At 41.2% G+C, this 288,358-nt stretch overlaps 1 protein-coding gene across 1 annotated transcript; it reads left to right on the top strand.

Annotated features, from left to right (window-relative positions):
• Nucleotides 1-47,445: 47,445 nt before the first annotated feature.
• Nucleotides 47,446-288,070, top strand: Pappa2 (pappalysin 2). The gene is made up of 22 exons (XM_026388519.2): nucleotides 47,446-48,355; nucleotides 72,744-73,815; nucleotides 129,396-129,541; nucleotides 147,175-147,468; nucleotides 149,356-149,548; nucleotides 152,752-152,873; nucleotides 155,915-156,404; nucleotides 159,414-159,542; nucleotides 164,753-164,844; nucleotides 169,100-169,293; nucleotides 171,229-171,375; nucleotides 191,939-192,074; nucleotides 192,277-192,490; nucleotides 211,730-211,901; nucleotides 215,232-215,409; nucleotides 216,416-216,629; nucleotides 239,381-239,549; nucleotides 240,912-241,047; nucleotides 242,688-242,797; nucleotides 250,755-250,826; nucleotides 285,715-285,813; nucleotides 287,996-288,070. The coding sequence occupies exons 1-22, from the start codon at nucleotides 47,446-47,448 to the stop codon at nucleotides 288,068-288,070; spliced, it is 5,364 nt and encodes a 1,787-aa protein (XP_026244304.2).
• Nucleotides 288,071-288,358: the final 288 nt, after the last annotated feature.

The raw sequence follows: 288,358 nt of genomic DNA, 5'->3' as shown, positions 1-288,358 counted from the left end.
AATCTTCATCTTGTTGGATTAGGCCCCAACTTCCTTAACAAGACTCCTGTAGTGCAAGAAATAAAATCAAGAATCAACAAATGGGATGGATTCAAACTTAAAACCTTCTTCTCAGCAAAAGAAACAATCAGTGAGGTGAATAGAGAGTCTACAGAATGGGAACAAAATTTTACCACATGTACATCAGATAGAGCACTAATTTCAAGGATATAGAAAGGACCCAAAACCTTTACACCAAAAAAACCCCAAATAACCCAATCAGTAAATGGGCCAAGGAAATGAACAGATACTTCTCAGATGATGATATACAATCAATCAACAAATATATGAAAAAAATGTTCAACATCTCTAGCAATTAGAGAAATGCAAATCAAAACTACTCTAAGATTTCATCTCACTCCAGTCAGAATGGTAACTATTAAGAATACAAACAACAATAAGTGTTGGTGGGGATGTGGGGGGAAAAGCACACCTTGCTCATCAGACTGTAAATTGGTGCAACCATCTGGAAAGCCATATGGAGATTCCTTAGAAAACTTGGAATGAAACTCCCATTTGACCCAGCTATCCCACTCCTTGGTTTATACCCAAAGAACTTAAAAACAGTATACTATGGCAATGCAGCCACATCAGTGTTTATAGCAGCACAATTCACCATAGCTAAATTATGGAACCAACCTAGATACCCTTCAATGGATGAATGGATAAAGAAATTAAGGAACTGTGCTATATATACACAATGGAATATTTCTCAGCATTAAAAGAGAATAAAATCGTGGCATTTGCAGGTAAATGGATGGAGTTGGAGAATATCATGGTAAGTGAAATAAGCCAACCCCCTCAAACCAAACACTGAATATTTTCTCTGATTTGTGGATGCTGATCCATAATGGGGTTGTAGGAGCATGGGAAGAATGGAGGAACTTCAGTTAGGGCAAAGGAGAGGGAGGGGGAGGAAGGAGGCATGGGGGTAGGAAAGATGGTGCAATGAGATGGACATCATTACCCTAAGTACATGTATAAAGACACGAATGGTGTGACTTTATTTTGTGAATCACCAGAGACATGAAAAAATGTGCTCTATATGTGTAATATGAATTGAAATGCATTCTGCTGTCATATATAACAAATTAGAATAAATAAGTACATTAAAAAAGAAAAGGTGCTGTTGAAAATGAAAATTCAAGCTATAGGTTAGGAGGGAATACTTGCAATATTTATGTCAGAAAACGACTTTTACCTGGAATATATAAAGGACTCTTATAAGAATAAAAATGATCCATTAAAACATAGCAAATATTTTATACCACTTCATAAAAGAGGACATTTAAGTAGCTAATATCATTGTCATGTTAATTAATATCATTTCTCATCAGGAAAAGCAATTAAAACTATAATGGCATTCCACTACAACTCTATCAGGGCTTAAAAAAAAAAAGACCACATCACGTGTTGGCAAGAAGAACATGGAGCTTCTGAAACTATCATACATTGCCGGTGCGAATGTATAATTATGGAACCAACATGGAAAACATTTTGGCAATTTATTGTAAAATGATATACACTTATATGACTCAGTAATCTTAGTTCAAGAGAAATGAAAACAAAGATGTGTAGACGATAGTTCATATAACAGTCCCAAACTCATATTCACCCAAATATCCATCCATCAGGTGGTAAATTTTGATATGCCAGGGGCGGAAAACCTCTCATCAATAAAAAGAAGGGAACTACTTCCAATACATGCAGCAACATGGGGTAAATCTCAAAAGCAGTATCCCAGATCAGGAAAGAGTGCACACTCCAGCACTCCATTTACAAGAAGTTCAAGAACAGGTAACACTAATATATAACAACAGAAAGTGGATCATTGGCTTTCTGGAACAAGAAGTGAGGGAATTGACTGCAAATGAGCATAAGGGAGGCAAAATATTCACAATATTTGGCAGACTTTCCTTTTAGCTGCAGTAAAATAGGGAGAATTTAAATATGGACCACCTGGGATTATCTGAGATAGTGCCCATAAAACACAGAGTGTTGTATTTGGTTCTTGACAAGTCTTCAATAACTCTCAGTCAACAGCATCATTATTGTCATTGGGGGAGAGGGACTTATGAGTATTTGTAGAGCAGGACCCAAAGAAAGGAGCCATTATTTCTGATCAGGGTGGAAAGGATAACATCCCAGAAGAAGGGACAGTTGAACTGGCCTGAGGGATGAGGGGGAGTTTGATGGCCGGAAACTGTAAAAGAGCATTTGCCGCTGTCTGGCTGGGCACAATTCAGGAGTCACTTGTCAAAAGAAACTAACTTTATTTTTATAACTACAAACGCCAAGCAAAACAGCTCCAAAGGAAAAAACCCTCAGAGCCCAACTGCCACCACCGGCTTCCACAAGCCTCTCTCCCACACAAACCTCCCCACCTCCCACAATCCTCCTGCTCTTGAGGCCGATTGGCTGGGTGGCATGGGCGGAGCCAAAGAAGTCCCCCAATGAGCAGTTCCATAGTCTGAAGGGCAGGGAAACAGCCCAATGAACATCACTGCAGAGGAGCCAATCAGCTAGATGTTGCTGGGGCCGCTGTGAGCCAATCATCAGCCTGCAGCTGGAAGTTTGCTGGGCCCCTTTGGCTGTGGCTCTCAACAGGCATTCTCATTGGGTAGGTCAGCCTAAAGTCCTTACATGATCTCATCCAGGAGGACTGTGATCATCTGGATGTTTTGAAAACAAAGAGCCCCTAGCTCACAATGGTCGTGACCACAGTGAAAGGACAATTAAGCCGCAGCCTGTCCATGGACTTCCTGCTAAACCTAAATGGATGCTCAGACCAGTGACTCATCAACAGGACAAACTACATGTACCTTTTGCATAAATCCGGTGCTTTTGATTTATTTTTATCTTGCTTCTGTAACCCCTCTTTGTTCCATGATTAATACCCAGTGCACTGGGCAAGACAGGCTTAGAGATGTAATAAAATCCATTTTGGCTTTTTCACTTATGCATTTTTGTGGCCAAGAAAGTGAGTTTGTTATCTCCCCATCTGCTTTTCTTTCTTCTGGAAAAATGTTCTTCATACAACATGGAATAACTGTCACTTCTGCACTTTGGTCCACCGTGGACATATGAGTAGAATTGATATTGACGGAGCCTTGCACTAGGCACTTGAAGGCTTGCTCTCATTCAGTCCTTACAATGGTCCCCTGATGGAAATATAGTTATCCCATTTTATGGATAAGACTCCGAGTGTTGACAGAACCAGGCCAAAGTTAGCTAGCCTAAATGGGAGGTGTTGCTCTTGGTTACTTTCACTTTCACTAGCAACATGTCTCAAGATACCCATGATTGGGAAGAGCAACTTGTGGGGAAGGCAAATCTCCAAAGACATTTCTGCCTCTGTTCAACCTAGATTTCCCTCAAGTACTGGTTCATGGCTATGTTTATCACAAATATTGCCATGATTTCTATTTCTATCACTTTAAGTTAAATAGATCTCAAATCTCTCCTTTATGACAGGCTTTCACATATCTGAGGAAACTTTAATTGTGAATGTCCTCATAGCTTTCCTCTGTCCCCCTTCTCCTTTACTGTTTGCTATTAAGGCAAAACAATTTCCATTATGAGACAAGGAAAACTAAGAGACTGCTATGGTTTAAGTGCTGTGTCCCTCCAAAATTCATATTGAAATCTAAGCCCCAGTGCAATAATAGTAAGAGTTGGGGCCTTTAGGTGTTGGTTAGGTCATGAGGGCTCCACTCTCATGAATGGAATTATGCTTTTATGATTGGAGGAAGCAAATTTGGCTCATCCATTTGAGGACACAGTGTATATCCCTCATGGGGGAACACAGCAATAAGGCACCATCTTGAAAGCAGATAGCTGCCCTCACCAGATGCTGAATCCATCCATACCTTGATCTTGAAATTCCCAGCCTGTAGAATGGTAGGAAATAAATTTATCCCATTTATTAATTTTCCAGTATGCAGTATTTTTTTTACAGCAAGAAGAACAGGTAAGATAAAGGCTGCACCCACTCATCTCACTATCCCTAGCAATCTGATTGGCTTTCAAAGGCTCTAGGTGTGTGAGTCATTCATTTGTATGAGTGGCTATGTGAATGGTTTATCCACTTTCAACTTTATTTCATTCTTTATTAAAAAAATGTATTACCTGCTTTCTCAAGTTCCTTTTCTGTGATTTCTGGAACAATCAAAACTTGTGAAAACTCTTAAAGATTAGTAAATTTCAGTGTGAGAAACTTAACCCACACTCTGTGTTCAATTTCCATTCTTACCAAATTCTCATATTTATGAAGCCTCTACCTCAACTTCCTTCATAAGCCAGGAAAAGATTTCCATTAGTTAAAGTGCCCTTTTCTTCATATAAAAGTCAGTGCCATGATGGCGGTCCCCTTTTCTTCCCCCTCCTGCCTGGCTTTGCCTGATGGTGGCATTAATTGGTCCACAATCAATCTGCTAAAAGACAGCAAATCGGGAATGGCAGGTGGAAGGAGGAAAACATGAATATTAATTAGCTAAGATTCCAAACTGAAGCCTTTTAATTATATTAAAATGCATGGGCCTGCAGGCAGTAAGCTAGTTCCTGCTATAAATCTGTCGACAGGCCATTACCTCAGCAACATCAATGCGTTTTAATGAATGAATATATACATTTCAAGTGGGGAGAGGAAAATACTTTTGTGTTAATAAATATTAAAAAGAAAACTATTGATGTGAGGAGATACCCATGACAGCCCTTCTCAGGTTGAAGGTGTTTAGGAAAGGCTGCACCCGATCATCCCGACTGTGAAAGGAAAGCCTGTGCTGATATAAGGACCGATTCAATTGTGAACAAATGACTGAGCCAGGGCAGCCAGGGACTCTGCAGCTCTGGGACTGGTATGTACAGGACTTCAGGAAGCTGCACTGACTTTTCAGGTCACTTCAGATCCACTCACAACAGGAAACACGGAAGTCAGGTGCCTTTCTTTGGTACTTGTTAACATGAAGAAAACATTTAAAGGTTGAAAGGTGACTGGCCACCATAACGGAAGGAGCCATAAACTGAGGAGAGCTTAGAATTCCAAGGCAATAAAGATCTGGAATTTAAGAAAGCAAACCTCGGCAGGTCTAGAGTCACCTTGAAAAGATCCATGGAAAAGGATGTCAGGAAGGGGACAGAGAAGGAAAGCAGCTCACGGGTTACTAGGCTCCAGGGCAAAGCAGAACTGTTTGCAGAGTTCAACCCCTCTTATTTTAGAGAACTGAAAACTGAGTCCCAGCAGGAAGGTTTGGCAGTGAAATCCTGTTTTACTCCTTACTTACCTACCTGCTCACCTATTTACCTATTCATGTACCACTTCTTTCTCTAAAGTATTTGAGGCCTTCCACAGACCTCCTGACTCCTAATCTGAAGGATTTTCCAAGACTTCTTTCTGCATTTTTAACTTTACATAAAAATGCATTTGAGGAGATTAGGAGTACCACATCCTGTGCACACCTCTCAGGATCAGGAGAGTCACATAGTGGGGGCTAAACAGTTCAACCCAAATGCAGGGAATTGGTAAGGGCGACACAGATCCATCAGAGTGTCAACAGCAAAACTTTGCTACTTTTGTAGGGTTGCCTTTGATTATGGAAAGCTTGGAAGGCAAAAAGAACCTTTCTGGGAGACATCTGACTAGGCTCAAGCCTTGAAGTTTGATGTTGGTAATTTCGACAAGAAGATAAACTAATACCTTTAAATGTGGTAGAATAATTCTATATATTTGAAATCCCTCCAGGGTCCTTATGATTTTGAAAAGCTTCATGTGGGTTTTTGAAGGGTAAACTCAGAAACCATCTACAAATGGATACATTCCTGTTCATGAACCTACCCACATGTGGAAGTGTGCATCTAAGGGTTGGTGGGGAGAAGGCACAAGGTGGTTCCATCATCCAGTGAGACTGCATTCTCAGAATACAAACACCTGCCTTTGGCTCAGGAGGAATTCGGTAGAGCATGTGATGACTTAGAAAAGGATACTTCCCTCTGGAAAAGCCATGCAAGGGGTACCTCAAAAAAAAGAGTAATAAAATACTACTGCTAGATTATAGTGATACAGATGTTCACACACATTATTCTACAGAGCAGAGACCAGGCGGGCTTAGAATAACTTTGAGATGCACTTAACTTAGCATCATCACTGTGAGGCATATTAGTATAACTTATTTGGTAACATAAAGAAGATGAAAGAAGATGCTAAAACAGCAGCAGTATGTTAAATATCCTTTCAGTTGAATTCAATGTGGTCTTAACTTTCCATGTGCCAGATGTGGGTTTAGAATCTAAGACAATCCTACCCTTTTTCAGCCTTCTCCTCTTGGGAGACACATGCTCAGGCAAATTCAGCAAAATGGGGTAAGTGCAGTAGTGGGGATGTGCACAGGAAACAACTGAGCACAGAAGACCAGCACCTGGCCTCACCTATGGAGTCATGGGAGGCTCCTGGAGAAGATAAGAGTCTGAGCATGAATTGGACAGGTAAAGAGACAGTGAAGAGGAGAAGGAAGGAGGCGGGGTGGGTGGGGAGTACGTGACCTTCAGACCTAACAGCAATAGCAAAAGTACACAGCATGAAATGCTCTGCTTTTCCTGATATATACCATTTTTCTCCTTAGAGGAAAACTTATTTTGCTTTCTTGCCTCAAGATAAAGGTCCAGGGTTATCTGAATTAGAAATTTGTTTCTCCATGAGATGATTATAGGAAAAAAAACCAATAAAACAAAACATTTAGCAATCTATCATTCACTGTCTTGAATTGCTTCTATTTTCCTACCTAAGTGTTTGGAAGATTTGGCAGCTGATAATCTCCAGGAAGTGGAAACAACACAAATGCCCATCACCTGTCTGGATAATGAATTGCCATTAATCAATATAAGCCAAGGTATGGTGATTTATTACAAACTACCCACACTTGCTGATTCTATCTTTTCCTTTTTAATATTCATAACCAGATAGCAAAGCTGACAGTTGATAGTTGGCTGGAACTAACAATAGGAAGTAACTCTTTCTTTCTTTCTTCCTTGGCTCTTCTTGTCTGTCCTTCTATAAGGTAAGGAAGGAAAAACTTGGCTGGGACACTGTATCTTATCTCTGCTCAACTTGTTTAATCAGTGACTGTCCTTGGGCAAAGTCCTAGCAATTGGCCAAGTTCAGATTTTGACTGACAGGAGAGGAGACAAGAAGAAAGCCATCCCTCTGCAGTTTTAGTGGCCTTTTGGCTCACTCTAGATATCTCACATCCCTCTTCTTCCCCACTCCACTCTGCCTCCTCTGTCCTGCACCCTGCAGGCTTCTTGCTAGTCTTGGATATATACAAGGCTGGTCAGAGTCTGTACAGTGTTAAGGATTTGTTTTGGAAGGTGGGAAAATTTCATTTTTGGGGATCTCAAAACTACCTGAAAACTCTAAAGCCACCCCCATTCAGCTGAGTTTGAAATTTTGACTCACTGGAAGTCTTTCTAGAGTTTTCTGAGTTCAGACAGTTCAGCTCCACTTTCAGAGAGTAGAATAGTTAAGCTGAGGGTAGATTTGGGGAACTTTCAGGGGTTTATGGCTATCCTGGACACTTTGACGATCTTGTCACCTCTGTGCTAGTATTGTATGAGGAGCAGAGATATTTTAGAGTGAGCCCCTTATCAAAGATGGCATATGCATATCTTTCTGATTGATGTTGAATTCATGTGTTTTTTTTTTTTTTTCGTAAGCCAGTGAAATTAAAGCTACAAAAATACAGACCCTGTGATAAATGCGCTGGTTGCAGAGGAAAGGTGGCTGACTGAGAAGCAAGGGAATCTGGGCAGGAGACTGCTTGGCAGGGGATGATTGACTAGGTGGATGGTCCTGTGACCAGATTCTCTTCAGGTGGTTAGGGAGACAATGGAAACAGACCAAGTAGTTCTTACAAGACTCTCCCTCTGCAAAAGCTAGCATCAGAGAGATGCTCTGGGATTTGATGTAAGAAAGCACAGCACTGGAGTAAGTGTGTGTGTGAGTGTGTGTGTGTGTGTGTGTGTGAGAGAGAGAGAGAGAGAGAGAGAGTCGGGGGGAGGGAGGGAGAGAGGGAGAGAAGGGTGGTGGTGTGGTGAATTCAAGATGACCACAACTTAACTTCTCTTCTCTTCTCCTTCTTTCCTCTCCACTCTTCTCTTCTCCTCTCTTTTCTTCCCTTCCTTTATTGCCATTCTTCCCATCAGAAAGTGGAGTTTGTTTTCCCTCCTTTGGCATGTCACCCTGGAATGTGGCAGAGATCATGCTGTGTGCCTCTTGAGGCCAGGTCTCTTCTTCTTTCACCTTTCTGGGAATGCTCCTTCAGGGACTCAGTCACCACACTGTGAGGAAGCCTGGGAAGCCACGTGATAAGATCTACTAGAGGAAAACCAAAGCCCCAGCTGGGAACTCTGATGGAGCTCACACCAGCCCCCAGCACTAATGCCAGCTACTGTTAATGAGGCCGGGCTTGATCTTCCAGTCACTCTAGTGCCTCACCTGATAGCAAATGCAGGAGGAGAAATGCTTGGTCAACCCTTAGGATCATGAGAAGTAAGTCATTGTTTTAAACCCCTGAGTTTTGTGGTGGTTTGTTATTCAGTATTAGATAACCAAAATGTTTGGAGTCCCACACTTTGGAAGGAATAATTTAACTGGAGTGCAACTTTGGTCAGGAGTAGGGGCGGCTGCCAGTGGAAGCTTCACCTGTGGTAAGAGGTGGTTCAGTTGACAGTGGGGTGACCACTTTGAGAGGTCAAATGGGGAAGGGAAAAAAGTGATGACCACCAAGTCTTCATTCTATATGTGGGGAATGTCCCTGAGAAACTTCAGGGGGAATTTGCACAGACTTTGATGTCAGTGAAGGTGAGATCTTGAGATTCCACATTAATGAGTAGACATCAACTAGGGAACCCTAACCTATGCAGGTTTGTTGGGTCTTCTCCTTAAGATGTAACTCAGATTGGTTCAAACCTCCAATTCCACATTCTGTGAAAGACTCTCAAAGATCACTGTGAATTTCTAGGAGAATTAGTTTCTCCTCATTAGTCCTAGATCCAAACCCTTGCTTCATCTTTTAATGGATGGTCTTACCCTCTCTTTTATTTGGTTTCTGTTTTATATAATATCAACCTAGACACAGCCTGAAATATTCCTTTAATTTCCACAGTTTCTACTCATAAAAGCAATTTTTGTGATTAGCAGATTTTAATAAAGAATTCTGGAGTGTAAGAAGAGAATTTGCTATTGTAGAAACATGACCTTCTAACTGAACCTGAGACCATACTCATTCTCAAAACGTCTTTGGTTGCCCTGCCACTGAAGAATGTCCAAGCAATAACTGTTCAACTACTTACTGAACAACTATGCCATGGTTTCTCTCTTAGTAGCAAATAAACAAATAGAATTTCCTTTCCTGCTCTCCTGTTTATTAGTGTCAATGTCTCTTCTCCATCTTGAGCAGCTCATTGAGATATTCACTCAGCAAAAACAGTTCTCCCCATAGCAATTTTGCTGCTGGCAGTTATAGTAATAATACAGCAGTCTTCCACTGTCTACTGAACTCAGATTACTATGGTTCCTGCAAAGGTGCCTCCTGTGGCTCCCTCTTCCTCTCTCTGCTTTTCTGAATATTGAGTAGAGGAAAACCAAACAATAAGCCTAGGTCTGTGACTTATCTCTGCATCTGTCCCTTTTTCCTTCTAGAGGGTGAGACAGTGCCCCACCCGGTGCCTCTTGGGATGCTGCTTTCTCTCCAACCCTTCTATCTTGCCTAGGTGCAGAGGGAAGAGTTTTTGTAACTCCCAACACAGGGCCTCTTCCACTCACACCAGACTCCTCTCCTAGATCTGGGGACAGTCAAGATGGGACATCCATGAGGACATAGGCAAAGCATTGGAGTGGGTGGATAGCAACTTCTCAGCATGACATGAAGTGCCCCAATGGATTCATTGAGTCAAATCCATTAGGCAAAGCTTCCCCCATTCACGGAGCACACATGACTCATTCTTCCTATGCACAAGCCTAGTGTGCCTGCTTCTCTATGGCTAGGGTGGGCTGAATGTCTCCTGGCTTTCTAGAACACCTTATCCAAACCGCATAGACTGGTTTTGATCTAATGAGGCCGTGGCCTTTTTTTTTTTTTTTTTTTTTTGTGAAGTCTAAACACATCTGAGGAATGACTGCTACTGTCTTGGATAATGACTGTGCTTCCCACTTCCCCCACCTCTCTGCTTTCTCTTCTGAATGCCAAGGAAGTCTGTTTTCTAGTCTGAACAGGACTACTCTCTTAGTTGGGGGCTAGATTTCCCTTAATTATTCTCATGGATCACAATGAAAAAGGGCCCACCCTGGAACCAGGGATGACCAGCTATCTCTCGTCCCAAAGGTGAGAAGGTGACAAACTCCAGCCTGTCTCCACAGCAGAAGCCTGATTCCCTTGGGTTCATCATGATTTGTCTTCCTTCGAAAGCTCTGACACTTGGGAAGCTTCTGACAAAAACCATTCATGTTTGGAGCTCATATTTCCATTTGCTAAGGGATAGGCCAGAGGTGGTGAGTGGTCTGTTTCACTTAGAAATTAATTCACCCACTGTTTGTATTGGTTCTTTTTAGTTATATATGACAGTATAATATATTTTGATGTAATTATACAATCATGGAATATATCTTATTCCAATTAGGACCCAATTCTTGTGGATGTACATGATGGTGGGATTCACTATGGTATATTCATATATACAACATAGGAAAATTATGTCAGATTCATTCTACTGTCTTTCCTTTTCCTCCCTCCCTCCTTTCCCTTCATTCCCCTTTGTCTAATCTACTGAATTTCTATTCTTTCCTTCCCCATCTTATTGTGAGTTAGCTTCCATATATCATCGACCTTTGGCTTTTGAGGACTTATTTCACTTATCATGGTAATCTTCAGATCCACCCATTTACTGGCAAATGTCATACCAACAGATAAATGGATAAAGAAAATGTGGTATATATACACAATGGAGTATTACTCTACCACTTTGAAATGTTTTTTGGCCTAATTGTTGTAGAAACCTAAGAAAGTCCTGTATGAATAAGACATATAATCTCTTGTTGAAAGAGCTTACAATTCAGTAGGAGAAATACAATAATTGAAACTCACAGGTAACCGGGCTGATGCTCTGATGGATAGAGAAAGCTAACTGAATAAGTGTCACAAGGGCTATTTATGGCATCATTTGTGGAATTATGTTCCCCCTTTTGTACACCAGCAAGTGGTTCCTCTCTCCCCTTCAAATTCCATGAAGTCATGACCTGCAATCCCTTTCATACAATTGCATGGCATCCTCTCAGGTGATGTTTTAGGCCCTTTAATACATCCAAAGCTCCCACCAGTTTCTACTTGCTTTCTGTCCTTTACTCTCTGTTTTCTTATGCATGGCCATTCCCTTTCAGAATTCCCATGCTGTTTTTAGCCTTACCTTTGAACATCCAGCATGTAGTGCTTTTCATATATTTCTTTCTAGCACTGGTGTTTGCACACAATTTATTAGCCATTATGGCTCAAAACTGTTGTCTATGAACATAAAACAAATGGCAAACAGAAAGAGGATTTGGTGATGCAACTACTTCTCTTGGAATGCACTCAGCTCAAGGTAGCATGGCAGCCCGTCTCTATCAGGGAACATTTATGATATGGTATGTTAACTCTTAAGTAGCCCAGAGTGCTAGAGCCAGGCTGCTATGCCAGTAGCCATGGGCTGACACTCAGGCCATGAGAAAAAGAGCTATGTGGCTAGCAAATTTTAGTAGATTTTTTCCTTGAAAGTATTTCAAAGAAAACAAGCTTAAATAAGTCAACACTACAAAGGAGGTTTTGCCTATATCACATCACAACTACCTTGGAAGGAGCTGGTTTATGGAGGGTTGTATGCATCCTATGTAGGCAGTCTTATCAGGAGAAAAACTTCTACTGAATGAAGGCACTGAAGTTTCTGGATGATTTAAAATAAATACTGTGGTCTTTCTCCAATAATACATTTAGTTATGCCCAATCTCTTTCTTGAATGGACATAGGTAACCATTTATTTTTGAATCCTGAGTGATGTGGGTTACTAGTATTCATGTTTTCAGAGGTAGCTCCATGCTCAGGAGGTTATAAAGCCTGCCCAGTGACTTGGAGCAGGAGAGAGAACTAGAGGCCATGTTTGTCTCACTTTTTGCTGCTTCCTCTCCTTGGTGACTACTGGGAGGGCTTAAAAAGTCTCTGAGGGTACATTCCTCACAATAACCATGCAGAGAAAACAGTCTCTGGAGTCCTCCCTCTTGCAGGTGGAGTGTTCCAAGAGTGTATAATATCCAGGAGATGGCTGCTATTTAAATTCTGGGGCTATTGTCCACTCTGGCAATGACTTGTATGGGTTCACTAAACCCCATCACTGTATCCTCATGGACACACAGCTACATTGCATTGTCCACCATCCCTTGCAGTTAGATGTGACCATGCAACTAGTTCTGGCCAAGGGGGCATGAGTAAAATCAATTCTCCTGCTTCCATGTTCTACTTCCAAGCCTAATGATTGAGCTTCAGTTTAATCCTTTGGGCTCTTTCTCTTTTCCCATCTGAGGCTGAATGTAGCAAATTTAAGAGTCCTCCAAGATAAAAGAACAACATGGAAGGAGAACTACCTTGGAAGGAGCTGGTTTCTGGAGGGTTGTATGCATCCTCAGTAGGCAGTCTTATCAGGAGAAAAACTTCTACTGAATGAAGGCACTGAAGTTTCTGGGTGATTTAATACAACAGTGGTTCTCCCCTGGGTACTAAAGCTGACTCTGTACCTGCAATGCCCACTTGTAATTTGAGAGCCCCATAGCAATGAGAAAAGGGAAGAGGTCTTTCAAAGAAGCTACTGGAGTGTGATGTGATATAGGCAAAACCTCAGGGCTTGGAGTTGGAAGAAATGGGTTCGTTCTTACTCTCTGATCTGTGTGACCTATACTAATCACTTATCCTGCCAGACATTCTTCCCCTGTGAAATGGGAATAACATGTGATAACATATGTAAAAGAATCTGGCAATAAAACTTTGAATCTAAAGACTCTTCAGAAATGCAGTTAGAGTTTAGCAGAGATTTCTGCTTGTATCAAAGGATGTATCAAAGAGGAACAGTTTGTTGCTTCAAATAGCAAGTCCAGAAAGCCAAAGGATGCTACCAGGGCTTACTGAGCCCTGAACTGAGTTGAGTGGCAGGCTCAACAGACAGTGCTTTACATGCATTATCACATTCAATACTGTGACAACTCTGTGAGGTATGTACTATTATCCCCTGTTTGGAGATGTAGAAATTGAGGCTCACCTAAATAAGGTTTGCAACTGGGTAAATTTTTTTTACAACCAATCTTCCTTCCTTCTTTCCTCCCTTCCTTCCTTCCTTCCTTCCTTCCTTCCTTCCTTCCTTCCTTCCTTCCTTCCTTCCTTCCTATCTTTCTTTCTACAGGATAATGATAGAATGTCAGTCCAATATGTCTTCTCTGCTGCATGCTGAGCACTTAGCACAGAGCTGGCACAGAGTAGATGCTCCATGTGTATTTGTTTGGCTGAATAATGGATTAATCTCTCAGAGGAGTAAAAGGGTAATTTGACCTTTGCTTTTTGCCCCCATACCTTCTTCCTCTCACCTACAGGTAGAATGGCCACATTTGTATGTTTAGATTTCTGAACTCCCTTAACCTTGGAATTGTTTTATGATTTTTTGTTTTAAAACAAAAAAGGAAGTTGCCAGACATTTAGAACAAACTCCTACACAAGCTGACATTTTGATTTAGGGGTAGAAGAGGATTTGAGAGATAGATGAGCATTAATAGCAAGTCTCTTGCAGGCTGACAATTCCTTCTAGCTCTTTCTAGCTCTCCGGCAGAGCTCCTGTTGGGGGAAGATCTCTGGTGGGGTGGATGTAATGTCACTGATTTGAACATTGAGTGTAGGCAAAGTGTTGGCTTCTCTGGTTTGCCTTGGACTTTTCTCCCTTTAAAACCCTGTCCCAGGCTGGGGATGTGGCTCAGTGATAGAGTGCTTGCTTAGCATGCACAAATTTCTGGGTTCAATCCCCAGGACCAAAAAGCAAACAAAAGAAACTAACCAAACAAACAAACAAAAATTGAATCCAAAGTTTCACATCCTGAAACCCCTTTATCCTGAATAAAGCTAGATAGTTGGTCATTCTCTTCATATATGACTATCCATAGTTAAAGATAGTTATGCCAGGCTTGGCATGGAGAAAATGGAGCCTTCAACATTCAAATGGACCAGCAGGGCTCAGGCATCAAAGATCAGGTTGCACAAAATGAACTGAAGAACAGAGTCTCTTCCCATACTCTCTGGACTGCACAAATCTCCTGAGATTCTTGAACTTTTCCCATGGCGGACAACTGAATCCCTAACCTTCTCCCACCCCTAAACGTGACAGAGAATACATTTCTTACTTTCAAGTGAAGAGTCAGAGTTAATCAGATTTAGAAAAAGAAGAGAATGTAACATTTCTTATACCTAAGGAGGTGAGCAAATTCCTATCCGCTCCAAAAGACTTGCCCAGGGGCTCACATCTGAATCATGGTAGAATAGAACAGGGCTGTCTGGCCTGAATGTTTTTTTTTTTCTTTCTCTTTCAAAAGGGAAAAGGCACCCTAAATAGAAAGGAAAATATTTCAATCATTCAAGTGGACTGTTGGACATAACTACTTTTTCTTTGCTTTATCTGTTGATTAGATTGACCCAGTACCAGTTTCCCTTGCCTCGGGTCTAAATTTCTCAGTCTGACATTCAAGACCCTTCTGGTCTTAGCTCTCACCTTAGAGCCCACAATGTTTTCCATGCAGCCTGTGCTTTAGCGAAGCAGGGATGTGTCCCATGCGTCCACCCCTATGCATCTGCCTGTGCTGTGCCTTCCCCCTGGAATGCCCTCTCCCCTAGCCTGGCTTATCAAAGTGCTTTCATCCTTCCAACCCTCACAAAACCTTCCTGGATGCTTTCCTCTTCTGATCTTCTGAAGTTCAATATTTTCTGCATTCAGTTTTCCCCACAATAACTCAATTAAATGTGCTAGATTCCAGGTTCCTTGTGAGCAGAAAACAGGCCATTCACTTTATTTTATAATCTTCAAGATAACCTAGCATAGCAATGTGCACATAGTAGGCACTCTGTACATATTTATTGAAATGCAGTGGAGATAATTAAGTGGGGTGGAGGCAGGGGAAGAAGTTTTTAGTTTTTCTTTAGAGTGTGACTTGTAATTGGGATAAAAGCTGATTTGTTGGAGTGCATTTGAGGAAAATCAGGTGGGGAAAAAATCAAGGATAGAAAGAGATGTAACATCACAGACCACAGCCCACTTCATTCTGAATGTCCCTGAAAATCTCAGCAGGAGCCAGAGGCTGATCTCTGACGTGCAGCCAAGTGTCAGAACACACCTCCCTGTGGTTTGAAAGCCCACTTGGAGGCATTCTGTTGTTCCAGCCTGTCATTAAAGGGATGGAAACAGACAATCTGAGAATGCTCTGGATCAGATCTCTTGGCTGCTGAAATCGCCCAGGTCCACACTTCGGGGTGCTGGGGATGTCAGTTACATAAAGTTGCATGGCATTTTCTTCCATCCTGGGATGAGAGCAGGAGAGTAGCTATTACTCCAGAGAGCGGCTGTGTGAGCAAGTGGTCAGCAACAGGCCTGCTGTGCCTCCCCACCACACACATCCTTCCAGAGGTGTCCTGATGTGATTGTGTGGCCAGCTTTATTTTCAATGCTGTGGATGGTTTGCCAGCGTGGTGAGCCTTCACCAGAATTTAAAAAAAAAAAAATCCCTTTAGGATGTCCACTTGCCTTTTTTATGGGCATGTTTGTATCCACGATGCTACTTACCTTCTCTTGAGGCCAAGGTTTTCTTTTTCTTTCTTTTTCGCCCCCTCCTGATTTTTACCATCTGTGCCATACTTCTTTAGAGTGCTTCTTCTCTAATCCCTTCTTTGATGCCAGCAGAAGTAAAACCAATGGGCTGGAGAAGTTCCAAAGCTTGATGCACTGGGACTGACTAAAAACCTCAACAGCATTACTTCACACACATTCTGGAAACTTCTCTTTTTAATTTCTTCTGCAAGTGGGCATAGGATATGGGCCACAAAGGAAGATAAGTCTCTCAGTTCAGCCCTTCTTGGAGGCTGGTGGGCTGTCTGCTTTTAGAACACAGATCAGGAAACCCAGTGATTTGGGATGGCCAGGACTGCAAATCCTGATTTCAAGTAAGAAAAGGAAAACTTTACTCTTTCCTCAAGCCCTAAACTCTGTCTTAAGTTGTAAGCTGTGAAATCTGTAAAGCTTCAGACCCATCTTTATTTTAAGAAAACCATGAGAACCCATAATAATATCCTCAACAGAAGAAGGCCTGTGAGAGCAGAGCAACAGCCACAGCAACTGGAAGAAAGTTAATTAAAGAAGAAAGAAGAAAGAAGGACTACAGAATGTGTCCTCTCAGTCTCCAGAGATCCTGGCTTACTTGACTTATGTAGGAAAAAGGCATCAGATAAAAATTAGGTGGAGGCTGGAGTGGCTCAGTGTTAGTGTGCTTAGCATGCACATAGGCCCAGGATTTGGTCCCCAGCACCCCCTCCACCACAATGTAGAGTGTGCCTTGAGAAGACCTTTCAGTGTTGTTCATTTTAAAGTCTTGTCAAGTTGGCAATAAAGCAATCCATCTTCCATAAATTAATAAAAATACATTCATCTCTTTTTAAAAAAAAAACCTGTTGAAGATTCTCCTTTTCTTCTTAAATTATGTGGTTGAAGGAAGCTGAGACTAAGAAACAGAGACTTCCAGCAAATAGCTTTGTGGTCTTGGAAAAGTCATTTAAAGTCTCCGGATCTTCATTTCTTTATTTGAACGAGTTAAAAAAAAATTGCATGATTCTAAACTGGAGACATGAATTTCAAGGGGTTCTCTCAGAGATTGGAGTTGAAATGGTATAGGAAGCAGAGTAAGAACTGGAACCCCAATTTTTTTAGGGCTAAGGAAGTTTGTACATTTTTTTTCTTTTTTTTTTCTTCCCCTGTTCATACAATTTTTTACTCTTGCTTCCAACTGAGAGAATCAATTCTATGACCACATGAAAATCTCATTAGGCCCAATATCTTAGGCCACTTTGGTGGTTCATAAAAGACAACCCAAGTTTTAGTTCCATCTACATGAGGCCTCCAGGCCAAACTGGAACTGAATGTTCTAATTTGTATTGAATTATTTGCCAAGCAAATATAGAGCTCTTTTGATGTAAACAGGAGTATTCACACCAACATGGTTTTTAGCAGCAGGCAAGCAAGTCAGTTCCAACTTGGATTCTGCCTACTTCCAGTAGCTCTGCATTAATATTGATGTAAGTTAGTCCAGCAGGCTCCTGTGGGATGTTTAGGGTTCACCATCATTGGTTTTCAGTGTATTGTATCAAAGGCTAAGGCTGCCAGACACATGATGTCCTGAGCAAGGAAGGGATCTGAGAGGAGCCTCCCATCTGGGCACTAGGATGTTTAGAATGTCATGTGCATGGTGTGAAGATGGCTGCAATCCTAGAATTACCATGAGAGTCAAGCAATACTAATTGAAAATCCATCCTAGGTGCTGGGGATAAAGCCCTAATGATATTTCCTGAAGTGGTATTTACCCATTTCAAGTTATCCCACACAGTCTAGATTTTCAATTAATTTTGTCAAGCAAATTGGCCACTGTTCTACCTTTATAAAGGACAGTGACGAGCATGTGTGGACACTCCTTATGGGGATGTGCTGTGGTTGCTGATTAATAATCAACTCACATTTCACCTTTGATTACAGGGTCTAAATGTTAGCATTTCTCTTTATGCTCATCTCCAGGATTTTCTTTCCCACTGAAGTGTGAATAGTACATAGATCAATTTTTTTAAAGATGCTGATATAATAAATATTCTTTAGTACTTGCTGGAGTTCATACTGAGCACGAGCCGCCCTGGCAAGTTTGGGCACTGAATGATGTTTGATGCTAATGGTGGCACATCTGTATCTTGGGAACTGGGCTCCCTAGAGACTGCCTATGTAAGGGCTGTCTGGAGCTCAAGAACTGGCCCTGATGTTTTGGCAACAGCACTAAAGAAAAGCTGTCTCTCATTCAGAGGTTTTTCAGTCCATAAACCAGCAGCAATTTGGTTATGGAAGACCCCGGCAGAAACAACAAGAGAAAATTGAAAACACATAAGCACATTTGCTGGGTTTAATAGCCCTGCTCCCTCTCTCTACCTCCGGTACCTTAGGCATAAATTGCTGACCTCTATTTAATTTTCTGAACTGCAAGAATTATGGGCTCAAAGTTCAGTGAATTGGAAGAGGTAAGCTTTTATGCCTCTGAGCCAGCTTCCCCATAAGCATTAAGTCTACAAATAAAAGCAACATTTCTATTTATACTTCCTGGGGTTTGTGTATTAGGGAAGCCAAGCACGTCCCTGCAGCTCTGCGAAGGTGACTGCGTGGTCAAATCTGTGTCCAGGTAATGTGATGGAGCCTTCCAATCTGGGCCAGAGGAAACAACCAAAGCAGATGGACAAGAGATATTAAAAATACCACACGCAATTTCATTTGGAAAAGGGCACCTGCTCAAACAGTGTTTGTTTGACTCTCCTGCTGGCCACTGGTAATGAATGTGTGCTAGGGAAAATCTTACGTGTGAGCCCTTCCTGGGTCCTCACCTCTTATCAGGGCAGGATCCTGAAAGGCAGCTTCCTGTACCCACATGGCTTGGGATAATGTAGCATCCCCTTCTCGCTTCAGACACAGGAGTGGCATAATGCTGGCCACCACCAGGCATGCAAGATACTCACATATCCACATGGTGTCTTCTTTGTGGCCCTGCCTGACTGCTCCATGCTCCCTAGATCTATCTGCACTTCTGTCTCTGCCTCCATCTCTGGTGTTCAGCATCAACATAATCATGGGGCACCCTGACTGAAGCAGCAGCTTCTCTGCTCACTCCTGCACCCTCTACACGGAGGAATTTACATAAACTGGTTCATGGCGGTGGTATAGGTTGCTCTGGAGGATCCTCACAGAGGTCACTTCCTCACCGCCGCCTCCTCAGGTGCTTGTCTTTCCTGGGCTCTTGCTTTCCCTATTCCTGTCAAAGCTTTGCTTTTCTACTCGCCTTCTACTACACCTGTCTTACAAACAGCTTCTTAACACAGGGCATAGGTGAAGTGACATCAGGTGCCCCTCTCCAGGGGTGAGTTTTGTCTGCTGCCAGGGGCTTTCTGGAAATAACACTTCAGTCCAAATGTCTGAGTCAAATGGTGAGGATTTTAGTTCCCTTGGCAGACTGCTAAGGGAGTTATTTGGGGGTAGGCAGTGATTGTGCTTGAAATATTCCCTGTGACTCTGTGCAGAGAATCTGCCTTGGCAAAGGACTAGGTCACAGCCACCATCACTGAAAGCCATTTCCCGATGGCTGAGCCCAGGGTGCAGGTCTGCTTCAAGGCCCTGGGCTGCTGAGGAGACACAGAGTGTTGATTTGTTGCTCAATCATGATGTTATTATAATCATTTTTATTTGAGCAATCAGCCAAAAGAGTGAGGACATTTTTCACCCTCTCCTTTCTGCTTCTGTAGCCAAGCTTATATTTTTGTACATGTTTGCCACTTAAATTTTCTTCTAAGGGTAGCATTTGGCTACCACAGCACTTCTCAAACTTGAATGTGCCTATCACTGCAGATCTTGTTAAAATTCAGATTCTGATTTGGTGAAAATCTCAGAGAAGGCAATTCTAGAAGGCTCCCAGGGGCTGATGGTCTCTGGACCACACTTTTGACACTTTGAGCAGAAAGGGTCTAGGCTGTGCTGTCCAGCACAAGGACACACTAGCTGCATGTGACTGTTCAGCTCTTGAAATGCAGCTCATCACAGCAGAGACTTGCTATAAGTGTAAAATATACACCAGAATGTAGACTTAGTACATAGAAGAGGATGTAAAATGTTTCCTATTAATTGTTTAATATATTGATTCATGTTTTGAAAGTATGATATTTATATATATATGATTTTATAAAATTTTAATAATGTATTTTATTACATTACAACATTACATATTATTAAGATTTATTTCATTTTTTAACTTTCATTAAACATGGCTACTATATATAGGGCTTGTATTACATTTCTATTGGATAGCTTTGATCTAGAGAATTGTGCCAATAGAAGTGATAGAGAGGAGAGGAGTCACCTCTGCCAGGATCATCCTGAAGTCTGGTGCTTTCTTCCATTCCTACCCTGTTGTTCCAGGTTTTGGTTTCTGTTGGCTCCCTGCCTATTTCCCTTAGCTTCTAATGTTATATTCTAGGCTGATCACTGACTTCTGCGTGTTTTCTGGGTTAGCCTACTCACTCGCTTCTGATCTAGTCCTTCCAATCTCCACCATTCATAGCTTCTTCTGAGAAGCTTCTTCTCATCTAGATGGTGACCCAAATATTCCCAGATTGTAAGAACCCACCCTGGCTGCTTAGAACAGGAAAAGAACATCAGGTTAGTCCAGGTTGCCATTAGATAAGAAAAAGAAAAAAATAACGAACACGCGTGAAGACATTTGATGACTTAAACAGAACGGGTTTGCAGTTACAAGGGAACAGTTGTACTTAGGCTTGTCAACTTCAGGAAAGCCCATTTCAACATGAGCTGTGGCTTACCGGAATCTGAGCGTATGAGAGGTGTGTGTCTGAGAAAAACAACCCATGTATAACAATTTATTTCTGGGACTAGCATGAGCTCCCAGAGTCAGAGCTTCTTTCTCATGTGGAACCATTCCAAACTGGTAAACTGCAATCCCCGCAATTTTGTTGCAAGTGAGTCAACAACAAACACATGTATATATGACTCTATGGGGTAGGATTTGGAAAGAAGAACCATGAGAAGAGGGAGGTGTAGCAAATAGTTGGAATGGAAATGATTTGCTCTGGGAATCCTGCTCAAATTATAGTTAAATCCCTTGCAAACTAACTGTCTTATTTAATTGGGTGCAAGAAGATCCCAATCCTCTTTATCATGTCCCTCATGCTTCAGTTTCCAGTGAGAATCAGAGAATCAGAGGGAGACTATAGAAGGTTGCGATGAAAACTGTGGGAAAAAAGTGCAGAGAAAGAAGTAAAAATGAAGTAAAGAATAAAATATGAGAAAAGGTGTCCATAAATGAAAGGACCACAGCCTCTTGTTTCCTCCCACACTGCTGACTGGAGGGTAGATGCTGTGATAGCTCTAGCTCAAGCAGCCCCATTGCACCATGAGGCAAAAGTGTGTGCTGAAGTTGTGCAGCAACAGGAGTGAGGGAGACCAGATTCCCAGTGACTGGGAATCTCACACCTACCCTGTTTTGCTGACCTCTAGATTTCGTTTTTGTAAGAGGTAAACTCAACATTTTCCATCTGGCTTTACCTACCATTCTTCTGAGTTTGCTTTTCCTCACAGTTAAACTAGTTCTCTCATAACAGAGACACAACAGACAAGCAACTTGGGGAAAGGAGCCCAGTGTCCTAAAGGCAGCACCTACCACCATTACAAGATTGGGATGGGACAGACCCAGGTCTTAATCCCAACTGTGGCATTTACTGTAGTCTTGGGAAAGTTTCTATTCCTTCTAGGGACCTCAGTTTGCTCATACATACACTGGGGATCTAACTAGTTTATGCTCTTGAATTTTTGTGGGGCATAAAGACAATACTGCATAGTGCATCTGTGCTTGGCATAGTGCCCTGAACAGAGCAGATGTGCCCGTTCAACGTCTATGGTTTGGATACAGGTATCCCCCAAAGCTCCCGTGCTAATGCAGGACTGTTTAGAGGTGAAACGGTTGAACTGTGAGAACTGTAACCTAATCAGTCCCTCCTAGTTTGACTAGACTGGGTGGTAAATATAGGCAGGTGGGGTGTGGCTGGAGGAGGTGGGTCAGTGAGGGTGTGTTCCTCCTTGTGACCCCTTGCTCAGCTTCCTGGAGGCCCTGAGGTGAGTAGCTATCATCTGCTGTATGTACCCATCTGCCATGATGTTCTGCCTCACCTTGGGCCCAGACCAATGGACTTGCCAAACCATGGACTAAACCTCTGGAACTGTGAGCCCAAAATAAACTGTCCCTCCTCTAAGTTGTTCCTGTTGAGTATTTTGGTCACAGCAACACAAAGCTGACTAACACACTAGGGAAGGCAGGAAGCCCTGAGGACACACTCCATCTTGTGCCTTTGATTTGATGGTCTCCTGAGGCACACTTTCTTAGGACCTCATACTGGAAAGTCCCTGTGAGAACACATAAGGCGAGAATCTGAGTTGATAGGAGAAAGGTTCTTCACTAATTAAACTAATTAACAACTCATCATAACAGCCTGTGAGGTTGCACTGTCATGGGCATCTCTCCTCACGAGAGAAATTACAGCATCATTAGCAACGGCCTGTCAGGAAAGCAGGCAGAAAGCTTGGAAGCTGCAGCCACCTGCTCATTCTGTCTCCTGCTTTTCTTTCTTTCTTTCTTTTATTTTTTCCCCTTTCTTCAGGAAAAAATAACAGGTTGTGAGAAAGATGTTTTCTCTTTGACAGCTCAAGGCCTCAGGGAGTCTTTTTCTGTTCCTCTTAAAAGTAATGATTATAATAATGAGGACAATAGCAACATCAGTAATAATAGCAAACTCAGTTATCCATGCTGCAATGCTACTCAGCAGTCACATAACAGAAACCTCAGTGGCACACAGCAACATAGTTATTTAGCTCAAAAGTTTGTAAGTTAGTGGACTTGACTGGGTTCATCTCAGCTGGACCAGTTCATGTTTCTGAGGCCAGATGTAGGTTAGCTGACTGGATCTGCTGATCTGGGTTGGATTGCTTCCCTGTGTGGTTGGCTGATCCAGAATGGCCTCAACCATGGCGACTGGGATTATGATCCTCTCTTCTGTGTTAGCCTGGGCTTGCTCTCATGGCCAGACACAGCAGCAGGAGAACGGATGCCCAACCCTGTATGGAGTCTGCTTTGGCATTGTACTAAGCTCTGTTCATATATCATCTCGTCTAATCTTCCCAGAACTCTGTGAGAGAGGTATAATTACCATCCTGATTTTGTGGATGAGGACTGAGGCTTTTCAAGGGCATACATTAAGTGTTTGATAGAGTAGGCATGGAACCCAGTTATCTTACACCAAAGCACAGGCATTTAGGCTGTGTGACAGATTGCCTGCACTCAGCAGCATTGAGGTAAGGCGAATGTTTTCCTAAAGGATTTGTTTCCTAGAGATCTTTCTTGGTAGATCTTCTGGAGCTGGTTGATAATGGGGACAGGCATGTTGTAGGAATGATCCTGTACTCTAATGGCTCCTTTGCTCTGAGTACACTTGGTACAGACTTGATTCTGTTCCCCATTGTTGACTCAGCAGGTGCCCACTGGCTGCTCCTCTCATTCCACTCACCTCCCAGGAAGCAGACAAGTGAAGGGCCCCAAGGGTTGTCCTCTCTGCCATACTATCTTGCACCTCTTATCAACCACTTTGTAATGGTTCCCTTGGGACCTAGTGATACTCATGCTATTTCATCTGCCATCTATTTTAAGTGGGTCAGCTGAATACAAAAGGTGTTCAATCAGTTCCACATTGACTTATTTAAAAATTCCCTCACTCTACCTGGTACTTCAGATATTGGTGTTCTAACCTGGAGCACATCTTGTACCTTGTGTATGCACCAAGTTCTGTGTTCTTACATTTATGTTCCATCTCTGTTCGGTGCTTAAGTAGAAAGGAGTGAAGAGAAAGGAGTGAAGGTGTTCTGCTGAAAAGAGAAAGGAGTGAAGGTGACTATTTTAGGTGCGGGAGGTATGATGTGCACTTGCGTATGCATGTATGTGTGTTCTTTTCCTGACAACAATGAATCCATGAATAAAATTAATTTGGGAAGGATTTAAGTGCAGCATGTCCTGAAGCATAGAAGAAGCAATCCTTCAATTTTGCAGCAACAGCCCTTCCTGAGATGCCTTACTCAGGGTTCTCCCCGGCTCTATCTACCAGCCCTCATCTGAGAACCAGGCCTGTGCAAACAGGCCTAGAAGAAGAATCTTCCATTGTTAGTACAGGGATCTGTGGGGCCCTAGACCTGCTGCATGGACCCATGTGACCTGGGCCTTCCTGCCTTCTAGTCCCTTGGCTACTTGGACCTCTGTGATTCTTTCAGCTCCACCCACTCCTGCATGATCTAACCTCAGGTTTCATGGGCTCCTTCTTCCCATTTGAGTTCCAAGTCCTGACTATTTAGGAAGGCCTGCTGCCTGCCTGCCTTCCTCCCTCCTATTCTTCTTTCTTTTCTTTCTTCCCCTGCCTCCCCCTCCCCACTTCTTTCAGGACCCTGAAGCTCTGAGGAAGACACAGCCCAATTCTATTCATCATCTCAACACGGTGGGAGGCTCGGAGTATTGCAGATCTCCTCTGGCTCTCCTCTGCCCCTCATCTGGACATCGCTGGACACACAGATTCTCACCCTCCTATTCTCTAGTTCTGCTTACACTTCAGATGGCAGGGTTGCCTCTTCCAAGTGTCCCTTTGTGGTTTGCCATTCATTCCTGGAGCAGGAAGGGGCATGGGAGCCCTTCCAATTGTTCAGAGTGAGCCTTCCTCATTGTAATCCTCATGACAACCTGTGAGGTCAATGCTCTTTTCTCCATTTTATACCCTGGAAATCAAGACCCAGAGGGGAGAAGGCATTTATCCAAGGTCACATTGATGGTAATGACAACACCAGGCTCCAGAACCACATCTTAATCCCTCCAAGGCCTGGCCTTGGTCTACTATGCTCTAACAAACACAGGAGCCTTCCTGAAGCCAAACTGGGTCATGTTCCTCTGAACAAGCTCCCATGATTGCTTTTAGAGTTGGGGGCCGGGAGACAAAACTCACAGCCTATCTTCACTCCCTTTTGGGTCACTGTGCTCTTCTTGAGTATCTTCCCTTCACCCGTGGTGGCCCAAATTTCCTCTGCAGAATTCAGATCCAGGCAATCCCTCTCTAAAGTCCCTTTACCTCACCACTAGCCAGCATTTCACAAATCCAAGCCACCTATAAACCCTGCTGCCAACTCTTCATTCACAGATCTTTGAAAGGCAGACTCATAAAAGAGGCCAGCTGAGATTCTGGTTCTAAAAAGTCTTACAGTCTGTTTTTGCTTGGCCTCACAGGTTTAAAAAGTTTTGGTTAATATTATGGCTGTTGACATAACCTTTACGGATTATCCCTCAGATTCTTGAGGAGACTTCAGTCGCCCCTGAGCCCTTTCCTTTCACCTACATACTAATGTCTTGGCTGGTCCTAAAGCTCACCCTGTGATGGATGAAACTGGGATTCAAGCTAAATAGGTGCTAGGGAAAGGCCTTCATTCTCTTCTGGATAAGTTCCTCACTTTCAGTTCAAATGCCAGGGTGCTGGTTCTACTAAGCAGACAAGAACCACTTGGGCAGCAGAGCTCAGAGAACTCAAGCTGCCTAGGTTCCTCATGTATCCACCAAGGTTGGTGTGGGGTATACAGCATGAGCTGGGAAAGAATGAACTATATGGGTTCTGGCAGTAAGGAGGTTTCCAAGGGCAAATTGAAGGCATGTGGAGTTAAACACAAGCTCAGGTCATGCCCCTGACCAGCACGAGCCTCAACACCATCCCCAGAAGAGCAGATCTTCAGACATGGCCTCCATTTCTGTTAAGTTCTATGAACATTGACTGTAGCTTCCATTTGTTGTCCAGGTTCTATATGAGGCCCCGGGGATATGCAGCTCAATAAGAAAAGATCTGTGAACTTAAACAGCTCATAGTCTAGGTGGAGAGAAGACCTCCCAGGAAAAGAGGTGCTCTAAAGCTCCCACTGAATGCAATGTGGATTTTTCCCAAGGAGCTGTGGCACGGAGAAGAAACTCATGCTTTTGGAAGCAAATGCTGCTGCCCTAAGACAGCACTCCTTCCCCTGGGCAGCAGGACTCATCTCCCGCTCTTTATTCTGTGAGACTCCACTTTTCCTTGTTAAGACACTGATGCTGGGCAGGGAAGTTACAGAACTCCTTGGCTGAGGCCACACTTCCCTCTAGCTGTGGTCTCCGCTGAACCTGATTCTGGAAGGAGAAATGAGGAACAGATTAACCTTTGGCTATTTAAATAGCATTTTTCTCTTTCCTTGTCTCTTGGACAGCCATGATATGTACTGCAACCTCTGTATGCCCCTTCTGATCTCAGATTGCTGGGAAGGGCTGTATGCTCTCCGCCAGGAAGATGAGGAAAGGGAAGGGCCATTTGCCTCCTTCAAACAGTTTCTTCTCTCCAGTCATCCAACTGTCTCATGTTTCCATAACTGGGCCTGTTTTTTTCAGAGCTGGGGATATGTAGATAATAACAGGTTCCAACCTTACTTTTCATTGTTGAGTGAAAATGTCATAAGTCAAAAAATGCATTTAATATATCTAACCTCCCCAGCATCATTTCTGAGCAATACGGGACTCTCTAGAACATCAATGACTATAAGTAGCAATGTTATATTGCTGTCTAGCATCAAGAGAGAATGGCCCACTGAATAAGGGTAGTCTGGAAAAAGATCAAAATTCAAAATTAGAAGTATGATTTCTACTCAAATGCTATCAGTAGCTTTCACATCATCATAGAGCGAAAGATCACAAGTTGAACTATTATAAGTCAAAAACCATCTTTACATATTCTAGGGTTCAACCAGAATGGTCTGAATGTTTTGGCCTTGGTTTTAGATGAGTGTTTCTCAATGGGGGATATATTGTCCCCAGGGGGCATTTTGAAAAATTTTGAAGTTACTACTGGCAGAGAGCAGGCTCTAGAGATGTTAGATGTCCTTACAGTGCATGGAGAGTCCCATAAAATGCATTTTCATGCATCCTGCTTGACTCTTCAGTGTTCTGCTAACATCTGTGTCAATGCAAAACACATTTATAATGATGTAGGCCTGGGAGCTAATTCTATTTTGGATATAAACTCTTTTATGCAAAATATTTTTTGTACTCTTCAAATATACATTCTTAAGAATGCAGCTACCATGTTATTGAAAAATATTACTTTTAGACTTATTCAAAATTTTTACTGAGAATTTTTCTCCATTTTGGAAAGTATCCACCAAGGTTGGTGTGGGGTATACAGCATGAGCTGGGAAAGAATGAACTATATGGGTTCTGGCAGTAAGGAGGTTTCCAAGGGCAAATTGAAGGCATGTGGAGTTAAACACAAGCTCAGGTCATGCCCCTGACCAGCACGAGCCTCAACACCATCCCCAGAAGAGACAATGACAATTCTGCCCATGGTATTTGAGTCACTCATGCCACATACCTGTGTTAGCCACTGTGTCAGCATTTGGAGTTGTTGTGATCATGCTGACTGGACAAAAACAAACTAATGTACTCCCTTGAGTCACAATGTCAATACTGCATTAAAAAAAATCCTATAATTTTTATTGAGTGTTTTCCTATTTATCCTCCATTTTTTTTTTTTTTTTTGGCACAAGGTCTTGTTATGTTCCCTGGGAAAGCCACCAATTCCACTCAAACAATTCTCCCACCTCAGCCTCCCAAGCATCTGGGACTACAGGTTTACACTGCCATGCCTGGTTTATATTTCTTTTAAGTCTAAACTTATTCATGGAAAGTAGGTATAGGCATTTGATTATACAACTTGTTCTCTAAAATAGAAATATTACAAATATTGCAAATATTTACAAATCAAAATTTATATTATTTCATTGCAAATTATTTACTTTTATGTTTCTTTTACATTGTTGGTAATGCATTAACTGAAAAAGTAATTTATTGTACAAGTTAGGTTACGCTATGGTTGAATTTTCAATATGAAGTATTTGCTATAAGAATGAGGTTTCTGAGACTGGGAGGATTGCTAACAACAGATTTAGACAAACACAAAAGCAACTGGAACATAGGAAAGGACTAATTACTTTTTTGAGTACTCTGAGAAGTGACATCAAAATGGACACTTAGGAGTTAGTGCAAGCTGAAAATTTGAAGGAGCTGACTTCTTTACTGATATTGTTGATAGACCTTTATTTATTTATTTTATTTATTTATATGCGGTGCTGAGAATCGAACCCAGTGCCTCACACATGCCAGGCAAGTGTGCTACTGCTGAGCCCTAGCCCTAGGCCTGTACTGATTTTCTTAAGTGCTTTCTTTGTGCCAGATCTGTTACTGAGAAATATTCTGTTATGGCATCTTCCCTATGGCATAGGCATGGACTTATCCTCCTCCGTACCCCTGAGACTTGTCAGGATTCCACAGGCCAGGGAACAGAACCCAGATTAAAACCCTGTCTGTCAGCCTCTGAAAGCCTGCCTTCTGAACTCTGCCTCATTAGCCAGAGTTCAGTTGTGGATAAGAAACAAACATTTTCTGGTACCTACTGGACAGGGTCTCTGTTGACTACTTTCAAGGACACTTGACAAGCTTAAGGCCTCAGACTGCTGAGGTTTGATTTCTGTTGTGGCTGTGATGTGTGGGCTGGGCTGGGGATAAGAAGGGCATATGTCCTTTCCATAGGCTTGTTCCTTTTCCTAAAGACACATGGAGGCCTATCCATTTTGAAATGATACTTCCACATGGACCATATTTCAAGTATTATTTCTACTATTTCAACTATTACAAAAAGGAATTCGGAATTCTTTTTCAAAGTATTTTAAATGCCCCAGGCCATACAAATTTCCCCAAAGAAATTCCTCTAAAAAGACAATTTTAACTTTGTCATCTCTATAAATTCCTAGACCCCAGCTCCTTTTCCTATAGTTTCAAAGCACAGGAGAAGTTCCACAGCCACCTACCACATCTCTGTTACTCTATTTCAGATGGAGATAAAATGAATCCCCAATATTTTTTTCTTCCTAGTTATGCTTAAATTGTTTTTTAAAGATATCTTCATTTTATTTTATTTTTTTTAATTTGTTTTAATTAGTTGCACATGACAGTATAATGACCTTGACATATATCAAATATTAATGCTGATTTCCCTAGAGTCCCAGAGTGACTGTCTCAGAGTGGCATTGTCCAGAAGCACACATAGGAAAAAGAAGAGGGAACCATTCTCTGAACAAAAAGTCCACCTGTGGTTCCCTAGACCTCCATATGTGTGTCTAGGGAAAGTCTCTCCATGCCATCCATTCTGCCCTTCCCCTTTCATTAGCCAACTGTCCCCTCCATTGCTTTATATGGAAGCAGTAGCCTCTTTAGAGAAGATCCCTCCAAGTCTTTCCTCCCTGCTCCTCTGGCTGCATTTTCTCTAAACCCCTTGTTCTTCTCTATGCTTTCAATGTCAGGCTCACTGATCCAACTTGACCTCTGCACCTAGCCTCTTGTGTTTGGAATTTTTCTGGGGCCCCAGAGTCTCCTCCAGTGCTATAGCTCGGCTGCTCCTAAAATTTTGACTTGGAGAAACTGTCTGCCCCAAGCCTTTCAGAACCTCAAAGCCCAGGTCAGGACTTCCTCTCCTTTCTCCTTCCACTTCCAATGCCACATCCTAAGATAGGGGAAGAGCTAGTTAGTATGTCCCTTGTGACAGGACAACTAGCTGTGTGTTGGGAATTTGCGCATCTCCTCTGTGATGGGGGAGTGTCGGGAAGCTGATTTCAGCAAGGGAGCATTTCTAACCCTTTGGTTTCCAGGTGTGGATGCTGACTGTTTTTCCAATGGAAAATAATCTGTGCTACTTCCAAGATGAAGTGGTTGAGAAGTGGTCACCTTTCTTTCCCTACTCACTGGCTAAGGCAGAGGACTCGAGGACTGTAAGGGAGGTTAGAGCCCAGGTGGCAGAGATCTGGGGCATTAAATCACCACTTGCTACTATTTAAGCTTTTTAGGTTTGGAATTTATCTTTTTCAACTGAGAGCTTAATATATCCCCAGTCTGTCCACCTCTAGATGCAGGACTCTTGTGGAGTCCTGACATCCCAAGCCTACAATAACCTCACCTTGAATACAGGACTCTCAGAGGCACCATGTACCTGAAACCTGCTGATTTACCTCTGTCCTGTCACTTACATCTATGATCATTTTGAAAAGGTTTCTCAACTAATCCAAGTCTGAACCAACCCCTGCATCCATAAAAATGACAAGATTAGCAGCATCTACCTCTGAAGATGTGATGCATGCCTAGTGTCTAGTACAGGGATGCAAAAGGTTCTTCAGATGTGTTAGTTGTTATATTAACCCTTGGTTCTGAAACAGAGTCAGTTCTGATCCAGAATTTCAGGTTTTAGCCCAGGATCTAATACTGAGTGGTACTTGTTGTCATTTTTCAACTGCTTTTGAGTAGGAAAAAACAAGGTGTCTTTTTTTTTTTTTTTTTTGTATACACACACTTCTGGCCACCAGTTGTGTAATTTTTTGTCTCCTTGCACCAAGCAATTCTCTAATTCTGTGTGTACACCAGTTGATATCCTACAATTCAGTTCAATTATGATACTATCTACCTGGGGTTAGTGCAGACCAGATTAGAACCCAGTCCCACAAGACTGCCCTCCTCCACCATCAGATGCCAATTGAAAGTGGTTATCCACAGCTTCTCTCCAACTTAACTACAAATTGGATGTACCCACAAACCTCCCTCCTTGGGTTTGATCCTTTTTTATGCTAGAACAACTCACAGAGTTCAGAATATTCAGCTCACATAATACTAGACTACCAGTTTATCACAGAAGGATATGACTCAGGAACAGCCAGATGGAAGAGACACTCATGGCAAGGCACGAATAAGGAGCTCAGGGCTGTCATGCCCTCTCTGGGCCCACTGTTGTGCTTCTGCACTTCCACATGTTCACCAACCTGGAAGTTTCCAAAAGCCATCATTTGTGATGTTTATGGAAGCTTCATTATGGAGGCATGGTTGATTAAATTAATGACAATTAGTGACTGAGTCCATCTCCAGGTTGGTGTCAAAAGTTTCAACCCTCTGCTCCCAGGGTACTCAGATCTCATCCTCCAAGTCACCTCATTAGCATAGACCAAGGAGTGATGGACAGGGGCTCATTCATTAGAAGGAAAGATATGCCTTTCATTTTTCTCTCTCCAATCACTTGGGGAACCAAGGGTTTGTAGTTCTTCTTCTTCCAGAGAGGATGAAGCCCAAACACAAACCCTTCTTGATGTACAATGATTAGAAGTTGAAAATATCATAAGTAGAAAATGCATTTGTTATATCCAACCTACTGGCCATCATAGCTTGGCATAATCTGCCTGAAAATATTTGGAACACTTGCATTAGCCTGCAGGTGGGCAAAATTATCCAACACCAAGCCTGTCGTATAATCAAGTGTTGAATATGTCGTCCAATTAATTGAACACTGTACTGAACTTGAAAAAGTAGAATAGTAACATGGGCATGCTTTTATACCAGCATAAGGTCAAAAAGTCCTATGTTCAGCCCCCATGAATTGGGGACTGTGTCTATTTTTATTATAAATCATGATACATAGCCTTCTGTATCTGAGATGAAGGGTAAACAGGGGAGTGGAGGGAGTGCCCTCTGTGAGTGACAGCATTCTCTCCCAGTGGTGATTTTTTCTTGCTAGTTTGTTGGCATCATGTTATCTTTTCTCAGCTGGCATTCAGCCCAAGGATCCAGTTCTTAATACACACTGATCTTCCTCTTGTACATGTAATTTGTTTGCATTCTTCTCAAATTAGAAGAGGTGGCAGGCATGTGCAAAGGGAAGGCAGGGACACAGGATGCATAGTGTGTTTATTCCTGGAATACCAATCTTACTCAAAAGCTTATCAATGTCAAAATAAGTATGTATAGATTATGGAGTAAAATGCAAAATTAATTAATTTTTAATTAATTTAACATGAGCTTTACTCTCCCTTGTTCAGGGCTGCTTCCTGGAAGTTGGAGAAACTCTGCTAAAATCCAGTAATGCCCTTTGCTGGAGCAAGTTAATTCTTGCTACCCATTTGACCCTATGACTTATGCTGCCTGGAACTTCTTTTTGCCGATGCTTTTGTTTTGTTTCTCTTGTAAAGTAGCTAGGATGCCACACACAAGGTAATTGGAAACAAGTTAGTTTGGTGATATGATAGGACAATCATTCCTGAATAAGAGAGCAATTCTGGAATATTTGAAAAAAAATTGCTCATGTTTTTCTTGTAGATTAGCTAGATAAGTAAATAGGTGAAAATAGTCCAAAATTCTACCCAACTCATAATGAATATTACCAACAGAAATAATCAGTGCAAAATGAATCTCATAAGGAATGAAATTACACATGGTCAAGTTTACATATAAAAGATTTGTCTTAGGAAAATTGACTCAGTAGCAGTAATTTTCCCATAAGAAAACTCACAAAGAGGAAATTGTAACTGATACAGCTTCATAATCTATAAATAAAATTTTTATTTAAATAAGACAATAGTTAATAAATTATCTGGGTGAAAGTTGATTATAGTAAAATAAACACAAAAATAGAAAATAATGAACATCATTTAATAACACTAATAGGAATTTATCAAAGAAATGAAGTGGCTTAATAAATTTGGCTCTTGACATCTAATTAGTTTTGGGAAAATGCTGATTTCATGTTTATTTTTTATTATCAATGAGCTTTAATTTTTAACATTTATTTTCATAATGTGCAATCAGATTATTCCCCAGAACCCAAAATAGGGGCTTTGAAAGCATTTACTGAGTCAAAATGATGAGGTCAAAGTTAATCAGAAGAGTGGGCCAAAGTACTCTGGCTTGCATGTGGCGGTCAGTCCGCACAGTGAAAGCTGGTTCACTCTGTGCCAAGTGCTTCAGTGCACTTGGCAGGTGACGTGTTTCATGAGCTCCCAGGACAACCTGTGTGATAGGTGTTAGTGCCTCTGTTTTGCAAACATGGAAGCTTTATGTCAGCAAGCTAACATGACTCTTTTGAAAAGGTCTAGCTTTTTATGGGTTTGTCCCCATCTTCCAAGCGTTCCTTACATTCTCTTTACTGCTGTTCACATAGCAACCATCCTGGGGCAGCTCAAAACTCTCCAGTTTCATGTGCATTGATTGTGTCAATTCAGTTAATAAATTGAGGTAGATTGCATTATTTTTCCCAATAACTTGTTGCCATTCCTATTAGAATGTAATGTAACCATACCTATCGCCACTTGACTTCCTGCAGACTCTCCTTGTATGAGCTGACTTCCCTGCCTCATGGTCTTCCAGCTCAGACATGACTTACTTTGTTTAGTGGGAATAGACAGGAACGGCCTGTGCAGCACCTGGCAGAAGTCTTCAGAATAAGTCCGTGGTTTTGCCTTTGCTCATTTTCCTTCTGTACAGAGTTTCTCTGTCTGGGCACTATTGACACTGTGGACCAGATAATCCTTTGTTGGGGTGGAAGTAGGGATGGAGGCTGTCCTGTGTTGGAGAATGTGTACCAACACCGTTGGCCTCTATCTATGAGATGCAAGTGGTATTCTTCTCTCAGTCGTGACTCCCAAAGGTATCTAGAGACATTGCCAAATGTCACCGGGCAGGTGCAATCATCCCTGGTTAAGAGCTGCTGCCCTAACACAAAATGGCTTGTCCCATAGGAGTTGTTCCCTTATCCTTAACTTTAAAATTCAAAAAAATATATATAAGACAAGTAGGGCTGCAGCTGACCACAGCTTCTTGTAACATGTAAGTCTCTGAGATTTGGAGTTGTTTGTTAGCATAATACACTCTAGTGAAAGCTGACTGATACAGAAATGTAGAAGAAATCAGGGGCACATTAGAGATAATTACATCTTCATTTGAATAAGGTAAAAATACAGCATATGATGTATGATTTCTGATGGTAATAAACTATAAACTAACAGCTGCTATTAGTTTTAAAGGTCAGAGTTAGTTAAATAGACAAGCTAACGCTACCCATTTGCTATAACTCCATGCCTATGGAGTTAATAAGGAGGAATGACTGGTTTTCTGTTTACAATTGATTGTTATTTGTCCCTCAGGTGTCAATGGAGACATGATCGTGGATCTGTTAGGGAGGGTGGTGGCCCATGAGTTTTTGGACCTGTGGAAAATATCTCGTTGGCAGAACACTGGGATGCTGTTACTAGCTGTGATCACATTTCTTGGAGGCATCAGACCCTCACCCAGGGGAGACTTTAAGAAAAGACCTTAGGATAATCTTTCCATTACTTTGGGAAAATCATTAGGAGAAGTTGTTTTTTTTTTTTTTAAATTTTAGAAGTCAAGTCACAATCAGTGTATATTTATGTCCCTTATGAAAAAGCAGTGCAATATGGTGATTAAGAGTGAGGACTCAGAGACAGTGGATGAGTTCCATTGCTTGAACTCTTTGTGCCTTGAAAAATGAGGATTGAGGTGGAGCTATCTCATAGGTCAATTGATGGATTAAATGAGATAATGTTTGTACATTATTTAAATTTACATTGATGCTGCATTGAGCTTTTAATATGTGCTCAATTAATTTTAGCTATTATTATTGCAAATGGGGATAATAAAAGTGCTTGCCTCACAGAAATATTGTGAGGAGTGAATTAATTAATATATACAAAGTGACCAGAACAGTACCTCCATATTATAAGTAATGAGTGTTAGCTTTTACTATTGTTAATGTTATTTCAATCTTGGGGAAATTACCAAGTTTTAAAATTTAGGTACAGTCCCAAATTTAAAAATTGCTCCAGTTTAAGTATGTTTATATAAAAGATATGTGTTCTAATATTTGATTTGTAAAATACATGACAATGATATTTATGTACAGGACATTTTTTTTGCTAAAATAGCAAAACACTAAAACTATGTTTTGCTTATCAGTGTTTTTTAATTTTGGATTTTAAAAATATTTTAATTGGTGTATTATAGTTATGCATAGCAGTGGAATTCGTTTTAATGTAATTGTAAATGCATATAACATAGTTTGCTAATTCGAAATCTCTAGTTCTTCCCCTTTCCTCCCCCTGATCTCATTCTTCTATTCTATTGCATATTAGTGTTTTAATGAAGTTACATTTAAACATATGGCTGTCTTTAAGGACCAAAATAAATGTCATGAGTGTTCAGGTTTATGTACCCTTGAATCTCTGGCATATTTATAGCAAGTGGACATTGACTGTTTTTCATAACCAAGAAGACAGATTCTAGGAAAATTTTGGGCTGAAAATTTAAAGAATCTCAGGTGTAACCTAGAAGGGAGGTGTTCTATTCTAGTCTTGTCATTTTAATAAAATTATTTATTATTCATGATACCGGGGACTTAACCCAGGGGGGTGCTCTATCACTGAGCTACATACCAGTCCTTTTTATTTATTATTTTGAGACAGGATCTGCCTAAATTGTGCAGGCTGGACTTGAACTTGCAATCTTCCTGTCTCAGCCTCCTGAGTTGCTGGGATTACATGTGTGCACCATTGTACTCAGTTCCAGTCTTCTCATTTTACAGATGGCTCAGAGAAATTCATTAACATGCCCAAGGTCAGACAGCTATTGAATAAAAGAACAGGGTCATAATTGTGACCAGTCCTCATTTGCTGATTGGTATTTGACTTGTTGGGATCATCTAAATTGATGAAATCAGCTTGGTGGTCCATCTAGTCTTGTTCCATGAGGTCCTCTCAGAGTCTAGGTAAGATGATCAGTGGATAGTTTAGGCACAGAGGGGCCCATAACTATGACCAATCAATGCCAAACTGTTCTTAGATCGTTGGGCACCTGCAAAATATAGAGAGAACTCTGTATTCAAAATTCAAAGACCATGACCTTACCCCTGATTCCATCTCTTCCTTCCCACTTCCTGAGGCTTAACTTATAGATAATGACCATTTTTAGGATATTATGCTTTAAGTTTTAACAAATGCATAGTCATCAGCACTATAATCAAGATTAAAAGAGTCTCACGACTCCAAAATCTCTAAGATTTTTGTATTCAACTTTCCTCCCAACTCTCATCTCCCAGCAGCTTCTAATCTATTCTCTGTCTCTGTGGTCTTCCATTTTCTAGAATATCATAGAACTGGAACTATTCAGAACATGATCTTTTGAGTCTGGAATCTTTCCCTTTGCACAATACATTTGAGGTTTTTCCTGGCTGTTTTTTGACTGCCTGCAGCACAGAAGGTAAGTTCCCTAGCCTCCTTTATCTTCTGTATCCTGTGTAAAATGATCACTGCACTTACCTTGCATTCATATCCCATGGTTAGGAAGAAAGAATGCACATAAATGTGCTATAGGGTGGAGATTCAAGATGGTGGAGTAAACGAAGCCTGCAATTTCAGTTGCTCCATGGCTCAGGAGTCAAGCAGTACTTGAAATATAGTACTTCCAATTCTATCCTACTTTATACTGGTGAGAGGGAAGCAGTAAGTAACATGAAAAGAGGAAAGGGTGAACAACATTCAGCTCTTACTCTTTCTTTTTCTCTCAATACTTATCCCAAGAGGAAATAAAACAAGTGCAGTTGGGAATAGGCAATGACAATCCATTCTCTTCAACTGTTTTGACCATCATAGTGGAGAGGATTCTTTCATTTATCATTAAAAATCTGTAGTGTGTGTGTGTGTGTGTTTTCTGCTATGCTGATTGGTTTGTGGACATATTACATATACTTTTTTTTCATTGTTTTACCATTTTTTAGATATAGTTATTTTTCCTTGTCTTTTGATTGTTAGAGTTTTGGTTTGCTTATTTCAGTTTTGTTTTGTTTTTGTTTGTTTCTCTTTATCTCCTTTCTTCTGCTAGTAGCCAAATTTTCTTGTTGTCTCTTTCTCTCTCCCTTTGTTGTTTTTCCTATTTTTTCCTCTTTCCTTATAAACATTACCTTCTACATCTCTTCTGCATTCTATGTCCACATTTTTAACATTGTTAACTCTCTTCTACCTTCCTATAACATTTTTAATGTTATCTTTTAAACTAATTGTTTTATATAACACTTTCGTCCACCATTCATATTGCTTCAGTTATTACATTTGTGAATGACATAGTTAACACCTATTGTTTGCTTTAATGTCAGATCTAGTTTATGGTTATTTATTGGTTTTGCTGTTGGCAATCAGCAAAACACCATCCCCATTTTTTGTGGTAAAACTGTGTTGTAGATGTCACAGTAGGAAATGGGTATTTGTTTTAATACTGTATATTGCTTGAATCAGTTGTTGCTATGGTTTGTTTTCTCCCTTTCAGTGAGGTGCTGGGAAACTATAGGATCATTATTAGTTCACAGGGTAGAGATTCTACTGCTGAACTAAACCCAGCTAAATGATAGTGCAACTTGCTCCACACACAAATTAATGACACTCAAACTTCAGGTGTACTTTAAAACAAAGAATAGAAAACATAAAATCTCAAACCAATGAACAGCTCTCAGGTATAAATGGCTAGGGGTGGGCCCTCAGTTTCCCAGTCACAGACACCCAGTACTATAACAAAACCAGAATCAACACAAAGACTGTAGATACAAAACCTATGAGAGGGTCTCAATCTAGATCACTCTAGGACACTTTGGTAAGAGAAGGCTGTGCCCTAAAAAGGTCCACACATAAGAATGGAAAAGAAATCCATTTCAACTGATGCATAAAACCCAAGGAATGCAAGAAATATGAAAAATACAAGGTAACATGATGCCTCCTAAAGTTCATAATTCAATAGCAGCTGACTCCAAAACACTGAAGTAGATCAAAAGAGTGATTCTAAAAATGATCTGTAAATTCCAAGAGAACACAGAAAAACAACTGAATGAATTAAGAAAGTAAAGATATGAATGAGAAATTCAAGGAGGAGATAGAGATATTATAAAAGAACCACAGAAATCTTGGAAATTAAAGACACAATAAAGCAAATAAAATATTCAGTTCAAAGTCTAATAGAGAAGACCATGCTGAAGACAAAATCTCAAAGCTGGAAGACAAAGGTCAGCCTTGAACACTCAGAAAATATTAAAGAAAAAAAATAAGTAACCATGATCAGAATATATGAGAACTCTGGAATAACATTAAGAGATCAAATTTAAGAATTATTGGAATTGAAGAGGGGTATAAGATGTAGCTTAATGAAATGAATAACCTTTTCATTTAAATAATAGCAGAAAAATGTCCAAACCTTGAGAATGAGATAGACATCCAGATACAGGAAACATTCAGAACCATAGTCAGACAACATAAAAAAAAGAGAAACTTTCTATAACACATTAGAATTCAAACTGTAACATATATAACAGGGACAGAATTTAAAAACCCTCAAGAGGAAATTTTCAAATTTAGAGGAAAGTCAATCAGAATTACTTCTGATTTTCTAGTACAAACTCTAAAGGTCAGGAGGACTTGAAATGACGTGTATATGTTCCAAATCCTGAAAGAAAATAACTATAATCCAAGATTGCTATATCTAGAAAAACTATTTTTAAAAATTGAAGAGGAAATAAAAACCTTCCTAGATAAGCAGAAACTAAGCCAGCACTACAGAATGTACTTAAAGAAATACTCTACATGAAAGAAATCAGTAATAAATCCCGGAGCTCACAAATGTTTTTTTTAAAATAAAACTCATTTGAGGAGTAGCTGAGCAAATGAGAAACAGGGCCACACTAAACAAATAAATCAAAACAGCAGAAAGTAATAAACCTTTCTATATAATAATATTGAATGTAAATTAGTCACTGAAGAAATTAGGGATAGAAGGAACTTACCTCAACATCATAAGGGCTATATACAAAAGACCCCCAAACCAACTTCATAGTAATTAAAAGAAACAGGCATAATGCATTAAAAAATAAGATTCAACTATATGTTGTCTGCAAGATACTCACCTAACAGGCAAAGACAGCCACAAACTGAAAGTGAAAAGATGAAAGTTAATATATTACGGGAATGAAGGTCCAAAACTAGCAGAAGTATCTACTCTCAAATCTGACAAAGCAGACTTCAGACCAAAATTAATAAGAAGAGTCAAAGAAGGTCACTTCATATTAGTAAAGGGTAAATTCAGCAAGAAGATATAATGATTGTAAATATTTGTGCCCTCAATGTGGGTGTAGCTAATTACATAAAAGAGACACTACTTGAAATAAAGCCCCAGACCCCAGTACAATAATACTGGGTGATTTAAGCATAGCTTTCTTACCAATATATAGGTCATCCACTAATAAACTCAGTAAAAACTCTTTGGATCTGAAAAATATAAATGAAATGGATCTAACAGACATCTATGGAATATTTTATACAATAATAGCTTTGTTCTCAGTATCCCAGGGAACCATCTCCGAAATAGACCATATTTTAGGCCACAGAGCAATTCTTAGCAAATATTAAAAAATGACATAATTCCTTTCATTTTATCAGATCATAATGGAATAAAGTTAGAAATATATAACAAAAAAACCCATAGAAAGATATAAACACATGGAGACTGAACAATACATTTTTGAATGATAAATATATGATAGAAGAAATCAGAAGAAAAACTAGAAAGTTCTTAGAATCAAACAAAAATAGTGATACAACATACCAGACCCTCTAGGACATTATGAAGCCAGTGTTAGAAGGGAAGTTCATAGTTATGAGAATCTATATAATAAAATCAGAACTATCCCAAATTAAAAAACCAATGATGTTTCTCAAGGACCATGTAAATGAAAAACAAACCAATTCCCAAACCAGTAGAAGGCAGGAAATAATTAAGATCAGAGCTAGAAATCAATGATGAACTTATATGCAAAAATCCTAAACAACATATTAGCAAATCATATTCAATAATAAACTAAGAAGATTGTACATCTGACCAAGCTGGTTTTATCCTAGAGATGCAAGGATGGTTTAACATACACAAATCAGTAAATGTAATTCATCACATAAACAGAATTTAGGACAAAAGTCACTTAGTCATCTCAGTAGATAACAAAGAAAGTTGAATTCAGCACCCATTCATGGTAAAAAGCACTGAAGAAACTAGGGATAGAAGGAACTTACCTCAACATCATAAGGGCTATATACAAAAGACCCCCAAACCAACTTCATAGTAAATGGGGAAAAATTGAAATGGTACAAGCATACCCATGTTTGTAGCAGTATAATTCACAGTAGCCAAATTATGGAACCAGCCTAGGTGTCCATCAACTGATGAATGGATAAAGAAAATGTGGTATATACACACAATACAGTTTTATTTCCTTTAAAATCTGAAACAAGATAAGGATGACTACTCTTACCACTCCTATTTAATATAATACTAAAATTCTAGCTAGAGTAATCAGGCATGAGAAATAAATACAAGGGATAAAAATAGGAAAGGAAGAATATCACTGTTTGCAGATGATGTGATCCTGTGCTTACAAGATCCAAGAAACCTTATTAAAATACTGCTAGAGCTAATAAACAAATCCAGCAATGCAGCAGGTTATGAAATCATCATGCAAAAATCAGTAGCTTTCCTATATACCAAAAATAAATCTGCTGAGAAGAAATCAGAAAAATAATTTTATTTACAACATCCTTAAAACAAACAAACCAACCCTAGGAATAAATCTAACCAAGGAGGTGAAGTACTCTATAATGAAAACTATATCTGCATAGCAAAGGAAATAATTAGAAATGTTAAGAGAGGATCTTCAGAATGGGAGCTACTCTTCTGACAGAGGATTAATGTCTAGAATATATAAAGAACTCAAAAAGCTTAACAAAAATCAAATAACCCTATGAATAAGTGGGAAAACGAATCAAACATTTACCAAAAGAAGAAATACAAATGGCCAATAAATATATGTAAAAATGCTCCACATCATTAGCAATTAGGGAAATGCAAAATAAAATTACAATGAGATTTCATCTCACATCAGTCAGAATGGCAATCATCAAGAATACAAATAATAATAAATGCTGGAGAGAATGTGGAGAAAAAGGAACATTTTTACACTGTTGGTGGGATTGTAAATTAGTACAACACTATGGGAATCAGTATGGTGTTTCCCCAAAAGACGAGGAATTTCCATTACACTCTATAAGCCAGCTATACCACTCTTGGGTATTTATTCTAAAGCATTAATGTTATCATACTCTAGTGGTACAAGCATACCCATGTTTGTAGCAGTGTAATTCACAGTAGCCAAATTATGGAACCAGCCGAGGTGTCCATCAACTAATGAAAGGATAAAGAAAATGTGGTATATATACGCAATACAGTTTTATTCAGCCATAAAGAAAAATAAAATTATGTCATTTGCAGGAAAACGAGTGGAACTTAAGAACATTATGTGAAGTGAAATAAGTCAAGCTCAGAAGGTCAAGAATTGTATGTTTTCTTTCAGATGAGGAAGTTTGAGAGGAAAAAGGAAAAGAAAGGTGGTAGTGAGGAGGAATCTTATAAAAATCAAAGGGAGATCAATAGAGTAGAGGAAATGGAAAAGGGGGAGGGAGGAGGGGAGGAAAATGGGAAATACTGGGAAACGATATTGAGCAAATCATACTATGTTATGTACATGTAGGAATATGTAACAACAAATCCCACAATATGTACAACTGTAATTTGCCAGTAAAACATTGTGGGGGAAAAAACAAATATGCTTTTGGTAAGAGGAAAAGCCTATGTACCAGCCTATGTACTGCTCTGGTTGGTGAGTTGCCTTGAAGGGCCACAGGTGAACCCTGTAGAGCTTTTCCTCCTGTGCTGAGCAGGCCGGGGCACAGCATCACTGAAGAATCTCTAACCCAGCTAAAGGACTTCACAAGCTGGTTCCCAGGCTCAAAATCCTCCAGGAAACACCCACTAAGGACTGTCACCAGGGGATATAGATCTCTGGCATATTGCCTTTTCTACACCACTCCCCTGAGGTGCTGGGAAGCCAATCAGGTCTTGATCTATTTGGATGAAAGGCAGTTTTCAAAATACAACCATTAACATTGCCAATAATTTATAATAGTAATTGTATTGTGAAAAAAGATAGGATTATCTAACATACGGAGCACCAAACAGTTCTACAGAAGATAGGGCTTCTCTTGGCTCAAAATTCACAAGAGAGGAGAGTGAAATCCACATTTGCATTTCCTTCTGAGTGCTATGTGAGCCTGAGTTACAGAGCACATATGACCAACAAAGATTTCCAGGGCATTTTTGACTGGATGTGGAACATGGGAGGCCAGTCTCTAGTTCTGCCTTCCCACCCAATGACATGCAGTTAGCTGACCAGAAAGACCCATGTGTAGCTAAAGGAGAAAAAAACTGGACAATGATTTAGGAGACTTGGATGCTATATCTGGCCCTGCCATTCATTGAGAGTTTACATCACCCATGAAAAAGGCAGCTGAGGTAGGATACCCTGAGGGGATCTCCAGTTACCCCTTGGAGGATAAAGCCACTGACTCCCAGTTCTGAGCACCACCGGTGGGGAGGGCACACAAAGCAAGGACCCAGAGCTTCCCTTGGAGCGCAATCCTTCAGAGGAGCTCAGTCCTTCCAGCACTAGTTGAACATGATTCCAATAAACATATTGCTGAAATGTTTGTTTCCGGTTGTCATTTTAGACTGCAAGTAGCTAAAACAGATCCGGCTCCTATATATAGATCCTGCGTTTGATTGTGTTCTGGGAGGCTTTTATTACTACGCTCCTTGGCTGGTTCCCAGCTAAGCTTTTCTGTCAAGGGATCCGATTTTGGAATCAGAAAGTCAAAGGATAAGTGACCATACTCAGGGGTCTCAAGCTCTCTCTTTCTCCCTAATGCTGTGTTCTGCAGGTGGCTGCCAGCAGGACTGGCTCCTCCCTCTGCTCAAAGCTTCCTAATAATAATGAGAATGCTAATGGAAACTGACCAGCCCCACAGTGCAGTAAGCAATGCAGAGCACCTCTGACCTTCTGGGCTTAAAGGAAACATCTTATAATTTGGATTGAAATGAAGTACAGATGATCACAAACAGCCCAATCTTGAGAGAAGAGGACCCAAGACCCTTGTGCATAGAACAAAGAAGGGGGCCCTTAAGAGTGGGTGGGTTTCTGGATTTTACTCCTAGATTCTCCAAGGGAGGATTTGCCAGGAACAACAAGGTGAAGGAAGGGAGGTGGAGGTGGGTGTTAAGGAGGAGGTGTGGGCAGGGAGGGAGGAGGGGACAGGGCTTTCCTTACAGAGACAAGGTTGAAGCTTTGCAGTCTGATTTTTTAAAAAGTGACAATCTCCCAGAGACAGTCCCTCTATGTGTGTCCTTTGTTTTCTCTGTCCCATTTCACAGAGTCCCCCTTCACCTGCTTCTGGGATTTCTTCCTGGTTAGCCATCCTGGTCTAACTGCCTTCCTGGTCTCCAAATTTCATGTGCCTCAGCACCTCTCTCTCTTCCCCTTCCTCTCTGTCTCTCCTGCCTCTCTCTTCCCCACTTCTTGCTTTCAGTCCCTTCTCCTCCCAGCCTCTCCTCTTTTTCCTACCCTCCTGCCCTCCCTCTTCCATCCCTCCCCTCCCCCTCACCTCCCTCCCTTCCTTTTTCCCCTTTCTTTCCTCTCTCCTCCCTCCCTGCCCTTCTCTTTCCCTCGCCCCCTCTCTGTCCTTCACCCCTCTCTCCCCTTGCCCATCTCCCATCCCCTCTCCTTCCTCCTCTCTTCCCTCTTTCCCTCTCCCTCCCTCTGCCTCCCGTCCTGGTCCTTGTTTATCTGTGAGCTCCCATTTCTTGCCTTATACATTTACCTGCAGCACAAGACACGGCTCCTCTTGCAAAAACTGTTTAAGAAATCCACATCCTCTCCCTTCATTCCTTGGGCATTTCAGAAATTATATTCCTCCCCCAACTACCCCCGTCAAAATAAAATGAATGCAGCCAGCTCCTGCTGTGTGTCCTTAAATTCATTCCCTCCAGCTTTGCTGGTTTGAAAGCCTGTACCCTAGAAGGGGCCTCCTGCATTTGCTGGCAACCCTGCTCCAGTCTGATCGCCACAGATAGTGCTTTGGAGTAAAAAAAAAAAAGGGGGGAAAAACCCTCTGTTGGAGATTTCAAAACAGATTCTACCAGCTTTCAAATCCCTGCACTTGCGGAGTGGCGGGTTTGAGGAAGAGGGGATGGGGACTTGGGGTGTGGGTGTTTGTCACAAACACATAAGCAACAGAATTTATATATGTATAGATCTGGGCTTCCCTTGGCATGTTTTTGGTGTCTTTTTCCCTGGCATGGAGGGTGGGTGCTGTGTAAGTCTGACTTCTCTCATACTTCTCGGGTTTGGGGTGTGTGTGTGTGTGTTTGTGTGTGATGGAATTGAGGAGGGGGTGCTGTGTTTTTGATCTGATTCACTTGACAGATTATTTGAATCCAACCCACCTTTCCGCACATGTCAAACAGATGGGATCATTGTTAAAAGCCTTGAGAGCCGGGCTGAGCGGTGGGTAAAGCAGGGAGGGGGAGCCAGGAGGGGCACCGAGGGGAGGAGGGGGCACCTTCCAGTGGCTTTGTGTGTTCACACATTGGAACTGACAGGAGCCCTTCTTCTCCGTGGGTGGGGGAGTGTTTGGGGGTATGGGGTTGATGGGGGGGGATGGAAAGGGAGAGAGGTGGGGTGTTGGTGGGCAGGGTTATGATGTCACAGCCAAAGTTACAACAGGAGGAAAACACAGACATGGTTCAACATTTTTTTTTTTAACTTTGGACTGCCAAGAGCTGAAGGAGAGTGGTGAGCAAAGGAATGAAGGGGAGAGAGAGAAACTAAGCTGGAAGCTTGAGTTTTGTGTTGCCTCTTGAAACCTTATGAATGGATTACCAGCAGCTGGGAGCCAGGAGAGACCTATAGGGGATGCAAGCTGCCTTACACTCTAACAGGGGGAGAAGCAGGCGGAATCCTTCTTCCCTGATGGGTTACCCTCCTTCCTGAAATGAATGGTAGGAAACCTTTTTTCTCAGGGTCCTTGGGGTGGCATGGTGGAGGGGGAGCTGGTTTCTTTTCTTACCTGAGTATTTTCCCTCTCTCTTCTTGTTTTCCTCCTCTCTCTTTCTCTCTCTCCCCCCTTTTCTTCCCTGCTTTTCTGTCTTTATACATCCCCCCTCCCCACTCCAAAGACTCAGTCTCTATTTTGATCTGCTACGGGGGTGGGGGGGGTGGAGAAAGAAAAAAAACTGAGTCAGAAAAGTGAATGGAGCTAGAGAAGTGATAAGAGGAAAAAGGATAAGCAGACCGAAGGGTGTCTGCTTAGTAATGCCCACGTGCCTGGACTGATAGCCTCAAAGGGACTTGCTTTGAGGCTCCAGTAGATGCTTCTTGGGGAAACAAGGTGTGCTGGGGGTGGGGTGGTTAGGACACAGCCTTCTTATAGCAAATAGATGAGTTATTAGCTGGGTGGAGGAGTTTAAAAGACAATGTGGGGTCCCAAGGCTGAGGAGGCAGTGAGGTCTTCCTCTATGGTATTTGGGCTGCATGTTTTAGAATGTGGGCTACACAAGCAATGATTTTAAAAGTGTAAGTGATTTTTCTTAGGACCTGAATGAAGGACCCAGTGTACTGCTCTCTCTGTTTTGTACTACCTGTGGTCAAATGTACTTGGGTTGAAGAATGCTCTCTGTGTGTGTCCATCTGTCTGTGTGTGAAGATGTATACATGTATATAAAGAATGGGGATCCTTTGAGAAAGCTGGTGTGTGAGCATCTAGGCAAGCATGACAGAGGTTAGAATCACAGTATCTACCTCCTTGTTTTATCCATTCATTTCAAATCAGTTGAAAAAAATTGTTGCTTGAGTTTAGCTGTTCATTTTTGTAAATTACTTATTTTGGGCATCTCATTTGTTTATTTGCTCACTCAGCATATGGTGACTTTTACTAACTTCAGATTGAGGAACTTCTGAGAGGAAAAGAAGATCTATGTACTATGAAAGCATGGCATTTCCATTTAATGTTTCTCATAGCAGGATAATTGATTTCTCCTTTCTCCCAATGTTCAATATGAAGTGAATTTAAGGTATTGTTCTTTTAAATCTGAAATGATTGATTGAAATAAGAAAAAATGCAGGAGATTTGTGAGAAAACAAAAGAAAGAGATGCAAATGGTCCTAAAAGGCGAATGTGGGCTTATTAGGGAGGTCCTTTCAAAATGTGTGTGTGTGTGTGTGTGTGTGTGTGTGTGTGTGTGAGAGAGAGAGAGAGAGAGAGGGAGAGAGAGAGAGAGAGAGAGAGAGAGAGAGAGAGAGGGAGGGAGGGAGGGAGAAGGTACACACAGAGTGCTCCAAAACAGTATTGATTGTTTGCTATTGATTGTGTAGGCTGCGGCTGCAGAGAGAGAAAGCCCAAGATGTTTACTGGGGAAAAGGGCTGTCCCCTGTGCCTGGGCGAGGTGGGGAGGTTTTCAGGAGGAAGGAGGGGACAGGAGGAGGTGGAGTGATGCACCAAACTTACTAGCTTTGACATCATCCTTGTCTTTAAATGAAAAAACAAGAAGATAATTACAGGCAGAGAGAAAGGGAGAGAAGGGGAAAGGAGAGACCGGAGGGAACAGGTCCTTGAAGTACACACTCTTCTTTTTGCTCTTTTCCCTGTTTTCCCAGGGACCCACAAGGCTCCCAGAAGGTGAAGTCAAGGGCTCTCAGACTCATTTGGTTAAGAGAACAGCAGACTGTCAACCCAGAGAAGAACTTTACGGAGACTTACCACATACCAACAAGTTGGAAGTGGATAAAAAAATACTTTCGGCCATCAACAACTCTGAGCACCAAGTGAGGGTAGTATCCTATCCTGTGCTGGCAGACTGGCAGCTGAATGGGGACCTGGCTGAGGACATCTGCAGAGGGAAAGTTAAGTACCAGCTTGGATTTTTGTGCTCCCAGATTCTTTTTGCATTTTTAGATGATAGCCATCAAATTGTGTGTCTGTGTATAAATTTGTTTATAGCAATTCTAGCAATTTGTTTTAAGGTGAGCATTATTTTGGGTGAAGGAGTACATAAAAGAAGGCAACCCCAAGGGAAGGAAGAAGAAAAGGAAATGAAAATTGGAAAATACTGTGTTTTTGAATGACTTGGGGGCAGCCAGGGGTATGCATAGGTGAGTGTGCTATTTGAGAGACTTTGGTTTATGCTCTACTTTCTAGTATCAGTGTGGGAAGGGATTATTGAAGAAGGAGCAAAAAGAAAAAGGAAATAAACCTGAGCTCTCTGGAAGGAAAGTCCAAGGAACCAAGAGCAATTAGCTTCATTCTGCAAGGACTAAACTAGAGCTGCGTGAGGGAAGCACCTGCCGTGCAGCAGTGGGGAAGTGACTGGCAGAGCTACCAGAGCAGCAGGTCCTCAGGAGAGGCTCTCCACTGGGGCAGCTTGACAAAGTTTGGTTTGTGAGGAGAACAGTTCCCCAGTGACTGCACATTCATTGCAGGCTGACTCTTCTTTTTCTCCCCATCATCCCAGTGTGGTACCCAGAAGTTGACTTCCGGCTCTGTGGGAGAGCTGAGGGAGGGATGATGTGTTTGAAGATCCTGAGGATAAGCCTGGTGATCCTGGCTGGGTGGGCATTCGGTACTGCCAACTCCGAGCTGGGCTGGACACGCAGGAAATCCCTGGCTCAGAGGGGACACCTGAATCAGGTGCTGTTGGAAGGGGAGCACTGTTGGCTGGGGGCCAAGGCTCAGAGACCCAGAGCTGTTCCCCAGCATCACCTCTTTGGGGTGTACCCCAGCAGTCCTGGGAACTACCTGAAGTCCTACCCTGTGAGGGATCAGGGAACCTATCCTGCAGGACGTACTAAACCGGACTCCATAAGAAAGGCTGTTTTCCAAGACCTGACTGAAAACACAGTGGGAGTGGGGGGGAAGCTGAGTGAGCATCCAGTAGCCCTGTGGGTAGGGGACAGTCCTATTGGGCAATCAGAGCCTCCGGGAGATGATGACACTTATCTTGGCAAACAAGGACTCAAGGAGTCTCTAGGTGAGGCTGTAGCTCGGGGAAGCTGGACAGTGGCTGCCGCCATTCCCGCCACCTCTCCATACCTGAAGGATCCTGAAGCGGAGAGCCAGGGAAAGGGCTGGGCCAAGTCCAGGCATCCTCGCCGAGTGGTGAAGAGGCAGGCAGAGGACGTGCCTGGAGACCCTGGTATCTCTCCTCTGCATTTCCAACCTTGGCCTAAGCACCCCCTTAGGCACAGGGTTAGAAACGTGTTGAAGGACAGCATCCAAGATGGTGGAGGAAGCCCTGACTGGGAAGCAGAGACCTTTAACCCCCAAGGAGGATTGTCTATCTTGTACTTCTCGGGGAGGCGGGAGAGGCTGCTGCTGCGTCCAGAAGTGCTGGCTGAGATTCCCCGGGAGGCGTTCACAGTGGAAGCCTGGGTGAGACCAGAGGGAGGACAGAACAACCCGGCCATCATCGCAGGTAATGACCCACTCCTGGGCTTTCTGATGTTCTGGGGAGTAGCGGGCTCCATTTTTGATGGGGTTAGACCTAGGGAGCAAGGTGGGGAAGGGGTCAGAGCAGGAAAGCCAGGAATAAGGACAGGGAGCTGGCCAGGGACAGGGAGGGGCAAGCCCTTTATTTATTAGCACAGCAGGACTCTGGACACCATCAAAGAGAAGATAATGACCTCTGCCATAACAGCATTGCCCCTGGTATGGATCTCATGTAGTTCTGTGCATCCTGCTTGCCCTCAGGAGATCTTGGCTTAGCTCTCTCACCTTTTTTAAAGGGAAAGGACTTTTCATCCTTAGTCAAAGGAGAAGGGGTCTCATACTCTGTTTCTCATAGTCAGTTTGGGATACCCAGACAACTTTGAAAATAGAGGAGAGTCCAAGACCTGCACAGTGAGTCATGCCCGGGCTGGTCCAGGCTGGGAGGGAACAAGACTGTCAGGCACACAGCCATCTTGTCCTGCCTGGTTGCCTTTTCTCTGAGCAGCCCTGAACGTACACAGAAAGGCACCACCTATTCCACATCTGGGGGTCTCCTTCATTTTGTCCTGACAGCAGTATACACAGACTAGGAACAGTAAGGTCTACTGGAAAAGGTGGGCACTCATAAGCCAGGGTCTTGGCTTCTAGCCCTGGCTGTTGTAAGAGGGATCTACAAATGAAACCTGGTATAATTCTTCGATGTTAATCAGAGACACCTGCCTGGAAGTTTTACCTATATTTATTCTTCTCTATACCCAGATGTTGGCTTTTTTGGAAAGTCACTCAGAAGGGAAAAGAAGTGAGTGGAGTAAGAATAGCTGCCTCTCTGACTGGGAAGCATGATTCAAGAAAGGTGTTTAGGGTTAGGCTTTCTATTTCATCACTTGTATCTCATTATCCTTTTGGATGGATCTCCCATGACAGAACCTAACCCCAAAACAAGACACATAGTAAAACAATTTAATTTTATTAATTTGGATTATCCACAGCACCCTTTGATCTTTATCTATCCCATTACATTTATGGAGAAACTGAGGCAACAAGACATGCCAGAGGTAGGCTGGGGATGGGACTTCAGAGCCCGTGAATTGCTTGACAGTTTTACAAAACAAAAACTTCTCAGGTTGCTGGAACCCTGCAAAGAAGTTTGAGAAGAGGGAAAGAAATCTGGAAAAGGAAGGAGCCTCTTCCAATGGAGTGTTACTGGAACATCCCTTCCGGACACTCTCTCTCTCCCCCTTTGGCTGTGATTTCTCTGTTGGAAGCTGGGATTCCCAGACACTGAGCACGCTTGGGTCTTTTGGTTTTGCTTTATTTTGGGGTGGAATAGGGGGTGAGGGAAGGGGAGAGAGAAGGGGCTGGGCTGTGAGCTAGGTGGGAGCAGAGAAAGAGTAGAAGGAAACCCTTTTTCTGGGGCCAAATGGAAGAAATAATGAGATGATTATCTGATCAGAGCTGGCAGTTTCACAGTTCCTCCCAGATGACTTCTTCTTGCTGCCTGATCTTGCTTCCTAGTACCCATCTGCCAGGGAAACTGCGTGCTTGCCGTCTAGACTGAAACCCATGACTCTGCTTACCCCTCCTCTTGCAGTAGCAACATAGAGACCTGGGATCAGTTTCTGACTGTAAAGAATTAGAGAAGGATCCAACAGGAAAATATGTGGGAGGCTCTGAGGGGCTCTTATTAAAGCTCAAATCTGGGGAAACAGATTCACGATTGTGGTACCTTACTGCTATCCTGTCCCTCCTGTGTCTTGTCTCATGCTCTACACAGAGGAAAGCAGTGATTTGATTTGATTGCAGTTCTCACATTCCTTGATGCACCTCCCGCAGCCCACCCCAATATACTGCTTCCCTCCCTTGCTCATCTGTCTGTCTGTCACCATCAACAGCCCTCACACAGCCACAGTGCATGCTCCTTCTTCAAAGTGTTCATCTGACTCTCTTAACCTCCCTAAGCACGTACAATTGGGCAGGAAATCTGTTGCAGTCAGTCTAGCTTCCAAGGTTTCTTCTATTCAAATCAAAGAGGTTCCTGTGGTATACTGGGATTTCCTCAACCTTCTCCAGGAAGGTTGAGGGCAGAGAACAGTCAGGTCCAGCTCTTCTCCACCTCCCACTCTGTTCTCTTCTTCAGTCTTGTGTACATCAGGAAGTACCCCATAAGGATTTAGGGTAAAAGTTGGTAAAAGATAGGGGTTGGAAACAAGGTCACCATCCTTCAGGATTCTAGCAGATGGGCTCCTGAGGATTTAGGCATCCTGTCTACTCATACTAATTACCACGGCACTCACCTGTGGACCCTGTGATTGAGAACCATGTAGTTACCAAACAAGGACTCAGGAATTCATTGCACCAAATTACTCCCCTCTATCAACAGGAAGCCCTATTCCTTCTCACCTAGCACTGGTCCTTGAGCTGGTCACTACCTGTTCCTAGGATGGTTGGCTTCCCCTATGCAGAACAACAATACAGAATCATGTCCCTGGGAGCTACAATGACTCAATTGCTGCAGTTCTGCTTTCTTGAGGATAGTCCAAGATGCTGCAAAGACTTAGCTCCCACACTCTTTTCCAACAGCTTTAAAAAATCAGCATATACTTACTTAACCTAATCCCACTTTCCCAGTCTTCATTCTACCAAACTTGAGGTGTTTTCTCTTGGGTAGAGGTCAACCATTGCAGAGAAGACCCCACCCCCAGAGGTGGGGCCTTGAGGAATACTTTCCACTTAGGGCACTAGGTGGCAGCGTTGCCTCATTACAGGAGAGCAGGAAGCCCCCGAGGGGGGACTGTGATTTCTTGGAGGGCTGTCCTGCCCTGGCCTCAGCATGCAATTTAATCATCCTCTCCCAGGATGTTGTTGGTAGGCATCTCTGGGGTTTAGCTTCATATAGGTTTTTTTTTTTAAGCTAATATGGCATTTTTAGGGGTGGTTGACTGACTTGTATTTGTAGCAACTAGTAAAGAAAGCAAAGCCAACCAGAGTTGTCCTCTCCTTCCACCCCCAATAATCACATTCTTTCAAAATAGGAAGCTGGACTCCAGAATGAACTGCCAGAATAGTTTATTTAGGGTGGAGGATGATGTGGGGCTCACAGACTGTAGGTGCTGAGGGTTTCTCTGGCCCCCAAGCAGGTGGGGCTTCCTGCAAGGCAGGCCTTCTGCAGGTACCTATTTCCCATAGCTGATGCAGATCAACTGAGGTCTAGGGGAGGGCTGCATGCAATGGCTCCCCTGGAGGGTACCCCCCAGAAGCAGCTGGTTGAGGGCCTGCCATTTAGGGCTGTGTGCCACTAAGGGTAGTTGGAGGCCTGGGGCCCATTTGGTTGGGCCATTGGAACTGAGTAGGGGAATAAGCCAAATTCTGTCCTATTTGGGGGAACACTTGTCGCTCCAGCACCCAACCCTGAAACCATCCTGTTCCCTTCCCGCCTTCTCAACTTCCTTTCCTCTCCTTCAACCCCAACATACACAAAAGAGAAAATTTAATAGGTTCCTCCGTACCCATAATTGATTTCAAATGTTCCCTGAAGTGGCCCAGCTGAGTAACCACCTGCAGCTCCAAGATGCAGGAGACTGAGTCACTAAGTCCATGGCAGGACTGGAGCCCAGGTTTCTTCATCCAACAAATATTTATTGAGTGCCTGGCCATGTAGAGTGCAGTGAGCCACTGTGGGGAATACAAAGATGTCTAAGAAACTGTCCCTGAGGCGAGGGCAAGTTTTTCTCCTCTGAGGATCCAAGTTTTATAGCATGTCCCAGTGTGGAATTTGGAAGGGAGACAGATCTGGAATCAGGTCTTTTATTGACACTATCAGGGCTATGGTCCTTGGCAGTTCACTGAACGTTCTGAATTTTGGTTTGTTAAAATTGAAAAATGAGAAAAAACCCAACTATATATATATATATATATATATATATATATATATGTATATATATATAAATGTATGATTCCATCTTAATAAGAAAAAATCTTAAAAAGAAAGAGAAGAAAAACAGAAGACAAATGAGATAATGTCTTGCAGAGTTATTATGACGTTTTAATAAGTCATGTATATAAAGTGTGCAACACAGGGCCTGACCCAGGGGGCTTATTTATGACATGGCAGGTGTTAACAGTGGGTAGCTCCATTACTAAGAGCTGTGTATCAACCCATTCCTCTTTGGTTCTAACCTACTAGCCTCTCATTTTACTGTAGGTGAGATATTAGAGATATTAACTTTTTTTTTTAAAAAACAGCATGGTCTCAGGATAATTAAGGACTAGAATCAGAGGCCTAAAAGGATCCATTTATTTTATTTTTTAAAATTGTCTTTTTTTTTTTTTTTCTAGCTTGGGCAGCAGTACTATTTCAAATAAATTGGACAATGGTGCTAAAGTTTCTTTGGAACTATAAGCCCTTTGAAAAGCTGATGAAAGCTATGCTCACTCTCTAGAAAAATGTACATGTTCACATGGCTTACATAACATTTAGGGCTTTCTGGATTTCGATGGCCAGGGTCTGCTGACATTAGTCCATTGTTCAGAGCCTATTGATGGCTTTTCTGTTTTGAATGACATCTAAAAAATGAGATTTTTATCAGATGCCTTGACATCCTCTTCTCTCCCAATGAGGGAGCTTTGTATTCAGCGTAAAGAGTTTTTCAGTGGAATATGGAGCTTTGCAGAAGACAGATTCATATAGATGTAAAGAAAATAGAAAGGAGGGGGCACATGTGCTGTAGCTGTCTTTACCCAGCAGGACTCCAGATTTACATTCATACTCTTCACAGGGCTCCTCTGAAGATGAAGTTTCTATGACCCTCCTCCTTAGCTCTCTTCCCATATGCAGCAATAGTCAAAGTCAGAATGTGTGTCCTCATAGGACCCTAAAGGGATGGCCCAGTTCCTGTTGCCAGCTCCCAACCAGGACCTAGCTATGCAGTAAGGCCACAGAGCCCTATCCTTGGTGTAGAAGAGCTATACGAGCCATCCCATCGAGGTGTTGTTGGCCTCTGGGGCGGGTTTGCCACTGTGATGATGAAGAGATACATGAATTTTATGTCCAAAGAGGGCATGTGCCTGATGGCTGTAAACTAGCAACTCAGTCTAGGAGGGTTCCCATAACGTGGCTTTATGACCCTCCAGAAGAGAGGCAGTATGGGGACGTGAGGTGTGTGGTTAGAGAGGTAAAACAGAGTGCCACCATGACCTTTTGCAGCCCACTGTAGGCCCTTGTCCCTGAAGACTTCTCTGCCTCCCCATGTGAGAGCCATCTCTTCTCTGCTCCAGCGATCCTTTGTGTGAGCTTTCCTGGGGTGCGGGTTGCTTCTTCCTTACTAGGTATGTGTGTGTGTCATTTCTATCAACTGAAAATTTCTTGGGAGCCAAATGCATTTATGATTGACTTTTGTCATCACAAAACATCTATCACAATATTAGAATCTCAGTTAAGTTTGTAGAGTAATGTAGAAATTTAGATTGCTGGATGCCCATCAGGGGTGAGTGAAAGGGAAAGGGAAACTTCTGATGCTGGAGGCTCTTTGTGAGGATCCAGGGCAGTGGCTTTCAAATTCTGCTTTTGCTGCTTACAGAGATGTCTTAGGGGCTTCTTAGGGAAACCGCTGAGCCCAGGGCTCTCCTCCACTTCATCAGGAATAGCCCCTCTCTTACCTATTTCAGATGAGAAAACTTTTGATGACTTTAAGAAAATTCAAACCCTACAACTCTTGGCATGTTATGGTCTAGGGCCACATTGGCTCCAAATCCAGAACCGCCTTTTCTAAATAAAGTTTAATTGGAACAGAGCCACACATCTGATTATGTGTTTTCTGTGGCTTCTTCTCTATTGAATGGCAGAGTTTAGTAGTTTCAACAGGGACCTTATAGCCTGCAAAGCCTAAAATATTTACTGCCTGGCACTTTGAAGAAAAAGTTTGCCAACCCCTGTTTCTTCAGCATTGTTTCTGGAGTGTCAATGTGACAGAGATCAGTTGGGACAGCTGCTCTGGGAGTATACCTGGCAGCAGATACATAAAGAACATGGCTTGCAGGGGCACAGCTAAGGAAACTTGCATCCACCAGGGACCCCAGCACTGTGCTCTGAAGAGCCTCACTGCAGTTGCATGGAGGCCCCACACCCTGGGGGTGGCAGGGAGAATGGCAGAGCAGGCCCTGGGACACAGTTGACTCTGGCTCCAGGACTCTCCAAAGCTTAGCAGAGCAGTTCTTCGACTGCTCAGCAGTCTACAAGGCTTCCACCCAGCTCCTCTTCCCTCTGTCCTCTCTCAGGGTCGGGCTTGCATCATGGACTGGTGGCTCTCCCAGCCTTTTCTGGCTCCTTCCAGATTTCCTCTCATAGTTGTCTCCTCTAATAAAATCCTTGCATATTTAATCCTGTCTTGGCATCTACTTCTTGTGCTAACACAACTTTCTAATCCAAATGCAGTTTGGACTCAGTAGGTCTGGGGCAGCTTGAGGTTCTGCCTAACAGGCTCCTAGGTGCTACTGCTGCAGAATATGTGTGGAAGGGGCAGATTTTTTTCTGTAGAGGGACATCCAAAAATTTTTCTGACTCTGCAGACCATACAGTCCTTGTTGCATCTACTTAATTCTGGTATTAGGACATGCAAAGAGCCAAGGAAGGTACATAAATATATTGCCATGGCTGTGTTCCAATAAAATTCTCATTTGCAAAAACAGGTGGCAATAATTGGCCTACCCCTGCTATAGAGGGTTTGCCCCAAATGCCATGCTTCTACAATTCTCTCTTGTTTTGCTTCCTGTGCCACACCATCCAGAATAATGCCAACTGAAAGACTCTTGCACTACTAGTGAGGAGAAATATTATTTTTGCTTTAAAAAACAAAATTTGCAAAGTGTTCACAGGAAATAGTCATGCTAATTTCTAGGGATGAACATTAACTATGGGTAAAGTTTGTATGTATTTTATTTAGTCTTTAATATTTTTATTGATGAAAATTCATGTGCAGTGATCACCTTAAGGTTCTTTTTAAATAGTATATTGAGATATGCTATTACTTATTATTTATTACTTAAAGTTAGCATGTTTCAGTGTATGTATGCTTAATATTTTTAGCATCTTTAATGTTAAAGAATTATGCAGCTGTTACCACAATCTAATTTTAGGACACATTTATCAGACCCAAAAGAAATACCATTAGCACTGTCCTTCCTAAATTCATCGTAGGCATAGGCACACCACTAATCTACTCACTGTCTCAGCAGATTTACTTGTTCTGGACATTTCATAAGATATATGGCTATTTGTATTTAGCTTCTTTCACTTGAGGTTTGCCATATTGTACCTTACATCAGAGCTTCATTCCTTTCTGAAGTTGAGCAATACTCCATAGATATATTCTGTTTTATTTATAAAGTCATTAGTTCATGGACATTTCAGTTGTTTCCACTTTGGGCTATTATGAATAAAGTTGTTGTGAACATTATGCACAGGGGAACATATTTTTTTATTTGGGGTTGGTGGGCAGATAGATGTTGGCAGAAGAATTTCTGGGTCAGATGGTAACTTTATGTTTAGCTTGCAAGGCATTGATTGGATTGTTGTAGAAAGTGGCTGCACCATTTTGCAATCCCCACCAATTCATTAGGGTTTGGTTTTATATGCCGTCCCTCGAAAATCAAATGGTCTGCTGTGGCATCACTGGTGAGTAGGACTTTGTCACTGTGAATGTCTGATAAAGCATGAGATCTTGGAGAAATGTGCTGTTGTCTTGCACAATCAGAAGAGATGCCTGGACCTTTGATGCCAAGGCCCCTGCAATCCCAGGGAACTTTACTGGTTGAAATGGGGACTCTTGTCACGCTCTCTTCTCTAGCTTCTTGTGGGTATCCCAGGATGGATTCGTCTTTCATGAACTGGTATCTGCATTTGGGGAGCTCATCTTTGATCCAGAGTACATTACTTTATGTTATCTCCCACCTTATGAATGCTGAATTACAGGCTTATGGGGGACACTCAGCCACTCAGAAAAAGCCACAGTGTACCAGATTCTGATACAGAAAGAAAAGGAGAAGAGAAACAGAGCAGGGAGGAAGATGGAGCCCACATAGCTCACTTATGAGGCCAGGGCTTTTTCTGGGTCTTGCCCCAGGTGAGAGCCTGGGCCCACTCTGTTAAAGGATTGGTGTCTAAATCAATTGGTGTCCCAGGCTTCTATCTGGGACTTTGGAGTTGAGCTATTTTCTGGGGTGTGTGTGGGGTAAGAGGGATTTCCATTGAGCATGGCACTGACCATCCTACTTATCACTCTGCAGCTTCAGTGCCTACCACCTATAATTACTCTCCCTCTCATCATTCCCCCAACCTTTAGTTAGTGTGAAAGAATCTCCTAAGTCCTTTTGATCCCAGAGAGACAATGTAGTGAGTGAGGTTTAACCGACCCAGACCCAGGTGGTAACATGGTTACTCATTCCCCATCCTCTTTGAGCCTTGTATTTACTCTCAGAATTTGGGATGAGATAGAAACCCATAAGGACTCTGGGTGCAGTTCTAGAGTGAAGTACATCTTTATGTTAGAAATACTCAGGAGTGACAGAGGCAGGGCTGGAGAATAGGTCTCACCTACTTTCTTTGGGCTTTTGGTAGCCCAAATAAATTCAACATTTTGCCTGTCACCAGCAATACTACATCCTTGATCACCTCTGCTTACTCCTCTGTGCACTTCTTTCTTGTTCCTCTGAGCATCTAATTCATTCAGAACGTGCATGCCAGGAGGTCTGGCTCCTTCTCTTTCCTGTTTTAGTCCATGCCTTGAGGAGGCCAAATAAACACCTTATTTGGTGTTTATTAAGAGGAAGGCAACACCTTAGTCTGGATCCTGAGCCTCATATGCCGAATATCCATGCTTTGGTTCCTGATGTCATAAACAAGTACATAAATCCTGGGCTTCAGCCCCGGAATACATGGAATTAGGTTACTCTGGGGGCGCATCAAATCTATTTCTGCTCGTGTTGTACACACCCTGTCCTAGCGCCTTCCAGAAGCATATTTCAATGCCAAGTTCATGTTCAGAAAGTAACAGCATTCTTCCCTTTCCATGTTTACTACCTGCTTTAAAGCAATCCTCCTTTTTGGAATTTTTTTCTTAAAGAGGAAATAAAGCTCAGTAGGCAATCAAAAATATCTCAGTTCTCTTTACGAGTCAGAAATGAGTGGTAAAGAAAAGTGGTTCTGCTCAGATATTCAATATGGCAACTGGAACCCAAAGACTCAGGGCATTCTGAAGTTGAGGTATTGCCATGACAACCAGCTAGGATATCAAGACCAGTCATTGTGCCACATTTCTGGATTAGAAGTCTAGTTGCTTGATTATAGAAGTCACAGAGCTTAAAAGTTAGTGGATCAATCAGTCATCATTTAGGTCCTGACACAGCACTTGCTAAGTTTCATACATGTAATTGGTACACATTCTGGACAGGAAATTAAAGAAGTACTTTGCTTCTATAATGCATTTGTTCATTTGCTCAACATTTTTGAGCTTCTATTAGGTGAATTATGAAGCCCATAATTAGCCATATGCTGGGAAATCAAGAACTGCTAAGACAGAGGCTTACCTTAAAGGTGCTCATGGTCTGGTAGGTGGCTTCCTATAAATGGATTATTGCATCCTGGTTTGTGGAAGTGGCCAGACTTGTTTTGATGAGCCCAAAGGTAACTGGAGAGACAGAGGAAGGGCTGGAAGATGGTAGAATTGGGGGTGGGGGAGATAAAGGAGGTCAGACAGTCAGGCAGTGCTGGAACACCAAGCAAGCCTGCAGACCTGAAGTGGGTTCTTTGGACCTTGAGGTCAGGAAGCACTGATGACTTTAGAGAGAGCAGTTTGCTCTAGAGTTGGCAGCCAGGAGGAGAAATGACATTATAGTATATAGAGATATGCAGAAGAGAATATGGATAAAGACAGATAGCAGGTCTAGTGCACTACATACAGACTGTCAGCTAGGAAGGAAGACATTAGGAATAGAACCAGGCTCAGAGAGGTTTCATTTTGTGGTGAAAGATTCAAGACTCAGGCCTGTTATTAAAGAACTACTAATCTCAAGTGGGAGACAGCATAAACCAAGAAAAATATCAGAAGATAAATATAAAGTAAAGCATGCATATGCAAACTCAATCATTCTAAGAATTATTGCAGATATTATTCCTTGACAAATATGTCTGTAGTACTTACTCTGTGCCAGGCCCAACAGCAGTCAGTTCACAAATATAAACTCAAGAACTCCTCAAGGGAAGAAATGGAGAAACTTAAGCACAGAGAGAAATAAGACATGACTTAAGGTCACACGGCCAGCCCATGCGGAGCCAAGCTTTGAACTTGGGTGTTTGTCCCTAGAGCTCATATTCTTCTCTACTTTGTGATACTGTCTCTAATTTTTTACAGCAGGAGAAATAAGGAGTGAAGGGCCCCAACCTGCTCAACTGCAGCCCTCTTATCTCCTAAACCTACTCTTCTGTTTCCTACAAGTCAATGAAGGGCCCTACCATGCTGCCTAGGTCTCTGGGAGTCCCTGTCTTGCTTTGTTGCCCCTCACGCTCTACCACATCACATATAATACCATTAATCAATCACCAAATGATGTCTGGTTTGCCTCTGCACTATATTTTGGCCCTGCTATGTTCATCCCTATGGCCTGTAGCTCATCTATTTGACTGCAAACTATCTGAGCTTTCTCAAAAGCAGAGCAGCTCAAGCTGAAGCTCATGACCTTCATGACCTTCATGTCAAATGGCACTCTACTTACCTCCTCAAGTTCATACTGGCCCCTAGGTTAGGCATACACTTGCACACCCACATGTATACATGTGCATACATCCATGCACATATATATGTATGCACACCCATACGCACACACACATGAGCATACACACACACATGAGCATACACACACTCATGTACATATGTGCACACCCATATGTGTACACATGCACACATATATATACAAGCACACTTTCACATGCTTACTCTCACACAGCCTCACACACAAGCAGACATTTACAACCATGATCAAATACATTCACAAGCATGTATCCCTTCAGTTTAACTTCTAACAGCACCAAACTGTTGTTATGGCACAGATATATCATCTCTTTCTGGACTTGGGCTCTGATGTCTGCCCTTTGTCTAACGGTAAACCATTCCCCAAAACCATATTCACCTGTCTGTCTCTTGTTTACCATCTGAGTTTTCAGATATCTCTTCCCAGAAATTGACCTTGATCTTCCTAGAGACTGATCTAGGTTTGTTCTCCAATGTGTTTTCCTGGGACCCTTACTCTGCTTTATCAACATACTTAGAAGAACTTACCATAATTTCCATTTTGCTTTTGTTCATGAGATACATACTCATTGAGCTCCTGCTGAAAGCCAGGCAGCATGCTGGGCAAAGGCATTAAACAGGCAGATGCAGTCCTACCTCCTGGTCATTTCTATCCCAAACTAACTCCCCAATCCTCACTATAAGCCTTCTGGGACTGGGGCTGTACCTGGCTCATTGCCGCATCCCCAGCACCTTGTGCATGGTCAGATAGTAACAAATAACTCTTCCAATAAATATTTGACAAGAAGGTGAATGAATAAGTAAGCCACTAAGGAATCAGTCTTACAAACTGTGAAGAGAATTATTCCATTTGAAAGTAGGCAAGGAAAGTCTGGTAATCTTAAAGTTCTATTTATTTGGAAGATGGTCAAGATATTTGAAATTTCCTCACTAATGATTAGAAGGAGCACTTATCCTCTGCCTCAACCCTCCCTTTTCACCCAGAATATATTTATCTTTGATAAATATTGACTGGAAACTAATCTAGAAAAATCTCATGTAATTTATAACTAGGCTTAACCAAGATTATTTCCAAAATTTCAGAAATTCTCTTTAAGTGCTTCTTTGGATTTGCATGCATAATCTCTTTCTCATTATCGAGGGGCTTTTGTGTGTGTTTGTGCACTATTCCCTCAGTGGAAGTGGAGAAGGGCGCCTCTAGAACCAGCCTGATGAAGAGGCCAGCAAAGACCTAGGCATGTTCTTTAGGCTTCAATTCTTTCCAGGGCTGTTCCTTTTCTAGTCCTCTTAAAATCTGGGATTTTTATAAATTTTTTGTGGGGGTAAAATCCTTTTAATGTATCCATTGGCAGTTCCTAGATCAGTTTAGTTTTTATTCAGACACTCACTAGTTCCTTTATTCAACAGATGTTTATTGAGCACAAAGTAGGTATTCAATAACTAATTTAGAAAGGAACTCCAACTGCATACAGAATAATTATAAACACTAACCACAGTAGAGGTCTATTTTAGACATTGTTTGTTTCAAGGCACATTAATAATTTGAAATAATTACACAATAGAATATCCTTATAATCCTGGTGGTACAGCTGTGGCATGGATCCTAAAGGAGGAGGTCATCCTAGCAGGATTTCCTTCCTGGGTGTGGCAGTCTTGTTGGGCCTTTGAGCAGAATGTAGGATGTCACTTGATTGACCTCATCTAGGTGCCAGCCTAGTCCACTGGCAGAGAAGGGGACACTAGGTAGTCATCCCACCCTCTCTGCCTCTTTGCCTCTCTGCTCTCAGCATTTCTGGGGCCTGAACAGTGACAGTGTGCCGCTGCATGCTGCAGAAACCCAGGCGCCAATGGGGGAGGCAACTGCTGCCCTTGTATTCCTGGGCACTTCAGTCAACATCATCCTCCTAGCCTGCCTCCTGCCAGCCTGCAGCCTTCCTGCTCTTCAATACAGCATGCTGTGGTTCCCCTTTCAAGCTCCTGTATGCAGCAGGTGTAGCCTCTGATCATCTGTAGGCTTTTGGGGGCACCTCTGGCTTCCAGTCACCTCTATCCTTCAGCATGAGGTGCGTTCCTGAGCCAGGCACCCCTTTCTCTCCCCTCCACATGGCCTGCTGATTACCAGTTCCTGATCTCTGTGCAAGTTGTTCCCTTGTCTTCGTGTCATGCATCAGTCTCACTGTCTGTCTAAATTCATTTCCTACATGTAGTGGGTAGGAATGCTTAGCCTGGGGTCTGATTGTATTGGGCTCAGGCTTTTTACTAGCACTATACACTTGGCAAATTCAATCCCATCATCTGCAAAATCGAAGCAGAGGTGATTTCTGTCTCAAAATTGTTGTGATGATTAAATAAGTTAAAATGAATTGGAGGCTTGGAGCAGTGCCTGGCACACAGTGAGTACTTGTTGGATGTTGGTTGCTGTTTTTATCATCTGTAGAGCTCTGTGGCACACAGGGACCAGAGTTGGCTGTCAGGACATTCATAGCCCTGGCTCATGTTACCCTTTCCTGTGGCCTTCCCTGCCCATTCTAGTTCTGCATACTCTCCTTCGCCAGAACTTTTATTGCATGGATATCTATATGATACAATTTAACATGTAATTGTAATGAAACCTGATTAATTGGATTTCATCTAAGCAGAATCCTTAACTATGTTTTAGCTATTGTGCTTTTTAGGAGACATGGGTACATGATAAAAAGATGAGTTCAAAAGAGGAATCCATTGGGAAAAGACCCAGCCCATTAACATGTGGATTTAAACCAATCCTTTCCACCTTCTATAGCCACAGCCAAGGAAGGGTGGGGTAGTAAGAAACAGTTCTAGCTATGACCTGAAAACCCTTCTGCAGTAATCCTAGAGACAGAGATTCCAGACAATCTGTCCATGCAACAGACAACCCATCCCAGTCTCCACTTTGTAAACAGGACAGTGAGGCACAGAGAGTGAAAGGCATCTTCCTGATGCTACACAGGAGCAGGCAGAGACTATGCTCCCAGGTTTCTTGCCTTCTAATTTGATGTGATTTCAACTCTTCCAGGTTGCCTTTGCTTGATTTAAATCTCTCATTGGAAAGCAGAGAAAAATGTTTTTTAGGAAGATTTTTCAGTAAGAAAATGAAACAAACAAAACTGATGAAGACCATAGTCCTCATTTGACCTGAAATGCCAATAAAATTGATCACTATTTTCCTTTGTTCTTTGTCATTCTTACTCAGGAGCTAAGTGGCCAAGCTATGTCACCACAGGGGTTTACTCCTGGAGCCAAATGTAAGTGTCTTCTTTGAACACTGGGCTCTGTAGACTCACCTGGGTTCAATTTGGAAACACACACTCTGTCCTTCAGTTCCTCCAGACTTTCACACTGGTGGAAAAGGGGCAGTGAGCATTTAGTATTTGACTGCCTCAGTATTTGGTGTGTGTAGTCTCTGGGTCAGCAGCCTCAACTTGTTCCCTAGAAGGCAATCAGAGTCCTCTGGGTTACTTGTGATGGCATAGAGGAGGCAAAAATGCTCAGCTATTATTAAATGAGCAGAGAGGGTATACAGTGGATGACGATAAGACACAGCGGGCTAATGCTGGCACACAGTGAGTACTTGTTGGATGTTGGTTGCCTCCAAGCAATCAGGAGGTTGTTTTCATTGCAAGAGGGACTCCTGCAGGCTTGCTTTACATAGTGACTCCTATCATTGGGTATGTATGTAATATTATTTAAGCACTTCTTAAGGTAGTGTTGATTCTGTAAATTGTACTTGGTAAAATAAATGCCAGAGTAAATTTCTGAGAGTATCCAAATTATTTATTTGGCAGAGGAGCAAAATAACAGAATTGGTGGTGGTGGTGCTGGTGCTGCTGCTGCTTAGTAGCTGTAAGAGAGACTTCTTGGGCAGCCCTTGATAGAGATAGAGTCAGGCTGGGGAAGAAGGGTGATGGCATCCTTCTGTGAGTACCACTCTGTCCTTCCCAGGATGGGCAGGTGCTGGGGTAACTTATCAAGGTGAAGCATATTCTAGACTCTCAGGTGTGTGATTTGGTGCGTGATTTGGTGACTCTATCTTCATGATCTACCTTTTGCTTTTGAGGATTTTTCAAGCACATGGTTTCCTAGTTTTGTTAAGGAGGAAAGCCAGCTTGATTGGCAGAGCAGCTCTCCATGTCTGTTTCTCTGCTAAGGAACATTAGTTCAACCCTTCCTTCCGGACCACACTAGCTGACCACTGGGCACTAATGTCTTGTTGAAAGAATTCCAGAGTCACAAGACCAGCAAATCCCATTGAGTGCTCAGGAAATTTCATACTGCTCATTCTCAGAGGTTATATAAAATGGTCAAAATAGAATTACAATAAGTAGATAAATAAATACATATGTAAAATCCATGTTTAAAATTACACTGAAGACTGTTCTCTTTCTCTGTGTCTCTGTCTGTCTCTTTTTCCTGATGGCAATGATTAGACATAAGGAACATTACAATGCTTATTCAATTTTGGTTATCTATTTATTTTCTTATGTGGGGAAAGATAAATTAAAGTTGCTAAATGTTCTGAGATAATGGGTGATATCAGGCAAAATACTGACTTGAGAGGAATTTGCCCAGAAGAGTCATGAGGTGGCAAGTCTAATGGTGGCTCAATTCTTCTTAGTCCCTCCTAGGTAACAGAGAAGGAGATGGAAAGCCAGCATGGTTTTATACCAGTACTGGGGGCAGAGATGTGCTGGCCAGATTGGTAACTGCTCCTACTATGGGGAGTAAGCGGTATAGAAGGTAGGGGAGGATTAAGAGATATTTTTCTTTGTTAAAGATCATGGAATTTTTAGTGTCTTATGACATATTTTCAGTTGGGAGGATGCTCTTTTGTGGATTTAGTCCATTAATGTATTACTTATTCCTACATGGGCTAGATGTCTGCCTGATACAATGGGAGTGTGGAGAGCATAAGGCTGGTTTACATCTTTCACCAGGCTTATTAGACTGTTGAAGAGATAGGGCTAAATATGCAAAAAGGTTAGCAATGATATTAGCAGAGAATAATGTGATTGCATGCTTAGTAAGTACTGAGCACTCTTTTGTTTTGCATGTGTGCATTCATTTAACCTTCCCCAAGTGAGGTATGGTTATGACCTCCACTTGCCGTGGATGAGGAAGTGAGGTTTGGAGAAGTGCACCAGGTTACTCAGAGTTTCTTGAGCTCCATAGCCTGATCTTCCAGCTACAACAGATTTAGCTATCTTTTTGGTTTTCAGTTGGCTTCTAGGTTTCTAAGGCCTTGGAGAATCTGGAGAATTTGGGAAAGGGGCAGGATTATCCTAAGAGATACTCAGAAAGCTTCTGAAGGCACTGGTCATTCTTGGCAAGGCATGTTACAACTCTAGGTCGACTACTTGGTCTCTCTCTGTGGGTCGCTTTCTCAGCAAGAAAACAGTAACCTAGGCACGGAGGTAGTCATTGCCAAGCCCCAAAGCCATGTGGCTTCTTGCTTGGTGGCAAGGTAAGCTTCCTGGAGAAGGAGGCTCCTGTTGCCTCAGGCTCATTTCAGGGTCATGGCAGCATTGGGCCTGGTTCTTCACAACTATGGGCTTCACAGGGACCTGAGCCCTTTGCTCTATAGATTTTTCTGGAAATGTAAAATTCCTTTACTCAACCTCAAGGTTATGTAGAAATGGAAATGGTCAATTTACTATATAACTGCTAACTTATTTTTGTCCTTACATTTTTCTTATTCTAATCTTCCAACAAAATTCGATTAGCTCACTTTTTCTACTTAAAATCCTTCAGGATGAGCAGACTTAGGTTATTTATTGTAGAAATTAAAAAATATTTTTCTATGTATCTGAATTTTTGAAATAGACACATTTATTATTTTAAATAATTTGGATTAGAGTATATACGTTGTTTCAGAATTTACCTTGTTTTCTAATAAATAAGCTGTGAACATTTTCCTGGTCCTTAAATATTCTTCAAAAGTATGATTTTTTTTTTAAATGGTAGGGTGCTATGGAATGTCATTTTTCTGTGATTAAATAATGTTGTGACCATCCTGTAAATATACCTCACAGACTGTTTTCCTGAAGAGGAGTCTTAGGACTGAAATGCTGGGGCTGGAGGGCCTGAATGTTTTGGGAAATGATTTTCAAATGGCTCTCCAGAATGGTTTACCAAGTTTTTCTCTCTCCAGCAGTGCACATGTGCCTTTTTTCTCCACGGTATCATCTAATCTAGAGACTATTGCTGTTCTTTATTTGCCAACTTGAGAGATGAGAATTTTTATCTTGTCTTCATTTGCATTTCTTTCTCATTGAACACTTGAAATTCTTATTTCCGCTTGAAATTTTTATTTCTTATTTTCCCTCTCATGTCTTCACACCCACTATGCTCCCTCCTCCATTGTTGGCACCCAATATTGTGCAGGTAATAAGTAAGCAAAGAGAAGTGTCTCAGTTGATCACTATACAGACTTGTCCATGGTGTGTATTTGCATCTGTGTGCGTATGTGTGTGTGTATGTGTGTGTGTGGTGTGTGAAATAAGTGAGGTGAAGCTGGGAGTCCAGGAGGCTCACCTGAGAATGTGAACTGTAATATAATCACTAGATGAACCTTTATTCATCATTCACTGCTGACAAGGCCTGTCCTTAGAGACACAGTCTGCTTTGGTTTGGAGTCCTGCTACTGAGGGGCTGGAAGTCCTAGCTTAGCTGCTGGGCATCTGCATGGCATGCGTGTCCTGGGTTGGATCCCCAGTACCAACAGAAAAACAAAACAACAACCAACAAGCCAAAACACAAAACAAAGCTGAAGGGCTAGCTCAGTGGTAGAGCTCTTGCCTAACAAGTGTGAGGCCCTGGGATCAATCTCCAGTACTGCCCCAAACAATCAAACAAAGCAAACAACCAAACAACCACCCCTCACCCGACCAACCAATGACAAGGGCTATAGCCACAGCTGCTGCTCAAAGTGTAGTCTGGGGCCCAGCACATCAGTCCCCTGGAGGCCTGTGGGAGGTGGGATTTCAGGCACCACAGATTCCACATACTTTAATTCCTGGGCTTTTCATAGCCCTGGTAAAATGAAAGAAGACTGGAGCCTCTGGTCTGAAGCCTCATCTTCTGGGTCATTTGTATGCCATTTCAGCCTGACTTTCATGCGAGTGCTTCTGATAACTAGGTAGCACACAAGGTGAGTGTGCTTTGGAGTCAGCCCCTTGCCCTGCCCACACCCCCAATCAGTCACAATAATATCTCAGAGAAGCTAACGTGTAATGTCACCATGCCAGAAACTGTTAACTACACTTCTATAGGTGTCACACATGGGTTGCTTTTCCTGAATTGTGAACTTCTTTAGGTTCTTCTCCCCCATCTTGTCCTTCTTGTGTTTTCTTGCTCACTCAGGCAGTTTTAAAGAAGCCCTGCCCTCTCCCTGCAAACCTGCCTCATGGACCCCCACCTTGTGCATGGGTGGCCTGTGGAAAGCCAGGGAAATCCCCTCCACCGGGTTCCTATCATCTTTGCACACAGGAGACCATGACTAAAGTGAGAAGTGCTCCATAAGGCGAGGATGAATAATCTGTGGCAAAGATGCCAGTGAAACCATCCCCAGGAGGCTCCCACTCTGCGCTCTAATTCTTAAATCCTTGGACTCATTAATGAAAATCTGAGCCTACTCCTGTCTTGAGGAAGAATTATCTAGAGCAGCTGAAAAACACCTCCCTGGGCTCTCTCTCCCCTACTCTTCCTGCTCATGGTCCTGCTCTCTGCCAGGTGTGCGAGGTCTTTGATGGATGGCTTCTCTCCTTCTCCTTTGTCCTTTTCACCCCCCTCATCCTCTCTGGCAGGGGTGGAGTAGGTCTGCAGAAGCAGCACACTCCTGTGGGGCAGCCTCAGCCATGACATCCTGAGAAAGGACCCTGCCTTGCAGCAGGCTGATTCATGGCCGTGACCTACCCTGGCCTTGTTTTTTGCTCATTTTCCTCCTAAAAACAAACTTGCACCACACAGCATGTTTTTTGAGTTACCAGAATGGATGACACCATGTGTGACTACTCTGTTTTGCTGAGTGGAGCCTCACCTTCTTGGAAGCTGCTGGGGCTTCCTGGAGGAGCAGGGTTCTCACTCCTGACTAATCCTCTAGAGGCACAGAGCAGAGCTCCACTGGGGCCATTTCCTGGATGTGAGCTTCCCCCACTGTTTCTGCCTGGCCTTACCTTCTGTCAGCTGGGCTTGCTGCTAAATGATCTCATCTATCATACTCTGCATGGACAGATGTTCCCTCGATGGTGGGCCTCTGTCTTACCATGGTGTTGTCATTCACCTGAGTAGGGTTCAGAAGGAAGCAGTTTCTTATGTGATGGCAGGAAAAGCACACCCAACCCTCTGGGCAGTGTCACCATCTGTAGCCACAATGAGAACCTGTGAGACCCTGTGGTACATTTGTCTCAGTCACATGCAATTGCAGGGCAACCAGGGACCTCCAAGATTGGTGGAAACACTCTTCCTCTAGGTCAAGACCCTCATTACTCAATGTGACTTCCAAAGCAGAATGGGAGCAATGAAAGAACAAAACCCTGTTCTCCCTTGACCCTGGAGGAAGTCCACTGAAGAGAGGCTCTTGTCATCAAGGTAGTCTCAACTTGCTTGTTTGAATAATAAAGAAAATATCAGCAGGACACAGGGCTCAGCAAATGGCAATAGAAAATCCCTTTGATGAGGGCAATGAGGGAGGACTTCTCAGAATTTTGGAATGGCATGCCCATAGATGGCAGACATTTCAGACAATGAGGCAGACAGGATATCATTTCTGGGGCTGGGACTCTACTTGGCATGTTAGTGTTTAGGAAAATCGTGGTGCCAGGAGCACATGTGGACTAGGGAGGAGGGATTCAGTTAGAGAGGCGTAAGAGAATGGGGCCTCAGAGCATTGGTCTCAGCATTGGGCCCATGTGGCCTTTCAGAATGAGGCAATTTGGCTTTCCCATTTGTTGGAGTTCTTTGAAATAAGCTGAAATACAGATACTTCTCTGCTTTTAGGAAAAGAAAGGGATGAGATGGTGCTTTTCCCTTTTGCATAAAATAAGCATGCCAAAGCTGTGGATTCCTGAAAGATCTCAGATTGTTTTTTCTTGCCCAATAATTGACTTTTACAACTCCTGGAGTAGAGAACGCTCTTCTCTTCATTCTGGTGCCAGGAGCACTGTAGATGCATCACTCTTCCTATCTGGTCTTATCAGGGAACTCCATTCAGACAAAACCAACTGACAGAAGGTGTCAGGAGGGGAGGCGATGATCTGGTAGAGAATTAGGAGTTCCACTGGCAGTTCCGCTAGAGCAGTGGCCAGGTGGGAGCAGCTCCTAGATGGACCATCCTTCTTCCTATTTTTATGACATTCTCTTCAAGTACAGATTCTTTTTCTACTAGTTACATACCTAGTGGGGAAACCAAGGACAAAAAGGAAATAGAGATGGCCTGAGGGGAGTCTTCAGTGAATCATCTTCTTGTTACCATCTCCCACTTTGCTCACAGTCCTGGCTTCAGGATAACAAACTCCCTCTGCCTCTGGGTCTCCTAGAAGTAACTACTGACTCTTGTATATCACAAAAGACCCTGTGGGGCCACCCTAAAATTCTACCAAATATTCATTGAGGCAGCCTGTCAACTCAGGCTCTGGCTAACAGGGAGATGTGAACTGTTGTGCCCACCACTCTGTTTTCCTCTCCAAAATATTTTTGGAGAAATATGTACATATGGATGTAAATTTGTACATTTTTAAAAGATTCAGATCCCAGTTATCTTCCAGTAGTGATGTACAAATTTATTAATGCTACATGTCACTTTTTTAGTTTCCAAACAACAACAGCTAAACATTTTTGGTTTAGTATTTGAAATATTTTAGTGCACTAAAAAGGACATTTAATTTTTGATGAAATAAAATTAGTTTTGGTCCTGTCTCTGTCACTTGCTAGACGTGACTGTGAGTCACTTGCTCAGTTTTTGGTCTTTAAGGGAAGATACTGAAATCCAGCTCATAGATTTATGGTACAGTTTAATAGGGTTGTTACATGATCAGTGGTTAGAGCATAGTAGACACCCAATGGGAGACAGTTTGAATCTCTATTTTTTTCTTGGCATAAGCAGCAGTTCTCCTGAGTGCAAAGAAAGACCACAATAAGTGGAAAGAAGCAAGGTTACTCCCATATAGAAGCCACACCTTGTGATTTCTCCATTTGACATCATTGCATGTGAACCTCTACTATGACAGTCACACTTCAGTAGAGGTTTTCATAATCAGTCTGGAAGAATATATTCCAATTTTAGAGGAGGACTTTTTCCTTGAGGAAAGTTGACTCTATATTTCCAAATGCTGGTAATTAATAATAGTAGAGAACTGGATACAAATGATTTTTTGTGGAAGACACATATGAGTGTATTGTTCTTTTAAGATACCCATGGTCTCTAAATGTGATTTCTGGAGCTGGGGGCAGTAATACAATAGAAGAGATATGCTCACTTTATTTACTTTCTTTTTCTTCCAAACTCAGTTTAAATACAAGATAAGGTGTTAAAACAAGTTTAAATTTAATGAATGTTGACATATAACAGAAGGTAGTTGTAAGCAAGAGATGAAAAAATTATTCTTAAAATTTTAAGATGATGTGGTCCGAATGTTTGGCTTCAACACCATCACCATCTTTTAAGTTACATCATTTGATCTGATTTTTCTAACGATGAGTTATCATAGTTCAGTGTGGTGTTGAGTGATTTCATAAATCATATTCATGATCTGTTTGTTCCCTCTGTTCTTCCCAAGAATGTGGCTTTGATGAATAAACAAGTTATAATGTGCTTGCTTCCATCACATGTATATCCAAAGTTATAAAATCACAATGTTACACAAGCTCAGAGTTGCACCGTGGAGATTGTGCTGGCTTAAATGAAGTTGGTCTGTCAGCCCTCATAATACTAGACTGAGAGGTCAGAGAAGTCTCCCGAATGTGGTGATTCTGTAACTTCCCTTTTGAAACATATTTTGTCTTGTTTCTGCTTAATGAGGTAGAGAAAGCAGGCCTTGGGGTCCTTCTCAGGGTATGTGGGGGCTGTGCAGCTGCAGCTGCTGTGACCCTAGCTTGTGGTTAAAGGGTACTGAAAAGCAGGTGTTGGATGGATGCATTTTATGCCCAGGTTTGATTGGTCACTGCTCACAAGTAGACATCTTATTAAAGTCAAAACCCAGAGTGGAGGCAATATTTACCCTTTTTAAAATCACAGGAAAATCAGATCATTAGAAAAGCAGCCACATCTACTTTAGTCAGAGGGAAAAGGAGACCTCTGGCAGCTTGCATCTGCTTTCCTGTTTAGTCCTGCAGTGCTGGAAAAGGCTGAGACTGGCTCACCAGAGCCAATTGTGTGTTTCTCTCTCCAGCCCCATGTCTATGACATCATGTTGGTAACTTGAAATTGGCCATTGTGGGAGTAATTTACACCACAGAAATTGGCAAATGTGGCAAATTTGCAACTCAATGGTGAATTTTATAGTTTCCTTTGAGGAAAGTAAGTAGAAATAATTATTTTATTGATAATTAAATAGAAGTTCTTAAGTAAATTAAAGTGCTCAAAATGGTAACTAGATGCCTGGTAGATAATCAAGTCAATTATCTGGTAATTTATATGCCAAATGTAGTAATTTATACCCCAATTCATACACATATCTATATATGTAACATATATAAATTGGACTACCCAGTTCTTTTCCTAAAAACCAGCATATAGCTGACAAATTAGTACCTCTCTGGTACTTATTTTAAATATTGTAGCACACTCATTCACAAGTCAGCAGACACACATAATTAAGGCTCTGTAGTACTTATAAAAATATATGAACCAAGAAGAAAATATGAATCGGGAACTAAGTATCCATCTGAGCAGGCTTGCCTTACTTTTTGAAAATCTACCTAACACAAGAATTTTCAAAGCAATATTTTTAAACTTCTTTAACAAATCTAGTCATAAAAACAGTAAAACCCAAACCCAAACGGGAGCTGGGTCGGTTAGGAGCTGTCTTTGGAAAAAATAATTTTTATCTTTTAATTCACATGTAATTTACTTTGGGATAAGAGCAGATATTCTGTTATTTATAAAAATACAGCTACTGCCATCAGAATGGGAAGCATCCTACTTGTAAATCGAGACAATCCATAGATGAGTAGTGTTGGCTTGGACTATATAAAAGATCAAGGATAAATAAAATTCTTGTTCAACAGCCTGGGGAAGAAGGACTCTTGCTACTATTGCTGGGCACATGAATCTAAGGATAGTCGATTTCTCCCATTGTTTATTCATCAGATCAACAAACATTTATTATACATTTCCATGTCAGCATATATTGCCTTCATTATCTTACAAATTCAAACCCCTGAGACTATAAGAAGAGGCCCCCCAGAAGACAGGGTGGGTTAATCAGCCACTGGTTGCTGGGAGCACTCAAGGTCTCCAAATTGCCTCTGGTTCCCTTGTGCCCAAGGCCCTGACACACTGGATCATACTACCCTCTCTTCCTGCCAACATAGCAGTGATTGGGTATCCGCAGGTATTCCTGCCTTTGTTCATTCAAATCAACTTAACAGTCCTGTGCCTGCTCTGAGCAAGGTGGTGAGGCAGTGAATGGCAGGGACCTTCATTTATCTGGGAAGTTCAGCTTGTGGTTATGGTGGGTGGGCAGCTTTGGGTATAGAACAGTCATTCTCATAATCAACTCCCTGTTTTTTTCAGCTGGGACTGATACCATTTTGCTTTATCTGGGAAACATTTGTTCCCTGGGATTGATAACCAAATGCCAAATGTTTTCTTTGATATAAGGAGGCTGGTTCTTAATGGGATAGGGAGAGGGAGCATGGGAGGAGTAGATGAACTCTAGATAGGGCAGAGGGGTTGGAAGGGAAGAGAGGGGGCATGGGGTTATTAATGATGGTGGAATGTGATGATCATTATTATCCAAAGTACGGGTATGAAGACATGAAATGGTGTGAATATACTATGTGTACAACCAGAGATATGAAAAATTGTGCTTTATATGTATAATAAGAATTATAATGCATTACACTGTCATATATAAATTAAAAAAATGAATAAATTTTAAAAATTATTCTTGCCCATTGAGAGGTACTGCAAGAAATAGCAGGCTAGGAACAATGTTATGTATAGTCTTTGACAGACTCCTTGAGTCACAAACTCCTTATTTTCTCTATGAGAATCATCATTTTAATGTTCAATAGAGAAAAAAGACTTTTGGAGGGGACAGGAGGTTACTGTTGTTTGCAAAATCAGGGACTGTCCACAAGACTTCTGAGGAAATGGAAAGGAGTTAGGATCAGTAAGGGAAGGTCAGGACTCAGAGTCCGGGGACATGAAGAGTGTTCCTGATGAAGTGCTAAAGGATGGTTGTCATTTGCATTGGATACTCCATGTGGGGAAACAGTATCACTCACTTTTTTTCCATTAAAACTCTACATTCTGGCCATTTACATGGGTTTTCTTCTCCTTTTCTCCGTCTCCCTTTGTATCTGGTATGTCTCCCTTTGATTCTTCTTTCCCAGGCGTGTTTGATAACTGCTCTCACACAGTCAATGATAAGGGATGGGCCCTGGGGATCCGCACAGGGAAGGACAAGGGAAGGCGAGACGCTCGCTTCTTCTTCTCCCTCCGCACTGATCGTGTGAAGAAAGCCACCATCGTGACTGGCCACAAACGCTACCAACCAGGTACATGGACACATGTGGCAGCCACTTACGACGGACAGCGCATGGCCCTGTATGTGGATGGCACCCGGGTGGCTAGTAGTCTAGACCAGTCTGGACCCCTGAACAGCCCCTTCATGGCTTCTTGCCGCTCCCTGCTCCTGGGGGGAGACAGCTCTGAGGACGGGCACTATTTCCGTGGATACCTGGGCACTCTGGTCTTCTGGGAAACTGCCCTGGCACAAAGTCACCTACAGCACAGTCCACAGCATCCCAGTGGGGTGGAGGAGTTGACCACCCTAATCCTGACAGCCAGTTTTGATCCTCTGAAGGAACAGTGGGTCCCCTTTAGGGATGAGAAATATCCCCGCCTGGAGGTTCTCCAGGGCCACCAGCCAGAGCCTGAGCTCATGTCACCGTTGCAGCCCCCACTCTGTGGGCAAACTGTGTGTGACAATGTGGAACTGATCTCCCAGTACAACAGACACTGGCCCCTTCGGGGAGAGAAGGTGATCCGCTATCAGGTGGTGAACATCTGTGATGATGAAGGTGGGCATCCCATTGTGAGCCAGGAGCAGATCCGCAGGCAGCAAGAGGCTCTGACTGAGGCCTTCAGTCGCTACAACATCAGTTGGCAGCTGAGCATCCACCAGGTCCACAACTCCACCCTGCGCCACCGGGCTGTGCTTGTGAACTGTGAGCCCAGCAAGATTGGCAACGACCATTGCGACCCTGAGTGTGAGCACCCGCTCACCGGCTATGATGGAGGTGACTGCCGCCTACAGGGCCGCTGCTATTCCTGGAACCGCAGGGACGGGCTCTGTCACGTGGAATGCAACAACATGCTGAACGACTTTGATGATGGGGACTGCTGTGACCCGGAGGTGACTGACGTACGCAAGACCTGCTTCGACCCTGACTCACCCCACAGGTAAGGAAGTGGGCTTGGGTGTCCTTTGTGTGGAGGGCGTTTCCAACATTGTTCTGCCCTTTGGCTTCACACTTTTTTTTTTTTTTTTTGGTACTGGGGATTAAACCCAGGGGCACTTTACCACTGAGCCATGTCCCAGCATTTTTCTTTTTCTTTTTTGAGACAGGGTATGGATAAGTTGTTTAGGGTCTCACTAAGCCACTCTTTCATACTTTATTGGGTTTTTAGGAAGGACTAGGTGTCATGTTAGGCAATTAGCGCCTCAGAAGACAAGGGACAGTCTTCACAGAACTCAGGATCTGTGGAGCAGACAACTGTGTAGCATGTACCTGAGGCACAGGGGAGTGGAAGGACTCGCTGTACTTGACCAGGCCAGGATCTCAAGGAGAACAAACACTGCAGGTCGTGATAGCAACCAGTCAATGCACTCCCATAGGCAGTTCTTCCTGTGGTCACAGGGTCTTACCAAAGTCAGACAAATCCACGGAAACATCTCACAACTGCTTGGTCTTTGGTGAAGTTTGAGCAGTTCAGTGCATTCATGGGCACAAGTGTACTTTACACCTGGCCTCAGGTTCCCAAAGTCTTCTACTGTTCCCTGGTAATTTCCATTTGCCATGTGGCATCTACAGGGGTCTTTTGTAGAGGGAAAATCAGATCCTGTAATTCCCCTTCTGACTTTTTCCTCACTGCACTTAATACCTAAATCCTCCTCTGGCTCACAGATCCTGCTGCGATCGGGCCCTTTCTACATGGTCAGCTTCTTCCTCTCTATCACTTTCTTTGCCCACATGGCACAGCCTTGCTGGCTGTTCTGTTCTGTTCTGTTCAATAGATGAATCTTCTTCCTACCCCAAAGGCTTTACCTTGACTATTCTTTTTGGAATTCTCTTTTCCTTGATCTTCCCTTGGTTGGTTCTCTCTCATCATTCTAATATCTACCTGATCTACCTTCTACCTCCTGGGGTAGCCTTTCCCAACCCCCCAGTCTAAAGCAGCTATCCAATCATTTTTTTTTGTGGGAGGGGTTACCAGGGATTGAACTCAGGGGCACTTGATCACTGAGCCACAATCCCAGTCCTATTTTGTATTTTACTTAGAGACAGGTCCTCACTGAGTTGCTTATCATCTAATTTTAACCACCTGCCCAACACCACTTCAGATGTTTTTTCTATGCAATCATATGTTTTTCTGTCTTTCCCGTTTGGATTGCTGATTCCATGAGAACAGGGGCCTTGTCTGTATTGTCTCTATGTTCCCAGTGCCTTGAACAGCCACCAATGTGGAATTATTTGTCTCATGTTTATTTTGATGAATGAATGCATCAGATGTATCTTCTGTTCTGAGACAGAAATAGATAAAAAGCTTCTCATTTGGTGTCTGATCCAGAGGCGGGGGTGGGGGGGATGTTGGAGAGAGGTTGGAAAGGAGGGAGTTAGGCAGTAAACCTGTTAATCTGTCTATGTGGACAAGGCGTCCCTAGTACAACTGGTACCTTTGTTGGAATTATGAAAAGGCACACCTAAGCTAAAGTGTAAGGCTGGCAGGTGGTAGGAGGACTGGCTCACAGCTCCCAGGGCCTGAATGGCTGCCTTTCTGTTGGTCATGATTTGTTCAGTAGTTCATGGTGTCTGTATCCACGGGCAGTCCTCCTGCTGTCAGTTAATACTAACAGACTGGCCTGTGGCTCAGGCACATGGTGTTGAGGACAGAGTGTAAGATTTGGAATCAAGGAACACAGTTAAATCCTAGAGCCCTTGCTACTGAACTGGTATGCAAGTTACAAAGTCACTTTCTGAAATTCAGGAGAGTTGCCTGCAAAATGGGGGTGACTACAGTCATACTTTGTATTGCTATTTATCTTAAGTTGTTTTGTGAATCAAATGAAATAAAGCACAGGGAAGTTGTACCTCTAAAATTTTCAATGTACACAAATAACATTAGTTAGTATTGTTAGAACTGACAGATGGAAAGTCTTTGGTTACATAATAATAATGCATAGGGAATTGATTACATTACCAGAAATAGTTGCTTAAGAAAATTCTCTTTGGGTTTGGGTTTTAGATTTTGATAATCTTGAGCATAAATTAAACCTCACCAATAGCAGTGGCTGACAAGTCTTAGGATCCCCAGGGAGATAGGAAAATTGGGCTTGTTCTCAGTTTTCCCCCAGCTCATTATAACAACCCACTGCTGTCCACCACTATAAGGAAACACCTGAGATAATCCCCTTCTAAGGAGAAAAGGTTTGCTTTGACTCATTGTTCTGGAGTTTATAGTCCAAGATTAGGTGGCCTTATCACTTGGGGCCCCCTACAAAGACATATCATTGAAGGACTGTGTGTGCCTGAGCAAACTGCTCACCTCATGAAGCAGTAACCAACAAAGGAAGAAGAAGAGACCAGGCTCTCACAATCCCCTCGGAGGGCATACCTGCCATGGCCCCCAGACCTTCCACTAGGCCCTGCCTTCAAAGGTTCCACCACATCCCAATAGCACCACCCTTGGGATCAAACCTTTAACACAAGGACCTCTGGGGACACCCATCCAGGCCACAGCAGTCTTTCAGGGCACGCAGACATCATTTTCCTCAGGGTGGCCTTTTCCCTCTGCATTGTCCTTATCTGAGTGTTTACAATTCACTCCCCTCACTGCCTCTGAGTTGCCATGAGGGCTCATCCCATTCTATCTGTAAAGCCAGAAGGCTTGTGAACATTTCTTCATAGAGACTTTAGTATCCTGACACAGAATATCTGCTTTGTGGAATTAAAGAAAATATTTATATGATTTATTTTTGGTGGTACTGGGAATTGATTGAACCCAGGACCTTGCACACGTTAAGCATATGTTGTACCACTGAGCTATACTCCCAGTCCTAAATATTTATGTTTTGAGTGTTAAAAATATTAATAGCAGAGTAATAAATGCTTATGGTTAAAAATATCAAGTTGTACCTAAAGATTTATAAAGAACAAGAGACTCCTGCCTGATTCTCCCCCATTCTTTTCCACTCTCTAGCCTTGATCTCATAGGTAGGCAAATATAATTCTTTTACCTATCTCTTCTGTTGGTTACCTACATATCTCCAAATATATTTATAATGTTTAATTCATCAATATTAAAAATTGACTTGATCTTATGATACAGATGAGACCAACTCTCTTAAATTGTCTCTCTCTTTCTTTCCATCTTTCCAATCAAATTATTTTTTTACTTTTAGTTGAGTCAGTATAGTCATCCATTGGTATCCCTAGGGAATTGGTTCCAGGACACAGGAATCTGCAGATACTCAATTCCCCTATACAAAAGGCATAGTATTTGTGTATAATAGCAGATACTCAATTCCCCTATACAAAAGGCATAGAATTTGTGTATAATATACAGATATCTCTAGATTACTTTTAATACCTGATACCATGCAAACACCATATAAATAATTAATTATATCTGTTGTAAGAATAATGACAGGAGAAAAGTTTATACATATTCAGTGCAGATGCAACTTTTTCTCTACTATTTTTGATCCACTCTTGATTGAATCCACAGGTGTGGAACCCCTGGACATGGAGGGATGACTGTATGTGTATTAACATTACAGCAGTGATCTAGAACAAAATGTCACCCTATTTTCATTCTTACACAACCTCTTCCCATCCCCTATCCTATACGTGTGTCTCTTCTCCCTTCTTACTTCTTTTCTTTCCTTCTTCCTTTTCTCCTTCCTTATTTTAGTCTTCCTTGATACCCTCAATTGTTTCCAAATGCTTTATCACACAATCTATTTGTATCTTTTTTTATACCAGGAATTAAATTCAGGGGCACTAGATCACTGAGCCACATCCCCAGCCCTATTTTTGAATTTTATTTAGAGACAGGTCTCACTAAGTTGCTTAGGGCCTCACCATTTCTAAGGCTGGCTTTGAACTCTTGATCTTCCTGTCTTAGCCTCCTGAGCCACTGGGGTATAGGCGTGCCTGGCAGGTTTTTTTTTTTTTTTTTTTTTTTTTTTTTTTTTTTTTTTAACACACTTACCTGAAGCTTTCCCTTCTAGATCTTCTATTTTCTTTTTCTAATATTGATTGGCCAGTTATCTTTAGGTAGGCTGCATACGTGTTCTAGGACTTCACTAATTTTTTGAAATACAGCCAATGTGTCCTGAATTACATGAATTTCTCTGAATTTACTACTTTATTTTACTGGAAAATACCCTTACGTAACTTTCTAAGAAAAGATGTTTTGGGCAAACTTCTCTGAAAATGACTTATCAAGAGTGTTTTTATTCTGCCTTTACAAAAAACTGATAATTTGTCTTTGTATAAAATTCTGATTTAAAAAACATTTTTCCCAAATATTAAAGAAATTAATTTCCTCTAGAATCTATTCTGATAATTTATTATTTGGTCTTTTAAAACATGTATTCACACATTTTTCCATTTTGGAATCTTAAATATTATCCTTAGCCTCTTACTTTAGGGATCCCATTATAACTTTTCTAAGGGTTAACCTTTTTCTCTTCTATGAGCACTCAGTGTGATTCTTCAGTTTGGACAACTGTGACCCTTATCTCTGAAAATTTTCTTAATTCATTACTTTGATATTTTTAAATTCTGTTTTCTTTGTTCTATATTTTCTCCTTGAGACACCTGGGAATGAATCTCCTGAATTAATTACCTTACTTTTTTCTCTCATGTTCTATCCTTTCTTATTTTGTTCCATTTTTTTTATTTCCTTGATTTTGTTTTCTAATTATTTTATTTATTGTTAAAGATATATGCAAAATATATAAATATATACACATATATGTGAATAGTTATATTTACATGTAAATGTGTATATGTAAATTTTTTGACAGTTCTGGGTATAGAACCCAGGACTTCGTGCATATTACACAAGTGTTCCACCACTGATATGTACTCCAGTTCACAAACCTTTTAAAGACATGGTTTATCTTTTGATTTTTTTTTTAGTATTAGTCTATTTTTATTTGAATGATGCGAACTTTTGTGAGGATAAAAATAATACTAAAAAATTTTCCTACCTACCTTTCAGCCTGGTAAACCATGAACCATGTCTAGTGTGGTTCACAGAACCACAGCTTTAAATATCTATTTATAATAATTCAAGAAAGAAAAATATCTATAAACTCCTATTTTGGAAGAAGTCTGAAGGTAGAAAGATGGTAGAGGGGAGAGGTTTTTTTCCTCCACTCCCTCATATTCATTTTGTGTATGAATTTCCTCCCTCTTCTGCCATACATTGTTTGTATTGAATTTTTATTATTAAAAATGTTTTTATGGCTCTCACTGGCAAATGAGAAGAATATTTTAAAAATTCTTATTTAAAAAGTTCCTATGATGTACTAGATATGGTAAGCTAAACAGAGGGACAAATAGAATATATGAAAAGTAACTGCTGATAACTTCAAGGAAGGGTTTAGGATCTGAAATCTCTGGATTTTAATCCAGGCTGGGGCATGAGAAGCAGAATGTAGATTATGGTCTGCTGTTCTGAGCCATGCTTGGATTATTCAAAAGGACTTTGGATTCATGGAGACATAGAAATCTGGGTTTCTATGAGGTCCTTAGGGCATGGTGGAATTAATGGTCATCTCTGGACTAAATTACCCATATATAGCATCCTTATTATTACAATTAAGTCACAGAGTTTAAATTCACAGTTCTATTATACTGTTACTCTGAAGGGATCCAACTTCAACAAATGCTTTGCCTGGTATTTATTGAGCAGACAGAGTGTGCCAGCACAGAGTCCTTCACAGTTCAGTGAAGTGTAGGAAATGAGGTAGGAAGTGGGGTCAGACCGATAGATAGATAGCTAACCTGCATTAGTAATTGATGTCGATGTGCAAATATTTTCTTCACTTCTCAAATCCTACTCAACCTTCCTAATGGCTCCTGGTGAGAAACTAGAAATCTAGTCCAAAGAGGTTCCTCCCTTAAGGCTCTGAAAGAAGGAGAGAGTTTAAGGAATCCAGCACTGAACATCTGTAACCCAGATGGGCCTATCAAACACAGTATTTATCAGACTTGGGACCAGTCAGAAGAGATATGAATTATAGATACATTACCCAGACAGAAGGACTTGGCTTGAGGTTGGGAGGGCTACGTAAGCCAGATGTCTATTTCTACATACCAGTTGCCCTGGGAGAGAGGGGAGGGAGTGTGTGTCAGTCATAGGAGTTGAAGGAAGGAAGGGGATTGAGGGTTCACTTAGGTAAAATCACAAATATCATTGACCATTTCCTGTGGTGCATCTCAGGGAGACAAGCCAAGTGAATTTCTGTGCTGTAAGGTGAACTTGGCTTCCCTGACTTACAGGCCTCACCTTCATTTGATCGTTGTATTTCCATTATTTTTCTATTTAAAACAAGGACTCAGAGTTAAGGTACTTGGTGCTGCATGCCCTTTCCATCCATTGCTTTCTCTCCTTTTCATCAGAGTTCAGCTATGTATTCAACTAAGTCTGGAACTGTGTGTCTCACTCTGTCTTCGTATTTCTGAGTCTCAGATTTTATAATATTGCTGATGAAGAAAAAAAAATCACCAGATTAAAACAAATTCTAACGTTTACTTTCTGAAGCCTGTGGTGGCTAACATCTCTGTATGTTGACAGTTCCCTGTCTGGTCCCTGCGTTTTTTTGCTGGGGATTCAAGCAACACAGAGGATGCTAGCAAATGGCACACTTCTCTATGAAGAAGACCTTAGGAGGAAGACTGGGAGGTGCCCGGCAGGGGCAAGAGAGAGTGGTACTTGCAGTTGTACTCAAGGAGAGCTCTTTTTGGGATATGAGGATTGATGCATGTGGCATCAAAGGGAACAGGTGGAGAAACTGGTGATACACAGACCTAGCTGCTCAGGATTAACTGTGCTCTGTTCTCCCACACTTGGTGGCTATGGAGCCAAAGGAACGGAATGGTCAGGCTGGGCCCCTGCAGTGATGGGTCTGTTAAACATCAGCCAGGCTTCATTATAGGTTTCTTTTGAAGTCAAGATTCAAAGTTCCCTGAAGCCAAAAAAACATGCATGGGGAAAATAAGTGTAAGGGGTAGAAGAGAGCAGGGTGAAAAGAAATGGAGGGGAAACTAAACCTGAACAGCAACATAATCTCCCAATCCCCCCATTTCAGTGTGCTGGAAGTATGCAGATTCTAAAGTGACACATCTTAATTTCTCTTATGTCACCTGGCAAAGAGGATAGGAAGGAAGAAATGAGAAGACTGATAGATAAGCTCAGAAGGTTTACCTAATCCCAGAAGCATCTCTTGTTTATTTTCCTCCAGGCCAATTTCTCCACAGTTCCAATAGGCACCATCTTAGAGTGCAAATGAAATTTAATTTTTCTGTTCACCTTGCTATGTGTACTTTTTTCTCCAGGTGAGTGGGGAGAGGCTGTTTTTCTCCTTTTTGTGTTTATTTCCTGGACAAATATACAGACTTGTGAGAGAGCCATGTGGTCTGTCTGGTTACAAACATTTCCTCTTAGAAAATTTTTAGGAGAGACCCTAATCTCCAACCACATTCAGTTATTCAAGGTGGCTAGGCATTTTACTTCGAGCTTGGCTGTTAGCCCTGATCCCCTGGTCAGCTGTCAGCCTGTCTCAATTGATTTCACTTAGGGATCCCTTCCTGGAATTTAACCTAGGAATCTGAAAGACAATTGCACAGTTACAAATGTTTTCCTTTTCTCCCTCTTCCTGAGAACCTTGTGAGTTATCATAGTGCCTGAAGAAATGGAGGGGAAACTAAACCTAAAAATCTGGTTTTCTGGGGCTTCCCCTAATCCACAGCCTCATTCTCTTGATGTCAGAGCATAGGCTGGATGGTAGAGGAGCATAGAGTGGTATGGGCATCCTTATCAGAGCTGTATGGGTGTCTTATCAGAGCACCACACCCTAGAGAAAGCTGCCGACTATTTTTGAGTTTCCTAAAGTTCAAGTTTTCTCTCCCTTCTCTTCTACTGCTCTAATAGCCATGGACCTGATTTCCGAAGCTCAGCAATCTGATAACTAACTCCTACTTGTCCTTCAAGTCTGTCAGAATGAAATTTCCTCTTTCCTAGGAACATTCCTTCATCCTAAAATATGGCTATAGTCCCTCATTTCAGATCCACTAGGTGCCACTACCCTGCTCTTGGCCTTGCTGTCTCTCACCTGGGTCATCACAACTGCCTCATGAGCAGTCATGATTTTTGCACTTGCACTCCCACCCAGTCTGTTTTTAACACAACAACCAAAGTAATCTTATTAGAGTGTAACTCAGACCCAGTCAGAGGCAATGAATTGCATGGGTTCTACAGACCTACCCCGCCCAGCACCAGAGACTTCTGTGGCTTCATCTCTTGCCACTCTGTTCTGCTTTACCAGATTCCAGCCACACTGGCCTTGACTTGTCAGACATGCATGACCTTTCCAGTGGCTCTTGGCTGGAATGCTCGTCCTTCCAGATTTCTGTACGGTCGGCTTTCCCACTTCCTTCTGGGCATTTTTCAAAGTGACCTCGTAAGGGAGGCTTTCCCTGTGACCCCATCTAAAATTCTACAACTCCCTTGACTTTCAGTGTTCTTTCCTGTTTTATTTTTCTTTTTAGAATTCATCACCACCAGGCTACTTTGTTTATTTCTCTTAATGTCAATCTTCATTGGAATGTAACAAAGAAAGGGTTTTTGAGTGTTTGAGTTACTATCACATCTGAGCACCTAGAACAGAAAAAGGAAGACTAAATATTCAATAAATAACTTGAATGAAGGCATAGAGTTCCTCCTCCAGTACAGTGGTTGGCAAACTACGGTCAGGAGATGAAATTTGGCCCACTCTGTTCTCCTAAATAAAATGTTATTGGAACAGCCACAGCCACTTGTTTGCCTAATTGTCTATTGCTACTGTCACATGGCAGAACTACATAGTTAAGACAGAGACTGCATGGTCCACAGAGTCTAAAATGTTTACCATCTGGGCCTTTACAGAAACATTTGTCTACTGCTTCCCTGGTGCACATCTATCTTAATATACTGTAATCATCCTTTGCCACTCCTCTCTTTATGCAAGAATTCAGATTCTCTGTTCATGGTTCTTGGAACACAGCAAGTGCTCAATTAACTTAGTAAAAATGGCCTAACATATTAATGGAAAATCAGTGATGAAGGACAACTGACAATGTTAGGCAAAGGCTTAATGAGGGTAGAAACTTAAAGGCATAGAAATCTCTCTGTGTTGAAAGAAGAAGGGTGTACGGAACCTCCATTGGTAATCTTTTGTTCTGATCTATCACTGTTGCCACATTCGAAAGTAGGGAAGGTAGTTAGAGATGCCTGTGGAGGGGAATGTGTTAGAGCAGCACTAAGCCCTTGGGTCCTTTACTTAACTTTTGAGTAGCTGTGCTCCAGATGGCTCTGAAAGAATGAAAAATGAAGTGAGTTTTGATGAGCAAAGAAGTAGTCTAGTACAATAGCCAGGAAGCAAAATGAATTCTCCTTACCTGGGGAGACAGTGAGTGAAAACGCAGTCCCCCAAAAAGAGATCAGATGGTCTCTACAATGATGTCACAGGTTAGCCAAGACTCTTACCAAACATTTTTGTTAGGCTTTTGCAGTTGTAAAGAAGAGAGACCACAACTAGGCATGGTGGCAAACATCTGTAATCCCAGAGGCTGGGGAGGCTCAGGCAAGAGGATGCAAGTTCAAAGCCAGTGTCAGCAATTTAGTGAGTCCCTATACAACTTGGTGATACTCTGTTGCAAAATAAAAAATAAGAAGGACTGGGGATATGGTTCAATCCTCATTTCCAAACAGACAAACAAAACAAACAAACAAACAAATAAACAAAAAACCAAGAAACTGCTGAAGTTACCTAAAAAAAAAAAAAAAAAAAGACATACAGGATGCCAGTGGAGTCAGAAGGCTGCCCATGACAGGCAGGTTCTGGAACTCTGTTTCTCTACATCTTAATGCTCTATACCACTCGGATCTTGATAGCCAGCTACTTGGACACTCATAATTTCTATTGCCTCAGAGCTTCTAAAACATTGCTTCAGCTTGCTGTGGCTCCTAGATTTTTATCTCATTGAGTCCTTTTCTGAAGATTCATATTCTACTGGTAATTGCTGTAGTCTCTTGCAATATCTTGGTTCGAATTCAGTGAACTGTCAATGGGAATTTACCAAACTCATCATTATGTGTGAGGTCAGAAGCCATAGGCTTCTGGCCAATGTCAGGTGCCAGAAACTGTCTGTGGCCCAAAACAGGCTGGCTGGGAAGGGATTCAGGGCAACTCCTTATCTCAGCTGGTATAGCACTCTGAGGAGAGTGAGCTGGTTTATCATATTTTCTTCTTGGAGATTAAACTCTAGATAAGCATACTTTATTGACATTTAACCTTGATATTCCTGATCATATAAAGTCTCAGGAATTTTCATTTCAGTTATATTCCTGGGATTCCATGATTTGGAATTTAAAAGCACTTGGGTCATAGTAAGATAGTAAGTGCATTTTGCACTGGTTACTTTATTCAATCTCACAGGAGTTTGAGAAGTAAATGTTTTTATCTTCTACATTTTATATGTGAGAAAGCTGATTTAGTTAGTCAGATAACCATCAGTGGCAGGACAGAGATTAAGTTCTGACTGCAGAGTCTGTGTCCCACATCGTGTGTCAGATATATGTCTCATGTCCCCAGCAAAATACTTAATTGAGGGAAACTATAAATATTTGTTGATTTTAATTATATGGTGATTGTTTCAAAGAATATGTACTTGAAGATATGAGGGAAGGAAGATATGAGCTTACTATTTAAATTAAGGACTTCATATAGGTAGTGGGTTCCCCATCATGTGCAGGAAGAGAGCAGGAGGAAGAGTTGCTGGGGCAAAGAACAAGATGTGACACAAGGTATGCACTGTCACATGCAGATCTATGAAGACTACTGTTAGAATAACCACTGGAAGGAAGTTCCCCAGACAACAGAAAGAAGGAGAGAAACTAGAAAAATTATATTAGGACAATAGTCATCGAATGTTTGGTTAAGGGTGAAGAGTCAGCAGTTGGTAGTCAAAGATGTACAGAGAGATGTATCTTTGTTTGAAAAAAATATATATACATAATCAGTTTAAATAGCTACTCTCTTTAGATTTTCCTTCCGAGATAAATTTTCTTATTCCTGAAAAAATCTTTTAAAATTTCATTTATTAAATGTTTGTTTGTCATATGCTTTTCTTTTTCATCTCTACAGATGTCTTTACTGTGCCAAGCTTCTTAGAAGATACCTGTGTTGGGTGTATAGTTTTAGAATGACTGTTTTTTTCTTTCAACACTTTCTCTCACCAAGAAATATTGCTTTCTGTTTTCATTGACTCTGCTGAAAATTCAGCTAATCATCCTGCCTTTGTATTTATTTGGCTTTTTTTTTTTTTGGCTGTTTTTGAGATCTTCTTTCTATCTATGGTGTTCTACAATTTCACTCTGTTATGTTTGGTGTGATTTTTCTTTCTTAGTGTAGTTGAGATTTATTGTCTTTACCTAATGTGAGTATACATGTCCTCATCAATTCTGGGACACAATGAGTCTTATCTGTTCAAGTATATCTCTCTGATCTTTCTGTTATCTTCTTCTGGATTTCCTATTAAATATTAATTATTCCCTTTTCTTTGTCCTGTACATCTTTTGATAACTCTTTGATTTCTTAATATCTTTGCTATTCAAAGTTGCATTTGAATAACTATTTTTGAGTTTATTTCACAGTTGATTCTTTCTTCAGGTTTGGTTAACTTACTCTTATAACCCACTAATAAATTTTTAATTTTTATTAGTATAGTATTTATCTCCATAGATTATATTTGGTTCTTTTCCTTGTTTATTTAGTCATTTTTATTAATTCTATTATTAATCCATATCATGGATATGCTCTTTTATTTTTAAAAACACATGAATGTGATGGACACACAAACTTACACATGAGATACAATTGCATAGAACTCAACATGTACACAGGAGTGTGAGAAAACCTGGGTACAGCTAAACAAGATGAGTGGGTTGTGCAATGTAGATATCCTGGTTGTGAAACTGCATTATAGTTTTGTAAGATGCATTATTGAGGGAAACTGGGTAAAGTGTATGCAGAATTGCTCTGCAATGTCTCTTACTAGTACATGTGAATCTACAAATTGACTCAGAAGAAAAGGCTCAACTAAAACATCAATCTACAAATTGACTCAGAAGAAAAGGCTCAACTAAAAGGCTCAAACTAAAAGGCTCATCTTCTGTATTTTACAACAGTTAGTCTGATTCTGTTATTCATATCTTCTGGCTCTTCCTCATGATGTCTTATTTCTTCATGTATATTTTATGATTTATTATTATTTTTTCAATACTGGAAATGAACTCAGGGACACTCTTTCACTGAGCAACATACCCAGGCCTTTTAATTTTTATTTTGATACAGGCTATTACTAAGATGCAGAGGCTGGCCTTGAACTTGAGATCCTCCTGCTTCAGTCTCCTGAGTAGCTGGGATTGCAGTTGTGTGCCACATTGCCCAGCCATGCTTTATGCTTTTTGATTGTTAACCCATATTCCTTACAAGTTTTCCTGTTCATTTTCTTCTGGGTATAAATTGAAGATATGCTCATTTACTTTTGGCAATTGCTTATAGCACTAGCAACATGAAACCACTTCATTATTAGCATGAAGGTGTTTTTTAGACCATGGATTATTAGAATTGGGGGTACAAATTATGCCAATTCTCAAGGAAAGTTTTACCCATATGTTTTGTATTAAGACCAAGGAATGAAATAATTTTTTGTTCTTAATAAAGTTAAAGTTTTAATTTTTACCATTTTGATACTTATAGACAGTGTAGTCCTTGGGTGCTCTGATTTTATACAAGTCTCTCTTATCGAATTCCCTAACTTGAATGAGACTTAAATTTTGATTTCTATTCAAGATGCTCATGAAGCCATAAAACTGAAGTTTATGAACACCAAGAATGAGCAGATCCCTCAAGGTAGCCAGTGTCTTCAAGAAATGTTTACTTTTCTGTATTCCTGTTTTTACTTTGTATGTGGACTCTGAATATATTCCTCAGTTTCCTCCCAGATTGGCAATGCATGTAAAATTTATTTTTGTATTTTATTAGTTGGTTTTTGCTATTTTCAGTGGCAAGATGATCAGAGCTTCGTAACATCTTATGCCAGAAAAGGATGTCTTAAGTCATTGAGTATTTTGGATTCTCTAGAAAACAAATGTAGAGGGAGCATGCAGAATGAATATTATGGACCAGGGAGGCTGGAGGCAGGGAAGTGTTGATAAACTCCTAAGCAGGAGAGAGTAGGTTAAAATTGCTTAGGGAGATCATTGTGCCAGAGTGGAAAGAACTAGGAAAGTAGAAGCAAGGAGAATTAGATTCTAATCCTTGCTCTGATCTGGTCACATTGTTGAATCATTTGCTTAGTCATATTCACATTCATTCACAGTCAAAAAAATTCATTGAGTGTCTGTTCTAGGCCAGGTACCTTTTGAGGCCTATAGGTATGGTGATGAAAAAGAAATTTTTTCCCTCCCCTCCTGGAGCTTACAATCTAATGTGAGAAGACCAGCAATCCACAAATAAACAAGAGAATGCTTGATTTATATATCATGGTAGGTGCTGAAGGGAGACATCCAGCAGCACCCGGGATCCAGAGTATTTGGAGGAAGCGATAAAAGGGTATCCACAGAGTGCCTTACTGAAAAGACGTATTAGAGCAGATATGTGGAGGAATTAAGGCACTGGAATCTGGGAGATTGATTCCTAGCATTGGGAGCAGCAGGGAATGTGCATGGTGAATTAAGAAGGAAAGGAGCAGAGATGAGCTGCTAGGAGAGATCACAGAGAGCCTAGGAGGCTGTAGCACAGTTTTTCTCTCTGGGAGCTGGCAAGCATTAGCAGGGCTTGAACGGCAGAGCAACAAAACAATAGAATGATATTGTTGGAGGATCCGCAAAGAAGTGCCTGACTGCAAACTCAAAGCCATATTGCAAAATGCAAATGAGAAATGATGGCTCAAAATGATTCATAAATTGAAACTATTTCTTAAGGGCCAGTGTTTGGTGAGACATTGCCTTGGATTCAGTGGTGAGATGGAAGAGATGGTAGGTGTCCTCAAGGAGATGTCAAAGAGGTGACTGCAAAATAAAAGTGAAAAAGGTGTTCATTTCAGTTTGGAATTCACAGGGAAGGGTTGATTAGTATTCATCATGAAATGAGGCCCATAGGGAGCCTCTGCCTGGTCTTTCCTCAGAGGCCTCTTTCATATGGGTATAAAAATGCAAAGCTGAGTATAATGAACATCTCCTTTCTACTGTGCTTTCAAAAGGATTTGCTGTTCAGAAAAGCCTGTATCTCCTAGCAGGTAACTCCGAGTTTCCTAATGAATTTTGAAAAGCTTTAGGACGATGGAGGCCATAACATTGAGAATTAAGACAGAGGTAAGGACTCAAAATTATTTTAAAAGGATTGGGTGCTGGGTTGAACTCAACACCCTGGATACTTACATGGTGAACTTAGAGTTTAGTATATAAAGCATTAGCAAACCAAGAGGATATACAGTGTTTGTAAACCAAGCTGGTGGAGACTGTGTTTGCTGTCATGGGTGTCAGGGGGCCATAAGCTTAATAGGAATCAAAAGCATAATGAGGCCACTAAAAATATGCCAGCTATCTGGGATTCTGTTGAAAAAGTATAAAGCATCCAGATCACTGCAGGAGAAGTATCTGGAGACACAGATCTGGTCAGACTTCTGGAGTCTGTGCTCAGCTCTGGGAAGCTCCAGGTTTGGGAGAGTGGTAATGGTCAGGATGACAAAGTGACCCTGCTCTTGTCAGCTGTGCAGTATTACTTCTTACTTGGTTGAGGAGCCAGTATGAAGGGCACAGGGACCTCTTTTGCATTTGATTCCCTCTACCCATTCTTTTTCACTCATTAATTTATTCAATTCATAGCAAACATTGATTGAATGTGTATTATAGTTTAGACACAGTAGTGGACACTAGGGATGTGATCCTTACCCTCATTTATGTGGGAGAAAGGCACATATGCATATAATTGCAGTATAGAGGAGAATAAAATCAAGAGCTATCTCTAATCATCTCTGGACTCCTAAATCTGAATTTCTAAGGTAACTAACCAACTTGTCTTTCTATTTCTAGTATCCCTTCACCCTAGCCCAAAATTAACTCTGATTTAATTTTCTATCATCTGATTGATCACTCTCAGAATCATTTACATGTTCCATGCTTCCAAACTGGAGGGACTCAATATGGGGAAGTTGTTCTTGAAAGATAAGTAGCAGAGGCCAGACAGGAGAGTTTATTAAATGGAAAAGTACAGTCAACAGAGAATTGGCACCTGGCATATGGTGTAAGATTTGGAATAAATGACCATAGTAATAACTGCCACTTATTCAGACTAATCATAACTATAAATTAGGAAAACATTGTGGGGCATTCACAGGGCAACATTAGGACAACTATTCAAACTGACTCCCTGTGAAGCCTCGTATTTTCAGCTAAATTTGTTTTATAATTATACCTGACTATTCTGTTCATTAATTTGGTCTACTTTTTCCATAAATTTTAATAAAATGGAAGCAAGTCATTGTCCCTAGTCCTGTCATTCTGGTACCTTTTTGCACTTCCAAAGAAGTAAATAGATAAAATCACATTTTTTCCTTTCTAAGTAGCCTAAGGTAGCTGTAGGTCACCTATCTTTACAGATCTTGGGGAGCAATCCCAGCATCTGTATGCAAGCGATGTGATGGACCATCTTATTTCAAGATGTGAACATTACTAAACCTTAAGTTCTAAGGAATCTTTTCCCAAGGCTTACTCCTTTGTCTTCTTGGTTTTACTTTCTTATATATTAGGACTTTATTTCTACTTATTTCTGGCTGCAGAAATCCGTATACATTTTGCATCTATATTTCTAAATGAAGGGTCTCCGAAGAAATTTTTATTCATTTATTTAGGTGCTAGTTAATACCATGCCTTACCGCAGGTGGGCTTGGTGGATTTATATTTTCACATGAAGCAACATTTAAAATAATAAATATGGGTAAGAAAAAAAATCAGACAGATAAGAAAAGTATGAATTCAATGGTGACTTTGTTATGCTAAATGATTGCATATGTATTAGAGTGCCAGATTAGGTCACATATTTAACTCTGACTTTACCAAAATCAATACATAGGGAGATAGTTAGATTGTTCATCCTACTTCTAAGATGAATACAAAGCTGCTCAAGAGAACACTTGGCATGAGTAATTCCACTGGATAGAAATTTCTCCTAGGAACCACATACAGAGGAAACTATGGGGTACAATGAACAGCAGTTTGAACAAAACTCTTATGCAAAAATCTAATATTCTGTTAAAGAGTCAGTCTGGTGTCTGCTTGTAAGCACAAGTAAAACAACACTTTATGTACTCAGTTTCAACCTTTAGAGAGTTGATGGAATACTTTTATCCTGGAACAGGTTTTTTTTTTTTTTTTTTTGTAACAGGGATTGAACTCAGGGGCACTCAACCGCTGAGCCACATCCCCACCCTATTTTGTATTTTATTTAGAGACAGGGTCTCATTAAATTGCTGAGCGCCTCACTATTGCTGAGGCTGGCTTTGAACTCGTGATCCTTCTGCCTCAGCCTCTCAAGCCAATGGGATTACAGGTGTGCACTACCATGCCCGGGTATCCTGGAACAGTTTTAAGGAAGAATAATTATCTAGAGAGTAGGCTACCTATGGAGAGAAGGGTGGAAGGGATTCAGAACTCAAGCTCCGAGTGTGAACTGAAGGAAGCCCATGTTCTTTCAGAACCAGGGGGAAGGACAAGAGGGTGGACATAGAAGCATGAGCTCCAGGCAGGCATGGAGCTTGATCTTCCTGATAAAGAAGGAAGCAGCTAGCAGGGAAGGGGCTGGAGGGAGGTGGAGATTTTTCCTAATTAGTCTTCTTGTACTCAAGTGACTGATAGGAAAGAAAGTGATTCAGAAAACAGCTGCTGCAAATCTGTAAGGAGATTCAGTCCAGGTAAATTTGGGAAGATATAATTAGCCTACTTAGATTCAGAGCCATTAAATGTCACAGATGGACTTTGGAGATGATATAGTTCAACTTTTCATTCCATGTTATGAATGAGGAAGCTTGTCTCCAGACAAAGCTAGCCCCACTTTTTTCCTCAGTGTCCCTAAACACTCAAGGTATTAGACAAGAGGCAGAGGACACTGGGTCTAAGTCTCTGCCCCAGATTTTCCATTTTCCAGCCTCTGTCTCACTCCATAGTCTCAAAACTATCCTTTGAGGCTCGGAAGAAGTTGAAAACATGGATTCTCTTTGCCTATGTGGTCACATGTTTTTCTGCCCTGCATAACACAGTCATTAACAGCATTACATTTCATAGTTGTTAACAAAGTAGACAGTACTGGAGAAGGAACAAAAATATACAAAGGATGATTAGAAGAACATGTGAAAATAAATTCAGAATAAGATTAAAGCCCAGAACTGACTCTCAGGTAATGTGCCTCCAGGAAAGCAGAAGGGCTGATTGTGCTGGCCATGGCTGGGCCCCTGAGAGGCTGCTGGATTGGCAACTAAACAGCATCTCCTTTTGCAGTGGGCATGAAAGCTCACACTACTTCCAGAGCCACAAGCCATGTTGTGAGGCCAGTCTCTTCTCTGAGGTTAAGGACATCTGATCAATTCAGTTGACTGAGATGGCTTTGCAAAGTATTTTTTAAAACGGTGTGAAACTATTGTCTCTAAACGAAGAAGTCAACTAGCAGGCTCTTTGAGGCTTTGTGACCATTCCCATAAAGCAATGCATTCTGAGGGCCAGTTTGTTCAATGAAAATTCTTCCTGTTAGCCCTCACAAGAGTTTGCTGAGCATATGTTCCTGGAATTTTTATTGCTACATTTCTATCAATACCTCTTTTGTTAAAGAAGTAGCTCTAGGGAACACATTTATCCAATTCATTCTTGACATGTCAGGTGAGTGCTGGCAATATCAAGCTCCCTTAGACAATAGAAGTCAATGGGGGAAAAGATGGAAAATGAGGCTTAATTTACAGAGAGTCACTCTATTATAGAACAAGTACTCTCAGAAGGGATTGATAGCAAATTAAACTTCTATTTGCATTAAAATTTATGTATATTGCCTTAAGATAGATATTACTTAATTTCTCCTCATTGTTTTCCTTATAAAAATGTAATACATCTTCATGCACTCTATACTGAAGGTACACTCTGTCTCTAGGTAGACAGATGCTGGAGATGCCAGCAAGATGTAACAAACTCCACAGAGCAGGATCATGGGGGAGGTGAGCAGATGCCCACAGAGTGGCTCCTAAGAGAGAAGACAGCAGCCATGCAAGCCCCAGGCTGGAGGGAGCTCTGAAAGGCTCAGGGAAGCATCGCTCATCTGTTTATTATAGGAACAACTGCAGCTTCATGTGTGTCTTTAAAAGCTCAATTTGTTCTCTGAGATTAAGGACATCTGATAATTATTAATTGGAAACTTCTTGGGGTCTTCTGAGATATCCCCAGACTGAGTAGTTGTTTTGTTTTTTAATCTAACAAATACTCATTATAATGGAAGATAGTAAGTCTAACATCCGGAAGGATGAATGGGTTCATCCAAAAACCTAATGAGGCTTTGGGCACAGTCACAGACAGTACCAAATCCACTGTTCTCACAGTAATCGACTTTGGCTTCCTGGCTCCTTATCCCAATGTCTGTAATGACTGACATCTCAGTTAGTTTTAATCTTTACTCACCAAACAAACTTCATTTTTCCAAGTAACCTAGCATAGTAGGTCCTATGTTTGAAAAAAACACTTGAAAAAGAGAAAGTGGGCGGGGGGGGGAGGAGAGGAGACAGAGAAAGAGAGAAGGAGAGAGAGAAGCAATGGAAGTTGTTTTTGACAAAGTCAATTTCTTAGGATTAAAGATTAAAATTCTATTAAAAGCATTGGGAAGGACCAGTTGATGGCAGCGATTTTTCTCTGGCACAGAAGACTCCCTCGAGGCACCTGCTCTGTCAGTGAGGAGTCGAGCGGGGTCAATGGCCTGTCTGTTGTAGTAACTGCCTCTAGTAAATACAACACCACCACAGGCCAGGGAACATTTCTGTCTCTGCCTTTCTCTCTTAAAAATAATAATTAAGGACCTTTTTTTTTTTCAAATTATGAAGTGTGTTGGGCCAGAGCTTTTATTCATGTCTATCATCACTTGACAGCACCTCCGTGGTGTCCTCATTAATCAGTTATACTTAAATATAAAATATTCCACAGTTTTCTTTTACTTTAGTACCTAAAGTGGGTGGTACGATTGGGACTGGAAGGTACACAGGAGAAAACATCTCGTGGGGGATCTCCCTGAGAATGCTGGGAATTAAGCTTAGACCTGAGTCAGGAACTGCTGTCCACCTCTAGCTCATAGTACTTCAGGACACTGCGAGATTTCTCCTGTTAGTTCCCCAAGGAGAAGTGTACCAATTTATCTCTGCACTTCCATAATTGAAGAAAATGACCATTAAGACCTGCTTTTGTGTCAGGCATGAAACCAAGTATTTTACATCTATTTTATCATTTAATTACTATTTTGAAAAATGAGTTTGTCCTCATTCAATAACTGAAACAGCCAATGTCCTCACGGTTTGCTTATGAAGTCTCATATAGAGAACATGGAAGGTACTCAAGAGATAGGTGCTACAGAAATGTATTGAAAGTATAAATGTAAAAACTCTGACTTTAGGAGGCAGAGGGTGATCTCTAAAGGGCTGAGGGTCCTAAAGTGATCAGCTTAGGCCAACAACTATCCCCGGAGGTCCCCTATTAGCCAGTTTTTGTTTGTTTATTTGTTTGATATCAAGCTGTCTTGAAGCAAATGCCATTGCTACGGTGATGCTGATGAGTCTTAGAATGCATGATCCCTTCTGAGGTTGGGATGGTGACTTTGGGCACAATTGAGGTACAGAGAGCTAGTGAACCATGATGGTACAATTGATTTGCCAACTTCTGTTTGCTTCCCAAAGTGTCTACTCCAGGTATACCCACCTCAGTCCAAGAGAAATGATAATGGCTCATTTGGGCTGCTGTAAGAAAATGCTATAGACTAGGCAATTAATAATCACCAGATATTTATTGTTCACAGTTCTAGAAAGGTCAGGATCAAAGTGCTGGCTTATTTTGTGTCTGGTGAGGCTTGTTCCTCATAGACAGTATCTTCTGTGGCCTCATGTGGTGGAAGGAGCAAGCCAGTTCTCATCTGCCCCTGTTTTAAGGGCACCCATCCCAATCATGAGGGTGTGGCCTGCCTAAATTAAACCCTATCACATTGAGAATTAGATTTCAGTGCAGTAATTTTAGAGGAACACAAACATTTAGACCATAGTAAATGATGAGGGAAGTCATTGACCAAATTAATAGCTCAATATATTTTGTTCTTTTTATGATTATTATACCCATTCCACGTTTGTCCCCAGAACGTCCATTTTCATTCCTACTCTCAAGCCCAGTGTTTTGCCCTTTCTCATTTTGTTCCGAGCAATCCTTTTGGCTGACTCAGTGTGCCTCTAATTCAGAGGGGTGAACAGGTCCATGTGTGTCTCCGATGATTCACTATTGGCCACATGGATTGTTGGGCAGCAAAGAGGATCTGGCAGTCAGGAGGCCATTGAAACGAGTAGTGTAAACTCCAGCAACGCCAGGAGGAGCTAGAGCCAACCTTCACTGTGGCAAGGCCAAGAAAACAGCCAGTCCTCATTTCACCTGGGACTGTCCCTGTTGAAGACTGCCCTCCCTGTACAGCTGGCTTTCCTACAGGGGACTGTCCTGGATCCAGCTGTCCTGGATCTCCAAGAAATAGAATTGGGGATTCTGAGGAGTTCCCAGAGGATCTGATTTTGTCTGATTCAGTTTAATCACACTCACCAGCAGTTAGTATGCATCTCCTCTCCCCCTTCTTTTGTTACCTTAAGTAAGTCCTTTTAAATAACTGCACATCTGGGTAGTGGACTACCTACTTCTAGCCCCTCAATGAAGAGATGGTACCTATGATTGGTTATACTCTCAACCCTGTCACATTGAGAATTAGAGGTCCTTGAAAACTAAGCCTTTTACATTATGACTGAGTGAATTCATACTGATTCCCAAATAGCAGAATGCATTTTTGTGTTTCAGGCCAGTTACCTCCTCATTTTAATGATTGGAATTTCCTAAATGCACACCAACTTTGAGATATTTTTACTAGCAACGTATTTAAGATCTTTCTTTATTTTCCTTTTATCCATTGTTCTATTCTTGTCTTTCACCATTCCACAAATGCCAAAAACATCTTATTGTTTTCCAAACATGCCAGGCTTCTTCTCTATATTTGTGCTTTTGAACACATCCTTTGTTCTTTTTATTTTCTTTTTAATTTTTTTAGTTGTAGATGGACACAACATCTCTACTTATTCATTTTTTAATGTGGTGATGAGATTGAACCCAGTGCTTTACACGTGCAAGGCAAGCAGTCTACCATTGAGCTAAATTCCCAGCCCTGTCATTCATTCTTGCCTGCTAGAATTCCTCTTTCCTCCTTCTTGGTAAACTTATTAAGACCCAGCTGAACTATCCTTCTACTCTCACCCCCAGTCTGTTCTTCTGCTTTTGCATCACTCTATAGGCATCTCTATTGCTTCATTTGGAAGGCTGTTGTCCTGATTTTAGGAGGCTTTTGAGCAGATCCACCTGGGACTGTTCAGGAGAAAGGTGGGGAAAGTGAGAACTTGGCAGGGCTGGGACTGAGCCCCTCAACGGTTGCAGAATGGACTCCTGTGAGGGCAGGTGGAAGGGTGTTGGGTGGGCATAAGCAATAGGCAGTCCTGCATTCAAGGATCACTGAGCCATTTCAGAGTTCCTCCCTGATAGGAGGAACCTGGGGTCCACATTCTGGGAGATCATTCAACTGAGAATAGGGCCAGGATCCATGGCAGTCCAGTCTACAGGAGGAATTCAGACCAGTGCTTGGAAGGGAATTTGTTCAGTAGATTCAGTCAGCATCACAGGGGTAAGAAGGCCAGGGCTCACTCTGACCTGCTGGACACTGAGTTTGACAACTTGGTCAATTCCACATTCCACCAAGTGATGGGTCCCAAGGCTGCCTCCCCCGAAAAAGAACCCACAAAATACAAAACACATACACACAAATAAAAAAGCACACACACACACAACACACACACACACACACACAAAATAACACACCAGCAATGGAAACAAAACAAAAACCCCTCCTGTCCAGATAGTTGACTTAGAAATTAGAGATGAAGAGACAATAGGAGGAGAATGTCAAAGCCTCCAGCTGGGGGTGGGGATGAACCGAAGTGAGAAGGTCACGTTAGTAAATCTCATACTCACTTTCTTGGGGGGGGGTGGGGATTACACAGAACAGTGTTTTTGTCTTGTTCAGTTTTGCATCGCTTGTGCCTAATATTGGGCCTGACATGTAGTAGACTTTCAGTAAATGCTGATCAAAGCCATGAATTAGTAAATGCACACATAATTCTCAGCCTCTGAGAAACATACCTCCTTTCTCTCTTATATAATCTACTACAGTTGAATAGAATACTAACCCAACCCAGTAGATCCTATAGATACAATCTGAAATTGTTTAGTATAATTCCTCTTCCCATCTCCTCATCCCATTGTTGAGCCAAATCTTTGACAAGTATAATTTGAATTTATTTCATAAATAAAGTTGGTATTAATTTACTTTTTATTGTAATCCCCCCAAACCAAATGCTGAATGTTTTTTCTGATTTAAGGATTCTGATTCATAATGTGTTTGGGGAGTGGGGCATGGGAGGATTAGATGAACTCTAGATAGGGCAAAGGGAAAGGATGGGAAGGGACGGGGGAGAGGGGTAGAAAAGACCATGGAATGAGATGGTCATCATCACCCTAAGTACATGTATGAAGACACGAATGGTGTGACTCTCCTTTTGTACAACCAGAGATATGAAAAATTGTGCTCTATGTGTGTAATATGAATTTTATTGCATTCTGCTGTTACATACAACAAAATAAAAAAGAAATAAAAGAAAAAAATTCATATATAGAGAAGAGTATATAAAATATACATGAGCTATTTAAAGAAAAATTACAGAGTTGGTGTCTACCCCTCATGACAATACAGAACATCATCATGCCTTAGAAAAGACCTGTGTACATCCTTCTGTTTATGATTTCACCCTCCTCCTTTACCTGATAATTTTTCTGATAATATTTTTTTATTTTTTATTTTTATCATCTATTCATATATTCCTAAGATTTATATAGTTAGCCTTCCTGGCTTTGAACCATGTTTAAATAGACTCTTCCTATATATTTTTATATGTCACTAGCTTGTTTAGTTAAACTTTATATTCATAAGAGTATTTTTTTAACATTTCATTCCTGGGATGATTGGAAAGAATATCTGCCTTTCACCCTTGGGATGGAGATTTCTGAATGAGCCATAATGTATATCCATGCCTCTCTTTCAGAAAAGCCAAACAAATAAAGCATATGTCAAGGGTGGTTATTTATTTGACAAAAAGTTTTAAACTATGTTTGGGTTAAAAATAAAGGTCTTATCAATGAACTTATACCTGAATTGGTTTCACATGGAGATCAAAAGTGATGGTATTTGAAGGATGAAGAAGAGGGGAGAGTGTATAATTAGAGTGAGATTGGGGAGGACAGCTGGAAACTTCAAGTTCTGACAGTGCAATGTGATGAGAATCTTGCTGCATTTCTGGGCCAGGTACTCAGAGAAGGAAATCCTGTAATTTTTGGCAATAAGATTGGGTATGTGGATAGTTGGCAAAGCACACCTGTTTTTCCTCTTGTGTCCTTTATTTTTTCCTATTTCTCTAATGATTCAGTCTTGTACATCCAGACTTATATTGTTGGCACCAAAAGAAACATTGACACTTTTTTTTTTAAAGGAATTTTACTGTCAAGAAGGTACATGATTACTCAACTAACTTCAGTTGTAGAGATTTGATCTAAGACCATGTCCAGGAGTGTTCACTGATTTGGCATCAAATCCAAAATATTATCAACTGACCAGTTCTGAAAATAATTGTCAGATTAAGTTCACAATATTACTCATAATTTTTTTTTCAAAAAAAGCTGACTAAAAGCTTTTAGATAAGAATTTGATAACTGAATGGTATAGTAAATATCTCTGTGTCTGACCTCCAGAGGGTTCAGTGAGCTGCCCAGGAGCAGTTACTTAACCTGGGTCTCTTTGTTTCCAGTCCAAAGATCTTCCTGCCACCTCCAGGTTTTGATTTAATTTTGTTGGTGTCCTAAACTGAATTTTACTTTGATATTACTCTTTTAAAATAACCTGAACATAGATATTATTTTCACTATTTAATATCCATTTTCACAGTGTAATTTATCCTTCCTTGCAAGGAATACCCAGGATATGCTCTGAAGTGGAACCTGTTATTTTTAAACTTAATCTTCAACATGGACAAAATTCCTGAGAGAGTCCCAGGGAAGGTGAGAGGGGATGGAGTGTGGTACACACAGGAGGATTGGTTTGGGGTCAGATGTTGCTCAGTTCCCTTGCCTAATAGAGGAAGCAAGGAAAGGGTGTGCAGGATGGGAGTTAGATGCAATGGAGAGACCTGGTTGAATCTTCCTCTCATGCTGTTTCACTGTGGCAGAAGCTTGAAGGTAATTGGCTTAGAGGAAGCTGCAAGGAGGTAGGTGATGAAGGTTTGAAGAGCAGAAAGGTGTAAAGTGATTAAGAGGAAAATGAGCAGACCAGGGAATTGCAATGGGATCTGGGGGCAAAGGAGCCCACTTTAGATTATTATCATGCCTTTAAGTGAAATCCAGACATCGTATTTGTGTTTTTCTCTGACCATTTTAAGCTACTTGGGTGTAGGTAGTCTTCTGAAAAGTTGATTTAACTAGGGTTGGAGTTTGGCCAAGGGAGTACAAATAAATAAGAGAAGGTAAAGTCAAAGGTGTGCTGGGAGAGGTCTAATGATGAAAATCTTTCATGCCGGTGCCTCAGAACTCTTCATCTCCTTGACACCTATTTGCCAAGTTCAGAACTATCTTCAGACAGGGGCACAGTGGTTAAATGTATGTATGACTTTTACTTACATTCATTAATCATAGGTTTGCCCTACTGCCCTAGGAGTAGGGAGGGACTGTGATGGACACCCAAAGATATATTCAATGATTTATGCTCTAAAGTGCTTTATAATTTAATTTATTAATAGGACATAATGTAAAAATATAATGAGACAGGGAATTAAAGCCTCTGTGAGTGTTCTTATGTTCTATGATACTGTCATCTAATTACTCTTAGACTTTTTCTTTTAATGATTACTCTCTTGAACACATATAAGTACAAATAAATCTATGGTTAGTAAAATCAAGCCAAGTAGAAATAGATATGATTGGCCTATGAAGACTGGCTTTCAAAGTTTCCTCTAAAAAGATAATTCTATATTTTCCTTTTTATTTAGTTTATCATCTGGAATTGAAACTGTTGCTCAGTGTTGAATATGGATTTGCAACCTCCTATTTTTAAAGGCCTGCTTACAGATAAAATTCAATCTTCCTTTCTGGTTCAGCTCTTTACAAGATGTATTGCATTTGACAGGTCTTTTATGTTAACAGCTGAATATGGAATCCTAAGCTGAAGTGGCGATTTATGCTACCCATAAAACATAGGCCTTCACCAGCAATGGAAAAGCAATCAAGAAGTGGTGTAAACAGACCAACCTGACCCCCATCTGTTGTAGTTTATTATTTTGCCAGAGGAAGACATTTTTTTCAATAACTCCTTTATGCTAGTAGGAGGTCACGCATAGTGTCAGGGCCAGGTGCCTTCTGAGTAGGTCAATAAAAGTGGACATACAGGTAGTATGATTTCTTAATCTTTGAGAGAAACTTAGTCCATCAAAAGCTGCTTCCCCTTTATTGGGTTGGTATTGCCTGAAATTATGTAGAACATGATTTACATAATTTTAGCCAAATAAGAATATATTTCCTGTTAAAAGGAAATGTATCCTGTTTATCATTAGTGACAGATTAAAATATTGAATAATGGGGTCTCCATGTGGGTGATCACAGTGATGCTGGAAAATTTTGTGTATGTTTATCCCAGATATGCAATTTGGCAAGTGGCAACTGGCCACAGATGGATCTGTCAGAGCCTCAGATATCAAGACCTATTTAGAGTGTCAGACCCTTAAAGGAGTCTCCGTGTGAATTAGAATGGAATCTAATTTTGTGTGGGCTGAGGGTAGTGAGCAGGTAATAAGGAAAGGTACCTAGGGATGATGATACAGGTCCAAGTTCAATGCTAGGGCACATAGCAGTAAAAGTCTTAGAATGAAAGCTTTCTTTCACGGATTAATTCTCTTCCATATATTCTTTAATCAGGTAAGTGTGTATTGATCATCTATGATGTACCAGGCATTGGAGAGGACACTGATAATGGGAAATAAACAATAATGGTTGTACAAGGTGATGGGTATCACAAAAAATATATAGGTTAGATTGTGAAAGCACATAGGTCAGTTATTTAAAATATACTAGGTAGAAGGATTTCTAGAAAATGTAAGACATAAAATTCTAAAAACATAATTCTCAGTCAAACATACTAATGTGCTAAGCAGTCAGGGGCACAAAGTTCAGTGGAAGAGAGACTTTATATCATAATGTCATCAGTATATAACCAGAGGCACCAATGAGCATTATCTACACTGACCAGGAAGGTGAGCAAAAGCATCCCTACATAGTGAACTTTGAGTAATGAGAAAAAGTTAGCTAGGTAAAAGTGATAATAAAATAATGTATGTAATATATTATTTGCTAGAGCAAATAAATTTCTACAAAAACTCACAGGGTTAAATGACAATCAAGACTTGTGAGGCTGGAGCAAAAGGTGTATTGGGGGAAATGCCATTGATAACACTAGAGAATCAGGCCAGGATAATGAAGGGGAGCCACTGAAGTTTACTTAAATAGACAATATGACAAGACTGGCATTTTGTAGAAATATAGAGAATAATTTGGGGGGACATTATGGAGATTATTTTGGTAATTTACCCCCCTAAAATGACAAGTGATTAAACTATAAGATGGCAGTGGAAGTAGAAATGTAGAAGAGAAGATGGATGTGTGAGGGACACTGAGGACTGTACTGGCTTCAGGAACTAATGGAATCTGGGAAGGGTCTGAAGGAGGGAACGGAATGGTTCATGTACTTTTGGCCTAGATAACCACACAGTGAACACTCTTCACCATAATATAGAACTGGTGAGAAGTAACTTGCATGGAAATGGGGAGTGGGCATAGGAAGGAAATTAGACTTTAAACCCCCTGAATTTGAAATACTTAGAAGTATAGCTAGATAAAATGTATCTGTGAAAAATCAAATACACATTTTGAAACTTAGAAGACAGTATGTAGGTCAGAAATATTGTTTGGGGAATCATTAAGAAATTGGTAAGAATTGATAAAGTACATTTGGACAAATTCATCCAGGGAAAGTCTCTTGAGTGTTAACAACAGATAGTTAAATGTTGAGGAGTTGGAAGAAAACCTCTTTGAAGAAACTGGAAAACAACAGAGATGGAAGGAAGCCAGAGGGTATGTTGTCTCAGAATTTTAGAAGAAAAGAATTGAAAGAATATAGTGGATAAACAAAATATAGAATCTATACAATGGAATATTATTTAGACACAAAAAAGGAGCCCAGTTCTGATATGTGTCAGAACATGGATGAAGCTTGAAAACACTATGTTAAGTGAAAGAAACAAGACACCAAAGACCACATATTGTATTATTTTATTTATGTTAAATGCCCAGAATTGGCAGATCTATTGAGACAGGAAATGGATTAGCAGTTTCTTAAAACTGAGGAAGATTGGAGCAGGGGATAACAGCTAAAGGACATGGGATTCTCTTTGTGATATTGAAAATATTCCCAAATTGTCTGTGTGGATGATAGCACATATCTTTGCCTATACCAAAAATAACAAACTGTAATGAGTGAATTGTATATGTGTTCCATCTCAATAAAATGGAAAGAAAAGGGACACAGTATGAAAATCAAGTACAGTGGGGAGGTCTAACAAAATCAGAACAGAAAAATCTCTTAGTATACCACAATTTGGAGAAATCATTTGCAAATATAGTGGGAAATTAAGTGATATGAGGGAGTAAAATGCAGATAATAGTGGGAGAGGCGCAAATGGCAGTGAAAAAGTAGAGATGAATACTTTCAACATTGATTGAGACATGAATGGGAGACTGGAAGCTCCGGTGAAGGCAGTATTTCTTTTCAGTGAGGAAGACCTTTTTGCATTGATATAGAAGAGAGCATGAAAGTTTCAGGATACAAGCATGAGCAGGGGTGGCTGGTGAAGGAAATTTGGTGAGGTAGAAAATAATAGAACCCATTACACAGGTGGAAGGGAAAGGAGGGGAGATGAGCTATAGGAGAAAGGAAACAGAAGACAGGGGGGACGTTTGTTGCTGGGCAGGAGCAATTTCAGGAAGCTCTGCCATGTAGATTCTATTTCCTCATTAAGTTGGGAAGCAAATCTGTAGGGGTTTAGCTTGGCAAGTGGTTCAGGGAGGGAAGGGGGATTTTTAATAGTGAAGGAAGTGAAGGAAGGAGATTACTAGAGACATGTTGGACTGTGGGCAGCAAGAAGCATTCAACTGAGGTCAAAGACCAAGAATTAGTAGTGACACCAATGGGTGTGTTTGTGTGTGTGTGTATGTGTACAGTGCTAGCAATTCTCAGGGGACTGGAAAGAAGAACAAATGCTGGGATTGATTCAAATTTGAAATTTTTGGGGAACACTGCATGTAAAGAGAACCAGAGAATCAAATATTGAGATGAATGGCTGACCACCATGACCCGTGGTGTGACCACTGGTGAGAAACCAAAGTCTGGTCATGCCAATAGTGGTCCAGTGGTCTGGGAGATGTTTCAAACCTTGTTTTAGCAATGGAGCTATTTTGTTTAATGGAATTAATTTAATAACAACCTCCAATGGCAATAACAAACTTCTAGTAGAAACAAGACAAGCGGTTGGAAGACATACCTCTCAGCAGACTCCTTCCTGCTTCAGAGGTTACCAAGTTGCCTCCTAAGGTCCTAGGACTCTTAGAACAAAAATTAAAAATGTGTGTTCTATGGAGGATGTAATTCAATGGTAGGAAAAAAGAAAAGAATCTGGGAGAAAATATTAACCACAGTAAACAATAAAATGAAGATAGGGGAGGATGAGGAGAAGAAGAAAGGAGAGAAAGAGGAGAAGGAGACAACGAGGAAGAAGAGGGTAAAGAAAAAGAGGAAGTAGAAGAAGAAGATGAAGAGGAAGGGGAAGAAGAAAAGGAAGAAAGGTGAGGAGAAGAAAGAGGAGGAAGAGGAAAAGGTTTTGAGCACTTACTTTGTATTAGGCTCCAGTCTTAGTGCTTTAAATCTAATACTCACAGAATATTGATGAGTTAAGAAAGCTTATTATCTCAATTTTCATAAATGAGAACACTGAAGTACAAAGAGGTGAGTCACTTGCTGAAGGGCGCCTGCAGTGCCAATCTCTGAGATGAATGATTTCAAGCCTCCTACCTTTGTCCATACAGATGGGAGCTATGGATGGGTCTATTTGGATAAAGTGGAGCTGGCTCTGGAGAAGATGAGGAATGCAAAGGTTTGTGAACAAGTTGCACCCTATAGGATTGGAGAGACTCAGTGAGTGGCAGGTGGGTCAAGGGAAAAAAGGAGTCCTGAACTGTTCCAATAATTCAGGTTCTGGAAAGGTGTGACATCTTGTAAAATTTGGAAATCTGATGAAAGATTGGGCTCAAGGGGGCAGGGTACTATTAATTATTTAAAAACCTAGTGAGCACCAAGAACTCTTACACTTGGTATGCATTGTTGTATATACAACTTGAGGGATTCAACCTGAGGCTTTCAGGAATTAGATCATTTGCATGAAGTGATTGTACAGGAATCACTTTTAGTTCCATGATTTTAGTTTTGTAGTTTGGAAAGAAAGAAATTCTGGAGCTAGAAGTTTCATGTATTTCTACTTGAGGACTAAACTTTTGGGGAATGATTACATATTAGAAACCAGGAGAAAGCAAAGGATCTATCTAGGAAGACAGAAGATGATTTAAGAAGAAAAAATACTCATGTAAGTAAAAAATTTCAATTTGTTTTTATCTGACCACCAGTTAGAAAAACATATTTTATGACAGCTGAGTTTATAGATCTGTGTGTATTTATGGACATGGATAACCAATAAGTTTCCAGATACTTATGGGTTATTGTGAGTAGTGTATGAAATGTGCTGGTATTTCCCCTTTTCTTTTCCTTTTTTATGTTTTAAATGCATACTGGTTAGCAACCCACTAAATTTATTTCATAACTCAATACTAGGTCAATCCAGTGCTTGAAAACATTTCCATATAGCTACCCTCAACACTCCATGCCATGAGGAGTGCTGGGAGTTCTTGAGCTTGGCCAGTCCATCTTAGAGTAAGAGCCAATAGTAATGACTCTCAATTGATGGCCTTCTATAATGTGTCATGAGAATTGTGACAGTAGCCCCACCTTGAAGGTCCATTCTCTTTCTGTTTTTCTGACCCAATATTTGTTTTTGTCTCCCTTAATTTCCTGTTTTTCACTCAACTTTCCTTGGTCCCTTTGGTTTGGAAATTAATTCTTCCTGGGTTTGTTCTTCTTTTTATTGTTTTTTTTCTAAATGAATTAAAATAATTTTAAGGCTGACCTTTCCATGTCATTTCCAATCCTCCCTTGTGGTTGTTTTATGCTTAAGTATACTGTACCACAATATGAGAATGAACATTTTATTGTGTGGTACATACTTTTCATTATATAATAATTTAATTATATGACAAATGAGGTTGCAAAACTGATATTACTCACAGCACCTCGTACAGAGCTGCCAAATGCCCTGAGTTAACCTGACATTACCAGGAATGAATCCTGGAGACCCAGAACCCACAGATCCTGGAATGCCAGATGAAGTTTGTCTTCAATTCTGAAACCAGGAAACCATAGTCAAGAGCATGAAACAGCCATGTCTCAATGCTCTTTCTTCCTCTGTGACACCCACATAAAATAGCATACTGTGGATGCATTCTGCTTGGAGATTTTGAAAGGGACACTGTCAGTAAACACAATAGTAAGGTGATAGTCATAAGTTACCAGAGACTTCTCCTGGAACTTCTTTGTTTTGCCAAGATAAATATAGAATTTTAAGTAGTATTGGCTGTGCTTTTTGGGGGGAGAGGTGTTTTCATATCTTAATTGGGGAAATTGGGGCTTGAGAGTTTAAGTGGCTTAAACTAAGGTTGCTCAGCTATTAATTTAGATCTAGAGCCAGGACTAGGTTTCAGTAGTGGAGTTGGACATACTCTTAATTTAATTAGGTGTCAAATATCTCTGAATCACCTTTTTTTCTCAGAAAGGTTGGCTGTATCTGTTAATAACTTCGAGTGATCAACTGAGTAGAAAGTCAGAATGGGTACTTTGAGAAAATGATTTTGATTCTCTTAACATGCCTTACAGTGAGAAAGTTAGTATAATTGATGGACTGAGTTCAACTTCTAAATTTGGGATCACTTGAGATCACTGAGTCAAATGGTCTTCCATCATCACACTTTGTGGATTGCCACCTTGCTTGTTTTGTTGAGCATCAGGATCATCAGCAGAACCACCAGCCTTTTTGAAAAAAATCCTGGATACTGAACTTGGACAAGTCTGAGAGGTAGTTGTGATGCTTAAAATATTTGGAAATCTGTTTCAACAAGTGTACATTCTGGCACATAAAGACCTTGGTTCATTCATTTATAAAATTAATACTTATTTAGTATAGTCTTCGAGAACCTAGATTCTTTATGAGAGACAAAAAGGAGTAAGACATGTATGAAAAGAACTCACAATGTGCTGGTGCAGGGAGATACACAGATATTAATTCTTAACAAGGTAAAAAAATTGGTTATGTGTTAAAATTAATTAAAAGATTTCACTGTATATATAATACAACCCAAGTGAGGAGGGAGGAATGAAGCTGCACTTCTGAAGGTGGTAAATCCACCAATCAAGAAGACTTGTGAGGAGCAGGTGTAACATTGCTGGCAGTGGGGGAAGGCATGCATAAAAGTTTGAAGAAAATTTCTAGGTATCATCAGGGAATAGAAAGTAAAACTATTCCACTGATTAGGGTACTTGCTGAGGGCTAAAGAACAAGAGTACAAAAGATCTTTAACATAAACTAAGCATTTTGAAACTAGTTATTGGAGAATAAAGAGCCATGGTTGGTTTTTGAGCAGAGACTGATATGACTGGTACTCATTTCTTGAAAAATTAGCTTGCAGTGGGGCACAGGATGGTGGAATAAAGGGGAATACAGATGAGAACATGTGGACTCGAGAAGACACACTGTTGAGTCAGGTCAACGCATACGTGCAGACTCTCTCTGGGACAATGCACATAACAACATTTCCATGTTCTCCTTCCCTATCTTTTGAATCATTATATCAGTGAGACATGTACTAGGAGTTCTGAGTGCTTGTGAGCAAGGTGAACTCATGGAAAGTGGCATTATAGCTATTTTAGATGTCATGTGAGTCATAGTAGAAACAGGGAACTCGTGTAGTTTTAATAAGAATTGCACTGGATGAGAACACTTGAAAGCAATGTTTCAAATCACAATGACAGTTTGATGCTTTTGAAGGAATTTTGAGAGAATTGGATAGCTTTCTTTTGATAATTTTAAGTTGAGAAGGCATGGATTCTAATTCTGTCTGATTTTAACTGCTATTCTTACACAAGGTAGACATAGGTGGACAACATTGGCTCTTGATTCAATAATTGGTGCCCTTGTCTTGTTTGAACATTTTAGTTTTCTCCTCTCTCACATCTTTTTTTCTTTTCTTATTTTATATTTTGATCCTAAATTCTGTTTTTTAAATTTTTTCCTTTCTCATTTTTCCCTCTTTTCTCCTGATTCTTCAATCCCTAATTTAGGTTTGCTTAAAAGGGTCACCATGACCCTTTTCCTTGGGAAAGGAGAGGGTGGGGTCCACTTGTTAATTATTGTTTAGGGTGGAGAACTTGTCATTTTAGTTGAAACATCTCAGAATCTTCCCAAGTGACTTGCATAGTGGTAGAAAATAGTAAATTGTCAAAAAAAAATTAATTTTAGAGAAAATGTGTCATGCAATTTAAGGCATGTTTATGTCCTTAATAATGAAGGTTGACCCAACTTAGACATGTTAGGATGTGCATGGCTTCAAATATCCTATCCTAATGTTTCACAAAGTACCTTATACTATAAAACCATGTTCTGACTTCTGGTTTGAAAATATGGTCACTAGACCCTGCAAAATAAACATGTATTTGTACCCCAGACATAATACATATTGAAAATAAAAACATTTTTTGGGTATCTTACATTGGAAAAAACCAAACTGGAAAAAAATGAAAGAAAGAAAGAAAGAAAGAAAGAAAGAAAGAAAGAAAGAAAGAAAGAAAAAAAATGAAGTGGCAGGAAGTACAAGGTGGTGGATAGAGATTTGGCAGGTTTTGTTTAGCTCCAGTAGAAGGCTCTCTGGAACAATTTAGCCAGCATTTTCATTGGCAGGCCCCAGCAGAACCATTAGAGGTATTAAATGAATGTATTGTTTTGAGTTTTTTTTGGCTCAGTTTCCCCTATTATTTAGGAAAATGGAATTGCACATTCACAGGAAGAGAGAAGACTGAAAGCCCACGAACTTGAACCCTCCCATGGTGCACTGCAGATGAGCAGGCTGCAGAGTGAGGAGCATGGCGAAGTCTTAGCCCCCAAGAGTCCCATGTGCCAAGTGCAGTGTTGGAGCCCATCAAGATTCTTGTATATTTTTTCTCTTTCTGGTTAAAAAGTAATCAGAGCTTTCTGAAAGTTCCTCTAATAAATTATACAGCAGCCTTTTTATATCTGGCAACAAAGCTCTTTTAGCATGTCTGCTCAGGAGCAGAAAGCCTTGATCTGGAACACTGAGTCTCTGGCCTAAAAATAAAAATGGGTCCTAAGAAACTGTGAGTGCATGTGAGTGTGTACTCACACGTGTGCGTAGGGCAGGCAAATGAGAATGCATCATGTCAAAAAATACTTGGTGAATTGATCTTGGGGATGGGAATGCTGAGTTTTGTTTTGTTTTGTTTTGTTTTGTTTTTTTAAATAACGCATGAGGCTAAACAGACAACTCATCCATCCTGTGTTTAGCTTGTCAAGCATGTCTTGGGAGAAATGCCAGATTTAAAAAACTAGGATGAACTCACTTGGTCCTTTCCCCTAATGTTTCTATTTTCTGTTAGTTATTATTGGTTGACCTGACTTTTCATTCCAAATACTAGAGTAGAGTGGGAATAATAGAGACTAAGAATCCCAAATTCTGCCTCAGGACACTCTCATGTGGAAAAGCTCAGCCTCCAAGTCTTTGGAAGCTGGGGGCCCTCTGCCTGTCCATCCTGGCCCTACCATTGTGAGGCTGCTTTTGGGATATCGTCTAAAAAGATTTCAGAGTATAGGGTGAATATTCCAACTAAAATTAAATTTACCCTTTTTATTCTTTAAAAATTGAGTTCTTCTAAAATAATAAATTCTCATTGTGAATTTGCAAGCAGTTAAGAAACAGTAATAAGTTCTGTCTTTGTTTCATTTCCCTGTCTACTTTTTTTCCATCTTTTCACTGACTGTCATTTTTAAATATGCTTGAAAAATATTAGATTAAGTAGCAATTGCTTTCTAAATATTTAGTATTTGCCATGTGCTTTACATATGTTGTTTCATTTAATCTGTGTAGCAATTTTAGAAGGTAGATACTATGTTTATTCTCATTTTTATACTATTTTGATTGTTTTAAAAATGATCATGGTCATTTTCATATCATGAAACTGACTTTTAGAGATAGGATATAATGCCCCAGTCATTCAAGGAGAAAATGACAAACACTGGTGAACCTGGGTCATTTTAATCCAAGCTCAAATTTTTATCACTAATTATGCCATCTCCCAGGATTTGCTGATTACTTTTTAACCAGAAAGAGAAAAAATATACAAGAATCTTGATCGGCTCCAACATTACCCTTGGCACATGGGACTCGTAGGGGCTAAGACTTCGCCACTCTCCTCACTTTGCAGAAGGTTTAGGACTTTTAACCATCTGCATTTAGAATAAGGCAAGGAGTATGTTCCCTCCTGTTTCACCAACAGCACTGGAGGAACCTTTGCTTCTCATAAAGCTCAGTCTAGACCAAGCAGTTTCATCCCCATGCTGGTCTTTAGAAGCACTTGGTGACAGAGGCTGAGACCCTTGGAGCATATTAGGAGCTCCACAGACAGTCAAGGAGGTTTCTGTGATCACGTGTGATTTTACCTCAAAGCCAGCTCAAAGGTGTGAATACATGACCTCAGAATTACTACTTGAGTCTATAACCAAATTGCTGCTTTCCTCTATAAGCAAATTTAGATAAAATTTTGGAACAGGAAGACTTTCCTTTTCATCCCATGAATGTTCCTCTTTTCTGGGCATAGCCTAAGTTGTCCTTTCTTTTATGGGAAAGACTCTGAGTGATATGAAAAAGTATTTTGTCCTAAAAAGTAAAGGTCTGAGGCAGGCATTAGTGTTTGATGTGTGTGGTTTGTGGGTATTTACATGACATAATTGAAAGGATGGTTGATTGTGCATTTGGTTAATGAAAAAATTGTGTAGATCAAAAAGGATAAAATACCAGCAGATCAAGATAGAAATACTGTACCCCCAATTATGTCAATTATTGTGGAAAGCACACATAGAAAAACGATAGAAGCAAATACATCAAAATATCCATAATAGTAATTTCCAAGGGATTAGAATTTGGGTACTTAATAATTTTCTTGTAGTTGTTTTTTGTATTCTAAGTTATTGATAATGTGTAGGTAGTACTTTTATAAAGAGGCGTGCTTAGTTAGGAGGCATACCACAAGCAAAATGACAAGAGCTCTAAACAGAGAAGCTGGGTGGAGAACTCTAAGCTGCTTGATGTCGCTGGAACCTGAAATACAAGTGAGTCTGTGGCGAGAGGTGAGGTGGCTGGAAGAGGACGACTACTTGGTCAGATTTATGGCTTTGATGGGTTGTTCCAGCAGCTATGTGGTTAATAGTTTGGGGAAGATGAAACTATGGCAAGAAGACAAAAGACCATTGCTATAGGCTGGACAAAAGGAAATGAGGACCCCTGGCAGTGACTCTGAAGTGAAGGGGATGGAGTAGAAAATAACAGGTGAAATAGGTGAGCTCCAGCAACTGGGTGCTCATAAGTGGTGAGAATGCACATGGAGGAAAAAGGACAACTCCTGACTTCCTCCCTAGTACAACAGGAGAAAAGCTAGCTTTGCAGAGACATTGTGGAGTCAGGAAACAAACATTGCCTTACCTCCACTTCTTACAGAACCATGTCATGACACTTGTTTGAGAGCAAAGAAATTAAATCACAGGTCAGCTGAGAGACTTGGTTCACTCATTGGTTTGTACACATTTTGCTTTTTATTGAGTGTTAATTTTTCCTGAAGGAACATGAAAAGTATATTAGACCTCACTGAATCAAAAAATAACAACAACAAAAAACTGCTGTTTATTCTTCCCTTTTTATAGGCAGGCACTATGCTAAGTGTTCCATCTAGCATACCATCTTTGTCTTCACATCAATAAGAAGATGAGAAGCTCAGAGAGGCTAGTCCAGATCACATAGCTAGTAAGTGGCAGAGCTGGACTTAACTCTGTCTGACTGAATTCAGTCCCACACACTAGAAACATACCTTAGTGTAAAGTAGGGGTACACATTTTTTTATGTAAATGACAAAATAGTAAACATCTGAAGTCTGTGGGTTTGTGCGCCACTTGCAACATATAATCTCGCTTACATTTTCTTCTTTTTCTACATTTTTTTTGGTTCTTGTTGCAACTCCAAAATTTATAAAAACCAGGTTCAGTTTATAGGCCATACAAGACTAGTCACAGGCTGGATTTGGAACCTCAGTCCAGATTTTGCAGATGTTTGGTCCAGAGTATATACGTGTGTGTGTGTGTATATATATATATACACACACACATACACACACACACACACACACATACACACACACACAGGCCTTTTAGAGTATATCAGTGGTGAAAGAGTATGTGGGTAGAAGGAGAAAAATGGAGAAGTGACTTAGCTGTAGGTTTCATGGGCAAAGGGAAACCCAGCTGGAATAAGAACGTCCATGGTAAACACAGGGAGGCCACAGAGCATGAGTCACCACCCACCCATAGTCTGAATAGGATCCCTCAGCCAAAAAGTGATCCTCAGATTGCTTCAAACATGACTGTCAGGGGCAGGAGAGGGTGAAGGTCTAGGAGAAGAAATGTGCTCTCTAGATGGAACACTAGCCTGTCCTAGAAAAGGAACCATGGCAGAGTGGCTGGAAGGATATGCCTTTCTGGCCCCTAACTCTCAAAGGACAGGAGAGGAAAAGAGAAAGCCAGGAGTTGGGAGTGCAGGAGGGAGGATATGGAGCATGCCCCTGTGTGCATGTGGAATTCTCTCTGCTGGGTCACTACCACAATTGCACATTCAGACAGGCAGGGTTGGTCTAGCAGCCTTTTGGAAAAGAGTCAAAGTTCACAAAAGACAATGGAAAAAGCAAACAAAAATTTCCCCATCAAAAGCTCAGTGTCTTCATCAGGAAGCATGGAACAAAATTTTTGAATAGAGTCTGGTGGCTTCTGAAAATTTATCAGGGGAGAGGGTGTGCCACAGTCTGGCTGGGCACAAAATCACGAGCCACTCACAGCCTTGTAGATTCAAACAGCAATTCTTTATTCCCAAACTCACACCGGCACTCTGCACACGGTCTGGGGAAATCCACGTTCTGAATCCCAAATACTCTCTGAATCCCGCGAGAACTCCACGGGAACTCAAGGAGCAGGCGTGCCTGAGGCAGCAGGATATGCCCTATTCCCAGCAGGGTACACCTTAAACCTGGAACCACCCTAAACCCAAGGAGCAGGATACTCCCTAAAACCTGATACTCCCTAAAACCTGATCCGCCCTAAACCCAGATCGCCCTAAACCCTGGTCCTTGAACAAAGTCACCTTACTCAAGCATACATGCAATGTCACTGCAAATGACCTGGGTCCAAAGGCAAGCCCATTTCCACAATGGAGAGTCCTTCCTCTAAGCAACATGGAGTAGGCTGACAAAGAAATTGCCATGCCTCATTCCTACTTGGCAATGGCTCTCAGTAAGGTTGCAGATAGGAGTCCTCTGTCTCCTGAGGCATGATGACCAGTGAGCCTCCACTGCTGGTTCAGGCAACTTCTGGCAATTCCTAAGTGCCATTGGATCACACCTGCAAGCGCCTTAGTGCAATGTCACCTCAGTCCCTTCCTCTCCTATTGTCTATTGCATGGGCAAGTATTCCTCTTTGTCTTCAAGAGGATTTCCAACAAGGGGAGGCTGAGTTGGGCATGTGGCTCCTGGTGATTTACTGAGATATCTTTTAGTGGATAGTGAGAGAAACAGGATGAGGCATGGTAAGGAACTAAGCAAAATGTGATTTCAACTGTGTGCCTCTTGGATCTCAGCGAGTTCTGAGGCATGAATTCACTGTGGATTCAGTTCCACAATTGGGAAAAGGATTGGCTTTTTGTACCCTTCTTTAAGTTAGTCATTGGCTACATGCTGCTGCATAACCTCCCATAAGCTAGTTGCTGTTTAACTCAGGGATTCTATAAGATGGGGCAAGCAGTTAGCTACCAGTAGCAGGGGCTGGGGTGCCCATTTGGGTGACACCCAATAGCTCCACCACACTCCTGTCTAAAGTGCATCTCTCCTGCTGGGCTCTGAATCACATTCTCTTGATTTTCTGCACTCTTTCCTTACTCTTCATTCTTTTTTTCCTTCTGGCTTTTTCTGGTTCAGCAACTTTGGCGATGCTTAAGTTTCCTATGATAAAAACTTTCCATCCTCACTTATCTCTGCCGGCCTCCTCCCTGTCTTCCTTCCCTGCAGAGACTCCTGTCCAGACCCACCATCTTCTTCTGCATGCCCCACTCACTCCAACCCACTACAATCTGGTTTCTGTCTCCACTATTCTTCTGAAATTACTTTTGCCAAAGTTACCAACCGTCTCCTTATTCTACTTCTGATAGACACTTTTCTGTTCTTCTCTCACTTCCATTGCCAGGAACATTTGGAATGACCTTCTTGGCTTTGGAGAAGCCAACTCTCCTGGATTTCTTCCCACTTCTTCATTGCTCCTTCTCAGATGTCTTTGCCAATTGCTTCTCTTCTGCCTATTCCTTAAAATTTACTATTCCTCAGACTTGTCCTATGTCCTCTCTGCTCTCTTCATATACCTTTTCCTTGGCCAAAATAGGCTTTTGAGAACTCAGAAAAGATCTCCTCCTTTGCTGTTCCATGATGCACAGTTAAAAGATGAACTGTTACTTTATTTTATTTACTTATGTATTTTTTCACAACAACATATTTTATTAAATTTGTATTCATTGATTTTATAAGAATGTATAGAGTGTTTATCCAATAGATACCATGCTAATCACTACACAATAAACAGACAAATAAACACATATGGTTCCTGACCTCAAGTAGTACACAGTCTTCTAGGGAAGATGAGCAAATACTTAAAATACAAGATAAAACATGCTATAATAAAAACACATACCACACATACTATAACTATACAGAACAGTAAGCTCCTAATTATTATGCTGTTTTTTATTCTAACTTTTTCATAGTTGTCTCTCCCACCAAGAGATAACAAACCTCTCTGAGGCAGAGATGATTATATTCTTGGCATTTATTTGTACAGTACTCTACACTAAAAACAAATGATGAAACTGGATCCCAGCTTTATCTCATGTTTTTCTATCCTTAAAATTCTTGATATTCATGTATATTTATTATCTTGTATGCATTTTTAAAAGTCCTTTCAGGTATTGTGAAGAAGTTTGTTTTTAATTTGATGAAACACCTTTTTGATGTGCATAAATCCCTTTAAATTTAGTACTCTTTTCAGTAAAATAGGGCCTTAAGCAATGATGTACACTAGTTATTCTTTGCTACTCTTAGATATCATTTACTCCTAAGTGTGATTTAATCTGTTTTCCTTCTAATTTTGAAATTCTTTTTTTCTCATTACAGGACCCTACTTACTGTCCAGCAGTATTACATTTTAAAATATTGCCATATTATTAGGAAGTGTACTATATCAGGGGATGATCAAGTAGGCAATGTATTTTGGTCCACATCTTTTGCTTAGAAATATTTTTAAGCAGCATTACAAATATGAAGAAAAGTGGCATACACAATAGATTTTTGGTTTTGAAAGGTTGACATTACTGATTTCTAAAAACAGACAGACCTGATATTTCCTCCCTGAATTTTGCTTGAAAAAATTTAGCTAATACCAAGAGAGTAATTTCTCAACTCCAAATTTTCATCTCATACATACCACTTCCTCTATAAAGATTTTCCTTTTTGATGTTAATTATTAGCTTACTGTTCTGTACTGTTATATTATGTGGTATATGTTTTATTACTTATGTATTTTTAATGACAAATCTTAAATCCACACCTAGATTTTACCAGTGTTTTTGGGAGACTTAGGGAGAGAAACATTAAAGAATAAGCAAGTTCTCCACCTGATTCCGGTAGACATACTTCACAGAAATAGCTTAAAAAGAATGTGGGTGTTCTGGAAGACTCATCATCTTCATCATTATAATTTCTAATCATGCCATGTAGGCAGGTGTCCGTGTAGAATAGATGCCATTAGCTCCCAGATTAGTAGTTCATCAGGGGGCTGGAGGGAAGATTGAGATTCCTAGAGCTTGATGCTTCAGTCACAGTGTTCTCCTCAAGGATCATTAAATACACAGCAATAGTTATTGTTTTAAACAAAGAAAAATTAATATTGCCTCCTTCTAGATGTTCAGGTTGCATAATTCTGGGTATGTTTTTGAAAATGAACTAATTCTCTCTCTCTCTCCCTCCCTCTCTCTCTCTCTCTCTCTCTCTCTCTCTCTCTCTCTCTCTCTCTCTCCTGGTTTCCTAAGCATTGTGTGGTGCTGGGTATACCCATCAAGAAGCCAGGAATGACCTCTTCATTATTATCCTACATGTTAAGGCTTTCTAAACTTACATTCTGCTCACATCTACAACTACCTAAATGCATCTCTCGCTTGATCATCAGCCAAACCTTGACCTCCTGGGTAACTGAATTTAAAAATTCAGAAATAATTGTGGACTCTTTCTCACTCCACCTCATCTAATGAATTTCCAATTTCTGATGGCTCTGTTTATAAATATCACTCTAATTCAACCACAGCCTTTTTGCAGAATCTCTGTTTTGTGGGCTTGACCAAACCCCACATACTCTCAACACTCATCTTTCTAAAAGGCAATTTAATCATGTTGCTTCCCTTCATGAAAGAAGTCTGGGGTTGGGGTTGTGGCTCAGCGGTAAAGCACTTGCCTAGCACATGTGAGACCCTGGGTTCGCTCCTTAGTACTACATAAAAAAAAAATAAACAACAAATAAATAAAAAGCCCTTTTGAATTAAAGGGAAATTTGAAAAAGAAAGAAAGAAAGAAAGAAAGTCTGAATGTCTTTCCGAGGTTTGTAAGACCTTTCAGGATCTGACTGATGCTAACCTCTCCAGCATCCGTCTGTCTACTGTGTATAACTCTCATGAACCAACTCCTTGGAGCTGGGGATTATCCTTCCTCCTCCCCTGCCACCTGCACCCAGGAAAACCCCTTTCTATCTGCTAGGTTTTGGTGTAGGTGTCAATTCTTGGAAGACCTCTCCATACCCTAGGTCCTGACCAGGCACTCCTGTCCCTGGGCTCTGACAGCACTGTTTGCTTCTCTTACCAGAGAGCTCCTAGTCTGCTCCACTATTAGCCATAGATTCTGATGGTCAACAGGCTGTCTGGTCTTGTCCAGCTTTGTCTCCTGGCCATTCAGCACAGGGCCTGAGATGTACTTGTTCAATAAATCCTTTTAGAATTAATGAGCATGTTGTTCTCTTTTCTAAAATCAAAGCATAAGGGATTTTCCACCATTGGTGTTCTTATATGATCCATTCACTTTCAGTAAAAAAGAGAGTTGGGAATTTAATTTGTTGAGTTTAATTTGGGAATTTTAATGTTTTTTTTTTCCAGAAGAAACTGACTTCTGGGGGTTGTATGCATATACATGTGTGACATATTACAGGAGGAATGCCTTGCTAGCAAACAGGAGTGGAAGAGAACATTTTAAGATTGTCTAAATGGAGGGAAGAGCTTCAGGAGAAGAAAAAAGGGCACAAAAGAATGAATAAACTACCGAGTGACTTCATGGTGTATTTTTTGTCCCTTGTTGCCTAACAGAGGGGGCCGGTCCTATATATACTCCTTCAAGTTCAACTTTTTTAGATAAAACTGTATTGTCTGGTTTATGGGGATTTTACAGTACAGCAATATCAGTGAACTTGGGATAGGGGTATAATGAGGGTGCGTTCTACTTTATTTTCCACTTTGAGTTCATCTCTATCACTATATAGTCAATCAATATTGAATAGACACTTGATAATATGCAAGATGATGTACTAAATTGTTGTCACACTGACAAAAGCATAGTAATTGCCTTCTGGGAATGTTGTCCAGCTAATAAAAGAATGAGTGCTCTAACTTTATATATACATATTTTTAGACTATATATATACATACACACACATTTATATATCTTACGGAAATGCATTGTGTTTTAGAAAACTTTTTTAAAGATACACAGAAGTGCGCAAAGCATAGAAAATTGCCTCAGATCCCATTACCTGTTTGATCTCCTTCTAGAGATCTAGTTTGATAAATGAATATGGCTTGAATAGATAGGATTTCAAACTTACTGTTCTATCATCTGCTTTATCAATCAATAATATGTTGGGGGATGTCTTCATCTCTTAGTGCTGCTATAACAAAGTGCCTAGGCCTAGGGAATTTATGAAAGATGGAAACCTATTTTTTTCTAGTTCTGGGCTGGAAATCCAGGATCAGGTAGAGGTGCAGTGAGGGCTGCTCTCTGTTTCTAACATGAAGACTTGTTGCTATATCCTCTGGAGGGCAGGAAGCTGTGTCCTCAGGGTAGAAGGTGGAAGCCTTAATCCTACTCACAAGAAGGAGCCCTCATGGTTTGATCACATCTTAATGGCCCATCTCTTGAAACTGTCACATTGAACATTAAATTTCAACAGCTGAATTTTGGAGAGGATGAACTCAAACCATAATAGGGGTGTTTTGCATTTTAATAAATATTGATCTAGGTCATCATTTTAAATGGCCACATGATATGAATGTTATCTTTCCAGATCCATGTGAATGGAAATTTGCTGTTTGTATTTTGCTAGTATATTCTCTTTTGCTATTATCCTATTCCATTAGCATAGTATACTATATTATGCCATTATACTATATATTTTTAAAATTGTTATATTCATTTTGATGTGCATTTTAAAAATACAAATACCTTTTTAAGATAAAGATGTAGAAGTAGAATCTCTATTGTTGACAATTACTATCAAAGCAGGCTTGCATGTCACAATTCTATTGTTTGTACAGAGAAGACTAAATGATAAGGGATCCAGATGTAGGGGCTCAGTTTTAGGCTGAAGTGATCAGGGAGGGCTTCCTGGAAAAACTGAGATAGGAAAAGGAGTTTGAATGTGGGAATTTTGATAATTGAAGAAGTAAGAGGAGGACAAAATAATCAAACAAAAGGGGGATAAAAGCAGAGTAAATGATTTATTTCAATCCATGTCATAGCTGTGCTGGGGCAAGTCTGGAGGTAGGTTGGGGCCAGATCAAAGGGCCTTGAGCAGCAACCTAAAAACGATGGACAGGACTTTATCATGTTCACCACAGAAATCCAGAGTGGACTTGGCCATCAGTTTGATGTTGTTCAGGGGGGCCTAGAGTGGATGTGATATTAGAGAATGGAAAAGAAGAAGACATTTCAAAACATCAAAACTAAAGTAAAAAGCATCTTTTCTAGGAGATGGCCAAAAGAACAGAAAAATTTGGATGTATTTTAAAGACTTCATGGAGGAAGATTTGATAAAAGTTGGCAGCTAATTGAATAGTTAGGTTTCTAGCTGTAAGTGTAAAGCTAAGCAACTAGTAGAACATTATAATATGAATAGAAAAGAAAGTTAAATTCAGCCAGAGATCTGGGTCAGGTGGGAAGATTAAATCCATGTGGTAGACCATCTGTTGATTGGAGGTAATGTTATTTCCTGGGCCACCATTAACAAAGTAACACACACTGACTGGCTCAAGTCACAGCACTTAATATTGTCTCTCAGTTCTGGAGGCCAGAAGTCCAAGATCAAGGTGTCCTAAGAGCTGGCTCCTTCTGAGGGATGCCCTCATGAGCCGCTTGCAGGCCAGGTGTTTCTTGACTTGCAATCGTCCCGCATGTCCCCTTTTTATAAAAACACAGTCATAGTGAATTAAATCCCACCCTAATGACAACAGCCTGGTTACTGCAAAGACCCTATTTCCACATAAAATCACACTCACAAGTACGGAGTTTGGACTTCACCAGCCATTGGCAGGACACAACTGAATCCACAATAAGGGCTATCCCAGGGCACATATTCAAAAAGTGCAAGAAAATAAAAACGGAGATACAGATGTAGGAATCATTTGAATTAAGATAATCATTAAATTAATGAGAAAGCAATGGATCTCCAAGATTGTGATAATTCAGAGCTGTGAGGGATGATTCAACTTAGTATTCTATACAATATAAGATTTATCCCTTTACCATCTCTAGAAAGTGACCTTTTAGCTTCTGCTTAGCTATTTACAGGGGACTAGAAGTCATTTCTTAATTAAAATTTGGTAAGAGTTTCTAAATACTGAGACAAAATATGGCATCCCATACTTTCACCCATTGATCTCAAATCTTTCTTCCAGAGCAAACAGCCAGGCTCTTACATATAATTGAATTGCAAATTTTCAGACAGTTCTGTAGCTGTCCCTGACTCACCCCTGCCATCTAGACTAAATATACTCAATTTCTTCTGTCATTCTTCACCTGGTGTGGTTGCCAGATCTGCCTCCTTTTTCAATGATCTCTTCTGGGCAGGCATCTCAAAGTTCCAGTATCCTTACAGAAGGTTGCACTGATCACACATAGATCTGTTCATGGCTGTGCACTGAGTCTGTGCCTAGGATTGAAGCCTAGGAGTCTACATCTTGCCCCATATCACACTGTTGGAAACTGAAACCTATAGGTATTTTTTCCTATTAGTTGTTGTTGAACAGACACCCTAATGCTGTTTTGGGGGGCAATTATTATCAATTTTGCATGTATGCTTAAACAGATTTTTCCTGGAAACTGTGGAATTTTATATTTTGTGTTTAATCCCCATTATTACAGCTTTTGAGATATACTTGAGCCTCCATTTTGACACTAAATATTATCTCTCATGTTTTTGTCATTTGTGAGTTCTATAAACTTACACAGTATGAATTCTTAGAAGATATTGAATCAGTTACCGAATGAAATAGGAATAAACCCAGAGATCTGGACTAAGCTATTAAAATCTTCCTTTGGGGAAGTCCCAAGTTTGGGTACTAACTCTTATAAATCTGTACTTATACACACTTTCTACCCATTTTTTCCTACCCTCTTTTAATAAGATCTTATGAGATATTTATCAATGTCTTGTTGAATTAAGATATACTCTCACCATGGAAGCATCCTGTTCTAGTGAATTCAGCAAAACAACAACCAAAGAATTGTATGTGTTTTTACATCTTTCTTCGTGATGATTTTACGGTGGGTCCAGTAGTCACATCTTTCTTATTTAAGTAATAGAAATTATTTATTTAATAATACATTTAAAATATTTCTGACAATTGACATTGAGCTCACTAATCTGTAATATCCAAGTTTCTTTTTTTCTCTATAGGAAGTTGAGATATTTCAGTCTTTAGCCTTTTTACATCACTCCATTGCCTGCAAAGATGAGTGTTAATTGTTATATAAGCACCAAAATGGGTTCTTTTAGGACTTGAGGCTGTTCCTCTTCTTATTCTGGAGACTAACTCATTCACAAATCATTCTTGCATTATTTAATCAGTTAACTGGAACTTCTAGTTTCAGTCATGTGGCTGAACAGCAGGAATTTATCTCCTCTGGTTTTCCTACTTTGAGAACAAAAATCAGGTATTAACAACACACCTGGAATACTGTCTTTGGGTCAGTCCAGAGTTAATTGCAGGAAACAGAAACCACTGTAGCTATTTAACAGCAATAGCAACAACAAAAGAAAATTTAATACAACAAAATCGAGTTAACTTAAGACAATTTTTGTAGGAGCCAAAGTTGCAGGTTTGAGGCTGGGTATCTAGGAACATCTATCAAGATGAAGGGTGGAGACTGACCTGCCATGGAAGCCATGACTACTGCCACAGACATCTAGAGATCAGGAAGCCACTGATGCCATTGGTGAACCGTGCTGTGTCTGCTAGATTCACACCGGTGAAGTACACTGGCTACACAGCCTGCTCCTCAAGACTCACACTGCTAATGGCAGGGTGTCAGAACACTGTATTAGACCAGCCATGATTGCAGACAGAGGAAATGAAAACAGTCAGAAGTTAGGTCCTCCTCTCATAGCCACCTTCTAGCTATAACAAGAGCACAATGGACAGGCAGAATCTAAATGGCATGCATGTCCCTGGGTTTAAGAGGCTGGCAAAAAGTAAACTGTAACTGTGCTATTTCATAGAATAGCTAAATACTCTAGAAGGAGGCTAGAACAGACACACACCAGCCAATTCACAACATTCATCATGAGCATCTTCAGCGCCTTATTCTTGTCCCATTCTCTAAGCATATTTTCCATTTCATCCCCCATTCTCTCATATAATTTTGTGCACATTTTTATTATGGTGCCTGTCATCTTGTATTTTAATGATTTGTTTACACGATTGACTTACTCACTAGAATGAGCGTCTTGAAAACAAGAGTCATGAACCTTCTCATTACCAGAGCCCAACACAGTGACTCACAGATAATATGGAGAGCCAATTAAGAATAGGAAAAAAAAAAAAAAAGAACGCATGCTTTGGATTTAGAGGAATTTGAGTTTTAAAATTTTCTCCAAACTTGCAGGATGTGTGGTTTTGTGTAAGATATTTCATCCCTGTAAGCTTTATTTTCTTATCTGTAAAATTAAAAAAAAATTATACTAGTCACATAAGGTTATAGTCAGATTTACGTGAAATATATATATACACACACACATATATATATAGCATCTGGCTATAGCTGGGACTTAATTAATCATGATAATTATTATTTTCAGAAAGAAATAAATGATTCCTAGGTAAGTGAATTATTGAACACATTTCCATTTAGACTTGCAGGTGCTCAGTTTTTTTCTTTCTGAATTTTTTGTCTCTTGTAATTATGATTTCTCTTTCTATTTTACTTAATATTCTGAAGAATATAAATTTAAAAATTTATTCTTCTTTGCATTTTTTCCTTGTTTATGCTAGCTCTGAACTTTGTCTTTTTTTATCCTTTTTCTTTTACTGTGTGCAATTCCTCCTTCCAAAATCTACATATGTTCTCATAAAATTTTAGTTCAGCAGATTCTCTTGCAAAATCTGGTTCTCTTTTGGACACTTTGCATCTTCTCTCTAGCTTTGTTAGGATGATCTAGAACTAAATTGATTTTAAAGGTTTACAACCTTCCACTTCCAAAGGGCCTTTTCCCCCCTTGAGTGTTCCAGGACATGGAATCACTCCTCCTCCTTAGAAGTTTGTTTTACTTTGGCCTGAGTCCTTGGTGACTTGTCTAGCTTTGGCTATTAGAATAATAGGGTATCACCTTTTCTTTTATTGAAGGAACTTATTCATTCCATGTCACGAAAAAATATAAAATCAAGCTATCATGCCTCTTTGTCATTTCCTGAAATTTGCAAAAGTCAAGAAAGGTTACTTATGAGAAGTGGTGCTATTGCTCTGGGCAGTCAGCCTCTGCTGGTGAGAGCCTCTCCTGAGATTCTCATTCTTCTCTATGCACTTGTTCTGGGTCGAGGTTGGACCCTGCTTTTGGGAAGTAGCAGCATTCCTCTTTGTCTAACTAGCCAACTGTGCCTCCAAGAATTTACTTTCTGTTCTGTTTTCACTAAAGGTTCCTGTTGTGAGCTTACCTGGGTCTGAGACATGTGTTTGCATCCTTTTTTTCCACCCTCATGAAGCCCTTATTTCATTTTATATTTTTGTACCAGGAATTGAACCCAGGGGTGCTCAACCACTGAGCACATCCTCAGCCCTTTTTATTTTTTATTTTGAGACAGAGTCTCATTAAGTTGCTTAGTCCCTTGCTAAATTGCTGAGGCTGGCTCTGAATTTGCCATACTCCGGCCTCAGCCTCCTGAGCTGCTGAGATTACAGGTATGAGTCACCATACCCAGCTTATTTGCTTCTTTTAAGCAAGGCCTGCCCCTTTTTAGACATAGCCATGATTAGTTGTCCACCAAGTCTCTGAGATGATGCTTGCTTTCCTGTATTTTGATTTTTGAACTTTGTTGCTGACTGTGTGAACATTCAAAGCCATAGGTATTGCTATTTATAAAAAGGTTTCTTGGATGCTTATGTATGACACTTGATTAATGTTGCTCTTTTTTTCCCTCCTGATAATAATACAAGGTAGACCCTTTTATTTTCCTCATTTTACAGCTGAGGAAACTAAGGCATAGTAAGGATAGTTTCCTTGTGAATACCCATGGAAGCAAGGAAAGGATTTAAAAGGATTTAAGAAAAAATTCTCTAAAACATCTTTAAAAACCTGATGTCTGCTTCCTTTATGCTCAGTGTTTAAGTTTCTAGTCTTGCTGTAACAAGCTGACACATGCTTGGTGGCTTATCTCATAATTCTTCAGGTCAGAAGTTTGACATCCTGGGTGATCAGGTGGCAGCAGAGCTGCATTTCTTTCCCAGGTCTAGAGGAGAATTCATTTCTCTTCTTTGTCCAGTTTCTACAGGTCATCCATATTTCTTGGAGCATGATCCCCTTCCTCCTTCAAAGCCAGCAACATAGCATCTCTCTGACTCTCCTTTCATAGCCACATCTTTTCCTCCACCCACAGGAGGGAGAAGTCCTTTGCTTTATAAGAATTCACATAATTAGATTGGGCCTACTCAGATACCTCAAAATACTCTCCCCATCTTGAAGGCTATACTCTGTAATATATGCAGAGTTGTTTTTACTATGTGAACTAACATATTTATGGTTCTGGGGACAAGGACACGAACATCTTTGAGGGCATTAGTCTGCCTACCCAGAAGATATTCTGGCACTAGATTTTAGTTACTTTTATTTAAACCTCAAGTTCTTATAAAACTTTAACATTTCCAGAGGGAAAAAAATCCATTTTCCTTTTAATAGTGTTTGTTCTCATATGAATTAGCAAAAGGAATTAATAGTTTAGGTATAATAAGTCTTGTCAGATTCTTCATATAAATTTCAAGGAATAAATATATTCCCATTAATGTTGTCTTAGGGATTATGATATCTGTTATTTTATGTGGTCTTTAGGAGGAAAACGATAAACACCAATATGTCTCTTCTTCCCGTAGTCATTGTCAGATGGATGCTTATTTGGAGGGAGTGAAGGGGAGGGAGAAATCCTGGGTTTTCTAGTTTTTTCATGGCAGGGTAATAAGAGTACTACTGATTTAGAGGGGGACCCAGCAGGAGAAATGGGCATGGGAAGCTTGTGAATTTAGTGTTGGAAAGAATGAGTATACTCTAGTCCACATAATCTGTGGGTATGAACAAGTTCATGCTACTATTAACCATCAAGTTACATTAGCTCAATGCACAATTACAAAATCTTATCTTCATACAACATCCCATTCCTCTAGCAGTTCTTGGAATCCCCAGAAAAGTGGACCTTAAAGATCTGTGCCCTCAGCTGTCCTGCTGTTTGCCATTGAACTCTGGCAATGGTCTCTACCTCATCTGCTGACACTCAGTTTCCAGATGGTATTCTGCCCTTGCATTTGTTCTGGGGAAAAGCTGTCCTTCTCAAAGACTGGCTTCTAGGGCAACCCAAGGCTGTAAAACTCCCAAGTGCCAGAATGGTGCTGATAGCCCTTCTTTCTTGCCAGCAGTGGTGAGAGTGACCCTTATCCTCAATTGGTTGTATACTTTTTATTAGGCCTTAGAGCAGAATAGCTGTATATCCTGGGACTCATAAATTTCTTATGAAGACTTATTTTAGTTTCTTCCCAAGGAGCTCAGAATCCAATTTGTAAAATTAGGTAAGTGACACAAAATGCCATCGTGTTCTTTCCCTTGTCCTTGACTTTTTATCTTTTCATGGACACAGGCATGCACCTCCTCTGCATGTAACCTAAAATTCAACCCTTTTTGCAAATATACTTATGGAAAAATATGGCTACAACAGCTTTGCCAAAAGGACCACTATTCTAAATGCACTGAAATTTTCTGTGTCTGAATTTGTTTAGTGCTTAGGTAGAACCATTCATCACACTGACATGGTGCTGTCAAGGTGTCTGTGGGTAAACTAGGTAGATATTCACTTACTGATGGAAGTAAGAATCTACTCTTGGAGGGAGAAGTGGGACTGGGTACATTTACATATTTAGAGCCATCCAAGCAGTGATGTTGCTTGAACATTTAAAATTGAGGAGTTCTCAGTGGTGGACACGGAGAGCAAGAAAAGTATGGGTCACACACAGGACTCTGGGGCATAACTTAAAGGTTAGAAGGGGGAAGAAGAGCCCCCAAAGGAGACTGAGAATCTATGGTATCAAAAATAGGAGGAAACCAGGAAAGTGCACTGCAGTGAAAGCAAAGGATACAGAGAGCTTGGGGAGGAGGAAGTAACCAATAATATAAAATGCAGCATTCCGTGCCAGTAAGAGGGTACCTGAAATTTTTTTTATATTATAGGGAGGAAAACTTAAGATGTCACGGACAACTATAATGAAAACAATTTTGATAAAATGATTCAGATGAAAGCTGGGTTATAATGGCATTATAAGGGTAGATAGAAAAAAGAAGTGAATGGGAGATGGGGAAATTATTCTCTTAGGAAGTTTGAATTGGAAAGGAAAAAGGAAAAAGGCAGGGTGTTAGTTATAGTTTGCTCAGAAAACCTCATCCTGTGGAACCAGAGGAAAGAGCAAAAATAGGTAAGGAAGTAAATAAGTTTAAGCACATGGGTATGGGTGTGGGAGGGAGTGACGAGTCCATGACTGGTGGCTTTGGTTTTATCATCAAAGAAGAAGGCATGATTATCTAGGGAGTAAGAGATTGAGCCCACAGGGGCAAGAGAAGAATATGGAAGATTTCAAGCAATCCGTGGAGAGGACATAATTATAAACAAGTGAAAGTATAGACAAGTGAAACTAAAAATCTGCAGGAGATCACAAATCTAAAAAAATTTTTTTAGACAGAGTGGAGATGAGAATAGGTGGCCAAAGGAGAATGCGGTGCAGGTTATCTGAGGCGAGGAAATCAAGAATACGACTGTTCTCAGAGGTGTTTCACATAAGTGTGGACATTTCTAAAGGGTATGATCAGAGCTGGGGTGAAAGGGAGGATGGAGCCAGATGCCGGAGCTCTTCCTGTATGGAACAACCAGGAAATGGGAAATGAAGGGGAGTGGAGCTGGTATGGTGATGGAGAGCAGAAAGAATCTGAAAGGAAGAGAGAAAGCTAAGTCTCTGAAGTTGCTTTGGGCCGCTAGGAGAAGCCAATTGTTGTTTTGTAGACACATAAGCCCTAAGGTGTAGGCACAATGCAAGGGTTCAGGGAGAAGTCTAGGTGATAGGAAGCCGAGTGGCAGATGGGATGAGAGGCATGGCAGGAACCCTTCTGTGTGTTTTGGATAGAGAACCATAGTTTATAGTAATGATGGGAAGGTTTAGATTTAACTGAACCAAAACATCCAGCTTTGGCACAAGTTGTTTTGTGAGGACCTATGGAGTGCCCTTGAGGCATGTGTTTTTGTTTCCTGGAGGCCACCTCCCCACCTGCAGAGGGCAAGCAGTTCCCAGTGAGGACTTGCTCTGGGTGAGTCTGTGGATCTTGGTCTTGGGTGCACATTTATCCCTTATGTCTTAATTTTCAGCTTGCCAGTTTTTGATACTGTTTCATCTTCCTTCAGATAGCTCAAAATCTTTTTCTTCTTTATGGCTGCCTTCTTGAGTTATTTCTATTAGTCTATAAAGGGTTACTTAATGGATAATAAATGAGAGCATAATGAGTCATTCTTCATGCACTTTTACATAGAAACTGAACAAGCATTGGGACTTGTGTGTGCTCTAAATGCCAGCATGTGGCTGGGGGTCTGTGCTCAGGGTGCATGGCAGCAATCAGAGTGACTGCACAAAGCCCAGGAAATGGTGAGACACAGTGGAGTGGAAACTGGGCAAGGGCCTATCCTAAATTAGCAAATCAGTCTTAGAGTGGTCAAGCAGCATATATTCTTCCTGGGATTCATCAGAAATAACAGGCTTGAGCCATGGGGCATAACGACTTGATGCATTAGCCTTGGGGAGGGCTGGTTTCTGAGACAATTTTTATGAAACTTGAGATGCAACTTCACTTTGCATGGTCCAAGTCCCTCAGACAGAAGGGTGAGTAAGCAGCATCTCCAACTGGAGTGTGGAGAGGGTAAGAAAAAGGGGGATTCCAGCAGAAATTAAGCAGATAAAATGCATCCCTTTGAACGCATTGTTCTTGTCAGTTCATGACCTATGGACATTTTACTCCATTTATGTATTTCATGTTGTTCCCTTGAATATTAAGCTCATTTATCCCTTAATAAATCAGAGCAAGTTGTTCAACTTTGCTTTTAAGAACTGTATTCATTTTTGCCCTACTCTGAGTCAGGCTCTGGTCACATTAGTTGAGAAGCTAAGACTTTTATCTGGATTTGCTCTGATTGACTCTGAAATGGTTACATAGGATCTAACAGGAAGGGACTTCTGCATGCAGAGCAGTCACCCTGACCTCACACACTTTTATCCTCTCTGATTTAGAGAGTAATCTAGATCACAGTCTTTATTCCCAGAAAAATAAGTTTTTTGTTTATCAATTCAATTAATGCCTGTCCAGCGCCTCTAGCCTTTACAATGCATTTTCTCCCTTGGACTTGCTGACTTCCATCTATTTCTGTGGCACGCAGGGATCCAAGCTCCACACCCTGTTTGCCACCAGACTGACATGTGCACTGTCCTGGGGAAGGGTAATTTATAGCTTGGACAGGAAGAAAAGAGAGATGAGTAGAACCAACTAATGAGGTTGGTGGAGGAGGAGGCCTCTTGGAAGGTGCTCAAGAGAAATGAGCAGAACTTCTGAGTTGAGGGAGGACAGAGGGATGCCAGCCAAGCCTGGTAAATGGTAGACAGAGAAGCCAGTAACACAGAGATAGCCCAATCGACCTTGCCAGGCCCCAGGGGATTGGGGGAAAGTGAGGGAGGCAAAAAGAGAAAACTGTTCAGGTTCCAATTCCCAACCTGAATTGGGAACCTGGCTCAGAACAGAGAAAGGGTGCAGATTGCCTTGGTCCCCTGGGCTGAGTGTAGTATTGGTCTTTAATTTCCTCCTTTCCTCTCCTTCTTACCCCTCCCCTCTCCTGACCTATTGAAACATCTCCACATTGAAGACTGACTTGATGTCATCACTCCAAACCATCAGTAAAGTTATAATTATTTTAATAAAGAAGAAAGGGAATGAGAAAGGGAATGTGACTAATGTTCAGGGAAAACCAGGCAACAGCCCAAAAATATTGTGTCTCCAGGAAAGCAGTGGAAGGAATATCCCTCTGATCACATCTGACGTCACCTCATGGAGCTTGGATGATTTCTTGGGGCTGAGAACTATTTTTCCAAGATATTATAAGTTAATAAAATGCTATTTGAAAGCCTTATCCCTTTTCTCCCAAACATCTTTGGTTCTTATTTTTCTTCTTCTTTGCTTTGATTCCTCCTTTTGAACTGGTCTTCTCTGGGATCTCTATTTCTCTAATGCTCCTTGCCAGCACATCCTACCCATGGGTGAATAGATGGCATCGACAGCATGGTAGAGAGGCAGCGCAGCAGAAGAAGGGTCATGTATCCTAAAGTGAGCTTCTGAGTTGGAAGACTTCAATGCCTGGTGGAATAGTGATCGCAAAGTGAAATCTATTAAGGAAATTTCCAGTGCAGGTTGAGGAGGCTATCTTCCCTGCTGATATAGGTCCCTTCATTTGCAATACTAGACCGTGGCCGCTGTGCAAAACAACTAGGGAGGTTAAGGAGCTCCAGGGCTCTGATTAAGTTGTTCCTTCTTAAAACCACTCTTCAGTGAGGATGATAAAACTCTGTTTGCTTATGGAAAGTTTTAAATTTCACTGGTGCCAGAAAACTGAAGGTCTTTGACTATATATGAGCTTCTAAAAGAGGCTAAATGCATTTTTCCTTTCTTGTGGTCCATGAGGCATGTGTTTTTAATAGAGCTTTAATTCTGTGCATAAGTATGCATGTAATATTGCCTAGTGCTTTGGAGGCCACCAATAAAGATAATGTAGTAAATATCACAAGGCAGTAGGAGTAGGGGGTGAGTTTCTGTGGATTCAGGGGTGGGAGTGGGAAATATACATACATTTACCATTATTTATAGTGGCTTTATGATGTCATTCACACCTATAAATCTTCTTTTACCACTTTAATTTTCTAGCCATTATTTTCCCTTTTCCTTAAAAAAAAATGCCATGGGCTGGGGATGTGGCTCAAGCGGTAGCGCGCTCGCCTGGCATGTGTGCGGCCCGGGTTCGATCCTCAGCACCACATACAAACAAAGATGTTGTGTCCGCCAAGAACTAAAAAAATAAATATTAAAAAATTCTCTCTCTCTCTCTTTAAAAAAAAAATGCCGATAGTAAACATATGCTTGAACAGTGACTTCACTAGACTTTCTGTTGTAATAAGTTTTCAATGTGAGGAAAAGTACCAGAGACCACAAGTTGGAAGTTGCTCTTCACCATGACCTGGGGATAATTCTGAAGGCAAAGAATTAGTAATATCATTGGATTTTTTTTCTTGAAGAAATAGTTGGGGTGTAAGTGGAGAATTAAGAATGATGTCAAATTCTGAGAATCCATACAGATATCATAGTGTTATAAAATGTAGCATATTATGTAACTTGGAATAATACCCCACAGGTGTATTAACCCCTCTCTTCATATCTTCATGGTAGCCTGCTCTCTGCCTCTGCATCCCTCCAAAAGGTCATGCTGGCTGGGAATTCCATCAGAGTGCTTAGGTCTGGCCCTCCTTTTCTCTAATTACCCATGCTTTGGTGTGACATTTTCTCTTCTTTCATGCTCTCCAGGGCATACATGAGTGTGAAGGAGCTGAAGGAGGCCCTGCAGCTCAACAGTACTCACTTCCTCAATGTCTACTTTGCCAGCTCAGTGCGGGAAGACCTGGCAGGTGCTGCCACCTGGCCTTGGGACAAGGAAGCTGTCAGTCACCTGGGTAAGTGAAACAAAGGCCATATATGGCAGAAAAACAAAACAAAACAACCCCCCCCCCCAAACCCAAGGAGGTCTGAAGGAAATCTGTGAAAGTGAGTTTGGGGAAAGAAGAAGGAATGACAAAATAAATTTACTCAATGAATTAACTGCTTTGGTTGAGGATAGGTTTTTGGAGATTCTATCAAAATATCTCAGTGTAGGCCAATAAAAGGTATTAGAGCAAACAGTGGCAAACACCCAAGATATTCTAGACTGAACCTATAATTTAGACTCAAATAAATTGCTGGTATGAATAAGACTCATTTTAAGTCTTAGAGAGCCCCAAGAGGAAAACTAACCAAAAGGGACTAGATGATGGGACCTGCTTTACAGCGATCACTGTACCAGAAACTGGTGGGCTTCTTGTGTGAACTGGGCTTTCAAGGAGAAACTGTGAAATTCCAGAAGGTGGGGCATGCCAGCCCACCTAGGAAGAGCAGATACTGAGTATAACAACTGTATACTTAGGAAAGATAATCCCTTTTACAGTGTCTTTTTATTCTATAGGGAATCATACCAGCTAATAAGGGTCATTAAATTGGTTTATTTATCATGTGAAAGAAAGAACAATTATCAAGTACAAGTTGTATGCATTTTCAAAGAATATTAGATATAATTATACCAAAATTTGTTTTAATAATGAATTATCATAATTCGGAGTAATATTTCAATATTTCAAAGAGAATGGCTAGAATTTAGAAATCATTTTATAGGTGACTTAAAAGAGGTCATGTAAAAGCTACTCTTTTTGGTTATAAAATGTGAAGCAAAGAGTAATAAATTAAAGGAAGATTGGATAATGCTGTATCACACACCAGGTATAATAGAGTCATTGTGAAATGGAGTCTAGGACATCTTGAATTAACAAAGAAAATCTGAGCAAATGTCCAAAGATAGCTAATGTTGTCAATTGGAAAAGAGAAAGATGTTGAGTCAATTAGCAATAGATAAAAAAGCATATATATTGTTTCTGTTCAAGAAGGAAGCAGAGGGGCTGGGGTTGTGGCTCAGTGATAAAGCACTTGCCTCAGGTGTGTGAGGCACCAGGTTCAATTCTCAGCACTGCATATAAATAAATGAATAAAATAAAGGTCCATCAACAACTAAAAATATATACATTAAAAAAAGAAGGAAGCAGAACATGGAAAACCATGAAGTGAATCAGGTTGCTATCTTGAGGTATACACACACATATATACACACATCTCAGGCAATGAAAGGGATGATAAAATTAAGTATATATGGGTCTAAATCAAATGCTTCGTTAACATGTGTGGCTGAGTTTTATTGGCTCTGTTGTATCTGAAACAGTTTTCCGGTTCTAAAGCAGTTCTTTCATCATGAGCTTCATATTTTTAGTTCTCAGTACATGAAATACCAGAAATTTATGATGTTATTGGTAACCTGAGGCCACTAAGGCAAGAACATTGTTTGTATTGATGACCTATTTTCAAGTACTCCAATTAAGAACCTGGTATTTCCAGGGATCCAATACAAACCAAAGCATGTGTTCAGGTTCATTTGCAATTATTGTAAGTGGATAGATCACCAGGGAAAGAGGGCTGGCTGGGGCGTAGATGCCATCATAAAGATGACTTGTAGGTGATGGGCAGCAGTATGTGGATGATAGTTTTAGCAAAAAAAAAATCTGAAGGATTATGGTGGGGCTGACAGAGAATGGTCGTGGGTTTCTTTCACACATATCCAAGATGGTCATATAAACTGAAGAGGATCCTGTGCTCCAGGTGAAAGCCAGTGTGAACCAGTCTCATGTTCATGGTGGCAATGAGTGGACTAGAAGGTCATATTCAAATAATCCATGGAATAGTGAGTTTGCGAGACTTGAATTATCCTCATCAAAAGTGACAGTTGCAGAGGGTACTCATCACGCCGTAAGATAGCACCTCCCAAATCACCAAAGGTAACCTTCTTGGTGCACCTGTAAGGGGTCCTGACAGCAAAAGTTACTCAGAAGCAGTTTCCCTGGGCCTAAGAATATTATTGAGAACTGAACCTTAAAAAGTGATCTTCCTGCCCATCACGGAGACAATATTGCCTGATAAGAATCACTGGGCTGAAGCAGATCCCTAAATGTTTCCTCACTTTATCAGAGCTAGGGGCATTGGCAAGATTCATTTAATGTTAAACAACTAAATAGACTAGTTAAAACTTAACTATTTGAAGGCGTCAGACAGAGGCCAAGGCACAAGGATTTCAGGAGTCTAATCCCAGAGAGAAGAAAAACACATTGAAGTGAGCCCTGTATATAACTCAGGAACATTGTCAAATTTCCAGTGAAAGGAATAAAAGCAGATTAGAGAGCAGCAGCTGGGAGCTTGCTTCAGTCTCACTAATGGGGAGACAGAAATTCAAGTTCAGGCCCAAGATTTCAGAAAAACAGAAAGCACACAAGTGAGCCTGATTTCCTGTTGTGATTTTTCTTAAAACATTTGCTAGATATTAAACTACACATTCTTAGGGCCAATGGCCAAGAAAACAAGTAGAAAATAACCTCTGAGAGATTAAAAAAAAAAAATCTAAACAGTGATCGCAGGAGTCTCATGAGAGGGGGAAAGAAGATGGAGCAGAGGCCCTGTTGAGGGGGCACTTGGTTTCCCTCTATGCAAGTGAAACAGAAATAGCCTAGTCACACAAAGGCAGCAAGCCAGCCTGAAATACGCTTAACCCTTATTTGGAAGAGGCTTAGCTTCCTATATGCTAAGTGCCTAACAAAATGAAATAAAAAATTATCCGGAGGGAGACAATACCATCAAGGGCCTCTACAAGTTTTCATGTACAATGTCCATCAGTTAATAAAAAATTACCAGTTATTCCAGAAGACAGGGTCAAATGATGTAAACAAAACAAAAATAAACTATCAAACAATAGATTCAGACCCTAGGTTATTCAGATGTTGGGATTATTGGACACAGGTTTTAAGATGATTATAATTAACATGAAAAAATAGATAAAAAGATGAAGAGTTTGTTCAGAGAGCTGGGATCTAGAATCACGAATCAAGTGGATATTTTAAATCTAAAAAATAATACCAGTAACTCAAATAAAGAAATTAGTAGATGGGTTTATGAGCATAAGAATTAAAGGTCTAGAAAGTTTACAAGCTGAAGTTCAGAGAGAAAAAGTGATGAAAAAAAATAAGAGAGGTTGATCAATATTTGAGAACTAATAAAATGTTTCTAATATAAATTGGAGTACTAGAAGAGGAGAAAGAAATTGGGGGCAGAAGCAATATTCAAAGAGATAATGGCCAAGCATCTTGCAAAATAACAAAAGAAATCAAACTACAGATTCAAGATGTTTTGCAAACCCCAAACAGGATCAACTGAAAGAAAATTTTATCTAGGTTCATTATGAGCTAAAAACCAAAGACAAAGACAAATCTCCAAAAACGAGAAAAAAATATATGTTACCTTAAAAAGTACAATAAGTCAGACCTGCTGACTTCTTAACAAAAACTGAGTCATAAGACAACATACTTATATCTTTTTTAAAATGCTAAAAAGTAACTTACAATTCTATATTGGCAAATATCTTTTAAAAAGAAAGAAGTTAAACATACTTTCAGACAAATGAAAACTGAGATAATTTATGCCAATGCAGAAGGAAATGCTACATAAAGTTATGAAGGCAGAAAGAATATAACCAAAGTTAGAAACAGAGATATGTCAAAAGAAATTAATAATTATGGAAAGGATAAAAATATTAAAAGCATGATAATAATGACTCTTTGGCTTTAAAATATTTGCATAATTAAATTATGCCAATAGAATCACAAAAGACAGGAAAAAAGCACATGAAATCACAGTGCTTCTTTGCCTATATCTCTAGAAAAGGTACTAATTTTAGTAATAAGTTAAAGACTAATTGAAGACTAATTGAATTATCTCTAACTAGCTAACTAGAAATGCAGGAGATAATCCAGAGAAGTTAATAAAGGATAAGAAAATGGTAATAAATATCATGCAATAGAAACAAATTGTAAGACGTTGATTCAAATCTGTTAGTAATTACATTAAATATAAATGGCCTAAACACACCAATTCAGAGCCAAAAATTGTCAAACTGAAAACAAACTCCAGCCATGTGATATTTCTAAGAGACACATCTTAAACATAAGAATTCTAAGGATTGAAAATAAAAGAATGGGAAAATACATGTATTCAAATAGTAATCCAAAAAAGACAGTGTAACTTTCTAACATCAGATAAAGTACACTTTAAGGTAGTATCATCAGAGCTGAATAGAACTAATTTTATTATAAAAGTAAATTCAACGGAAAAATGTAACATGACAAATTTGAGTGTAGCTAAGAACAATACCTTGAATATATGTAAACAACATTTGATAAAAATGTTATCAATGATAAAAAGATAATAAAAATAAAATAATACACAATCATACTTGTTGGTTTAAAATAATTTTCTCAGGGGCTGGGGATGTGGCTCAAGCAGTAACACGCTTGCTTGGCATGTGTGGGGCGCTGGGTTGGATCCTCAGCACCACATAAAAATAAAGTAAAGATGTTGTATCCACCAAAAACTGAAAAATAAATATTAAAAAATTCTCTCTCAAAAGAAGTACTAAAATAATTTTCTCAGAAAATGATAGAATAAACAAACATTCAGTAAATATATTTGAAAAACATGATTAAAAAACTTGACTCAGTAACAAACTTAGACCAGTGTATTAACACAGAATAGAATATACATTCTTGTCTTGTCTTGTTATGGTTTGAATATAAGGCATTCCCCAGATGCTCATGTGTGAGACAATGAAGGGATGTTTAGAGGTGAAATGATAGTTTGTGAGAGCTATAACCTAATCATTAACCTAATCATTGGATTAATCCAATTGATGGATCAACAGTTTGAATGAATTAGTGCATAGTAACTGGAGGCAGATAAGGCATGGCTGGAGGAAGGAAGTCACTGGGGATATGTCCTTGGAGATGATAGTATCCCTGGCTCCTTGCACTCAAGCTCTCTGCTTCTTGGATTTCATGAACTGAGCAGCTTTCCTCCACCATGTCCTTCCACCGTGACGATCTGCCTCACCTTAGATCCAGAGCTATGGAGTCAGCTGACCATGGATTGAAACTCTGAGACCATGAGCCAAAATAAACTTTTCCTTCTCTAAGTTATTTGTGTCAGGTCTTTTGGTCACAGTGACAAAAAAGCTGACTAAAACATATACCATGGAAAATTTACTAATGGTATCTGTACCAAAAAGTAAATTGTAGAAGATTGAGACCACAAAATTTGTTCTCTCCTCTCATTGGAAATAAGCTAAAAATCAATGATAAAAAGATAATAAAAACAAGAAAATCCCCAAGTATTTGGAAATTAAACAGTATACTTCTAATTATCCAATGGCTTAAGGAGCAAATCATAATGAGAATAGGAAAAAATTTTAAACAAAATAAAGAAGACTTATATGAGGAAATTTATAGCTTTGTATGTTAGAAAAAAAGAAAGTACCTATCTCCAGAAACCAACAAAGAATAAATATTGAACTAAAAGAATAAGGACAGAAGGATGTAATAAAAATAAGAGAAGAAATAAATAAACAGAAAATAAACTTTTATTAGAAAAAAAATAACAGAGCAAAAAGCCTTTCAGGGGAAAAGGATTGGGAAATTCCTAGAAAGCCTTACTTGTCAAGGAAAAAAGAAACTTGACCCCAGAGGAATATATTACTATGCTGGGGAGTGAATGGGGTAACATCTTCACATTTACTATAGACATTAAAAGCCAACAGTTAGTGTCAGCAAATGGTATTGGAACAAGTGAACATCGGCAGGCAAAAGAAGGTGGACCTCAACTGAACTTCAGGACTCATACAGAAACTAGCTCAAAGTACATCATAAATTTAAATGTAAAAAATCTAAGCTCACAATGTTTAGAAGAAAACAGGAGAAAAACTTTAGGGCAGGGCTAAGCAGAGAGTGTTTATATGATATCAAAAGCATGGTTCATAAAAATAAAAACTGACCAATTGGACTTTGTCAAAATTTAAAACTTTTTCTCTAAGGACTCTATTAACTTGCATAAAGAAACAACAGATGTGGAGAAACTATTTGTAAAGCACAAATATTGGCAACACTTAACAATAAAATGAAGTAGAATGATAAAATGGACAAAGACATGGACAATTATTTTACCACAGAGGATACAGAGATGGAAAATAGCCCCCGTTAGAGGAATGCTCATTAAAACACCATGAGGCACCATTATATACCTGCCTGTAGAAGAGAAAGAAAAAATTAAAAACAATGCTAAATGCTGGTGGGGATGCAGGAAAACTGGAATTATTACGGAAAGTGATATGCCACAGGCACTCTGATAATTTCTTGTGAACCCCTTACTATATGAGCCAGTAATTGTACTCCTGGTGATCAGTCCCTGAGACAGGAAAATACAGGCCCACTCAAGCACCTGTCCATGAATCCTCACAGCAGCTTTATGTATAATAGCTCAAAACTGGAAATGATAAAATATGTTCTTCAGTACTGGCTGCTGGACAAACTGTGGTACATCCATATGGTAGAATACTGCTCTGCAGTAAAAACAAAGTATTAATGAAAGCGACGACTTGGACAGACTGGGCATTATGCTGAGTGAAAAAAAAAAAAGCCAGTCTCAAAAGTTACATACTATATAATTTTATTTATGGAGTGTTCTCAAAATGACAAAATTAAAGAGGTGGAGAACAGATGAGTAGTTGTCAGTGGGTAGGAATGGGGCAGTGATGGTCGAGAAGTAGGATAAAGGGATAAAATTATGAAGGACAACTGGAGAGAGATCTCAGTGATGGATTAGTTCTTTAAGCTGATTGCAGCAGTGACTACACAAATGTATATGTGTGATAAAACTGCAGAGAATTTCTCACACACACGTACACACATACAGAGTACATTTAGAAAGTGATGAAATCTAAAGTCTGTGACCTCTATGCATAAGCAGAGTACTTTGCATTCAGCAGGGGCTCTGTGAGTCTCATTGACTGAAAGGGTCAGTGAACAAGTGAGAAGGTATTGCATGTAAATGGCTTCTAGTAGTGTTTCCCTCCTCTCATGAGTTGTTGACTCATAATGAATTGCAGCAGCAGTTGAAGGTATTTATATTTTGTTTGTAAACTTTTGAGGGATATAAGTGCTTCCTATGACCTGGTTCTTAATGTTGCTTTTCAGAAGTAGAATACTAGACTGAACAGCTCGCAGATCTGAGTCATATGAAATTGCTCAGGCTCTTATTTATTTCTTCTTGTTCAATCCTAACTGTGATGGAATAAAGGAGCTGTATTGACCTAAATCAGGTATAAAGTAGTACAAACAGCTGTGATAACATGTTAGAGAAGACTTTTGGAAGTTTTTAAATAGAGCTTTTACAGGATTCAAGATAGTGACATATGTTTGTGTCAACATGCAAAGCCCTACATTTTGAAAGTCAGCAGAGTGACTTACAGATCAGCATGCCAGCCCAAAAGTCGGAAAATTAAATCTAATTCCAACTACTATTGGCTTAAGTCACTCTGTAGATACATGGAGGTATTTGTTGACTGGTCTTGCTTTGCCATCAACACCATTTCTACCTTTTAGCAGATTTTGTACTTCTAATGCTGTGCAAATGCAGGGAAGAATTTTTTTTTTTTTTTGTACATGAATCAGTGAATGAATGGGATCCCCTTAACCTCTAATGTTCAGTGGTTTGAACATTGTTAGCCACAATAAGCAGCACAGAACTGAAGATATATCTTCAAAGATAGAAGATATGAATTAGTGGTGACCAGGCTCTTTTTAAGCCACTAATAACAAACTCATGAGAACACATTCATCATTCATTCATTCATTCATTCAAGGAACAAATGCAGAATGTATTTTGTGGTGATGCAGAGATAGAATAATGAAAGGGATTCACTCTTGCGGGATGCACAGTGTGACTGGGAGACAGACCAATGAGACACATTAAAAACCCTGTGTGCTGGTGCTACCCATGAGGCCAGGTAGGTGCTTGGAAGAAAGTGTGGTAGATTGCACTGATGGCATCAGGAGGGGTTTCCTGGAGTGTTGAGGCTTGAGGCGAGAAGGACAAGCAGAGTTCGTGCGACAGGCAGAGGAGGGCTTGAGAGTGAGAGGACTGGCTCCTGGCATGGCTGACAGCTGCTATTATCTTGTTTTAAACTGCTGACAATTTAAAAATAAATCTTAAATTTACTTTTGTAATATGTCCCCAGAACATTACTGATTTGTTAATCGCTGTTATTTTTAAATATTCATGGTCATGCACCTATTTTTAGTAATTGGGGAATATTTATTGTTCCTGTTTTCTCTTTGAATTTATGTTTTTGTTCCAATTCTTCTGTAAAATTTTTACTAAGGTAACTTACTACATTCTTTTCATTATCTTTAGTTTGTCACCTGTTTCTCAGCTTTAAAACATTTTGAATAAAGCAACTCTTGGAGATTATAACTTTTTCAAACCAGACTTTTAATTTTTTGATATAATTATGGATTTACATGTAGTTGTAAGAAATGGTATAAAGATATTCTGAGTTACTTTTACCCATTTCCCCAATGTTAGCATCTCATATAAGTTATAACATATTGAAAATTTCTGCTCCATTGGAAAATTATTTGAATGATTAATTTCTACAGTTGGACAAAAAGCATTTCAACTGGTTGCTGAATTACTGGTGAACAACAACAACAAAATACATGGAAAATGTGCATTTTAATGAGATGAGTGTGGCTCCCCCCACACAAAATTAGTTCTCTTATCTGAGGATGGATAGTAAGTATTGCTATAATGAGATAGGATGTAGTGTCATTTATATTGCTGATTTTTCCTTCTATACCCCTATATACTGAGAAACTTTGTTCACATAAATAAGTGGATGGGAAAAGAGCTCTGTTTGCGAATGGATGGTAGTGCCATGGTAGAAATATATAGGAGAAGGAGCAAATGGGGAGCCAGTTTAGTTTTGGATGTATGAGTTTGAGGATTCTACAAATCTGGCTAAGAAGAAGCTTCCACAGAAGTGGGAAACCAAAGAAGAGGGGGTTTTGAGGAGGGCCCCCATGGATTATCCATCAACCAGTGTAGAGAGGAAGTATGGAGACATTATGGTCAGGTTAGAGGGCCGTGTGGGTCATTTGGACAGAGAAGTTAGACATTCAGAGTGCTCTGGGCTAACATCTTCCTGATTGTTCAAGGAAATGTCTGTGCTGCCACATAATGTCCAGGACCCAATGAGATCACAAGCAGTAGGCCTCAGTGTGCAAGGGGCCCAGCACCGGTGGGAGAAGCTCACACTTCATGGGGGTTTAATTATAGAGAATTCTCTAGAGAATCCAGGTAATATGTCTTGTAGGAAAAAGCATTTTCCTGAGTGACAGAGTGGTCCATGGCTTCAAACAGATGACAACAAATGGGTTAGAGAGTAGGTTACCTCTCTAAGTCTTAGTTTCCTCATATAAAAAAGGAAGATAATCAGCTGAAGAAGAATGCCTTGCCTATAGTAGGTACTTAGCTTTCATAGTCATGGTAGAAGTTCAAAATGTTATATGTCTGTAGTGGTCCTTCGTGGTTGTGCCCCCAGCTGCACACCTCCAACCCAGAGATCTTTTAATACTCTGGAAAGATGTTCACTCTTTTATAGAGGGAATAAATGTGTTTTTAGAGATCCAACTGCTTGTAGAGGTAGAGTTATTCATAAGAAGTAACAGGAGATTCCTTAGACATGAGATAAGGGTAGGGCAAGTGATGGTGGGCAATTTGGGGGAGGTGGGCAACTGTCTGGGCAAAGGCTGTGAAGGACTTGGATTTAGTGGCCTGGAGGAGAGCGGCTATTCCAGGGGTGATGTGGGTGTGGCAGTTCTCAGGAGGAAGCAATGCAGATAGGAGACAGGGAAGAGGATGACAGCAGTAGCTAGCTTAGATACCTTTCCCCCACTCAGAACTTTTGTAGAGGGGCCCTCGGGTTGAGCCTCAACTGTCTCCTAACAAATGGTTGGACACTGAGATTATTACATAGATTGTGGTATACAATGTGGGAGAGCAATAGGTGCTAAGAAATAGCGACGGGTTTGACAAGAGGGAAGTCTCTAGTTGTCTCTGCCAGATTGCTTCTGTAGGGCACCAATGCAGAAACCACATGGCTAGGGGCTGAGTCTACCAAAGGTGGAGAAGGGCAGGTGCATCTTTTAAAAAGCCTGGCTGTGAAGTTATCCAGTCCTGGTATGCAAAGGGTGAGAATTAGACAGTGGTGGTGAATTAAAGGAAGTCTTAGATTGAAAGGGACTTGGCATCTTTACAGCCTGTGGAAGAATGCTGAGGGAGAGGGAATCCTGAGAGGTGGCCCCTCTCAGAGGCACTCCAGCAAGCATGGATCCTGAGGATGTTCACAAGTTCATGTACTGATGCGGCCATCACTAGATGGTCGGGCCAAAGAAATGCCAATCTCATCTGCTATCCATTGTTATCCTTAAAATGCCAAAGCTCAGTGACTCTTCCTTGAGAGAAAGAATATCTGGAGTATGTGCGCTGCAGTGCAGCATCTATGTGGGGACCTCTTAGAGGTAGGCTGGGTGACATGAGCAAGACAGGACTGCTGCTGGGAATTATCTCGCTGGTTGCTATTGTAGATTACTTAATTGTTAGAAGATAATATTCATCAGATTGGATTATTCTGGATGCTTTAGGGTTTGGAAAACAGGAAGTATAAAAATATTGGGCAAAATAATCCTAGCATTTGAACTTCATATCCCAGAGTTTTAGACCACAATGACTGGCTCATGTATTTGTAAGTATGTGAAGTAAATAATCACTTTTGTATGTGGATATTTGAAAGGTTTCTTTATAAAGCACCTCTTTAAATCTTTAGTGGTCTAGAACAGTGCCTTGAAGAGAAATAATACTTAATAAATATTTAACAAGTAGATAAATTATAGAAAATAGCTTCACCAATGCATGCTCTGTAGTACCTAAAATTCTGTCATGAGGTTTTGTGTGTGTGTGTGTGTGTGTTTGAAGCATTGCCCCCATGAAAAAGCCAGGGAATGATAATATATTAAGTCTCCAGTGCCTCTGTAACAGCACTTTCAGTACTAATTAATCAGATTACTCTTCTGCCATGATATGAGGTGTCTAAGAGCCCTGAGTGCTTTACAGTTCAGGTGGGAGTCAGTGAAAGAGTGCACAGGAGACAGAAACAATGCCAGGCTCTGTAAATCTTCATCTTCCACGCATTCTTGTCCTGGCTCAGTCTTGTGTGGAGCATGGCCTTCCATGCAGTAAACCAGAGGCTATAAACCCAAGGCTTAGGGATGCACTGTTCCTGGGCTGATTCTGTAAAAGGTCTGCTCCTTTTTCTAGCTCCTTTGACATTCTTCTTTTTATCTTTTCCATTTCCTTCTCCCTTTGTGTTTGTATTCACCTATGCTGCTTTTTTCCTTGCCCTACCCCAGAATGCTCCTCCTTCAGGTCCCAAGGCGCACAGGTCCCTTCACTGTTTGGGAAGTGCATATTCACCAGTAACTGGAAGTAATTATGTAGACCCCTGCAGGCCAGCCCTCGTTTATGGGCATATAATATTTGGCCCTAAAAATTTTACAGAATCATTTTAAAGTCATTTCAACCAGTGTCCTTTTCTAAGATGGCCCAACTGAGGTGGTTTTTTTTTTTTTTCTTTCTTCTTTTAATAGAAGTGGCTTTGGGACTCAATCTTCTCACTAGCCACTAGCGGTTTTGTGTTAAAGCTGGGAACACCAGTCACAGCTTGGAAATCTACCATCCCCTTAAAAGTTTGGCCATCTGCTGCTAAGATCTCACCCTTTACTCAGCAACTTCTCTTTCCTTTTTCCCTCTGCACCACTTTCTAGACCACACAACAACTCTGCCTTACTGCTAGCTTGTCCCTCATAATCAAAGCTGAAAGATCTTCTAGGACAGCGCGTTTGTATTTCCTCTGCCAGTCCATTAAGGAACAGCTGTGCCACACGTGGCCACCAGTTGCTAGATCCAGGGAGCTCCATTCATTCTGTGTTCCATGTGCAATCTGATGTTATTGGCCTGCATTAAGTTCAAGTCTCAGCGCACACATTCAGGCATGCAAGAAATGTAACTTTATTCTTCTATCATTCAACTTAATTTCTATTTTGAGCCCCCATGTTGCTGAGTAGCAGAGATTTACTCCAAGTCAATTGAGCCTACCAGTGGTGATGGCTTCTACAGGCCAAGACCACAGGGAAAATGGCACATTTTATATTTAGTCCTCAGGTGGTTGCTGGTCAGCTGAGATGACCCTTGATTCCTCGCCTTCAGAGAATCTCTGGCAGGTCTGTGTCACCTTTCTGCTTGGTCTCACATCAGCCATTCTTTAGAGCTAGGCTACTTATTCAGGAATCCAACACTACCATAAGTCCAAATCCCTCTGCTGTTGGGGGTTCTTATTCTATTGGCCTGCAAATATTCTGTATTGGGAACAGAATAAGAACCTCTTTGGGGTGAAGACCAAGGAGCCAGTATCTATTTGAAAATAGAGAGTGGCATATATTTCTATTTCCTGTTTCAATGTAACAGGTGAGAGCAGAGAGCATAGTACAGGTGTCCCATTAGAGGAGGGAGTCCCATCCCTACTGTACCCTTTACCTGTGGTTTCATTTTATCCTCCAAGACAAAAGAAAGACAAAAAAGAACTGTGGTTTGGAGTATAAGAAATGATAATTATATTCTATCTAAATAACCACATGAGAAGGAAAATTATTGGTGCTATAGAACAAGGATATCCTGTGTAAATTAACCTCCTATTAAGATCTATGAAGAATTACCCTAACAGACCCAGATCCATAAGATTGCGTTTCATTCCACAGTCACTTAGTTCAGGCTGTGAGGGATGATTTGAACCCTGTTGTGATGTCTGAAGGGAAGGGAACTTGTCTATTTTCAGGCCTGACCAAGGCCTGCCTGTCTTCTGGGTGCCCATGAGTCTAGCATCAGAGCAACCTGGAAGCGAGGTTAGCAGCTTAGGGGCAAATCAAGCTTTTGTGAGGTGTTTTCCCACCCTCCCTGGAACGACTGCCCTCCTCTTGAGAGATCTGTCCTGCCTGCAGCCAGGCCAGCCTCCATTCTCCTGATGAAGGAAGCTGGTTAGGTAGGAGCCCCAGGGATGGAGCAAATGAGCACTTCCTACCTGGCTGCATCATGGAATTGTAATCATGTCAACGAATGTCTAATATATATTTTATGTTGCTTTGCTCTAGGAAATAAACCTAATGCTCATTTGTTAACATTACTACTTTAATCTTCTCAACAGCCCTTTGAGATAGGAACTCTTGTTATTACTATTGAATAGATCAGGAAATAGCTCCAAGAGCTTTTAAGAATGTCCCCAAAGGTAAGGATCAATACATTTCCACTGAACGTTTACAGCCAAATAAGGGACTCTGATCATTCCAGAAACCATCTGTGGAACAGCCTCCACACACTGATGTAAAGGTCATAAAGGTCGGCTGGTCACTACTGAGGCTGGCCTTGCAGCTGGTGGAAAGCATAGGCTGCAGGTGTCAGTGTTGAGGGGATGGTGGTCTGTGTGAATGCTGATATCAAATGGTACTTGCCAGAGGCATGTTCTACTGTTGTTCCATCATCCCCAAGCCCCAGTATTGCTTCTGGGAAAGGATTATACTTTTCCCTGAGAGGGCAGAAATGCACAGCCCCTTAGACCCTCCCTGTGGACCCAGATGGTGGGAGGACATCTGGGAATTTCATTTTTATTTATTATTATTAAGTCTTGTTCCTTCTTTATTATTATTATTTTTTTAAATAATTAAGAAAAGAAGTTCTTTCAATCCTCTTTTTAGATTTTGGGCAATAAGTCTTTATGCTTCACTCAGCTTTTGGCATGGATACGTGTGTGTGTGATTTTTATTAAAACATGAAAGAACTTTTCTAAACTAAATCATCACTTTTCTCTTGCCCACATGGATATAAGTGTGTGTGTGTATGTGTGTGTGTGTGAGTTTGTGAGGGAGAGGAGAGAGAGAGAGGGAATGATTTAAACACACTCTCCTAATAATTCAACAACGGTGGTTTGTTTTGCGGGGGAGGATAAGAGGTGAATGAGCACTGTGTGGGACCCCTTCTCTCAGGAGAGGAGATGGGAACATAAAGGTGGGAAGGGGTTAGGATTCATGGGCAGCCAACTGGGGCCACTAGAAAATCTTCAGCAGACCTGAGGGTAGAATTCTGACATCTCCTGCCCAGCTTTCTACTTCTATCTGCTGCTAAGTTTTGGAACACAGACTATAAGGCTGAGAGGGCCGATGGTCCATGGTAACAGACTTCTTCACGTGGTATTTATGATGGTCTCACAAAGTCCTGCATGTTAGCTCTTGGCATGAGAATAGGGAAAAATTTAACAAGTCAATGTAGCCCCTCTTGTTTTAGCTAAGGAGACCTAGAGAAAACTGAAGCATAGGACCAAGGCCATTAAGCTTGTCAGGGCAAGACCGCACTCCCAGTGCCTTTATCTCTAGTCTGGTGATTCATGACTGTGTACACTAACAGGTAGAATGGCTACAAGAGGCCCAGGACCTTGGACGTTTTTCTTAAAATGTACTGATGTGCACAGCACTTATCCCTAAATTAGAGCAATATTTTGTTCCATATTTCACACATTTCTAAATTTTGTGCATTATTCTGTATAACACACACAGCTATAAGCTCATTATTAAATGTGCCACACTGATGACTTTTTAGCAGAAACCCTATAGCTCTGAAATAAAAATTATAGCTATTGCAAGTATGTGTTAAGATGCTTGTTTTTAGTTGAAATTTATGTCCTGTCTGGTTAACTCCATATTCTCCTTTTAGGGAAGGGTCATCAAGGGTGCATGGAAGAGAACCTGGCCTGCTCTCCTGGGTGTGAAGGGACCTGCAGGAGTATCCAGGGCTTGCCTTGTCAGGTTCTTGCTCCACTTGTATACACGCTGGCTATTGAAAGCTGTCTCTAAACCCCCTCTGCAAAATATCCTTAGACTGGGAAATATCTCACTTGGAGTTTAGGCAGAAACTTCTGCCATTAGCAGGAAGCCCATCAGTGTAATGGCCACCCCTACATTTCCCCTGACTGTCCCTAAAGCCATACTCTGGGGCATTCTTCCACTGTGGGTTCTGATGCTTTTTCTATTCCTTGTTTCAGGAACCTCCTATCTGTTCATCTATAATTACTTTCTCCACAAAAGGACAGGCTGGTCCAGGAATAGCATGAGGGAATGTTTGAGGTTTTCTCTGAGATAAGACACATGTGAAAAAAAATAATTATCGATGGGAGTTTGTTCATCTTTTATAGTGTTTCCTGAGTGATGCTCGAAGAAATCTGTATTCCAGAGACATCAAAGTGTATTCTACCCAAACAGGTTGTATGTTCAAATAAGTCTGGTAAGCACAGTGTTAAAACAAAATCACTGCAGTACTTTTCAGAGCTTTTAATACAAATTTTCATAGAAGTTGTAAGTTTTCAGGAGAAATATGGCTCACTGCATTTTTCTTGAATGCATTTCATCAACAATGCTGCTGTTTTCAGAAAGTATCACCCAAGATCAGAATTTATGAACCCAATTTGTGATGTAGGGAGTGCTTGGAGATAAGGAAAGAAGCCAGCACAGAGATGAGGTTCAATCTGATCCTGACCCGGTGGAGGGCTGAAGAAAACCAGTCAAGTCCAACGGCTCAACCCTGGGGAGAAGAGGGAAATAGAGATTAGGGTTTTAACAACCAGACAGAAGTTTGGACACTCAGAGGGCTTTTGCCTTTTCTCTGTAAGGTGACAGTGACACATTGTATCGTTCATCTAAGCCCCGCTAAATGTGATACCTCTTCTCAAAAACACGTCCCTTGGTGTCCTCATGGAGGTCTTTGGAGAGTGAGTTTTGGCCATGTGCCTGCAGTGCCCAACATTCTGAATGTGGGGTAGTTCCATGGTAGCAAGACTCAGCTTTTGTCTCTCTGGCTGTTAGGTCCTTGAGAATAGTGGTGATGAAATCAGAAGCAGCTTAGGCAACTGTCGTTCACTAACCTCTAGAATGTGCCAAATGCTTAAAAAAAAATCCAAACAATAGTGTGATCATTCCCATTCTACAAACAACAAAGCTGGTTCTCAGAGGCCAGTTAGATGTCCTCAAAGCAGGTATGGAGAGGGCCAGTATCAGACATTAATTTCCTGGGCTCCAAAATCCATGAGCTTTTGCCACACATGGCTCTCTACCTGGAAAATTAAAAACAAATACTGATGCACGAATTATATCCCCAGATATTTAGATTTAATTTCTTGAGAGTAGCATTTGAACCTTTGTATTTTTTTTGTTCCAGTCTATTTTATTTTTCTTCTCCATTTTGTTGGTGCATTATAGTTGTGTGTATAATGGGATTTGCTGTTACATATTTGTACATACATAATAAAATGGTATAATTTGGCTAACATCAACTCCCTAGCACTTCTCCTCCACATCCCTGCCTCCCATCCTTGATCCTTTTCTTCTACTGGTCTCCCTTTGATTTTAAGGAGATCTATCTCCACTTTTCTTTTCCTCTCTAGCTTCTGCATATGATAGAAAACATATGACCCATGACCTTTTCAGTTTGACTTATTTCACTTAACATGATGGTCTCCATTTTCCTGCAAATGCCATAATTTCATTTTTCTCTATGGCTAAATAAAACTCCACTGTGTATATACACTACATTTTCTCTATCCATTCATCCATTGATGGACACCTAGGATGATTCCATAGTTTGTCTATTGTATATTGTGCTGCTATAAACATGGGGATACATATATCACTGCAGTAAGATGACTTTAATTCTTCAGGATAAATACCAAGGAGTGGTATATCCTGGTCATATGGTGGTTCTGTGCATAGTCTTTTGGGAGCCTCCAAACTGATTTCCATAGAGGTTGTACTAATTTACAATCCCATCAACAGTGCAAAAGTGTTCCTTTTTCTCCACAATCTCTCCAGCATTTATTATAATTTGTATTTTTGTTGACTGCCATTCTGACTGCCATGAGATGAAATCTCAGTGTCATTTTGATATATACATTTGAAACTAATATCTGCAGTTAATGCTAATGATGAACATTTTTTCAAGTTTTTTTTAGCCATTTGTATTTCTTCTTTTAAGAAGTATCTGTTTAATTCTTTTGCCCACTTATTAATTGGGTTATTTGATTTTTGGTGTAAAGGTTTTGAACTTTTTATATGTCCAGAGGTGATTTTAATGTGCTGCCAGGGCTGGGAATCCTGGCCTTTCTTTTTGCTGTTTGGTTCATTCTGATATCCCTGATATCTAGGACTACACTCACCTAGATAGGGGATAAGGAAATGTGTATTGATTAGTTCTGAGGATATTCATGACGAGAGGGAAGCACAACACTTGGGTACCACTGGAAGTTATTTATTAAGTATCTCCCTGGAGACTGAACTGGGAGATTTGATCAGAAGACATGATCAAAGACTGAAGGGAGGACTGATGTTCATTCTCTGCTGAGAGACGCTTTTCAAACCTTCCTTTGCAGGTGGTGTTGTCCTCAATCCTGCCTATTATGGCATGCCTGGCCACACCAACATCATGATCCATGAAGTGGGGCATGTTCTGGGACTCTACCATGTTTTCAAAGGGGTCAGTGAAAGAGAATCCTGCGATGATCCCTGCAGGGAGACGGTGCCGTCCATGGAAACCGGAGACCTCTGTGCCGACACTGCCCCCACTCCCAAGAGCAAGCTATGCCAGGACCCTGAGCCTGCCAATGACACTTGTGGCTTCAGCCACTTCCCAGGGGCTCCATTCAGCAACTACATGAGCTACACAGGTACCCCAACAGACTTGGTGCCTTTGTTTTTCATTAAGATAACCTGAGGGCTTCTGGGGGGTGGCAGGGTGGAGGAGTAGGGGCCAGAGAGATTACCAAGCAGTTAGAGAGTTGAAATGTTAGAAAACTGAAGTGTACTTATTATGGGATGTTCATTTTTCTTCCATGTCCTTGAAGAATCTTGTTGAAATACTGAGATACTAAGGGGTCTTGTTGAATGGATTCTTTTCCACTAGAGAGCAAAAGAAAAGCACACTTCTTTCTTGGACAGTAAAAATGAAACAAAGCCAAAAGCCCTCTTGAGATCTCTTCAACTTCTAGAACTTGGTGATTCTTGTTCTTGTTCATGTTTTGGGGCTTTTACTCCAAAGAAGAGTCCAATAAGGATGGATGAAAGATGTTTCCGGGTCAAGTTGGCTCTTTGTACTACTTTTACAGTTGGCCAACAAGGCCATTTAGTTCATTTAAGCTCAGGATTCCTTTTGTTTTGTTCTTAAAAAAAAAAAAATCAGATTCTCCTCTCAAACCCTGGCTGAACACTGACTTAGCTTGCCGTCCAACACATTGCCCAGAATGATGCATTTCATTTTTAAGATGGTATCTTCTTCATCCTAGGAAAACTGTATTGTATGGCTTTTTTTTTTTTTTCAATTTAGCTCCTTGATTTTCCTTCTTTCCTGTCTCTCACATCTTCCTTGTTTCTGGCAAAAAGTAACACTAATATATGGAATAGACTGATAATGGACTGAAAATTTGTCCCCAAAAATTCAGAACTAATTTGATTTGATGACCTATTTTATGGTGAAAGAAGTTAATTTTTTTTTTGAGTTCCAGGTTCTTATTTCTAGAACTATGCATAAAAGGATCATCAGACCCTCATCATGGCTTTGAAGGGAAGAGTGTTGCACCAGTTCTTCCTGTGACCCACCAAGATGTTTCTTTTTTTTTTTTAAAGAGAATTTTTTTAATATTTATTTTTTAGTTTTCGGCGGACACATCTTTATTTGTATGTGGTGCTGAGGTTCGAACCCAGCGCTGCGCACATGCCAGGCAAGCGCGCTACCGCTTGAGCCACATCCCCAGCCCAAGATGTTTCTATCCAAGTTGCATTTTGGTGAATAATTCAGGGGTATTGAATTTATAAGCACTGACACCTCTGCCTTCCCTTGTTGCAAGGACATAGTGGCCTTTGCCAAGGCAAGAGATTGGATGATGTGGAGCAGAGATAAGAGCTCCATATAAAGTTCTCCATCTTTGAGATGGGCAGGGGAAACACTGAAGAAGCCAGATGGTGTGTGACTGGTGTTTTAAATGGAAAGGTTCCTGAAACTGAGAGAACTTCCTTTGTAACTCTGTGAGAAATGTACCTAGTAGGAAGAATTTGTTGGTTCCAAAAGTAAGACTGGGCCACCACTCCCATCCCTGCTGCTCCCTTGACACTTTAGTTTTCTTTTCCTCCAGTGTCTCCCCCTGAGAATTCATTAACCTTGGCCAATATCACAGCGCAATAAAGCAGGTGTCTATAACTCTACATGCTCCCCAGGCTCAGGCCCTCTGCTGAAACACTGCCATCTTGTGGTTTGCTGAGTAAATAATCTTTGCTCAGAGCAAGCCTATGCTCCAGGGTGCCAATCTCACCTGGGCCAGCCCAACATTAGTTGACGGCCTTGCTTGTAGACAAGGAGGTTCTTTCTCTCTTCCTCTTCTAACTTAGTTATTTTCTGGAACATAATGTATTTATTCTTTCAAAGAGTGTTTTTTGAACCTAACAAGTGCAAGGTGTTGGGTTAGGTGCTGGGAACAACTAAGAAGACAGGATTTGTCCCTGCCTTGGTGGTTTGCAGGTTGAAACCTCTATTATTTGTGTTTTTCTTTTTTTCCCCACAGATGATGACTGCACTGACAGCTTCACCCCTAACCAAGTGGCCCGAATGCACTGCTATTTGGATCTTGTTTATCAGCAGTGGAGTGAAAGCAGAAAGCCCACCCCCATTCCCATCCCACCCATGGTCATTGGGCAGACCCACAAGTCCCTCACTATCCACTGGCTGCCTCCCATTAGTGGAGTTGTATATGACAGGTGAGAGGGGTGCTCGCCAGAGGTGAGCTGCAGCATTTTCTTTGCAGTGGTTTGTAGGAGAGGAAGAATGTAAAGCAAGGGGAATCCCCACATGGGACTATGTATATGGGCTTCTCCACTTGGGGCTGCCTCTTCCAGCCTGCTGCATTCTGGCTGCTTAGTAGAGCACCTGTTCTTCTAGCACTTGCTCCTCAGGATGGGGCCTGAAGAGGCCAGCCAATGTGATCAGGATAAATGGGAGGAACTGAGAGGACATTTGCCCCCTGCCTCCATGGTGGGACAATGCATCAGTGGCTTGCTACTTTCACAGTGGTGTCTGGGGAGAGAGGAATGCATGCTTCCACTGGGCGGGTAGATGGGTGAATAGGAATGCACAACATGCCACAGGGCATTGCATCAGGGCTCAACTGACATATGTAGCATCTCTTCTACCATCTCTGCCTCCTGCTGCCCTGTGCCTTCCTCCCACCCCCAGAACCACTAGCTTATGGAACTCTTATTAGCTGTGTCTTCCTGTCAGCCTCACTCATCTAGCAATGACTAAGAGTAAGAGAGGAACTTTTTTGTTTGTTTGATTCTTGACCTGCTGCAATAGACACCTACTACATGCTTATTGAAGAAAAACATGAGACCTAAAACTAGATTATATATTTTTTTTTTTGTGTACTGGCATAAATGAATGTCAGGGTAATTATTCTTTAAAAAAAAAAGCCAAAAAACAAAGCATAGAAAATGAATGACATCTGCGTGAGGGATGGGAGAGGCATTGTGTAGCTATTTTCTTGTACTTGTCCTATGTAGTCCTTGTGGTAGGCTCAACTCCTACTTAAAAAATATAGGCTTAGAGAATACACACAACCAGTCTGAGATCCTATAACTACAGAGAGGTCAACTGGGGGAATCCACTGGAAATTCAGAAACGAGGGACACGAAATAGATGATCTCTCTGAATCCTTGTGCCATACTTCCCCGCTGGGTGTCAGGGCCCAGCTACCGAGTTGACTGTCCCTGGAGCTTTACTGCAAGCCTGGGAAAGAGAACAGGGAGAGATGAAGAGAGGACAGAGCTGCTGAGGCCTTTTTCAGTGTTACTCTCAGCCTCCTGGGATCTTGGCCCTTTTCCCTGATACCTTGATCCACATTCAGTGCATGACATCATTGAGATCTCACAACCCTACCAAACCGTCTGCATTGCCATCAGAAGCCAGGCTTCCCCGAGCTGCTTTGGGTGATTCAGCTCACATCTATGCGATGTGTCTAAGAATCATCCTTCTGCAAGTGTGACCTTGTGCAGCCTCGGTTGGACTGGCTGAACAGTAAGTCCTCTGTGGGTATGCGCAAACCGGAGTTTTACATCAGTTTATGTAACACATGTAAACAATTTAATCTTTCAATTCTCTCTCTGGTACAAGCGTTACGATAAAGCAGACATCAGAGCTGGCGTGCTGAGAGCCTGTTGGCAGAAAGGACTGCAATTTGCTTCCTTTCCTTAGCTAGGTGGGCTAGCTTTGAGGCCTCCCAACACGCGTGTTGGGGGGACTCACGTCACATGCCCGGTGATTTGTGTCATTCCTGGAGTTATGTTTACTCTACCCCAGTAGGTATTTGGAATCCTTATGTCAGAAAGGAGCCCCAGCTACGCACTAGGAGCAGCTCCGGAAGGGCCAAGTGCATCAGGGACATGTGGTTTGGAGTCGCATCTGCGTTAGGAGTGAGCTCTACTTGGAGTCAGCGGGGGCCTCAGCTACACCTCTTAGTTGCCAAAGCACCAGACACTAGACGGTGTTTGGGAACTTGCTCTTGCTTGAAAGAATTAAGGAACTTGTAACCTTGGGCGATTTACTTAGCTTCCCTGAGCCTGAATTGTCTCCCTTGTAAACAGAGGGTTGTTACAGGGATTAGAAATAATTTATGGGAAGTACATGTGGCACACAGCCAGGTATGGGGGGCATTTGATACATGGGAGCTGCTGCCATAACTATGCCCTTTGTTTAACAACACTGTTTCTCTTGCACATTGTAAGATGTTTAATATGACATTAATATATGCTATTAACATGCTACCTATTGAGTGTTCCTGATTCAGCACCTGCATTTCAGATGTGTTGTTCAAAATTGGGCTTCTAAAAGCAGTCCAAGTACCAAAGACAAGCCTTATCAAGTGATTTTCCTTTGCTGTTTAGTTATTATTATTTCCACTTATTCTGCTTACCTCAAATATGGTGCTTGTATTTAATCATTAACCAATAATTATTTCATAGACATCTATAAGACAAGCACTTCCCCAAACTCCTGAGCTGGTCCCTATACTGACTGCTGGGGATGGAAAGAGAATAAGCCAGGACTTACTTAGCGGCAAAGGAAAGAAGTTAAATGGAAATTCTCAGCATCACGGAGCAGACTCCTAGGAGAGGAACCAGTGGGTGCCGTGGGTGCACAGAGGGAGAGCTGGCCACTTAAAGGAAACAGCCTGTTTACCCCTGCAAAGGCTACATTAGAATGGCCCCTGAAGAATAGGAGTTTGCCAGACAGAGATGCTCGGAAAGGCCATGGGGCATTCGAAGTGGGGGACAGCGTGTTTCATGGAGCTATGTCTTTATGGAATAATGATATGTTCTTTGGGATGGAAATATACCATTCCTTCATTTCTAATGAAGGAACTGCAGCAGGGGAGGCTGGAGCTGACTTGTGCTATACCTTGGGTTGTGGGGAGGGGTTCAAATATGTCCTCATAGGCAGTGGAGACATGAAGGACATTATATTTCACAGACTTTTATTTTATGTATGAAATTAAAATAGGGAGTCTGAAATAATGTTTACTCTGAAAACTACTGTCTGTTTTAGTGGGGAAAATTCAAGGGGTCTTTAATAATTTATCAACAGTCAGTATAGAAAGAAATTTTATGTCAATTCAGATTGTAATTGTTTTGTGTTTAGTTTTCCCAAGACAGAAGCTACCCACTTACATTCCACAGGCCTCCTTTATGACTTAAATTTTTCTCCTTCATGGCCTTCAGATTTTGATGTCACTATGAATTTTGCAATTTTGATATCTGTATAAGGAGGAAGTTGAGTTGACAAACACTTGTGCTTCCATTGCCCTCTAGGGCCTCCCACAGTAAGAGGCCCTTCCCCTGGGTCTTCTCAGTTTTCTTGTCCCAGCTCAGCAGAATGGATGTCCACCTTCACTGCTTCCTTTCCCCAGGGCCCCAGGCAGCGTGTGTGGTGCCTGCACAGAAGATGGGATGTTCCGTCAGTACGTGCACAGGGCTTCCTCTCGGCGAGTGTGTGATTCCTCTGGCTACTGGACCCCAGAGGAGGCTGTGGGTAAAGTACCATAGCTTTTCAACTTGAGCCTTAGTGGCCATTGACAATGGGGGTGAAGGTAAAGGAAGGGCAGAGCAGTGGCATGGTAAGGAACAGGCAGTGAGTGAGAGAGAGAGAGAGAGAGAGAGAGAGAGAGAGATAGGGGTGTGTGTGTATGTGTGTCTTGCTGGGTGTCTCCAGGGCCTTAGAAAGACTGCCTGGTGCATCTGTGTGCCAAATGTCTCATAAGCACACAACACTGAGGCCCAATGGCTGTGATAAAGCAGAGATTAGCATACAGCACACAGAGACAGAGAATTCTGCTGAACTAGGGGTGACTTCAGATGGGACAGGGCCAATGGTGTTCCGCATGCCTATTGTCTCTGGAGCAGTCTTGTCACATGGCAGTGTAAGCTGATCTCTTCCTCCTTTGTATCAGGAGACTGACAGGGGGCACGGCAAGTTGCTGGGAACTAACACTCTGGCCCTGTGCATCTGGGTGGGGGTGGGGTGGACTAGGTGTTCCATACTGATCGTTCTCATCTATGCTGTTTTACGAGTCCATTAATCACTGGTACTTGTTGTGCTTTGAATATGAGCTAAGCTCTACAAGAGAGATGTTTTTCGTTATCTCTTTTCCTGACCCTCCTCCAACTTCTCAAAAAGTCACATACGCACTCACATAGGCACATCAGAGATCCAAAAACAAATTTCAGCATGGATCGTTTTCTAGTTCCAGACCAGAAAATACTGTTGACATGACTTTTAGCACCTCCTGATGGATGGCTTGATGTCTTCTGACATCTGCAGCAGCTTTCCTAATAGTTATCTTTTGTCTTTGCTCCCCCCGCCCACTTATAATTCTTAAGACCCAAAAAAGACTCCAGTAAGATGTGTTAAACATGGCTTATTTAAATTAATTTGCAGTCTTGACTGTGACAAGAAATAAAGGGCAGTGACCTAAGAGTATCTGCATGAGGTCATCTTAGGCTTCCAGTTACCCAAGTGACAGAGCCTCAAGGAGAAAGCTGGAGGGAAGTGCCCGCAGGATGGATTGTGTTTCTCAGATGAGAGATTTCCTTGGAGGATGGAGAGCCACAGTAGGATAGCTGCAGTAGACTCGTTTAGAGTCTGGCATTTCATAGAAGTCCCCTTTCTGTGGCAAACTGATCTAGTTTGGGACTTTTATATCTGTTGGACTCATTAACTCAGAATTTTTTTCATTTCAGTTTTTGGAAGTGTTCTAAATTTATCTGGCATAGGTGAAAGAATTTGAAGTTCTGGGTCCTAATTCTTATATCTTCAGGCAAACCAGGTCCTTTATTTCACCTTTCATATGAAATTATAATAAAGAGCTTCTGACAGCCAGTGCCACCCCTGGGTTGGCTTTCAAGGCCTTTTCTTTACTGGCATTTGAGATAAGCACTGGAAACTTAGGATGAGAAAAAACTGATCTTCCTTTACTTTGAAAGAGTGAAGGACCTGGTCGTAATTAAAATACAGGAAGTAAAAGTAATTGAACCCTCAACAGAGCAAGCACAGACATTTAATGCAGTCACAAAATGTATTTCATGGCACTTACTTAACTCTTCTTGATCACCATTTAATTTCTAAATGCTATAGGGAATACAGAATTGAATCAAGTGCATGCCTTCCTTAATTATCATGTTCTTGGTCAAAACTTCTCTGGCTTCATAATCTAAAAGCTCCCATCCCCACCTCATAATTCTCTATTCCTTTATATTCCTTCATTTTTCTTCAAAGATGCCATTACTACTTGAAGTTACACTTTATGTCCTTCCATTTAATAATTGTTACATCTATCACCTGTTGTAAGATGGGTGAAGCTTAGACTGTTATCACTCTTGTTCACCACTCTTGTCTCCATCACCTAGATTGGCACCAGGTGTAATGCAAAACATGGTTTTTAATGAATTAACCAATCAACTCACAATGTTGGCAAAAAAACCAACATGGTCCTTACTGGACCATCTTACACACATACATACATGTTTCAACTTATTCTGCTGGGCTTTTGGCCATTCTTTATTTTCCAAATTCTGAAGGACTAAATAATTCTACTTTTGCAAATGTAATTACTTCATTTCTATGAAATATTGTATAGATATTTTACACTCCCCTAATAGGGCAGAAGTTAAATATTAGTGCGTATTTTGTAAACAAGCAAATCAAAGCTTAAAACACTGTGCCTACTATGGCTGCCTAGCTAAGGTAAGGGCACAGTGCCCGCTGGAGCCTAACCTCGCTGACCTCTAATCCAACACATTCTCTTCAATTCCCTTCACATGAAATGAAATAAAACCCATTCTTACGGATTATTTCCAGAGCTGACCTTATTGCATTTTATTTTTCACCATTACATTTTCTCTTGGTTACCAAGTTCCACCTTTCCCCACAGTCCTCTCTCTGTGTTTGCATTTCCTCCCTGCAGTTCCCACCTGCTCACATGCACCTGACCTCACAGGAGAATTCAAACATGGTTTTAGAGTCTGGCCAGCAGTCGAGAAGATGAGGTGCCACAGTGGGGTCTTAAGGAATGGAAGAAGTCTTATGAAGTACACTACAGAGAGGATAGTGACAAACTGAAGTTAACCTTGGGCTTCAGAAGCACTAATTTTACCATACATTATTAATGAACTCAGTATGCAATTCTCCTCTGCCCAAGAATTTCTGGAGAACATGACTTGACATCTCTGCATCAGTCTCAGGGTTCCATCTGGGATCTGATTGTCCCATTCCCAGGTCCTGCTGAATCCCTTAAAGGACACCAGGTGGAGGTGACAGTGACAAGAGCATCATTCCTTTTACTGTTATGCTTTGCCCTTACTAGTCCTTAAGTCACAACCTGCTATGCTGGCCAACTTCCCTAGGAATTCTAAGCTCTCTCCACCTTCTTTCCTCATTCTGACAGCTAATACGGGCTACTCATTCATTTTCGGATTAAAATTTTTATTTTATTATTATTATTATTTGGGGGGTTCTGGGTCATTTTCAGATTTTAGTAGCAGTTCCTGATGTGCCTTTCTGCTCCCCTGCCTCAGGGCCTCCTGATGTCGATCAGCCCTGTGAGCCGAGCTTGCAGGCCTGGAGTCCTGAGCTCCACCTGTACCATATGAACATGACGGTGCCCTGCCCTGCAGAAGGCTGTAGCCTGGAGCTGCTCTTCCAACACCCAGTTCAAGCCGACACCCTCACCCTCTGGGTCACTTACCTCTCCATGGACTCTTCCCAGGCACTCTTTGATACAGAGATCTTGCTGGAACACCAGGAGTCTGTGCATCTGGGTCCCTTAGACACTTTCTGTGATACCCCACTCACCATCAAACTGCACGTGGCTGGGAAGGTCTCAGGGGTGAAAGTCTACACCTTTGATGAGCGGATGGAGATTGACGCGGCCCTCCTGACTTCCCAGCCCCACAGCCCCTTATGCTCTGGCTGCAGGCCTGTAAGGTACCAGGTTCTCCGGGAGCCACCCTTTGCCAGCGGCTTGCCCATGGTGGTGACACACCTTCGCAGGAAGTTTACAGACACGTGAGTTGGGTTGCAAGGCCTTCCAAATCATGGGGCTTCCTGAACCTTGGGAGTCAATTTGATTACCACTTTTTAATTTTATTTTTTTTTATTTCCACTTTGTAATCTTCTGATATGCATTTAGCTGGAGAAATGTTGAGAATCTCAGGGAGGATTTTATTCTCAAGTGGCATGTCTGAGATGAAAAATATTTCCGAGAAAGGGGCAAGCAGATGTTCTGATTGCTGAGGCCATCATTATGATTAAGGGGAAAGGAGGTTAGTATATGAGGTCTTTGAGTTGGACTGAATGTACTGGCCAAGAGTAAGTTCATCAGAATTAGATTCTTTGGTCCCATGACAATTTGCTTTCTGATTCTTGCTGTAGCTTTCTAATAATCTGACATGGCTTCTGTAAAATTCACAAGTTACAGTCAGCTCTGCTATAGCTCAGGCTACAGGCCCTGCAGGCACCAAAGTCTGCCCCATGACTCACTCACAACGTGTGTTTCATTCTTTCCCCCTTTTCTCATCTCTCCCTCTCTCTTCTTATTTTCTTCTCTTCCAAGTCTCCTTTCTCTTATTTCTGTTCTTTCTTCCTACGCTTAGTGAGTTCTGCTGTGTTCCTGGCACAGTCTGCTCAGTACTGGGGACACAGACTCAGATAAAGGGATTACCTACAAAGAATTCAACATCTGTACTTGGAGACGGGTATCTCCAAAGACAAATTCCCTTCACCTCATAATTCCTTAGAGACTGCCCTGAGGGCAGAACAAGGGAAAAATAAAGTTTTGTTAGAGGTGCTATATCAGTTTTTTCCATGGTAGAAATCATGACAAAACATAGTGACTTAGAACAGCTAGCATTACTTCTCATGATGCTATGGGTGGGCTGGGTGTTCTAGTCTGGATGGACTTGGCTGGAGCCAGATGGCCTGGGATGACCTCGTGCACACATTGGAAGCCTCAGCAGAGACAGCTGGCATGCTGGGAAGATGAGGGCTTCTTTCTGCTTGGTCTCTCAAGTCCCAGACTGGGCTGCTTCTCATGGTGGTGGAAAGGTTCCCAGCAGCAGGGAGGGCAAGCCCCAAGTGGCCTGCATGTCTCAAATCTCTGCTTTATGTTGCTCAAGACAATGTTCCACTAGCCCAAGTGAGCCATACAGACAACTCCAGCTTCAAGAGCTGGCAAAGTAGACTCTTAAGAGGGGCATCTTGCATGGGGTGGCCTTTGGCACACTACCGCAGCTATAAAATCTAAAGAAAATGTTCATCTTAAGCTCCAATACATTTTTCTTCCCATATTTGCTCTTTTAACTAGAGCTCAAAGAAGGTAAAATGATGAAAAACCTAATGCAAATGGGAGAACATATAGACATATCACAGGTATATGTACAAAGAAAAATATCACTTTTGAACTTCTCTAACAAGGCAGTTCACATGGTGTTACATGCATATGCACATAGTGTTTAGGGCTAGTGACATCCCATTTTATCGATAGAAAACTGAGGCTGAACTTCAGTTTGGTTTGCAAGCTGGTGAATGGCAGACCAGGATTTAAATTTGATTTCCCAACTGAATTGCATTTCCACCCTGCTTCCTCAGTTAGGACACTGCCTTTTACAAACTCAGAGCACTGAAGGCCTGCTGCTAAGTTTTCCCCCAAGAACAGTAAACACAAGCCTGTGTTTCCATCCATCCTTTTCTCGGCCACATAACAGTGTCCAACTTTTATTCATGGTTGGACAAGAAGTCCCACAGAAAACCCCTATAAAGGGAAACAATCAGCATTGATTAGAATATAAAATAAAATTGATTTTGCTTTAAAAATATCCAGCACTCTCATGAGAAGCTTGCTCCTCCACCCCCTAAAAGGAGAGCTAATTTGAAAATTTAAAAGTCTTTAACATTTGAGTGTCTTTTCTATTAAAATTCCTAAAAACCAGTACAGAGGTTTTTAAAGGTATTTTTTTTTAATCCCAAAACATTTCCTGTTTGCTATTGCTACATCAGGTGAGGGTGGGAAATCTTTGTGGTTGAGTTGAAGAGTCTGTTCAAGAAAAGAGGGTCTGAGCTGGGGATATAGCTCTGTTAGTAGAGTGCTTGCCTCATGTGCACAAGGGCCTGGGTTCAATCCCGAGCACCACAAAAAAAAAGCAAAGAGGGTCTTGGATTTATGGCTGCCATGAATGACAGCCTTAGCAGTCCCATGAAATCCTGTCTTCCTGGGTAATCTCCTCCTACCTTGACTTTGGTGGTAGATTTCCAATCAGGGAAAGCACTGGGCAAAATTAAGATGAAGGCAGAATTTGTCTTTGGAACTAGAAGCTCCCTTCCAGAACTTTCCCCCTTCTAAGTGCCCTGCCTCTCACTTTCTCCACCTGATATGTGTACTTAGGCTTTAGATAGTCTGAGAAACTCCCTCCAACTCTCATATCAACTGCTGCAGCCACGTTCCTGGTATTGTAGATAGACATTAATTTAATGCCTTTCTAACCATGAATTTTTGCCTCCTCAAAATGGTGATGGGAGGTGTTCTTACCTTCTTCTCTGAGATAGTTGCTCTTACCCCTAAGGGTAAGTCTCCTTAAGACAAGAATTCCTTTGAGAGCTAAGAGAACTATAATCCACAGACCCAAGAATGGCCTCAACTGAGCCCATATTCCTCAGCTTTCCTCTCCAGGCTGATTACTTTGAAGATATAGAACACTGGTTTTCCAATGGTTGTTTTGTTTTGACTTGGTTAAAACACTCTTCACATACCCTTCTTCTAGATTGTCTGGGACATTTACCTTTTGTGTTAATTCAGCAGACACTTATTGTACATCTACTATATGAATGTTAAGGGAATACAGAAATAAATATGGATTAAAACATGCTGCTTTATACAATTTTTCCCTGATCTTTGCTTCAGATAATTGTGGTATGTTTAATACTTATGTTCCCCATAACATTTCACTTACATTCCTGAAAACCATCTGCAAAAGGCCCATTTTTAGGAGGTCATGGTCACCAACCCATTGGTTTCCACAGGGAGGTTATACCTGGGCAGATGTATCAGTACCAAGTTCAAGCTGAGGCTGGACCAGAATTGGGAGAAGCTTCACCTCCTCTGTACCACATCCACGGTGCTCCTTACTGTGGAGATGGGAAGGTGGCAGGGTAAGTATTACGTGTGTGGGAGTATGTGAGCGAGGTCATAAAAGGTTTAGCCTCCAGTTTGAGCTTGGCTTGTTTAGAAACGTAGAGACAAGGCCCTGGGTGGTTCTAGTGTGAAGATTACAAAATCTGGGACCTGGGATGAGCTTGAGAAGCCACTGACACCTCTTCACTTTTATCTAGAGCTCATCCCAGAGCATTGGGATATTGGAGTTGATTCTCCAGGGCTCCCCTTAAAGCCTCAGTGAATAACTGTGGCACTTATTCAGGGTAGGAATTCATGCAGAAAGCTCCATGTCAAATGATGATGAAAGGGGATATATTTTGGACCAATGGCCCACCCTTACTAATAACCTTATACTAATAAGTTGTATGATTTTGATTTTACCAAATGGCTTTGAGCAAAGTGAGTTGCTCATTGGACCCCTGAAAAAACTAATTAAAATGTAATTTCCAGCCTTTCTGTAAACATCACCAACATAAAGATGGAATACACCTCTTTGGTTTCTTAACATACCATGTTCCTTTCTTGTTGTCCTTCAATATCAACATAGGGAACTAATTCATTCTGTTTTCCAATTTTAGCACTGAAAAATCTTCAGTCCCAGGAAAACCAGGGCAGTTTGTCAACTCTACATCAAAGCATCCTTAATGCACATGTAGACTGATTTGTTAGTTATGTTAAATCTTCTGGGAGGAGGAGGCTGGAAGGCCAGTTACTATGATTTGTCTTAGAATCTGCATTCTATTAAGGTAGCCTATTTTTAATTTCCCAAACCAGGTGAATGGCCCTAATGGGAATCAATTCTGAGATCCCATCCCATCATTTAGCAATCACTGAACATTGTTTATCTTCTCAGTCTTCTAAGATCCTTAAGCTGTATGTAAGTTTACTCCTTTGCATACACGTATAAACACTAAACATTCCCAGACCTCTTTCAGACATGGAAGCAAATGAGGTCACTTTATTACACAAACCTTGCTAGTGCACTGCCTCTCCCACCTCAGCCTGCTATCGCATCTCCCCTGCTCAAATCCAGTTTCTCCCTGGGGAGGCTTCCTATGCACACAGAATGAGACCAACTGTTGCTATTGGTTTCCATTTCTGGCTGTCTCATTTCAGGCCTGCAGCCCATAAGTCAAGGTGTCTGGGTGGCTGTGTTCTGACTGCTGCACTGGCAGAGCCCTCCTTGAACAAAACACTCTGCCTTAAGTAATAGGCTTGTGAAGGCCAATCTCTTATGTAGCCACCTTCAGGCCCCAAGGTGTTACATTTGCTAGGTGTTGTGGGGCAGAACAGTGTGCAGAACCTTCTTCCTAACTATGTATTCACATTTGTTCCTGTGTCTTGAAGTAGCTTCAACTGAGGCAGCACTTTTTGACTACTGGGTTGTATAAATTCTTTGTCAAAATATACTTTTCGCCGTATGCATGTACCCTCTCTCTGTGTGGAGGAAGGACTGCTGTGACACCCAGCAAGAAGATGATCACTGAATCCTAGCTCTGCCTCAGCTGGAAACACCCATTACATGTAAATCAGACAGGAGCCAGACAAACCATCCCACCCACCTGGTACCACTTGTCAACAAGACTGTCAAAACAGGCACAGCAAGCCCCTTGGAATTTAGAGCAGCTCCTCAGAAGATGATCCCTTGGTGTGTGTTTCCAGCACAGGAGCTGCCAGCCATATGTGGCTCCTGAGGCTGTGAAATGTGGCAAATACAACTAAGAAACTGAATATTCGATTGTATCTAACTTTAAGTAATGTAGTTTAAAAACTGGAACTCGATTCAGTTATTAGAAAACCTTTAATTTAAAGACTTGGAATAACTTGGGTGGGTGAATCTACTCTTTCAACTACATATTTTATGAGTTCTACATAAAGATCAAGTATTTAAATTGAAAAAAGAATGTAACATACCTCAATAATTTTATACTGATTACATATTGAAATGATAACATTTAGATATGTTGAGGTGGCTGTAATATTACTAAAAGTAATTTACCTGCTTCTTTCTATGCTTCATGGCTACTAGACAATTAAAAATTATCTGTGACTTTCATTATATTTCTATTGGGCAGCACTGAACAAGATGATACACAATATGCGTAGATTATCTTCAAAACAGAAATATAAAAGTACTGCCTTTCAAGACTGTGTTCTAGATGCCATGTAGAGAAACATTGATGTGGGTCAATCCTCTCTCTATAGATGAGCCGACTAAGGTGCAAAGATTTCGGAGACTTCTCGGGGATCACTCATCCGATAAGGTCCCTAGTGTAGCCTCTTTTCATTGAACTCCATTGCCTTATGTAGAAAAAGAGTGTTTTCTTAAATTATTATTTTTTATTTTTATCCTTTCTTCCCTTAAAAGCTTACCATTTAAAACATGGTTATTACACTATTGCATCCATTGTACCTTCAATTTCATTTTAAAGCATTCTCATAGGTAATTATTTAATTGTTAATCCATCCCATGAGATACATTTTAAATAATGGTTGGAGCTATTAATGATGTCTTGTGTCTGAAAGTCTGTACATATTACAAAATTTATTTTGATGGGTTAAAATACGTATTCACTTTTGGACATGATGAAATCAAGGAGAAAAATGGCACCATTTAGAACAGTCAAATTTTAGTTCTTTCATAAGCACTCAAACCACACATGTCTTGTCATCAGACATGCTTCATGTTTCCTACACTCTAAACTATTTTACCCATCTCAATCCCGGTGTAGTTATATGAGTTGTGTTAGCGGGGAGGTCCAAAATGACGTTGTTCTTCTCTCAGCCTTGTTTCTCCCTTGAAATATATGGTAGTTTCCACCAGGTGATCGTAGGGAGTTAGAATAGAATTTGAATCTTTAACAGATGTCCTAGACTGAGATATAGCTGCAATGGGGCCACCACCTAAGTCTCTGGGTAGTAAACAGACCTGAGATTTGAGTTCTGCAAAACTGCGACTTTTGCAACTACATCTAGATAGAGAAATACAATGAGATTAAAATATAAAGAAATGTCAGATAAAAATGAATAGAAAAAATCCACATGGGATTTTTTTGAACCCCTCCCCTTTTCTTAATGGTCAAATGATTTTTTAAGTTAAATTTATTTTTAACTGATACATAAAGAATGAAATGTATATACTAACGGGGTACCATGTAATGTTTTGATACATGTACACATTGTGTAGTGTTTAAGTCAGGTTAAGCATACTTTTACCATTTCCTTATGGTGAAAACATTCAAAATCCTTTCTTCTTGCTTTTTGAATATAGAGTGCATGATTATTATTGATAGTTACTTCACCGTCAACAGATATCGGAACTTCTTACTGTAACTAGTGCACACTGATTGACCTCTCCTATCCCTCCCTCATCCCTCCATTGCTTAGCCTCTGCTAACCACCATTCTATTCTCAACTTCCATGAGATCAAATATTTAACTATTTTAGACTCCACATATGAATGAGATCATGCAGCATTAATCCTTCTGTGACTGGCTTATTTTATTTATTGATCCCTAGTTCTATCCATGTTACTGCAAATGACAGGGTCCTGTTCTTCTTTATGGCTGAATAATATTCCCTTGTGTATATGTACCATATTTCCTTATTCTTTCATCAGTTAGTGGATACTTTGGTTGTTTTCTGTTCTTAGCTGTTCTGAATAGTGCTGTAGTAAGCACAGTGGTGCAGATGTCTCTTTGGCATACTGATTTCATTTTCTTTGGATACATACCCAGTAGTGGGCTTGCTGGGTCATATGATAGTTTTATTTTTAATATGTTGAGAGACCTTTGTACTTTTTTCCTTAAGAGGTGTGCTAATTTATATTTCTACCAATGTTGTGCAAGGGTTCCCTTTTTCCATATCTTCACCAGAAGTTTATCTTCTGTCTTAAAAAAAATAATACTCAATCTTACTGGAGTGAGGACATTGTGGTTTTCATATTTTCCTGGTGATAAGTGATGTTGAATATTTTTCCATACAAGTTGGCCATTGGTATGTCTTCTTTTTAGAAATGTCTATTTAAGTCTATTGCCATTTTAATCAACTTATTCGTTTTGGATATTAACTCCTGGTCAGAAGCATAGTTCACAGATATTCTCTCCCATTCTGGAGGTTATCTCTTCACTCTGTTCTGATTCATTTACTCTGCACCAGTTTTCTTTTATGTAATCCCATTTGTCTATTTTTGCTTTTGTTTCCTGTGCTTTTGGGGTCTTGTCCAAAATATCCTCACCCATTCCAACGTCCTGAAGCATTTCCCCTATGTCTTCTTCTTGTAATTTCATGTCTTACACTTGTCTTAATCCATTTGGAGTTGATTTTTATGACTGATGAGGGAGAAGGGTCAAGTTTCCTTCTGCCTGGGGCATCCAGTTTCCCAGCACCATTTATTGAAAAGCCCTTTCTCCAGTATGTGTCAGCACCTTTCTTGAAAATCAGTTGGCTGTGTTGTATGGGTTGACTTCTAGGCCCTCTATGCTGTTCCATTGGTCTGTGGGTCAGTTTTATGCCAGTACCATACTGTTTTGTGTAGTATATTTTAAAGTATTATGCCTCCTTCTTTGTTCTTTTTGCTTGAGATTTCTTTGGCTATTTAGTGTGTGTGTGTGTGTGTGTGTGTGTGTGTGTGTGTGTGTATGTGTGTTTTCAATTTCTTTCACCAATATTCTATAATTTTCATTTTAGAGATCTTCCACTTTTTGATTAAATTTATTCCTAGGTATTTTATCTTTTGGTAGCTATTGTAAATGTCATTGCTTTCTTGATTTCTATCTCAGATCATTGACTAGTAGTGTCTAGCAATGCTACTGTTTTTAGACTGTTGGAACTAATAAGGTTAGCCAAGTTGTAGGTTACAAATGAACAATTTCTAAGACTATTCATCCTGGGGTTAGTAAGCCTTTTCTAAGTTCAAGATCCTCTACCAGAAACACAATAAGAACTCTCCTGGGGATTTTCTAGATGTTTCTGAGACATGGGCTACTTAACTTCTAGGAATTTCCACAACCCACTGAGCATACCAATAAACAATTTTTGCTGAAATTGTATCACTTTGAATGCATTTTTCCCCCGTAAAACAATTCTCTTAACTCCTGCTGTACCCAGCTTGACTTATTGTTATGTAATGGGGAGATTTAAGAAATTAAAATGATGGTAACTGAACAGGAGAGAACATTTTGAGTGTGTTTATATATATTCCTAGGAGCCTGGGAGAGGAGTGTGACGATGGAGACCTGCTGAATGGAGATGGCTGTTCAAGGACATGTGAGCTAGAGAAAGGCTTCAACTGTGTCGGTGAGTTCAGGGGTTCCGGGCAAGAATTATAACTTGTTTTTAGAAGCATCCCTGGGAATTATTTTTGTGAGTCTCTAATATCTTCTAACATATAGCTTAATGTTAACAATAATAGCAATGACATTTGATATTTCCATTGTATCCCAGGCACTAAGTATTCCACATACATTATCTCATTCAATATGTAGCATGATTATGAGGGAACTGAGACATAGATGGCTTAAATAACTTGCATGTGCTTATTTGCTAGAAGTGGTCAAGTCAGGATTTGAACCAAGGGAATACAGCTCTAGAATTTCAATTAAACCACATTAGTTTTTTTGTTGCTGTGACCAGAGTACCTGATAAGGACAACTTAAAGGAGGAGAAGTTTATTTGGGGCTCACAGTTTCAGTGTTCTCACTTCACAGTATCTGACTCCTGCTCTGGGCCTGAGATGAGGCTGAACATCATGGAAGAAGAGGAAATCTGCTCAGCTCAAGGCAGACATGAAGTGGGGGTGGACACACTTGCATGAGGAGCTAGTTACATAAGGCATAACCCCCAAAGGCATAGCCTACTTCCTCCAGCCATGCCTCACCTGCCTACCACCCAGTAGGCCATTCAAATTATTAATCAATAAAATGGGTTAATCTACTGAGGAGGTTATAGCTCTCATCATTGCCTAAAAAAAACCTCAATAATTTTATACTACTTACATATTAAAATGATAGCATTTAGATATGTTGAGGTGGCTATAATATTATTAAAAGTAATTTACCTGCTTCTTTTTACTCTTCATGGCTACTAGAAAATTGAAAATTATATCTGTAACTTTCATTATATTTCTATTGGGCAGCACTGAACAAGATGATACACAATATGCGTAGATTATCTTCAAAATAGAAATATAAAAGTACTGCCCTCCAAGATTGTGTTCTAGATGCCATGTAGAAAAACATTGATGTGAGTCAATCCTCCCTCAGTAAATCTCTTTATTGGGGACCATGTTATCAAAACATGAGCTTTGGGGGGACATTTCTAGATTGAAACTATAGCAAACTATGAGGTTTTAGTGTTTCCTGGCTTAATGTTGCCAAGGATTTTTCTTTGGCCCTCAAATTTAACACTAAAATGTCAGATAAGTAGCACAATGACATGGATTCTACATACAAATAGGGGTAGGGAAACATTCCAAGCCAAAGAGAGTGCAGGCTGACTCCCTGAGTCTGTACTTAATGGATAAGCTCAGAAGGACAACAGAAGGCCATATCATTTCAGTCCAGGAGAATCTCTGGTGATAGATCATGGCGAGGTGACTCTGGCTCTAGACCCTTGGGCCCGGGAGCCAGTCTACAGCACTTCTCCCAATTCTGATGCAAGCCATTGCTGAAGGTTTCTTCAGTGCAGTATTTTCCATCCCCAGAGGCATGCATTACAGCAAGTCTGTGAAGCACAACCATACAGCAAAGTTATTTTAAACAGCAGTGTGTTTAAAAACACTTCAGTGTCTCCAAATCTCAAGATGAAATAGCCTATGATTTCAATTATGTAGAATTTATTAAGGTTTCAGGTACATATAGAACATACAAATACCCTTGCTCTCTTGAGCAAGAACTAAATTGTAGAATGTTAGTAACCATCCATCCATCCATCTATCTATCCAAATATTTGTTCAACAAACAAATGCCCACAATGTACATGTATTCAGTAGTAACACAAATTCAGTGCCTGTCATATGCAAGAGTCTTGAAGAGAACTGATATGTTAATGATACTATCTAGCTTCACACTCTTATAGAAACCCCTTCTACCAATTCCTGAGGAAGAGACCCCTAGCTTTTACTTACATAATTCAAGAGTGCAGAATGCCTTTAGCTTTACTATTATAATTTTTTCCCTTTTCCAGTCTGTAAACTGAGGCTCAGAACATTTAGGTGACTCATCCTAGGGCATACAACAAGGTCTCTGCAGAGCCAGCCCTGGAGCTCAGCTTTCCTGTGTTCAATCAAGTGCATTTTCCTTGCTATGAGACTACAGAGGATACATTTTTTCCCTGTTTTATTTGACTACCATTCAGATATTTCAAATGCCTCCTCATTACTCTCCTTGCCAACCCAAACATCCCCTCATGTGATTAGGTTTCCAGACCCTTCCCTCTCTACCCCAAACTGGCATGCTTTGTGTGGTCAATGCCCAGAAAGGAATCCAATACTCCAGATGTGGTTTGACTGTGCAGAATACCCTGAGCTGATTTCCTCCCCCTTGTGCACAAGTATTTGTTAATGCCACCTCTCTTTGCATCGTTTCTTTTTGGTAGTCACATAGTGGTCTCATATTGAAAATAAACATACATTCCCCAAACACTGTGTCTCCCCCAGTGCGGCTCAAGTCTCATTTAACCTAAGAGTAGATTTTACTTTTTCTATCGCATTGGATCCCATAAAGTTTGACTCATATTTCCTCAGCTTTTAACTCCAGTAAGACTATATCTAAATTATTTTAACTATACTTAAATACTATATTTAAGACTATCTTTAAATTATTTACTGGGTAAACTTACAGCAGTGTGTTCCACCATTAAACATCTTTTTGGGGGAATAATAAGCTCATTTTATGTTAAGCATATAGTTCTATCTCATTAGTTTTTCAAAAGATTAGATTTGAGGGCTGGGGATGTGGCTCAAGCGGTAGCGTGCTCGCCTGTCAGGCGCAGGGCGCTGGGTTCGATCCTCAACCCCACATAAAAATAAAAAATAATGATGTTGTGTCCACCTAAAACTAAAAAATAAATATTAAAAAAAAGATTAGATTTGATGCAACCATTGGAAATATGTTTTTAAAGTAGTCTATTGTTTTCAGATAGATTTGAAAAAACAACATGACAACAATTTTAATTCCATGTTTAAAAATAATAGGCAACAGGAAAAAAGCAGTCACTGGGTTGTAAATAGAAAAACATTGTGTGTGTGTGTGTGAGTGTGTGTGTGCGTGTGATTACTATAAATAAAGAGAGAAAGATGGGAATTATATGGGAAAGTCCTTCCAAAGGCACTTTGGGGAGAGGCTGGAGTAGGTCATAGGTTGGATGGAATGCAGGAGCAGAGGGCCTCAAACAGCATGGCGTCCTGTGTAGTGTTCTGCCTGGGCACAGACATAGAGTCACCATGGAGCTGAGCTGCTGACAAATCACTGGAGTAGCCCCGTGGGCTTGCCATGAGGACATACAGACAGAAAGCCTGGTACAGTAACGGTGAGCTTTAGTAGTGATCTTACTGAACATGCATCTTGGTGTTGATTTTGTATCTTGATCTTATTTTAATGTCTTACTATTTAGGTAGGTATGAGAAATAAGAACCATGCACTTAATATTAATTGTCCAGTATCTTGGTTCAAGAACAACAGAACTTAATCTATGGTTTCGTAACTGCTTCTCAGCTTTCACCTGTGGAGAAAGCAAGCCTACCTGTCTGTGTGGAGGCAGTACTCTTCACTTAGCGGGAGTTACCCTGCAAGTGCGGCGCCTGTCCAGGGCCCGCAAGCTTGCTCTGCAGCCACCAGCCCCCCACAGTCCCCTCTCACTTGTCTGCTGCCTCAGCAGGAGACAGTACAGAGCCACAGGAGGAAGTGAACCTGCCCCTGGGGGCAAGCGTGCCTCAGCAAGTCACGTAGATGTGCTGAGACTCAGGTTTCCCCCTAAAGAAACACGCAGAAACCGCACACCTCACATGATTGTCCTACATGAGAGAAAGAAAACACAGGACACCTTATAAGATTCAAACCCATGCATCTAGTTTCAAAGCAATTACATGAGAGAAGCACTATCCAAAAAATGATTAAAAGAAATAATTCAATGGACAACCCTCTTAAATATTTTAATATTTCAAAGACTATAAAGGGGATTTAAGCATATAATAACAATACTCCATTTTTTGAATTCCTTGTTCTTTTTCTTCCTTCTTTTGTACCTCCAACTTCCTCTAAGTATTTAACTTAAAATTTCTTCCCACACTCGACCTACAGCTGCTTTTGTTCTGCCTGTCCTCTCTTCCCAGTCCCCACCCTTTCTATGACTTTATCATGAGGTGGATTCTAATGAAAGGAATGAGAAAGGAGCCTTCTTCCTTGGAGAGGTAGTATGTGTGTTTGGGGTGGACGCTAGGCTACCTGGCAATCACCAGACCTCAGGGGGCCACAGGAGAAATGCTGCAGCACTCTCATGTTGACTTTTTCCCCACGAAATATAAAAACACTGTGTCATACACATTTCTCGGCAGGGGAACCAAGCCTTTGCTACACATATGAGGGAGATGGGATTTGTGAGCCTTTTGAGAAGGAAACCGGCATCAGGGACTGCGGCCTCCATACTCCTGAAGGATACTTGGACCAGTGGGCCACCCAGGCTTTCTCTTCTCGTGAGGACAAGAAGAAGTGTCCTGTCTCCCTGGTAACAGGAGAGCCTCATTCCATGGTAAATGAAGCCAGATGAACTGTTTTGTGAAGTGAGGCATCCACATACTTAGAGGGCACTCACGTTGTATTCTGGATTTTTTTTTTTTTTTTTTTTTTTGGTACTGGGGATTGAACTCAGGGGCACTCGACCACTGAGCCATATCCCATCCCCAGCCTTATTTTGTATTTTATTTAGAGATGGGGCCTCACTGAGTGGCTTAGCTCCTCGCTTTTGCTGAGGCTGGCTTTGAACGGGGGATCCTTCTGCGTCAGCCTCCCAGTGCCACTATGACTGGATATTCTAGATTTTGACACCAAATTTTGTCCTCACTGATCTCAGAACATGTTAAGTGGAAAGATTCCAGATTAGCCATGAAGTCCCTCCCTTTGCGTTCACCCCACTTGACCTCCCTGGCTTCATCTAGGGACTTCTGATTCCAAGGTAGACATGCATCTCACAATTTCACTCCTGAGTACACATGTCAGAAATTATAGTTGGGTTCTGTGTTTGAGACAATTTATCTCAAAATAATAGAGAACAACAGTAAGGAGTCAGGGGATCTGGGTTACACTATTGGTGATGAGTAATGGCAAGTTACTTATCTTCTCAGGACTCAATAAATGTTAGTATCTGTTGCATTTAACTGAAAGATTTAATATAAGGATCCAATAAGATTCAAAGTACACTGTTATTTAAATGATTTAATATAAGGATCCAATAAGATTTAAAGTACACTGTTATTTAAATGATAATCATTATTATTGGAGAAATCCTAAAAGCAAATCCTTAGGTATATAGTTGCTGAATATCCAGCTAAGTAGATAGGACATCCTCTGTGGACTCTAAGATGTTATACTGACCTTTATAAATTATAGTTGAATACTAAAAGAAGATTAAAGGTTCTTGACTCTTGGTTGTCATTCTAGATGCTTCCACTGCCAAATAGACTCCTCTGTTCATCCTAATGATGGGCAATATAGTCTTTTCACAGAATTGAGAGAGTCCTTCAAGCATTTCAGGCCAGAATGAAATAGTTGCATTTTATACACAAGGAGACATCTCCACAGAGACTGTTCAAGGCCCCACTTGCCTCCTAGATTCCAGATCTTTCATCCTTGGCTTGCAGTTTTCTTCCTCCTGCTCTTATCATGCCTGCTGCTCCCCCTCCACATGAAGTCAGCATTTTAAGCAGAAGAAGGCTGCTGGCCAAAGGGAAATCGGTGCATGCCAGCAGACCTTTCCATTTGCAGGGGAAATGGCAGCTTTTCTGGAAGTTCAACACTGTAAGCCTTCACCCATGTTATTGGTTAGATCTAGGCCACTTTGTCAAGCTTAGTGGTAAGGAACCCTGAGTATTTATGAACTAAATAAACTTGAACAAAGTTGGAATTGGTTAATAAGAAGGTAAAGGGAAATAGATCTGATCAGGCAACTAGACTTTTCTGCCACCCTCTCTTTGCCTAATTTGCCATCTTTCTCCTTAGATTTCCTGCCTAGTGACAGGAAGCTAGGGAATTGGGAGATTCTAAGTTAATGACAGCTCTCTCAAGTGGCTTTCAGTCTAACCTGCTGTCTTTCCTAAGTGAAGTAGAAGAAGTGTCCTGGAGTTTTGCTTCTTGTCTGCTTTATTCAGACAAGGTGAAGACCTAACCATTATCCCTGAAAGACTTCTATGGCTAATCTTTGGAACAGTTACCTGAAATCTGCCAGAACTATTATTTGGGCAAGATCCCTAGTGCATTGAGAGTTGTCATTATGTTTTTCTATCCGAGCAAGTTATATCTTGAGGCTAACAGAGAACATTGAGAAATTCTACATTGAGAAAAGTTTTTCTTCCAATAATGGAACTACTAGGAACCCAGGAGGAGAGTAACAACTTGGTTTTGCACTGAAGACTTTTATTGTCTTTCCTTCTCTTTTACATTCCACACTTAAGTTTTGATTGCATTTCAGATTTGCACATCACACCATCCAGATTTACCCAAGCAACATTCCCTTCCTGGCTGGTTTCCCTGTGTTACCAATGGAAAAAGACCTCAGGATGAAGGGAGTGAGCAGCCAGAAGGTATCCTGGAGAAGGAAGATGAGGTTTGGCTTAAAGTAAGTGGCCCCAGTGCTTTCTGTGAAAGTTATAGATAGGAGTGCACGTGTATGCACTTACACACCTGAGTGCATGTGTGTGCATGTAAAATTTCCATTTGAATTGTTTTTCAGGAAATTTCCTTTTGTTATCTCCAAGAGTTTATATCTTGAATTTGTTTTCACCTCTTTTTGAATTTTGGACTTCTGTCCACATGATCACTGTATTTAAGTGGCATGCACACAGAAAAGTGCAAAAATCAGAAACACACAGCTCAGTAAATTTGGAGGAGTGGAACATGCTCTCTAGCCACCCCATGGATCAGCTATTCCCAGCTCTCTTGTGGCCTTATCTATTGTTAGGCTATAGGAGTGTCAACTACTTTTATTTCTATCACCATAGATTAGTTTTGCCTATTTAAACTTTATTAGAAAAACTTTACCTCAATATCCCTTGTGTATGAGTCTTTCTCATGCAACTTAATTCTGACTGCTTGCCCTGGTGGTAGTGTTAATTTTCAGTGCAATGCAGTCTTCCAATATTTGAACTTGCGATACATTTTATTATTCTAATGCCCATATTGTTGGTTATCTTCATATATTAAATACTTGGATAATGCCTAGTTTTTCAGTTTTTACTATTAAAAATTGTTCTGCTATAAAACTTTGCTGTACATTTCTTTTAGTGAACATATGTAAACTGATGAATATATTTAGAAATGATAGATCACTGATAGGCCAGCTTTGGTAGATAATCCCAAATAATTTCCCACAGTGGTTGTACTAATTTGTACTCCTATCAGAAGTTTATGTTTTAATTACTTCACCTTTTCATCAATACTTAGGATTTTAAGTATTAATTTTAACCTTTTTGTTGACCATGTCAAGGTATTCCTCCATGGTTTTTATTTGTATTGCATGGTTAATGAAATTGGGAACTTTTATATTTATACTGGCCATCTGTATATCTTTTTCCTTTTTCTTTTCTGAAAGGCATGGTCAGGTCTTGTGCTCAATTTTTTATTGGGTTGTGTGTCATTTTCTTCTTAGTTGATATGATATTTTGCCATTTTCTACGTATGAACTCCTATGCAACTCTTTGCTCTTTAGTATCTTCCAGCACTCCCTGAGAACTGTACCTCACTCTTAATGACGTCTTTAGACAGTCTTTTCTTTTGTGGTAGGGTTGAAGTATTTTGTATAGTGTAGTAGTAAATCTTTGCCTGTCACAAATTACAAAAGTTCTGCTTTCCCATATTGTCTTCTGGAAATGTGATTGCTTTACCTTTCATGTTCAGGTTTACAATTCATCTGGGATTTCTGTGTGTGTGTGAGGTAGGGATAAGCTTATCAATTTGCACATGTGAAAAAAAATGCAATTTTGTCTGGGATTTCATTAGAGCTATAAATTCATTTTGAAAGAAATTTCATCCTAAAACACTGAGTCTTCTAATATAGTCCTTCAGTTGTTTAAGACTTTAATTTCTCTTATTAACATTTATGGTCTTCTAAGGAAGAGTCAAATTTTATCAAATGCTTTTTCTGCATTTATTGAAATAATCATTTTATTTCTCCTTCTTTCTATTAATATCCTGGCTTATACTGATAAATTTTAAAACATTAAACCAACCTTAGATGCCTTAGGAAAAAACAAACAAAAATCAATTTAGAGGTGATGTATTCCCCTTTTGAAATTGTGCTGAAGTCTGCTTGAAGGCATTTTGTTGTTCTTTCCCCTGAGAGCTTGGCTCCTAATTTTCTTCATTCTACTGTTTTATCAGGTTTTATGCTCAAGACTGAGTGTGACTCCTAACATAAGTGTCTTTCTTTCCACTCCTCTGGAATATTTTGTGTAAGGTTTTTGTTGATTTTTAAGGTACTTACTCATTGAAGCTATCTGAGCTTGGAATTTTCTTTGAGGAAAAAAAATAATAATAAATTAAACCAACCCAGAATAAAATTCTGCATCTTAAGAAGATTCCCAGGTGATCCACATGCACCTTCAATTTGGAAAACACTGTTCTGTGATATATTTATCCTACATTTAAATACAACTAGTCATCTGAAAATATTTTTTCATCACTTCTTGGCCTTTGGCTAAAATCAAGTGAAAATATTCTCTCAAAAATATCTACTAGACAAACTTTAGATAGGGCAAAGAGAAGGGAGGAGAAGGGAGGGAGCATGGGGGTAGAAAAGACGGTGGAATGAGATGGACATCATTACCCAAAGTACACGTATGAAGACACAAATGGTGTGACTTTACTGTGTATACAACCAGAAAAATGAAAAATTGTACTCTGCTTGTATAATATGAATTGAACTGCATTCTGCTGTTATATGTAACAAATTAGAATAAAATTTTAAAAATTAAAAAATAAAATTATCTCTGATATCCTAAAAAAAGTTTTAAACAAACATAGGAAATTTTAGGTTTTCTATATCTTCTTAGACCAATTTTGCAAGTTGAATTTTTCAAATCATTGGCCTATTTTTCCCCCTAAAATATCAAACTTAACTAAGTTTGTTATGATATTTTGCTATTTTTTGTACTATTTCTATGTCTCTGGGATATATTTTTTTCAAGCATGCTATTATTAATTTGTATGTATTTTTTTCAGTCTTGCTAAGCATTTATCATTTTAATAAGTTTTTCATTAATGTGTCTTTGCAATCAACCAAAGGTATGTATGCTCTTATTTTTTATTATTGTCTTCCCCTTTGTTGTTGCTGTTGTTTATTTTTTTCAGTGTCTGGTGCAGGATACGCAAGTGCTCTACCTCTGAGCTCCATCCCCAGCTCTATTGGTTTTTCTTTTATGTTTACTTTTAACTTGCTTTCTTTTTCTACTACCTTGAGATTATGCTTAAAATACTGATTTTTACTCCTCCCCTTTATATGTCATTCCTTTAAGACCTACATTTCTTTGGAAGCACAACTTAGCTTCATTCCACAAGTTTCCACATACCTTATTTCTATTACCATTCAGTTCAAGCATGTTTTAAAATTCTGATTGTGATTTCTTTTATGACCTTTGAATTATTTTTAAGTGGGTTTAAAACATTTTTTGGATTTTTGGTTACCATTTTTTTGATTTGTCTTGGTACTGGAGATTGAAGCCAGGGTGCTTTGTCACTGAGCTACATCCCCAGCCTTTCTCATTTTTCATTTTGAGACAGGGTCTCACTAAGTTGCTGAAGCTGGCCTTGAACTTGTGATCCTCTCTGTCTCTGCCTTACTAGCTGCTGGGATTATAGTCCTACACCACCATGCCTGGTTACCTTTTTGTTTCAATTACAGATATTCTATAAATCAGTCTTTTTAATGTGTTTCAATCCTTTGAAATTTGTTGAGACTTGAGTTATGGCCAATACTGGCAAATGCTGTCTATAAAGAAATATGTAGTTAGCAATTGTCAGACGCTATGGCATTCTGTGTATTTGGGAGGTCAAGTTGGTCCATCATGTTCTTAAAATTTCCTATATCATCTTCATTTTATATATATTTCCCCAATATTTTCTGCATTGTTTCCCTCAGTCCCTAAAAGATGTATGTTAAAATCTTCCACCAAAATCTTGGGTTTGTCTATTTCTTCTTTAGTTTTAACTCATACACTTTGAGGTTATCTTAGTGACTATGCAGGCAGTCCTCAATTTACTGATGGTGTGGGGGGATCTCCAAATGACTATGAGGCTGAAACTGTGCAAATCAAATGGTAGTCCATGGGAGAAGCACAACCATTTCATGACCTATAAGTTTTTTCCACAACATTAAATGCCCTCTTACTTTTCAGTTATACATATGTTAGGCAATGAGAAAACAGTGAAACTACTATTTCTTTAGTTTACCATCAGTCAAAATGTTAGAAATATGGAGAATTTAAGTGTTGCATTTCCTTGTTTAAAAAATAAAAGTTCTATAAGTAGCTGGAACACGTCCTGCCTGTTTTCTTATCATGCAACATAACATTGCAAAGCCAGCAGTGTCCCTGTGCCTTGGTGAATCCTCGTATCCCTTGCTACGCAGTTTCTGGCCCGCTGTTCTTCACACTTTCACTGTTATGCATCATCTGTGAGAGTTCCTTTAACATGAACTTTTCAAACTGACATTGTTTCCTCTGGGATGTGTTCATTCTTTTTGTCAAAACTGCTTTTCTGGTTAGTGATGACAATTCCACTCACTGAGTCTCTCAGGCTGTGTGTTGAGAGTCTCTTGAATGGCACCAGTGTCAACATTCTCAGTCAGTGATTCCTTCTTCAATCTGTTCGCCATGGATCACATTTCACTTGTAGCATTATCAAACTTTGCTACAATTTCATCCTTATTGGTCAGTTCTCTCTTTTGATTATCCATGTTCACAGTATCTAGCGGTGTATCGCTGGGAGCAAGAAATCAGCACAATGACATATTTAGTGTCTGTGTGACCCAAATAACAAATACCCAGGGACCAGTCAGTGACAGACTCTAAAAGAAGTGATGTGATTGGTCAGGGGTCCTGATGCCCATTTGTTATTTGCATGGAGATATTTGGATTAAGAGGCTAGAAGTGATGTTCGTACTTCATTCAGTTGCAGTTCATATAATGTGCTAACTGAAGTTTGAATCATGCTGTTGAGAGACTGGTTTTAGTTAAGAAAATTGTTATTAATGTTATTATGGATATGGGAACTGTGTAAATTGGAAACAGCCTGTATATAATTTTAGAATTTCTTTATCTTCCTGGTGAATTTTCTCTTTAAAATAAGAAATAGATATTTTTAATATCTAGTAATACCTACATATTTTTCTTATATATTTTTATTGTTTTTGAAGTTCTTCATTCTATAGTCTATTAAAAAATAAATCATAATCATTTTTAAATCTGTGTCTGAAAGCACCAATATCTTAGTGACCCGAGCTCCACTTATGTTGACTCTTTCTCTCTTAATTTTCATTCATCTGGTCTTTCTACTAAGGTACTGAATAATGTTTTACCTGGCACTTGGGCACAGAATACACTGTAGAGATTCTGGTTAATAATACCTTTGAGATGATTTTTTTTTGACATGTCTTAAGATTCAGAAAAGATCACCTTAGTCCAATAAGTAATTAAGAATATTGAACTTGTGCTTTTTATTTATGAGACCAAATAGGTTACAGCTTTCTCTTCTGCTGTGGCCTAGCCCTTTGGGGCTCCACTGGAAGCTGGCATTGGGCCCTCCACCTGGACAGTCCCCGAGTTGCAGTCTCTTTCTCCAGCAGTGCATATCTGCCAGAAGTTCCTCTTGGCACTTGGGCCTCTCTCCAGCCAACTTTTGCTTGGCTTCTAACAATCTATTCTGCTAGCCTGGGATATGAAAAGTGCCTCTGAGGCTGAAGCAGCACAGGACATTAAGCTCCTCAGTGTGATTTCTTTTCTTTGGCGGTATTAGGCTCTTAGGTCTTGGTTGCTCTCAAATGCTTTCAAACATTTTTTAACTTAATTCATATTTTATGGTTATTCTTGTCAGGAGTGTTTGTTCTATTATAAGCTACTTTATCATAGCTGGAAGCAGAAATCTCCAACTGGAATTCTACTAATGTACATCAGTTTGCTACCTCATCTATTTTAGGTTTGTACCCTATTCTTACAATTGATCCAGGAAAAGTCTTTATATTAGGGGAAAAAAATCTTGAATATCATTGAAAGTCATGCAAATACATAAAATCTATTAAGAAAATATAAATTTCACAAATCCATTTGATACCAAATAAAAATTAGGAATGTGGTTTTAAAAAATAAGCTGTTAGGATTTTTTTTCTTTTTAGAAAAGTTTTCTGAGGACTACAAGAATTTCTGATCCTTTCTTCTTCCTTTTAGTATAATTTAATCTTGATTTGATTCACAAATATGGTTTGTATGCAGTGGACCAGAGACAAACTTATTGCACAAGTGAGAAACAGCAGTGCTGGAAAACATTAGTTTTGAAAATATCTTTCCAAAATCTTTCATTTGCTAAAATGCTACTTGCCCAATAAGAATTATATCATTGTAGCCCATATTTACTGAAGTAACATTTTCTGTTTTCATTATTTTCCTCTAATCTTGAGCCAGTAGGCCAAGAATATGAGTTTTCTTATATAGCATGAAGCCTGGAATCCTTTTTATTATTTATAATAATACACACATTTTGAAGTCATTTATGGTTTGCAAAGTGCATTCTCATAGACTATTTTATTTGCTCCCTACAATAGCCCTATGTGCTTGACAAGGAAAATGTTTTCCAATTTTACAGATGAGGAAAGTAAGAATCAAAGATTCAAAAGTGCTTTTTCTACATGACTTAAGTACAAAATGGAAAACCTAAAGCTCAAATTCAGTCCTCTGACTGGTCCTGTGTTCATTCCTCTATACTCTCTTGCCTCATACCATCAGCATTCATTAAACACCTGCATTATACCAAGCACCTCAGAACCAAGCACTGAGGATAGACAGGGAATGTGACTCAAACAAGGAGACAAATGTAGACTCTAAAGGTAAGGCTTCCTCCCTTTGTGAATTCCTTCTAAATCCTTGTAGGACCTTGTTTCTATGAACTTAGTTTGTAGCATTTATTAAGTGTTTATTGTAAACTCTAGATACAGCAAAGGACAGATGGGGGGCAGAAGCATTATTTCTTCCAGAAAGTGTTTTGAATGCAAGTAACATGGACAACAAATGAAACAATTTGAGAAGCAGACATGCAAGAGCTATTTGTTTGGTTCACAGGGAGCCCATCAACATATACAAGATCGTATGTTCATGTTTATTTTCATGGTTGTTCTAAAATGTCTTCAATTTAGAAAGGTCTCACGCAAGCTGGACTGGTTAGCAGTCCTAACAGAAACCACCACATGCTCACAGGGCTTTAAACACCAGGGTCTTCCATATCAGTTACCCATTATGGACGTTTGCCTGGAAACCCTTGCTACATGAAGTCTGAAGCCCGTTAACTGTAATTTCTTTCTCTTTTTGTTTGGGTTTAACTAGATAAACACTGAGTATGATCTTAAGCAGAAAATGCAATTCATGTGTCATTTATTGGACTTAAAAGATGAGTATCCCTGACACTATGCAGGAAGGAAGAAATACCTATATTGAAATTTACTGTGTTCCAGATATTTTATTATTAATTCTCATAAAAATTATCTTTTAGAAATATAATTTTCTTCATTACTAAATGGCTATCCTAAAAATTAGAGATGATTAACACTTTAGATAACTTAAAATTCAAATTCAGTTTATTCCAAAACCCGTGATTCTTCCTCTCTATACCAGGGGTTGGGAAATATTTTCTGTGGAGAGCCAACTTAAGAAAATTTTGGGGTTCATGGGCCATACAATCTGTGTCACATCTACTTGACACTGTTGTCAGTATGAAGGTAGTCCTGGATAATAATGAACTAATATGGCTATGTTCTAATAAAATTGTATTTATGGACACTGAAGTTTGAATTTTATATAACTTTCACATTAATCATCTTATTTTTTTCAAACATTTGAAAATGTAACAATGACAAAAATATTATCTCATAGGCTATACAGGCAATGGGGTCAGAATGGGTTAGATCTGGCCCACAGGCAGCAGTGTGCTAAGCCTGGGTCTATATCATGTTTCCAATAAATGCTATAAGGTATTTATGAGTACTTATTTCCACACTGTGACAATGTCTACTTTTAATTCAATGTAATGAACACTGCCATATATAAACAATATACTGTAATATGGGGGCTTCAAAGATAAATGAATTACCATCTTCATCTGTAAGGTGCATATATGGCAGTAGACATATGTTCACAAATATTGTGGAAGACAGAATGTCATAGGCTGTGCTGCAGGCACAGTAAAGTACAGAACAGACTCAAAAGACATGGCAACTAATCAGAAATAGGGAGGTAAGATAAAGCTTATGTTAGGCTGAGTTTTTCTATTTATCACATCTTAACACACACACACACACACACACACACACACACACACACACTGCGGTCGTCATAAAATAGCTTTCAGGTTTTTTTTTTTTTTTAGTCAGTTTTTTCACTGCTGTGACCAAAAGACCTGACAAGAACAATTTCAAGCAAGAAAAGTTTTTTGAGGGGCTTGTGGTTTCAGAGGTCTCCGTAGACAAACAGCTAGCTCCATTCTTTAGGGCTGTAGGAGAGGCAGAATGTCATGGTGGAAAGTGTAGTGGAGGAAAGTGGCTCAGGATATGATGATCAGGAAGCAGAGGGAGAGAGCCCTACTTTTCAGGGATAACACGCATACCCCAAAGGCTTGCCCCCAAGGACCCACCTCCTTCCCAGCCCCACCCTACCTGCCTACAGTTACCACCCTTGGTAGGGATTAATGCATTGTTAAAGGTTCTCATAACCTCTGAGCTTTCTTGAATTATCTAACATGAGTATTTTGAGGGACACCATAACATTCTATCCTGGCCCCCAAAAGCTCATGCCCATCTCATAGTACAAAATAGAGTCCTCAGTTTCAAAAGTTACACGATTGCCCAAATTTCAAATCCAAAGTCTTCTCTGAAACTCAAGGCAAACTTTTATCATGAGCTCCCGTAAAAATCAAAAGTTACATGTATGCAATATATAAAAGTAGAGAGTAAATATTTCCATTACAAAAAAAGAGAAATAGAGGCATAGAAAGAAGGGATTGGACCAGAACAATCCAGCTGGGCAGGCAAGTAGGCAGCCCAGGGGTTTATTCAGCTCCACCCTATGGCTTTGCTTGTTGCAGTCCACACCACTCTCCGTTGGCCCGTCTCTGATTCAGGCAGCTTTTCTCAACAGATATTCCACAGTACTGGCCTTTCTTAATCTTGGGGGAGATCTCCACTGCAGCTTTGGCTTCTTCCTCACATCTCCTCACATTGCGCTCTCAGGGGCAACTTGCAGGGATCTGACCCTGCGTACTTTGCCTGGTCTCCCAGGCTTTCCTTTGAAATCTTGGTGGAGGCCTCCATGACCCCCTAACTCCAGTACCCTGCATTCCAGCAGAACCAGCATCTTGGGCAGCCAAGGTCTGCCACCATGTTGAGCAGTAGCACAGCTTCTAGGGACCTTGGCTACAGCAGGCTCTGAGTGCTTGGATGGCCGAGCATGTTGAGAAAAACTTCCTGGGCACCACCACTTCCTTAGCCCCAGTTTTACTCACAGTTTCTGGCTAAACTGCACGTTTTTCAAATCTGTGAGATCTATTTTCCGCTCTTGGTGATCACAATAAACTTGGCTAAAAGCTGCCAGCAATATCCATGCCACCACTTGAATACTATGCTGCTTAGAAATTTCTTCCACCAGATTAAGAAGTCCATTGTCTTTAAATTCAGCCTCAGAGAAAGTCTCTGGACACAGGTAAAAGGCAGATAACTTCTCAGTCAGAATTTAACATAAATGGCCTCTAGTCAAATTACCAATACAGTTCTTCTCTGAAACCTTCTGACCCTACTCTTTACTGTGCACAGTCCTATCAGCATTCTGGTCTTCTGAGCTCCCACCAGAGTCACCCTTTAAGCTCCATTTACAACAATCTAAGCTTTTCTAGCTTGAGTCACTGAACTTTCCAAAATTCCTCCCACAAACTCCAAAAAGTTCCTAAAGCATCTGAACCACATGATCAGGTTAGACACAGTAACAATCCTACTTCTTGGTACCAATTTCTGTTTCAGTCAGCTTTTTCACTGCTGTGATCAAAAGACCTAACAAGAATAATTTTAAGGAGGAAAAGTTTGTTTAGGGGCTCATGGTTTCAGAGGTCTCAGTCCATAGACAGCTCCATTCTTCAGGGCTTGAACAGTGGCAGAACAGTGTAGGAATATGCCAGAATTTTTACATCTCCATAACTTCCTGGGTGGAAAATTCCTTTTTAAATTTTTCTGTAAATGTTTCTCCCACTTGGTTTCCCCAATAAATGCACACTTACCTCTGAAGATTTAGCTGAAGGATAGTTTCCTTTATAAAGCCTATTCTTTCTTGAACTTCCCTCCTGAACCCCAGCTGGCATAGTCAATCACTCCCCACTCAATGCACACGTATCATCATTTCTGCATACTTCACTGCTCTTGTCTGTCTGTCCCTCCTGTGAACTATATGGATCTTGTAGGAAGAGATCATGTGTAGTCCTGGAGCTACGCCCAGCATTGAGCAGAAAACCTACTTGTAATGTTCAAAATGTTGCGTAAATTAAGGAATAGATAATGAGATATTAGGTCTTAGCCTTGGCAATTGGGAGCATATTGATATTACTCAAGATGTAGAATAGAGGTGAAGATATAGGACTGTGCCTGAGCTGGATTGAAAAGGAGAGGTGGCTGAGGCCCAGAATGGGGGAAAGCCCCTTTATCCTTTGGATCTGGAATGTCCCCTCAAAGGCTCACATGTAAAAGCAAGGGCCCTGTTATAGTTTGGATATGAGGTGTCCTCCCAAAGGCTCCTGTGTTGATGCAGGCGTGTTCAGAGGTGAAATGATTGGATTGTGAGAGTTGAAACCTAATCAGCCCATCCTAGGTTGATTGCACTGACTGAGTGGTAACTGTAGGCAGGTGGGGTGTGGCTGGAGGAGGTTGGTCACTTGGAGTGTGCCCTGTGAAGGTGCATCTTCCCTGTGACTGTGTGCATCCTCTCTCCCTCTCTGCTTCCTGACCCCATTGTGAGCTGAGCAGCTTTCTCCTCTTGAGCCCTTCCCCTGTAATGTTCTGCCTCACCCTGGGGCCAAAGTAATGGAGTCAGAGATTTATGAACTAAGACCTCTGATACTATGAGACCCAAATAAAATTTTCTTGCTCTAAGTTGTTCTTGTCAGGTATTTTGGTCACAGAAACAAAAAGCTTACTAAAACTGTCCCCAGTGCTACAAAATTCTGAATTGGGGGTTTAGGCAATGATTGGATTGTAGGGCTATAACCTCATTGGTGGATTAATTCATTTGATGGATTAATAATTTGAATGAACTATTTTGTTGGGAACTGTAGGAAGTTGAGGCACGGCTGGAGGAAGTAGCTCACTGGAGGTGTTTTCTTGGGGGCTATATCTGTCTCTGCCCCTCTCCCTCTCCCTCTCTCCCTCCCTCCCTCTCTTTTCTTTTTTCTTCCTGGCTACTGTGAGTTGAGCAGCTTTCCTCTGCCATACCCTTATGCCATGATGTTTCTGCAGTGGAGCTGTCCATGGATGAACTGAGACCCCTAAAACCATAAATCAAAATAAATCATTCCTCTTTTAAGATGTTCTTGTCAAATAATTTGGTCACAGAAGCAAAAAACTGACACAGAACTTTTTTTTTTTGCAAATTTCTAAAAAATATGGAATATAGGTTGAATAAAAAAGCACAGTCAAAGGGAAACTTTCAAGGATAGGGAGAATGAATGGTTCTCTTGAATTGTGTCAGGTTGGTTTCTTCAGAGTGAGCTCTCAGGCAGAGTTGAGCATGCAGGGTAATTGTAAAGGAGGAACCTAGGAATCAACATCTAGGGGAAGGAAGGAAAAGAACTGTGAGCTGTGAATGGGTGAAAAAAGAAGGTGAGCAAGCTCAGCTACCCCTCCTAGAACGAATATAGAGGACCACAAAGGACTAGTCAGGAGTAAGTGGGAAAATGCTGCTTGCCATAAGGTCCTTACATTATTCATAGGATAGTAATGTCATTTGAATGTATATTAGAATAAATTGGAGATATATTATAATCTCTAGAATAATCACAAAAAGTACACATAAAAACAAATAGCTGTAGGCAAGAAATCCAAAGAGGGGATTAAATGGAATAATAAAATAACTCGATTCAACCACAATAAGGCAGGAAAAGAGCCAAAAATAAATAGCAGACGGATCTGAGAGAACATGAGTACTTAGATGGCAGACTTAAGCCCAACCATATCATTAATTCTGTTAAATGTAAATTGTCTGAGGATGCCACAAAACAGGCAGAGATTGTCAGATTATATAAAATAAAAACAATTAATGCTGTCTACAAAAAATGCACTTTAAATATTAAAGACATGCTGATTGAAAGTAAAAGGGTAGAAAATGATGTACCATGTAAACTCTAAGCCCAAGAAAGTTCACGTGGTTTAGTAATATCTGACAAAATAGAGTTCAAAACTGAGCAGCCAGAGAGATAAAGAGGGGAATTTAATAAGGATACATAGTCAATTTATCAGGACATAATAATCTTGTTATAAAAAGGAAGCACTTAAAAACAGAACTTCAAAATAGATGAATTTAAAATTGAGAGAACTGATGGAAAAACAGCCAAATTCATAATCAGAACTGGAATTTATCATCCATTTTCTAGTAAATGATAAGACAAGAACACAAAAGAAAATCATGAGAGATGTGTCAGGTTTCAATATCACCATACAATGTTTTGGCCTCATTGACATTACAGAAATTCTCTACTGAACAACTGTGGCAGGTGAATATTACATTTCCCAACACCAGACATATGCTGGATCATAAAACAAGTCTCAATAAATTCATAGTGACTGAAATCATATAGATCTTGGTGTTTGATAATGTTTTCTTCTAAATTATACATTAATTGTGCCCATAATTTTGACATATAGAGCTTTCAGCATCATTTGGTTATAAGTATGTTGTAAAAACTCATAATTTCTTTTTAAAACCTGTTGGAGTTTAATTTTATTTGTTTGTTTGTTTCCAGCATGGATTTTTCAGAGCATAACAACTGTGCCAGTTGTGACATTATTAGAGGGTGTTTTTTTCCTCCTCCCTTTGGTCCTTTATTTTATTAGGAAGCACTTCAATGCTGAGTCTTTATTCACTCAGAAGTTAAGGACTATCCACGATAAAATGTGTATTCTGCATCAGATCATCAAAAAGCATCTGCCACTTTTACTAATTTTCTCTGTATATAATTATAAACAAAATCATCTACAAAGTTCTTTCCTCCATTCTCTGTTCCCTGCTCCTTCCCTGTCTTTATTTTTTCATTTTTTCTAGTTGGATACCTTTTTTGTTTTTAATTACTGACAAATTAAAATTGCATGTGTTTAGCTGGGTGCAATGGCACATGCCTGTAATCCCAGTGGCTCTGGGATTGACTGATGGATCACAAGTTCAAAGCCAGCCTCAGCAAAGGCTAGGCACTAAGCAACTCAGTCAGACCCTGTCTCTAAATAAAATGCAAACTAGGGCCAGGGATGTGGCTCAGTGGTTGAGTGCCCCAAGTTCAATCCCTGGTACCCCCCCGCCAAAAAAAAAATTGCATGTATTTACAGTGTGTACTTGATATGTATATATGAGTATACACTGTGAAATGATTACCACAATCAAACTTTTATAAGTGAGTTCTAACACTGGATTAAAGATGAGGATATCTAGTTATACTTCAATTTCAAATAAACAGTGCATGATATTTTAGTATAAATATCTATCAATACTATATTATTTACTACGTAAGTAGCATATCTTCATGTAATATTTGTGCAAAGTAATATTAAAAATCCATTGTTTATCAGATATTCAAATTGAAGTGAACATTCTGTTTTTTGATTTGTTTGTTTTTACTAAGCCTAGAACTCTTCTAATTGTTCTTTAGTCAGTCAGATGCTAATCACTTATTCAGCAATGACCACAAATGTCTCAGGAATTATCCAAATTTTATTGTTTAGCGAAAGAGAAACAGTGACATGTGGAAGGCAGTTAGTTGTCCAATCATTACTTTGGATTTTTTTTTTTTTAAAGATAGGTGAAAATACCCTCTTTTAGAGAAACTTATCTAACAATATTAAAGTTATCTGAACTTTCAGTCTCCTATAGAAAGGGAACAACAAACTAGTAAGTGGTTTCAAAACTGGAAGAAAATGTGGACTTTAAAAACAATACTGCAAACTCTGCTTTTTACCATGAACTGGTCAAGTAACCTTATATAAGTCAGGTAATTTCTCTGGGTTTGAGTTTTCTTTAAGTTTATTTCAAATGTGGTGTTTAGACTGGATGATTCCTTCCAGATCTGCATTTAAACTTACCCTTGATAGTGAATTTTTAAGAGAAACTAATAAATGAATATGATAAATAACAGTCATCAACTACTAACTGCTAAGGGCAAGGGTGATGCTATCAAGCAATTTAAAGCCTGTTACTTCACAATGTCATTCCCAGAAAGCTTGTTGGAAGTATAGGGTCTCAGCTCTACTCATGCAGGATCTGCATGCTAACAAGATCCTCAGTGAGGTGTGTGTATGTTCACTGTGCGATGCACTACTTCTAGGGATGGTTTTCTTAGCATTCAGTGAAATGGTTGATTTTGAAATGCTCCCAAACTCCCTCTAATTCATCAAGAGAAAATTAAGTTGAGTACAGAATTCTCTGTTTAAAATGGCAGAAAATTTTCTTAGGTATATTAGAATTTTTTCTATATGCATGATTGAAATCTCTAAAAAAGTTCTCGTGCTTTGAAGATTTTTCAAAGAAAAATATTCTGTTGTTCTGAACATTGACATTTTTGGATACCTGCCTTCCCTGGGAATCTCGAAAAAGCAAAGGGATGACTACATGTATGTGATTTTCACAAAAATCAAAACCTAGCCTAGTACACTCCAAAAGTCAATGTCAGCATGGCTGAATAGTTTATTCCCCAAGGGTAAGGCTCTGGTTTCCCCTTTCCTATTTGATTGCTACTAATCTCATTCTTCATTGATTTTACATGGAAGCTTTTGCCAATCCCAAACATGGCAGTTTCACAGCTATTCAGGAAGGACACTTGCTTCACCCAGCAATACTCTCATTTCTCCCTCACTTATGCATTCTTGTCCCAAGAAGACCTTCTCTAGTTGTTTTCCATAGCATTATTTTTTCTCAATTTCAGGCTTGTTCTTAAATGGGGTTTCCCCAGAATTCAGGATCTGAATGAAGATTTGCATGCAGAATTCCCCTGAGATCAACATCTGTGGGTGCTGAGGTAGCCTTTCAGAGTTGTCTTACCCTGTCGACCATCGCCACTACTACCAAAAGACATCTTCTTTCATTAGACTTGACTGCCCCCCCCCCACACCCACTCCAGGAAAATGCAATGACCTTGCATATGGAGGTCATTTTCCAGAAAGAGACTTTGCTGTGACCTGAGTGGCACGAAAGAAGGGGTGGGGTGTATCACATCAGAGCATCCACTTGGTCCTCTCCCCTTCTAACCCTCTTCTGAGTCCCAGAAACTTCTATCAGAGTCTCTGTAGATTTAGTCTTGGTGTCTAAAATCATGGTTTGCTCTTAGAAGGAATTGAGGCAATCATCAGATTTGATCCAAGCCTCTTAATTGGCAAAAAACACATTTTTTAATGTGTACCCCTGGACAGTGAGTACAGGCCTTAACAATGGGAACCTCTTCGTTCCACAAAATAACAAGTTGGTGTTATTTTGCTGCTCATGATATTTATAGCCTTATCTGAACCATGAAAGAAAAATGCAGGAAATCATCTGGGCTTTGATCAATTCAGAGAGGCAGGGCTTAGACATGGGGAGGAAGTAGTCAAAACTCCCCATGCCATTTGACACATCCTCCATATAAATACAGCCAAGATGACATGAAGACAAGAAGTTGGTTGCCTCTCAGCCTTTTTCCCTCAATTAGATTTGGACTTTAGGGGAGAGCCTAAAACTCTGGGAGTCAGTCTTCACCTTGTCAAAATTTCTGAATTCCACACAGTTGACAATATTATTAGGTCATGCTGGGCACAGTAATTCCAGTGGCTCAAGAGGCTGAGACAGGAGAATCATGAGTTCAAAGCCCAGCCTCAGCAATAGAAAGGTGCTAAGCAACTCAGTGAGACCCTGTCTCTAAATAAAATACAAAATAGGGTTGGGGATGTGGCTCAGTGGTTGAGTGCCCCCTGAGTTCAATTCCCAGTACCCCCCAAATATATATTATTAGATTGAGACATGAATTTGGCAATATTTTATATCCTTCCACCTATCTAAAAAGCATTTAATGTTTTAACCAATAGTACAGGTATTCTTAATCTGATTTCTGGAGACCCTAATTGAACCACAAATGGCTTTTAAAGTTATCTCTCAGCTCCCTAAAACTGTATAAAGCTGTTAGTTAAGTGTCTACATGAGTTCATTTTGGGGGAAAGAGAGAGGTCTCAAAGGTCAATACATTTTCTAAGGAATCTATGCTGTCCTGCTCACCTCAAATTAAGAACAGTGGTGCAGTCAGAAGAATGCAAACCTTAAAATGGGAAAACCAAGTTTCTTCCTTCCCCTCTAGCATTTGCCCTGGCAAAACAAACAAACAAACAAACAAACAAAAACACTTCTTTTTGAGAATCTTTGTTTCCACTTCTATAATACAACCTTTTTATCCTGAGGATAAAAACGCTCAACTCAGAATAAACCCTCATGAGCCCCAGGAGCCGGTGGGGGCTCCGGCAAAGCACGGTCTGCAAAGGGAAGTCAGGCCGCCTGTTCTCTCCTGGCCCAGGGCCTTGCTTTCCCTCTGGAATCAGGAAGTGCCATAGAAGAGTAAAAATGGAAAAAGCACAGGAAAACAGCAACCCAGTCACTAACCAAAAGCATTTTAAAACCTCAGTGAAGATTCTTTTCAAGTTTGTGGTATGCTTTTAGGGTCTGCTATCCAGTGACCACCACAAAGGGTGACCTGGAAGTTGACATGCTTAACTTGGGAGCATATCAAGTGTATCGTGCCCAGCAGGCAGCCGGGAGAAGGATTTCTTAAGCCCAAACCGTTCAGCATTAGAGAGATACTCTTTCAACCTTACCCTTCTCCAGTGGCCAGCGGTCAGATGGAGTGGTTAATGTGCAGTCTTTGAATGAAAAAGCAACTTAGTGTGTGGGGCTGGGCTTTCCCCACTATCAGTGTCTTTCTGTCTCTCTGTGGTAGATCTATCTGTCCACCACCAACTTCATCATATCTAATATCTTTTTCTTTCTCTATAATATATATCTATCCATCCAGCCATCTCTTATATTTCTATAATTTATCTCTATTTCTACATAAACTATCTAGATCTACCTAATTTTCTCTTTATCTAGTCTACTTCTCTATCTCCTTAGAAACTCTATCTTTTCCTATATATATATCATCTATATCTACCTATCTATATCTGTCATCCATCACTGTCATCTTTCTGCTCTGTGTTTTCTCTTTGTTTCAAAATACATTGTGATAGGTTTACTGAGTTGATTTCACTGTCAATCTCTCTATCTTGGAACAATTTCTTATACTTTAGAACTGTTTGCTTTTCTGAGAGACCTTATCTCCTTCCTGATATGTATTTATGCATTTTCTTTCTTGTAAGAGACATGATCAAATCAATTTTATATTGCCGATGTAACCTATGGTGTAGTCCCCTTGTTAGAACAAATATTGAAAGGTGAAAGATAAAACTAGCAATGCTTTTGACTTTCTAGCATTCTGAATCTTTCACATACCTGGTCTGAACAGTCCCTGTTGTACTTCATGTGAACTTGGTCCTGGAGGGGATAGCTATGCAGAATCACACATTGAATGTGATCAGAGGATGTCACCCTTGCAGTGGCAGAGGTGATATGGAGGTAGAATAGTAGTGCTTCCTGTTGCCAATTGTTCTACTCCTGCTACTACTTGTCTTTCATGTCTAAGAATGTAAAATTCACTATTTCACATAAAGTGAAAATACTCCAGGCTACTAACATATTCAAATAGTTGTGACTTGACTCTTTAAATATCTTTAAATAAAGAATATACTTCTAATTTTCTAATTCCACTGTCAATTCTGGAAGTTTCTATGTCTCTAAGCACAGCAAACTAGAAATTTTCTAAATTTCTCTAATTAACAGAATCATATATAAAATGTATTTTATATATTCCATTTATAAAATAGAGATACATAATATACTAAGAACTTCAAATATTGACAGTTTCTATGAAACCAGAACTGAAGTTCACATTTCACATTTCCACAGTCCACATTTCCACAAGTGGTAACTGAACAAAGCAGAAATAAAACTTTTTAACTTATACATTCAGAAAAGTATAATTCTCTATATTTCAAAACATGAAAATGTTTAATTTTAAAATATTGTCCTTTCACCTTTTCTTTTTACAAAGCAAACTAGGTGAAAAACATTGTATAAAAATCATCTAACACTAGACCTTACTATGCTATAGGCGTGCCTCCCTTGCTCTCACAGTTTCATCTAGTCTTCATAGTAACCGTGTCAAATAGGTAGTCTCTTTCTCAATTATGGGGAACAAAGGAACCTCAGGCTCATACAGGAGAGGTGGATCACTCAGATTTATCCAGGTGGTAGAGATTAATCCAAGAGCCACATGCAGGTCTTCTGCCTGGCCAGCTCCCTCTGGTCTGTAGCTTTGCTTCATTCCTCTTTCCTCTGCTTGGACTGGTGATGCACGTATGTGCAGATTCAGGCTAATCTATGCTTGGAGATGCCAATTGTTGTGTGAAAGAATTTACAGTTTCTTGTGCTTCTAATTGCTGCTGCAGGGCATATTTGGGGTAAGAATGAACTGCAGTTTTCTTTCCTATGTCACTGAGGGAGGAAATATCCAAGACTCAGCATCCCATAACTTGATCAAACTCTTGTCCTTCCACTTTGTGTAGCCTGACTTGCCTTGGCTTGCATGTGCTTTGGAAGTCCCACCTGTGGTTTTCCTACTTAAGCCTCTTCCCACAATCCATGGTACAGAGACATTGCCATCAGGAGCAGCCTCTGAGTTTCAAGGGTGTGGTATTCAAAAAGCCTTAGAACACAGGGGGCATTGCTAGGAGATACAACAGGGGTTGGAAGCTTTGGGCACAGGCTCTCAGAACAGAAATGCTCACAACATGAGACCTGCCTCTGCTAACTAGTTTCAGTGGGTGGCATTTACTTGGGGCCCAACAGAGGCTGGGAAGACTGAGCTCTCCTGTTCCTGTTGAGGCCGCCCCCTCTTTAGGTCTGAGGCCTATTGAGGGAGACCCACCAGGTGCTTGTTTGGATTCAGTCTGTTCCTGGCTCAGGAAATGACCCAGAACTTTCTTCTAGTGCTCAGGTCTCTTTTGTGGTATATGAGAAGGAAGAGGTTATGGGAGTTCCCAGGAGGCTTTGATGTCATTTGCTATTGGAGTGGAGAGCATTGCCCTGGGCTCCTGGTTTCCTTGGGGTGCTTTCATGTCTAGCCCTCACTCAGACAGGGACAGAGGACTTCCTATTGGACCCTATAACCTATGGGTCTGGATGCTTCTGAAGTTATGAAGGAATATTTATTACTTCAAAGAGGGAAAATAAAAAGAGTATAAAAAGAGTGTGTGGCTGGTCTTTCCCTCGAGGAGGAGAGGAAGAAGGGAGAACTGTGCTGTCTTGACCACTGCAAATCATAAAACCACTCTGATTAAGCCATCAGTGCAAATGGACACTAAAAACACATTGCCAAGATTCAGGGGACACCAGTCTGTGGACGAGAGGGAATTCTCATTAAAGTGGAAAATGTGTTTACTCTTCTGCTCCCTACTTTAGAGGAGGTCCCTGCCATTAGAAGCAGTGTCCTGTTTTCACACTGAAAACAAATTTCCTGAGTACCTGATAAAAAGCCAAAGAGATGCATACAGAATTTCATTAAAATCCTTATTCTATTAATATAACATACATGTGACACCAGGGAAAAATGGCACTATTCTCTACAGAAATCAGGGGAAACACGCAGGTATAGAAAACAAAAGTAGAATTGTTGCATCAAGAAAGTCTATTGGGGAAAATAAGCACTGAACTCCTAGGAGTGGCTTGTGGAGAGGCTCTATTCCATCCTCGAACCTCTAAGATGTTTACCTTTCTATTAAAAGATTCTCAGAGACAAAATTTTCATAGTTTACTTTGAAAGTCTGTTATAGTATTAATCGACCTAACCATCTAGGAATAGTCCTTATAAATTATAACAAAGTAGTTCTATGTCTCAGCGTGGGTTTATTTTCCAGGCAAGGACAGGGTGGATGAGCATGGGACACCAGGACAATTGCATAAAAATAAGGAGTTTTTCAGGCTTTAATCTCAGAACCAATCGCCTGCAGAAGCCTCCTTCCGTGTCATAGTTCACATGGTGACTTACAGGTTCTGAGAAACATTGGTGGTGGGAGGGACAGATAGAGAGGGAGATGGGGAAAGATAGCAAGGTGTGGCCGTGCAGCACACATGGTAGTTCAGAGCCAGCTGGCTTGCTAACTTGGATATTGGCTCAGTGATCTCCTGGTCCACTTCTCTCACTTTCCTGAAAAGGAGACATTTAGGGCTCTGTGGAGTTTATTATCTCCAGCAAGCTTGTCTTTGAGTGATCTTTTTGGGAAATTTTAAAGAATGATGGGTCTAAGTAAAAAAGAAACAGTTATGGTAAAATGTAGTTCCAGAAAAAGGTAAATAGGATGCTTAGAAGCTGAAAATTATCTTCTTTCCATCTCATCTTGACTTTGGGTGTGACCTTGGATGCTCTTCTGTGCCTACTCCATATTTTTCCCATTTGTAAAGGAGAAGAAATCTCTTACTTTATAAATGGTGAACCATCTGAGAAGAAAAGTGATGACACAGCACATGCCTTGATTGCCACAGAAATAATGACTCGTCCATATATGTGCTTATGCCCAGGTCTGTTTCAATAGACCAGGAGTTGCCGTGGCAATTTTCATTTTCTTGACGTCTGATGGCCTGGCCCCTGGGGAGCATCAGCGGCCAACAGTGACCCTCTACCTGACTGATGTCAGTGGAAGCAACCACTTTCTTGGTGAGTCTGAGAATAGTCCATTTAGAGCCACTAGAGAATGATCCATTGACCCAGGAGTTGGCTTGATGTCTATCTCCAAGGTTGTTCAGGAGCGCGCCTGCCTCACACAGCTATGGAGAGGATGGAACGGACATAGGTGTGGAAAGATGGTGCTGGCTGAATGGCTGGAGGGATTGTTTCTCATCTCCTTATTTCTCTTCAGGAACCTATGAACTGTCGTGCCAGCATAACCCACTGGTTGTCAATGTGAGCCATCACACAAATGTCCTCTCCCACCATACCACGTCCATGCTGCTGAACTTCTCATCCCCACTGGTGGGCATCTCCGCAGTGGCTCTAAGGACATCCTCCCACATCAGTCCTTCAGTTCCTGATAACTGCATGGCAGAGCATGAGGGGCAGAATCAGGGACAGAGGTACCAAGTCCCCTTTCTTCCTTTGTCCCCTTTTTCCTGTGGCTATGAAGTACTGTTACCATTTAGGTGCACAGTGTTGTGTACACAGTGGCTGCTTGATATTAATATCCTAAAATGGATTTAGAAACTACTACAAAGTCCCCAGGAACTAGCAAAGAATAATTTGTAGAAGGTACATATGGGTTTTAAATTTTTCTGTTCTTTTCTTAGCTGAGCTTAATTTTTGTGTAAATATTTAACATCTTTACAAGGTCTTAACATCTTTTTTTACATATAAAACCACTAACTTCAAATCAACATTGCTATAAACTGCCAAAAATTCTTTGCCAAAAACTCAGTGTTCCCTAAGCAATGTATATTGTTCCACCTGCTCCCACCTGGACAGTGTAGACAGCAAGTTTAACAACTACTAGCTAAAACATGTCACACAATTATTTAGTGTTACCTATGGGGGGAAAATAATATATTCATGTGTCTGTCTGTGGACATCTGTGATCGTCACCCTCTATACATACAAGGGTCACTGAATTCTAGTAGTAGCTTGTAGGAGACTACTTCACAGCACTGGCCTGCCCAAGATCAGGGGTAGGGAGAATACATATAACAGTCTACACTGCGATTGGGGTTGACTCATCTCATCAGTGATCGGAAGGGAACTGAAGGTAGCAGGGTTCATCCCCTCAGAAGGAGGTGAGATCGCCTACTTTCCACTAGGTGATGGGGATCCTAATCACAGATGCTGGTGTTTCAGGTGGTACTCCATGACTGAGTCGAGTTCCACTGTGCCCTTTGAGGAACACCAGGAACCCGGTTGTGAGAAGAATGGGGAATAGGCAGCACAAGAGTATCTTGGTTATATATTGTTCCGAGGCAAGTTATATCAAAATTTAGTGGTCTAACATACACATGTTATCTCACAGTTTCTGGGGGTGAGGAATCTAGATGCAGCTCAGCTGGGTGCCCCTCACTTGGGGTCTCTGATGATGCTGCAGTCAAGCTGTTGGCCAAGTCTTGCTGCTACCTGGAGGGGCACTGGAGAATTCCCTCCAAGCTCTCGTGTGGAGCTCTTGGTAGGCCTCAGAAGATCCCCACCCATGGTCCCTCACATAGGTGTTGGCAGTTGGCATTATCACTCAGCTGTGGCTCAGTCCCTTGTCATGTGGGCCTCTCCATAAGCTGTCCAGTGTCTGAGACTTGAAAGCAAATGATCCAAGAGAAAAAGTAAGCCCCAGAGGGTGAATGCATGATAGACTTCCCAGAAGGGAAGCCACAGTCTTTTTATAACATAAGATGGAATTGACAGCTCATTACTTCTGGCATATTCTATTCATTACAAATGAGTCAATGAGTCTATCCCATACTCAACGGAAAGGGTTTTCACAATGCACAAATCACTGAGGACCACCTTAGAGGCTATCTATCATGTGCAGTATTAGTAGTTTGTGTTAGTTGAACACTTACTATGTGCCAAGTATTGTTCTAAGTACTGGGAGAGAAACAGTACGGGACAGAGCCTGGATACTGGGCATTGTAACATCATCTGGTTCATCTGCAACTTGTAAGTTTTCTTAGTGAGAAAACACCTTTAAACATTCACACAAAAATGTCGACTATTAAAATAGCATTGCTTATTAGAGTTATTGCTTCTTTCTCATGTGATTTCAAATTATTTTCTCTACTGGCTTTACCTCTGGCCTTGAGCCATGCAGAATGTCTTTCGGGTCCCTGAAGTATGTGTTCTTGATGAGCTTCGCACACAATGTTCCCACTTTCTGGAATGCCTTCCAGTCCTCCTTCACTGCAGCTCCTCAGGTTCACCTTCTGGGAAGTTTTGGCAACTCCCTGTTTCCATAGGACATAATATATAACCCCAACTCTACAAAAGCGGCTGTCACATTGGGTGGTCGCTATTATTTACTTCTTTTTCTTTCCCGTTAGCCTATGAGCTCCCTATAGTGGGAGTTCTGTTTAGTATCTCTCAGTGATTAGAAGAGGGCCTGGCACATAGTAGGTACCAGAAACTGTGTGTTCCATGATAGTTGCTGATTTTAAATGCTCTGTGGAACAGAATGGAGCAAGCAAAGTAGAAGACACAGCTGTAGACATGAAGGACAAGAATCCCCCTCAGCATCACAGCTGTGAAATGTCAACAAAGACATTGATTAATTGTGATCATTGCTGTTAGTTCTTCACTTATTTTCATGTGGCACTGTGGGAAAATAAGTTTTATATGCATGCATGCAAACCAGTGGAAATAGAATATGATTCTCCAGTTTACACTGAGAGTATCTGGAATGCGTAAGTATTTCCAAACCACATATGACAGACAGGAGCCATGCAAATTGGCTTTTCCCTCTCAGCCAGCAGATGAGTGCAGTATAGTGAATTTTTATACACAAGAAACCTAATAAATCTCATATATTTTGTCATTTAAAGTTTGACTCCTTATGTACTTTTGAAAAACAGAAGTCTTTTTGTAGCCTTGTATCAATTAGTTTTAAATGTAGGTATGCCATAATATGAAACTCTCAAAATTTGCACACGGCTACCTCTTTTTTACCCCCTGACCTGAATTTCATTAGTAATTCCATGGGTAGGGAAGATACCTGGGTATAGAAGATGTGTTGTTTACTTTGTATTTAATTATTAGTGACTGTTGCTCTGTCTCTCCTTTAACATTGTATCTTTAACCAACCTGACTGACCCACAGAATCTCAATGGCATGCCAATAAACATAGGTCTGGCTCTTCAGTGACAGTCATATCTTTGCCTTGGACAAAGTAATTTCTCCCTTCCCATTTAGATACTAACAATGCAGAAAAATTCTTAGCTAAACCAAAATCCAACCTGGCCATGAGAATATCTGTGAGGGTTTCCTCCTGATTGCAAAAATGTATTAAATTAAGAAACACTGTTGGAACCAAAGCATATAATTGTGTTCTGAAAAAAAGAAAAGTCAAGTAAGGAATAGAGAGATACGGAAAGAAGAGAGGGAAATAAGTCATTCCTTCTTCATTTCCTTGCCCCTTTGGCTGTTTTGATTTTTAGGTGAACAGTGGGATCATTTATTTAGATGGGCAGTCTGAGTTGCAGCCAAGTCCAAGGAGAAGCAGACCAAGACATTAGGGTTGGATCATTTTGAATCTGTCATCTCTACCAGGCATCCATGTCAGAAAATCCACCAACAACTGCTCTCTGTGATCTTGGGTGAGACAGAATCTGGGATGGATACGATTAAGAATTAAGGCCATAGAAGTAGATTAGATTATGTGGAGATTTGGAAGGAATGAAGGGGAAAGGACGAAAGGAGAAAGGGAAGGAGGGAAGGAGGGAAGGAAGGGAGAACCCCTTTGGCTCTGATGTGTCTTGGTCTTGTTACCCACTTTGTTGGGATAGTTGTCCAGTTTATGGTCTACTCCACTGACCATGAATCCCAAGAATTTCGAAAATCAAACTTGGTGTTTCTGATTTTGGCTCCTATGCTCAAGAAGAACATTCTTATTCACCTACCATTTCCAGCTGTACCCACTTTGCGGAAAGATCCTGCACAATCTGCATAGTGTTAGCACCAGACAGACTTTTAAATATCTCGGATGAGTTCTTTGAGAAGTGGAAACCATCTTTTTTGTTAATGTATTGGGATTTGGAGCGCTTCTGATAAAGAATCCAGGCCATTTGTGTGTTAATTTACTTACAGGAGTGGATTGGTTTGCAGATAATCAGGACTCTTCATTTTCTACTTTAGAAATTTACAAGGTCAAATCTAGAAGAACTGACCAATAGGAAATTGCTGGTGGATATGAGGCATCTCCTACAATGGGATTTTGTTCTTCCAGTCACATAAATACTTTGGAAAAAACTGATGGTTACTCCTCTGACCTGTCTTATGGCATGTTCACAGGGTCCCCAATGCTGGGTTGCTGGAGGTAAAGCCCTTTCCAAGTCCTGGCTGACGACAGTGGCTGAAGTGTCTGTGATTACTCTTCTCCTTACAACATTTACACTTTCCCTTCTGTTTACCCAGATTTCTCTAAGTGCAAACATCATGCTTCTTTTAAATTTTCCTCACATTTCAAACAGCTTTTGTTTTTTCTAATTTGATGTAACACAGTTAGGTGTAAAACTTTTTGCGACGGTTGGTCTTTATTAGGATCCTACTTCTTGCCAAACCTTTTGCCTCCTTAAATGCTTTTGGCTTTGAATTCTACTGTGTCTGGAATGAAAATGTCCATCTCTGCTTTCCCTCTGATTGTATTTGTTTGATGAATATTTGCCTTTCTTTTATTTTCAACCTTTCTTTATCTTCACTGCCAATGAGCCCCGGGGCACATTGCTTCACTGCACTGTTTAGAGAGAGTAGCAGCGTGTAAAACTAATTCACAACTTTATTCTGAAAATTTATCTCATGAGCCCTAAGCGTCCTTTAGGGCTCTGTAACACTGTTGCCTTTGGGATGTTTATCTCCCAAGATGCAATGGCTTTTGTCAGTGGCTGCACACCCCCACTCTCCCTCTCCCTGCCTCACCAAGACCGTTATCCTTTGTGACCTGAAGTTTTGAAACGAGTAAAGGGAGGGTGACACTGATGAGAATAATGGATAGAGAACAGATCTCAGACAATAAAAAGCAGTTCTTGGTGTTCTGTTCTTTACAGCCGCCAGGGAATGAAGAAAGAATGACTTGTTTACCTCTCTTAGTAAGGAGGAGAGTGTAGGAGAGAGAAGCAAAGGTACGCCTTCTTTCCTTTAGAAAAATCCATTCTTGGTTTTTCCCCTTCAGAAAACAAATGTATGCTTTGGTGTCCAATGATGTTTCTGAGTTTTACTCTAATAAATTTTGCAATGAAGAAGACATTCTTATAGATTCTAGCTCTCAGGTTTGGTTTGGGGTATTGATAAGAGTTTCAAATTTTTCAATTTTGCTGATCTTTGAGTAGGAAGCAGAAGTTATTGTATTATTGTGCGGTTAACTGAAAACAACACACCTGGAGTTGTAGAACATTCTAGCATCAAGAGGGAGCAGCACCAATGGCAGTTTCCATGCTTTCCCCCTCCTTATTTATTTTTTAGTCATCCTCCTTTTAGAAGGGGTGCCAGTTATTCATCAATCTATTGACTCTCAGCTCCAAATCTACCCCTATCACCTGCCTTGCAATACCAGAACTGAGTTTTGCTAGTGTTTATCCTTTGCCAACCAGGGCCATATTTCTTAAGCATGTTTTGAGTATGAGAGGAAGGGGCTCTCTTCCTGGCTTCTTCTTTTTTTGTGTGTGTGCTGCTTCTCTTTTGCTGTGGTGACGTGTTCAGCCAGTGGTGCACATGACACCTACAGCTGAGCTCCACGGCCACTTAGGTTTCCAAGGCATTTGTTTTCTTCACAATCAACCAAAGATCGTGGATGAATCTATTGTGATGTCACTGTGTGCCATAGATTATTAGCATCCCATGACCCATCAACAAGGAACTCAGTACAGTACTTAAGCCCAAAGCCGCAGCCAAACTGATCCCCAAATCCCATCTCTGTGAATGTCTCCTGCCACCATTTCAGGACACAGTAATTAGAATAGGAAAGGTTTAATGTAGTTAATAACTAGCAACAGGGGATTAACTCCTAAGGGGTAAAGAAAACTCTAAAGAATAGAGGAATAGTTGGAAAAGGAAACAATCTTAACTTTAGACGATTAGAAGAGTATCAAAGGAAAGAACAAACATGGAAGAGGCTCTCCATTCCAAGATGGGATTTAGTTCTCGTTAGAGAGGGTATGTGTGTCAGTGGATGTAGAGAAGTCTGCTGGGTTTCTGCAGGATGGAGCTGGCAGTCAGGAAACCACCCAGTGGGCTGCAGCTGAAAGCTCATTACAAAGCTGCATTATGGGGAACTATTGGAACTTGCTGAGCAAGAAAACTGCCATTAGGATGTACCTAAAACCTTCTTGGAGGCACATGGGGCACTGATAAAACTTGATGAGAAGGTACCCACAGGGTTCCACTGAGACTTGTTAGGGAGACAGTGGCTGCTGGTGGAACTTGTAGAATGTGCAGGGTATACTGTGCCTTATTAGGTGGTAAACACCACTGGCTACTCCCCTACAGGACTGCAGGTTGGGTGCTGTGGAAGGGAGGGGTGGAAAGCCTCACAGGTATGAAGAAAGGAACTCTTGCATCAACAATGTCTCTCCAGTGCTGGCTCCCAGGTAAACTCCATGCTGGCTGTCAATAGAAACGTTAGCATGGTCTGTCTCTAGTGTTACAGAGTAGGGCAGTGAGGTGTGGATTTGGAACTGAGCAGCAAGAAGTTGATAACTGGCAGACAGTCTTGTCAAACAGCCAAGAAGGAAATCCTCTTTCATCTGCCTTTTGTTCAAGATAGGATTTCCTTTAAGTTCCTGGGCTTAATATTAAGATTATTTAAAAATATAACTTCTAAATAGATTGAGCTAATTAGAAATGTATATTTTCTTATTTTAATGTTTTGAACTTATTATAAGTCCAAGACAAAGTATAAATATTAGCTTATTTAGTATAAGTACACATTTTGATTGAGATGGAAAACAAGTAATGGATACTCATAAAAGTATAGCAAGTACTGAGGTTTGCCTTCAACTATAGCTAATAAGGGCCCAAAATTGAATAGGATATTAATCTTTTTAAATGAATATCCATGTGGAAACATGAGTTCTTTCTTTCTATCTCTTGCCTACCCCCACCTATATACTCATGTTTTGATTCTTTTTATCATGGTGGATAATTGAGAATTGATATTCATAACAATTTAGCTCTAATACAGATAGATAGATGTGTTTTCATGTTTCATAAACATTGCTATATTTTACTTCAAGTCAAAGAGAGCCTTATTTAATTTCAAGTAACTTCTGCGAAGTTTAATATAAATCAAACCATGAAACTAATTATTCTCCAGGTGTGGTGGCGCACACCTGCAATCCCAGTGGCTCGGGAGGCTGAGGCAGGAGGATGGCAAGTTCAAAGCCAGTCTCAGCAACAGCAAGGCATGGCACTAAGCAACTCCGTGAAACCCTGTCTCTAAATAAAATACAAAATAGGGCTAGAGATGTATGTAGCTCAGTGGTTGAGTGTCCCTGAGTCCATTCCCCAGTACTCACCACCAAAAAAAACCCTAATTATTCTAGTTGGTGTGTGTGTTTGCCACTGTGTATAGAAAGAGATAGACTTCATCATCTAAGAAACTTTTAATTGCCACAATATGCCAGGAATCATTTCCCTTTGAGGAAACTGAAACTTACAGTGCACAAATTTGCCTTGGTTGAGATAAGCAAAACCAAGACTAGAATCCTCTTCATTTGTTCCTAGTAGGGAAAGCTTCCTCTCAAACAATGGCAAACTCTTAGAAATATATTCATATCTACTACCATCCAAGAAATCCTACTGCCGCCTCAACTATATTAAGATTGGTGTAACAAGAGTTTAACTGGCCCTAGAATAATTAAGAGCACCTGTATTTTGGATACATTGAAGTAACAGATGTTATTTTGAGGAAATGGTGAAAGGCAGATAAAGGCAGTATGTGAACCTGGTAAAGTGGAAGGATTCAGTGGAGGGGTTACGAGGGATGGAATTGGAAAGATACTTTGGACTTTGAGGCAAGTTTAGGAAATGTATAACCCATACCAGGATAATTTCATAAGCATAATCCAAGGGCTTGGGGTCATTAGGAAAAGAGGTTTTACCCAGCTCCTATGTGGTCTTAACCCAGACAAAAAGAATCTTTTTTTTTTTTTAAGGAAGAGAAAAAAAATAAGTTAATAATAATAAGTGCAGGTAACCCAGAAAGAGGAAACCCCAAGTTTGAATACCTGGTTTATGGGTGTGTCAGCTTTCTATTGCTGAGTAGCAGTGTTACCACAGTTACCAGCTTAAACCAACACATTTATAATCTCACTGTTTCTGAGGTCTCGGCAAGTCTTGACTGGGTCCTCTGTGAGGTCACAATAAGGTGTCAGCCAGAATTAAATTCTTATCTGCAGGCTTGACTGGGGAAGTCCACTTCCAAGTTCACAGAGTTGTTGTTATTGCTTCTGAAAGACCTCCCCCATTGCCAACATCTCCCATCCAAATGCCAACATCTCCCATCCAAACTTGTTACAACTGATGGACCTGCATGGACACCTAAGTCACCCTAAGTCAATGGTTTACGTTAGAGTGGACACTTGGTGTTGTACATTATATGGGCATGGACACATGTATAGTGGTATATGTATGCCATCATAAAATCATACAGAGCATATTCACTGCCCTGAAAATCCTCTGTGCTCTGCCTATTCACCTTGACCACTATCCTCACTGCCACCCCAATTCCTTGGCAACTGCCGATCTTTTTACTGTTTCCATAATTTTGCCTTTTCCAGAATGTTGTGATGTTGGATTCACAGAGCAGATTGGCTTCTTAGCAATATGCACTTAAGGTTCCTGCATGTCTTCCTATAGTTTGATAGCTTATTTCATTCTGTTGCTGAATAATATTTCATTGTCTGAGTGTACACAATATTTTATTTTTCCATTTATCTACTGGAGGACTTCTTGGTTTCTTATAAGTGTTGACAATTAGGAATAAAGCTGGTATAAGCATCCATGTGCAGGTTTTTGCATGGATATAAGTTTTTAACTCCTTTGGATAAATAACAAGAAGTGAAATTTATGGATCATATGGCTGAAAGTATGTTTAGTTTTGTAATAAAGTGTGTAATTTTTTAAGCAAAAAAAGTATTTTTGTAAATAGGAATATCATCCCCCAATTTTTTCTTCTTTTTTTCTTCTCTCCTTTTCTTTATTTTCAGCATGAATCTGTATTTTTCTACAGAAATTATTCATGAACACATAACATTTGAATGAAGGAAAAACAATGAACAGCTTGTTGTACTCTTATATGATTCTATACTCAAGCAAAGATCTTTAAATTGAGAATTTACCTTTTACATTAATAACATTTATTCTTAGGTTGATATTTTGGACAGCAAATGGAGTTATATATGTAACTCCAATTAGAATTATATGTCTTGTATATTTATTGTAAAAATTCTCATATAGCTACATAATTAATATACCTGCCACAGTTGCATAAAGAAGAGAATCAAGTAATTTTTTAAATAAAGTAATAATAAATAAAAATATTATGTTTGGTTTGAATGCCTCAGGACCAAGGGTAGAGAGAGATCTGTTAATTTATGTATGTGTATACTACTTTAGTCACCTTTGTAGTCTTTTTGTAGCCTCAGATCTGGAAAAATAAATAATCCAGGGAGAAAAATCAACAGTCAGCTCCCATGAAATAACTCAATTTTATATTCACAATTTGTGAAGTTAGGTATCTGGCAGGTGCTTCTCCAGTGGACTTACCCCAGTCTCCTGGCTTCTTCAGATAGCCTTTCAATGGCACCTCCATGCTTGTGACTCAAAAGATGAGTTTCACCTTTGAAAGCTGTTGGGTCTGCTGATTTAGGCTATATAGGTCATATACAGATGATTTATGTGTTACACTCCACTGTTCATAGAAAATTCCCTACAGACGTGGGATTTGGGCTGGGAGTAGAGGGATGAGGTAGAAAGAAAAACAGTTTTCCCATTGTCTTCATTCAAATGTTATGTGTTCATAATAATGCACAGAAAATTTCTGGGAGGAAGTAGTGTGTTTTCTTTTTAGTAGCTGTGAGAGCTCAGGTGTGAAAATATTTCTTCCTGGTTATGTTTGAAGTTCCCAGTAGAGCTGGGGCCTGGATATAGTCCCTGGGAACCCCACCCAGGGGTGGGGAGCTAGAGTGTGCTCAGTGCCTTGGTGCTCCATCCTGCTGGAATCAGGTCTCAAGCCCCGTCCTAGTAATAGGATCATTCCATCTCTATTATCTGCCCCTCCACCTCATGCTTCAGTATTCACTGGAGCCCTCATTGCTGATGCTTTACCAATTCCTATCGTGTTTTGGTTATTTGGGATCAGATTTGAAATGACAATTCTTTCCCTTCCTCCTCTGGACCAGATCCCAGTACCTTCCCAGACTTCTCCTTCATCTGTTCAGCCTTATGTCTTCAGATTTCTTCCCTTTGACAGCCGCATGAAGTGAAGGGCTCCATCCTTTCTTTTGCTTTGGGCCTGCAAGTTAAGTTGTGGCTTATTCTTTGGCTCCCCATCTTTTATTTTTTAGAGGGGGTGGGGGGTGGGGGGGTTCCCTTTTAATGCTCCAGGGTAGTGGGAAATGTTCTTGCTGCTGGGAAAGTCACTGTAGCAATGAAATGTGTATTACATTTCTACTCATTTGATTATCTTCTTCCCCAGAGCAGTTTAGCAAATTAGCATTGAATCTGTTTTTGTTTCTGCCCAGTTTTTTTTTAAGCAAGAAAGAATTATAGCTGTTCAGTTGTTCTAACTTTCTTGCCTAACTTCCTTTTCCCAGAATGATTTGCCTCTAAAATAATAGGGAAAAGGGAGACCCCGCTAGAGAGAATTCTTATTCCCCTGGCCAATAACAAATGGCCTGGTGGCCAACAGGTCTGCAGTGGATGCACAGTGAGCCATTTGAGTCTTTCCTCATGGGGCTGTAGAGGGACATTTAAATGGCCATGGCATGGTCTCATTTGGGGGCTTAATGGAATGTGGCTAAGACAATTCTAGAACAGACTTTACTAAATCATGAGCATATCTGAGATTGTTCTGTGTGGGATACACTCTGAGAACACATTGGATGATAGCTTTCAATCAAAAGCTAGGAACAGGTAAAACTCTTAGGGAGACCTATGGCCAGGGTCCAACTGAAAAGGGTAGATGGATTTCAAAGCAAGGTCTTTGAGTCAGTGACTCCTCATCTCTAAAATTCCACCATAAGAAATTATTTTCGTGAGGTCTTGAAAGTCTCCAGAGGTCTCTTTAGAATATTAAATACTCAAAGTAAATGTGTTTTCTGTCTTTATCAACTATTTGTACCAGATGTGTTTTCTTATGGAGACATTGATAACTCAAAAGGTAAGCCAAGGACCTGCTGGAATGTGATCTAGTTCAGGCCCCTGGAAGTTCTGGGAGAAGAGGAGCAATAGAAAATGTGGTGCTAAAATGAGGGATTAATTAAATATGTCACCTACTTCTCAATTTTGCCCTGGGTTGGCCCTGTCAGTATAGTCTGTATTCATGGCAGCTGGTGGAAATAGTACAGAAAATAAAAACAAACCAATATTTCCAGGGTCCTGTCATTTTGCCAGCCTGCCAGGCAGACAGACACCATCAACGGATTTGACCATAAACTTTGGCTGGACCCACTCTGAGGCCATGTCTGGTTTGTGTACAGCCAGAGCCAGGCAGCAGAGGAGGTCTGGCAATTGGGGAGGCAGCCAGCCCACTCTCCAGACCCCTGCCTCTCTCTTTCACTGCATTTTCTGGGCTCAAACATGGCTTTAGTTTCTTCCTTTCTTTGAGCCTTTATTTTTTCATAAGCAAGTGAGTTACTAATATCACAAGGCTAGAGAGTACAAAAAACAGAGGCAATAATATTACAAATCTGAAGTCAACCAAGGACTGGCAAATTTGGGGATTAAGGGATTTTGGGAGCAGCATGAAGTTTCTGCTGGGGAGTCCAGAAACTTTAAGGAAAGGAAGGTAAGGGCGGAAGTAGAGAAAGAGAGCCCCAAAGGGGCCTGGCACGTGTTTTATGTCCTATTTCTCTGTGTGAATTTGGGACTCAATCAAACCTTCAAGCCCTCTACTGATCCATAGCGTACAGAGAAGCCAAGCTGCCTGATCTCCTTCCCAGCAGGTCCTGTTCTAGGACTGATACTGTGGGAAGCTCATGCCCACTAAACTTTTTCAGTGTTGTTCTTCACAATTTTTACAATTCCCCAGTCACAGGTCAGACTGGGAAGTGTCACTCCCAAATAAATAGTTTAACTGGTATCTGGGTATGAATGGTAGGTAGGAAGGGAAAATCATTTGGAGGACTTTAGTGACCATTCATTCCCCTTTAGGAGATGCTGCTTCTGAGATAGCTCCTGTCTTTGTAGATCCTGGTGTATATGGTATGGATATATCTCTTTTTGCTGTTTCAAATGAGTAATTCTGCTTCCCTGGCCAAGTTCTAGGAAGCACAATTTCTACATGTTAGTCAACAATTGAATTATTTTGACTTTTTCTTTGGTATCCCACATATTTTATAATCTACATGAAAAACGTGGGTTCTAAAGCTTGGTGAAGCAGGGCTTTTGACAAGGAGTGCTTTTGGCTGTTTGATGTAAATCTGTTTCTCCTTAGGACAGGGGCATTTGGATGGAACTTCTAGTGTTACAGCCAGACATGGTAAAAACCATGCCCAGAATTAGAAATGAGCAAAGTGAATTACCCGTACTGAGGCCACTGGAGTCCAGTCCTGACCTTACACAGAGGTCATTGGAGAGGACTATCCTGAAGAGTGAAATCTGTGCTTAGACTTAATGGAAGGGGCATGGTGATCCTCCACTTTCTCAGCATAGAGGAATTGAAGGCAAAGCCTGGTGGGTGCAGTAATTTGTCATTTCTCTGTTATATGAGGGAAGAATCAGAATTACTCCTGAGATTCCTGTTTCCCTCAGATGCAAATCCTTAGGGGAGAAGAGCTTGAATCAATTTTTGCTTCCCAGTTGGCATGTTCCTTCAGTAAAATTCCTCAAGGTACCAGCTTTGGTTTTACCCAAGAAAGCTGTTAGGAATTTACCTAGCAGTTAACTGATTCCTACCCTTCACAGCAAAGATGAAGCCAGAGGATAGAAGTGGAAGGGAGAGACAGAGTGGATCCTTTATTTTGCTCTCCAAGGATGGATGCTATTGTTGTTACTCTTGGTTTTGCAGTTGGTAGTGGGAGGTTCATGAGGACTCTGTGACTTGCTGTCCACTGTGTATTCTGCATATCCCACTCCCAGCTGCTGCCAAATCCAGAGCATACTTTCTTTCTTAGCCCACACCCTCTTATTTCAATAAGAATCAATAAAACAGAATTGGAGAATGGAGAAAAATATGACCCTCTTTTACTGTTTAACCTTAAAAAGCTGGTTTAGAGAAACCACTGGGATTGTGAGTTAGTCAATTGGTGGCACTTCTTGGATAGAGGCATTCAATATATTGTTTAACTAAACAACTGAAAAATTGGGACATTAAGCAAATGATTTATACTGAGTAAGAAGGCTTATGAGAAACTGTTTCTTGGGTTCTCCACCACATCCTGTCTATTCATGGATTTTCTGCACTCCCACCCCAAATCCACCATCACCTCATCTATGAAATTAAACACTATGTTAAAATTGGAAGCGATCTTTGTTAGAACATGGTTCAACCTCGTCATTTTTTTTAATTTGTAAAGAGAGAGTCAGAATGGTGGAGACTTGTCCAAGGTCATAAGGTCAGAAGGGGCAAGCTGAGATCAGAACTTGGGTCACATGGCCTCCGTCTATTGCTTTCTCCACCACACCAGGCTATTTCTTGAAACTTGTGGCATGAATGCCAGACAGTTTCTTCTAAACTGATCTAGATTCTAGGAAAAGAAAAAAACGTTTATGGGCAGACTTTTCTGGATGCCTCAGGGAGGATGAGATATTGACTTTAGAAAAATTCATGAACTGATGTCATCTTATTTTGTGTTTGGGTCAAAGATGAATTAAATGCTTGTTTGTTATTATATTACAGCCTTAGCGCTGTAGGAAATTCTGGAATATTCCCACATTTCTTCTGGACCCACTTCTCTCATGTCCAAAATGAGGAATTCAGGTTGAATTATCTTTAAGGTCTGTTTCAGTTTTAGCAAGTTTACTATAAGATGGCTGTTAAATGTCTTGCCACCCGCAACGGTCACAATAGGAAGTGGAGTCTTTATTCCATAAACTTCCCCAACTCTTAGCTCCGAGAAACAAAGGTTTTAGTGCTGATTCTGATCATCTCTGGAATATTGTCACAGACTCTTGAAGTTCTTCCATGGTGGCCCAGATCCTCAGAGGGACCATGGACCAAAACTGCAGGACAGCTACAGGCAGAACAGCCAGGACTTCCTTCATTTGTTGGGAGCTACTGGGATTCCCCAAGGTGGACCTGGGCTAGAAGCTATGCCAACATCCCTGAAGTGGCCTCAAGAACTGCAAAATTAAAAAGAGACATCTGGATTGGTGTACTCTGGGGAAGTGCACATGTCAAGTTTGTTAGTGGTTCTGACCACTTCATCAGCAAAGAATGGTGTCTGTTTTCTGGTGTCCCCTTACCCATCTCCTGGTAACCAATGAAAGATATGGGAAGGCTTTTAGGACCTGCCTTTAAGTCTGTCTTCAGATATAGATTGATTTATTTCAATATAGAATGCTCTTTTCTGTTAGTAAGATTTTAAGAGATCCACACATGCTATTCTGTTCAGTTCCCCATAGTAGGAGGAGGTTTCCAAGCATGCTTTGAGGTTGCTGCCTTTCCCTGTGTCCTGTCGGTAAAGCCTTGAAAGTAACTTTCCAGGGCATTTCTTGCCTTTCTAAATTCTGCTCGTTCACTGAGATCCAGTCAAAAGCAATGATAAAACTTTCTCTGAAGGAGTCATGAGTTCATAATCAGTAGCACATAATTTAATTATTTTCTCTCTTCAGGACAGGGCAAATGTTTTATGCTTTTGATCTACCCTGTGGCTTCTATGTGATAATTCATGTTTACTGCATTAAAACACAAGGATGAAGCGGGGGCCCATTTCTCCTTCTGGAGTCAGCTATGCTATTTTATAGTCTTGGCCTACAGAATTTATTGACATATCTTTCAGGTTATATATATCCGGATCTTCATGGGGCTGGGTTTCACTTTTGGTAAACATCAAAAACTTTGAAGCTTAAAAATATCACAGAGACTAGATCACACCATGGGACTACAGAGTCGGTATTCCCACAGGATAAGGCCTGGACATATACATTTTTTAAAAGCTGTTTCAGTGAGTCTGCTGCACAGCTCTGGTTAAGAAAGCCCGCTTCACAGAACATGAGGGCCACTCTTTGACAGAGCCATGCCCACTGGGGATCCCAGACTCCAATGTCCTGTATGTACCCAACTACCCACGGAAAACCGCACACCATTATTTCTAGGATTGACCTAGGGGCCCTGGACAAGTTCCAGAAATGAGGTTAACCTGGGGTTAAATTATATTTTGTGCAGGGATTCCTCCCTCAAAAACAAAACAAAACAAACAAACAAACAAAAAAAACCAAACAAAAAGCCTTCAGTGCAATGGCTTTGGGAGTAAGGAAGGACCAGAAGAAAGAGCATAGAGGCTTCTGAGAGACGTGGTGGGACAGGACCAAAGCTAGAATTATAGGCAGGTGGCCATCTATGTAATGTCATTTTTAAGGGCCTCCTGACTTAAAATTCCATCATGAAAAATTTAATCCTTTTGCTTAAAACGTTGCCCTTGCTAAAATGGAAGTGCCCGTGAATCACATCTGCTTGGATTCATCATATCCCTACCTGAGAACTCATTGCAATGAGGCCTGTGGAAAGATCTTGAAAAAATGAGTGTCACTAAGGGTGTAAATGCAGCTGGACAAAGATTGCTACTTTGATTTGTATAAGGAAACTGCAACAAACAAAGATGGACAGATAAGCAGTCTATATGTTTGCCCTGCCTGTCCTGCTGAGCAGCTCCTGGGAGGCAGAGCTGCCAGCTCCTGCCCTAGAACTGACACACCTCAGCCCCAGGGAGATGGCCTCAAGGCCTAGGCTGGTCCTGAGAGAGGGGCTCTGAGATCCTGGCTGAGGATTTTCCCCTGACTCTGTGTGGCCTCCAGCCAGTCTCCAACCTGCTTCTAGTTTCCTAGTCTGTCAAACCAAGAGAAATGCCTCTCTGGGGCATCGTGAGAGCTGCTCCTGCCACTGTCTGTAAGCTTGTCCAAATACCATAGAAAGAAAGCTTTGAGAAGTTTTAAGATGAATTACTTTTACTATTCACATTGTCTTTATGACATCAGGACTTACGTGGCATTAGGAGAAAGGAGAACTGACAGAATAATGGAGAACACAACCACCTCTCTCAGAAAGGCAATGTTTGTAGTGGACAAAGAAACACTAAAGGGGCTTTGGGGTTGGGGTGCAAGGGAGAGAAGTCTAGAATTAGTATCAGATGCCACCAGAAGCTAACGACCCGACAAACACCGTCCTCATAAAATAAATTCCTTAAAAAGGAAGCAAATGGAAACATAAGCTAGTGAAAGAATTTGCAGCAGCTGCCCTAAAACCATTTCTCACTTCATAAACAGGTCTGGGTTGGTCCCTTTTTTTCTTTTTCCTTTTTCTGGCCTTGATCTCATTGCATGCCACTTCTCCATCCATGTGTTCCCCTGCTGACTCCTCCTCCCACTATCAGTGCTGGATGCGCTTCTTGCCCTGGTAGTCGCAGCAGCAGTGCTCCATGCAGTCACCCCTCTGAATGGAAGGAGGCTCACTCAAAGTATCTGTTCACTGTCTTGGCTCAGCATGTTTATCCTCAGTGCTTATGTGGATCAGTCAGATGCAGTCACTGAAACCAACATGGTGCCATCTTCCATGATAATTTCTTGGCAGCTGGCCAACATGAACCAAAGTGTGCTAATGACTCTGTTTTCCAGTACCTTCTGCTCAATATGCTGAAGAAGATATGTATTTTGGACAGCAGTGGCATATAGCATCTATGGAGCCTGGAGTTCTTTAGCACCACTAATGAGGCACTCTCATCCTGTAAAAGGTGGTCAGATTTTACCTGCCTTTTTCAGACATAGAATGAAGACTCAGAAACAAAGACTTATTTCCTGTACTGCATACCCAATACTCAGCATTGGACCTGGGAAGTCATGCTGATTCTTAACTCTTGTCTCCTTCCTTGACTCATCAGTTCCTGTAAGGGATGCCATGTCATCATAGGGAGTAACTAAGGCATAAAGGAGTAAAACAGCTTCCTTCACATCACCCACCTCTACTTCCTCCAGCTCATACTAACACACATGAATTAAAAAAATGAGAAGGTCACAGAAATCACATGTGATTTAAATCCCAAAAGTATAAGATCAAGAACAGCAAATTTTTCAAAGTTAGATCAAATCCACCCTTTTGGGGCTAGTGCTTTTTTAAAATCAACTCTCAATTATCCAAGATATTGTGTGCATACTCAATGACATTTTATTTCCTGCTTTCTTATTGCATTACCTAGCTCTTTGGTAAACTCATTGACCTCTAACACAATACAAGGGCAAACAGAGCCCATTAATGGTGAAGAGGTTCACAGCAGTCATTTTGGCTAATAATTAGCACCACTGGTAACACATGCAAAAAAAAAATGTGCTCCCTGCTGGGCCATGAGTTCCTTAAGGGCAAGGTTCTTATTAATCCAGCAGCACAGAGACCTGTGTCTTGCAAAGAGCAAGTGCTAGTAGATGTTTAATAACGAGTGATTAAATGGGGCAATATGGTTGACACATTGTTGGGTAATATTTTGTATTTCAGATCCCGTCTCTTACTATGTAATTCAATACTTCTTGACAGGCATTGACTTACTTTGCTATCTGTAATACTAACATATTTAACTTAGCAAACTTACTGGGTCTACTGCAGCCAAGCCTAGATGAACATAAAAGTGGATAAGAGGGAGTGTTTCTCTCTAGCAAGCTCTACTTGGAAGACTTAGTATTTAGGAGACATTCAGATACTAATTGCCTTGTAGATAAGAGATTGAATTAATTAATTAATTAACAAATTTATAAACAAGAAAATACATACATAATACAAAATAGATGAAAAGAAATGTTACAAAGTAGTTATTGCCATAATTTCACTGAGAGGTTTAAATGAAGATATCTGGAGGGTTTTCTTTTTTTTTTTCTTTCTTTCTTTCTTTTTTTTTTTTTTTGAAAAGGAAGGCTTTCTAGAAAGCTCAACAAATAGAAGTGGGAGGACTAAAAGGTAGAATGGCCAACAGCAAAACACAACACTGAGGGTATGGCGCCGGCCACTGGCAGTAGAACAGTAGAGGGAAGTAACCTGGAAACAATAAGAATCTGTGAGAAGTTGGGTGTGGTGGTGCACACCTATAATCCTAGTGACTGGTGAGGCTGAGGCACAAGGATCTAAAGTTTGAGACCAGCTTCAGCAACTTAGTGAGGCCCTAAGCCTCTTACTGAAACCCTCTCTCAAAAACCAAATAAACAAACAAACAAAAATGAAAACAGAAGGGCAGGGGATGTGGCTCAGTAATTAAGTGCCCATGGGTTCAATCTCTGGTACCAAAACAAACAAAAGACCTTATGAGATATGGACCATTATTGTCCCATATAGAAGGAGTGAAACACTAGGGAATGAATAACTCACTTCAGTCACACATATAGTAAATGATGGAGCCAGGATCTGAGCCCTTTGGTCTAGTGCTAACACTCATATTGTTTTTCCATGGCAGGCAGGCGGCACTCTTCTTGCTCCATTGTGTCCTTGCAGCTGTCTGGGTCTAGGCTCAGGCTGGGTCTTCTTGAGCCTTGGGTAATTTATACAACCTCCTATTCCTGATTGGTTGGCCCTAGCGATTCAGGAAGCAGATCTCTGCTGAGAGGATGTCTCTGAAAGTACCTAACACAATGTCAGATATATGAGAGGTATCCAGTGAGTGTATTTCCTCTTCCTGTTAACGGGCCACTGTACGATCAGCCTATGCTGATATTCCGTGGTGTGTACTTCTGTAACTGAGCCTGTATCAAAATATTTTCATACCAATAATTAAACAGACATTGTGTTTTCTGTCATCTCAAATACCCAGGCCCTTCATATAGGGCCCCCTTGGACCTCCTTGTGATCAGGCATCTGGAAGGTCCATGCCTGACCTCCAGGGGTCTCCAGGATTCACTTGTAAGCTTTCCCTGAGTTTGTTGTGATGGTTTGGGAATCAAAAGTACTGTTTGATCAGTAATTTGAGTACCACCCTCTTCTATTCATTTACCACATTTCCAAAGCTCTTGAGATCCATTGTCCTCTTTATCCCATTCCATTTGATTCTTCTGGAAGGGCCATAGAAAGTCGTTTAACTGTTACTTGTTGACTATCCTTGTTTATTTCTAATGCCCCTTGATTCTAAAATAATTCAGAAGAAAATGGTGTATGAAGTGTAGGTTTTGAGAAACAATTCTTCTCTCTGGTCTAGGAGGCTTTCCCAGAGTGGGCTGTGGAGTCATTGCTGCTGCCTATGGCTTCTGAGCCAGTGCTAAGATGCTTCTGTTTCTGTCATCCCCAGCTGCGTCCATCGGCCCTGTGGGGAGCAGGGCAGCTGTGCACCATTACTGCTTGATCACGTGGATGTGGTGAACTGTACCTCTAGTGGCCCAGGTCACATGAAGTGTGCTATCACCTGTCAAAAGGGGTTTGCCCTTCAGACCAGCAGCGGGCAGTACCTCAGGCCCATTCAGGTGAGTTGAGAGCCACAGTAAGTGATGGAGCCAGGGGTCCTGGGGCAGGAAGCTATTCATATTTTTCTCCCTGGCTGGATGAGGGAAGGGTAGGTGTTTGTGAATCATTTGAAAGGAGAACGTGGGGCTCTAAAAAGCAAAGAGAAGCATGTCTTAATGGAAAGGAGGTATGGAAGAGTGTGCATAGCTTTCATGAACTGGGATGCACACTTACTCTGTAGGTGGGCAGTGGGTATTAATACTTTTTCTGTTCTTCTCTCTGGTTTCTGTTCTTCTCTCTGGTTTCTATCTTCCTGACAGAAATTATTTTCCCTGCTTTTGCCTTAGAGATGAGAATGCCATAGGGGAGAGTTGTCCGTTGGGTGATCTTGGTTGTAAGTGGCTTGTCTATGGTACATTATCCCCTACCTGCCCCAGCCCTCCTTACCAGAGGATGGACCCTTACAGCCTGCTCCTCCCCAAAGCATCAAATCTGTTACTGAGGCAGAGATTCCACCATGGTGCTGGATTTGGGTGAATTTCCTACGTTTCTACAAGCCCCATTCCAAGTCTCTTCAGCACCAGTTCCAGGATTGCAAGGTAGTTTGGAGGTAGTGGAATACATTGGTTAAGAGCAGGCTCCAGGGACAGATCTGAATGAAATTTCAGCTCCACTCTGTATTAGGTATGTAACTTTGGATAAAAGCAAACAAAATAAAACTAATCTCTTTAAGCTTGTTTCCACATTTGTAAAATCATTGGAACAAAAAGTACTCATCTCTTTGAGTCATTATAATGACTGGCTGAAAATCATTTAAAAGCTTCTAGTAAAATGATTGGCATATAGCACTCTAGTGTTCAGCTGCCATTATTTCAAGCATGGTAATGAATTCCCAACTAAGAGGTTAGTTAGCTCTCCATCCTTCCTTCAGAGGGTTTATAAAACTATAGAAAAGACCTGTAGAAAACATGGCCATGTTTTGGTCATGATAGAGATCATGATCATCCTTTGGAACCTTCCAGGTTCATGCTCAAACAGAACCAAAGGATGATGGTGCTTGAGGAAAGATGTTATTATCACAAGAAAAGAGTAGAAATGTGATTGTTAGATATCAATGGTTTGGAAGATTGGAGTGGTTTTCATTTTGTGCCATTTGATTGCTTAGCTGGTCGTGAGCATGTAGTAGCATTTCACTTGCTTAAAGAGCATCAGAATTTAAAGACACAATCTTGAGTTACAAAGGGTTCAGGTTCTGCCTAGAGAGAAACAATTTTAATGAACCTTGAGGTACCAACTTCACGGTCCCGGATGCTTTGGTTGAAAGGCAGAGCACTTGTCACCTGTTCTTAATTCATCTCCACTCAGGCAAAGCTATAAAATTAAGATATAATTTAAAAGAATGGAAAAAGGTAGGTAGTGAATACACTTGTGTAGTAGATAAAGAAGGAGAGAGAAGAAAAGCCACTATTTGAGGTACACACAAATTAGGAACCCATCCAAGGCAAAATGTACAAAGCCAGGGAAAACCCAGGCAATAGATGCAATGTTTGAGAGCATTCTTTAAATGATTAGTGGCTTCTTGTGGTTTGAGCCAGATTTCTTGGCTAAGTGAGTAGGGGCAGAACCTGACTGGGAGGGGAAGCTGGGAGCTCAGCCTTTGCCAGCCACTGGGTGGAGTGAGCAACAGAGCGCCTGTCACCTGAGGCTGCCCCAAAGAAGGGAATTACACAATCCCAGCTCCTGATCACAAGACAGTGGGGATGTTTGGTCTTTGTTGACACAAGAACTGAAGCTAACCAGAAAAATGTGTCTGGCTTTGAGTTGGGTTCTTCAAGCAGGCAACAGGAAAACGTTGGGGTACAGGGAGGAGCAGCTAGCCAGGAGGTGATGTTGGGGTGACAGGTACCTTTGGCACATATTTGACCTTTGGTTTTGGTGCCACTGTAGTCTCTTGGCTGGCTAAGACATATAAACTCCCCTCTCTGTCTCTGACCTCTAACCCAGTTTCCTGAGTGACTGTTGGCTGTGATTTTTCCAAATAAGCCAGGTTCATGTTCACTCCATCCCCCCGCTGTGGAAACCTTCTTCTCCCCCAATACCCACTTCTCTACCAATACCCCCCATCCCCAGTTGCTTCAAAGTTCTATCATCTGTCAAGGCCAGTCTCTGTGCTGCTTCCTCTGGGGAACTTCCCAGCCTGTCCCTCCCTGCCAAGGCTGGCAGCCCCACCTCCAGCCCCTGTGTGCTGCCCACTCCACCCGACACAGTACCATATGATTTGGCATCACTTTCACATGTTTGTTTTCTTCCTCTGAACTCCAGGTTTCTAGTTCTTTTATTTTATTATTTGCATTCTTTATATCATATTTTCTCCAATCAATATAGAAGTAGGTAGCGGGTATTTTATAACAACAACAACAACAAAATCCTTAGCATTTTTCTTCTTTACTTCCTTTCTGACTTCTTTGTTCCTTTTCTCCTCCTTTCCATTCTTCCTCCTTTAGACACTTTCTTAGCCACTGTTTTAACATACAATCTGCTCCCCCAGTGGATTTTTAGCTCCTTGATATCATCTAGTTTAGTACAGGCCTGGGCCCTTGTGGGCACTCACTCATATTTATTCATGAAGCAGCAGCCCCCAGGAAATGACTGGACTCTCCAGTTAACCACAAGGTACCTTGTGTGCTTTGACTGTCAGCTCTTTTTAGATACTATGCACCATTCTCAGGGGAGGTAGTTATTTTCAGTAATAATTTCAGTTGGTTTATTAATAAGTATGCCAAAAGGAATCAGTTGATATGCTCGAAAGTGGGATTTTCGAGAGAATTTAATGCTGGATACAGGGAGGCCATAGGAAATGGTGCAGTTTCCCAGGATAAAGGGGCTCAGCTGTCACTCTTAGGCCTAAAAGGTTATGCAGGGATCAACAGAATCCATAGGGAAAAGGAGCAGAAGCTGTATGAAGGGGGATGGGCAACCCCCTCTGTCAGAGGGAGCAGGAGGATTAAACATGAGGCTTCCTCTCCTCTCTCCCTCTCCACCCTTCAGCCACTGCATACTAGGGAAGAACCAAGCACAAGTCAGAGGCAGGAAGTCCACAGGGGCCAGTGTTCCTGGTCAGTGTCCCTGAGGCAGAGAACAGATCTGGCAAATTAAGGGGAGATAGCAATCACGATGGCCTGGAGGAGCATTGCTACTTCATGGTCCTCTGATATGCAACAGGCTCCTGTCAGCATCACATTAAAAACAGTGAGGCAGAAACAGGGAGCAAGGCAGAAGAGTTTTACCTGTTTTAAATGTTTGGACAAATGACCACTGGAAATTTGCTGAAACAAAATCTCTGTTTATAGAAGGAGATTCTGCTCACATGTTCCTCTGGGCACTGGAGCCAGGATGTGAGCTGTGCACCCCTCGACTGTGGCACTCCTGACTCATCTTTGGTGAACTATGCCACCTTCTCCTGCCCAGAGGGCACCCATTTCCTGAGACGCTGCTCCATCTCTTGTGTCCCACCAGCCAAGCTCCAAGGTACTGCCTGGTCAACCAGCAGCTGTGAGCAAGTTCTCCTTGGTCCCTCACTCTTTGGGGTAGCTTGAGGCTCTCTGCTTTATCCCCACACCCTTCCCATTTGCTCCATGGTGACACCCCCTCCTGATAACAGAAAAAGTCCCAAAGGGCACCTCCTTTCTTAGTCCTTTGTTCAAAGTTAAAATTTGCAGCTATTCTATGGATTTGGGTTTTGTTCTATTTTCTAGATGAGACAAACACAGTTATGTCACTTTTCCCTGACTATACCACTAATTAGAGATAAAGGTGGGATGGAACCTGCTCTCACTGACCCTGTGCCTTGCTCTTTACCTCACCGGGCTTCTTTGGCATGTCTAGCCATTATTTGTGACGAATGCAGACCTCAGGCCCTCCTCTGCGAGATGCAGATGTTGTCCGTCTCTGGTGGGCTGGGGATGTTACTTAGCCATGGATTGCACCGGAAAAGCAGAATGACACAGAGGCCTGAGCAGTGTGTTTCAGTATAGAACCCTGCATCCAAACTGCTTGGATTCAAACCCTAACTCTGCCCCTTTAAGCTTGGGCCAGTTATTGAACCCCACTTTCCTCATCTGCACAAGAAGTAATAACAACAGACTATTTCATAGGGTCATTTGAGGTTTGAAGTTTACACAAGCTAACAAATGTAAAAGGCTTAAATCAGTGCCTGGCATTGATAGCCACTGTAAAAATGTCATCGAGCATGATTTTCATGTTGTCATTGCTGTTTTTTTATAGTCTCTAAGTAGGGAGGGAAGTCAGGAGTTGGTTGATAGCTTTTCTTTCGTTCAAATGTTTATGTGACCTCTGTTCTATATAAGAGACCACACTGGTTCTTTGTCCTATGGTAACAAGAAATGCCACTCCCCAAGGAATACTGTGTCTGTTGAATAATGTAATACGTTGGTGGGTTTTCATTCTCTCTGCTATTACCATCTTCTTGGACTCTCCATTCTAAGCACCCTATGCTTCTCTTTCCTGGAACCAGGACTCAGCCCGTGGCTGACCTGCCTTGAAGATGGACTCTGGTCTCTCCCCGAAGTCCACTGCAAGCTGGAATGTGAGGCTCCCCCTGTTATTCCCAATGCCAACCTGCTGCTGCCTCACTGCCTCCAGGGCAGCCACGACGTGGGCAGCATCTGCAGATACGAGTGCAAACCCGGCTACTACGTGGAAGGGGGTGTGGAGAGGAAAGCCAGGAAGTAAGTGGCAGTGCCGGGGCCTTCAGGCTTACCTGCCCTCCCTCCCTGTTCCTCTTCCCCATGTGTCAATCCCAGAACTTTCCTTTGGAAATCACAGAGAGTCCCCTGGCTGCCAACTGTTGGCCCTGTTTGGTCTCTGTACAGTCCCTCCTCCCCTGAACAGGAATGTTCTCCAGTCACAAAGGCAGGTGACCTTCTGGGTTTTCTTCACAGATATTCTCTCCGTAGGAGACTCCAGTCTCATCCAGGTGCTTTTTGAAGAATGTCTGTCCTAGTTGCCATTTTCCTTGCAATCACGTGTTGGGGCCCTCCTGTCATGCATGTCACCTGTTGCACTGCCTCTATCAGTCAACTTACAACTGAGGGGCAGGGGGACTGCCTGGCCTGGTCCCCATCCAGACTCTTACCAGATGCATAATGGTCAGAAGATTCTTCCTCTAACTTAGTTTTCTCATCTATAAAATGAAGATGATGATGAAGGCTATCTGATAAAGCTGATATAGAGATGAATTGAATTAGTGCATGTAAAAGAAAACAGGGAGCTTATTTTTAAAACAAACAAGCAACACATTTTAGCTGTTATTATTGCTGTTATTGCTATTTCCATTTTCTCCTCCCTGAACCTTATGGGTGCTTACTCCTGGAGCCATAGCCAGGGGGCCCTCCTCTACAGGCCTGGGGGATAAGAAAGAACAAAGCTTTAAGGCATAATTTTAAAAGAAGAGCTTTAAGAGTCATGCTGAGGTTCAGATCCCCATCTCTTCTTTACCAGCTGAGGAACTTCAGGTGAGTTACCTAACTCTTTGGGTCTTGATCACCTTTGTAAATGTTGTATAGCACCCACATCAGAGTGATGCATTGAGGATTGAGATAATGAGTATCACACTGGGCCAGCTTGAGCCACCTACTCAACAGTTTCAGAAAAAGAGGCTTTTTCTGAACAAATAAAAAAATAAGCAACAACAAAAAGCTTTCAGAGAAAAGAAACTCCTTGTATTTAGGAAGTAATAGGTATTCTTTCTCTATCATTCATAATATAAGCACAGGAAGAAATTAAATCTATTTCTTACCCAGGATTTAATTCAAAGCCTGACCACAGTTTTTTTTTTTTCTTTCAAGTTGTAGATGGACACAATACCTTTATTTTATTTATTTATTTTATGTGTGCTGAGGATTGAACCCAGTGCCTCACGCATGCAAGCCACAACCCCAGACCTCATGGTGTTTTTGTTTGTTTGTTTGTTTGTTTCAAGAACTAACAAAGCCCAGCCATACCATACCAACAATGCCAGGAGATGCAAACTTGACTTGTGAACTTGACTTCTCTAAGGGGACAGAAGAAAATCAGGATTCTTACTATCTTACTGCCTGGTTCCCATGGGACTACCATTTTAGTCTGGGGCCTGTGGAGCCCTGGCCTTTCCCAGGGCCTTCCACTCCAGGAAAAAGCTCAGGCTCAAATTGGAGAGAGCAGGCATCCTCCCTACCTGTCCATCAGGTGAAGAGCCAGGCTGACTGGAACACAAGCCACACTGATGAAAAATTCATAGGAAGTGGCACCCTCTGCAGCAGGGGACTCCAGCAGGTGCAGTGAATAGTTTTTGACAACCGAGAGCACATCTGCAGGTGATTTTCCTAGGATCTAGGTGCCATTTGCATAGGCACACCTTGCCAGGCAGGAAGCACCCAGGGAGTCTCCAGTGAGAATGGTATTACAGAGAGCCTGAGGCTGCGGCTTCTCCCCATCTCTTCTTGCCTGCCTGTTTACATAGTAGCAGTCCCTGGGATCTCTGCAGAGCAGTGCTGTGAAGAATGATCTAGGGGTCCATAATGTCTCAGGACAGGAGGAATTGAGGGTCAAGAGGTGATTGCCAGCTTTCTGGGCCAATAGCTGAGCTCTATGTTGGCGAAAATGAGGTTTCACCCAGAGCTCTGGTTGTTCTGCCTGTCTCCAGTCAGGGGCACTTGAAGGCCATATGTGGACTCAGCTTTTCTGGCTGTGAAACTGGACACTTTCATCGCAACATCAGCATCAGTGTTGGCTTAAACATTTACATTCGCCAGCACTGTGCTAAGGAGAGATTAAATTATTTACTGTGCTGTGTAAACTGATTAAATCTTAGTTTACACCTGTTTACATAGCAGGCAACGAATTGGTAATCAGAAGTTTGCAAGTCGGGTGTAAATCACTGTCCCTTGCCACTTGTGTTTACCCAACACACTGTGCTGGCCTTGTTTCTCCCATGTGGGAAAAGCCCAACATTGTACAAATGGGGCCCTAAGTTCTTCCTGGGACTTGCATGCATGAAGAGAAGAAATGGAGAAAAGCAGGCAGGGCATCAATCCCCAGAGAGCAGGGACATGCTAATTTTATGCATTTGTACAATGTAGTGTGGAGAAAAGCCCTATTACTTGATGGTTGGCGTGACTCCGAGCAGCAGAGTCAACATCTGTGTTGGGTCTTAGTTTTCATATTCATCATATGAAGGAAACAGCACTGTTTTGAGACTGAAAGTTGGGTAATGTATTGAAAGCATTTTGTACAACCCTGAAGTTCACTGCATATACTATGCCAGGTCTTACTTCTTGTTTGTTTCATTTTTTTAATACTTTTTTTAGTTGTAGATGGACACAATATCTTTGTTTACTTTCATGTGGAGCTGAGGATCGAACCCAGGGCCCCACACCTGCAAGGCAAGCATTCTACCACTGAGCCACAGCCCAAGTCCCCTTGTTCATTTCATTTTAAAAGAAAAATACACAGAGGCAGGCTCTTGTAAGACCATTGTGGGCCACACCCTCCTTCAGCCTTTCCATCTCATACCCAATTCCCCTTCTTCCTCTCCGTCTCTTGTCAATTTCTTTACCTGGCTTCCCCCCCATGCCCATATCTTCCATTTTGATGCTTCTCTGAGTTCTCTTTTCTGTCTTGACGTAAGTAATTTTGAGAGACGGATTGTGGTTCACATACTGAAGATTTCTAAATGCTTACCTGCCACCATAGATTCTTACCTTTGAAGCTCTGAGGGCTGTAAGGCCAAATGCCTGCAGATGTGGCCACTGGGACATCCCAGCTGTCTCTCCAAATTCTTAACTACATAAAACAGACCACTTAATAATTTCTTTTTTTTCATTTTCTTTATTTTTTATTTTTATTGATTTTATTTTTTAAAATACATGACAGCTGAATGTATTTATTACCCATATAGAGCACAGTTTTTCATATCTTTGTATAAAGTATGCTCACACCAATTCATGTCTTTATACGTATACTTGTTTTTTTTATTACAATTCTTATTACACATATATACCACGATTTTTCATGTCTCTGTTTGTATATAAAGTAGGTTGACACCCAATTCATGTCTTTATACATGTACTTTGGATAATGATGCCTGTCTAATAATTTCTTGCAAATCTCCACATCTGTATTCCACGAGGCTGACAGGAGCCCTGGGGCCTGTCACCTGATTCTTCGGTGTCTCTCACCCTCATCAGTCATGAACTCTGACCGAGTGTCATTATCTTACTGACTCACATATATCCCTAGTTCCCTATCCCTGCTGCCACTTCTCTATAATGGACCACTATCATTTTTCACTTCTGATGTGATATTTGAAGGAAAATAATAATGTCTTCCAAAAAACTCAAATTCAATTATGGTATTGCTCACTTAAAACCGAATAAGCGTCCTCTCTGCCATTCCATTTAGACAGGGAAAACAGCTTAAAAGGAAATGGCTTCCTGTCGTGTGTGATCTGTGTGGGCCTTGCTTACCTCTCTTAGCTCTCACTGCTTCCCTGGGGTCACTTCTTTCCAGTCCCACACACTCCTTCTGGACCTTGGGCTTCACAGCTACTGAACTTCTTTTGCTCCTTTTGAGAAGCTTTATGGAGCATGCCTCGGGGCCAACCCACAAGCTCTTCTTTCTGCCCAGAGCTCTTCCCAGTAGTGACCTTTTCCCCCCCAATTCTACTGTCCTGTGTTTAGCATAGGTATGATTTTTGTCCAGGAGCCTACCAGATGCCCCAGACTGTAGGAACAGCTCCTCTGTGTACTTGCACAGCAAACAGATCTTCCTCAGTGACATCAACCACCCCCTGACTGCCAGTGTTCCTGTTGCTCCTTCACATTCTCCAATAGACCATGAATATTTTGCTTCACATTATGCGTCCAATACTCAGTGTGCTCACAGGTTGGAACTCAGGAAATACTGTGTGGATGGAGGAAAGCACTGCATTCATAAGAAAACCCAGGGTAGGATTTTGATGTGAAAGTTAATTTCAAACTGATGGTAAAAGAAAGAGACACATTCTCATCTGAGTTGGTAGAGATCTTTATTTCAGGTGCTTTAATGAGAAAGAAAACTTTAAAATTTTATGCATATGCTTTTCTTCTAGTAATTTTTGCAGTATCAGAAAAGGAATGGTCATTTCTCCAAAGACAGTTTTAATTTTATTTACCCATAGACATTTACACTTGATGAGCACAAGCTAATAATAACAGAGGAAGGCCAGTGCTCTCAGTTCACTACATCAGCCGTCCTCACACTTGGCTGCACATGAGGATCACCCAGGGACATCTTAAAATCCTGCTGTCCAGCTCATGCCCCAGCCAACAGAGGGCCCTGGCTTATAGTGGTTCCACTTTATGATTTCTTGACTTTTCTGTGGTGCAAAAGTGATGGGCATTCATTAGAAACTGTACTTCAAGTTTTGAATTTTGACTTAGCAGTCTGTGGTAGGCACCGTGGCTTCCTGTCAGCCCTATGACCAGAGCCCAGGAGGGTGACTGTCTGGAACCTGAGTGCTATGTGGAGATATATATATATATATATATATATATATATATATATATATATATATATATAATTAGTTTATAAAGGGCTTATTGGGTTTAACCCATCCCAAGTTCAGGGACATCAGTATATCAGTGTCTCCAGGGGTGGAACCAGGAGTCAGTGTTTTGAAAAGCCCCCCATGTCACTCCAGTGCACAGCCAGGGTAGAGAAGCCCCGGTCTAGTGGAAACTTCTGTACCTGCTCAGACGTTATTGTGGTGAGATTTTGGACTTCCTAACCAATAAATGAATAAAGTAAAAAATTTCTCTTCCCAAAATTAGTGTAAGGGTTCTTTTGCTTGGCAGATTTTTCCATGTCACTTTGGGAATGATTTATTTTTGAAGATAACAAAGATAAGGACAGAATTGCAAAGAGCCTGTGAAGGGTCTATAGTCGCAGGTACACCTTCCTCTTGGCAGCACATAACACACTCAAACCTCCTTTTCCCCTTGGACAATTAACTTCCACATACAGGTTTTCATTAATCACTCCTTTGTTCTTTCATTAGCCTGACTTCCTAGAAAGCTAACATAAATGTGTTTGACTTTTATATGTTATCAAAAGCACCATCTCCTATTCTCCCTTATCTTTCCTGGCCACAGTGGCCTCTTTCTTATGACATGTTATCTGTACGTGTACAGTTTAAGTTAACCTCATCAAGGCTGAGAATTTAACTTCTAAACTATTCCAGCCACCCAGCTTTGTTCAGGCAACCTCTCCTTCAACATGCCATTTGAAATGTCATCTGCAAGGTGCTGGAGTAGACAGAGCTGCTTGAACGTAATTGGACGTAGCCATCTTTTCTGATGTTACCCACAGTATGACCTTCCCAAAGCACATACCTCTACTTACCTTCTATAACACATCTTCAGATCAAAACTGAGATAGGGAGGCCTCACGCTGTGTTTTCTGTTGATCTCATTCTTGGTTGGTGAATGCTCTGACTTGGGGCAGAACCAGGGCTGGTCTGGAGTTGGGTGTGCACACTAGACCCCTAGCTAACCCACAGCAAGGTCATTGTCGTCGAGTCAGAAAGCCCAAGCCTGGCCCTGCATTAGTGGATGCCTCACCACCATTCACCATATGCCAAGTATTTTGCATATATAACCCCATTCATTTCTCATGACAATAATACATTTTAGCACTAATATAATCTATTGTGACACAATAATATATAATTTGGCATATTATAATCCATTTTAGTATATGATTATCCCCTATTACCGATGAGGATACTGAAACTCAGATGTGATTATGACCCCCTGTTGATTGGTCAGCCAATTAATGGTGAGGCTGTGGCTAAAACCACTCTAACTCCAGAGCCTGTGCTCTTGGCTAACATGGCTTTTAATCTTGAAATCATTTCATTTCTGTCAGCCTCCTTTTCCACATTCGTAAGATAAAGTCTGAGTGTTCTCTAGCTCAAAAAGTCTGTATTTTATTTTCTGTAACAGCACAGCTAATGAGAAGAACTAACACTTTGCTCCCACACGATGGAGAGAAATGATATATAGCCAACTTATTATCACTAGAAAAAAAAAAAAAAGGCCGGGATCATTATAACACAAATACCACCCAGGCATGAAGTTAGTAGGAAACGCTGAAGGTGATCTTAGAGTGACTCTCGGAGAGCTCCCAGTCTGAATGGGCAGCCAAAGTTCTATTCTCCTTTCTAGATAGGTTTTGGTCCATCATTCTCTGTTCACACCCAAGAGGACTTAGATCTATGTCTCCTCTGAAGATAGAAAGTTAGGAAAAATATTTGAGAGTTGTAGAATTGAGCTTAAAAATCAAGTATTTCCCTCTAATTTCTGAAGAAGGCAGTTCAGTCAAACTGCTGACTCAGTCTAAGATTTATCTCCTGGCTTAGTAATCAGACAGGCTCTGGGCTTGGTGAGATCTCAATCTGAATTCCAATTCTGCTATTTCTTAGCTCTTTGACTTGAACAAGTTACTGATCTGTAGTGAACATTACTATTCTTATTTACAAAGGAGAGCTAATAGGAGCACTTACAGGTTTTTTGTTTAAGATTAAATGAGATAATAGATACAAGAACTGAGCACAATTTCTGGCCATATTCAGTTTTAGTCCAGCAGTAACTTCTGCTGTTTTCCACTGCCACCACCACCCCCACCACCATCATCACTGTCACCACCATCAGCACCAACATGTCTTCCAGGAGCTTAACACCCCTTGTGAAATAACTTGCTGGCCTGGCATTCTTCTGGTATGTTTAACAGGTCAGCTCGGCCACATTTCTTACCAGTGGCTGATGGCTCCTATCTGTGGCTACCTCCTGTACTTCAGAAAAAGAACAGAGAGACCAGGAAGACTGGAACTGGCACATACTGTGGGAGGTACAGGTCTTCAATTAGCAGATGGCGGAGAATCTATTCCTCTGCCAATAAAAGAAACACACACATCAAAACAGAAATTTCATGAAATAATAAAACACACACACACACACACACACACACACATACACACACATACACACTTCCCTCCCCCAGTCAAAGCCCTGTCTGTGTGTTTCAAATCATGTCACTCTCGACCCAATGAGAAATCCAAGTGCTACAGTGGCTTCAAGTAGACGATGAAAAGAAAAAAAGAGGGACATGGGAGAAAAGAAATGGAAATAAAAAAGCAAGATAGAGCTGGAAATACTTCAAAAGTTAGGCTGGGCAAATCAGGCTGGGCTGGAAGGAGAAGCACCAGGGCATGTCCTGCAGATGTTATAGATACTTTGGTTCTTAATTTTTTTGAACAATAGCTCAAGAACTTCTGAGATACAATTGATGTTATCTTCCTATAGGAAGAAAAAAATAAGACTCAACTAATGAACTGCAAATGTGTTACCACACATTTGACAATGGATTTACAACTTTTAAAAATTACTAAAATAATCAAGGTAATGTTTAAGCTCTGAGTCATAACATGGTACACATATGTAAATGAGTAGGGGCTAAGCCTATGCTTCACCTGTGCTATCTACAATTTGCCAAGAAGGGTAAACACTTTAATATCTGTGTACATTCTTGCATCTGCGAGAAATGGGAATTTGTTTTCTTTCCATTAAGACTTTGTCTGGCTTTATAATTAGTGTTTGTAGTAAATATATTCAAAGTTTATTCTGAGAATCTTCAATTCTCTTGCCATCGTAGGATAATGTGAGCTTTAAGCTAATTTATTACAGCTTTTTTTCGGCTCCAAAATGAACCTCCGCTCTGAGCCTTGTCCATGCAAACACACCTGGGTCCAGGCCAACTTGTGGCTGCAGCCTGTGCAGGGCTGGCAATCGGCACAAAGACCCTCACTTCAGATACTACTGCTGGACTCACAGGTTTCCTTGTGACCTTTGATCCTGAGCAAGGCAGCACCTTATCATGAAACTCCCTGTAAGACTTACACTGTCTTTTCTTCCTTCCCCCACCCCACGTGGAAGGCTCTACTCACCTTGTCTTCAGCCTAGTGGGAGCATGTTCATGGTGACCTTGCCTTGTTCTGAAGGGATGGGGTGGGGCCAGGCCCAACTGTCACATGGGGAACTCTGGGACACCAGAAAACTGAAGAATAAGTAGGGTGGCGATACTGATAGTACCCCACACTCTGCACACAGAGAAAACTGGAGTGGGCTTGGTGAGGGAGCAGATCTTTTTTATTTTTTTTTATTTTTTGGATTTTATGGTTTATCTTTCTTTTTTTATTGTTGGTAGTTCAAAACATTACACAGTTCTTAATATATCATATTTCACAGTTTGATTCAAGTGGGTTATGAACTCCCATTTTTACCCCGTATACAGATTGCTGTATCACATCAGTTACACTTCCATTGATTTACATATTGCCATTCTAGTGTCTGATGTATTCTGCTGTCTATCCTATTCTCTACTATCCCGCCTCCCCTCCCCTCCCCTCCCCTCTTCTCTCTCTACCCCCTCTACTGTAAATCATTTCTTCCACTTGTATTATTCTTCTCTTACCCCTCCTTTCCTCTTATATGTAATTTTGTATAACCCTGAGGATCAACTTCCATTTTCATGCAATTTCCCTTCTCTCTCCCTTTCCCTCCCACCTCTCATCCCTGTTTAATGTTAATCTTCTTCTCTAGCTCTTCATCCCTACCCTGTCCTTAGTTACTTCCCTTATATCAATGAAGTCATTTGGCATTTGTTTTTTAAGGATTGGCTAGCTTCACTTAGCATAATCTGCTCTAATGCCATCCATTTCCCTCCAAATTCTATGATTTTGTCATTTCTTAATGCAGAGTAATACTCCATTGTGTATAAATGCCACATTTTTTTATCCATTCATCTATTGAAGGGCATCTAGGTTGGTTCCACAATCTTGCTATCGTGAATTGTGCTGCTATGAACATCGATGTCGCAGTGTCCCTGTAACGTGCTCTTATTAGATCTTTAGGGAATAGACCGAGAAGGGGAATAGCAGGGTCAAATGGTGGTTCCATTCCCAACTTTCCAAGAAATCTCCATACTGCTTTCCAAATTGGCTGCACCAATTTGCAGTCCCACCAACAATGAACAAGTGTACCCTTTTCCCCACATCCTCTCCAGCACTTGTTGTTGTTGGACTTCCTAATGGCTGCCAATCTTGCTGGAGTGAGATGGTATCTTAGGGTGGTTTTGATTTGCATTTCTCTGACTGCTAGCGATGGTGAGCATTTTTTCATGTACTTATTGATTGATTATATGTCCTCCTCTGACAAGTGTCTGTTCAGGTCCTTGGCCCATTTGTTGATTGGGTTATTTGTTATCTTATTGTCTAATTTTTTGAGTTCTTTGTATACTCTGGATATTAGGGCTCTATCTGAAGTGTGAGGAGTAAAGATTTGTTCCCAGGATGTAGGCTCCCTGTTTACCTCTCTTATTGTTTCTATTGCTGAGAAAAAACTTTTTAGTTTGAGTAAGTCCCATTTGTTGATTCTAGTTGTTAACTCTTGTGCTATGGGTATCCTATTGAGGAATTTGGAGCCCGACCCCACAGTATGTAGATAATAGCCAACTTTTTCTTCTATCAGATGCCGCTTCTCTGATTTAATATCAAGCTCCTTGATCCATTTTGAGTTAACTTTTGTGCATGGTGAGAGAAAGGGATTCAGTTTCATTTTGTTGCATATGGATTTCCAGTTTTCCCAGCACCATTTGTTGAAGATGCTATCCTTCCTCCAATGCATGCTTTTAGCCCCTTTATCAAATATAAGATAGTTGTAACTTTGTGGATTGGTTTCTGTGTCCTCTATTCTGTACCATTGGTCCACCTGCCTGTTTTGGTACCAGTACCATGCTGTTTTTGTTACTATTGCTCTATAGTATAGTTTGAAGTCTGGTATCACTATCCCGCCTGATTCACACGTCCTGCTTAGCATTGTTTTTGCTATTCTGGGTCTTTTGTTTTTCCATATGAATTTCATGATTCTTTTATCTATTTCTACAAGAAATGCTGTTGGGATTTTGATTGGCATTGCATTGAACTTATAGAGAACTTTTGGTAATATCATCATTTTGATGATGTTAGTTCTGCCTATCCATGAGCAGGGTATATTTTTCCATCTTCTAAGGTCTTCTTCTATGTCTTTCTTTAGGGTTCTGTAGTTTTCATTGAATAAGTCTTTCACCTCTTTTGTTAGGTTGATTCCCAAGTATTTTATTATTTTTGAGGATATTGTGAATGGAGTGGTTGTCCTCATTTCCATTTCAGAGGATTTGTCGCTGATATACAGGAATGCCTTTGATTTATGCGTGTTGATTTTATATCCTGCCACTTTGCTGAATTCATTTATTAGCTCTAATAGTTTCTTTGTAGACCCTTTTGGGTCTGCTAGGTATAGAATCATGTCATCTGCAAATAGTGATAATTTAAGTTCTTCTTTTCCTATTTTTATGCCTTTAATTTCTTTCGTCTGTCTAATTGCTCTGGCCAGTGTTTCGAGAACTATGTTGAACAGAAGTGGTGAGAGAGGGCATCCCTGTCTTGTACCAGATTTTAGAGGGAATGCCTTCAATTTTTCTCCATTCAGAATGATGCTAGCCTGAGGCTTAGCATAGATTGCTTTTACAATGTTGAGGTATGTTCCTGTTATCCCTAGTTTTTCGAGAGTTTTGAACATAAAGGGATGCTGTACTTTGTTGAATGCTTTTTCCGCATCTATCGAGATGATCATATGGTTCTTATTTTTAAGTCTATTGATGTGGTGAATAACATTTATTGATTTCCATATGTTGAACCAGCCTTGCATACCAGGGATGAATCCTACTTGATCATGGTGCACAATTTTTTTGATATGTTTTTGTATCCGATTCGCCAGAATTTTATTGAGGATTTTTGCATCTAGGTTCATTAGAGATATTGGTCTGTAGTTTTCTTTCTTTGAAGTGTCTTTGTCTGGTTTCGGATTCAGGGTGATGTTGGCCTCGTAGAATGAAGTTCTCCCTCTTTTTCTACTTCCTGAAATAGCTTGAAAAGTATTGGTATTAATTCCTCTTTAAAGGTTTTGTAAAACTCTGCTGTATACCCATCCGGTCCTGGGCTTTTCTTAGATGGTAATCTTTTGATGGTTTCTTCTATTTCCTCAATTGATATTGGTCTGTTTAGGTTGTCTATATCCTCCTGACTCAATCTGGGCAGATTATATGACTTAAGAAATTTATCGATGCCTTCACTATCTTCTATTTTATTGGAGTATAATGATTCAAAATAATTTCTGATTATCTTCTGTATTTCTGAAGTGTCTGTTGTGATATTGCCTTTTTCACCCCGTATGCTAGTAATTTGAGTTCTCTCTCTTCTTCTCTTCGCTAGCATGGCCAAGGGTCTGTCGATTTTATTTATTTTTTCAAAGAACCAACTTTTAGTTTTGTCAATTTTTTCAATTGTTTCTTTTGTTTCAATTTCATTAATTTCAGCTCTGATTTTAATTATTTCTTGCCTTCTACTTCTTTTGCTGTTGTTTTACTCTTCTTTTTCTAGGATTTTGAGATGAAGTATGAGATCATTTATTTGTTGGTTTTTTCTTTTTTTAAGGAATGAACTCCAAGCAATGAATTTTCCTCTTAGAACTGCTTTCAATGTGTCCCATAGATTCCGATATGTTGTGTCTTGTTTTCATTTAACTCTAAGAAATTTTTAATTTCCTCCTTGATGTCTTCTAAAACCCATTGATCATTCAGTAACCTATTGTTCATTCTCCAAGTGATCCATGATTTTTCCTTCCTTCTTTTATCGTTGATTTTCAGTTTCATTCCTTTATGATCAGATAAGATGCATGGTATTATCTCTACTCCTTTATATTGTCTAAGAGTTGCCCTGTGACATAATATATGATCTATTTTTGAGAAGGATCCATGTGCTGCTGAGAAAAAAGTGTAACTGCTTGATGTTGGGTGGTATATTCTATATATGTCAATTAAGTCTAGGTTGTTAATTGTGTTATTGAGTTCTATAGTTTCCTTATTCAACTTTTGTTTGGAAGATCTGTCCAGTGGTGAGAGAGGTGAGTTGAAGTCTCCCATGATTATTGTATGGTGGTCTATTAGACTCTTGAACTTGAGAAGAGTTTGCTTGATGAACATAGCAGCACCATTGTTTGGGGCATATATATTTATTATTGTTATGTCTTGTTGGTGTATGATTCCCTTGAGCAGTATGTAGTGACCCTCTTTATCCCTTTTGATTAACTTTGGCTTGAAATCTATTTTATTTGATATGAGTATGGACACTCCAGCTTGTTTCCGCAGTCCATATGAGTGATATGATTTTTCCCAACCTTTCACCTTCAGTCTATGTATATCTTTTCCTATCAAATGCGTCTCCTATAGGCAGCATATTGTTGGGTCTTGTTTTGTGATCCATTCAACTAGCCTGTGTCTCTTAATTGGTGAGTTTAAGCCATTAACATTTAGGGTTATTATTGAGATATGGTTTGTTCTTCCAGCCATATTTGTTTATTAATGCTACTAAACCTGATTTGTTTTCCTCTTTGATTATTCCCCCCCCCTTTACTTTCCTACCTCCCACCGTTGGTTTTCATTGTTGTTTTCCGTTTCCTCTTCCTGTAATGTTTTGCCAAGGATTTTTTGAAGAGATGGTTTTCTTGCTGCAAATTCTTTTAACTTTTGTTTATTGTGGAAGGTTTTAATTTCATCTTCCATCCTGAAGCTTAATTTCGCCGGATACACGATTCTTGGTTGGAACCCATTTTCTTTTAGTGTTTGAAATATGTTATTCCAGGATCTTCTAGCTTTCAGAGTCTGTGTTGAGAGATCAGCTATTATCCTGATTGGTTTACCCCTAAATGTAATCTGCTTTCTTTCTCTTGCAGCTTTTAAAATTCTCTCCTTATTCTGTATGTTGGACATCTTCATTATAATGTGTCTAGGTGTGGATCTCTTATGATTTTGCACATTCGGTGTCCTGTAGGCTTCTAGGATTTGGGATTCTGTCTCATTCTTCAAGTCTGGGAAGTTTTCTCGTATTATTTCACTGAATAGATTGTTTATTCCTTTGGTTTGGAGCTCTGTGCCTTCCTGTATCCCAATGACTCTTAAGTTTGGTCTTTTAATATTATCCCATAATTCTTGGATGTTCTGCTCATGGTTTCTTAGCAGACTTGCTGAGCTGTCTATGTTCTTTTCAAGTTGAAATACTTTGTCTTCATTGTCTGATGTTCTATCTTCTAAATGATCTACTCTGCTGGTAGTATTCTCAATTGAGTTTTTAAGTTGGTTTATTGCTTCCTGCATTTCTAGGATTTCTATTTGTTTGTTTTTTATTACCTCTATCTCCCTGTGAAATTGATCTTTTACTTCCTGGATTTGTTTATGTAGTTCCTTGTCAATGTGATCTTTCATTGTCTGATTTTGCTGTCTCATGTCTTCCTTGAGACTCCATATCATCTGAAGCATGTATATCCTGAACTCTTTATCTGACATTCCATCTGTTGCAGCTATTACCTCTTCTAAAGTTGAGTTGACCTGCATTGCTTGTGGTCCTTTCTTTCCTTGTCTTTTCATACTGCTGGCGTTTCTTTCTGCTTGGTGAAACTGTTGTGTTTTTGAAATTTTCCCTCTATTTATTTATATTGTTCTTGTATAGTTGAAAAATCTCCCTTGCAGGGCAGGTAGTGGCTGTGATCCTCCTCCAATTGGGGTGATCTGTCTACCACGCTGGCGGGTGGCTAGGTCTGCTCTGCCGGTTGGTAGAAGGTCCGCCTACCTCGCAGGCGCGTGGGGCAGCTCTGTCACTCCGCAGGTTGCTGGGCCTGATCTGCCGGTGGTCACAGTCCCGCCTACCTTGCAGGCACTGGGGGAGGGGGCGGGCCTGCCCCTCAGCAGGCCGCTGGACCTGTCCTGCTGGTGTGTCGCAAGTCCGCCTACCCCGCAGGCGTGTCGGAGCAGATCTTTTGTGGGACATTCCTTTTATGACACACTTTAAATACAACCATTTATATAATCTGATGATGCTTTGAGGGAATGTGTGGTTATCTCCATTCTTCAGATGGGGAAATTGAGGACAAGAGGTCAAGTAATGGATTCCAAGTCAGGGATTCCTTGGCTATCAGGGCTGTAGCCTGGTTCAGTCCCCTGGTTCTACTGCATCTGCTCTCAGCCACTCTGCCACACTCGCCCCTAATGAGGGGACTGGTAAGGGCCCTGACACTCCTGCCAAGGGCCCTGTGACTTCTCACTCTTCATCTTTGGGCAGGGACACTTGGCAAGGAAAATGTTGACCAGCACTCTTCCCTTCATCCCACATCAAGGGCTGTGATGTCAGGAGTGTGGCAAGCACAGGACACACCTGTGTGCAGTCCTCGTCCTTAGGGAGGGATGCTGGCTTTCCAGGTGCCCTGACAACACACTAGTGGGCTCAGGTCTCATTGCTGTGCTTCTGGAGTGGGGACCATGCCAACATCTGTGCTTTCCCACAGAGAAACACCGGCAGTGGCTGGTTTGTCAACTCTGGGCATGAGCGTGGGTGTGTGCCTACACCTGTGAGTCGGACCGAGCTGGACTAGGGACACAGCAATACCTGGAAGAATCCTTGTACTGAAAAATTGGTACTGAAACTTTTCAAGATGGCAAGGGAGAATGAGAGTAATTGCTCTCTAAAAATGAGTGTACACAGTGTATTACCCTTTTCTGTAAGAATTTTGTCCTACTGGACCCCCACCAGGCTGTCCCCTGCACTGACCCTTCTCCACTACACTAGAGAAGGAAGAAGAGCCAGGATGGCGGACACACCTTTCTCCATTCACACTTGGCAAAGGCTGGAACCTGTGCTTCCTTTACACCACTGGGCTCCGGTGGGCACTCTTCCTTCTGCCTGGCATACCCTTCTCCTTCTGTACCCATGAACCACCTCAGACTACCCCCTTCCTGACACCCTGCAATCTGCAGGCAGTGTTGCTACCTCACTTTTTTGGGCTCCCATGGGTTCTGGCCCTATTGTAGTATTTACATTTGTTTCTCCAACTGCAGGGCCCAATGCAATGAATAGGCATATACCAGCAATTCATGAATAATTGCTGAATGGATGTATGAATGGACAAACAATTTAATGGTGAAAATGGTGAAGGCCAAGAAATCTCCAGTTTCTCAAACACACACAGATAAGAGTTGATAGTAGGATCTGAGGAGTAAATTGTATGTAGTATGTGTTTCAGTTTAAATCACATGCCTTGGAGAAGCTTCAGATTGATTTCAGTCCAGGGAGTAACTTGAACATGTTGGTAGGAAAAACTATTGTCAGTCATATGCGGAAAGGACCAGAAAGTCATGGAGAGATAGAGCAAGGGCTGCTGATGTTGAAGTGAGAAAGGCTGGGAGGACAGTGGCAGTGGAAGAAGGAGAAGGGACCCTAAACTTGAGCTTAGGTGGTTCAGCCTGGGGCACAGGGTGTTACTGCACCCGCCAACCTGGAGACGAAGATTTAGCAGCAGAAAGTCCAAAGATAAAAGCAAGGAGTGGGATGAAGAACTGATAATCCCCACTTACAGGACGTAACTCGCTCTTCACTCTGATGGACAGCTGTATATTATATAGAAAAGAGTTTGGTATGGGACCTCTTGTTTTTTGTTTGTTTGTTTGTTTTGTTTTGTTTTTTCCTTGAGTAAAAGTGACTAGAACTAGTGTGTTGGACTGGGTGGCCTGGCTGATGCTACTTCTTGCCTAGTGGAAAGGGCTGGGGCAGAGAATGCAGACCACTCCAAGCAGCCATGGGCTAGTCAGGTCTCGTGTCTGCCTGCTCCTCTTTTAGGATACTGGTGGCTGGAGAAACCAGGCCTGCGATTTGCTAAGAGGAACACTGGCGTGGGGCTTGGAAATGCTGGTGGTTCTCTTTGGGGTGGGTTAGAGGACTATGCCTTCTAAAATGGTCTAGATTCATAGGCAGGTCAAACTGTGACCTGCCTATGAATCACTTAGGGTCTTAAAATGCAGATTCTAATTGAGACGCCCTGGGGCGAGTCCTGCAATTTCTTTCTATCTAGCTCCCAGATGACTGTAGCACTGCCACTCTGCACAGCCACTGTGAGTGCTAACTGTCCAGTCCATCTGCTGAGCAAAGAGGTTCTTTACTTTCAGTTCAGAAACTGGCCATGTGTCAAGCCAAACACTTAACCAGTTAATACTTCCATTGTTTTTTTTTAAATAAATGGTGAAAGTTTAATGTTTTGATATTATTTTCTGATACAATTTATATGCAGAAACATTTTTTGGATAATACTTTTTCTTAATCTGTGTAATAGGAATAATGCCATTGGCCTCTCTCCTTTCATCTCCTTCTGAGGGTAGGGCACCTGCACAAATGCACTAAGGGGAGGTAAGGTATGTGCAGCTCCATTTCTAGGGTCACCACAGCTTTCATCCTGTGATGTAGGCTGTGATATCAGACTCATCATAGCACACTGACCATTTCCATAACCCCAGGCAAGTTACTTTAATTACCTATACCTTGCTTACTTCACCTATGAAATAAAGTCATTCATTGGTTGAACCAAAACTTATCGGTACCTATTATATCCCAAGCATTGTTCTGGACACTGAAGATCTATTAAATAAAGTCACCAAGCTTATATTTTGGTAAGAGGAGACTGGCAAGAGATGAGAAAAGCCAAAAGCAAAACAATTATAGATCACACATTCTATGGAAGGAACAAAGATGCTTTGACTTAAAAAGCAGTTATAAGTATAAAATAAGGATGCTCTGGGGTGGTGAAAATTATTCTTGATAGGAAGAAAGAGAAGGAACTAGTCAGGAGAATAACAAAAAGAAAAGGATCACAAGCAGAGAGAGTAGCACAATTGAGTAGCACTCAAGTCCCATGGAAGGAAAAATCTTGGGTTGTATTTGGAATTCTAAATCCTGAGTGTGTGAAGTGCATTAAAGAAAGTGAATATGGCATGGAATGGGGACAGAGAGTGAGGTCATATCATGCAGGGCTCACAGACTAACATGAAAAGTTCAGATTTTTATTTTTCTTGCAAGCAGAAGCTACTGAAATGTTCTACACAAGGAAATGACACAATCTAATATATTTCTTCATTTTTATGAAAATTTTCTCCAGTTGGTACTTGCTGACTAGATGGAAAGAGAGCCAGAGGACAAGTGTGCTGTCCAGGTGGAATGTGAGAGATGGTAGCTCATGGTGACATATGTGACTGTGGAAATGTGGAGGTATTGGGACAATTCCAGAGATATTTGGGAGGTGACAGTGACTGGACAAATTGATGGATTACATTAGATCAGACGGGACTCAGGAAAAGTAAGATTGAGAGAAAGGATGAAATCGGGATGTCACCTAAGTTTCAATTTTGAGTGACAAGATAAGTAGTGGTGTCATTGACGAAGCTGGAATGAAGGAAGAGGAGCATATGTAGAGAGAAGGGAATCGAGCACTCAGATGATAGTAGTCCCTATAACGCAGGGTGGGCTTGAGATAAAATTATTTGATATATATTCTTCTATACAATGACTCTCTGAAGTGCTCAATATTTTTTTCTGTTATTGTTATTATCCATGAGAGACTGCCCATTGGAGACACCAGATGCCCTTGATTGGCAAAGACATAATTCTCTTGGACTCAACCAATCATCTGTTTCTCTAATGGAAAATAAATATTTCTTTTGAAAACTCTTTAGTAGTGATAAAAGAATGGGGTAGACTCATGTGTGCTTCTAAGCAACATCAATCAAACTTGCAGCCAAGTTTTGATTACAAGATCTTTTTTTCTGGCAATGATGTAAAAATTAGAAAAAGCACAGCTGGATTTTCAGCACTAGGTGGATACCACAAGTTCTGGAAATTGGAAAAAGCACCTTCTAACTTGGAAATAGTGGTGATTTGTCTGGAGAAGTTAGAGGGAAAATAAATACAAGCCTTACCCTAACCCGAACTCCTCATGCTACCAGTGGCAGAATGAGTAAGAAGTCAGAGAGTGAGGCTGCCCAGCTAGCAACCCTGCCCAAAGGCTGAACTTAGCAAAAACCAAACAGGGTAGTGAATGACTTGCTGGGTGACTGATTTGAATCTCTGTTTTTCTCACTTGGGGCATATTTTCACTAGCATGGGAAGAAGTAGACGGTTTACCAGCCTGACTGCATATAAAAAAAAATGAGGCAGGGGATTTGGTCCAATAGGCTTGGAAATCTACGTTTTTAAATAGCACCTATGGGATTCTGATGGGACTGGTTAACAAATTTCACTTGCAAACCATTGGTCTAAAGGTTGAGGTATTTTTGCTGCAACTTGAAACTTTGGAATCTATTCTTGATTTTGCTGGTACTTGCTGGCTAGGTGATATTGGGGAGCTCACCTACTTGGTTACCAATGTGCAGTTTCCTGCCCTTAAAATGAGATATTTTAGCTTCCCTTGTTTCACTGGGATTAAGAATGTGTTACCCAAAAGATACTTGGAGTGAGCTTTCAGAAAAGTCTTGGAATCTCTGTCCTGGTAAGGGCCTGTCTTGCACTGGCCTCATACACACACCAAAATCTTCAAGATGCAAAGCCATTTACTTTATACCTTTAAAGAAACTCTTGGCTCCTGACTTATACATATTATCTAAGGGATTGGGCCACTGTGAATGAACCATGGTTTTTCCACTAATGATCTTAAGAGGGTCAGAGACCAGTTTTCAACATCACCAAATTGGAAGCAACACGAAGGCAGCTGTAGCATTGCTGGAGATCTAAATAGGGCCATGGTTGCATCCTGGTCAGTTGGGGCTGCTATGGCAGAATACCATGGAGTAGGTGGTTTAAACAATGAGCATTTATTTCTTATAGGTCTAGAGACCAAAAAGGCCAGGATCAAGGTGCTGGCGGACCCCTTACTTGAGGGCACTTTTTCTAATTCGCAATATCCATCTTTTTCTGTGCCCTCTCAGGACAGAGTGCAGAAGGCAAGCTCTTGTGTCTCTTCTAGGAGAACTAGTCCCATCTTCATGCCCCCCACCCAAAGAACTCTCCTCCTAGTACCATCACCTTTGGGTTTGAATTTTACCACATGAGTTGGGGAGTTTGGGGGGGGGGGGCACAAACACTTGGTCCAAAGTTCTGAGTAGCTGAAGAATATCAATGGTGTGATTTAGATTTCAGTCTCCTTCAGCAGCTGCAGAAGGAAATCAAACCTCCTGAAACCGGAACCATCTAAGACACTCTGATTTCCTGATATGGTCAAAATGGCCAGAATAAGCCCTGGCACTCATGCACCAAGCTCCATATCATGAGTCTCAAGACTGAGACCTTAAGAATCAGCAGGTGGGCACCAAGCAGAATGAAACAGCCCTTGCTATTGGACCTTGAGGAACCAATTAGATGCCTTGGAAGAAGACTGAGGATAGGACCTACAGAGCACCCCTCAAGTGGAGAGAGGTAGAAGCTGTTGGAGAGATGTTGGTACAAGACCATCCTCTTCACAAGGGGGTTAGAAACTATGAGGAAGGAGACTCCATGAAATTGAGGGGGCATAGCAACAACTGTGGAAAGGAAACTGGATTTTCTAAGGAATCAGAAAACTCCTCTCAGCCTCTTCTCTTTTCCTCCCAGGTGTCCTCTCTCTGGCCCAGAGACCCCAGGGTGAATTGTGGTGCTCCTCTTTCTACCATGTAAGAGTCTCCCTCCAGTCTTGCCAGTGGTTTCAGCACAGGGCCTGTCACATGGTCTGGGTACCACCCAAAACACCCAAACTCACTCTTCCCCATCCAAGCTTGATCTGTCTGCCCTCACCCCTGAGGTTATTAAACTGGCAAAGAAATATATAAAATTGGCATTCTTGAATGGTTCCTCACTCTGGGCAAGGAAAAGAAGGACTATTTCCATGGTTGAAGTGTTCCAACCAATTCAGAGAAAAATATCACATGAAGTAAAAATATTATCATCCTGGCCAAGCAAGGGTTTTCCTTTATAACCATGCTGACATGCAGGGATTTTACAGCCTCGTCTCTCCCCTGGTGACAGCGGTATTGCCTGCTCTCTCCAGATGGGGGATGTCAATTCAGCAGAGGTAGGGGAAGGATTTCATCTGGGGGAGGTGGTAGAAAGGAGAGAGTCCCTGGGAGAGTTTAAACTCTGTAGTGTGAAGGAAGAGCAAATATCCAGTTTAGGAGAGGGACAGAGGGAATCTTATTACAGTGAAAAGAATTGCAAACCCCTCACTGAAAATAGATTTGAGCAGACATTTTAAAATGACACCTTCCTTGAGAGAAAGAAGCCATTTTTAAAGAATACATAGTGTTCTGTTTCATTTGTATAGAGCTCAGGAGCAAGAAAACCTAATCCATGCTGCAGAAGCGTATTGCAGAATACTGTGTGCTGCGGGTGTTGGGGGGATGCTACAGGGAGAATTCTAAGGGGCTGAAAATGTTCTGTATCTTGACCTGAGCCATGGTTACCCACCTGTATTCACATGTAAAAATTCCTCAATCTGTATACTAAGATGGGGGTGTTTTTCTCTATGTCATTTATCATTCAGTTCAATTTTTTAAAATGAATCTTCTTTTGCCACATGTATGGATATAGCCTTGGGACAAAGAATATCTGGAAGGTTCAACAGGATGGGGATGCTATTAATAACCTCAGCAAACCATAGAGCAAGGTGGGAATGGCCCCATCCTGACACAGCGAGGGACCCTGGGCTTCATCAGCCAACAGACCTAGGTCCACATCCTGCCTTAAGGTTTTACAATGGGTCTTTGAGTAACCTTTGTTTCTCTCAGTCTCAGTTGTCTTCTCTAAAATGTGGATAATAACATGTACCTTTAAGTATTCTTTGGGGGATTCAAATAAGTAATGTTCATAGATCTTTTCCCAAACAAGGGAAATACAGACGAAAATGCTATTTGTTATTAACAGTAGATACATGTTGACATGGACTACAGTGCTTAAGAACCCCAGTCATAAATCATATATATAAACTAAAATATTCCTGAAAACAAGGGGAAGGCTTTAAATAACTAGTGATAAATAAAATACTCCACTTATTTCTAAGTAAATACTATTAAAATATCCAACTTTTAAAACATTTCATTATTAAAATTATTTGAAATCAAATGCATTCTGTGATATGTGATCTTGAAAAAGGAACTTAACATCCCTCTATGTGTTTCTGTCTATAAAATGGGTATTAGAAACACCATTTTATCTGAAGTGTTTTTATGATTCAGTTTATGTGATGTGTCTTACAATGGGTCTGATGCTGTTAATTTCGGTTCAATGATCAATTTCACTAATATTTATTTAAAGTCAAATACAAGCCAGATATTATTTTAGTTCCCCCCCCCCAAAAAAAAAAACAAGAATAAGACACAGCTTCTGCCCTCTGGAAGCCTCTAATTTAGTGGGAAAGACTGGCAAGTGGACATTCATAAGCCCATATTGGTGTGAGAGATGGGCATACGGGGAACAGCTGACAGGTATAAGTTACAAGCATGAATTGAGGGTGCACATATTTAAATTTAAAACGACACTAAAAACTAGCACTTCAAGGCTACCATGTGGTTGAGAAAGCCAATGGCCACAGGGTTATTTATATTTTAGGATCACCAGCTTATCTATAACCAGTAGTGTTCTGAATCGGGTGGATATGTTAAAACAGGAAAACTAGAAAGCACCTCCAAACTGCAGTGAGTCAGAAGCAAAGTGGAACAGAATTTGTGGTGATGAGAACCCTAATTCTTTGGATTCCCATCTACCTCCGACACTGTCTGGTTGGAGGCCATGTCTGTGCGTGGGAAGGAGGGGTGCTTCCTCCAGGACTGCATTGAGTTGTATCTGTTTTGGGGAATCTGATGAAAGGTTCAGCCCCTTTCCAAGGAAAACTGGACTTGAAAGCAATCAGAGCAGCTGCAGTAATGTTGGGAGGTTAGTCCCTCCAAAGGCAAGGTGGGGTCTCTTCTAAAACCATACTCATCTTGCTGCACCTTCTCTCTTCTCTGAAGAGATAAACATTTTGGCAACTTCAGCAATTATGTCACCATTCCAGCACTGATGATCCCCACTTCATGTCTGATTCGTCCCCTGAGAGTGTGTGTGATAACCTCTTCTGTATTCCACATTTTCTGGCATTCCCCAGGGTACTTAGATGTGAGAATTCTCCAAATGAACATCTCAAAGAAACCCCAGCTATAGGCAATCTAGATGCTGCACTAGTTACCCAACTTCCATGAGAGTAATACATCTAGTGTCACTCTGCAACACCTACTCCCACTGCTAATCCATGAATGTCACTATTTTAGCCTTTTGACTTTGAGACTGGACTGGTGTGGTGGGACATTTGGCTGGCCAGGACCATGTGCCCCTGCCTGTTTGCTAATGCTTGGCTCATATTGCTGAGGATCCAGTTTTCCCACGACTCCTTGAAGGGATTCTTATAGGCTGTTTTGCTTCATGTCTCTTCAGCAAGTTCCTGAAGATACAGTGCCTGGAAAGTGGACTGTGGGAACAAGCCAGCTGTACCCCGGTAGTGTGTGAGCCTCCTGCTCCTGTTTTTGAAGGCATGTACGAATGCAGTGATGGATTCAACCTGGACAGCCAGTGTGTGCTCAACTGTAACCAGGAAAGTGCGAAGGTAATGAAGGATCCTTGAACTTGGTTTTGAATGAGGCTATAATCTGATCTTGATGACCATGACAAAAAATGTTGAGCAGAAATTATCCCAACAAAGATTCTTCTATCCCAGAAAGGACCAACAGACAGGGCCTTACTAATTGGGATTACAACCAAGGGTGTTGATATTATTCACAAGGGGATAGAAGATACCATGTTTTTGGAACATTCTTTTCCAAGTTCAGAACTTCCTCTGGAATAAGAAGAAAAACCTGATGAGTAAGGCACCAGGGGACATTCCAAACAGTTCTGGGATCCTCATTTGGTAATGCAGGCTCATCTCATGCATGGCCACTGACATAACTTGGCTAGGAATGCTAGCTTATATGTTTTTTAGCAGAACAGAGTCCTGAACAGAAACACAAATTCCTCGGCAAAGCTCAAAGTGTTGTTTGACTATTATCCTCCCTAGGATTTTGGCACAAGAGGTCTCAAATGAAAACCACAGTCTTATCGTGGTTGTGTGACTAAAATCAATTTTGTCTTAGAATCTTTTCAAGCACCACACACATCCATGAGACAGGAAGTCGAGCAGACTTCCTAGGCAAAGATCAATGGCTTGGCTCCTTTGGCACATGTCTTTAAGTTGGTGTCCAGCACTTGAAGGTAAGCACTGCAGAACAGATGTGCAATGAATAGGCCACAAACGAAGACTCCGAGAAATCCAACACATCTGTGTACATGGACTGGTATGGAGCCAAGGAGGCAGCCAGAGAAAGGAGAGTTATCTACATTTCTAAAACCTTATTTTCTTGGGTTTATTAGTTAGTGCTCCTCTTTCTGTTCTAGGTAGGGCATTCTTTGTAACTATTGAGGGTGAGAAGCTGAGGGCTCCACAGTCAGTACATGCACAGAGGAAAGGAAGACAGCAAAGACTACTGTGATGTTTTCGTTCTAGTAGATAGGCCAAAGCATACCTCCAGGGAAATCATGAATTACATTCACTGGATGATGCTCATCTTGAAGGAAATGTGACATTTGCCACAACCAGCATTTATGTGATAGTAGGGATGATCAATGCCAAAAACCCTACTTGGAAAAATTCCCCAAAGTATCTCAGAATACATGGGCTACAATCAAGAGCTCATCATATCCTGATATCCAAAGGGGAAAACATTATTGGTAAGTTTCATTAATGGCAAAATTGTCTAAGACTCCTTCACATGATTTGTATTCACTGCTTTCAACACACTTCATTGTCTCAATAGCATCTCTTAGTCCAGGTTCTAGAAGTTGAAGGACATCATCATTTAATCAGACCCCTTTCCCCGATTCTGAATAAAGTAAATAGTAATAAAGATGTTCTTTGCCTTTGGTGTCCTAGCTCCCCATCCTCTGTACCAAAGAAGGACTGTGGACCCAGGAGTTTAAGTTGTGTGAGAACCTGCAAGGGGAATGCCCACCACCCCCCTCGGAGCTGAATTTCGTGGAGTACAAGTGTGAAAATGGATACGGGATTGGTAAGGATGGGAAGGGAGATGGAGGGTGTTCCCAAGTCATCATCTTATTGGGCCTGGCAGGAGCAGATGCCCTGTTCCCCTGAGTAGTGGATGGAAATGCAAACTGAGTGTTAACTGCTTCTTGGGTTTGTTAGTGCTCCTAACTAACTAACAAAATTCATGGCAAATTTGTTCTTTTTACTCTTCCATTTGTGTATAACATTGGTATAGCCACCAAGATGGTCATGCTACCCACTCTGCTGCAGGACTGAAAGTGGATGTATTTGTGGCAGGATTTGTAATTCCAAGAGGAAAGGAGGATGGCCACATCCACACATGTGCTGGACTCCTACATTCTTACTATGGAGAGTTCGTGATGGGGAATTATTTGTGATTGTACTTGCCTGGCTTGCTCATCATTACACCTCAATGGGGATTAGGCTCCAGAGCCTGTGGGCAACTTCTTATTTAAGTACTTGCAATTAAGGGTCTTAGAGGCCAGAGCTCACTTATAGTAATGTTGACCCAACTTTGTCCTGAATGGCCCTAAACATCATAAAAGAGAGTCATGTTTGGTATGAAACCTTGTAAGATCAATCCTAGATTCTAAATTGCAAAAAGAAATTCTGTAGGGCAAATGAAAGGGCATTTTAACCTGTGTAATGCCAATAAAGATCATTTGAGTTCATCAGAAACCTCATTAGTTTCTGAAAGGGCTCTTTACCATTTCAAGGCGCTGTTGGCACTGTAGCGTCTGTGGTCAGGCCTGGAGTACAGGAAGCTTGACATGTCTCTTGCGTCTTCATGAGCAGACTCATCTTCAAAGCTTCTGATTTCTGCATTAAGATATCACATACTCACTCCAAAGTCCTAAGAAGTGATGTGATTTGTTATTACCATAACAGTAACTTAAAAACAGAAACATGGAGCTGGCAAGAAACTTAGAGATCATCAGACCTATCTATGAGGAATCAGAAACCCTGAATGTGTTTCCTTGAATAGAATTTTAGGAGCTACTTGGACCCCACATGCAAGGGAATACAGAAAGATTTTCCTTTGAGAGACCAGCACATGATCAAAATCTCTGCTTCTGATTTTTCCTTGCTTCCTCCTTTAATCACATAGGGTTCCTGGCTGCCAATTTCATGATCTTCAGTGTAGCAACTGACAGGATATTCCCTGGAGTAATTTCATAATTTCTGGGTCATGTTTTTCCCAGCTAATCAAGTTCTCCGATGGTAGTTTCTGCAGTTGTTAATTTACCAGGAGACCATACAGCAGGAACGATAGGAAACATACTTCAAGGTATCGGATAATCAAGATTGAGTTTGGCCAGCTAAAATCCTGGAGTGCGAACTTGGACATCAGCTGGGCCAGGAATTAAGCCTTAATTTCTGGGCCATGGAGAAATTCAGAATCCTAGAAGAGAGGGCATATTGGTCCAAGCAGAGAAGGGTCACTTGGTGCAATGAGAGTTACCTTATGACCATGGCTGTTTACAGTGAGTGTGGATGAGTATCAGGCCTGTCTGTAGCAACTATAATATGCAGACCCACCATGGAGAAAGCAGTTGCTCCTAGAAAATCAAAGCTGCTGATTGCAAGATGAAAGAGACCGAGATCAGGAAGTTGAGTCTTTGTTGTCAACTTGTGTTCCTACAGGTGCAGTTTGCACCCCATCATGCGTAATCCCCCCCAGCGATCCTGTGACGCTGCCGGAGAACATCACTGCTGACACTCTGGAGTACTGGATGGAGCCTGTCAGAGTCCAGGTGAGAAAAGGGATGTTCTGATGTGCCAAAGACGTGAGGCTACTAAGTGGCCCTCAACTGACAGAATGCTCCCTGCGGGCACTTAGAGGTTTTCAAAGCAACCTTGAAGCAAACAACCATGTGGATCATTCATAGAGATAAGGATAAAGTGCCAAGTAGAAACAGGAACAAAGCTTGAGAAGAAAGTGGTCCGTCTAAAGGAAGATTAAAGGATGAGAATCTATAAGAAAGAGATAGAAAAGGCTAAGCGAGCATTAAGTGGGACGATCTTGTAAGCTCATCTGTTCTTAAGATGGGAGGATAGGGATATTAGAAACCTGGGAGTTTGGATGCTTCATGTATGGGACTGCTTTAGCATGACAGTGGTATTCCTATAGAATCACCAAAATATGCACTCCAGACACATACGTTCCACTCCCAACTCCCCTTTTTGTTCTCAACTCCCCTTTTTCATCACTGGCTAGTTGGGCTTTATTGTTGGCAGAGACTTGAGTTAAACCAGAAGATCAGGGAAAACATTCTCTAAGTGTGATTTGGGATGAGAGGTGGAGAATAGCTCAGCCCTATCATTTCTATTAGTTCTTTATTCAATAAAAGTTTTTTAAGCCTCACTCTGTGCCATGAAACTGTGCTAGGTGCTAGGAGAAGATGAAACATGGTAGTCTGTCTGTTTGGAGGACTTACAATCTGGCCTTGGAATCAGATGTTTACGATTGTGCCACATGGGGAATGGTTCCTTTGTGGACTTGCTATGGGAACACCTGAGAGGAAGCAACTGACTCTTCTGCCCCAGAGCCAGGTGGAATTGTGGAAGGATAAACTGCAGAAGGTTTCCCTCTGAGTCTTTAACCATGATCCAGAGGAAATTGCTAGAGGGTAAAGAATAGTGAGAAGTTCCCTGTGGCTGAAACAAGGTATGTGTGATAGGGGAGATGGAGGGGAAGGATGAGATGAGGGAGAGATAGGCCAACAAGGTCCTGCAGGGCTTCTGAGAACTCCTCCAGAGGAGAGGGAGCAAGCCACATGCCTGAGGGCAGTGTGCAGGCTGCTCGGGAGTAGAAAGGAAGGCCAGAGAAGCCCCTGGGCGGCTCCCCTACCTGGCCTTCTAGACCTTGTCCACTCCATACGTGTGCATAGGTGTGGCTGAGCTGTGGTGGTTAGAGGCGTGGTGCCCTGGATAGCACCACACCTCACGTTCTGTGGTGCACAGCAGGGTCTTGGCTCTCTCTTCTGGTCCATGAACCCTGTTTCCTATGACAAAGACTTCTCTGTCAACAGCCAGATGGGGAGAGGCTTGGACAGGTGAGAGCTTTTCTTCCTTTGGGGATACAAACTGCTGCAGAAATCCTTCCACTACTCTTTCACTGTCTACCCCACAAGACACAGATAGGAGCCATCCATGGGTGGGCACAGGGTTAGTGTGGCCTGAATTCAAGTGTCCCAGAAAGTGCGGCTCCTTCACCTCTGCTTTACAACTGAACATGCAGAAGAAGATGGTTCATTTGTCTTCCTGAAAACAGCAGAAATGCCAAGTATAGAGACTGCCATTTCTAAACTGTAAAACAATTTTCTCTATTTTACGAAAGCCTCCCTTGTCAACCTATCCTATAAGTGAGTTATTATCATAATTATTATTATTCTTTACTGTGATCCCATAGTATTTTGTTTGTGTTTGTATTCCTAGAGCTTTTTTTCAGTGCCTGGTACTGTATAAGTGTCTTATCAGCATTGGCAGAATGAGCAAAAGAAATTGTTGTGGTACCATTGTTTTTTTCTACTTCAGAAGTAAATGTGTATTTTCTCTTCAAACTGAGTGTAGCTTCTTACTCACCAGCTTCTTACTCCTGTGTAATTATATCCTTGTCTAGTTTCCTACCCCAGGAAGAATATGTAGCATATTTATTTCTCTTCCAGCAAGTACATGAAACATTTTCATTTGTATTATTGCATTGGTGACGACTCTTGTCTACACTGTCAACTCTTGGTTTGCACATTCATTGTCCATAGCATCAGAGAAACACTATAAGCCTTGAAATGAAAAATGTATTTGTTAAAAAATGAGTTTTTCAGGGCTGGGTTGTGGTTCAGCAGTAGAGTACTCACCTAGCATGGGTGTGGCACTAGGTACCATCCTTAGCACCACATTAAAATAAAATAAAGTTATTGTGTCTAACTACAACTAAAACAAAATATATTTTAAAAAATGAGTTTCTCTTTACAATCTCTGTTTTCTACGAACTGCATAGCCTCAGGCAGCTTGCTTTCCTGTTCTCAATCTCCTTTCCTCAGTTGTAAGTGGAGACACCTATTTCCTTGGGTTAGCATGAGTCAGGGAGAAGTGTATGGGTAGAATTTAATTTCTTGGTGTGTAACCGTCCTTCTGGATGGGTTTCCCTTTTTACCTGAGGCAGGTTGCTCCCCTCACTTATGCCCACCTCTTCTCACCTGTGATGATACTGCCCTGCTCTGTATGGTTTAGGGATACCCCTAAACCACATGGCTGGTCACAGTTTGCAATTTTGTGAGGGGCACAATTACTTCAGTGGGAACTCTTTAGATGCATGTTGTATTTCTATGTGAAAACAAAGTGAAGTAAATGAGCTGTTTCCAACATTGTCAGGGGAAAAGTGAGGTAACTCAAAAGCAACGTTTTCCAAACCTTGTAAGAGTCATTTATTCCTGAAAACAACCAGAAGTCATAATTTCAAAGGCTTAAAATGTAATTAACATTTTATGTGTTCCTGAACCCCAATCAATATCCCTTATGGCAAAATAAAATCAAATAACTAATATTAGCAGTTAACAGGAATTGTCAGTGTGCTTACTGACACCTGTGCTTGCTCAGCTTTTGTGTAGATAACACAGTGAGGAGTCTTGCTCAAAGCTTGCAGGGATGCTCTGCCTTTAGGAAGTTGAAACTATCATTTAAAAAAATAAGGAAATGAAGTTAATAGAAGCAGTAAAAATGATGACAACACCATTGCCCTTATGTACCTCAGGTCTTCTAGGACCAGACTCTGAACAACTATGAATGATCTCATGGTCTCCTTTTGAGGCACTTAGTGACACACGAGGGATATTCAGGCTAACCCTGTCTTCATAAATAGGAAGAAATGTTTCCTAAACCAAAGCAATTGTGTTAAGTAAATTTACTCAAACTGAGTAAAATCCTTCCAATTCAAATAGACTCGTGTTGCAAGTCACTCCATATTGTACTCAAAACTTAAATTTTTGTGTCCTTAAGAATCATTTGTGCAGTGTGTAAGAGTAGTATAGCTTCCACCCTCCAGGAAGACTGGGAATGCCTTGGAATAGGGATCTTTAACAAGCATCCCAGGTAATTCCTCTGTAACACTTCAAGGAACCCTACTGTCACAAAATGAGATACTGGCAACGTGAACAGCTTAAGGTGCAAGCACACCTATGTGGTGCGTGGTTCCTTTGTTTAGCAAGTGATGCTTACCTATGTCACAAGCAAGTGATGCTTACCATCTGCCATATTTCAAATACTTCATATCTGGCAAGACTACAGAGCATGGATTAAATCGCATCATTGTCTATTCTACTTCCAATGACTTCATTCTTTGTAATAAAAAAAATGATACCTCACATTTGGTTAACACTTTATTGTCTTCAGAGTTGTGTGTGTGTGTGTGTGTGTGTGGATGTGTGGATGTGTGTGTATAATTTCGTTTGAATCTTGTCACAAACTATTATCTAGGACAGGAGATTTTATTATCTTTATTTTACATAAACATTAGGCAGATCCTTGAATGATGTGTCCAAGATTTGAGAGCTAGCAAGAAATGGAAAAAGAAATGTCATCATCTTTTCTGACTCCTAGTTCAGTGTGATATCCCCTGAATTACCCTGTTAGTTGTGGTCTTTTTTTTTTTTTCTCCTTCCAATGGTGCCTGAATCCTAGAATTTTATATATCTATATAAATAATTAAAGGAAGTATTTCTGAGAGCTTAAGTATTATGGAGTTTCAATGAAAAATAGCTCAAACTAGAAAATGACATAAAAGAAAGAATAAGGTCCTTCTGGGTTCAAATACAATGTGACCTACTCTTTAAAGCCTCATATACTCAACCCAAGGGTAAAAGAAATATTATCTATCTTGCAGTATTACTATAAAACTTTAAAATAACACATGAAATATCTTGGAAAGATTTTAGCACACATTTATTAAGTTAGAAAGATATTTGGTTAATTTATTACAAATTTTATCCATGGACATATCCTCCATCTCTGTAAAGATATCACCACCTAACTGTATGAGAAAGAAAAATATTCTATCGTTTGTTTGTGTCTGTGTGTGTGTGTGTGTGTGTGTGTGTGTGTGTGGACAATGCCTAGATCATTTCTCTTTATTCAGTCCCTTTGACAACTGAGCTTGCAAGAAAGAGAATTAATCCATTATTCACCATTTCCAATTGGATTGCCTGGGACTCGAGAAGCAATTTCTAAAAGGTTTTGTTGTGAGACTGAGAGGGATAAAAATATGCTGTTACTTTTAAGTGTTTCAAGGGTGTGCTGGCTGTGAGAGACAACAATCAAGTTGGAGGTTCCCAAATGATTTCTGGGCCTTTGTTATTGTAACGTTGTCTTCTTCCTTCTCCTGTTAAACACGGGGATCTAGACCTTTCTGTGACATCTGCTTCCCTGCTCTGCTTAGCTGCTGGGCTCCTGATAGTCTGGAATTGAAGGTGTGGGAGAAGCTTCTCTCAGACTGCTATTGAGAGTACTTTATGATTATCTTATCCCTATTTTTTCATTCTTGATTTTTTTCTTCTGTTTGTTATTCTAATCCTGGCTAAACTGTGAGGTTCTTCAGGGCAGCACGACATCTCATCCTGCATCCCCAGGTCTCCTTGGTGTCTGACCATACCCCATGCTGCTCAGAGCATGAAGCCAAAAAGCTCAGAGAAGAGAATGGCTCCTGCTGAGCCATTTCTCAAGGAAAACCTTTTGGTCATTCCAAAGACCTGTGTAAGGTTGGACTTTTATGACTCTCCTTACCCACTGTGTCAAGAGAGTCTTTTATTATATCTTGTGACTAAAACAGGAAAATTAATATTTCAACTTTCAAAGTAGTGGTCTTTCAGGAAACTGATTTTATGGGGAGATTTTTTTTAACATAATGTGGCAATTGTTTGCATGTAAGTGAGTTTTCTTAAACTATATTTTAAAGTGTTTCCTTCAGAAGTTCAAAGGTTTCTATCATAACATCTTACTTTCTCCGTTATTTTGCTTTAAAATGCTTTTTAAAACAGATTTAAAATGCTTTTCTTTTCTTTTTTTAGTACTATGGTAAGTATAAGTTAGTGAGGTCCAAATTAATGAGGCTTCTGGTGGTGGCACAGGACCACCCCCTGGTTGCTCAGTCATATCAGATCTCACAGTTTCTGACTGTGTGTTCCCAAATTTGTCCCCAAGAATCAGTAGTCCTTTAAATGAAAAACAGAATGGTTTAATGAGAAGAGAGAACAAGCAGTAGCTTCCCACAAAGTGGTCTCACAGTCCCTCCTGATTCTGAAGGTTCAACCCTGACCCCAGAATGTCCTGTTGGTGGTACAACCCTGTGTTACAGCTGCAGTGACACTGCTACAAATTGGTGTAGACTCAGGCATGGTGACATTCCAGGTCTCTTTCTTCATCTATTCTGAGCGTGAATTTGTTCCCTGTAGGGATTGAGGGTCTCATCACTAGGGAAGAGAGCAAGAGAGTCTTGGGGTCGGGGAGAGGAACCAAAGCAAATTGGTTTTGTCCAAATAAACATGCAAAACAATGCTGTTTTATTTAAGGAGCCATACATATACAGCAAGGAGGACATTGTCACAAACCTGGGTGGTAGCAGAACTTTGTGGCCTGCTGTGATCAGCAGCCCCTTCTGCCAAGCAATTATCACCAGTTAAAAAGATAATAATAACTGGGTGTTTTCTGTTGGCTACTAGCAGTTTCTTACCCTTTAACAAGAAATCAACCAGGCAACAGCCTAACATAGCCTAAGGCCATCCGAATGACCCCTCTGCTAAGTAGAAGTGATTTTCTTTGTATTTCAAAGCAGATTTCACTGGAACTCTATGTAGCAGTGGTTGAGGCTTTTGCTATTTAAAGTATAGGTGTTTGATATTTGTTTGCTGTCTTCACTTAGTGGTGATGGCAAAACACAGTAACTTGTCCCTTGAAAGGCTATGGCAACTTGAGGCCTTCTTTTCTGCTACCTTCACTAGGGGTCATTTCTACTTAGCATAGCAATTGTTTATATGCAGATGTTTCTGTTTGAATGACTCCATTTGCAGGAAAATAGCATTTTCTTCAGTAGTTTGAACACCCCTGTTGTGTTTACTTTGTATATCTGCTTTAATAATCCTTTTTTATTGAATTGATAACTTAAGTCAAATCACCTTCTAATAATATAGTTTTGGACATCAAACTTTTTGGATATTTATTCTATTTATTTCCCTCTTTAAGGAATCTGTGAAAGAAGAATTTTAGTTTGCAGTAGCAATGACTCCAGAAAAATATTATAGATTACCAATCTCATAACCGACCATAAGTATATATTCATATTTTTGCATATTAATATATATGAATATCTCCAATCAGATTATTGAACAGCATTCTGGATGTATAATTTCACCCCCAATTGGTGGAAGTACTATGTAAAGCTTCTCCCTCACCTTGTACTGTTTTTCTTCCAATCATACTGAATTCTTATTGCATTGAAGTAAAACGTGAGAATGAGTGTCTGCCGGTGGGCAGGTTGGTAAGGAGGCTCCAGAGAGAAACTGTATTTCTCTCTAAAACCTATTATGGAACTTTCTCTTTTCCTGCAGAGTATCCTTTGAAATTTTAAAATATAAATATTGAAAGGAAAAGACTCATTGAAAATGGAATTAGACTTAACAAAGAACAGATGACCATTAGCTCACCTGTGTTACTGGTGTTTCAGTATGGAAGTGTTCATGTTCCCACCCGATTCAAGGTGGTGCCATTTTGAGTTCTGGTGACTTCACATTAGCTTATTTACCCACTTTGTGTGGACATGATTCTGTTTCCTAGAAGGAAGAATTACATAGTGCTAACAAGAGTTGCAGAGAATGCTGTTTGGCCTCTGGTCCTGGCTTTACACACATACACAGCACAATCAAGGAATTCTGAGATCCATTGTGCTAGTCTATTTTCTGATGCTATTCCAAAATACCTGAGGCTGGGTACTTTACAAAGTGAGGAGGATTTTGGGCTTATGATTTGGGTGGTCAGGGAGGGCCTCCTGGCTGCATCACAAATAGCAGTTGGCATCATAGCAGGAGAATTCTGGAGAAGGAGAGAAAATGGTGAGAGATTCAAGGGCCAGTCTTGCTCTTTTTATAATTCATTCTGCTGGGAACTAAGTAGAGAAGTGGAGTCCCAGAGAACTGTGTTCATCCCTCATGAATGGACCCCCATCAGGCTCCACCTCCTAAAGAATCTTTCGCTCCACACCCCCAAGCCTACAGCACCTGAGCTGTGGGCACACCTCCAAGCCAACCGGGACCATCACATACACTGTAGTTAAAGACTTCTATTAGTCAGTGTTGGAAAACCCGTGGTGCTGCTTCATCAAGACAACTACCTTATCATTTTTTATAATGTTTAAAATTTCAAAACAAATGCAATCAGTAGTGTGCCTAAGGACAAATTGAGCTAATTATAATATTGAAGGTGATTTTTGAACCACACTCTGGACATTTGGAGAGGGAGGAGAGATCATCTCCATCAAGAATTTCTACCTTACTCTATCCAGCAGGCTTAACAGGAAGGGCTGGCAGCCTGGGTCCTCTCTAGGGGCACAGTCAGGCTCTTGCTACTTAAGAGATGGAGTTGGACTGGTGGGCTAGCTCAGGATCCCCTCCCTCATAGACCAGGAGTCTCTGTTCATGTTACTGTTTTTTCCTCCTTCCTCTTTAGAGTATCGTGTGTACTGGCCGCCGTCAATGGCACCCAGACCCCTTGCTGGTCCACTGCATCCAGTCCTGTGAGGTAAGTCAGCCTCTTCTTCCCCAAACCCAGCTGAAGAGCTGGGGTCTGTAGGATTCACTGAGTCCCTCTAGCTCAGGATCCTGTCCCCCACCCGACTCCTCTGCCCTTTATTTAGTTTCTTTAATGTATTTGCCTTTGCAATTCCAAACTTACAGGAATTAGGATTTCTGTAATCCTAATTTTTGTTTTAGCCAAATCTTGGAGTTCCATTTTAAATGGCTTAATAAAAACAAGTTAAAAAGCAGGTCATAATTTCTGATATGTTCGTGATTCTAACTAGATCGTGTTGCAGCTTAATTAGATCAGGATTTTGCAGACAAAGGGCCCACAGACAGTTTTGTTGAGCCAGCACAGTGTCTAAAACCAATTTTGTTTTGGTTGCCAAAGTTTAAAAATTGAGATTTTTACATAAAATTCTTATGTACATATGTAGCCTCTCTCTCTCTCTCTCTCTTTCTCTCTCTCTCTCTCTCTCACACACACACACACACACACACAAACACACAAAAAAAATAAATAAATAAATAAATAACATTCTTTGTGCAAGATTTTTCTCATATAGAACAAGATCATCCAGCAATCATGGCAGCAACTAGCTGGATCTGCATAGCATCCACTACCCCAGAGTGCAGTCCTTCCCCACCCCACCACCATGTCCACATACCGGGGGCTTCCCTCAACACTTCATTGCTTTCATCTCAGGGGACCCAGGGTTGTGGCCTCTTGGGTGGACCTGTAACCCACTGTTGAGTTGTCCACACTGGATCATTGCTCCCTTTGGGAGTCCCGTCTATGTCTTCACACAGTGGATTCCTACAGTGGTGTGCTTCAGGGGCTGTGAATTCCTCAGCTAGGATAACTGCAGCTAACCTAACAATGAAGGGTCAAGAATGGGGCAGAGCCTTGCAGAGGAGGGTGACAGAGAAGGGAGACACTCCCCACTTAAGCCCTCCTACCCTAGGAGAAATACAAATATTGTATTCTACAGGTTTTGTCATTCAGTCTACTCTCTGGAAGAAAATGAGTCACTTGGTAGCCATGCCACTCCTGGTGTGCTAGAGAGAGCCGTTTAGCTGCCCTCGATTTCCAACATCCTCCCCGAACCCACCCAGGCCATGTGCACGATAATCCCTCTATTCTTCTGTATCTGTGTCCCTTGATCTAATTCTGGGAAACTGCGATGCACTTGAAGCCAGAGAGGGGAAAGGGTGGGGTTTTAGAGAAAAGAGAAAACTGGGTGGGGAAATGATACCCATAAAATAGCGTTCTGAGAAGCATCGGGAAATGCTAGCGTGGAGTGCGCTTCATTACAGCGCAGGCCAACAAAACAGCTCATCCTGGGCTATCATTAGGAAAACACATGGCAGAGGGGTGGGGAGGCAGAAAGGGGAGTGAATCATCCACTGGGCAGGGGGAAGGGGCAGAGGAGGCCAAGGAAGGAGGAGATAAACAGACAGAGGCCTTGTGGAGCTGGGAAGAGATCAAAGGGAACCTGAGAATTCTCTTTTGCTGGTTCCACAGGGGATCAGGGGATCGCAAGTGGGAGCAGGGATGGCAGGCCTGGAGCTGGCCCTGGTGGTTCCCAGGGTACAGTACAATGCTTTCCCCGCTGTCCTGCCCTCCCTGGACCCAGCACACCCTCCTGATCCACAGCCAGGGCTTCCTGGGCTGCTGCAGTCCCTCTGTCAGATGTGACAAGGAACAGACCTCCCTTCCTCTGTCATCTCCCTGTCCCACTTCCATCACGCACAGCTGATCCTTGACCTTCTGAAAGCTGCTAGTTTCTACAAGGACTGGCCCCTTCAGCACCTCCTGGGAACTTGTTAGAAATGCCCATTCCAGGCCTGCCCAGCCCTGCTGAAGCAAACACTGTGTGCAGGGGGCCCAGCAGTCTGGTTTACCAGGCAAGCCCTCCCTCCAGGGGATTTGGAACCACCACCCTGACCACTGAAGTTTCCCAGCTTGTATATTCCTATTCTGGAGCTTTCTTTGTCCAGGAATAATTCCAACCAACATTATTTACATTCTGATTATCCTACACTGTTCTGATTATTTCACAGTATCATTCCCAGATTCTCTGGGTAGGGCAAGATTTTAAAAAAACTAGTTATTGTATTCTGTTCCTTCAAGCAAAGGCTGAGAATAAGAAAGCCCACAAAGAGGGAGGAAGGAAGATAGAAAGAAAAGGAAAATCTAAACTCAAAGGAAAGGGAAGGGAACCAGACAGGGTGGGGGAAGGAGAGACAACTGCAAAAATTAGCAGAAAGACATGCAGAGAGAGAGAGGGGGTGGGCATGGAAAAGAAGGGAGAGAGCTGAGGCTGTTGTCCTTTAGGGTCAACCTAGCTGATAATTCATTCTTTACTAGAAAAAGTCAGTTTAATATGTAAGGGTCAAAGACAGTCAGAGGAAAAATGGACCCAGAGACAGGAGAAAGCACAGAGGGCCTAGGGGTGGGAGGAGTGTCAAAAATGCAGGGTGGAACACTTTGCTACCCAGTGTCTAGAGGGGATTCCTGTTTTGCTTTCTTGTCCTGAATATAATTCTAAGATGTCCCCTTTAGCCACTCAGCCTTGAAAAAGAAGAGTGCTTTCTTTGTTATTTTTTTCCCAACAAGCCCAGGGCAATAAGCCTTCTCCCTGTCCCAGCCCACAGCTCGCCTGGTGCCTCTTCTGCGCCTTGTTTGTGTCATCTCTCTCTTGCCGCAGGGCTGTCTTCAATTCTCCACTATTCTTTGCTTCTTGCATTCTTTAAGAGGCACCTTCAGGGTGTCCTCTAAAAAAGTCTGGCTGGAATAATTTTGTCTCCTTATTGTCACTGTGTCCCCACTGTTCCAGCAAGAACATGTGGACACACGCATCTGCAACCCAAACTTGTTCATACATTAAATTCGATTGTTCTAGTTGCTTCTCACATTTGACCTTCTTGACATGAAGACTTTCATTTTCTGCTTCATGTATAAGTTTTTTTGTTTTTTTAGTTTTGTTTTCGGCGGACACAACATCTTTGTTTGTATGTGGTGCTGAGGATCGAACCCGGGCTGCACGCATGCCAAGCTAGCGCGCTACCACTTGAGCCACATCCCCAGCCCCTTCATGTATAAGTTAAAAATGGACAAGGGATATCAACTTGGTCAGAGAAAGGGCCAAACAAATCTAGATTCCAATCCTGGGTCTGTGAGCTTCAATGTTGTGTCTCTCCTGGGAAGTGGGTGAAGGAAGCTGCTCCAGGAAGTCCCTGGGAGGGATTGAGGTGATAGTGAACGTGGAACAGTGTCACGCCTGGCTGTAGCACACTCTTAGGCCTGGAGTCTTCTCGCGAGTTACTGGCTGCTGTGGGAATGTTCCCTGAATAAGTGAAGCAGAGAGCAGGGCCACTGTTGCTGATGTGGCTTTAATATGATCAGGTGCATATTCAGAGGATGGGGAAAGGGAAAGAAAAGAAAGAAGGGAAATGGGACATTCCCATTGAGACCTGTTGGGATCTGTAACTCACAAATCACTTGGAGACAGTTTGCTGTCCTGCCTGGTGGGCTGCCAGGCCTGTTGGTGACCAGAGCATGATCTGCCTAGCTCTACTCATTCCTGCTCTTGCCCTCCCTACTTGAGGTGGTCACATTCTCTGGGCTGTGGCAGTTGGTTCCTCATTCTTCTGCCTGCCCCAGATCTGTGCCAAGCAGCTGCCTGCAGAGTGTCTTTTCCTATCACTGGGCTCTTAAGATTGTGTCTCTCTTTCATGAAAAGAAAAAAAAAAAACAAGAAAGAAAGAAAAATTATCAGAAACTCCTTTTCTCTCTTGTCCCCCTTGTTTTCACATTTCTGTCACTAGTCAGTGTGTAGGTAGCACGGGACCTTTGTATTTTCAAATCCCACGTGCATTCTTGACTCCAGACAGGAAAAGCCTTTGACCATACAATAGTGATAAGTGTGTGGCTTCACCCTCTGGGTCCTCCTGGTGTGGTGTGCATGATGGTTCCACCGGAACCATCCGGGGCAAGTTACTTTACCTCCTTGTGCCTAACTACTCTCCATGTTTTTATAGGGTTTGTAAAACTGTTTAATAGTAATGCCCACCTCATACAGCTTTTGTGAGGATAAATGAGGTATCAGAGGCAGTAAACTCAGCCTAAGGTCCTGTGCACAAAAATGCAGAATGAATATTATCTCCCTCTATTAGCTTTGGTGTTGCCCATGTTATTTCATGCCCTGTATCTTTGTATATATTGAGTTGTATTCCTGACCCACCCCATGTTTCTATAAGCCAGTAATTCACAATCAAGGGCAGTTCTGCCCCCCTTCCCCTCACCAGGAGGCATTTGGAATATCTGAAGTTATTTTTAGTTGTCATGCTTAGGAGAGTAGCAGGAGTTAGTGACCTCTTGGGGGGTAGGATATGCTGCTGAACACCCTGTGGGGCACAGGACAGCCCCACAAGGCAGAACTCTCCTGCCCCAGATGTCAGAGCTACCATTGTTATGATGCCTTGATGCATTTTCCTGACCTCTCTCTTCTGGGACTCTTTGCTGTCTAGCACCCACCCAGTACTTGCCCACCCCATCTGAGCTATGTCGATGTGCTCTGCTCTTTATTTTACTGTTTATCACCCTGGGGGAAGTATTGGTTTTGGTGGGTCTGCCTCACACACCGTGGCTACCTACCTACAAGTTGGAGTCAGTGTGTGGAGTAGCTAAAGTCCAACGTTGTCAGAATCAGCCGAGGTTCCAGAAACATTCATTGATTGAAAATACCATTTCATTTACAAATTGCTTGTAAAATTGTATATACAAATATTCTATGATAACTGTTTAGAAAAATAGTGCTTATTCCATCCAATGATTGTCCATCAACATATACTCTATTCCCAGCATAAAGAGAGAAAGAAGGAATACTGTAACATCAGATAGAAAAGTATTTTAAAATAACGTTATTCTCTGTGTGTGTGTCTCCTTCCTTCTTTCCTTCCCTTCCTCCCTCCCTTTCTTTCCACCTTTCTCTTTCCACTATTCCTCCCTTTACTTTTCTTTCATAAAGCTGTATTTATTGATTATGACACAATCCCGGGCTCCCCTGGAGCATCTCTAGGGAATGCACCTGGGATGGAGCCACATGCCACCTCCTTTGCTGACCACTGATGCCTCTCCTTCCCTCGTGTGGTTGAAATCCACCTCCTTCTTGGCTCTGTGTTTTCTGGCAGCCGAATTCTTGCAAGTCCATCTTCTTCTTCCTGGCCGTCTCCATGTTAGACACAGTCTCTCACATTCTCTCTGTAACCCTTTGTTGGTTCTCGTAAGGTTGTACTTTTTTCTTTTTTGAAAGAAAGAGCTGTGGAGGACAAAGGCAGAACTATGTTGAAAGAGTAAGGTTCAAATTCTGACTCGACATGTGTTAGCTGCTTGTAGTACCTGTCTGCTTTCTCTCAGAACTCCTGTGAGGCTCAGGTAAAATAATGAATATTAAAGTGTTGTATAAAACTGCCAAATAATATAACATATTGGTAGCAATATTGCCTAAGATTGGCATAACTGTTAGGATATGATCATAACAGTGTATTAGGATTCAAGAATCAGCTCACTTATACCCAGTTCATATCTTTATGACTCTTTATTAAATACTGCAGGTAGCAGTGGTTAATTTATGTTCTTGAGATCATTGATAAAATTTATGAAGACTTTTAAGATTTTTTTCTCAATTTCAAAAATCTCTCGGGGCTTTAACTGCTATTTATTCTATAAATTATTTATATTCCCTTGTAAATGCCCATGGGGTCTCCTAACACACTATTTCAAGATTATCCAATAGGTCTATGCCGCCAACAATACGCAGCATCCTGCGTGGCAGGAGACATGTTCTGTTCACTTGTGTGTCCCCTTCAAAGGACTCAGATCTGATTCTTCGGGGACACCTGCCTCTGTTCCCTGAAGAAGGAGATGGAGAATTGAAGATAGAACTTGACTCTCAGAGTCCTGAGCCAGTGCTTTGTGAAGTAGCCCAGTGGAATGACAGCAGGGTTGGAATAGATGGAGAAGTGGACAGTAAAGCCCTGTCAGGGTAGGATCAGAGGCCATGCCCCTTCAGTGAGGGTGGCAGGAAGGAGAAGAGGAGAGCGCTGGGTGTAGAGGCAGGCCAGAACCTTAGTCCCACTCCTTACAGATGGCTCCTCGGAAAATTTTGTTATCTTCTCTGAATTTAAGTTTTGTTAACTTTTAAATTAGATGAAATGGATCTCTTTAAGTTGTCATATTCCAGATTCAGGAAATAATGGAGTCACACAATAATGACTTGGGGACCTCAGAGACTATGGCTCACGCTAACTTCTCGGGAATAACAGCAAGCCTGCCCACATTATTTTTTGGGAGAGGTCTGCCATCCACATAGACCTTGGTCTTTATTTACAAGTACAGGTCCTCTTATAGGGCTCTCCTGTTCAGAGATGCCATCTTCATGATTCATCTTGACTTATTCCCAGGATGGATTATTCATAAACCTATAGTTTCTTTGTAATTATTATTCGTAAACCTGTACTATCCTTTCTTGGTATCTGTCCACAGCCAGTCCTGACCTGAATTTGGTTGTACTACCTTCAATCTGTCACTAGCTTGCAAGAAAAAACAGTTTAAGATACGGTGGCGAGGAACATGGGAACATGATAAAGGGTATGCGGTACATGATTGTCCAAGAAACAGTGAGTGTGAGATAGAAATTAGCCAACTCACAGCAATCAGTAACACTTCTATCATTCAAAACAAAAGTGATACTTTCCCACTATTCATTCTCACAAGACAGTGACCTGCAGTACACAGGTTCGTGTGTATATGAGAGATCAAGAAACCAAGCAGGACTGGGGGAACCTCCGATTAAGGATGCTAAATGAGCCCATTTGGAGCTCCAGCTTCATTAGAACCCCAGCAGAATGTGATTTTTCATCTCGATCTTCATGAAAGAATAAAGAAAAGCCAAGTAGCACCTGCCATTTTTAAAGACAAAGGAGTTGAACAATAACATTTCCATGTATACAAGTTTGATTTTGCTACTTGAAACCGTTCTAGGGCAAATTTCTTTAAGCCCAAGTTGTATATTGTTGAGGAATACTGAGGTTATGTCCTGTGACAGAATGATTGGTTCATGAGGCAAAGGAGACATCCTTTCTGGTCCAAATGCACTCCTGCAGCACCCTGCACACCCTGTCCCCTGCAGCACTCAGGACTTGTTCTTGTCACCCCTTGTCTTTAAACTTTTGCCATGGGCAATCGGTTTAGCTGATAAGGTTTTTTAAAGCATGCTTAAGCTGGTATGCCTGTAATCCCAGCTACTCAGGAGGCTGAGGCAGGAAGATCAAAACAAAAGATCGATGCCAGCCTGGGCAACTTAGTAAGGTCATGTCTCAAAACAAATAGAAAAACAACAACAACAAAAAAAAACTTTTTAAAGGGGGTAGGGATATAGCTCAGTGGTAGTGTGCCCCTGAGTTCAAGCTCAGTACTGCCCCAAAGGAAAGGAGGGAGGAAGGAAGGAAACCTGCTTAAGAATCACACCTTGTGCTTATTTTTAACATGCAGATTCATAGGTTCCTTCCTTGTTCTTATATGTCAAGACTGTTTTGAAGTCCAAGAGTTCATATTTTTTAAATAAATAATCCTTGGTATTTCTTTTTTAAAAAAATATATTTATTTATTTTTATGTGGTGCTGAGGATCAAGCCCAGTGCCTCACATGTGCGAGGCAAGCACTCTAACGCTGAGCTATAACCCCAGCCCCAACCCTTGGTATTTCTAATCCAAGTGGTCATCAACTGCACATTGAGGAGCACTGCACAGGGATTGGTTCATACACCAGCAGAGGGTTATGTATAGCAGTGCCCAGCTGGCACTGTGGGAGAGAAGGATAGCTCTGCCAACATTCTGGGATAAATGAAGGAATCACTTGAGATAAAATCAAGTTCAGAAAGGTAGAAATGTCTGGCAGAAAGTGGCAAGACTACAATTTTCATAAACCAGAAAAGCCTAGATTGTTTAAAAATTATAGTAAAATATTTTTAAATTATGGTTCATCATGAGTAAAATAGCAGTACAGCTCTGTCCTTGGAACAAGCTAATATGAGTAAGTGGGCCCACCAAAAAAATTGAGCATTTCCTTGTTTTCTCATCAATCTGATTCTGTTTTCACAGTCATTGGAAAATACAGAACATGCTGAGGGATGACAAAAAAGGCATCAAAAACTGTGTGATAATACCTTTATCCTTTATGGAACAATCAAAAGAGCTGGGGTTGTTAAGCCTAAATTAAGAAGGAAAAAGACTAATATATTAAATATTTTCATGTTTTAAATATTTTACATAGAGAAAAATTAACACTCACCATTGTCCAATGAAAACAGGATAAATTATAGGCTTAAAATGGCGAATGAACTATTTTAAGTAAATCCATGGAAGAATGACCTGCCAGTGTTTAACTTTATACAGGTCATAAAGGGAAGTGTTTAAAAGGCATATTAGTCTTTGGAGAGTTTCAAAGGGATACATTTCCTCCTCTCTCTGACATGGTTAAACATTTTTCCTGTATTAAACACCAAAGATGTTTGGTATTCTCTTTCCCTTTAAATCTAGCACTCCTTGGATTTAAATGTGGAGATTTTTGTGTTTTCTTAAAGCACAGTGTAGATTTTTGTTTAATCTGTCAGTCCTATGAGTGCTACTTCCATAGGAATTGATATAGGAGGGAACTGGGAGTGGGAAATGAGTCCTTAGGGACAAACTCAGCTGCATTGGAGGGGCTGTGTTACTGAAAGTAGGGGGAATTGTGCTGTTTTTATACTTCTGGTAGCCGATACCAACGATGCTTCCATCACTAATTCACTCCATCTGTGGAGCCATTCCTTGGATTCTTTCTTCTCTGTTGTCTTGGATCTCTCTGCCTCCCCGTTATTATTTATATTCCAGATGGTAGCCCTGTTAGCTGTGTCTGGGACATGTGCTTCTTGATCTCTCATGGGCACTGCATGGGTTTGCTGCTGTAATTCTTTGGGATGCAGAGGCCAATATATAATTCACAAGGTGGAAAATAGTGGCATGCAAATTGAGTTTTATTACACAAATTTTTTTTCCTTGCCCAGAGTTTGAGCCAGAAGGGGTAGAGAGTGACTAAAGTCCAACTAATGAGTCCCTATTTAGGGCATGTGTTTTATTTTGGGGTGTGGAATACCTGCATACAGATTGGAAATGAGATGCTCAGAGAACTGAGGGCAATGGAGATTGGCAGTTTGGGCTGCCTGAGACAATGCCTGAGGCATACTTATGAACATGGGCCTCCAGATCCTGTGGGACCCCTTTTGGAAGAAGGGCTTTGCCTTGCTAGCGATTTATCCCCTTATTTTAGGACAAGATGTTGTGTGTCTGTGTGTGTGTAATAGGTCTTCCTGCTTGACCACATGAGGCTCCACATCAAGATGCTACAACCTGTTAGCACAACTATAAATGTGAGAGCTCTTTGTTCTAGAAGGTGGAAAGAAATGAGTGAGTGCATAGCAGACTCCAGCGCAGACTCCCTGCATTCCTGTGGCAGTGGAAGTAGACTCACACCCACCTGTAGGAAAACAGGAAGGGGGTTTTCTCTCAAGGTCAATTGCTTAAGACATGAGAGGTAGATGGTTTGGCATTTCACATATGGAACTCAAAGCCTCGGGACTACAGAATCAGAGCTGTTGAAACCTGGGCCTGCAAAGAGCCAGAATGGCCCATGGTGTGGGCCTAGTCCCAGGGCAGCAGCCCCACCGGGGACTTGCTGGAAATGCAGGATCTCAAGTGAGTTGGAAACGCTCAGCCAAGGTCCAGCAGTCATTCTTACCAAGCTCTCCAGGGATTCCGTGCACTCTTGGGTTTGAGATCCACTGGTCCCAGAAGTGGGACAGTGGCAGTGGAATAGAGCCAGCTTTGAGGGACTTGGAGACCATCCCGATGCTAAATGTCCCTCACTGTTCCCAAATTATCCTTCCTTTCTGTTGCCCTCAATTGTGTAGTGAGAGCTGCTCCCCACTTCTTTTCACAATATTCCTGTCACCATGCTCTAATAACATGGCTTTCATTGTTGGATGGCACAGATCACTCTTAATAAATGCCAACTTGATAGTATTAGAACAATCCAAAATGAAATTCCAAGTGTGACTGGATGAAATTTCTGCTGATCTTGATCACTTGAGTACGACTTTATGAATTCCGTCTTAAAAAGAGCGAAATGAATTCTAGTTGTGATAAAAGAAAATGAACTTTATCACTTGAGCATCATGTGATTATGAAGTTTTTAAACTTCTATTATTTCCTTTTAATTCATACCTTATTATCTATATAATAGCCAATAATTAAACTTCTCTTTGTCACAATTTAATTATTTACAAAACAGATACCATAAACATTCCTTCACTGCTTCTTAAAGGACAGATCTTCTGGGCTTACATTTCTTTTAATTCTTTCCAGGTTCTTTAGGATCCAGGGTTGAGAGGGAATTATACAAATGATCCTTCAGGTAGGGATCATCATGTCCTAGAAGCCAATAATGGCAACTGCTACTGGTCTTCTGATAGGGATACTGTGGTGTACAAATCTAAATCTAAATATGTGTTAGACATGATAAAATCCATAGAGAAACTGAAAATTAGCTTAAGTTGGAGTATCTTCCAGACTCACTACCTGCCAAATTCCAACCCCACTTAAGATTTGTTTGTGAATTTTGCTGCCAGTTTTGTGCAATATATGCACCAGCCTAAAAATCCAGGCCTGTCTTTAGGCTTGTTCAGAGTCCCATTTGGTTCAGGGCTTGACTTTAGAGTCTCCAGCTGGAATCTCTGAAAATCAGACTCCAAATGTTAATTAGGACTAGGTTTTCACTTTGAAAACTAAAACCATTATTTTTTTCTCTCTGCTTTTTAAAATGTAAAATATTAAAAACACAACCATGCAAATTGTAAAACCTCATTTATATTAACAACATTCATGAGAATTTATGCTTGTCTGAAGCTCTCCTGGAGCCACCACGCCATCCTGGTGGGCTATCTGACTTCTGTCTTCTGTGCCTCTGGGCAAGCCACTTGCTCACACTGCTCATTCTCTCTACCACATTCCTTCTCCCTTTCCCTCCTCCCACCCCACCCTTTTTCAGAAGTATTTTTCCCTTTTGCGGGGTGGGGTCTTTCTGGTTTTTATAGCCTTTCCATTTCTAGCTCAGGCTTGCAGATAATTTGAAGATTACTCGCCTGCAAAATGGGTATCCTGAAATTGCTACCTTCTTCTCTTCAACCCACCAGTCCTTCCATTTCTTCCCAATGGTTATGCTGAGGTTGTGAGAGCAGTAAGCAGAGCTTAGTCTATAAATAACTCCCTGCTCTGCTTTCCACAAAACTTCTTGTTCTGAAAATGTGTTTTAAATACATTTTAACCATGACACAAATGCAGTCACTGAGACTTATTCATGAATTCTATAGGGCATTGATTATTTTACTGTTTACCATCATGATATTTGGTATGATTCCTTTAATAAATAGTTATGTAGGCAAGCTCTTTGGGAAATTCATGCAAGTTGTCGTTCTCATTAATCCTACTAAAATATTCCTTTAAGTGGAATAATTTTTATTAAATTCTTGTCTGTTACAATAACCGTGTACTACAATACTTCCTACTAAGTTTCTTATACTTTATTTTCTAAGTATATAAATTCTGTATATGTCCACCTATAAATGTACGTATACATACGTGTGTGTGTGTGTGTGTGTGTGTACATTGCATATCTGTTCTTTAGATTATTCCAACAATAAAGTGACAAGAGAGAAAGGGACACCACTCCTGAAATGATTGATTACAACTATTTTCAAGTTAAGCAAACAATATTTGTAATGGGAAAATGTTCATATAAAATCTTAACTAGTAGATTCAAATCTCAACTCCACCCTCATTAGGTATGTTTATTTGTAATATTTCTTAAACTTAATTTTAATTCTATAAAAGTCATACGTATGTTGGGTGTGAAGAGCCCTTCAACACCCTGCATTTATCTGGAAGGTCAGCAGTTCCTGTCGTCCCTCTGCCTCCCTCCCAGAGGAGACGCTATCTTTTTATTTCTGTGGCATTCTATTTCTTCTAGAATTTGCAAGTATATTTAATACATATTATATATGTGCATATATATGATTACATAACATATATGAAACACTTCTACTAAATTTGATTATTTTGACTTAGGACATTACTGACTTTCTAATGTAAAACGTGGATTTTAACTGTGAGATCTTCACACACACACACACACACACACACACATACCTGCACCCTGCTTGTATAGGTACCCAATGTTTCTAATTCCTGAGAGTGGGACAAGTGGAAGTCCCAGGAGAAGCAGGAGAGACAGGGACAAGGTTGGAAGTAATCGTGAATGCTGCCTCACTTTGGATATGAACATTTTACCAAAAGCATTTCACAGCCTCAAGCATTTCTCCACCAGGAAGCGATGAAATCAGATGCGATACATTGTTAGAGATAAGGCCCATGGAGAAATTACATAAGACCCAAAGTGATTATAATACAGAGAACAAATTTGAAAGGATAGATGGTGAGGGCCAGTCTCACAGATACCTGCAATACAGAAAGAAGTCATCTAACTACCTGGTACATGAATGCTTAATACCTTAACCTTCAAAAAGAAAAGGAAGCAGGCCAATAGGAGAACAGAATGGGCCTGGCTTTAGGTTGAGTGACTTCAGCAGAACTGGAAATAAAAGCCTGGAGTTGAAGAATACAGTCTCTATGGGGACTTACCTTGAGAGGTGAGGGGGGTCTAGGTGGTCACTTAAGGCAGCTGAGTGAGCCAGGTCACACAGGGAGTGTGAGCTGGGAGAGCAGACGGGGAGGGCAGCCAGCAGAAGGCAATATCAGGGAATAACACAGGAAGCAAAGCTGGTTGAGTAGGCAGAGGAAGAGTAACTAGCAAGCTTGAAGAAAACAGAGGAGTGTGTGGCCTTAGGGAAACAAGGAGGGAGGCTTTGGGGCACAGTGTTCACCGTAGCACAGTGGACACACAGGTTCACGATTCAGGCACTCACTCAAATTCCTGGCAATGCAGTGAGGAGAAACAATTATTTGACAAATAGATAAGACACAGGATGCAGCAAGTCAAAATATTATTTCCAAAAGTCAGGCAGCACAAGGAGGTGGTGACCTGAGTGGGCGCTGCCCATGGAGAAACCAGAACTGTGTGATGGCTGTGAGAGAGTTGGGGTGAGGGGATGGAGACCCCAGATGAAGGGGATAAGAGGGCTTACACTACTGTTGCCTCTGCATCAAGTGGGAAGGGAGTAACAATGGCTACAGACAAAATCTGTGGGGTGGAAGATGGAATTCAAGATATTTTGCAGGCAGTGGATTTTCATTTCTATGTATAGACTTCCCATTTCTGTGGATGGCAAGTTCTTCCATCCTGTTGCTCAGGTCAAAGTCCTCAATGCCATGTTAATTCCTCTTTCCCTTGCCCTCCACACCACATCGTTGGGCAATCCCATTGGCTGTACCTTTAAAGTATACCCACAAGCCAACCCCCTTGCACCATGGCCCTTGTGGCTGCTCTGGTCAACCATGACCATCAGCTTCCAGGACTACTGCCACAATCCATGGCTGGTCCTAGCACTGGCCCTCCTCACAGCCTCTTCTTAACCGCAGCCAGAACATCCTGTTGTTATACAAGTTAAATCATTGTTCTACTAAGGCCCCCAACAGTTCCCCATTTCACCCACAGCAAAAGCCAAAGTCTGTACAATGTCTTACATGACCCCTCCAATGTCCCCTTTCTGACCACTGGATTGAAAACTACAGCTCTCCTCTATCCCTCCTCCTCTGCCCATCCCCTAGCACAGGGCCCTCCCAACTGCTTTACACTGCTATCATTTCTTAGAGATTCATTGCTTTCTAATTTGCTTTGTAGTATTTGTTATGTTTAATGCCCATTTTCCCCACTGGGATGTGAGCTCCACGGGGAGGGAATGCTGGTGTATTCTATTCACCATTACATTTCCCGTGCTCACCACAGTGAAGTGGCAGTAGATCTGCAGTGAGGGATGAGGCAGGAAGTCCACAGGTTGAGGAGAGCATCAGCAATGGGCTGGGGGTGTGAAGAAGCAGCCTCACCACTGTGGAGAGGGGGATTTTTGCCAACATGTGCAGAGTAAAAAGATTCACAGAAGACCCTGAGTTTTATGACTCCTTCAAGAGTCTTTTCTAGTGAATGCTTTTTTTGTTGAGCTTATAGTTAGCATCTCCCTGTTTTAGGGCTTTTGGTGTGGTGGAAGGAATTTGGACTCCCAGGGTCCCTTTAGCTCTTTGAAGGCTGTTTGTGCACTGGACAAAGAAGACTTAGTTGCTCATATTGCTTTTCTTCTCTTTAGTTGTGTGACTTCAATCAAAGTCTCTTAACTCCTATAGGAAAAAAATATCTCTAGGTTGACTTATAAAGTTTTTTTCTGTTGAGTCTTAAATAAGACAATGCTTGTGAAAGCATCTTCACACAGGAAAATGCCACACTCATGTATGGGAATGGCATCCTTATCATGGAGCCGGGGGGTGGGGGGAGGGGGCGGGTTCTGCACCAGGCCTAGCCTGGACATAGCAATACTGCAGATGGCCATCCCTTGTGCCAACCCCTGGCAGTCCCCACGGAGGAAGCTGAGCCTCTCCCAGGAATTGCGCAGGTAAAGCTGCAGCAGAACTAAGACTAACTCTAGATAGGGCAAAGTTGCTGGAGGGGAAGGGAGCAGGCATGGGGTTATTAATGATGGTGGAATGTGATAATCATTATTATCCAAAGTACAGGTATGAAGACATGAATTGGTGTGAATATACTGTGTATACAACCAGAGATATGAAAAATTGTGCTCTATATGTGCTGTCATATATAAAAACAAACAAGCAAAAAAGAACTGAGAGGAGGGACAACTCTGCTCTTCTTTCAACTCCACCTGGTCCTTTCAGGCCCACAGCTCTGAGGGAGCTTTTCCTCTCCTGAGCTCTTCCTCTCCAAGCTGGTGTCAACACTTCAGTGGAGGAAGTCAACTACAGCTCCATCCTGTCCTCCCAGCAGAATGCCCCAACCTGACTGGGGAGCCTTCCTTGGGAAGCTCTCCTAATAGGAGTCACCCTCTGTAGAGCAGACACGTCTTCTGCCACATTTTGACTCTTTTCATGGCTTTCCTCCTTATTTAAGATCAGCCATGAAAATTTGGCAGGAGAATGATTCAAATGGGTCAGGAGGCCCTTGTGGCTCCTGTCAGGCTTGTTTTCCACCACCCATTCTAGCCTGCAATATACTTGCAAGAAGAAGTTGGCTGGAGATCTAAGCCACCGTGAGGCCGCCACTGAGGCCGCATTCCACCCAAGCAAGGCTCCAGCCAAGAGCCGGCTTCCTGAAGCACAGACCCTGGGTGTCTGTTCACGTGTGCGCACACACACACACACACACACACACTCACACGCACACACACATGCACACACACATGCACACACCGGTATCCTTGACAACAGAACTTGCTGTCCCCTGTGCCAGTCATGTGTCTGCCACACGTGGTATTTCCTTCTTTTCACCTCATGGCAACTCTTTTTCCTTTCTTCTCCCCACCGTCACCTCCTGTTTTCTGCTTCCTACACCAACTGATGTACAAATTTTCTCCTGGTTCGTACTGGAGTAGACTCGTATTGTTTTGTTTTGTTATTGCAAACACAGATACTTCCAGTGCTAGGGAGAGAAAGAGTAAGAGAGAAATATGGAGGGGGGGGGAAGAAACCACAACCCCCAATGAAAACATGTTCTAACCCAGGAATGTACAATACTGCATGCACGCGAAGCATCTTCCCCCTCTCCAAGTTTAGCTACAGAAACCAGGTCTCCAAATTCCAGCACACAAGAAAACATTTTGTCCAGCTTTTTTTGTATCAGGCTCATACCATTTCTCAGTCTCCAAGTTTGCCATTCACCCCAGTGACTAAGATTTGCAGGCATGTCATAGACTCCTTCCCAATGGACACCACAATAACAAAGCTTCGGTCACTCCTACAGGGCCGTTCACTCATTTCTTCTCTTAAAATTATATTTTTCTGAGTGCCCACCATGGGTTGAGATTGCAAAGCTCAAAAAGGAGCCCCCAAGAGAGTGAATACAACAGAGACCAAAACACAAGTTCCTGTCCAAGGAGCAATAACACAAAAGATATGAGCCAAGTCATATGGGGTCACAGAGAATAAAGCAAATAACTTTGGTCACAAGTGAAGGTTTCATAGAGGGCAAACATTTGAAATGGGCTTAAAGGAGAGAGAGGAGTGTGTGGAAAGTCAAAGGTGTGAAAGGAAATGCAAGAATAAGCTGGCTGGAGATAGCTATTGGATTTTCTGCAATAATTCTGCATAACAAGGAATCCACAAGTATCAATGTAATTAGGAGCAAAATGTTTTTCCCACCCTTACACCTGCAGGTTGGGTAACGTGACTCTCCATTAGGTTATGGAATGCATTCAGGGATACTCCATGAGTTTCCTCTCAGGCACCCAGGTACCCAGGTTTCAGGCCAGCAGCTACCCAGGTACGTTCTTCTCATCCTGGAACACCTGGGCACAGAAGGAAGGGCTAAGGCATGCCAGTGCATTTAAATCTTCTGGTTGAGCGTAGCCTCTGTCACTCATGTTCCATTAGTCAGGAAAGCCACATGGCTAAGTCCAAAGACAGTAGAACATACTCTAATAGTGAATTCATGGCAAAGAAAGGAGCATCCAAAGAACTGTAGATCAATACTAGTCAGCCCTTCGAGTCACAAATTCAAATTCACTCCACCTTACTCCAAGACTTTGCAAAAGTCATATTATCATTTGTAATATCAAGCTTAGAATCTGGATTCTCATGATTTATATCAGATTGCAGTGAAGCTTTTCTTAGTCTGAGCCCCACACAGTAAAATAACAAACTCTGCTTCTCCTACTCATCTCATGTACAAAGTGGAGCAGAAACAAAACAATCCCAATAAACATTCCCATTCAAGGAGAATAATGAGAGGCACATAAAAGTCACTGATGCACAGCAACTCTGAAATCCCTTTGAGCAAGAGTTGCAAAAACCTCTGCCGTGAGGGGCGAGAGCACTTCTTGTGTAGAAACTTTTGACTACTCCCTGGGCCTAGCTTCCAGGGAATCCCTCTTCATGGCCCTTGCTCTTGTCATGGAAGTCCCTCCTGTTCTGTCCTCTTCTTTGGTCACACATAGGGAGCACTAGGGAACGTTCCCTTTTGAAAATTGAGCAGCTCTGTCCATCTGCTTTCTCCTGGTAGAAGATAGTGAGTTCAAAGGTCCTTTTCTGTTCTCTAAAAATAAGTCTCCTTTAATCCAAGCTAATGGTGCTTTTGGAAACTCAACTCTTACAAGATTTGTGGTTTTGTATATATTTAATTCTAGTCGAATTCGTATGCCAGGAACTATCCTCACAAGTCTTTTCAATCTGCGCCTCTTTTTTAATTACAGCTCTTCTGAATTTGCACAGCTTCCCTCAGACAGAGGTCTTGGTCTCCCCTTCAGAACTTTCTTTGTTGGCTTCATGGATCTCCTAGGTGCCACGTGATCCAATTAGAGGTCCTAACAAATGGGGTTCTGGTCTACCATTGGCCTGTTTTTATTATTTGTTTGTTTGTTTGTTTTTGCCTGAAGTTGTCTTCTCTTCAGTCCTAGAAAGCTTTTCTAACACAAGGCATTACAATTGGCCTTCCACATCCATGTGTTCCATATCCATGGACTCAACTAACTGTAGCTTAAAAGTATTGGGGGAAATAATTGCATCTGCACTGAACATGTGTAGGCTTTTTCTTGCTATGATTCCCATACAATATAATATAGCAGCTATTTGTATAGCATTTACATTATGTTAGGCATTAAAAGGTAATCTAGAGATGATTTAAAGTATGGAGGATGTGTGTATATTAAATACAAACACTGCACCATTTTATAAAGGGATTGAGGATCCATAAAGCTTGGTACATGTGGGGTCCTAGACCCATTCCCCATGGGTCCTGAAGGTTGATGTACTATTTTATCTTTGGCTGTCTGGAGCTGAGAAACAGCTTTATTGTTTTAGTACTACAAGTCATAGAATTTCTAATATTTGCTATTCCCTCTCAATTGTGCTGGCAAAGCAGCAGCATTTTCTGAGCTCATCTTTTCTTGCAATATCTTTTCGAATTAATGTGATAACCACCAACTAATCCTAGTGATAGTCTTCTTCAAAGTCTCTTTACTCAAAGCCAATAGGGTATTAATAAATTTTCTGACCTGCAAATTATAACAGTTAGCAATGTAAATTACACACAAGTAACTATAGGAAACATTTTATTAAATATTTTGCTGCTGCATTAATGAGGAACCTCAGTTTTCCAGCATTCTAAGACAGTTCCTTTGCTTCTTGCTGCTCTACTTGAGATCCAAACCACATGTTTTAGTTCTGTTATGGTCACATCCACCTCTGATACTAATCCCTCTGTCAGTCAGCCATTGCTGCAATAATGTCACATGACAACCCCAAAATATCAGTGGCATATAACAGAAAATATTATTAGTTTTCTCAGTGAAGCAAACAAATATCATCTTGGGGAAGTGTGCAATGAGTCAAGGTCAAAGAGGTGACTACGTGGTAGATCACTGAGTCTGTATACCTTGTACCTAACGAAGGTTATACATAGGAAAATATGGATTAACCAGGATGGGCTACAATCTCAAATTAACCATGAAACCTCTGTGTTTTAACACCACAAAGGACTTACCTCTCACTAATGTGAAATCTGGTATCTTCTCTAAAGAGGCAGAGAAGAAATGCAGATAGGCTAGTAACTCTTTGAGTCCCTTGGGCCAAAAGTAAAGCATGGTTTTGATTTTTTATCCCATTTCCCAGAACATGGTCACAGAGCTCAATAGCGCCATAAACAAGGCAGGGAAACATATAGGAACAAATGGCTAACTGGTGAGCTTACGATCTCTCTATGAGAGAGAAAGGGTGAGAGGACTGGTAATTCAGGAAGGGATCATACTGGCAAACTGGGAACCAGACAGGTGAGACCTTATCATTACCTTCCTGAACTAATGTTACAGTGGAGGGCCACCTCACTCAACTGAGGAAGTGGAAAGGGAGGGGAGAAAAGAGGCTTAATGAAAAACCATTTCTGCAATGGAAGGACACGTGTTTGATTATTGGGCATGGTAATGATAATGGAGGTGGAGAGAAAGTAACTGGACTGGAAGGGCGGGGTGGTGTATTCCAATGCTATGGGCTACCCGCCACACTAATATCTCAGTTTGCTCTGAAATAAGTGCAGTCAAGAGCTCCTCATTATGCATGCTTTAAACAGCCCTTGTGGGGAGCAAATGCCTGGCTCCTGCCTGACAGTTGGAGGGTGAGTGCTTATGAGTGTGCTGCTGCTATACCTATTCTGGATGCTTAGGAAGACCAGCTTCTGGAGAGCAGGCCCCATGTTCCATCTCCTGTGCTTAAACCTCACCCCATATGTGCAATCTAATTTAATATTAAACATTCCATAAGTAATTAATAAAAACTTATAATTGGCTAAGTGATACTCATTTTATTCTCATTTGGCTGTTCTTGTCATATATTTTTGGTAACTTCCCTATGCATTAAATATGGAATATTGGGGTTCAGAGCTAGAAGTAGTGCTTTGCTTTTTACTTTATTTTTTAATCAGAGACACCAAGTAGTAAATTGAATGTGTATTCTGCAGACGTGGAAGACCCTGAACAAACTGAGATGAGCCCTACTCCCCGACGTCCTCTCCTGTGCTGGTTTGGAAATTTAAAATGCTTAAGTTTAATTTTTGCCTGTATTGCTCATTCCCCAAGTGACCTTGGGACATGACCCTTTGTCTCATTTTCCCCATCAGTGGAATATGGATAATCATATTAATCTACCTCACCAGGCGATGTGAGGACTAATTAAAAATGAGATTAAATTCAACCGAAGTCTTTCTAATGTGAGAAATATGAAACTTGGTGGTGCATGTCTGAAATGCATTAGATTTCTGGAAATGGTCTCTGCCTTTGGAACCACATGTGACCCCGATGGCACTGTAGCTAAGGAGGGGGTGCCTGCAGCCTGGCCAGGTTGGCCCTCTCTCCCCTGTCCTGGTTTTATGCCCCATGTGCCCAGCCTGAGGGCCAGACCTATTCAGAGCGGCCCGGGAACTGAGGAGGAGAGCTGCCCTGCCTGTGCTCCTCGTGCCTCCTCCTCATGCCTCTCTTTTCAGATGGGAGCTTTGAAAATTGTGGGTTGATGAATCAGCAAAATAGATCAATTGATAAATTCATGTATTCTGCTCATTCTCACTTCACCTGGGCAGAAAATGCCCCACTCGTTAGAGTTGGGTTTTCCAATTCTGTTTACCAGATCTCTACCTCCACTAGGTCATTTTGGGGTGCTATGTATGTTCTCATTTTTCCCTCAAATACTTGTCTGCTCAGTGTGGTTCATAAAGTACCAAGCTTCTCACAATTGCAGTCAGCTGGTGGGGATGGGTAAGCCGATCCTGGGGTGGGGAGTTCAGCACAGGTAGGGATGATGGATGAGAAGGAGAAACCAGGGAAAGAGACCAGCTGTGGCTCAGCATTGCTGCTGCCCCTCAATTACCAACAGCAAAACCTGGGGCTTATGCTGTGTGCTTCAGGAAGGTTTGCAGAGATTCTCTGCTTGCCCTGCAGCCACGTTACATGTGATCATTCTATCCCATAACTGGGCAAGGTAAGTGGTAAGATTTGCTGGGTTACAGAGCATAGTTAAAAGAGGAAGAATGACTAGGTTATCTGATAGCTCTGCTTTCACAAGCGAGGAACCACTGATATCCAGAGGTTCCAGGCTGTTGCTCATGGGGGCGAGGTGAAGTAGCTGTGGTTACGGTTACATGGTATAGTTAATAACATTACTGAGTGCTTACTGTATGCAAGGTGCACATGGCAAGGAATTATTACCTTTATAACCAATCTTGTCACACTGAAGAGGAAACTGAGTGGCCAATAAGGTACTTGACTTCCCAAGTTCCCGAGCTAGCAACCACAGGGCCAGTTAGTGAACCCAGGTAGCCTGATTCTCCAATCTGTGTTTTTAAACTGGTAGGAAGTCTAAAACCAGAGAAACAAATACATGACCTATACACTAGAAATGAAAGTTTTTTAAAAAAACCTAAGAGAGGAACACGGGGGGCTGACCACCTATTAGGACACCTCCCTAGTAAGCTTTGAGCCAGAGGGAGAAGGGAAAGAGGTGTTCCAGTAAGCCCTGCCTAGTGAGGGTCAGAGACTCAGGAGCCAGATGCATTGGTCAGCAGATGAGAGCATAAGGTACACAGACAGGCAAGAGGAAAGGAAACCAAATGAGACCCTTGTGCAGAGAATAGGTTCCATGTGGGTGAAAGCGAGTCTGGATGGATCAACAAATTAGCGAGAACAGAAGAGGCAGGCTGACAACCCGAGTGCATCACATCCTGGGGATGAGAACCACAATAATCAGCCACACAAATTGAATTGTCCATAGATACAAGATCTGAAAACTAGATGGAGGCTAAAAGAAACAAGACAATTGGCAAGAAAATACTGTAGAATAAACATGATACCCCCCTCTTGTCATTCCTTAACTCAAGTGGGCCTGGTTGTTACTGGGGGTGATAAAATAGTTGTGTCTAAGTTGTGGAGAAAGCTTGGAAATCAGGCAGGACAGAAATGTGCTGAGACCCTCTATGTTTATGTGGGAAAAGAAAATGTATGCAGCCTCTCACTGTGAGCAACGACATACTTGCTCCCTGATCTTGATCTGCATCCTGTGACTCAGGCCTTGGATGGTGGTAGAGATTCTTTCTAGCTTTACAATGAGCAAATTTTTTGAGAAAACCATATCATGATTTAAACAGTCAAAATGTCATTAACTTTCATGTCTACCCATCTTCTCCCCAAATATAACCACTCACCCAGTACCATCAACCTTCCTCCCTAATGCCATTTCTGTTTGCCCTTTCTATTCTGTCACAGACAGCCAATTCTGTTCTCAGTTTATGTTGCTTGAAATCAACTTCTTCCTGCTCTGGGGCCCTCTAGCTCTCTGTTGAACCTTCCCTACATTGTCCCTGGAGTCAACCTTTGAAGCATAACTTTGTCATGTTCTTCTGTTCAAAAAATAAACAAACAATCACCTTCAGTTGTTCCTTGTTGTCTTTAGGATATGGACCGAATTATCCTGGATAGAGATTTTGACTGAGTCCAAACTTGGATTGCTAACACTCAAAGCAGAAAACCACAGATATATCTTTTCTTTTCCCATCTCAACTCTTGGCTGGTATTTGGCCTTCCTGGGGGGATTATTCTCCCCACTTCTCTGCTCAAATCCTATTCATCCTTCAAAGATTAGGCCTAATCCTGAGCACTCCATAAAGCTCTTCCAAAAAGCACCTTCTCCTTCCCTTTCGGCATTTCTGTAGCTCTCAGCGTTGGTGACATCAGTGACTCTGGGAATTTTCCCTCCATTTGCCTAGAACCACAGGAGAGACCCTTCTCCACTGTCTCACATGTCAGAGTTCGGTCCTACTCAGTGCTTGTCCCACAGAAGCCTCTTTAATGTATAGACTGCATCATGCATGGAATCTACTGGTCCCTTGTGCATGGATGTGCTAAGTATGTATGGGGCAGGAATCCCAGAATCTAGCCAGGAGCCTGGGCCTGGCTCTCATGAGCTGTTTGCCATTTCGTATCTGATGTGATACACTTACATATTTCTGTGACACCGAGTTTTCCTGAGACAGAGGGTGGCTGCCTCCTGCCAGTGGTGTCAGTGAGCTTGCCCAGGTGAGCAGGACTGAGAGGCAAAGTGGAGAATGTCACTTACAAAGCTGAAGGCAGCATGGGCAGGTCAGGCCTGGGCATCAGAGAGCGGCTCCACCTCCTGTCTTTAGACTCATTCCTTTACAACTGCAGTTTTTGGACATTCCCTCTAGAACATAGCCAGATAATGGTACCTACCCCAACAGGCCATTAAGGGGATTCAGTGAGATTTTATGCACAGGCCTGACTGTGCACATAGGAAATAAAAGGATAGTGCTTTGCTTCTACATGATGGTTTATATTTTATAAAAAGTTTTACCTGCAGGTTTGCTCCCTGTACCTGAAACTTCCTGAGAAATTGTGTGTGTGTGTGTGTGTGTGTGTATGTGGATGAGTGTGTATAAAACATGTTTGTTGTATGTAATATAATTATGTATTAGTAATTGCTACTCATATATATATCTCACATGTATGAGAGGAAACATCAATGTGTGTCATATATGTACTATGCATGTGTATGGACGTATATTCATACATTAATGTAAGCACATATGTATGCCCACATGCACTGTATATATGTGAAAGGGAGTGGGGAAGGGAGACAAGTGCCCTGAGCTACATCTCATGAATATGGATGAAGCCCAAGAGCCGAGGGCGCAGGTCCACCTGGTGAACACTTCTGAGAGAGTGGGCTGTGGCCACGGCCAGGAAGGCCTTCGCCATCTGCTCCGGTTCCGAAACTTCTCTGGCCCTGGGAGTCTCGGCTTTCTCCTCAGGGTTTCCCCAGGGCATCTGGCTGCTGAGAGGGGGACAGAGGGAGAAAGAGGGAGAGGTGGAAGGAGGGAGAGGATGAGAGAGATTGAGAAAGAAAAAAATACTCAGCAAGCGGCAGAAAGGCCAAGAAAAGTAGTAAACCAAGCAGTAAATACCATGTTTCCTCCCACCATCTGCGTCCCCAGGCACCTTCCACCGTGGCTCTGGAAGCTCAGGGGCCAAGAAATGCCGAGCTTCCCGGCAGGTGTGCTAGTGTGGTGTAGATGGAGAGCACGCAGGTTGGGGCCGTGGTGGGACTTCTGGTGGCCAGCTGGGTCCTGCCTCAACCTGCCATAAACTGAAGGCAGGCCAAAAAGCCAGCAGACAGAGCAGAGGGAAGTACAGGCTGCAGGTGCCTGCAGGACCCAGGAGTCCCTAGAGGCTCCATCCTTGCCAGGGTCCACCTGCCTTCCCTGCTGTTGTCCCAGCTACAGGTTTTCTCTCATCCCAGCCTCCCCTTTTCCTTCCAGAACCATGTGAGCTCTTGAGCAGAGCAGGTACCACTAAATGTTCCACACAAGACAACTGGTGCAGGGCCCAGAGAGGAGTGGCCAAGGCGTGGCTGTCTAGGAGGTGTCGAAGGGCAGGCACAGGAGGTCCTGCTCCAATCAGCTTGGTGCCTATGGTGGCCTGAGATTCTGCTCTGTCTTGTTGGTCTGGATCTTTAAATTTGGTGTCTGTTAAAAGCCTACGTGAGCCTATTTCTGGAAGGTCAGCTAAGCTATTTTCAGGTGATACTTTAAGGTCAGTAATTGCTAGAACAAATACTTGCGGCGGTTAGAGAACAAGATAGGGGAAAGGTGACCTAATCTTGGGCGAAAGGCAAGAAGAGTGGGAAAAGTTCTCACTTCTTAGTTTACAGAGTCAATTCTGAGGCAGCTCCACCAGATGCGCTCCGAGTGTTCATTAGACACTGACTGGTTTGGGAACTGTGCTTGCGCACAGCTTCCTGCTGAGGGAAGCAGGGAAACAGAAAGCAGGACAACAAAGAAGCACTCTTTCCTTTGGTCCCTGCAGAGTTGGAACCTCCTGCATTCCAGGTTTCTGTCTCTGACCTGGAGACCCAGTAGGCCGGCTCCAGTTAGCTGGGGAGGAGTCAGAAATGTCCCCAAGCAGACAATTGCTTCTTTCTTTAAAGAAGAAAGCCAGGTGTGCTGGAGCAAGACTGCGTCAGGCCACCCTGCAGCCACCTATGCCCACCATGCAGGCTGTGAAAGCAAGACAAGGAAGTTCTGAGAACAAAGAGGCCCACTCACCCACACTGGAGACACCAGCAAGGGGAGATAGAGTGTCCTTGCTCATTCCTGAGGGAGTCCAGGCTCAGACTCTACTGCACTGTGAACGCCATTCTCTGGGGTCCCAGAGGTCAGCTGCTTGCTGTTGCTGGACAGCATTTTGAGAAGTGTGGTTCTGTGGTTCCAGAAGGAGGGAGATGAGGCTACCATGAAGTCAGATTTTGACAGCAAAGGACAGAGACCCTGTGTCCTTTGTAGAATTTGGATTGAGTGTACCAGTGACCTGATGGAAAGGAGGGGAAGGTTTTACTGGTGGCTTTGTTTAAGATGTGGAGTTGAGGTTCAATGCAGAAGACCACATAGTGACTCAGAGTGAAGGAATAAACAGGGTGGCTGGAATCCAGCTCAGGGAGCACCCACAGCCTGCAAAGGTTTCTACGCTGTCTTGGTGGCAAGAGGGGAGAGGGGCAGGGCAAGAGGTCCTGAGCACCTTACCTCACTGAGGCCTCTGGGTCATCAGAAGGCCAGGACACCTTCCTTAGTCCGGGTGGCTGATGTGGTGGCTCTCAACAGAGGGGCAGGTGGCACTTGCCATGGCTTATGCAGGACCCAGTGGAGGTTCTGACTGAGCCAATGTTTCCTGGCACAGATATACGCAGACCCCACCTGAAAATTCCCCTGCCCATCCTCGCTTTCCGCAACTGTACCTCTGTCCCCCCTCCACTTCTCCCATGCCTTGGGGTAGGCACAATTCACTCGGGTTGGGCCATGTTGGGCCTAGAGGACAGGTAGGTGGGACACAGATTGGTGTCCTGAGACTTAAGGTGGACAGTCTATGTGACTCTGCAGCTTTATTTGCAGCTAAATAAAAGGGGCTGTGAGGAAGTTCATTTTGACTGGAAAATCAGTCCCCAGGATTCTCCTCACCTTCTGGGTTTTTTGTGGCACATGTCATAGAAGAAGTACCTATAATGGTTTGGGGTTTTTCAGAGGCTACTATGTGCAGGTCACCACTCTGGTTTTGAGGGGTGCCTAGTTTCTGGAAGCTAGGAAGGCCCCTGTCTGTTCTCACATGCCTCAGGCCCACTTCCCTCATCCCTTTCCCACTCAGATGTGCATTTGTGGTGAGGGAACGGGCAGGAGGCTCTCAGGGATCAGTACACTGATGGTTTTGACTCTAAAGTATTAGAGTTTTGAAGTTTTTCTGACCAAAGTCTATGTAGAGAACTTTCCCACCAACTTGCGATGGCTGGTGCAATGGGTAGCATGATGGCTAGCATGATGGCAGATTCCTGCCACCTTCAAGAAGCCATGAGGTACTGGGCTTACTGTGGGGCAGGCACGGACATTCACTCCTTCATAGGTTCACAACAATCCTGTGAGGGGTGTTATTCATTTTCTCACAAGGATGCTGCTTGGATCTACGTAACTTGCCCAGATTCTGGTAGTTGGTAAGGAGCGGGGCTGGGCTCTGCAAGGGTCCAACTAGCACACGTCTAGGTCTTGGTGTTTTCCTGGGCAGAAGCTGTTAAGTTCTGGGTACCTTGAAGGAGATGGAAATATTGCAGGTAAAGGAAGTCACTCCATCTCGTTTTCTTTGCTTTTCTTTTTCCATCTCAATTCATCTCACCTGTTTTTCCAGTGACTATCATTTGCACCCCTCAGGACTTTGCTCTGGTCCTAGTGTCAGACCCAGGAGAGCTGATCACAATCAGGCTTTGCCTTCGACCCCTGAAAGATACACTTTTGCCATCTTTGTGGGTCAGGCATACAGCACAAGTGGAGGTTGGAAGCCTCTTAAAGAAGCTGCACAACTGCACGTGGGTCAGAAATCCTCTGCAGACCCCAAGACCAGACCTCACGTCTGCACCCTCCCCTGTCCAACAAGTGCGTGTGTCCTCATTTTCCTTCTTTCAACTACTTTTGCTTATAGCTGTTTGCACAATTGACCTTTGGCCTTCAAGGAGATATTCTGCAGTTTCACCTGGTAACCCAGAAGTCCTTGGCATCTTAGCAACTAATGACTTAGCCAAGGCCTGGATTTGAGTCATGAAGACTTTGGGGCTGATGAGCAGATTTCCTAGCTCCCAAGTGAGCCAGCCAACCTGTGCAGCATAGCATGACTGTGGCATTCCCTATCAGTCCTTGCAGAGTCTCCATATGAAATATCAGCCAAGTCACTTATAATTCCCTGCCTTGCAAAGGCCAAAACCTAGTCCTCTGTTCCTTGATTACGGATTTGCAAATGTTCCCAGGCTAGCCCTGGTTTGCTGCCTTCTTTCTGCTCGAGTTTTTCATCTCTTTCTGTTTTGGGTCCCTCGGGAGTTTCCCTTCCTTTCTTAAGATCCCAGCTGTAGAACCAAGGGAATGTTGTTAAATTTTATTCAGCATTTTTAGATGGTTTATAGAGGGAGAACTTTCAGATGGTGTATTCTACTATTTCTTTCTACTTCCATAAATGGATACATACAAGACTCTGTACCTAGTAGAAATATACAAATCTGCATATATATACATTATGTATAGATATATGTATAAAAATCTTTCTCAGCTCCAGTGTGCACAGTGTCTATGTTTATAAGAAGAAAGAGGAGCTAGGATGTAGCTGTATATCTGTATTCCATTCCCAGAAACACACAAAAAAAGTAAATATAATAAGAAGAAAAGTGCCAGATGCCCTTAAAATTAGACCTGAGTCTAAATTATATAATTCTTATAGAGCAGCATGCCTAGCAGATTTTCTAACAGTAGAGGAATAATGGAAAGGAAGGGGTCTGGACATAAAGAGTATTCCTGCTTCATGATGAAGTTAACTTCCCCCTTCAAATAGGGCAATCCTATTAATTTATCTGTTGAAAAAAATACTACATCAGGCACTGAACTAGAGGCCTTTGATAGTGTACTTGGATAGTATAGCTTGAGCTTCTGATTGATAGTATATTTGGACTATGAAGTTCGGTAATGCACCTACATGAACTATACCATAGTAACTGGAGGCAGGAGAAACTTTGGATCCAGGAAGATGGATGAGATATTCCAGAGGAAGTTGTAGCTAAGGAAATATTCCTGCCCAATCTACTGCAAGGTATCTATTTTAATCATACGTTTTCCAAGATGGTAGCAAACCCAAAGATATGACTTCACGGGATGCACCCATCCTATGGGGTGAGCCCTGGAAAAGTGCAAGAGCGCCATCCCTTCCTTCCCTCAAAGGACTGCAGTGAGCAGCCAGCACCTGCTTTTAGCACTCTTAGGCCTAGAAGTAATGCTCTGGGTTGAAAGCAGCTCTTGATGTGCATGGAGCCCAATGTTGCTTCTTCCTGGAGACATGGGTCTCTAGAGAACGATAGGTCTACCAAGTCCCATGCCTCAGAGAAACTAGAGTGCCAGGGAGCTTATTTGGGATAAAACTAGACCCACAATTGAGGAAAAGAGAAATGAGGCTGTGAGCCCCAGGGGATTGAGATTATGATTTTTCTTTGTTTCTGTGTTGGATTGCTAGATTCATTTTGCACAAATGCCCCATGTATGTGTTATTCATCACAACCAAAATACCTGACAAGGGGCTGGGGTTGTGGCTCAGCGGTAGAGCACTTGCCTAGCATGGGTGAGGCCCTGGGTTTCATCCTCAGCACCACATAAAAAATAAGTAGATAGATAAGTAAAATAAAGGTAATTTTTTTAAAGCCTGACAAGAACAATTTAGAGGGGAAAATGATTATTTTGAGCTCATGATTTCAGAGATTTGGTCCATAGTCATCTGACTTCATCACTCTGGGCCTGAGGTGAGGGAAGCATCATGGTGGAAGGATGTGGTAGAAGAAAGCTCCTGGGCTCATGGTGTCTTGGAATAAGAAATAGAGCTAGGATCCAGGGGGGAATATAAACCCCAAAAGTATTCTTCCTCTAGTGACCTACTTAAGTCACACCCCACCTGCCTACAGTTGTTGCCAGATAGTCAATCCATATTATTAATCCATCAAATGGATTAACCCACTGATAAGGTTAAAACTCTCACAATGCAATCATTTTACCTCCTGCATTAACACAGGAGGTTTTGGAGAGTACCTCATATCAAACTTGTAATGATTTCTAAATCCCCTTTGTAGAGACACCAAAGGAATTTAAGTTGCCCTTTGTTCCCAACAAATTAAATGCATAGTGAAATCATCAGATAGTGTTCATGTGGCATCACAGAGAGAACACCAGACCAGGAATGAAGGAATTGGCTCTGTTCCCAGGTTTGCCACTAATTATCCTTAAACACAAGACAGTTCACTTTTTTAAGACTCCATTTCATCATTTATAAAATGAAGGTTTTATACAAATAGTCTTCAAGGCTCATCTATTCTTAGAATTTCATTTATCTATGTCCCTTTGGGGTGCAGGGAGGACAACTCTCTTTGACATAATGATTTCATTTCATTTGGATATATACCCAGTAGTGGGATTGCTAGATTGTATGATAGTTCTATTTCTATTTAAAATTTTTTAATTAGTGTACTGTTGTTATTCATAATAGTGGGCTCCATTTGACATAATCATACATGCATGGAATATAATTGGCTCCATTTCACTCCTCAGTGCATCCTCTTTCCCCTCCCCTCCTCCCTCCCCCTTTTCCACTTCCTCTACTACTACTGGCCTTCCACTTCTTATTTAGTGCTTTATAGATATACATAAAGTTGGAATTGACTGTTGTACATTCATTGCATAAGTCTGTCAGTTTCATTCTGCAATTCGTTCCTTTCCTGTTCCCCTCCTCCCCCTCAGTCCCCTTTCTCTACTCCACTGATCTCCCCTGGGTCTTCCTGGGATCTGCTCCCCACCACCACTTATTTTGCTCTAGCTTCTACATATGAGTGAAACACTTGACCCTCAACTTTCCATGTCTGGCTTATTTAAATTAGCATGATGCTCTCTATCCATTTGCTAGAAAATGCCATCATTTCATTCCTCCTTATGACTGAGTAAAACTCCATTGTGTATATCACCACATTTTCTTTATCAGTTCATCTGTTGATGGGCACCTGGGCTGGCTTCATAACCTGGCTGTTGTGAGTTGTGCTGCTGTGGTCATTGATGGGCCTGTGTCCCCGTGGCATGCTGAGGAGCCTCCATGCTGTTTTTCACAATGCTTGTACTATTTACATTCCTACCAAAAGTAAGCAAGGATTCCCTTTGCTCCATATCACTGCAAGCACTTGTGATTTTCTGTCTTATTGAGAAGCAAGTAGTATTCCTGAAGGCCCTCCAAGGTCTCCCAAGTTTTGCCTGAGATCCTAAGAGAGGTCCTGTAATAGGACTCCCCCTTTTATATTCTTTGCTGTCTTTGGGTAGGAAGCCCAGGCAGGACAGACGCAGTAGGCAGAAACCTGGTGTCTGTTTTGTGCTGTTACAGCAAAATACTTGAGCCAAGGAAATTTAAAATGAGCAGAAATTTACTGGCTCACTTTTCTAGTAGCTAAGAAATCCAAAGTCAAGGGGCCAGCATCTGGTGAGGCTTACTCATGGCAGAGGTGGAAGGATAACAGAAGGCAGGGTAGGGCAAGGGAGAGGGCAAACGTGTCCTTTCATGAGGAGCTCTTTCCTTTGATAAAAGCATTAATCCCTTCATGTTTTAGTCAGCTTTATTTCACTGTGACCAAAAGAACTGACAGGAACAAAGTAGAGGAGGAAAAGTTAATTTGGGCTCATGGTTCCAGAGGTTTCAGTCCATAGATGGTCAACTCCTAGCTCTGGGCCCCGGTAAGGCAGCGCATCCTGGTGGAAGGGCGTGGTGGAGGAAAGCAGGCTCGTGACGTGGCATCAGGACGTAGAGGGAGCTCTGTTGTCCAGAGACAAAATAAAGGCCCACCTGCCTTGACCTGCCTCCTCCAATCAGGCTACCTGCCTACAATTTTCACCCAGTTAATCCACATCAGTGGATTTTCCCACCAATCAGGACACAACTTTAATACTTTAGTCATTTCACCTCAGAACCTTCTCGCATTGTCTCACATGAGCTTTGGGAGACACCTCATATCCACACCACAACACTTCATGAAGACAGAATCTTCATGCCCAATTACCTCTTAAAACTCCTCACTTCTTCATATTGTTGCAATGGCAATTGCATCAACACAAGTTTGGGAGCATAAATATTCAACCCACATGGGATGAGAAGGAGAATGACAATCAGACAGAATGTCACCATTCACTGAAGCACTGAAGAAAAAGGGAAGTAGTGCACAGATTCATCTACTGTACCTAGAGCTTCATCCTGCTGCAAGGGCTCCTCCAGGTGCCGTGCCACAGCCACTTTGGAAAAGGGCTTCTTTGGGGCCTGCTGTAGCCTAGTGAATGTGAAGAAATGGATGTGGGTCTGATTTGTTACTCTCAAAATTGGGAAGTTGGATAGAAAAACTGGTGTTTGGCATCAGGTGAAGATATGCTTAACCTCTCCTTGTCTGAAACACTCCCTGATTCTCCCCCCACACCTTACCTACAGGGAGTTCCTTTTGGCTGAGATCCCAACCTGTAAGTGAGCAGAGCAGAAGGTCTGAAGAGCAGGTGGCCTTCCTAAAACCTCAGTGTGGTCTCCAGTGCTATTGCAATATGTGGAAGAAAAATGCCCTTAATCCGATTCGAGTAAGGGAGGTTTTATTAGCCAATCAAAGTTTGAGGAGCTTCCCTGAGGGTGGGCTCTGGGATGGGTAGCCTGGGACTCCCGCTGCCCCTCTATTTTCATCCTCTCCTCCCTCTTAGACCGCCTCCTCTTCAGAATCTCCCAGCCCTAGGCAGAACCAACCTCTGACAGCAGACTCTCCCACTCCCAAGACCCCAATTAAGTTTTCTCCACTTCTTGATGCTAGCTCTGAGCTACCACACTTAGCTAAAATTTCTTACAGTGGGTTTCCTCAAGGGGCAGAATCATGTTTTAATTATCTCCGTGTCCCCATATTCGTACCTCGCCCATGTAGGCACAGAGTAAAGAACATAGAGAGATTAAATGAATAGCTACAACCACAGGCATCACAGAGGACACCATCTCTGCCCTCACCCTATGGCAAAGAAGCTTTAAAAAGGAACTTCCACTGGGCCAAAGGGGCTGCCCTTGCCCTGCTATAAGGATTCTCTGCTGTGAGAATAGCATTAATACATAAAGACGAAATTATGTGCACTTCTGGGAAGTTTCCAAAGTGGTACAGGTAGTGTGGATGGAGAGCCTTTCCTGCAAGTGTACCGTGATTCACACACAGCCATCCATTTGGTCACCTTGACGTCCTGGAATACAGCTAACTCTGGAGGCTGGCATGACAGGCCTTCCTGTGATGGCTATGTGTACTCTCAGTGGTTAAAAGGCAGATAAACAGGTATTTCCTAAACATTTTTTCCTTTATCAAGATAATTGAAATAAAAATGGAAAAGGGGCCCATAAAGAATAAGCTTCAGGTATTTGAAAAATGCACTTGGTGTTATGGGAAAAAGTAAGCATATGTTTGTGTGGCGAAACTCAGCCACATACACAGTGTGCCTAGAGAGCAAGCCCAGGACCCTCCCTCCGGATGTTTCCTGGAAGCAGTGGTGGCCCAGATCCGACACCTTGCAGTCACTGAGGTTGGAATCTCCTACTCTATATCCAGTCTTCAGAGGCTTTCAACTTTGGATCAATTAGTCATTTTCCCTCCTAGTTTTCCATTGTAACTTTGTACTCAAGCTGTCAAGCGTCCCAGGCACATGTTGCCATAGGAGACTCTGTTTGTTGAGGGTGGAGTGGTTGATTTTGGCAGGTTGGGGAGGAGCAATTAATTCTAATAGGTATAGAGTACATTAAATACATGGGTCTTTTTAACCTTTTCTCTGTTATTTCTGCTCCTTTTCATAAATTTTCTTCTCTTCCCAAATGATCATTTAAAAGTTGAAAGGAAGGAGCTTCTAGACATCATTTGGGGTCATCACAGTAGAAGTCTAATGGGATATAGAAAAGCTCACATTGACCATGACTGCCCTTTTCAAAATACCTTCCCTAGTGTTCTTGCGATAAGAAGCCCTCTGTGGTGAGGCCTCTGCAAATCAAGATTTCTCAGCATTCCTTACTCAATCCATTCAAAGTGAAGGTTGTTTTTATGAAAAGGAAGACATCTTTAGACCCACCTTTAATTCTCCATTTGAAGAACATACTTACATGTGTATAAGAAAAGTGTTTTGGATGTTCTTTAAATTTTTATAGAAAATTACATGGAAAAGAAAAAAAGGAACAGATGAAGTTTTTGTCAATGTGTCAGTCCAGGTAGGAGGAGAAGAAACAGATGTAGTGTTAGATGAGAAAAATATTCTCTAAACACTTGAAAAAGGCCTAGGAAACTCTGGGGAATCTCAGCAGATATCTGGTCCTCCCAGGAGGATCCAAGAGCATCCACAGGATGTGCCAATTGTATTTTAACTCTGATTATTTGGCTGCAAGTTTGGACCCAAGTCCTGAATGTACATTTAGTCCAAGTTCTCCAGAACTGGAGGGTCAGGCTCCAGTGTTAAAGACAAACGCCCATCTCGAAATCTTTGTCTTGCATCCCAGAGCGCTCTGTGTTGAAAACAGAATTCATTCTCACTTCCTGCTCTCCGCTGACATTGCCATACAGATGTGCAGCAGCTGTTGTGCTCCACACACGCGCAGCAGCTTTGCAGAGGTTGGCAACCCGGTCTGCATCTGGAATGGGCTGTGCAAATGAGCTCAGGGCCCCACAGAATACATCAAAACGTTGAAGTAATCGCTGGGACGAGTCTGTTCTAACATAGCTCAATTGCTGAAAATTATTTAATGATCATTTCTGAGTTCAGTGATCTATCTCATCAAAGCCCAGTGAAATAGGGAATAATCCTTCTATTTGACATTTAGGGAGGCCACGGGGAGAGAAAGTGATTTGAACATGGAAACTGGGAGGTGACCTTAGAATCCCAGAGTTTTGTGACCCAAACAGTTCGTGTGCGAGATGCGCTCTGAGGCTTTACAGTTGGGCATGAGCTCAGGACAGTGAGCAGCCGCTGCACCTGAGAAGGTGGGCTGCCTGCCTGCTGCCCAGGGTGCTGTGGGCCGTGCTCCCCTCAGAGGTGGTTCCCTAGAGAGGCAGTTGTGGGCTGCTGAGCTATTTGTAACTGCTCGTTGCTGTTCTTATCACACATTCCCTTCGGGGGTGAAACACTCCATTAACTCTGGTTTCTTCTGGGCCCCTTTCCCATTTTGGTTCCTGTTAACTGGCAGCAGTAAAAGGAGTGAGTGAAACAGTTTCACTTTCTCTGCTCTAACCCTGGGCCAAGCTGCTGGGCATCAGGTGGCTGCGTGTGTGGGAACATTCCTGTGCTAGCCCTGGTGTCCTCAACCCTAGGACCACTGCACTCAGGACAGACATCATTGCAGTCTTTAGAACACCCAAGGACTGCTAGAGTCTCTAAGCACCAGTCCTGAGTGCACCAGGTGACAGGCCAGGGATTGTGGTCCTCAAGGTGGGAGGAGCTGCAGAAAGCCAAGCTATGTGCCAAGCACTGCCTGAGCCCAGCTGCTAGCTGTGTGACCAGACAATTCCTATCATCTCTATGCACCCCTGGTTTCTCACTGACAAAGTGGGACTTTTAAAGCGAATCCTGTCTAATACACAGACCTTTTCTGAGGTCAACAAAGCTAAAATGTGTGAACCTTTTTGTAACCTACATATTATAAAGACCTAGTATTTATAAGAAGGCAAAAAAGTTGATCAAGGAATTTAATGAGCATCCCAGACCTTACAGTAGGACAGGAGCAGGTTCTGCAAGAGAAATCTGACAATTGCTTAGGCCCGATGGTCTTATCTCCAGGTTTTTCCACCTCTTGAGGATGTGTCCTGCTCCTTAGGTGCTCATCCATAGTCTCTCTGGAGCTCCATGGGGGGCTGGGGTCGAGGAGTGGGAAAGAGGGCCAGAGATAGCAAAACCGCACTGGACTCTGACCTCAGCCTCCTTACAGCCTTTTCAAGCAGATGGTTGGTGTGACACGATCAACAACCGGGCCTACTGCCACTATGATGGAGGAGACTGCTGCTCTTCTACACTCTCCTCCAAGAAGGTACGTGAGGGTGCCTGGGGACAGCATGGGGACAATGGAAGAAAGGCAGGTTCTCTGGCCAGCTCTGCTTCACAGTGGAGCAGACTTGATTTTTAATCCCCAAGAGAATGATAATGACATTAGAAGTTATAAACATTGGAATGTCTAAAGTGACAAGATTGAGGGTAACAGTCTTTAGTATAGAGTCTTAGAAAACACCAGTCCTTTAAATTGTCAATCATAAATGCAATGGCTTTTTCTAATGAAAGTCTCATATCTGCTCATCATTGTCTGGGAAATTCTTCTATAGGCAGGGAAAACAATGGTTTCTAGCCCTTAAGGATACTGGGTTACCAGTGAAGTGCTTCCCCTCTATCATTCATCTCCATAATTAAATTAATAGTCAGATGGCGTCATACAGCAGTATTGCAGGCACATGTTCATCGGCTGCTGAGCACCACCTGGAGTGCTCTCTGAACCAGACCATAGTCGTAATCCCCTTCTTGATGCCCCTGATTGCTGTTATGCTTGGCTCTGCTAAATTTATAGACAGGCTCAAGTGAAGTCTATAAAATTAAATAGGCTGAAATTTTATAATAGGTAAAAATCCAAGTGCTCTGAAGATATTTGAAGCTAGTTGGCGAGCTTGATGAATCAGAAAAATGCAGCCATTATTTCCTTCCTTGTACCTGTCTCCACAATAAAGCCATGCCTACCAAGGTCACCTATATGTGGATCTGAATACTTTCTCTCTTTCTTTGCTAATATATTTTGCTGAATCACTGTGTGCTGGGCACTATTTTCACCATTTAAATGAACTAACTTATTCAGTACAAAGCATGTAGGGGCTCATCATATCACTATTCAATTTGGCCCTCATTTGCTCTAAAAATCAATAAATCCTGAACTAAGAGAAACAGATCAAGAGCTTGGGCCACAGGTCAGAAATCAGGCCAGCTGGTTCTGTTCCATCTTGTGAAAATAACTGGGGACAGAGACCATCTTTCTTATACAGGAAGCATGGATTCTGGAGGAATAAGTCAGGCAGCTCTCCCCCTCTCACTCTGCAAACCTACGACTTATCTTTAATGGACGCCAGTGCCTGTCACTCACAAGAACTGGAGTGTAGAGGAACACCCCCTCTGTTGACTACTACATCACACTTTACTTCATTTGTGCAAATATGCTGGGATACTTCCCCAAACAACCCCACCCATTCTCTAATCCACTTGCCCAATCCCGAGCCCATCTCTCCAGTGTACTTGGACCAGTCTTGTACATGATATGTCTATTCAATTTTATCTCATTTGATTGCCAGTGGCCAGAGGGTAAAATATCTAACTTTTTTTAAATTAATTTTTTATTTGTTTTAATTAGTTATACATGACAGTAGAATGCATTTATGCATTTTGATCTTTTACACCATGTTTCCAAAATGTCCAGTTCTCTTTGATACTGGTTATAGACACTCATATAGGGTGCTCATCTGCTGGTATCAGTGAAAGCAGGAAGAAGACAACTTTTGCTTGACCACTCCTGGCACAACTTTTGCTTGACCGCTCCTGGCACAAAGAAGGGAGAATTACACGAAAGGAAGCAATACCACCACAAAGAGTGAGTGGGTGGCACCATGCCAAAGCATATCCTGGGCTCAGGAGAGCAAGACTTCATGTGTTTAGAGATGTCAAAGATGATCCTAGTTCCCCAAGAGCACTGAAGAGTGGAGCCAGAGAGACAATCCAGAGCTGGCTTTCCACATAGTCCTTCCACTGTCCTGAGTTAAAGCAGGTAGCCCTGCCTTCCCTAGGAGGGAATGAGCTAATATCAATCCCTCCAACACACAGGAATATTGTGACGATGTTGACAGCAACAAAAACAATAGTGTAAGACATACGAGGTATCATTAGAAGTAGTCACTTTAGGTGTCTGGCCACGATGAGCATCTCACACCCATCAGTTCACTTAAACCACACACTCTGTTTCTGTTGTCCTTCTCACTCTCTGTATGGAGAAAGCAAAGTGAAGAAGGACGATCTTGTCTGAAATGACATGGTCTGAAATGACTGAGTGTTCATTCCAGCTCTGTGATACTGAATTGTGATCCCACTTCCTCCAGGACCGAGTGAGAACCGTGGAAGCCAGTGGAAACATGTGGCATCTGGCACACACACCTGTTATTTCAACTTCTCTTTCCTTCCCCTAGGTCATTCCATTTGCTGCTGACTGTGACCAGGATGAGTGCACCTGCCGAGACCCCAAGGCAGAAGAAAATCAGTAACTGTGGGACCTGGGACTGAGCCCGTTCCTCCTCTGCCCTGGAGGCAGGCAGAGTGAGAGACCTCCACAGGAGGAAACACAGGGCAGGTGAAGGAGAAAGGTCACCAAGTGGAGGAAGGAGAGCGTGTGGACCATCTGTTAAGAAACCCGAGATGATATTTATAGGTGTCAACTAACATATCAACTAGAAATCCAAGTAGGGAAGAATTATAGGCAAAAGTTTCTTTAAACTGGCAGTTGATTAAAAGAGGAAGGAGAAATCAGATAGATAAACAAGGACCCTCCTCCC

Source organism: Urocitellus parryii, chromosome 9, assembly GCF_045843805.1.
Source record: "Urocitellus parryii isolate mUroPar1 chromosome 9, mUroPar1.hap1, whole genome shotgun sequence".
NCBI classification, from domain to species: domain Eukaryota; kingdom Metazoa; phylum Chordata; class Mammalia; order Rodentia; family Sciuridae; genus Urocitellus; species Urocitellus parryii.
The sequence above is the reverse complement of the archived record's forward strand: the minus strand, read 5'-3'. Positions and strand labels throughout refer to the sequence as shown.

Bases quoted from the DNA above. Each gene is read 5' to 3' on its own strand.
- Pappa2 (XM_026388519.2), top strand. From the start codon at position 47,446: ATGATGTGTTTGAAGATCCTGAGGATAAGCCTGGTGATCCTGGCTGGG. The intron at 48,356-72,743 runs GTAATGACCCAC...CTTCTTTCCCAG, and splicing joins CAACCCGGCCATCATCGCAG to GCGTGTTTGATAACTGCTCT. The intron at 192,075-192,276 runs GTGAGTCTGAGA...ATTTCTCTTCAG, and splicing joins TGGAAGCAACCACTTTCTTG to GAACCTATGAACTGTCGTGC.